The sequence below is a fragment of the Schistocerca cancellata genome, chromosome 2 (assembly GCF_023864275.1).
Source record: "Schistocerca cancellata isolate TAMUIC-IGC-003103 chromosome 2, iqSchCanc2.1, whole genome shotgun sequence".
NCBI classification, from domain to species: domain Eukaryota; kingdom Metazoa; phylum Arthropoda; class Insecta; order Orthoptera; family Acrididae; genus Schistocerca; species Schistocerca cancellata.
The window spans coordinates 1,083,022,585-1,083,310,942 of record NC_064627.1 but is presented as its reverse complement, the minus strand read 5'-3'; the positions used below and the strand labels follow the sequence as shown (position 1 = coordinate 1,083,310,942).

Genomic DNA, 288,358 nt, shown 5'->3' with positions numbered 1-288,358 from the left:
AGTTAACAAAGTAGGAAGTGACGTAGAAGGTTTAGGAACATACGGGCAGCTTACAGAAGGATTGCTTAGCTATCATCTGAGCTGTCCGGCAAGGTTGAGTTTAGATCCTTGGTTTGGATATTTGTGTCATCAGCTAGAATTACGGTTTTAGAATGGTCTTGGAAAGCCATTGGAAGTAATGAAGGTTCGTTAAGAATATGATCAAAACCACTAGCGATCCATGTGGGACCCTATATGTTATGTTCCCCTTTCAGAGGTTGATTTCATTCCTATAATACAGTCTATTATTACGACCCTCTACTTTCTGTTACGGAGGTTGCTATTAATGTCGTAATACTTAGTTAAGAGAAATTTAGTGGTAATATAATCAATGTCTAGTGCAAGACAGCAGAATATGTCACTAAGATAGGTTTTGTGTTTAGTTAAGAGAAATTTAGTGGTAATATAATCAATGTCTAGTGCAAGACAGCAGAATATGTCACTAAGATAGGTTTTGTGTTTAGTTTTACCATGACTTCTTCTGTGACGTCTGGTATGGCATTCTCTTTGGAGAATCTTTAGCGATAACCAAACAGGAAGGCCACTAATAAATTCTGCTCAGAAGAATGAATCAGTGTTGTGAAATAAGGTACTTTCTCGAAAACTGTCGAAAAGTTTGGAAGGAGTGAAATAGGTCTGTAATTAGAGGTGGTTTACTAATCACCAGTTTTATAGATGGTTATTACTACACAGTAATTAAGCCTATCATAAATACCCTCTCAGTTACTGACAGAAGTTCATATCGGTATCTTTGACACTAAATGATGTGCATGTCTGATACATGTTCTGATGTGTGTTTCTACAGTAAGGTGCTACGGTGACTACTGTGTCGTAAGACAGCCACACTCGAAACAATTGATACTCGAGACGAACCACGGAGCTCCTCTGGTCGACTGTAGGGGCGCTGATGTCGCCATCAGAGTCAGCGGCAGAGATAGCGGCGCGAAGGCGTCGGCGGACAGGAAGCGGCCGCTTTGCGGCGGGATGGGCACAGATGCGATAACGGCACCCACTTACCTCGTTGTGCACGGGCCGGCTTGTTAGATGTTAGAGCGTGTTAGGCGCAGTCGTCTGCATATGCAACCTGCACGGGCAGCGTCCACACTCAGACCTATACCCATCAACGGTACTACACTGACGGAAAAAAAAAATCACAACACCAAGAAGGAGACGCGCGACATAAACAAAAGTTGGTAGACGTGTTCCTACATTTGAAAGACGACGTCTATTCAAATGTCGCGTCAGTCGCATAAATATGGCGCTAGTCCTACCTTACCAGGTACGATTGATCGAGGACATCGAAAAGGTGCAAAGAAGGGCAGCTCGTTTCGTGTTATCGCGCATTGGGGGTGAGAGTGTCACTGATATGATACGCGAATTGGGGTGGTAGTCACTGAAACAAAGGCGGTTTTCTTTGCGGCGAGATCTATTTACGAAATTTCAATCACCAACTTTCTCTTCCGAATGCGAAAATATTTTGTTGACACCCACCTACGTATGGAGAAATGATAATCATAATAAAGTAAGTGAAACCAGAGCTCGAACGGAAAGATTTAGGTGTTCCTTTTTCCCACGCGCCATCCGCGAGTGGAATGGTAGAGAACTAGTATGAATATGGTTTGATGAACCCTCTGCCAAAAATGGCTCTGAGCACTATGGGACTCAACATCTTAGGTCATAAGTCCCCTAGAACTTGGAACTACTTAAACCTAACTAACCTAAGGACACCACACACACCCATGCCCGAGGCAGGATTCGAACCTGCGACCGTAGCAGTCCCGCGGTTCCGGACTGCAGCGCCAGAACCGTTAGACCACCGCGGCCGGCAACCCTCTGCCAGGCACTTAAGTGTGAATTGCAGAGTGACCATGCAGATGTGGCACTACTACATCTACATGGTCACTCTGCAATGTAGTAGTGCCACTGTGAGGATGCAAATCAGATTTCCTTTAAATACACGCTGTTACGGTCGTGAGCGTTGGTTGCTTTTGAGACTGGGCGTGGTGAGTTAAGATTAGTCAAGAATGTCTCTAAGGCGACAAAGACGCCATTATAAACATCTCCCTGAGTTTGAACGGGGTGGTGTAATAGGACTATGGGAAGGTGGACTTCTGTGATATTTGCAGAAAGACATGGCAAGAAGATAGTCACTGTACATGATTGCTGACAGCGGTGGTCAAGAGAAGCTACGGTCGCAAGAAGAATGGACTCAGATTGACCATGTGGCATTACCAATAGGGAAGACCATCGTCTTTGGCATATGGCTGTGGCTCATCGTACTGCACCTGCAGCAGCAGTTTCAGCAGCTGTTGGCACCAGAGTGACACAACGAAGGTTGCAAATCGGTTACTTCAAGATCACTTCCGAGCCGGATGTCCTGTAGCGTGCATTCCACTGACCCGAAACCTCTGAAATGCAGGGCTAGGTGGAGGTCTATTGTGTTTTCTGGTGAGAGCTGGTCCTGCCGTGGTGCCAGTGATGGCCGTGTGTTGATTAGATGGAGGCCAGAAGAGGGTCTGCAACTAACCTGTCTGTGTACTGGACGCACTGGACCTACACCTGGAGCTATGCTCAGGGGCACAATTTAGTGTAACAGCAGGAGCACTCTTGCGGTTATCCCAAGCATGAAGAGTGGAAAATCGTACCTCAGTCTGGTGATTCGACGTGTTGTGCTGTTAATCATGAGAACATTATGCCACAGCATATTTTGCAACAGGATAACGCTCGCCCACGAACCACTGTTGTAAACAAACATGCTCTAGAGAGTGTCGACATTTTGCCTTGGCCTGCTCGATCACCAGATCTGTCTCCAATCGAGCGCATATGGGACATCATCGGACGACAACTCCGTATCATCCACAAACAGCATTAACTTCCCATGTATTGACCGACAGAGTACAACAGACATGGAATTCCATCCCAAAAACTGACATCTGGCACCTGTACAAACCAATGTATGCACGCATGCTTGCTTGCATTCAGCATTCTGGTGCTTTCAGCAGTTATTAATGTACCAGCAGTTCATATTTGGAATGGCTTACGTCGCGCTTACATTAACTGTGACCTCGAAATCGCTTAAATAGGTCACCTAGACAAATGTATTTTCGAAATTTCATTACTTTAAATAGTTCTTTTTTGGTGTTGCAACTTCTTCCAGTCAGTGTAGTTGCCCTCAGTTTTATATGGGTGTACTAAATATGCAGCCTAAGTCCCATTCGCCCTAATCACCATTGTTTTTATACTGATGGAAATAAGTGTTAAGTTGAGAGGTGGCATGAGCCCCCTCTCATATTTCTATCTTACGATTCTCCTCTCTAATTGCATGCGGTGGAAAGTTGCTATTCCTTCACACGCGGACTTCCCACGCAGCATCTCTCGTCACCCAGGTGGTCCGGTGACAGGCGGGCTCTGCTGATTTTGAAAGGGTAAGCCGACGGGTGTGAGGGAGTCGAGTGAATGCTTTCCAGACGCCGACATTGTCAAGAGACACGCCCGCTGGGACCTGAAGTAGTGGCTGGGCTAGAGCTTCCATTACTTCGCAGAAACTTGGCGAAAACACTTTCTGGCGGGCTACCAGCGAGGCGTGGGAATGACTTGTGTACCCAGGCAGTTGTGGCGGGAAAATTCCCGCGCTTTCTGCAAAATAGTAACTGTGATTGGCTTGCTCAGGGCCTAGCTCCGTGACGTAGCACAACCAGCGAAGAAATTGGCGCGAAGAATCTCCATTGGTGGAATGGTAGTGTTCCGGCAATAGAGTGGAATTTTCCGCCGGTTTTCGAGTTGCTGATTGGAACGGTTAACCACGGCCACTGTCGTGGGGGCGGGAATGTTCTGTGTTCGGTTTGTATGGGTGCTCTTGTGGGGTAGTCGGCTCTCGCCTGTTGGTCGGAGTAGGTTACAAGACTGAGATCTCGCTGCTCTGGACACCCTGCTTTCCGTTGGCTGTCTAATATACTTTTATTTAATTATAACTGTTTGACGAAGTTGCTGAAGTTTCGACTTCAACGTAACTTTCCGAGTACAGTTGGTAATTGAGCGTTCTGCGTACAAGCGGCCTATGTTGTCTGTCTTGGATGTTGTCTGTCTTGAGCGACATTATCATCACCACGACAGGACGTCGAAGCAACCAGCCATCACCTTCGGTACGCCAGATCGTGTTCTGGCAGTTAAGAAGACAGTTTGGTAATGTATGTCCGCAGCACCGGCAGATAGGGATTTTCCTAGGTGATAATCAGAGCTCAGCAGAGCGCGCCTGTTCGTCTTTTTCTAATTTTGTTCTGTCCTGGGTAGCAGCAATTAATGTTGGGTTAGCTGTGTGTCTCTCTTAAGATTTGAGTGGCAAGGAATTGGCTCCACATACCACTTCGTCATAAACCTCACAATCTAGTTTAGGGACAACTTCACCTTCACAGCGTTTGTATGAGTATCCAATTTGAGCCAATTTGATGTATTATAAATGTTTAATGTGTTTTTGTTTTTTTATTTTGTGTTTAGTCTTAATAAATCATATTGTTCTTTTGGACAGAACTTTCATTCTGTTAATCGGTAGAGCAACCCTATCATTTCTCACTACATTAATGAAACCTTCCTTTATTTAACTTATTTATCAAATTAAATTATTGCAGGTGCCAAACTCTTTTCTACTCCACTTGCAGGGTTGATTACAGTCAGTTCGCGTGTATTTTTTAATCCATGTGCAACAGCAAAAGTCGGAGTTAGAATAGGGGGGGCTTAGAGCATCGTTTACATATGTAGATTCTAGAAGAATTTAGTGTTAAATACACTGCTAGCCCCGGCACCTCGCATAAAATGGCGACCCTTAGCCTTGGATCTTCCCTGTGAATCGCTGATAAGCAAGCGGTATTATCAGTAGGGACACTCAGAATATTTTTTGCTTAATTTTTTTATTGATTAATACCCAAGTTTTTTTTCTGGTAGTTCCGCGTTTAGTTTTAAGTAGTGGCGCATGATTACAGTTTTTGTTTTCAGTGTATATATTCTTTTGTTCACTGTTTTTGTGTTCCTTTGATGGTGTGTCCGTATCACATCACACTTTGTCGGGTTTGTGTGCGGTTTCTGTACCACAACAAATTGTGCGTATAATTACAGCGTTGGAGAGGCGTTGTTGAAATTTTATGTCTAGATGTAAAAATATATGGAGTAGATTAATTTTATTGTGCATTTTAGATAAATTTGTTTTTCATGAATGATAACGAGAAGTAAGGCACGACTATTATCGAGCGAAGCTAAAACAAAAGAGGATAGCATAATGGATAAGGGGCAGTTTACTGACGGGAATAGGTTCGGAGATGAGATGGGCACATTTTTAGCAGGACAGGACGCCAGGGTCATTGATGAGGAAGGTGATTTGGATGCGATCTCAGAGCAGCGTTGCGGCCGTGATTATTATAGTGAAGTAGAGGATGAAACAGAGACAGGCACACAGGTCGAGACGGTAGCAGAAGTTTATAATCAAACGAACCAGAGCAGACAGGGGCTAGCTCGGCCACGTCAGAGCTCTAGCGCCCAGGTGTCCAGAGTTACATCTCCCACGTTTGAAGAGGATCAAAAAGATGACGTAAACCCAATACTGAGCTTCCTACGATCAATGAAAGAAGAAGCTGACGAACAACGCAAGAAGGAGAAGGAAGAGGATGAAAAACAACGCAAGAAGGAGAAGGAAGAAGCTGACGAACAGCGTAAGAAGGAGAAGGAAGAAGATGAGAAACAACGTAAGAGGGAGAAGGAAGAAGAGGAGAAACAACGTAAGAAGGAGAAAGAAGAAGCTGACGAACAGTGCAAGAAGGACACTCAAGCAATAATTTCGCATATAAGGGAAATTCGTGGGGAATTACTAACAATAAAGAAAGAATGTGGAGAAGCAAAACAAATATCAATAGTAGCACAAAAAGTAGCAGGCCTAGCCAAAACGGCAGCAACAGGGGCAATGAAAATCGCAAAAGCAACTTCTCAACTCGCAGGGCGCTTGCGACGTGCGACACAAGCCCACTCAAAATCCCTAGCAGTCTTAAAAACTCAAGGTAAAATTGCGGTTATGAACATCACGAAACGAATGAAAGAAGTAGAGTGTCGTATAGCAAAACTAGAGCGAAACGGGCACACGAGCACCACGCGTTCGGATACCTATGATGGAATACACAGAATTGCTTCTCCGAGGAAAAGCCCGCCGTGCTCTAGCCCAGTGACAGAGTGCGGAACTAACAATGCACACGCAGAAAGAGCGAGTAATAGCTCCAATAATTATAGCCCACCTGATAATTGTAGCCCACTTAGGAGAGTGAATTCGGAGTGCCACTTCCACTGTGATACAGAGGTAGCACATCACAGTTATCAGCAAGATAGATCAGGACACTTAGCAGACGTGCAAGTATCGGAAACGAGTGACAACACCAGTGCGAGGATCGGACAGGATTTTGATCAGAACCACTTCCTGTCCATACTAAAATTCCAGAAGTTCAAAGATAATGGAAGGTCGATGCATCTGAAGAGCTGGGTGATGCAGTTTACAAATTCATTACCGTCGTCATGGCCAACCCTGGCAAAATTAGAATTCATGTGTGGACACATCGAAGGCCAAGCCGCGGAAAAGATGCGGGGTGTGGCAGCGACGTGTCGGACTTATCAGGAATTTGTTGGTGCTTTCCTGCGGACCTACTGGTCAAAGGAAACGCAAGACAGGATTAAAGAGGAAATAATATTTTGTCCTGAACTGGAAGTATCCGGGCATAGGAGCGCAACCAAATTTTTTGGTGATTTACTCAAGAAGAATCAGTTTTTAGATAGTCCATATAACAATGGAGAAATCATCAAATTTTGCTTTTCCAAATTGCCAGTTAGGTATCAACAGACACTTGTCGGGAAGTGTGGATCTGACATAGAAGCATTCAAGAGTCTATTGCGCGAACTCGAAGTAGTCTTTGATAAACAAAACGCAAAGGACAGGAAGAAGGCGCAAAATAACAAATACCACTGGCCAGCAAGGAAAGACAACAACAGATCGCATAATCGCACTTGTAAGTTAGGAAACCAGGGTTACGGAAATCAAGGTTACGCTATTCAAAGTTATGGAAACCAGAGACACGGAAACCAGAACGTCAGGGAACATGGTCAATCTAGACAAGGAATCTGGGACAGGAGGAATAACGAACGGCAAAGCGACCATAATTGGAGAGAGCGAAACCAAGGAGAACAGGAGCACCAGGAGATTCAAATTAGACCTGCAAATCCTAATGCACGTCAGAGGAGGGGGAGTCTGACAAGGGATTGGCGCTAGTCCATAGGACTCCACCACATCTCTCACACAAAGAAATTCATGGAATAATAGTAGTTTAAGTGGTGTACAGAGTAAAATAGGCAAATATATGAACCTTTCTTCGGGGAACAATAATCGTTGCATTAATAGATTAAGATTGTTAAAGTATTAACACGCTGTGTTTTCTCGCATAAAAATTTACTGCTGCTAAATTTTTTTTGTTTCTGTTCGCGACTTCCAATGTCGGTGGAGTAGGAGACACTATCTTTCCATGAGCAATGTTTTAGTCCTTTCCTGTCTGGTGTCCATGTTGAGGGATAATGATGAATGAGGAGATGTGGCACAAACGGGCGCATACAAGAACGTGCTCTTAGAAGCGTTCTGAGAAGTCGTGATACGCTCCATAGCGGCCACAACCAGTTCGTGAGACGTTCATACCAATGCTTGCAGGCACGCGTCAGTGCACTGCAAGATTGTGGTATATTGCGTGATTTCGAGGATGAACATGTGCAGTATAGTTTTTACAGTGATGCGCCAGCATCGTTGTCTTGCAAGTTGAGGTGAACCTGTGAGCGTTTGACTCCAATGGTGCCCTGGGGCCTAGACGGTAGAAATGCGGGCATAAAGCCTACCATGCCAATGCGCTGGTTGGGGATTTAGCGTGCTGCTTGCGACTGTCACAGATGAATAACCAAGGAATTATACTTGGAGATTCGTGACGTACTGTGTAGCTGGTGTGTGGTGGGCGACGGAATCCTCAACAGGAACCAGTCCTGGCTTGGTCATATTACATTGCCTCTGGAAAGGTGTGCTTTGGTCGCGAAAACCGCATAATATAGAGAAAGAAGTTGCAACTATAAATTTATTGTCTTGTAAAGCCATGGCTAACCCAGTCTCTGGAGTTTCAGTGAGGCGTAGTGAGATCTCGGAGGCCCTGTCATACGGCGCGCACATCACTGTCGTCAATAGCGGTGAGCAGCGAGACATCTCAGCGCTCAGGAATTATGTAAGAGTGTTGTATAAGGAAAAAAAAAAAGAGTACCATATACTAGGATAAGTTAAACTTTAGGATTTAACAATAACAAGATCCTTAATATTGTGGTGGTTTTCTACCACAAGTGTTTGGCGCGTGCCTGTTGGGATTCTATCTTTCAGGTCACCAAACCACAGACCCGAGATGGAGGGACGACGGGCGAGCGAAAGTAGAATAGTTGCATGTTCTTTATAGCACAGTAAAACTTAGACCTGCATAACAACATAATTTAATTAAAAGACATAGAATGTAGATCGTTGGCAAATGGAAGTTAATTCTTGAGCATGTCTACTGTCGATCTATATAATTAATAGTAATATTAGTGCGGGCCCGCACATTTAGTTGTTCATCCAATATAGTGTCACACACCATGTACAGTAGTGAGATCGGTCTCTACACTAAATATCAAGATAGATTACTTCCATGTGTAGATTAGATATACCAAGATTTTGTTATAATGATAGCCATAGATTGATAAGTATAAAATTAAAATAAGAGTGTCTGAAATGACAGACCATCAATGTATCGTTATGAAAATTTATTATTACATAGAAGGTCATGGGAAAAAGTTAGGCAAAAGATTTTTGTCAGAATTGTGCAGATGACAGGTATCATGGCAATGCAGAGGCCAGCCGGAGCAAAAACAAGAGGTCTTCGGCTACCTGCAAGAAGGAGAGCGTCAGCATGCCACCTGACGTGAAGGGCGCGAGAGCATCCGGTCCTACAAGCTGACAGTCACTGGGCCGTATACCTGAGGGATTAGGCGGCAGACAGCCCTTGCCGGGCCACAAGCGAAAGTGCGGCTGGCCGTTGATACTGACACGCGACCCACATGCGACAGCCAGCTAGCTCTCCGTACGCGGTAGCTGTTTGAAGGGATTCCCTGCGGCAGACCACGTTGTCGTGAGTACACGAAGAAGATCACATATGGTGTCATAACCGGCGTCTCATGTGCCTCAGGACAGAAAGGGACGCTATATACTCACCTGTTTGGGTTTATACAACTCACTAGCATTGGCCGATCTGCATACACAAAACAGTATCTTGCCACAAACTCTAACAAATGGATTGTCTCATTTCTAACTTCTCCTCTCTATTAGAGAGCAGTTGTAGCAATTGTCACTACTAGTTCGATCCTGTATGGATGACCTCACACACTTGTGGAGTCACTCCACGTGCCATCATCCCTCGTCGAACTGCAATATTGGGAAACGTAAAGTACTGTCCATCGAGAGAAGAGACCTAGACTAGTGATGTATCCCAACAAGTAGACCTCAGAGAGAATTAATCGACGTGAGGAGAGCCTATCACAGTGTCTTCCTACCGTGCTGCCATGATCATATCCGTGGGTCTTGCTGCAATCTCAACAGAGTACTGCAGATGCTCCCACACACCCTATTGCTGTTGCAACAATGTAGCAACAACACCTGGCGTTTAGCCCTATGTGATGTCAGTACTGTGGAATTTGTGAAGTGCTTCGAATTTTTCTAACAATGTGATTTAGTGCCTCATTCTCAGTACAGTCGTGAACATTGTGCAATGTGCACGCACAACTTAACGCCCCATGAACCTTGTTTTTTTTTCTTAAATTTCTTTCTCTAATGTTGTTTTTGTAATACAGGTATGTTATACCTTATATGTGTTTGTGTTTTACACTGTAATTCTTATGTAAGTGATAGAGTAGGGCGCACAAATTACAAATTACTGTATTGTTCTCCACACCATGTTGTTTTTTTTGTATTTTGTATTTATTGTTTTGTGTATGCACACAGTGTGCCTGAAGTCCCCATAAACTGAAGCAGATACCACCACTGTCATTGTGAATGGACCATCAGTTCAGGGAACATTTTGTAAAGGTTATTCTTGCTGCAGGAAGACAGAATGAATCGGAGGTTGTAATTAGATTCTGAAAGCTCACAAAGAGATTGTTAACTTAAATAGTATCATGTGTGAGTGAGTTCAGGTTAGTTTAATGATACAAATTGTTGTAACATCTTGCGCATTTAATTGCGGAGCACTCCAACTCTGATTGTAAAGAATAAACTGCTCCATATTTGGCTCACATGCCTGGGACATATTTAGAGCGTGAATGTCTGTGTGAATCGGTGTTTGGAAGGGGCTCCCTGGGTTTGGATGTGTGATGTGAGTGTTAGAGTTCCATATTAAGAAGGTGAAGTTGGCTACATCATAAATAATCCTCCCTCTATGAGCTGCATTTTTCAGTTGCAGTGATTTTCTTTATAGAGTGCGGCATGTGGAGTCAGTTTGCAAGATTGTTCTTGGGCGATTGACTCACTACCTTGCTCCTAAGTGAGCCAACCGCTCACCAATTACAATCTAAAATGGCGTAGGGGCAATGAGAGGTGGCATGAGCCCCTTCTCATATTTCTATCTTACGATTCTCCTCTCTAATTGCATGCGGTGGAAAGTTGCTATTCCTTCACACGCGGACTTCCCACGCAGCATCTCTCGTCACCCGGGTAGTCCAGTGACAGGCGGGCTCTGCTGATTTTGAAAGGGTAAGCCGACGGGTGTGAGGGAGTCGAGTGAATGCTTTCCAGACGCCGACATTGTCAAGAGACACGCCCGCTGGGACCTGAAGTAGTGGCTGGGCTAGAGCTTCCATTACTTCGCAGAAACTTGGCGAAAACACTTTCTGGCGGGCTACCAGCGAGGCGTGGGAATGACTTGTGTACCCAGGCAGTTGTGGCGGGAAAATTCCCGCGCTTTCTGCAAAATAGTAACTGTGATTGGCTTGCTCAGGGCCTAGCTCCGTGACGTAGCACAACCAGCGAAGAAATTGGCGCGAAGAATCTCCATTGGTGGAATGGTAGTGTTCCGGCAATAGAGTGGAATTTTCCGCCGGTTTTCGAGTTGCTGATTGGAACGGTTAACCACGGCCACTGTCGTGGGGGCGGGAATGTTCTGTGTTCGGTTTGTATGGGTGCTCTTGTGGGGTAGTCGGCTCTCGCCTGTCGGTCGGAGTAGGTTACAAGACTGAGATCTCGCTGCTCTGGACACCCTGCTTTCCGTTGGCTGTCTAATATACTTTTATTTAATTATAACTGTTTGACGAAGTTGCTGAAGTTTCGACTTCAACGTAACTTCCCGAGTACAGTTGGCAATTGAGCGTTCTGCGTACAAGCGGTCTATGTTGTCTGTCTTGAGCAGTTTTGGCTAAGGTTGACTGTATCGGAGTTACAGTGTGACTTCGCTTGTTAAAATTAATCACTGTACCGTCAGTGATTGTGTGGCGAGCCTTCTTCGTCTCCCTCAGAGGCGCATTTGTATTGCTAGGAAGTCTTTAGTCTGGAACAACCAAACCAGGATAATTCGTTTCGGGCTATACTCGCGACATTATCATCACCACGACAGGACGTCGAAGCAACCAGCCATCGCCTCCGGTACGCCAGATCGTGTTCTGGCAGTTAAGAAGACAGTTTGGTAATGTATGTCCGCAGCACCGGCAGATAGGGATTTTCCTAGGTGATAATCAGAGCTCAGCAGAGCGCGCCTGTTCGTCTTTTTCTAATTTTGTTCTGTCCTGGGTAGCAGCAATTAATGTTGGGTTAGCTGTGTGTCTCTCTTAAGATTTGAGTGGCAAGGAATTGGCTCCACATACCACTTCGTCATAAACCTCACAATCTAGTTTAGGGACAACTTCACCTTCACAGCGTTTGTATGAGTATCCAATTTGAGCCAATTTGATGTATTATAAATGTTTCATGTATTTTTGTTTATTATTTTGTGTTTAGTCTTAATAAATCATATTGTTCTTTTCGACAGAACTTTCATTCTGTTAATCGGTAGAGCAACCCTATCATTTCTCACTACATTAATGAAACCTTCCTTTATTTAACTTATTTATCAAATTAAATTATTGCAGGTGCCAAACTCTTTTCTACTCCACTTGCAGGGTTGATTACAGTCAGTTCGCGTATATTTTTTAATCCATGTGCAACAGCAAAAGTCGGAGTTAGAATAGGGGGGGGCTTAGAGCATCATTTACATATGTAGATTCTAGAAGAATTTAGTGTTAAATACACTGCTAGCCCCGGCACTTCGCAAAGTCATGAACATCTTGACCGAACACTACTAAACCGATACTCCAGCGTTTTGATTTAAATATCGTATGTATGCGCAGTAAAAAGACATAACTCCAGATGATGAATGCTGTGTGCACATGGTGACTTGTTGATGTCTCGGGATCGCAATGCAGCAAGCTCGAAGGATGTGCAGCCTACACTCATGTTTCCTGTTTTCAGAAATATCGAATCATTGGCATGACAGTCATGGGAGCACAAATCCGAGAGATCTTGCAAACAGTTGGCTGTGGGCCAGTAACTGCAGAGCGAGTGATGACAAGATGCTCTGATCAAAACAATGCGGCGAGAACAGTAGGCACAGATCCTTCCAGAAGAAGTGCACCATGAGAAAGTTGTAGGACTGATGAACGCGCTCTGACAACTTTGTGTATGACAACACCTGAAATAAGGGTAGAGGACACATGCAGATTGTCTCTGGAAACCGTCAGGAACATATGATAGGAACGTTGCTTGGAATACCGACTTGCCATGCGTCGTTTACGGCTGACACCATAGCACAGTCGAAAGAGACTTGCGTTGGTGTAGTGGCACACTCAGCTGTGAACACTATATGCCATTCAGTGATAAGCCTCGCTTCTGTGTGTGGCCATCAGAACGACTCCAACGTGTTCGTAGCCAGCCTGGTGAAAGGTCACAAGAAGCAGCCATTCTCGAGATGCTCACCTGTACCTCTACAAATGGCTCTGAGCACTATGGGACTTAACATCTGTGGTCATCAGTCCCCTAGAAATTAGAACTACTTAAACCTAACCAACCTAAGGACATCACACACATCCATGCCAGAGGCAGGATTCGAACCTGCGACCGTAGCGGTCACGCGGTTCCTGACTGAAGCGCCTCTACAGATCCTGGAGTCATGGTACAGAGAGCTATTGGATATTACAACAGGCCTGATTTGGTGACGGTTGAAGTGTGTCTGAGAACTCGCCAGTATGTGGCACAAATGGTACACCATTTTCCATGCTTAATGACGGAGTGCCATATAGAATATTCAAGCAGATAATGTAAGACATCCCATTGCAATTAGCACAAAAGCTTTGAGGCGCATGCAGTCCTTAACTGACCTGTCCAATGGCATGATTTGTCGGCCAGTCAGCAAGCCTACTCTGCGATATGAAAACGCATACTCTCCTACAAGCCTCCAGGAAGATGAAGTCCTTCTTAAGACGTCATACATCTTCCTAGATCCAGGGTGTCACGTCTTAGTATCGTTTGTTGCGGTGATGCTACGAGCTACTCAGACATTTTAAGGACAGACCTCGATTTCAGTGGTGCACGTCTAACTGATATCCAAACAGGAGCCGGCCGGTGTGGCCGTGCGGTTAAAGGCGCTTCAGTCTAGAACCGCGTGACCGCTACGGTCGCAGGTTCGAATCCTGCCTCGGGCATGGCTGTGTGTGATGTCCTTAGGCTAGTTAGGTTTAATTAGTTCTAAGTTCTAGGCGACTGATGACCTCAGAAGTTGAGTCGCATAGTGCTCAGAGCCATTTTCCAAACAGGGGATGAGCTTTTGAGGCTGTCGCTTTGGTCTTCTCTTTTCTCGTTACTACTTGTCGCCGAATGTCAAGAGCAGTGATTCCAGCGAGGCAGTATATACTTGTGCGCAAAACCTAAGCTTGAAAGCAACTTTCACATTCATTGCCAAATAGAACAGCTCGATGAAACTTAGACCATACATACAAGCAGCTGCTACAGTATGTTCCTTGGAGCATACGAATTCGTAACTCTCACCATGACATCTACAACTAAATCTACATCTACATTTATACTCCGCAAGTCACCCAACGGTGCCACTGTCATTACCTCCCTTTCCTGTTCCAGTCGCGTGTGGTTCGCGGGAAGAACGACTGCCGGAAAGCCTCCGTGCGCGCTCGAATCTCTCTAATTTTACATTCATGATCTCCTCGGGAGGTATAAGTACGGGGGAGCAATATATTCGATAGCTCATCCAGAAACGCAACCTCTCGAAACCTGGACAGCAAGCTACACCGCGATGCAGAGCGCCTCTCTTGCAGAGTATGCCACTTGAGTTTGCTAAACATCTCCGTAACGCTATCACGATTTCCAAATAACCATGTGACGAAACGCGCCACTCTTCTTTGGATCTTCTCTATCTCCTCCGTCAACTCGACCTGGTACGGATCGCACACTGATGAGCAATACTCAAGTATAGGTCGAACGAGTGTTCTGTAAGCCACCTCCTTTGTTGATGGACTATATTTTCTAAGGACTCTCCCAATGAATCTCAACCTGGTACCCGCCTTACCAACAATTATTTTTATATGATCATTCAACTTCAAATCGTTCCACACGCATACTCCCAGATATTTTACAGAAGTAACTGCTACCAGTGTTTGTTCCGCTGTCATATAATCATACAATAAAGGATCCTTCTTTCTATGTATTTGCAATACATTACATTTGTCTATGTTAAGGGTCAGTTGCCATTCCCTGCACCAAGAACGTATCCGCTGCAGATCTTCCTGCATTTCTCTGCAATTTTCTAATGCTGCAACGTCTCTGTATCCTACAGCATCATTCGCGAAAAGCCACATGGAACTTCCGACACTATCTACTAGGTCATTTATATGTATTGTAAAAAGCAATGGTCCCATAACACTCCCCTGTGGCACGCCAGAGGTTACTTTAACGTCTGTAGACGTCTTTCCATTGAGAACAACATGCTGTGTTCTGTTTGCTAAAAACTCTTCAGTCCAGCCACACAGATGGTCTGAAATCTAGTAGGCTCTTACTTTGTTTATCAGGCGACAGTGCGGAACTGTATCGAACGCCTTCCGGAAGTCAAGGAAAATGGCATCTACCTGGGAGCCTGTATCTAATATTTTCTGGGTCTCATGAACAAATAAAGCGACATGATACGCGAGCAAAAAACATGTTCTAAAATTCTACAACAGATCGACGTCCAACACTGTCAGACATGATTGCTTCGGTGGTCGAGATGTATTGGTGTGGGGAGGCATAATGTTGCTTGGGTGTACTGACCACCAAATCTTTGAACAAGGTAAACTCACCAGTCAACTTTAGGCGACATTGTTCTCCTTCCCCGTGTGCGTCATTTCAGGAGTGCATTCAACCATAACTTCAGTTTTATGGATAACAATATGCGCAGCATCGAACAGCACAGGTGGAGGAGTTCTGAAAACGAGAGCATATTTGGCACATGGACTTGCCTGCCTATTCCTCCGACTTAAATCCTATTGAGCACTTGTAGGATGCTTTGGGGAGGCATGCTGAAGCATCTCCACATGCACCAGTCCCCATCCACCTTTTGTCAACCGCGCTGCTGAAGGACTGTAATGCCCTACCACGACTTCTTACCAGTCTTGTGGCCAACATGGGAACACGTTACAGACCATGTACTGCTGCCTACGGTGATCACACACCCTATGCCCCGCCTTTTATAACGTCCATGGGACAATCATGAATCGCTGTGGCTTCAGTGTAATTATTGTGTGAATTCGAATATAATAAATTTTTTTGAGACAGAAAAGCTTCTGACCACAAATCAACACGGATTTAGAAAGCACCCCTCCTGTGAAACTCAGCTTGTCCTGCGAATTACAGATAATGATCAACGAGCAGATTCCATATTTCTAGATTTCCGAAAAGTATTTGACATAATGCCCCACTACAGACTGTTAATGATAGTAGGAGCTTATGGAGTAGATTTCTAGACAGGTGAGTGGCTCAAAGACTTGATGCAACAGAACCCAGTACGTTGCCCAGTACGTGTTTGTCTTAGACAGGGGCAACGTCATGAGTGCCATAGGGAAGCGCGATACGACCTACGACCGCTGTTATTATCTCTCTCTCTCTGTCTGGCTCTCTCCCCCCCACTCTCCCTCCCTCCCTCCATCCCTCTCTCTCTACATGCATATATATATATATATATATATATGGTCACGATCAATGGACCACCCTATATATATATATATATATAATTTCTCACGAAATAAGACCCAAACGAAAAAACTACAAAGAACGAAACTTGTATAGCTTGAAGGGGGAAACTAGATGGAGCTATGGTTGGCCAGCTAGATGGCGCTGCCATAGGTCAAACTGATATCAACTGCGTTTTTTTAAATAGGAACCCCCATATTTTTATTACACATTCGTATAGTACGTAAAGAAATATGAACGTTTTAGTTGGACCACTTTTTTCGCTTTGTGATAGAGGGCGCTGTAATAGTCACAAACATATGACTCAAAATTTTAGACGAATAGTTGGTAACAGGTAGGTTTTTTAAATTAAAATACAGAACGTAGGTACGTTTGAACATTTTATTTCGGTTGTTCCAATGTGATACATGTACCTTTGTGAACTTATCATTTCTGAGAACGCATGCTGTTACAGCTTGATTACCTATAAATACCACATTAATGGAATAAATGCTCAAAATGATGTCCGTCAACCTCAATGCATTTGGCAGTACGTGTAACGACATTCCTCTCAAAAGCGGGTAGTTCGCCTTACGTAATGTTCGCACATGCACTGACAATGCGCTGACGCATGTTGTTAGGCGTTGTCGGTGGATCACGATAACAAATATCCTTCAACGTTCCCCACAGAAAGAAATCCAGGGACGTCAGATCCGGTGAACGTGAGGGCCATGGTATGGTGCTTCGACGAACAATCCACCTGTCATGAAATATGCTATTCAACACCTCTTCAACCGCACGCGAGCTATATGCCGGACATCCATTATGTTGGAAGTACATCGCCATTCTGTCATGCAGTGAAATACCTTGTAGTAAAATCGATAGAACATTACGTAAGAAATCAGCATACACTGCACCATTTAGATTGCCATCGATAAAATGGGGGCCAATTATCCTTACTCCCATAATGCCGCACCATTCATTAACCCTCTAAGGTCACTGATGTTCCACTTGTCGCAACCATCGTGGATTTTCCGTTGCTCAGTAGTGCATATTATGCCGGTTTACGTTACCGCTGTTGGTGAATGACGCTTCGCGGCTAAATAGAACGCGTGCAAAAAATCTGTTATCGTCCAGTAATTTCTCTTGTGCCTAGTGGCAGAACTGTACACGACGTTCAAAGTCGTCGCCATGCAATTCCTGGTGCATAGAAATTTGGTACAGGTGCAATCGATGTTGATGTAGCATTCTCAACACCGACGTTTTTAAGATTCACAATTCTCGCGCAATTTGTCTGCTACTGATTAGCAGATTAGCCGCGATAACAGCTAAAACACCTACTTGGGCATCATCAGTTGTTGCAGGTCGTGGTTGACGTTTCACATATGGTTGAACACTTCCTGTTTCCTTAAATAACATAACTATCTAGCGAACGGTCTGGACACTTGGATGATGTCGTCCAGGATACCGAGCAGCATACATAGCACACGCCCGTTGAGCATTTTGATCACAATAGCAATACATCAACACGATATTGACCTTTTCCGCAATTGGTAAACGGTCCATTTTAACACGGGTAATGTATCACGAAGGAAATACTGTCCGCACTGGCGGAATGTTACGTGATACCACGTACTTTTACGTTTGTGATTATTACAGCGCCATCTATCACAAAGCGAAAAAAGTGGTCCAAATAAATCATTCATATTTCCTTACGTACTACACGAATATATAATTAAAATGGGGGTTCCTATTTTAGAAAAAACGCAGTTGGCTCCACTAATATAAGAAAATGGCGGGAAAATAGGCCATTTGGGCTGCCTCCACTACCCTAAATTGTTCGACCGTCACCTCTTCCATGGAACTGGTGGGTGGACATAAGTTTTTTTTTTTGTAGGCAGTCTTTATTTAAACAGCTGGAGGCAGTACTTCCATCAAGTGTGTTCACTTCGAGGTCACTAGTCCAACTGACAGGGCTTTGTCAACTCTCCGTGATGGAATCCAAGATGATGCTCTGGTTGAAAAATGGTGGGGAAAGGATTCAGCATGTGCTGGGCTGCTGGATAGGATGGACACAAGTCTTTATTTTGCAGGCAGTCTTTATTTAAAGAATTTGAGGCAGTAGCTCCATCCAGTGTGGCCACCATGAGGTCTGGAGTCCAACTGAGCTAGTACACAGTACTGCCACCAAGTTGCGCTAACGTCTCATGGTGGTCTGGGGAAAAATGGCGGGAAAGGGACTCAGCCTGTTCTGGGGTGCTGGAGAGAGGAAGGTATCTACTTTATTTATTTTGGAACAATTTATTTAGGGTTGGATTTCACGTAGTTCATTTATTACACATACAAAACACTCACTCTGACGTGCTTGGTGTCACAATACACAGTCTACAGACCTGCAAACTACTCGTAAATTATCTAAAAAATGCAGTACACTGATGTACAGACACACAAAAAACTCGTAAATTACCACAATAATGGAGTACACTGATGTACAGACACGCAAACAACTCGCTAATTACCGAAATAATCCAGCACACAGCATACAGTCCTGCAAACTACTCGTAAATTACCAAAATAATGTTATATAATGCTCTGCCAACAAGCTCACAACGCTTAAAAAGCAGGGCAAAAACACTCATTGCACGTAAAAACCGCTTATCGAACTATCGTCAACCATGACGTATCAGCGAACTGTCCCTAACAAAGGTTCCAACATGGACACGCGCCGCCGCCACCGGAGACCCGAATGCAGCGGGGCGCAAGCCATTCCTCTCAGGCTGCTGCTGCCTACAGCCAGGAGGTGAAAGTCATGTCTATTTTTGGCTATACAGTTAGAAGTCTTCGAGTGTTATAATGACATGACATATCTACCGTATGTAAATGAGAGCCAAGTCACCCTCTGGATGCGCACACATTCACCTAACCACCATGGCTGAGGCGTACCTGCTTGTCCAGCTGAGAGAGATGTTTGCTTCGCAGCTCACCCCTCACAGATGCAGCTAAAAGGTACTCAATGTTCTACTGACGTCACAGGTTGCGCTATAGAAATATGTTGCAATGGTTCCCAGAATAGCACAGGGGGCATTCTCCCCAGCGATCCTAACAGGACATGCGAGCTGCATCTAGTCATGCACACGTTTACATGCCCAGGGTGGCTAATGCATCGCTGTGAAATGTTTGAGTAGTCACTCACCATCGCAGCTGCATCTAAAAGGCTCTCAATGTTATACTGATGTCTCATGGCTATGTAAATAAGAGAAAAGTCTACATCTCGAAAGTTGTAAAGTGTTACGGAAATAGTTAATGGTCGCTTTTGTAGGAGCTGTGGTGATGTCTCAGCTTGTCTGCATGGAAATTCTTGTCCTATCAAAACCTGTTTACAAAAATAGCCCAGACTAACACCGCCTGTATTCTTCCTCACAGTCCTAACGTGGCACCCCATCCAACACGTGTTACCCTTCAACAAACATCTCGAAAACACAAACGTTCTCACCACTATGTAGAGGCTAGCCGTGCAGTCCAACACACCCCTTCTACTACAACCCAGCCCAAAAGGACGTCTTGTGAGTGAATGGAGCATTATGATTGGCTCTTACTGAAATTACTCTTATTGAATTACTCTTACTGAAATTACTTAAAAATTACTGATGCTGTGGAAGCACTGTCCACCTTTTTGTTTCTGCAAACGACACTTTCAGTGGCAAAACTATATTGTACAGATCGTCATATTGCACTGACAGTTAAACCCTGCAAAGTGGTCTACAGATCGTCAAATATGGAAAGACTCTTACTTAATTACACTGCTCTGCCACTGAGAATGTAAGCTTGAATATTAGAGCATGAAGGCAATCTCCAACCCAGCAATATTTCATAGTGTACCATGTCGATGTAGTTAACATACAATTCGTATTGTGTGCCATACAAAATCGACCCTTTTACATCACTCATATAGCTATCGACTGCCAGACACTCGTATACATACTGTGAAGACAGACAGCATAAGCATATGCATCATGGATACTCTTTGCAGCGCTAGATATTTTCCTGCAAGGTCGGGTGGTCATCCACCGCAACCGATGGTCACAAGTCATCCACCCTTGAAGCATCACCAGAGCACCCCAGCATACCGAAGTAACTCTCAGAATTGTTGTACAAGGATGGGCTCGTATCCCTTTGGCACAAAGGTGTTACTGTTTCTGGCCCCAACCTGCATGCTTGCTTGCTTTCTACACCCACTCCAGACTCCGGGATTACAAGAACATATGTAATTTCACGTGGTTTGCCAGAATATCATACTATTTACGCGATAGTTGTCGATATCAAGCGCACAGCAATATCGCTTGCATAGCAGTAGTATTGTTCACACAGTATAATTCCAATGATATAGATTGGAAATTATTTCTCTGGAAACCCAAAACTTCAGATAGTTGTTGCGTGCTGTAAATCACTGCGTGATTAGAAACTTATCACATCTGCAAACACCTTTACGTGAGCACTCGAAAAAAATAGAGAAACTGATATTGCCACTCGCGAAAACCGATGCCGGTGATATAACAGATTTCTAATCATTCTTATAATTTGTAAAGTCAACTAAGTTGTTCCTCATGTCTAGAGAACCAACAACCATGTCTTACACCGGTCTTTCACCTACTAGATGCACACACCACAATCGATATGCTCTCAATTGCGAATGTAGATGGATGGCTCTGCAGTACGTCCATTCACTGTTAATTCTCGTACATATACGTCATCAAAGTATACCAGACAGCGCTCTACATACACTCCTGGAAATGGAAAAAAGAACACATTGACACCAGTGTGTCAGACCCACCATACTTGCTCCGGACACTGCGAGAGGGCTGTACAAGCAATGATCACACGCACGGCACAGCGGACACACCAGGAACCGCGGTGTTGGCCGTCGAATGGCGCTAGCTGCGCAGCATTTGTGCACCGCCGCCGTCAGTGTCAGCCAGTTTGCCGTGGCATACGGAGCTCCATCGCAGTCTTTAACACTGGTAGCATGCCGCGACAGCGTGGACGTGAACCGTATGTGCAGTTGACGGACTTTGAGCGAGGGCGTATAGTGGGCATGCGGGAGGCCGGGTGGACGTACCGCCGAATTGCTCAACACGTGGGGCGTGAGGTCTCCACAGTACATCGATGTTGTCGCCAGTGGTCGGCGGAAGGTGCACGTGCCCGTCGACCTGGGACCGGACCGCAGCGACGCACGGATGCACGCCAAGACCGTAGGATCCTACGCAGTGCCGTAGGGGACCGCACCGCCACTTCCCAGCAAATTAGGGACACTGTTGCTCCTGGGGTATCGGCGAGGACCATTCGCAACCGTCTCCATGAAGCTGGGCTACGGTCCCGCACACCGTTAGGCCGTCTTCCGCTCACGCCCCAACATCGTGCAGCCCGCCTCCAGTGGTGTCGCGACAGGCGTGAATGGAGGGACGAATGGAGACGTGTTGTCTTCAGCGATGAGAGTCGCTTCTGCCTTGGTGCCAATGATGGTCGTATGCGTGTTTGGCGCCGTGCAGGTGAGCGCCACAATCAGGACTGCATACGACCGAGGCACACAGGGCCAACACCCGGCATCATGGTGTGGGGAGCGATCTCCTACACTGGCTGTACACCACTGGTGATCGTCGAGGGGACACTGAATAGTGCACGGTACATCCAAACCGTCATCGAACCCATCGTTCTACCATTCCTAGACCGGCAAGGGAACTTGCTGTTCCAACAGGACAATGCACGTCCGCATGTATCCCGTGCCACCCAACGTGCTCTAGAAGGTGTAAGTCAACTACCCTGGCCAGCAAGATCTCCGGATCTGTCCCCCATTGAGCATGTTTGGGACTGGATGAAGCGTCGTCTCACGCGGTCTGCACGTCCAGCACGAACGCTGGTCCAACTGAGGCGCCAGGTGGAAATGGCATGGCAAGCCGTTCCACAGGACTACATCCAGCATCTCTACGATCGTCTCCATGGGAGAATAGCAGCCTCCATTGCTGCGAAAGGTGAATATACACTGTACTAGTGCCGACATTGTGCATGCTCTGTTGCCTGTGTCTATGTGCCTGTGGTTCTGTCAGTGTGATCATGTGATGTATCTGACCCCTGGAATGTGTCAATAAAGTTTCCCCTTCCTGGGACAATGAATTCACGGTGTTCTTATTTCAATTTCCAGGAGTGTATTTCTAGCACATCGAGCATAGTGCATAATTTATGATATATCTCTATGTGTGTGGGAGTCACAGAGGATTCTCATGGACTTAGGATAAAACTAGAGACTGAAAGTCGCCCTCACGCTGTCTTTTACCAACCCACCCTGCAGCATCATTACCGATTTAATCTGCAGCTGACCAAATGTAGACAGCTACGTTCCACGTCTTGTGAATGAATGGACCTTGCTGTCACCCATCCAAGTGCAGAATATTTCTCCAGATGCGCCCATGTGGAGGAGGTTAGAACTTCTTATCAGTGTATAGTAACAGATTTGAAAGTGTTGTAATATCAGACGATCAAGAAGAACAAAGGGTGGTTTTTATGCATGATGGAGCTCCAGATGGATGGAGTACGAAGCATTTTACGCAAATCAACTACACTATCAATTTTGAAATATTGTTCTAGTGTATGGAATCAGTACCAGGAGGGTAATGGTAAGAGAGAACATAAACACATGCACTCCTAAAGCTACACAATGTTAGATTGCTACATAATGTTAGATCGCTTTGGTTTCCAAACTATCTGTCGTGTGGAATACAGCCCTGTTAATATCCCACTGTAAGAAATGTATTTCCATCACGTGACATTCATCCTTTTGCATGTTTCCCTGCGATAAACTATGGTAACAAACTGTAAAATGAGAAAACTACTTTCTTAATACAGCAGCTCTGTGTGATATATGCACAATATAGCTTTCCAGAGATGTATAGTGTCCACTGCTCACATCCCATCATGGTTCAGAAATTATACTATGCCCGAATCAGTCCTATATAAAATGATCCTCTTGCAAGGAAACAGATAAACACATAGCACCCGCGTCCGACGTGTGAAATTACACATCATGCCACCACTAACTCTGTAAACAGCACATCTGTCAAGCAGATACATACACAGGGATTGAATGCCTCACAAACACCTATCGCTAACTTAGAATCATCTTAGTTATGAAACTGAAGTCCCGATTTTATATCCAAGATGTGACAGAGGAATGGAGTACATTGCATAAATCTTCATTCGTTTACAGGAATGTGTCGAAACAGAAGGGTCACGTTTCATCACACATGAGATGGAAGTCCTCTGATGACAGAGAGTTTTGCTGTTACCGACTGCAAGTAGACAGTGCTCTAAGTCACATACAGGACACTTGGTTGCATACCAGTCGAACGCAGGCCTTGTCATGCAACCGTTGCATCCTGACAGAACAGCGGAAAAATGGTCAAATGACCTGCAGCAACATCTCCCTCTCTAGAATGCATTATCAGTCCGTCATTAAATCATACCTCGTTACAGCCCCATCTCAATCGATCACCCTGTCCTCTCTCTGTTATACTATAATGTAGATGCATGTAAGTTTAGAGGCAGTTGGTTCTCTGTTTTCCTGAAAAGCGCCAAATACAGTAGTCAACTCGCGTGTATCACTGTTACCTCAATAGACATACAGTAGTACACCGCCTTGACGGAAAAAAGTGGTTGTTGCCCTGGTTCTCTTCACCTCCATGTCGACGTTTTCTCGGATTCCTATTGCAACTGCATACTCGTTCCCGTGTACAAGAATTGTTCTGCGGCAACCAGAAGACACGCAAGTGCTCCCTCAATTTCCCACGTTTCAGTGTATTTTCCCTCAATTTATACGTATTTTCCGTCATTTTCGCTATTCTATCGATTTTTTTTATATCACTTCTACCTATGCGATCATGTTTTCTAAAAGTGCTTGTAAATGTAGTACAGCTACCAATACCTAGCGCAAATGCACTATTTTTCTGATTGGGAGGGGTAGTATAACACTGTAGTCGATTGCATCCAGTCGCCTCCACCCACGTATTCCAAGTTTTCAGTGCATTTGTTCTCTTTTCTGTGTGTCTGTGTATGTGTATGTGCATGTGTTGCAGACGGATCCCAGGACCAGGTCCTCCTGCTGGTGGACCCAACTTCGAACACTGAACACATCTTCGGATGTAACACATGGTTGGTCCACCTGCGAGCCCTTTCCCAGATGTGACTTGTGGTGGATCCACCTCTGAACAATGTTCTGGATGTATAGTGTGTGGCAGATCCACACTCGAATGCTAACTCAGATGTAGTATATTGTGGATCTGCATCCCAACATTGCTCTGTACATTGTACATGGCAGATCCACCTTCAAACCCTATCCTGGACGCGTCACATTGTGGATCCATGTCCCAACATCGCTTCAGATATAACACACGGCGGATCCACACACAAGCGCTAACTTGAGTCTACTGTGAGTCCTGGGAGCCACTAAATTGGTAACGGTGCTGCAGGGTGGGTTGGTCAAAGACAGTGTGAGGGGGTCTTTCCATCTCTAATTTTATCCTAAGACTGCGAGAATGCTCTGTGACACCCAACCGCAAAGAGATAGATCATAAATTATACACTCTGCTCGAGGTGCTAGAAATATGTAGAGTGCTGTCTGGTATACTTTGATGATGTATAAGTCTGAGAATTGACAGAGAATGGATGTACTACACTGACATCTACCTACATTCCCAATGATACTCGCAAAGTAGAGAACGGGTGGTTTAGTGATGATACTGAAATTGGGAAACATGCTGTCCCATGCTTGGTCAGTGTTGAAATTACTGTAAAATTTAAAAAATTTTTTGCACTATCAACTGTGATGCTTATTATTACAGTACATCAACGGTGTCTTTTCCATCCCAACCATCCACTGGTACGCTGTTGGTCACCACATAATGATTGATTGAGATGGAGAAAGAGTTTTGGTGGAGGGGCAAGACCTTCTGGGGATGGCTAGCACCGAAACAGTGATCATGTACATGACTGCAATATGAGTAATCAGTCAAAACGGAACGCAGAGCCATCAGCTATTCTGTCACTGTGACAGATGAGTTTAAATGTAGAGGTCATCAGTCACCTTCAGGCTGCAGTTCGGAAACGCTCCACAACGCCGTCAAACCCTTCCAGTTTCCTTATGTTGTAACTATCTTTTATTTAAAATCATCCAGTGAGTGTGGTGTGTTATGGTAGCAGCAGTAACAACATGATTTACACCATGTGATGTCTAGTTTTCTGTGAGAACAATGGATCAAAACGTGTTAATGTCAGTTTAGAATCTGACACAGACCTCGAAGTCATGGCGGAAAAACAAAATGTTTGGCTGTGTACAAAGAGTGTTACAGTAGAAAAAAAGCAATGTTTCAAACAACGACACAGGGTCACAGGGAGCGTCTCTTGCAACGTACAGTATAGCTTGTGGGATACGGTCATCCTACAATACAGGTGATGAAACTGGTCTGTGGAGTGGATCAGTACCTGTATATTTAATTGGATCATCATGTGTGCTCGGTGCTGCCACACATGTGGTATTTGTTTTCGATATATGGGAGGAGAGAGATGGAGTAAAATTTTATCCAGTTCTCTACCGGATGAAGTTAGTGGAGCTTTCATAGTTCGTAATTTTCTCTGTTGGATGGTACAGAATAATGATGATACCATGTTGAGGTAACAGACGGGGCCCTGAGGTACGCGAATCTGCTTCAGACTGCAGTATCTGTATGTAGTTTGGGAATGCACCACAATGCAGTAGTAAAATCCTCGTTCTGCTCCCAGTTCCTGTACTGTCTTTTATACTATCTTATGTTGCAGGAGCAGCCTTTGTTTGGCGCTGACCTTACACATTATATATTGTTGGCGTAGCTATGACAACTTGTATCCATTTCCATCAAATGGTAAAAACACGGTCCTGTCGCACTAGCTCAGGTCACTCTGTTACTAAATGGGTTGCAGAAGGAGGTGGATATAGGTCTCTCCGACTTCTACTCAGTTCCGACATAAATTGGAATGATCACATGCACAAAGTTCCAGAAATGGCAGCGGCAACAGGAGATATAGGAACGATCTGAAATTATACTGTAGCAGATAGTTTCAAAAACGGTGACTCATTTCAGGATATGAGAGTACCAGATATATGATTCACTAGTGGTTGTAATCATTAAAGGACTTCTCCATAGGATCCACCACAGTTATGTGATTGAATGGAAACACTTGATTCCAAATCCGAGACAGCTTTTCTACTGGAGAGCGTAACACTAGAGATCTGAAAAGCTAGTGTGCATTTCTTATGACTTCAATCAGCACATCATCTACTGTTTGTGATCTTTCTCAATGAACCTTTGCCTGTAAGCCAGTGGATATATCACAGAACCTCTGACATGGCATTGAGACAGAATTCATTACAAATACTAGAGAAATATCTAGCGGCGGCATGAGGGAGTTGCAAATACTGGTTTCATTCCATATTTCTTAGCCGAATCACTTTCTAAATTCGGTAATTTTATTATGAGGTTTCACTGTCGGCGACGTGTTACTGCACTGTTGGTCTGATAATATACACTCCGGTGATCACCGTCTATATTCAGTGTCACGGTATTTGTCTGGAAAAACCACTTCATTCTGAGGTAATGCCATACCTAGATTGATAAAGCCAATACAGCTTTTAACATAGATACTTGTCTGCACCTGTAGAACCAAGACTGCTTGTGACAGTAATATGGTCGTAGCGATCGTGTTTTTTTTTAAAATATAGCGGTTTGTAAGACTATTACGCCTCTCTTTCTAATACACAGTTGTACACTGGCAGGAAAAACTTATGAGACATGTCCACCCATCGCTAGTTTTCTCTAAATATTGTTTCATTTTCGGTCAGTATTATTTCGTGTCGCCAGTAATCAGTTGTTGGTGGAGTATTATACTTAGTAGTAGGGGATGTATTATAGGTTCACCTTGAACATCAGGCTTATAAAGATTGTGTGTGTGTTCCAACGTGTGCAAAGGGACTGACAATGCCCAGTTGTAAGGAAGGTATGGGTTTAATGTGACAGTCTGGAACCGCGCGACTGCTACGGTCGCAGGTTCGAATCCTGCCTCGGGCATGGATGTGTGTGATGTCGTTAGGTTAGTTAGGTTTAAGTAGTTCTAAGTTCTAGGGGACTGATGACCTCAGAAGTTAAGTCCCATAGTGCTCAGAGCCATTTGATTTGATGTGGAATACTGTGATAGCAAATGGAGAAGTATGTCAATCCATAAGAATGGTACAGATATTTCTATTCCCAGAGCCACAGCCGTCAGCAGGGTGTATTTCCAATACTTCGCTCATTGTCGAATGTCGTCAAAGTGAGACCTCGATCGTGATATTTAATTGTAAGTACAGTGATAAAATATGTATGTGACTGGTTTCCTAGGATGATTCTGTCTGCGCCGGTGGCCTGTGTCGGGAATGATTCACGTTTTTGGCTAACGGTACGAGCAGTCAGAATGGAGAGGCCTGTTGGGATGCAGGAATGTAGCTAACTTAACCATGGAGTCCTCTAGACGGCCAGATAGCGGACTACTACATAATATGTGTTAGATAGCTTTTGTGATCGCGTGGAAATTTGAGAAGATTCTATATGGACGTCTGTTTATGCTGGACCATTATTCCCTCCCACGTAAACTGTCTGGTTGACTGCTTCTACACATTTCCCACCTTTATTTAGTTGAGGAGATAGGCGATTGTGGTGTGTGCATCTAGCAGGTGAAAGACACGTGGAAGACATGTTTGCTGGTTCCCTATACATGAGAAACAACTTAGTTGACTTTACAAATTATAAGAATGATTTGGAATCTGTTACATCAGCGACATCGGTATTCACATGTGGAAATATCGGTTTCCTCTATTTTTTTCGAGTTCTCACGTAAAGAGCTTTGAAGATGTGATAAGTTTCTAGTCACTCAGTGGTTTACAGCACACTACAGCTCTCTAAAGGTTCAGGTTTCTAGAGAAATAATTTCCAGTCTATATCATCAGAATTTTACTGTGTGAGCAATACTACTGCTATGCAAGCGATATTGCTGTGTGCTTGATATCGAGAAGTACCGCGTAAATGGTATGATATTCTGGCAAAACACGTGAAATTACATATGTTCTTGTAGTCCCAGAGTCTGTAGAGGGGTGTAGAAAGCAAGCAAGCATGCAGGTTGGGGCCAGAAAAAATAACACCTTTGTGCTGAGGGAAAATGAGCCCATCTTTGCACAACAGTTCTGAGAGTTACTTGGGTCTGCTGAGGGCGCTCTGGTCACACATTGAGGGTGGATGACTTGAGATCATTGGTTGCGGTGGATGACCACCTGACCTTCTGGGAAAATATCTAGTGCTGCGAGGAGTACATGCGATGCATATGTTTATGCTGTCTGTCTTCACAGTATGTATACGAGTGTCTGGCGGTAGATAGCTTTATGAATGATGTAAAAGGGGCGATTTTGTATGGCACAGGATACGAACTGTACGTTCGCTGCATCGACATGATATGCAGTGTTATATTGCCGGTTTGGAGATTAGTTTCACGCTCTAATGTTCAAGTTTATGTCCTCAGTGGCAGAGCACTGTAATTGAGTAAGATCCTTTCCATATCTGACGATCTATAGGCCACTTTGCAGGGTTTAACTGTCAGTGGAATATGGCTATCTGTACAAAATAGTTTTGCCACTGAAAGTCTCGTCTGCAGAGGAGAGAAAGGCGGACAGTGCTTCCATACTGGCAGAATCAGTAATTTGGTGGGTAAAATCAGTAAGAGCCAACCATAACATTCCATTCACTTGCAAGACATCCTTTTGTGCTGGGACGTAGGAGCCTCTACATGTATGTGTGTATGTATTGAACTGAGGACCTAGAAACGATTGAGACATTTTGTCCCCACCATAGCCTATAGTGGTACACAACCCCATAGCAGGCTCCAGCAGGGTCCTCACCCCACCACCACCCCACACGGAACCTAGGGTTATTGTGCAGTTTGGCTCCCAGTGGACTCCCCCTGGGAACGTTTCATTCCAGATGAGTGTACCCCAATGTTGGCACAGCAGAGTAACTATGGTGCACACATATGTGGAGACAGTGTTGGCACAGCAGTTGCCGACAGTGTAACTGAGGTGAAATAAGGGGAACAAGCCCGCTTTTGGGGAGGCAGATGGAAAACTGCCTTAAAAACCATCCACAGGCTTGCTGGCACACCAGACCTTGACACCAATCAACCAGGCAGTTTCGTGCTGGGGAGTGGAATGCCTTCCCACTTGGGAAGTGGTGCATTAGACCGCATGCCTAGCCTCTACAGAGCATTGAGAAAGTTTAGGTTTTGGAGATGTTTGTTGAAAGCAGGAAGGGTAACACATCATGGATGGGGTGCCACATTAGGACCATGAGGAAGAATGCTATGGGTGTTACTCTGCGTTATTTTCGTAGACATGTTCTGTTAGACAAGAATTTCCATGCAGACAAGCTGAGACATCACCAAAGCTACTACAAAAGCGACCGTTAACTACTTCTTGATACTTTACAATTCCTGAGAGGTAGATCTGGCTCTTATTTACATAGCCATGTGACGTCAGTATAATATTGAGAGCCTTTTAGATGCATTTGAGATGGTGAGTCACTATGTGAACATTTCACAGCAGTGCATCAGCCACGCTGGGCAGGTAAATGTGCGCAGAGCTAGACGCAGCTCACGTGTCCCGTTAGGACCACTGGGGAGAATGCACCCTGTGCTATTCTGGGAAGCATTGCAACACATTTCTATAGTGCGACCGGTAGTCTCAGTATAACATTGAGGACCTTTTAGCTACGTCTGCGAGGGGTGAGCCACTATGCAAACATCTCTCTTGGCTCTGGACCGTCAGGTATGGCTGAGCCATGGTGGTTAGGTGAAGACATATGCATCCAGAGGGTGACTTGGCTCTCATATACATAGATATGTGACGCCAGTATAACACTTGAAGAATTCTAACTGTATACCCAAAAACAGATGCAACTTTCACCTCCTGGCTGTAGGCGGCAGTGGACTGAGAGCAATGGCTTGCGCCCTCTGCATTCGTCTCTCTGGTGTCGTCGGTGCGTGTGTGCATTGGAACCTTTGTTGGGGACAGTTCATTGATACATCGCGGTTGACGATAGTTTGAAAAGTGGGTTTTACGTGTTAGGTTGGTGGTGGCACCCCAGTTGACCTATTTAACCGCCATAATTTGACCTTCCCACCATAACATCATTGCGACATTGCCATATCTACTGCCACCATCTTGGATCTCCCATCTTGGAAAAAAATTGGCAACAATGTAGAATGGGGTGACACAAGCTTTGTCGCACTACTGACAGGGACTGTGATGTTGCAGGATAATTGTCACATAAATCTCCACAGCAACAGGATAACACACCAACAGTAACAGAGGTTGAGAACAGAGAGAGAGAAAGTATTCCTGACAATAATGACTACTGCCTGACTGATTTATATGGGTTAACGTGTGGTACTAAAATACACAGAACTGAAGCCTACAAGTGCTTAGATGAAGTAGCGCAAGGAATGCAGCAGTCTTCAGTTTGCTGTTTTCGGATAGTGGAAAAGGGCTGTACTGTGAGAGTTCTAGTTCCTGACTTCGATAGAGGAAGAGGAGATGCTAGGTCGATTTTGGGTGTTGTTCTCGAGGCAACTGCCGATGGCTTCTATTGAATCGGGACAAGAGGTAGTGTGCTGAGCAAACCATATGCATGGTAATAAATTGTTTGTTTTTAAAGAATGTCACTGCGGCTACAACTACAGTTTGTTTCAGGTCCCAGTTCAGCACTTGCCCTCTAAGAAAAATCTCGAGGAGGAAGTTCCACCAGAGAAAACTGTCCCCTGAGGATAGTTGCGACGTCTCATTCGATGGGAAGCGGTCAGGGATTCTACAAATGCAACCACCAGCGAAAATGTCAGACTCTGAGGTGCTTTTGCAAAAACAAAAACGTCCTTTCTGCGATAAATTAATTTTACATAATATGATTATGTTTTCAAACTACAGGTAATAAATGCAACTTTCGTAGCATGACTGTTTTGTCATTACAGCCATGTTTCACATTCCTTACCTCTTGGCAGTGAAGGTATACATTCACTAGTGATCGTGCACTATCCCTAGTTAATGTGTACTGTTTGACAGAACTGGTGTAAGTAATCTACTTTGACTAAATGGGCCAGTGAAGGTGCACTATCACCAGCGATGGTGTACTTTCCCTGAAACTTCCAATTCCACTATAACATATAAATGATCAAGCGGACAGTGTGGGTAGCAATCTGCGTTTGCTTGCTGATGATGCTGTGGTGTTTGGGAAGGTGTCGTCGTTGAGTGACTGTACGAGGATACAAATACAAGATGATTTAGACCAAATTTGTGGTTGTTGTGATGAATGACAGCTATCTCTAAATTTAGAAGTTAATGCAGGTGGGTAGGAGAAACAATCCTATATTGTTCGAGTATAGCATTGCAAAGCAATATGAAATGGAATGAGCATGTAACGATTGCAATAGGGAAGGCGAATCGCTAACTTGCGATTGTTGGAAAAATTTTAGGAAAATGTGGTTCACCTGTAAATGAGGCCACACATAGGCTACTGGTACGACCCACTGTTGAGTACCGTTCAAGTGTTTGGGACCGCAACAGGTCAGAGTAGGGGAAGACATCGAAGAAATTCAGAGGAGGCCTGATATATTGGTTAGCGGTAGGTTCAGACAACACACAAATATTACGGAAATGCTTCCGGAACTCGAATGGCAATCGCTGGAGGGAAGGCGACGCTTTTTTTGCTGGACACTATTGCGGAAATTTAGAGAACCGGCATTAGTGGCCGACTGCAGAACGATTCTACTGTCGTCGGCGTACATTTCGCGTAAGAACCACTGAGGTAAGAAGAAAGAAATTAGGGTTCTTACGGCGGCTTATAGACAGTCGTTTCTCTCTCACTCTATTTGTATGTGGAACTGGAGAGGAAATGACTATTACTGGAACATCATATCCTCCACTATGAACAGTACAGGCGGTTGCGGAGTATGCAGGGTGGTGCATTGATCGTGACCGGGCCAAATATCTCACGAAATAAGCGTTAAACGAAAAAATTACAAAGAGCGAAACTTGTCTAGCTTGAAGGGGGAAACCAGAGGGCGCTATGATTGGCCCGCTAGATGGCGCTGCCATAGGTCAAACGGATATCAACTGCTTTTTTTAAAATAGGAACCCTCATTTTTATTACATATTCTAATAGTACGTAAAGAAATATGAATGTTTCAGTTGGACCACTTTTGTCGCTTTGTGATAGATGGCGCTGTAATAGTCACAAACATATGGCTCACAATTTTAGACGAACAGTTGGTAACAGGTAGGTTTTTTAAATTAAAATACAGAACGTAGGTACGTTTGAACATTTTATTTTGGTTGTTCCAATGTGATACATGCACTTTTGTGAACTTATCATTTCTGAGAACGCATGCTGTTACAGCGTGATTACCTGTAAATACCACATTAATGGAATAAATGCTCAAAATCATGTACGTCAACCTCAATGCATTTGGCAATACGTGTAACGACATTCCTCTCAACAGCGAGCAGTTCGCCTTCCGTAATGTTCGCACATGCACTGACAATGCGCTGACGCATGTTGTCAGGCGTTGACGATGGATCTCGATGGCAAATATCCTTCAAATTTCCCCACAGAAAGAAATCCGGGGCCGTCAGACCCGGTGAACGTGCGGGCTATGGTATAGTGCTTCCACGACCAATCCACCTGTCATGAAATATGCTATTCAATACCGCTTCAACCGCACGCGAGCTATGTGCCGGACATCCATCATGTTGGAAGTATATCGCCATTCTGTCATGCAGTGAAACATATGTAGAACATTACGTAGGGAATCAGCATATATTGCACCATTTAGATTGCCATCGATGAAATGGGGGCCAATTATCTTTCCTCCCATAATGCCACACCACACATTAACCCGCCAAGGTAGCTGATGTTCCACTTGTCGCAGCCATCGTGGATTTTCCGTTGCCCGCTAGTGCATATTATGCCGATTTACGTTACCACTGTTGGTGAATGACGCTTAGTCGCTAAATAGAACGCGTGCAAAAAAATCTGTCATCGCCCCGTAATTTCTCTTGTGCCCAGTGGCAGAACTGTACACGACGTTCAGTGTCGTCGCCATGCAATTCCTCGTGCATAGAAATATGGTATGGGTGCAATCAATGTTGATGTAGCATTCTCAACACCGACGTTTTTGAGATTCCCGATTCTCGCGCAGTTTGTCTGCTACTGATGTGCGGATTAGCCGCGACAGTAGTTAAAACGCCTACTTGGGCATCATCATTTGTTGCAGGTCGTGGTTGACGTTTCACATGTTGCTGAACCCGTTTCCTTAAATAACATAACTATCCGGCGAACGGTCCGGACACTTGGATGATGTCGTCCAGGATACCGAGCAGCATACATAGCACACACCCGTTGCGCATTTTGATCACAATAGCCATACATCAACACGATATCAACCTTTTCCGCAGTTGGCAAACGGTCCATTTTAACACGGGTAATGTATCACGAAGCAAACACCGTCCGCACTGGCGGAATGTTACGTGATACCACGTACTTTTACGTTTGTGATTATTACAGCGCCATCTATCACAAAGCGAAAAAAGTGGTCCAACTAAAACATTCATATTTCCTTACGTACTACACGAATATATAATTAAAAATGGGGGTTCCTATTTCAGAAAAAACGCAGCTGATATTTGTTTGACCTATGGCAGCGCCATCTAGCGGGCCAACCATAGCGCTCTCTGTTTTCCCGTTTTCGTTCTTTGTAGTTTTTTCGTTTGATGCTTATTTCTTGAAATATTTGGCCCGGTCTCTGTGTATGGACCACCCTGTATATCTAGATGTAGACGTAGATGAAAGAAATACGGAATGAGGAGAACAGAAATGAGACTTTTATTTTGTCAGTTTCATTGAGCAATGCTACTTGATAGTGGCGCATCATGGGAAAGTTATTTTTCGCCGTAAGTTTCGCACACTAGTGTAGTTTCTACGATTGTTGGGACAACCTGTAATGATGCGACATGTCTCTTTGATAGGCATACCATCAGTACCGTGCATATTCAACTGTAGAGTTGTACAAAGTTATTGCAGACTATCTCACATATTCTGCTTATACTCACCAGGTTGTACCTGTCCCTTTGGTCTGGGAGCCATTTTCGACTTCGAGTTCAGACAGTGCTGTAAGAGACAAGACTAAGTCCAGCGTAGGCTCTTGCATAATGCAATGACAACATGGTAGATGAAACTTCGGGCCCATTCACGAAGAAATGTTAAACAAAGAAGGTGGTAATCTCATTCCTTGGGGAGAGCTATTTTCTGTTTTCTCGACATGCTTTTCTGGGCTGCGTACACCATAAAGGTGGCTCGGTTCTGAAAAAGATTTCTGACAGTGCGAGTAAACGATATTCTTTTCTGGTATTGTAGACTTTTCTTGAATAAAATTCAATGATTTACAGTACATTAGATTAGATTAGATCAGATTAATACTAGTTCCATGGATCATGAATACGATATTTCGTAATTATGTGGAACGAGTCAAATTTTCCAATACATGACATAATTAAGTTAATTTAACAACATACTTAAGTTAATATAACAACTTTTCATTTTTTGTGTTTTTTATTTTTATTTTTTATTTTTTTAATATTTTTTTTTTTTAAATTTATATCTAAAAATTTCTCTATGGAGTAGAAAGAGTTGTCATTCAGAAATTATTTTAATTTCTTCTTAAATACTTGATGGTTATCTGTCAGACTTTTGATACTATTTGGTAAGTGACCAAAGACTTTAGTGCCAGTATAATTCATCCCTTTCTGTGCCAAAGTTAGATTTAATCTAGAATAGTGAAGATCATCCTTTCTCCTAGTATTGTAGTTATGCACACTGCTATTACTTTTGAATTGAGTTTGGTTGTTAATAACAAATTTCATAAGAGAGTATATATACTGAGTAGCTACTGTGAATATCCCTAGATCCTTAAATAAATGTCTGCAGGTTGATCTTTGGTGGACTCCAGCTATTATTCTGATTACACACTTTTGTGCAATAAATACTTTATTCCTCAGTGATGAATTACCCCAAAATATGATGCCATATGAAAGCAACGAGTGAAAATAGGCGTAGTAAGCTAATTTACTAAGATGTTTATCACCAAAATTTGCAATGACCCTTATTGCATAAGTAGCTGAACTCAAACGTTTCAGCAGATCATCAATGTGTTTCTTCCAATTTAATCTCTCATCAATGGACACACCTAAAAATGTAGAATATTCTACATTAGCTATATGCTTCTGATTAAGGTCTATATTTATTAATGGCGTCATACCATTCACTGTAGGGAACTGTATGTACTGTGTCTTATCAAAATTCAGTGAGAGTCCGTTTACAAGGGACCACTTAGTAATTTTCTGAAAGACAGTATTGACAATTTAATCAGTTAATTCTTGTTTGTCAGGTGTGATTACTATACTTGTATCATCAGCAAAGAGAACTAACTTTGCCTCTTCATGAATATAGAATGGCAAGTCATTAATATATATTAAGAACAACAAGGGACCCAAGACTGACCCTTGTGGAACCCCATTCTTGATAGTTCCCCAGTTTGAGGAATGTGCTGATCTTTGCATATTATGAGAACTACTTATTTCAACTTTCTGCACTCTTCCAGTTAGGTACAAATTAAACCATTTGTGCACTGTCCCACTCATGCCACAAAACTTGAGCTTGTCTAGCAGAATTTCATGATTTACACAATCAAAAGCCTTTGAGAGATCACAAAAAATCCCAATTTGTGGTGTTCGGTTATTCAGATCATTCAGAATTTGATTGGTGAAAGCATATATGGCATTTTCTGTTGAAAACCTTTCTGGAAACCAAGCTGACATTTTGTTAGTACTTCATTGTTACAGATATGTGAAGCTACTCTTGAATACATTACTTTCTCAAAAAGTTTGGATAAAGCTGTTAGAAGAGAGATTGGATGGTAATTGTTGACATCAGATCTATCCCCCTTTTTTTGCAAAGGTATAACAATAGCATATTTCAGTCTATCAGGGAAAATGCCCTGTTCCAGAGAGCTATTACACAGGTGGCTGAGAATCTTACTTATCTGTTGAGAACAAGCTTTTAGTATTTTGCTGGAAATGCCATCAATTAAATGTGAGTTTTTTGTTTTTGCTTTTAAGCAAGTTTATTATTTTCCTAATTTCAGAGGGAGAAGTGGGTGAGATTTCAATTGTATCAAATTGCATAGGTATGGCCTCTTCCATTAACAGCCTAACATCTTCTAATGAACACCTGGATCCTACTATATCCACAACATTTAGAAAATGATTATTAAAAATATTTTCAACTTCTGACTTTTTGTTCATAAAGTTTTCATTCAATTTGATGGTAATACTGTCTTCCTGTGCTTTTGGTTGACCTGTTTCTCTTTTAATAATATTCCAAATTGTTTTAATTTTATTATCAGAGTTGCTGTTTTCAGACATGATACACATAATTCTGGATTTTTTAATAACTTTTCTTAATATAACACAGTAGTTTTTATAATGTTTGATAGTTTCTGGGTCACTACTCTTTCTTGCTGTCAGATACATTTCCCTTTTCCGGTTACAAGATATTTTTATACCCTTAGTAAGCCATGGTTTGTTACAAGGTTTCTTACGTGTATATTTAACTATTTTCTTGGGGAAGCAGTTTTCAAATGCATTTACAAAAATGTCATGAAATAAATTATATTTTAAATTGGCATCAGGTTCATGGTACACCTCATCCCAGTCTAACTGCTGTAGGCTTTCCCTGAAATTTGCAATTGTTAAATCGTTGACTGAACGTACTACTTTGGAGGACTGTTTAGTATTGCTGAATGGAGCTATGTCATATATTGTAACTAGCTGTGCACCATGATCAGAAAGACCATTCTCAACAGGGTGAGCATTTATCTGGTTAAACTTATATTAGTCTATAAACAGACTATATACAGTACAGGTCATGAACACGGTTTCTTTGACATTAATTTTCTCTATATTGCGTCAAATTGATTAATTGAGATCATGATCAGATTGTTCTGGGATCATGAATGGATCAACCTTTTCAGTTAATATTTGGTGTGTCGTCATATTCTCCATCAGATGATACACGCTAAGGATTGCATCGGTTCCCCTGTCCTTGTGCTTGAAGTTGGTACATTGTGGTTTCGAAATCTGTAGTATTTAAACTGAAATATAGTACAATGAATTGACTGGATAAATAAGTTAGGAAAAGCGTTTACTTTCCACTGCCAAGTTCTTAGCAGCTGGTGACCCACAGTTTTCCATCACTGTGGAAGCTACATGTTTCCCAGTTCTCCATATTTATTGAAGTTGACTCCGACGAGAAGTGGAAATGTGTTACCACTGATTTCATCCACGGTGAATTCAAGGTTGTGGTTGTTAAGATAAGTGTTGTGTCTACATTTTAACACTGTGTTAGCCTTAACACGAACGAGAGAAGAATTAATACACCGGCGGAAGTCGAATAAAGTGTTTCACACTGAGAAGCACCAGTCAGGCGTTTACCAAACTCTGAGGAGATGTTCGTTGGATAACGGGTATTAAATGATTAAACTTGTTTTCTCTTCAGAAGCCATGCCGATGAACAACATCAGGCATGTGATCCTCACAGAAATGCATACAAGCTTGTTTTCGTTGTGGCGTGGAAGCAGACAGCCACCCAACTTCTTCCTGGGGGAATTTCTAGCCATGCCTGAAAACTCATGCTGGGTCAGTTCACATGGAAGAAGCTTTGGTCACTTGGCTTCGGTCTGAGAATGAACTTCTTGTTGATTTCCATAAGCCAGAAGGAATGGAGACCTGTTTTCAATTGGTTCTTACGATGCTCAGGCTTGTTGGTTAACCATACGACAGATAAACTCAGCGAAAGTCTATTAGTGATGCCTGGAGAATAACTGGTCACTATTCCCAGAGATTATTAGAAGGTGAAGTGGAACTGGGCTAAGGCCGTCACCTAGATGTGTCATAACGCTTGAGAAAGGCTGTTTACTGATTGCCGTCTTTTATACCGCATTTGATGCTCAGTCCTAACCCCAAGAATTCAGGAGACGATGGGTGCTGAGTGGTATAATTATGAGATGGGAATAGCGGTGGCAAAGAAACTCGGATAAAATTACATGTATTCGATATTCGTTTTACATAATACAGTTACCATCAATGTGTTAATTAATGTGAAGGAGCAATGTAGGCCTTTATTGAATTTCACCACCTCTGTAAGCCCTCAGTTTAGTTTTCGCCAAATATTAAAACAAAAAGTTTGTACACTGGTAATTCTACCCTTTTAGTGAACTTATTGGAGTACTGTACGAAAAGCCTGAAAATTTGCAACATGGTTGGGAGTCAGTGTAGAAATGTAGGTCCCCATGTGGCTAGGTGATTCACATCAAACGTCGGAGGAAGATTACACAATGCAGCCACCAGAAGGACGACACCTAGCAGAGTAATTCGGTGTTCAATTCAAATTTGCCACTGAACGCAGCTTTACCTTTCTTCGAGCAGTTTACCTATAAATTAAGGGATTTTCAAGATCCACAAAGAAGCATGATGACACCCAGGAGACTTAACTGCGTGGGGCAATATAGAAGCTTCGGTGTACTGGACCTCGCAACATGTTTGGTTCACACTATCAAGCACTGGCCGTGGTCTAGGCGTTTGCCGGCATGGTAGCTCAGCGTGTTCAGTCAGAGGGTCAGCTGTCCTCTCTAATTAAAAAAGAAAATAAAGAAAACTGAGTGAATGGATTAACGTTGAACTTGAACGTGTGTCATGGGACGTCCGCCCCAGACAAATAATAATGAATAAAATGAGATAGAAAAAGAAAACAAAGAGGGCATATCGTCTTGGATTAATAATCAAAACGTCCTCGTTCGTGGGTTCGAAACCCACCACCGCTTAAATGTTGATTAAAAATCAGCATTGGTGGCCGAAACTTCCAGCATAAGAAGTCACCCTCATTCTGTCAGCGACCTTGTCAAAGAGGGAGGATGAGCGGACAGAGGTTCAGGGCACTCTCTTGTCCTTGAAGTGGGAAACTGCCCTTTAAGGCGGAAGAATAAGCAATGATCAACGGCATGGTGATGAAGAAGGCAATGGAAACCACTGCTTAAAGACACATAACCTGTGTCCGTGGCACCTGTGACCAGTAATTGAAAAATTGTCATGATGATCTATCCATTGGCAAAACATTCCTGAACAGTCCTCTGTTCGGATCACATAGAGGGGACTGCCAAAGGGGAGGTGACCATGAGAAAAAGATTGAATAACCAACGAAAGGATAACGTTCTACGAATCGGGACGTGGACTGTCAGAAGCTTAAACGTTGTAGGGAAACTAGAAAATCTGAAAAGGGAAGTGCAAAGACTCAGTTTAGATACAATGTGGATCAGTGAAGTCAAATTTAAATAAGACAAGGATTTCTGGTCAGATGAGTATAGGGTAATATCAACAACAGTAGAAAATGGTATAATGGGAGAAGGATTCGTTGTGAATAGGAGGGTGGTGCAGAGAATGTGTTACTGTGAACAGTTCAATGAGAAGGTTGTTCTTATCAGAATCTACAGTAAACCAACACTGACAGCGATAGCTCGGGTATACATTACGACATTTTAACCTGAAGATGAAGATATGGAGGAAGTATATGAGATATTGAAAGGGTAATACAATATGTAAAGGGAGATGAAAATCTAATAGTCATGGAGGATTGGAATGCAGGTGTAGGGGAAGGAGTAGAGGGGACGTTTACAGGAGAATACGGATTGGGACAAGAAATGAGAGAGAAGAAAGGCTAATTGAATTCTGTAATAAATTTAAGCTAGTAACAGCGAATACTCTGTTCAAGAACCACAAGAGGAGGAGGCATATTTGGGAAAGGCCGGGAGATATGGAAAGATTTCAGTTAGAATACGTCACGGTCAGATAGAGATTCCGAAATGACATACTGGACTGTAAGGCATATCCAGGAGCAGATAAAGTCTTAGACCACAATGAAGCACTGATGAAGAGTAGGTTGAAGTTCAGGAGAGTAGTCAGGAAGAATCAGTATGCAAAGAAGTGGGATACGGAATTACTAAAGAATGACGAGATACGCTTGCAGTTCTCTAAGACTACAGCAATAAGGAATAGCTCAGTACGTCATATGGTTCAACAGGAATGGACATCTCTAAAAAGGGCAATCACAGAAGCTGGAAAGAAAAACATGGGTACAAAGAAGGCAGCTGCGAAGAAACAATGGGTAACGGAAGAAATACTGCAGTTGATTGATGAAAGAAGAAAATACAAAAATGTTCAGGGAAATTCAGGAATACAGAAATACAAGTCGCTAAGGAGTGAAATAAATACGAAATGCAGGAAAGTTAAGACGAAATGACTGCATGAAAAATGTGAAGGAATCGAAAAATAAATGTTTGTCGGAAGGACTGACCCAGCATACAGGAAAATCAAAATAACCTTCAGTGACATCAAAACGAAGGGTGGTAACATTAAGAGTGCCACGGGAATTCCACTGCTAAATGCAGAGAAGAGAGCGGATAGGTGGAAAGAGTACATGAAGGCCTCTATGAGGGGGAAGATTTGTCTGATGTGCTAGAAGAAGAAACTGGAGTCGATTTAGAAGAGTTAGGGGATCTAGTATTAGGACTTAAGATCAAATAAGGCAGAAGGCATAAAAAACATTCCATCACAATTTCTAAAATCACTGGGCGAAATGGCAACATAACAGCTACTCATGTTAGTGTGTAGAATGTATGAGTCTGGTGACATACTATCTGACTTTCGGAGAAATGTCATCCAGACAGTTCCGAAGACTGCAAGAGCTGACAAGTGCGAGAAGTATTGCTCAGTCAGTTTAACAGCTCACGCATCCAAGTTGTGACAAGAATAATATACAGAAGAATGGAAAAGAAAAGTGAGGATGTGTTAGATGACAATCAATTTGGCTTTAAGAAAGGTAAAGGCACCACAGTGGCGATTCTAACGTTGCGGTTGACAATAAAAGCAAGGCTAAAGAAAAATCAAGACTAGTTCATATGATTTGTCGACCTGAAAAATGCGTTCGACAATGTAAAATGGTGCAAGATGTTCGAAATTCTGAGAAAAATAGGGTAAACTATAGGGAGAGACGGGTAAAATACAATATGTACAGGAGCCAAGAGAGAATAATAAGAGTGGACGATCAGAACGAAGTGGTGCGATTAAGAATGGTGTAAGACAGGGATATAGTCTTTCAATCGTGTTGTTCAACCTGTACATCGAAGAAGCAGTGATGGAAATAAAAGAAGGGTTCAGGAGTGGGATTAAAATTCAAGGTGAAATGGTATCAGCGATTCAGCGATACGATTCGCTGATGACATTCCTATCCTGAGTGAAAGTGAAGAAGAAGTACAGCACATGGTGAGTGGAATGAAAAGTCTAATGAGTACAGAATAAGGTCTGAGAGTAAATCGAGGAAAGACGAAAGCAACGAGAAGCAGCAGAAACGAGAACAGCGAGAAATTTAACGTTCGGAGTGATGGTCATTAAGTCGAGTAGGCAGCAAAATAACAAATGACGGACGGAACGAGGAGGACATCAAAAGCAAACTAGCACTAGCAAAACAGCATTCCTGGCCAATAGAAGTCTGCTAATATCAAATATCGACCTTAATTTGCGGAAGAAATTTCTGAGAATGTACGTCTGGAGTAAAGCATTCTATGGTAGTGAAACATAGACTGTGGGAAAACCGGAACAGAAGAGAATCGAAGTATTTGAGACGTGGTGCTACAGACGAATGTAGAAAATTAGGTTGACTGATAAGGAGAGAGGAGGTTCTGCACAGAATCGGAGGGGAAAGGAATATGTGGGAAACACTGATAAGGAGAAGGGATAGGATGAAAAGTCATCTGGTAAGACATGATGGAATGACTTCCATGGTATCAGAGGGAGCTGCAGAGGGCAAAAACTGAAGTGGAAGACAAGAGATTGGAATACATCCAGCAAATAATTGAGGACGTATGCTGCAAGTGCTACTCTGAGATGAAGAGGTTGAGAGTGGAGAGGAAATAAGTGGCGGGCCGCATCAAACCAGTCGGAATATTGAAGAGTAATATATATATATATATATATATATATATATATATATATATATATATATATATATATATATATATATATATATATATAACAAGGAAGCAGAAAAGCATAGAATGCACATCTAGATGCCACATCAGTAGAAAATTAGGTATCATCCATAGTTAGTGCAAGGTATCCCAGTAACTGAAAGTCATCTGTAGTACAATTTTTCAGCGATGGGGAATATGGCAGGGGGCGGTAAAGATTCAGTGGCAGTACTACTGGTAATGTCGACTACATGCCACAGTCACTATTATACATTCTCTCAAAAATAAAACCTTGTCTGGTTTTGATGGTGTAATAAAGATCTGTTCCCATATAATAAGCAAAGTCTTATCTTAAACATCTAATGCATAACTGATTCAGGGCATTTTTCTGGAGGAACTGAAATGTGGTGCTGTTAAATCTTTCTTTAAGAAAGGTGATAAGGGAGATGTCAATAACCAGCCACTTGTTTCACTGCTGCTATCGTTTTCCAAAATGTTTGAGAGGGTGATTTATTCTAGAATAGTATCTCAGCTTATGAGCAATAATATCTTCAAAAAATCACGGTTTGTGTTTCAGAAGAGTTGTTCTAATGAGAATGCCATCGATGTACATGTTCACTCACAAAATTTTAGAAGCATTAAATAATGAAATTGTGCTGGCTGGTATTTTCCGTAATCTATCAAAGGCATATGATTGTATGAATCATAATATTCTCCTAGCTAAATTGAAGTTGGGACTGATGGTATAACTAACCAATGGATAAAGTCATATCTAACTAAAAGAAGACAGAAAGTTGTACTTAGTAAGTTAACCAACATAGTTTAGAGATGTAATTCTGACTGGAGAGAAGTCACGTATGAGGTTCCCCAAGGCTCAGTAGGTCCACTATTGATCTCATTTTTTAAAAGATCTTCCGTCTAACATACAAGAAGCACAATAAATTATTTTTCTAGGTGACAGTCGTATTGTAATCAGTACAAGCAGACCTACAGAAACAGAAGAAACGACAAACAATGTTCATAAAAGTATCATTGACTGATGGTCTCACCATCAATTTGAAAAGACACAACATATCCAGTTCTGCATGTCTAGGGGTGCTACACCAATGAAGTGAAGTGTAAAACAAGGTTGAGGACATAATAAACAGGGTGGAAAGCACAAAGTTTATTGTGGTAATTTTGATGAGAATTTAAATGGGAAAAAGCATATTTTGGAACTCCTAAAACAAAAAGTTCAGCCTCAGTTGCTCTTGGGATCATAGAAAAATTTGGGGGGAGACAAACCAGCAAGTCGACATATTTTGCACATTTTCATTCAATAATCTCATATGGAATAACATTTAGCAGTAATTCATCTGTAAGAAAACAACACTTCATTGCTCATAAGTGTGCTGTAAGAATAATATGTGGTGCTCATCCACAATCATCTTGTACACATCTGTTTAAGGAATTGGGCATTCTGATTACTACTTCACAGTGTATTTATTTCCTCATGAATTTTTTCGTAAATAATCTACTGCAGCTCAAAAGGAACAATGATAGACATAATTCCAATACCAGAAAGAAAAATGGCTTTCATTACTTCATGTTAACGTTGTCTTTAGCACAAAAAGCGGTGCACAATGCTGCAATTAAAATGTTTGATCACTTATCAAGTGATTTAAAATGTCTGGCATATAGGAAAGTAAAATTTGAAAACAAAACAAAAAAGTTTCTTCTTGAGAAATCCTTCTATTTCATAGAAGAATTTCTATTATTGTAATGTGTAGAAGGTGTTGGGTAGGAATTACAAACTTACATCTGTATAATAAATAAACCTATAAATGTTCAGCTTGTAGTCATATTCACAACTAATTTGCTATGTGAATGTAAAATAACTTGTTCTACATCATTAGGATTAATCATTCAGAATGATCCTTGAAACATGAGACTAACTTTAGCACTTAACGGTTTGTAATCAGCAAAACTCATACACCACAGCACAGTCACAGTATGTCTTTCGTAGGGGCAATTTGACATACTTGGACCACAGAGATAGCATCCTGCACCAGTACATGCTCCTTTAAAAAGGTGTCTCAAGTGGATGGGGTACACATGTGATGAATGATAATGCCCAAAAATACAGGTTGCAAAAGTATCTGGAATAAAGTATATCATCCCTGTAGAATGAATAGTTCAGTGCTCATACTTATTTTCGATTGCACATTCATAGAAAACTAGATTCAATGATAGATAGATAGACAGACATACTTTCCATTCCAATTAATACACAGTGAGGAGATCGACCAGGATGCAGAACAGAAGAACACACAATAAATACTTACAGCAAAAAACAAATGCAGAGCTAATGTACCTTCCACAGATTCCAAGTGCAATGATCGTCATGGAAATGGAATGCAGCAAAAAACTTTTAAACATATTTTCTGTTATGCAGTAATGTACACTGAACAGAAGAATCATTTTACAACAGTTATTTACAATGATGGTATTACTGTACTGAATATGTACAGATGTGAGATTGTACTAATATTTGCATTATTTTATATTACTAGTAAAACACACACCCACTCACCCACTCACCCACACACACACTAACACATAAACATTAGTTGCTACTACCAAGAAATTCGTCAACAATGTAGAAGGACTTAACCACAAATAAATTCTTTAGGCTCCGCTTAAGCAACTTTATTGGTTGTTAAACGATTTATGGCTGCTGGCAAGTTACTGAAATTATGCTTTCATATATAGTGAACACCTTTTTGGACCAAAGTAAGTGACTTTAAATCTTTGTGAAGATTATTCTTATTTTTAGTATTGATACCATGATCTGAGCTGTTGGTTTTAAAAAGAGATATATTTCAACCACAAAATTTGTTAAGGAAAAATTATACTGGTAAGCAGTAGTTAATATCCCTTGTTCCCTAAACAGGCCTATACAAGATGTTATTGAGCTCACACCGCAAATAATACTTATTACACGTTTTTGAACCTGGAATACTTTAGCTTGGCTTCACGAGTTGCTCCAAAAAATAATCCCATATGACACTATAGAATGAAAGTAAGCATAGTATGTGAACTTTTCGTTTTTTTCATATCCCCTTTTTCTGACAACATCCACTTCTTTTATCTTAGAGCCTTAAGATGTAAACCTGTGAGATACCACATATAGTTTCCAGTTGGGTGATGCCTGACTGCATAATTCATGCCTCTTTTCTGATGATACCCTTTGTTTCCTCCCAGAGATATAACAACTGAAGCATTGTGCAACATTTCCTGTTACACCATAATTTCCTAATTTTCTTAAAAGGACATTGTGCTCAAATGCCTCTCACAGATCACAAAATATACCAGTTGCTTGTAATTTATTTCTAATACATTATGTTCATTTTCACTGTATATGTAGGTAGCCTTCTGAATGTCAGAACCCTTTAGAAATCCAAAGCGAGACTAGAACAATATATTATTTGTTGTCAGGTGGTTAAGAATCTGACTGCATATTACCTTTTCTAAAGTTTTTGGGAATGCTGGCAAAAATGCTACTGGACAGAAATTTAATGGTATTTCTTTATGTCCTTTTGTAAACAAAGGAGCCCAAACGCTTGTTGATCATTGGGTGACCTTATCATAAACCTTACTGGAGACCGTGATTTACAGTACAGTAAACCACTCTTGTAGATGCAAAATCTTAAATATTACTGTTGTTCGGTGTGGTGTTAGCAGAGGGAACATTCCAAGCCCATGGATGGTTGTATGGTATATCTTATATCCATATTATTGCAGTATGTTTCATAACATTATCAGGGCACCTTTCATTATGAAATATATGTTCCCATTGTTTTTCGCATGTCTAAAATCTGAGTATGGTTCTGTATTAATTAATCAATAGACTATTATATGAATATATTGTGTGAATTTATTAGTTAGAACTTGAAATCGGCTTTCCTGAGTGCTGGTCATAATAAAATTTAGTGGAGAGGGTTGTTTCTATAGAATGAGGTATTCTCAACAAGGCCCATGTTCGATAACAAAACTTCCAAAACTGTAAAGTATTAAAACTGCATGAAACTCAGTGCATCAGGCTTTCAACTGTGTTTGGGTTTAATCTCAGAAACGTTTCTGCACTACAATTAATTCAAAATGGTGTGTAATGTGCCTAACATAGTTCACTGCATACCAAATAGATTATGATATGTGTAAGTGAGTGAAAAAATTTAGCTTTGTACTATTGATTCATCATGCAATGGTTAAACTTCCTGGCTGCATAATATTGGACTGTAGTTGATCTCTGCTAGTAATGACACATAACCATTATTTTGTGACAAAATCAATGATGATTTGATTTATTTTGAAACAGCTAGATTGACAGGTGTAACTATGTGTTATCATTATAAAGGCCACTAAATGTGGACATTACTTTCAATGTTGCATAAGAAATATAATGGATTTTATACACTAACATTTTCGTCTTTTCAGTGAAAATCTCTGTTAAATGTGTACTTCAATTATTTTGCAGTAGAACAGAAATGAATTCTAATTCTTCAGCCAAGTATGCAAACTAGTTTGCAGATGTTGTGTTGTATGAAACGATTTTTTCCAGTTATTTGATGAAAAATCTAGTTCACAACACAAAACTACAAAGGCAACAGAAGACAATTTGACTGAGGCACTCATGTGTAAATAATCTCATCTTCAAGACTTAGTTGAAGATTTGATGATTCACTCTCCCAGTTTATGTTCAATAATTTTATTTACAGTTGTGTGAACTTGAAAAAGAATGGACATCAGAAGTACCTAAAACAATATGAAGTATAATGTAGATATGGGTTATGAAAATGATAGATTGAAATGTAAATTTACTAGTGAGAATTTACATAATACAGTGTACAACTGTTTAATATTATCTTACAGGAGTCTGCCAATACCAAACTAAGAATGTTAAATTTTTTGTTTCTAGCAAGTTAGTTCTTGTATTAACCGATAAGATATAAGAACTACACAAAGTTACCAATTCGGAAAAAAAGAGAACGAAAGTGCCCTCTTGCTGAATAAATGTAGCTTTATGATGTATAATTTGGTTTGGAAAGGCTGTATTATTTTGAGTTGAAGTATTATAGGACTTCTGCTGTCCACACTTAACTGAGTTGTATACTCATTGCCAACTCATGCATACTACAAGTAAAATGAATGAAAGAGTGTGATAGAATAAATTAGTATCCTTTTTTCAGAACCAGACACTGATGAAGAAATTTAGTTCACTTTTTTGTGAATCCACCTAATATTGGTATATTCAGTACACAAAATCAGCTTACACATGAAAATCTTATTTCTGTTGTAATGTGTATTGTTAGTGTAACCGTGTTAATTCATAAGCGAAGTAGGAAATATATATTTCACATATCTTTCAGTAGTTACTTGTTTATAATCTGCCCAAACGTTTCCTCTGTGGCAGTTATTTGCTTACTTAGTATCATCTCATAATAACCAGCTAAAGTACTGCTTTATTAATAGGTGCCGTGATAACATTTCACTGTAAAGATGTTGACTGCTGAGTGTGTACTTTTTAAGTTAACATTCATAACATACTTAAAAGTTCATCTAACACTAATTTATATATTCAATTGAAAGCTGATCTGTTTCCAAACTCTCATTTGTTGTAAGTACTCGACTTCTGGGTTAAAATTCATAGTTAATGTTACTCTAAAAATTTCTCATTTAATAATAATTTATGTTATTAGACTTCTATGTAATTTTTTGGTTTGTTTCATATCCCATGCAAGTAAAATTTTTGAGATTTCAAACTTAAAGTTAAGGGAAACTTGATACAAAAGAAAAACTTTTGAGACACACATTGAGCACATATAGGTCAGAATAATCTTGACTTTATTTCCAAAATGTATACTGTCCAAATAAATTTATTAATTACATATTATTAATTACATATTAATTACATATGCAATAAATAATTTTGGGTAGTTATTTTCATTCTGTTTGTGTCTCACATTCTGAATCCTCCAGCTGTGTGCAGGTTATGAATGGTGGTATATCACATTTGCATTTGACACAAGGACTGCTGCCTGTTCGAAGCTCATCACCGATGTTCAGTCTGTGATCTCCAAAAGTGCATTGTTCACCTGAAACATTTTTAATGTAGTGACTTAAACACAAAGGTACATAAAAATATGACGAGCACTTAATTATGCTGGTGCAAAAGAACTGTATTGAATTGGTTACAAGGTAATCATTTGTGCAACATATGAATAAGGAAAAGACTAAAGTTTGATTGTAGTACTGATACAATGGCAACAGAAATAAATATTTTGTGGCTACATCACAAGCTATTGTGAAATCTTTAGAGTATTACTTTAATCGTTTTTCATGGATTCTATGGACAGATACCTGGGACGTGAGACCTTTATTTTATTTAAGTGCATCTTAATATTGCCCCAGTGTTATCAGTTATTTAATTAATCATTCCATCTAGGTTTATTAAGGTTTTCTATTTGACTATATTATTTCACATTACATGTCTCAGCTGTTACCAGGTTTGGGCTTATATGTATCTACATACATGGTTTGTAAACTGCTGTGAAGTACATGACAGGGGGTCCTTTCCAATGTACAATGTATTAGAGTTTCTTCCTGCTCGATTTCTGTGTGCAGTGCAGGAAGAATGAGTATATAAATTCCTTTGTGCGTTTTGTAATTAGCATAATCGTATCTTTGCATCCATGTGGGGCTGTAGTGTATCACTAGATTCCTGCCTTAATACTTGCTCTTGAAACCTGCAATTAGGGGTGGTTGCCATCTTTCTTCAAGCTTCTGTCTGTTCAGGATTTTAGCGTCTCAGTGACAATAGCCACGAATTATAGAAACATGTGACCATTTATACAGATCTCTTTTTACACATTAAATATTTCCTGTTATACCATTTTGGTATGAGCCCCACACACATGAGCAAAGCAAAGATCTGGATAGCACTGGAAAAGTAGGTGTTATACTGTGTGTGCTTAATTGGAAATAAACTTGTTTGGTTCATTATTTTCAGATGAAGATGCCCTATGGCTCGCAGATATTTGAAAAAATGAGATGATTACTGCCTTGAGTTAATGTTAAAATTTTTATTTAAACTATCAGTTTTGGTTGACTGACCATCATCAGGTTCACGTATACCGAACTAGCAAAGTGCCTGATTCTTTGCTTGTGTAAACTCTATTGTCTGCACAGAATTTTTTTGTTTTTTCTACAACCGAATTTTTATGTCATCCACAAAAGCTATTCACACTAATTATGACCATAGAAGCACAGTCCTTCCTGACTGCACTTCTTACCAAAAGTGATTCTGATAGCCAGACTCAGTGGACTTCGTTAATCATACCTTTTGGGTTGTTGTGGTGATGTTAATTTAGAAACTTTCACACCCTAAGACATTTCTTTTGAAGTCAAATACCAGTTTTCATAAATTTAGTTTCAGATATGTTTTTATGTATCGAAATTTTTTTGTGAGAATTTTCATTCCTTATTTCATCCACTTATGTGTTGAATTCCCAAAAGAACATTGAAACATGTATTTTTTATTTATAACCAAGAAATCAAATACCAATTTTTTAGATATTTCAGAGATTTCAAAATGCTTTGTAATGATATATTTTCTCCTGTAGGGGTTGAAGTTACAAAAAACACTTATCATGTATTTTTTATTTTTAACTGAGAAGTTAAATACCAGTTTTCATAGACAGAGCTTTAGAATTGCTTTAGTAGTTATTTAATAATGATTTATTTTTAAAAAACTTTCACTCACCATTTCACCTCCAGAGGAGTTAAATTTACAAAAATGCTGAAAGACATATTTCTTTATTTCTCACTGAGAAACCAAATATCAGTTTTCGTAGTTCAAGCTTCAAAACTGCCTTAATGGCGACATATCTTCAAAACATCTTTCACCCCTATTTTACCCTTAGAGAAGGAATTTAGAAAAAGCCTTTCTTCAACGACACCTACAGTATAAGACCAAATCATTCTCAAAATTCCAAGTTTCTAAGGTTAGCAGTTTGGCATGGGCGATGATGAGTCAGTCAGTTAGGACATTTCGTGTTAATACACATAGAAATTGAAATAATACAAAAGTTACTGTCTGTCAAATGATGTAAATGTTAATGGGAATATACACTTGATAAAATGTCATATTTTCACTTAAAATCATTTACAGCACCATATTAGGCTAATCTAAATCATTGATATCAGATAACGAAACCATTAAATTGTCAATGAAAATAAAAGATGAGATACGCAGTGATGTAGCCCATTATGAATAAACCATATTGTAGAAATACAAATACTTCGCATTTGTACACAGGTACCTTTTGCTACATCATAATATAAATTAAATCGTCAACATATAAACTGTGCTAAACACTACATTCTTTCATGTTACACATTTATATGTTGAAGATGTAATTTATATTACAAAGTGACAAAAGATAAATCTTTATAAATGGTAAGCATTTATGTTTTTATAATATAGTTTGCCCATAATAGGTTGTTAGTTGTACGTTAACAGTGAAAAAGAGCAAGCTGTATGGATAAGTCTAATGGAGAAGAGTTGGTCGATATAGGCCTGATGTCCAGGTTCACAGAATGCAGTCGAAGAGCAGCAGAAAGACGGTGTGATAAAAATGAACGTCTTTCGTCTGAGGGTTGCTTCAATATCCTGTGTGTTGTGTCATACATTTTAGTGGCTGCATATTACAGACATTTTTCACTGTCATGAAGGTATTTTTCACAGAAATAAAGATAACGAGGCAAACAACCAGAACAAGTCATAATTACACTATTACCTGTAATGAGGCGCGGTAGACCAGTGGTAACTTACAACATAATACTCTGGAAACATCTCTGAACAAAATCCGACAGTTCGTGTTCATTTTTTATAGGTATCAACATAAAACATATTATCAAATATCAGAAAACGAAGGCAAAATGGTAAGTCCTCAGCCTAGCACAAGTATGGCGTTGCTATAAATTAAATTTTGTTTTTTGTCTGTTGGCACATTTTGAGCAATTTTTTAGTTACATGTCAGCCTGATTTGTGAAATAGCCTTATCACTGTGGTTTTTATAAAGTATGCATTTTGTGTCTGTGTCCTTCAACTGGAAAATCGGGAATACTGTAGAATTATAATATTCTTTGTTAAGTGGTATAATTTGTAATGGCTATTCATCTAAAGATGTTTAAAGACTCTTCCACATTTTCCAGTGTTGCAAATAGGATTCCAATGTGACCATATTCATAGCTGAAGGCGTTCCTATATCTGAATCACCAGTGAAAATACTCAGGAAGTGCAGAGTATGATATCAGATGCTCATAAATTAAAGATACATTAAATCACTGCCATCATAATCGTATCACAAGGCAGGGCATGATACACTCAATATAAATTCTTATTTATGAGGAATATGTTGAAGGTGCCACATCTGCTCAATGCAGAACAAGAACAAGTGCAAAAACGAATCCATCAGCAATGTTATGATTGCTTACAAAAACCCAACTGATTTTGCGGAAGATTTGTTACTATTGATAAGGCAGGGGTCCACTACAGCACAATATATGCGAAACAACAATCAGTTGATTTATATGTGCCAAAAAGTTGAGGTCTGTTGCTGGCTACGTTAGAATCAATGTTTTCTGGGATGCAAAAGATATTACTGAAGGAAAAATGGTAAATTCTACACAAATGTTGTCTGCCAACTGGTAGAAGAAATACTTGAGAATTGCCCTTCATCTTTCATTGGCATAATAACAGCTGCTTTGGTACTGAGATGGATGAGGAATCTGAAGTATGAATTGCGAGATATAATGAAAAATAAAATGGAACATTTACGCTGTTCACCAGAATGGGAACCATTTAATTCCTACCTTTCCCACCATTCAGGGATATGTACTATGGAAAATATTTTGAGTCTAGTGACATATTTACGAATGTGTTGAATACCTTGTAGAATCATATTACACGATTTACTGGTGTCAAGTGCATTGACCTAAACAGGGATTATGTCAAATATAGAAAACAGTATTTAAGTGTAATCTGAAAAAAATAAGTTAAACACTATTATGAAACTACTGGGAAGTAATATTAATTATGTACAAAGCTTCATCAACATACTCTTCAGACTGAAGACCACAGCAATGATATGATTAGATTCAAAAATATCTGTGAGGATGCACTTCAGTAGAATAGAAAGAAGTGCTCATCACAGAATTCTATAGTTGATTTGTTGTCTCCATCTGTCTGCTAGCATATAAAACCAGTAAGAGATATGTTAATACTCATGCTTTGTCTAATCTTTTAACATTGACAAGTTATGCTTGGCAACAATGTTGTTGTAGTTAAAAGAAATGCTTTGGTACCCATTATAGTGTGGAGGATAGTCGAACTATATAGGATATTACATAGTTGTAATTACATCACATTGCGATCAAGACTACTAAAATTTGTAATATATACCCTGAAGAGAACGAACACAGATGTGTACTGAAATATCTGATTCTGTCAATATTAGGATCAAGCCATTGGAGCCTTTGAGAGATTGTCTTCAGTCACAATGTTGTAACAGTGCTTATAACAACAAAGGGTATTAATGAATGTATGTGTTACGAAACAGTTGTCAAACTAATGTTCATGAATTATCCCTGCAGAGTTTTCAAGGATTAGCAGTGATGTAACTCATATTTAGTACCATACTTCTATATTCTGATAAATGTTATCCCTATAAATTAGGCTACCTCAGGCAACGAATCTGTAACTCATTGAACGAAAATCTATGGTAAAAACTGATTTCATCATTTTTACATCACCTATGGTATTCTTAGCGGATACAGTCTCCTTAAGTTACCTTTTCTCAGAACTCGCTTTATCAGAAAACATATATTTTGTACACCTCGAATCCTTTTTATATCTGCCACTATCACTGTTGTTCTTATTGTCATTATTATTATAATTGTTATTATATTTCTAGTACTATTAGTGGTAGCAGCTACAGTAGTACAAGAACTTCCAATATTAACTTTATTAATTCATAGTAGGTATTATTTACTCAAAATGCCACTTCAGTCATTTAGAAGCATTTTAATGTTATTTGTCATATCAAAAATGTTATTTCTTAGGCAACTATGGTGTAAAAATGGTACTATATATGTGCAACTCAGGTCTGATGTAAGAGAGGGCCGGATGACTCTGATCAGATCTGGTTAAATAACTAAATAAATAAAACAAATAATAAATACGAGAATCCCATTCCATAAGTCATGTTTGCAAAATACTGACACAATTTAGCTATTAAAAATTGAAAGAGTGCTGGAAACCGACGCTGGAAGAATTACAAAGATTTTAAGGCTCTCGTGGCCACTTGTTGGCAAAGGGACTCACTTGCAATGTCGCACCATGGGCATGTGGAAAAGTTTATGTTAGAATGACTGGACGATCAATCAACTCCAGGATCACAGAATATAAGCAACATTGCAGGCTGGGGCAGGTAGAGAAATCGGCCGCAGCAGAGAAAGCGCTATGTGAGGCCGACCACATAGTGAAATTCGCTGACACGGTAGTTCTGGTCTTAGAGAAGAAGTATCACACCCACTTGTTCAGAGAAACAAACATTAGAAAAGCTTCAACAAGAAAGAAGGAAACCTCATTGCAAACGGATCCTGCATTCCCTTGCTGCAGGAAACGACCACTACAGGTAGCAACAGTAGAACTGCACCGGAAGTGACATGGAAAAATCCCTTGGACATCGGCGGGCCAAGTGGCCGCGAGCTCGATTCCAGTCTATCACCAGCAACGGAGGCTGAATCTTTCGCAATACCAGCCACTCGTGCTGGCGGAACGCCAGAAAAATCATCAAACAAACGTCAGTCGAAGAACCTGAGACAGAATCCTGGGAGAATTGTTTGAGTTCAGAAGAAGTGTAGAGACATCCAAAACAATAATGACCCTCCATTTATCTTAGAAGAATAACTGAAAATGGCAAACCTGCATTTATAGAATTTGTAGATTTAGAAAAAGCTTTAGACGATGTTGACTATAACACACTCTTTGAAATTCTTAAATTATGAGGGATACAGTACAAGGATCGAAGGTATCTCTCCAACTTCTACAGAGAACGAGCTGCAGTTGTAGGAGCAGAAGGACATGAAAGATAGGCAGCGGTTGAGCAGGCAGTGAGACAGGGTTGTAGTGTATCACTTCGAGTTATACAGTTTCTGCATTAAGTAAGTATTAAAGGAAACTTCGAAATGGAATTAGAAGTTCAGAGGAACGAAATAAAAATTTGAAAGTTTTCCAATGGCATGGCAATTGTGTGACAAATGGCAATGGACGAGGAAGACCAGATGAACAGAATGGATAGTCCTTGAAAAGACGTTGTAAGATTAACATCAACAAAGTAAAATAAGGATTCCGAATGATTTTGTTTTTGTTGTTGTTTTTGGTGCTGCTGCTGTGGTCTTCAGTCCAAAGACTGGTTGATGCAAATACGTAAACTCATCTACTACTTTTAATGTCTCATTTCCTAATCTAATTTCCTTAGCAGCGACTGATTTAATTCCACTACCCTTATTTTACTTTTGGTGATGTTCACCTTATAATCTCTTTTCAAGATACTACCCATTCTGTTTAACTGCTTTTCTAAATCCTTTACTGTCTCTTACAGAATTACAGTTTCATTGGCAGACTAAATGGTTGTTACTTCTCCTCCCTGAACTTTCATTCCAATACAAATTTTCTCCTTGTTTTCATTTACTGCTTGCTTAAATTATAGGTTGAATCACATGGGAAATATAGTTGCAGAGCTTTTATCAAAACAGGATGCCGCCAAAACAATGTGAGACTTAGTACAGTAAATAATTTGCAATTGCAGGAATACTGTCAGTATTATTGAGCGATCAGATAACGAAATTCCGAAGTGACATCCTAAAGAGAGTTTTTCATTTACTGAAGACTGATAAGATTGAATCTTGTGTTTACCATTACCTAACCAACACAGCACTCGAAAGACCTCATCAAATGTTAGCAGAATATCTATATCATTACGTGGGAATCAAGCAGAAAAACTGGAATGAATGGTTGAATTTTGCCACTTTTGTATATAACATTACACCACATTCATGGACTGGTTTCACTCCATTCGAGCTATTTTTCTGGAGAGTATGCGATATCCCTGGGATACTACAATGGGATCCGGCCAAAGTACGATACAACTATGATGATTACATAACGTAACTACAGGACAGGATGTGCCAAATGTATCAAATGCCAAGGAGTTTTAGTAAGGAATGTAAGGAAAAGGATAAGGGATCTTATTATCTCGTGAAAATCTCCATAGAATTTAAGACAGGAGACAAAGTACTATTAGATGATGAAAGTATGAGAGTAGAACGTCAAAGAAGTTAACAAGCCCATGGAACGGCCTTTCCGTGTTGTGAGGACTTGAGGACCAAATGCAGTGCCCCAGTTAACGAAAAAGAAGTTCATAGCAGTGCATGCAAATGGATTGCTAACATCATGCCTTTCAACAGCTGCGGTTGCCCGGAATATAAAATAGTTTGGGATTAAAGCATATCTTTTGGCTGTGATAAAATCAGGTTGAAAAATGTGGTGAAAGAACAAACTAAATTTTATCTTATAAACGATTAAAAGCCGATTTGACATATTAGAATACTAAGGTTATAGGTGAGGAGACATTGTGGTCGGTCCTCAGAGACAGGTCATTAGCCGTTATTAGCCTAACACTGCCAGCAGCAGCAAACATTAGTAGTAGAGATACAGATCCAGTTATAGAACACGCATTTCCATCTATGTGTTAGTAACCACCACCTCCCTTGCAACCAGATAAATTATTGTTCAAATGTGTGTGAAATCTTATGGGACTTAACTGCTAAGGTCATCAGTCCCTAAGCGTACACACTAGTTAACCTAAATTACCCTAAGGACAAACACACACATCCATGCCCGAGGGAGGACTCGAACCTCCGCCGGGACCAGCCGCACAGTCCATGACTGCAGCGCTTGAGACCGCACGGCTAAACCCGCGCGCCTCATAAATTAGTCTTAGATACATCAAATGCAGCATCCAGTGTACTAAGTTGAAAGAAGAGAAATGTTATGGCCATTTGCGTGTGAGCTGTAATGCAGCCCATGTCAAGATCTCAGAAGCAATGCACCCCCACCCCTCCCTCCCAAGTGAAATTCACGCTAACCCCAGTGATTCATCACTGTATGCACAGGATTGCAGATGAAGGGTGGAAAGGATGTGATTACATATTGTACATATTTGTGCTTTAGGGATTTATTAATTATATTAACGAAAAATCTGGTATGTATATTTATACTGGAAAAACCTATGTATTTATGTATGTACAGGTACACATCGATGTAATGTGCATGAGAAGGAGTTATAAAATTAGTTCCTAAGATCTGAGGACAAATCTTCTCTCAGAGTGGGTGGTGTAATGACCAGGGTTGCAAGAAAAACTAAAACAAAAAACAAAAAATCATCTAAGAAAAACCTGGTATATAAAATGGAGACATACAGTGCCAATCGTATTTGCTGGCTCAATATGGGGTAAGACACATTAAGAAACCACTGATTCCACACTCTCTGATTGCGAATCAGACTCAAAAGGAGATGCAGTCATGCCCTGTCTGTAAGCAAACATGCGAAATGCGGTACATAGAAGCCACCAAACATCAAACAGGACAGAATTGCTGCTAACAGTAAATTCCGACCTCTTCAGCACCTTGGATGATCAATAGCTGATAGCAGAAAGTATGTGACTGAGAATTATACACAGTTCCTCTTGTACACAAAATAGGACTTGTAAAAAGATGCCTTTATGTACTGTACCTGCAAACTGTGGTTATTGGTTTCCTCTGTACATTTGCCTGAATGTTCCCTTATCTGATTGTCACTTCTACTGTGGTGTGCATTTGCACCTAATGGTTTGATTAGAGCTGTAGAAACTGGCTCTTATTAATGATTCGCTTTGTGGAGTATTATTGTTAGACTTTAATGTGTGTGCCTTATTCCTAATATAGTGTTCGTCCAGTGTGGCCGTTTGTTCTGGTGATCGATTGAATAATCTAATAATGTGAAGTTACAAACCGTATCTGGGTTTTTCACATTGTTTAAGTAGGTCTTAGGAATCAAGTAATAACCCAGTGTCTCTGCTCTTCAGCATGTTCGTGTAAACACTTGAAGATGAATTAAAAGCATAACATAAACTCAGTGTCTTATTCCCTTACTAACACTATGGTTGCCTCCTTTGCCTGATATCCGAATCATTTTGTTCTGTCTCCAACTACAGTTGTTATCTCACCCTTTGCATGTAACTGCTCACGTGCTTCAGGTGGATGACCCTAAATTACAATGCATCTCCAATCCGAATGTGGTTTAAACCAAGTATGTTGTACTAATTTTTACCAAGTTTGAAGAAACAAACATTGGTGATGATCTTGCAGATGCACTAAATTTATGAAATTTTGTTTGCAATTGCAAAATCTTTCTGACATTAGCTGCGTTAGGTATGAAGATATTGCCTAATGGAGACACAAGGAAGTTTGTGCCGGACTGGAACTCGAACCTGGATTTCCCACTTGTCGCGAGTGGTCGCCTTAACAAATTTGGCTATCTGAGCACACTTCGAAGAGCAACCCAGACTTCCACGTGCCACACTGTTTATAACCCTATCGCTCCCAACTGTATGTGCGTTCCCACCTCAGGATTTCAGGTACACAAACGTATTCAATGTTAGTATTAAGGTCGTCATTTTGCTCGTCGAGGCTTGTGATTCTTATTTTTAACGCTGCCTGAGGAAACAGACATGTGTCACCAACAGGCAATATCTTCATACCCAACGCTAAGATTCCGCGATTGCCAATAAATTTCATAAACTTAGTACAGCTGCACGATCGTCACCAATGTCTGTTTCTACACACATTGTTAAAAGTGTGTAACAATAACGTTGAATACGTTTGTCTGCTTCAAATAGCTGCGACCGACGTGATCGTAGACAGTACAACATATGGACGTTTAGGTCAGTCCTGGATAGCTGAAGTGGGTAAGGTGACCACTCATGGGTAAGCAGAAACTCTGGGTTCTTATCATGGCACAGCACAAATTTTTGAGTCCCACCAATAGCTAATGTCTTCATACCTAACGCAGCTAATGTCAGAAAGATTCCACAGTTGCGAATAAATTTCATAGGTATGTTGTGGCCCACGCTGGGTTACGACACGTCTGTATTCCCTTTGACGTTCTGTATTTTTATAGTTTCTTATTTCGTCAAGTAATTTCAATATCTTTTGTGTCTCCCAGGAATTTGTAATAGGTCTTGTCGTTTGATCCAGTTGGTGTTCTGCTGCCTTCACTTTTTCATCTGTCAAAACTACCAATTCGTCCTCTGTTGTATTCATTGCTTAATGTTCCCTCTGCTACTCTCAACAGCTTCTGGTTTTTTCAATTTAGCCATGTTCCGTGTCCTTAATTTCCCATATTTCTGAAATTTATTTAGTTTAATCTGCAGTTCATAACCAATAAATCTTGGCCAGAAGCCACATCTGTCTTTGGTAATACTCCACGGCTGTGAATCTAGTTTCGCCACAGGGACGATACTAAGATGTCTACGAGTGCTTAATCAGCAAGGTATCAGATAAGATGAGACTTGTTGATGTGTTCAAACTCGCACATGTCTTATTTCTGCTATTTCAGAGATGGGGATGCACATGTGTCAAGTTGCTTCCAGGCAGGAGCAGTTGTGTGCTAGTGGACTGCCAGGAGCAGTCTGTAATGCTGATGAAGCAAATGTGTTGCATATTTAACAGTTATCTCTGTGAGTATTTCTCCAAATTCATTTGTGTGAGGCATGGTGTCGAGGTGAAACTATAATTTATCCTACACGGGAACGTCAATGAAACAGCAACATGAATGCTGAAACCATTTCCAAGACATATAAAAATCCTGTGGCTGTAACATACAAAGTGGAATTGGCTGACCTTAAAATGGCTGTACTCTTAGATGAGCTGTCTCTGATAATGCAATAGCTTCGTGTAGACGACTGTTGCCTTTTTGACCTGTATATAACGCAAAATTTTGCTGAGATTTTTAACAAAGTGGAGATGTGTGGTTACCTAATATCGAACCATGGCTTCTGTGTGCGAGAAGACTGTCAGGGAACAGCAGTGTCATTCTGAACAAGGGTGAGACAGTTAGAATATACAGTTTAACATGGATTAGTTCCAGTTGTAGAACAAAGATAGAAAGCAACTTTATATATCAAATCAGAAGCACAATAGTGAACAAAGATATCAGTAAGTGCCATAATGTGTGCGTCTACAAGACTTTTCACTACTTCCTTGGAAATTACAATTTTAAACTACGGAGTGGAAGATGCCTTTAATCCTGTGTAAGTCTGTCTAAGTGTATTAAACACCAACAAATAGTATCTCATCGTGCTCCTCCGCACTTTGCGCCATTCATTTGTGTGTGTTGTAACCTAGCGAACAACATACAAAACAGTTGTTGTGTTGCGTTTAATAGAGTTCTACCTTTTTTTCTGCTGGGGCAATAAGAGTACACAGAAGCTGACTGGTGTTCAAGCAAACGTTGCAGACAATCAAGACTAAGAAAAGATTATAAACAATGTTATGTCTGCCACCAAGTTTTAATTATTTACCTGTAAACTAAGTGGAAAATTTTAACACAGACTAGAACTGGGACAACAAAAGTATTATGCGTACGATTTATGTAAAATCCGAAAAATACATTTTTCTCAGTCCAGAACACTGTTCTCCACAATACTGTCAGATATAGATAGTGCTAAATTTAGACTGTTTACACGAATAATGTTATTGTGCAGGTCTTAAGAAAAGGAAGCAGTGTATCGAACAGACTTAAGCAATTTCCTATAAAGGATATTACTCCTTTAAGTGCAGTTAATGTGTTATGCACACACAAAAGAAACATGTAAACGGAAGAGGTCAAAGTAAAATAACGCGAACTGGAGCATTGTGCAAACACAGGTTCCATGAAGGAAGATATAAACTCCAATTGGAAAAAGAACAAGCTATTGCAGATGCGCAAGCAAGGCTCATACATTTCTTTGTACACAATATATAGAAAAATGTGGAGAATACATCAGTATTTACTGTAAATGCCAATGGAAAGTCGCAATGGACATTTTCGCGAGCTCTTGAAGCAAGAGCTTATTCAGCGAATGGACTGCAATGCCAGTTCCTCCGAATTAAATGCCATCTAATACGCTTGGGCTGCGTTGGAGAGGTATACTGCAGCACGTTCACGTGCACCAACGATGATCCAGCAGTTGTCAGCCATGCTGCTGGGGAATGTAATGCCCTACCATTAGAGCTCCATACCAACCTTGTGATACCGAGCGCTGTGCAGAGCGTCCATGGTAGTGAACTTAACTTTGTGTTCTGCCTTACTGCAGGTCTTGTCATGGGGCAAGCTCGTCAGAGAGGTCCACCGCACGAGCGTCTAGGGAAGTGGTTGCAGTGGAGGTTTCCCGTTGCCTTCCACTGATGATGCTGGAATAATAATGAGGACAACACAACACCCAGTTCCTGAGTGGAGAAAATCATCGACCCAGACGGGAATCGATCCCGGGCCCCTTGGCGTGGCAGACCGCCGCACTGACCACGGCGGACACCCTATTAAGAACCATGTCCTGCATTTTTTAATATCTTACGGATCATCAACAATTAGCGTGACTTCAGCGTAATTACTGTCTTTGATAAAAGTGTAATTTCTGTTCGTGTCACTGCGTATCTCTTTCAGCTGGAAACTGTTACAGTTCTTTCTAAGTATGGTCCAAGTTTCAGCGAGCTACTTTGCCAGGAACCAACCCGTAATGGAAACGTTTGCTGGTTGATGTTCCCACACCAGTGTAAATGATTGATTTTAGTGTGTCAATGGATGCAAATACAGCTTTTTCTTCTCGCAAAATGTTAAAATACGAAAAAAGCTATCATCTGTTTGCGATGCCTGCAGATCGACAGTTTTTTGATTAATTTCATGCGAGCTGCATACAGTTTCCAATGTAAAGCAATGTAAACTGGCATTACCTGTAAAATGCGATAACAGCTTCTTACTCGATAAAGAGATCACTATAGTATGGGAATGCAAGCCCGTGTGTGCCTCAGAAGCTAGACGACAGCCACTCATCAATTCATACACTATAAACTCATTCTATACACAGAATGAACTATGAGCACAGGAGTAGGTAGTCAGAGATCGAACTACTTTGTCATATCTTTGCTGTCAGGGATCGACCTGGCAGCAAAAAAAGGAGAACCAGTGGTTCATAGTTCGAACATCTTTGACTTTAGCACCAAGTGGGCTACATAGATCGAACAATGAGAACAAAAATAGTGCAGCAGAGTGTCACTGGTCGAACTAACAGAGCCAGTGGCAGCTCTGAGGTACGTAGAACAAACTAAGAAAACAAAGATAGCGGTGCACGGGTCGGAGTTCGAAGTAGCAGAGCAAAATAGGCTCTCTGTTGTGCGTATTAACTGACTGTATTATTTTTTATGTCAGTAAAATGTTGGATGCAGACTGGGCGAGCAAGTTCCTCCTGCAGCTATCCTCGCGTCTACCTGCCTAAGTCCTAGGAATGGCTGTTTTGAGTATTTAACTCAATGTCTCTATTGCATTCGTACTTATCTGTATTTCACTGAAAATATCTGCACAAACTGCATATGTCGCGTGTCTTGTTTGGAAACAGACTTGTTCCATTCAGTCACGGTATCTGCTGTTGACAACAGTAATCTACATCTATATAGATACACCGCAAGCAACTTTATGGTGCGTGGCGGAGGGTACCCAGTAACACTATTAGTCACTGCCTTCCCTGTCGCATTCGCAGATAGAGCGAGGGAATAACTACTATCTATATGTCTCCGTGTGAGCCCTTATTTATCTTATCTTCTTGGTAATTACACGAAATGTACGTTGGCGGAAATACAATCGTTCCGCAATGAGCTTCAAATCCCAGCCTCTAAATTTTCTCAAGAGCGTTCCTCAAAAATAACGCCACTTCCCTCTAGGGACTCCCTTTTGGTTTCACAAAGCATCTCCCTAATACACTGAAAAGCCAAAGAAACTGGTACACGTTACTTAATATCGTGTAGGGCCCCCCGCGAGCAGGCAGAAGTGCCGCAATACGATGTGGCATGGATTCGACTAATGTTTGAAGTAGTGTTGAGGGGGGAGGGGGGGGGGAAATTGACATCATGAATCGTGCAGGACTGTCCATAAATCCGTAAGAGTACGAGAGGGTGGATATCTCTTCTGAACAACACGTTGCAAGGCATTGCAGATATTTTCAATAATGTTCATGTCTGGGGAGTTTCGTAACGGGCGGAAGTGTTTAAAGTCACATGAGCGTTCCTGGAGCCACTCTGACGTGAAGTGTGTCGCATTGTCCTCCTGGAATTTGTAAGTAGGCTGTTTATGTTTTCTTATTGGCAACGTTACGTAGCGCTCTATATGAAAATCACTGGCTGTGCTGTGTGCAGTCTGTGGCTAGTTTGCATTGTTGGTTCTAAGGACAATTCCAAAAACTTTGTGAGTGCACAAGTGGTGGTTATGAACTTGCTATATTATCTGCAAGACTCTTCACTGGTGATTGTGCACCCGCACAGTCACAACAGATGGCTGCTGGCCGCCTCTACAAGGACTACAGTGGGTCAACACCTTTGCTGACTCACCAATACCGTAATCTCTACAAGGACTACAGTGGGTCTACACCTTTGATGACCCACCAATACCATTATTTCTACAAGGACTGCAGTGGGTCTGCACCTCTGGTGGCCCACCAATACCATTATTTCTACAAGGACTACAGTGGGTCTGCTCTGTGACGACCTACCTAACAATCTTCTTCAAAACGTCGAATTACTCTGCTGTGGGTTTGCTCTGTTGTGGCCCATTACCTGTCAGCATTTCAAGAGTCAGCACTGTCTTTCCGTTGGAAGGACACCACTACTTCTTCAAGACTGCATGGAAATCCACTACTTCCGTGTGCATTCTCTTATACTGCTCAGACTTAAAAAAAAAAAAAAAAAAAAAAAAAAAACACTGAAATTTTACTGTGATGAACAATCTGGACTGTCTTTATGGACTGTGAGAAAATTTTAGCTTTTGACCAAATTGTATAAATAAGTGTGTGCATTTGATATCTTTGTTATTGTAATTATGAAAAAATTTTTCAAATCATTATTGGCCACTGCCCAAAAATATATTGTAAAATTTTTTGTGGGGAGCATGGGGGCTATGTAAGTAGGCTGTTTATGTTTTCTTATTGGCAACGTTACGTAGCGCTCTATATGAAAATCACTGGCTGTGCTGTGTGCAGTCTGTGGCTAGTTTGCATTGTTGTCTGCCATTGTAGTGTTGGGCAGCTGGATGTGAACAGCGCGTAGCGTTGCGCAGTTGGAGGTGAGCCGCCAGCAGTGGTGGATGTGGGGATAGAGATGGCGGAGTTTTGATAATTTGTAATACTGGATGTCAATTATGAATATTAAGGTAAATACATTGTTTGTTCTCTATTAAAATCTTTCATTTGCTAACTATCCCTATCAGTAGTTAGTGCCTTCTGTAGTTTGAATCTTTTATTTAGCTGGCAGTAGTGGCGCTCGCTGTATTGCAGTAGCTTGAGTAACGAAGATTTTTGTGAGGTAAGTGATTTGTGAAAGGTACAGGTTAATGTTAGTCAGGGCCATTCTTTTGTAGGGATTTTTGAAAGTCAGATTGCGTTGCGCTAAAAATATTGTGTGTCAGTTTAAGCACAGTCGTATATAAATTGTTCTAAGGGGACGTTTCAAATTGACCAAGTCCGTCGGAATGCACAAAGGATATGAATCGATGCAGATGATCAGACAGGAGGCTTACATACGTGTCACCTGTCAGACTCGTACACAGGAGTATCAGGGGTCCCATATCAATCCACGTGCACGCGCCGCACATCATTACAGAGCCTCCACCAGCCTGAACAGTCCCCTGCTGACATGCAGGATTCAGGGATTCATGAGGTTGTCTCCTCCCCCGAACACGTCCGTCCACTCGATACAATTTGAAACGTGACTCGTTCGACCAGGCAAATTGTTTCCAGTCATCAACAGTCCAATGTCGGTATTGACGGCCCCGGGCGAGGTGTAAAGCTTTGTGTCATCCAGCCATCAAGGGTACACGAGTGGGGCTTCTGCCCCGAAAGCCCATATCGATGATGTTTCGTCAAATGGTTCGCACGCTGACACTTGTTGATGGCCCAGTACTGAACTCTGCAGCAATTTGCGGAAGTTTTGCACTTCTGTGACGATGAACGATTCTCTGCTGTTGTCGTTGGTCACGTTCTTGCAGGATCTTTTTCCGGCGGCAGCGATGTCGGAGATTTAATGTTTTACCGTATTCCTGATGTTCACGGAACGTTCGTGAAATAGTCGTAAGTGAAAACCCTACTTCATCGCTACCTCGGAGATGCTGTGTCCCATCGCTCGTGCGCCGACTATAGTATCACGTTCAAACTCACTTGAATCTTGATAACCTGCCATTCTAGCAGCAGTAACCGACCTCAAAACTGCGCCAGGCACTTCTTCTCTTATATAGGCGATTCCGACCGCAGGGCCATATTCTGCCTGTTTATATATCTCTGTAATTGAATAGGCACGCCTATACGCTTCTTTGGCGCTTCATTGCATATGCGTATTCTTCGAACCAATCAGTAAAAAATTTAGCAGCGCTCCTCTGAAGTACTGCGATGTCTTCCTTTAATCCAAACTTGTGCGGATCCCAAACACTCGAGCAGTACTCAATAATGGGTCCCATATACGATCTCCTTTACAGATGCCTCACACGTTCCTAAAATTCTCCGAATAAGCCAAAGTTGACCATTCGCTTTCCCTACTACAATCCTTAGATGCTCCTTCCATCCCATATCGCTTTCCTACAGTACACTTCGATGTTTAATAGACGTGACTGTGTCAAGGAGCACACTAGTAATGTTGTATTCGAACATTACGGGTTTGTTTTTCCTACTCGTCTACATTGGCTTACTTTTTTATACATTTAGAGCCAGCTGCTATTCATCACACCAACTAAAAATTTATGTACGATATTGCAGTGCCTGTGTTGTTCAGAAGCACAATACGAAGCTCCTTCGGACACGAATGCACGCTACTACAGCCGTTAACGAATACATGAAAAGTATTCCCATTTGCGAATATCGACAACCATCACATGTATAATGGAACGACGACATTGGAAACTTGCGCCAGACCGGGCTACGAACCCGGATTTCCAGCTTATCGCAAGCAGTCACCTTACCGTTTGGCTATCCGAGCACGACACAAAGTCACACCAGACTTCTATATGTTGCCTACCACATCTCCACAACCTGCACTCGATTAGATTAGATTAGATTAGATTAGATTAATACTAGTTCCATGGATCATGAATAGGATATTTCGTAATGATGTGGAACGAGTCAAATTTTCCAATACATGACATAATTAAGTTAATTTAACAACATACTTAAGTTAATATAACAACTTTTTCATTTTTTGTGTTTTTTTATTTTTATTTTTTTATTTTTTATTTTTTTATTAATATTTTTTTTTAAATTTATATCTAAAAATTCCTCTATGGAGTAGAAGGAGTTGTCATTCAGAAATTCTTTTAATTTCTTCTTAAATACTTGTTGGTTATCTGTCAGACTTTTGATACTATTTGGTAAGTGACCAAAGACTTTAGTGCCAGTATAATTCACCCCTTTCTGTGCCAAAGTTAGATTTAATCTTGAATAGTGAAGATCATCCTTTCTCCTAGTATTGTAGTTATGCACACTGCTATTACTTTTGAATTGGGTTTGGTTGTTAATAACAAATTTCATAAGAGAGTATATATACTGAGTAGCTACTGTGAATATCCCTAGATCCTTAAATAAATGTCTGCAGGTTGATCTTTGGTGGACTCCAGCTATTATTCTGATTACACACTTTTGTGCAATAAATACTTTATTCCTCAGTGATGAATTACCCCAAAATATGATGCCATATGAAAGCAATGAGTGAAAATAGGCGTAGTAAGCTAATTTACTAAGATGTTTATCACCAAAATTTGCAATGACCCTTATTGCATAAGTAGCTGAACTCAAACGTTTCAGCAGATCATCAATGTGTTTCTTCCAATTTAATCTCTCATCAATGGATACACCTAAAAATTTGGAATATTCTACCTTAGCTATATGCTTCTGATTAAGGTCAATATTTATTAATGGCGTCATACCATTCACTGTACGGAACTGTATGTACTGTGTACTCGTACATTCATTATCTACATTCCCGTACACGGAAGACATTTTAATTAAAAGTCGCTTGCCCAGTGTTGGCAGATAAATACGATATTGGAGTGCCTATGTTGTTTAGAAGCACGATGTAAAAAAGAAGCTTTCGAACCACTGGACGCAATTTTTTGTTCGCGGCACATACAGTGAATTATGGTTAAAATGAGAGCGAACATAGCTTCCAGTTCTCTATAAAATCTGACATGGTTTCTATCTTACTCTGGAGCGTTTTTCAATTTTAGCCATGTCCGCTGTTTCTCAATATCGATATCACTCATATTTGCAGTGCAGTGTGTGTTTTAGAGGTACCCCTGCGATCAGGTGGTGCGTGGAAAAGTGGCTCAGTTATCAGCCTTCGTCGTTCTTCATGGAGGGTATAGAAAAACTTTTACCCTGTAGATACAGTTGGCTGAATAATGGGAGGCTGTCTCGAAGTCTGGTTACTGTTCTTCTCGGTGGCTGTGGTATTAATTTCCCAGTGAAGTGTATATAACATGGTTTAACTTGAGTAATACTTAGATAACGCAGCTCTGGCCATCGTCCACATCGAATGTCTTTCAGAAAAACAAACAGGTTCTCCTACTACGTATTATGTTATGGGACACCAAACAAGCGGTATTTCGTTGAAACTGACATGGTGCAAGTGCGAGGCCGGGAAAGTACCTCATCAGATCAAGGGCACCCATACTCTGGAAATAGGGGAGGGGGACACCCTCCCCCTTTTGATCTTTGAGAAAGGAAAAATATATAGTCTAATCAGGTGTTTATCTTTCAAGAAAATGAGGCAAAAGTCGGCATTACGCAGGATTTTTATCGGGTCGAAACTGGAACTTTTTTATGACTTCTTGCGAGTCACCATACGTCTTCTAAAATACGAGGGTTGTAACTTAAATAGTGGCAACTATTTATTCACGTTAGCAGAGCTTGTTCAGTTGATGGTGCGAATGGAGCGGTCTAAAGTTATGGTGATTCTCGTGTACGACTGTGATGGTGTTATCCTAACGCATTACGTTCCTCCACGGCAGACAGTCAATGCACAGTATTACTGTTCGTTTTTGGAGCATCACCTGCGACCAGCTTTGCGAAAGAAGCGGTGACACTTTCTGCGCAACCCACCCATCATTTTGCACGACAATGCGCGGGCGCATACAACGCAAGCTGTGGTTGCTCTGTTCGGTCGATGGGATGGGAAGTACTGTACCATCCACCATACTCCCCGGACTTAAGTCCTTGTGACTTTGATTTGATTCCGAAGATGAAGGAACCACTTCGTGGCAGTCGCTTCAGAACTGTTCCAGAGATTCGACAGGCAGTAGACCGCTCCATTCGCACCATCAACAGAATAGGCTCTGCCAGAGGTATACTACGCCTTCCACATCGATGGAAACGGATTCTACACAACGCTGGTGACTACTTTGAAGGACAGTAACAGGTGCAAACATGTAACTCTTTTGTATCGGTTGTGAATAAATAGTTGCCACTGTTCAAGTTCCAATCCTTGTATTATAAATAGTGCACACCTCCAGATCTAACGCTCCCCCCGCCCTCCTCCCCTATCGTATGGACACCCTTGAATCAGGCGCAAAAAACAATATGAATTTTTTTTATCGAGATGGAATGTACAGATTACAAAGTGACCAAAGAGACAGGCACTAGAAAGGAAGACTAACAATTCTACTTGCATAGGCACTTCAGCTACTGGAAGTAAAAACGCACTAGTTGTCAGCTTTTTACTATTGGTGCAATAGAAAAATAGCAACAATGGCAACTAGGAGTGCAGTCTGTTTACTGTAGCCATTTGGTTTTTTAAGAAACGAAGTTATCATGTACCCAACTGCTTAAATTGCTTAAAAACTTTGCGAGTGTGTATCACTTCGCTGGAACTTCCAGGGAAAATTTATTGTATTCATCGCGCTGTACAGCGTTAAGTCACGGTTTATGGGTAAAAGAATCTATTCATATTGACTAGATATTTGGAATCCCTTTACTCTTTGAATCACACCTGAATTTCGCTGTGTCTGCACTGAACTGTTTATTGCCCTGTACAAGAGTACTCAAACAGTGGCAAACGCGATGTAAACATGCGTTTCAGCATATAATGACTGACAACAGAAACAGCAAAATTCAATAGGAATTAACAGAAAAATAATTTTAATTGTATACTAAATTTAAACAGAGAATGTTTTAAAATCTGTCAACATTACTTATGTGAATCTCGTGATATACTAAATAAAGTTTTAAAATAAACAAAACACAAGTTAATTAAGGAGCAGTTAGGGAACTGTGAAATGTAAAATACTCAGTTTCATTCATCATTATAGATAAATAGCTCCTTAACAGCTTAAAAAAGCGTTAGTCAGAAAGCATTATATCTAATTGAGAAAATACTGACCATTTTCAGTTGGAGATTCAGAGCCCCTGACCAAAGTGTCGTTAGCAGAAGCTATAAAAGAAAATAACAGAAATAAAATTTAATACAGTAGTAAATCCTCTACATTAACAGGCGGCAGTAAATTTATAATTTGGTATTTTTTTGTATTATTGCTATTTATAATCTGGCTCATGTAATACTGTATTAATTTTTTCCGCAGATTCAGGTCAACATTTGTAAAACTCTAATTCCTCTCTCTCAAACCCCACCCTATGGGGAGAGAGGGAGAGTTTTAGTTTTAGAGAATCAAATTTACGAAGTAAATAAGTACTTTTTATTTATCGTAACCATTTTCCACGCAAAAAAGAGAACATGGATTTTCTTGAATTACAGCACCAACTACCAAGAACCAAAACAAATGTTTAAGCAAAATGTACGTAGTTTTTTATGTAGAATCTGAGTCTGCAATAAAAAATGGGGGTCCCCATTTGAAATTTTAAAGTTGCCTCCCGCACCACCCCAGGGGGCTGGGGTAGCTGGCTAATTTTAGTACCAGCAGATATATGTCCTCCTCGAAAATAATCAGCTTTGGTTTCTACACATTTTTTCGTGTGAAGCTTATTTTTCGAGTTATTCTGCTTTGTCAACTTAAAATTTACACCGTGTATATTAACATTATCATACAGTGAGTCGTTTCTAGAATTTGATTCCTTATGACAATGTCTCTAAGATATTGTTCTACAAGTCCGAAATGTCCAAATGTGTGTGAAATCTTATGGGACTTAACTGCTAAGGTTATCAGTCCCTAAGCTTACACACTACTTAACCTAAATTATCCTAAGGACAAACACTCACACCCATGCCCGAGGGAGGACTCGAACCTCCGCCGGGACCAGCCGCACAGTCCATGACTGCAGCGCCCTAGACCGCTCGGCTAATCCCGCGCGGCGTTCTACAAGTATTCTAGCTTTGGATTATCAGTTATAAAAATGACACTCCTGATAGTAGCACTTACGGCAGTGCCAGCTGATGGGGCAGCACTTGCGGGTTCTCCAGAAGACTGGCGCACACGAGGCCAGTTCTGAGGGCCTGTGTCCCAAAGTGAAGTCACAGCTGAACTTCCGGCACCACGGCCCATCCAGAGTTCCTGAAAACGTTGAAATATGTCAAGAGCACAGAATTATATGGGAAGGAGACATGGACTACAAGAAAACCGGAAAGAAGAGAATACAAGCACTTCAGATATGATGTTGCAGAAGGGTGTTGAAACTGAAGTGGGCTGATAAGGTAAGTAATGAAGAGGTTCTCCACAGAATCGTCGAGGAAACGAGTATGTGCAAAGTACTGCATCGTGATAGTGAGTGTGTTAAGACACAAGAAAACAACTTCTGTAGTACTATGGGGAGTCGTAGAGATCAAGGAATGAGGATGAAGACAGATATTACTACATACTCAGCAAATTATTGAGAATGTTGGGTGTTGAATGCTACATTGAGATGAGAAGACTGGCGCTGGAGAACAACTTAATGTGAAGCTAATGAAACCAGTCAGAAGGCTGATAGCAAAAAAGTAGTATTCCTGCTTTGTCTTCTGCTCAGTTTTTCGTGTGTAATTTGTGTATTGGTCAAAGCATGGAGGGTGAACTCAATGTCTGTATTATTCCACCTGCCTTTACATATATTAATTGTTATCCCAAAGCACTTTAGTGTACATTGTAAAATAATCGTTTGAATACAAATGTAAAATTACTACACGTAAAATACCAAAAAATGAACTTAGTAGTACAGATGTAGAGAAGTGACACAATTATGAAGCGCTTTGTCAAAAGAAAACTACGAAACATTTATGGTATATGTTTCCTGTTGTATTGGAGACTGATTATGATTCAATAAATTACAAAAAGTTTCCGAAAACTAACTCAATTTTTGCCCTATAACTGGCTCCGCTAGGGGAGAGTTATTGAAACTGTACCATTTTTGAGATTTAATTTATGTTAAACCAAACTGTACGTTAGAAACTTTTTTAAACAATGACATTTTCAACTGCAGGTTGTTGTTCTTAGTATATGATGTAAAGAATGGAAACCTTTTGCAGATTTTGCATGTACCAATGCGTGCATAGCTCATATCACACTTATAAACTACGTCCCCGAGCCTGAAAATCTCTACTAGACTACTTTTAAGTAAATTTTCCATGTTATAGTGCTTTCATACCATTTGCTTGCGTAACAATAGAACTTTACCACCCCTTTTCGCGCCCCTGCAGGCGTCCCATGAATCCACATTTTGCATTTCATACATTTGATTAGTTCTTGCATTTGCTCTTCCTCACACAACTCACTACACCATTCTTCTGTTCTGTTAATGAGCCTCCAAAAGACTTTCTTTCTATGTGTGGAGTTGTAGTTCTAGATTCACTTTCCTTTGTTTCGATTGGATCTTTTATTTCTTTTTTTGGCTAGGCATTGAAGTTTTGCTTGTAGCTTTCACCTTTTCCCCCGGATTTGGAGATATTTCTGGGATGGACAGCTTCAGCGCACTTTTTGCCCGGTTAAGGCTTATTCCGTATTGAAATTTATTGGGCAGTCCGTTTCGTATTGCAGTATCGAAGTTTCATTACAGTCCACAGGCTTAAACCGAACATTGTCTAATCAAATGTAAGATTGTGGACCTCTAATTCGTTTTCAATTGCACTGGAAAACGCTTTACTGCGGCCAAAAGTTTGTAAATCCTGGTTGTCATTTTTGCTTCTGTCTTCACTATGCCTCTTGATTTTTGACTTAGGCTCGTTTCATATACACTGGTGTTCAAAATTATAGCAACAAAGCCGCTGTTTCCCCGTGTTGTGTCAAATTTACGGTATACTCAAACAAAATGTCAACAGATGTTCGTACAATCGTGTTCTGCACGGAAGATGGCATTCCTTTCAATGGACAACTACGTCAACGATGAAGCCAGGGCACCTATCAAACGGGGTAGTGTTTGCCGGGTAGTCTCACATCCACAATCGCTGTGTACACAATCATAGACTGTGCAGTATGCCACAGAGAAGTCGCCGGCCGAAGTGGCCGTGCGGTTAAAGGCGCTGCAGTCTGGAACCGCAAGACCGCTACGGTCGCAGGTTCGAATCCTGCCTCGGGCATGGATGTTTTTGATGTCCTTAGGTTAGTTAGGTTTAACTAGTTCTAAGTTCTAGGGGGGCTAATGACCTCAGAAGTTGAGTCCCATAGTGCTCAGAGCCATTAGAGAAGTCGCCTACCAGACACTCTGCGGTGGAGGACCATAAGAAGGATAGAAGCAAACTGCCGTGGCCCGATGGCTTGAAGTGAATCGTTGTGTTGTTTCTCTGATGTGCCGACACTTTATGGGTACCGAAACAGTATTCCCGAAGACCAGGGCAGGGCCGACCACGTGTGACATCAGAAAGGGTGGGCCGTTATTTGGCCGTCAGGGCATGACGGTAGTGCCTTAGTACTGCACAGCAACTGGCATCTGACCTCGCAGTATCCACTGTGCGTGTTGTATCGAGGCAAGCGGTGTGCAGAAGGCTTCGGCAGAGTGTCCTTTACTGCTGTATGGGTACCTCTGATGATGCGTCTTCACAGAAGGGAATGTCTAGAGAGGAGTCGTCAACATGCCACCTGGACGGTCGAACAGTGAGCCAATGTTCTTCTCGCAGGTAAGTCCCGATTTAGTCTGGAGAATGATTCTCGACGCATTCGTATCTGGAGTGAACGTGGAACACGATTTAGAAATACAAATGTGGGAAGAGACCGATATCAAGGAGGATCCCTATGGTATTCTGTTCGAGTATAATGACTTTTCTGGAGACTAGAAATCTACTCTGTAGGAATCAGCATGGGTTTCGAAAAAGACGGTCATGTGAAACCCAGCTCGCGCTATTCGTCCACGAGACTCAGAGGGCCATAGACACGGGTTCACAGGTAGATGCCGTGTTTCTTGACTTCCGCAAGGCGTTCGATACAGTTCCCCACAGTCGTTTAATGAACAAAGTAAGAGCATATGGACTATCAGACCAATTGTGTGATTGGATTGAGGAGTTCCTAGATAACAGGACGCAGCATGTCATTCTCAATGGAGAGAAGTCTTCCGAAGTAAGAGTGTGCCGCAGGGGAGTGTCATAGGACCGTTGCTATTCACAATATACATAAATGACCTGGTGGATGACATCGGAAGTTCACTGAGGCTTTTTGCAGATGATGCTGTGGTGTATCGAGAGGTTGTAACAATGGAAAATTGTACTGAAATGCAGGAGGATCTGCAGCAAATTGACGCATGCTGCAGGGAATGGCAATTGAATCTCAATGTAGACAAGTGTAATGTGCTGCGAGTACACAGAAAGATAGATCCTTTATCATTTAGCTACAAAATAGCAGGTCAGCAACTGGAAGCAGTTAATACCATAAATTATCTGGGAGTACGCAATAGGAGTGATTTAAAATGGAATGATCATATAATGTTGATCGTCGGTAAAGCAGATGCCAGACTGAGATTCATTGGAAGAATCCTAAGGAAATGCAATCCGAAAACAAAGGAAGTAGGTTACAGTACGCTTGTTCGCCCACTGCTTGAATACTGCCCAGCAGTGTGGGATCCGCACCAGTGGAAGACTCTGCAGGAGAGACGCTCAGTAGCTCGGTTCGGGCAGGAGAGACGCTCAGTAGCTCGGTACGGGCTTCTGTCAAAGTTTCGAGAACATACCTTCACCGAAGAGTCGAGCAGTATATTGCTCCCTCCTACGTATATCTCGCGAAGAGACCATGAGGATAAAATCAGAGAGATTAGAGCCCACACAGAGGCATACCGACAATCCTTCTTTCCACGAACAATACGAGACTGGTATAGAAGGGAGAACCGATTGAGGTACTCAAGGTACCCTCCGCCACACACCGTCAGGTGGTTTGCGGAGTATGGATGTAGATGTAGATGTAGATGTATGGGCAGGGATTATGTTGACCACTCGAACGCCTCTTCATGAAACTGTACGGCTGAATCGGCAAGGTTTAAGTGCTGTCAGGTATCGAGACGAGATCTTGGGACCTCATGTGCGGTTGTTGCGAGGTGACGTAGGCCCACACTTCGTACTGATGGACGATAAATTTCGACCTCATAGAGCACGGGTGGTTGATATTTTCTTGGAAACGGAAGAAACTGCATGCATGGCGTAGCCTTTTCGCTCTCCCGATTTGAATCCCATAGAGAAAGTCTGGGATGCGCTGGGGAGACAGGTCGCATGACGTCAGCATCCACCAACCACTCTCCAAAACTTAGGAGCAGTTCTTCAGGAAGAATGGGCGTTACTGCCTCAACATGAGATTGATGACATCACTCACAGCATTCCCCGTCGTTGTCAGGCCTGTATTGGTGCCAGAGGTGGTCACACCCAATGCTGAGCACATTAACCAGTTGTCGGAATATACGTACAAATCCGTTAAGTTGGAAAAAAACGGAGCATATTTTTGTCTATCGTTATGCGTGTTGTAGTTGTTTACGTTCTGTGCTCTTTACATTGTTTCTACTTTACTGTCGCTTGTTTATACTGTTTTGTGGCGAAATAAACCCAACGCTGCAAAATTTCCTTTGTTGGTTTAATTTTGGACACCAGTGCACGTCCACATTCATTTAATCGATTATCCTCGTTTAGATGTACTGTTGCAGCTAAATGCAATTTATCAGTGACCCACTTCCTACAACGCCTTTCTCTTACCGCAATCAAATACAAAATAATTATTTCATTAATTACTGAAGTCAAGGAACACACCTGAAAATTCACCACATCAGTTCTAAACAACATTCTAAATGCTTGTTTTGAAGGTCATTATACGAGCAAATATCTTACACTACACCGTTACAACACAGGAAAATTATAACGGTATATTATGGGCCACGTCGCCATTTTCTCTTTGCCACATTCGTACAAGCGAACCACGACGACATAGGTTCATGACTGTCGGAAAACAAAGGATAATTCATGTACATTCACCCATAAATAAAACATTATGTTGCCAGTTACCTTAAAACAGTGATTCTCTTTCCCCATGCACAAAAAGTTACATGAAAACTACAGCAAAGTCAATGTTGCCTTTACATGATTTGTTCCTCAACACGCAGAACTCATAGCTGACAATAAGACTCTTTGAACTATATATTTAATCTTGACCTCGCTAAATGTCGTTTTGTACAAGAGGTACGAATTTTACAGTAGTGGTACTAATTTGGAGCTGGTACAATAGAGGCAGGTCTCCCTGATAGGGCATGGATTTAGATCTTTTCCATCATGAACGATTAAGCTCCGTGTTGCTTAGAAGACAATACGCTGGTCATAGAGAATCTAACGATGCCCAGTCATGTTACGAGCTTTTCTCCTGGAGAATCTTGTGAAGCACGTATTCCACGATCCGTCTGCAATTGAAATGGTGAACTTTGTACCGAGACAGAAGTAACAGCTAACTTACATCCACCCCACCAATTGCCGTTCTCCAACCCCTCCGTATACAGATGCAAGTATAATGTCGAAGTTAAGGAGTCCTGTGCAATGTCCCTTATTTGTGGACGATGTTGCAGTATTCTGTTCTCCCTACAACACATCAACAGCAATCTGTCAGTTACAACTTGCAGTGAAGAGGTGGTAGGAGTGCGCTGTCAAAGAGGGTTTTCTGGGTAAGTGTGAGTGTGTGTTTTAATTTTAATTGTGTTTTTCGCATTTGTAATTTGCCTGACTTGGACAGCAGGGACAACAATCCACATTTTACAGACTCGTGAGGTTTCTGAGCTTCATTTTTGATTCGAAGTTGTGGTTACTACACCTAAAAGGACCTGAAGGCAACATCCCAGAAAGTACTCTGTATCTGAAGGTACGTTACCCACATGTCTTGGGGAGTGGACAGGATGCGTCTGCACCAGTTGTATATGGTTTCTGTGGCATCATGGCTAGATTATGAGTGCACAGTATAAGGATCATTGAGACCTTCTTAACCAAAAAATCAATGACGCTAGCTGCCGTGAGGGGAGCTGCTTGGAGGACCAGTCCCATACCCAGTCGCTATGCTGAGACTAGGGAACCATCCCTCGGCAGCTCCTCATGGTACCTCAAGCATATAAGATCCTCACTGCTCCAAAATCACCAGTATACACACAGTTGCCTTCCAGCTGTGAACATCTTTTCTCCAATCGTTCACGAGCAACAGGGCCGTCTGGGATCCGCTTGAGCTTGTGCTGGAGCACCTTGGTGTGGGGCAAGTATAGGCCCAAATCCAAGGTTAGAATCGACTTACACCAAGGTAACTGCAGAGGTTCAGAGTAATTTTGGATTTAGTGCAATATAGAACAGAATGCACACCTGCATCTGTTTTTAATAGAATATTTTACATAATTTAGTCCGTGGTTGAGTCTTAGCTGGGGGACTCACTTGCCTACTCTGTTGGTTTTCCTGACCGGGTCCTGAAGACTCGGTTGCTAAAAGAATTCACTGTATTCTACGCCTAATTATACGCGATCTTCAGGGCACTGGGGCTGAGAAGATGTATTGCGACTGCTAAATTCTTCGTCTGTTACCATAGTCTGAGTGTCCTTAACTCTCTACAGTACTTTTACCGAGCACATAAAGTAGTCCAAATATCCGTGACGCCCTTCTCCACCAACAAAGGCTGAGGAAGTAGATGTCTTTCGACTGGGTACCACGGCACATGTACATTGACGCATACGAAATGGCAGATTTAGCAGCCAAACAGGTGTATCTCGAATAAGCAGGTGGTTCAGTGTGCCAACCTTCTGCATGCTATCACCTCACTGTTGAACTATAGAGCGTTGTGTGTGTACGTGGGAAGAAGGCTGTGCAGAAGTGATGAGGTTCTCCTTATTCGTCTTTATAAAGGACACCAGCCTTTTAATGCATAGCTTCTTGCTCTGGCGGGATGGCCGTCAAGTGTGTGATGCTTGTGGTACGAGAATCACAGTGCGCCACATTTTAGTAGACTGTGTTTTATATTCAGACGAGATGGCAGCAACTAATTTACCAACCGATTTGACCACTATTTCAGCTGACAATCACACGGATGTGATATAACTTTTAAGGTTTTGTGAAATGTCCGACTTCTTCCATAAAAGTTTAGGGAGAAGTTGTTAATGTGTTATCAGAGTGGATGGCTCATCCATATGTCATTATTTTATTTTTTCCCTTGTATTACATTTGTTTCATTTGACGGTTTTAGGATGTCTGACCATATTTATAGTATAACAAAGGTTGTGAGATGGTGTGGCTCCTCAAGTGACTGTGAGCGAGGCAGAGAGATAATGAATGCAATTTTATATACGATTTACTTCACTCTTCCTTGTTTATAACATTTGATATTTTTCAACAACATTTGTTTCTACTGATTTTTTAAGGGTGCTCATTATCTTCGCCATTGAGCGCCCAAACATGAACACACATACACTACCACACACACACACACACACACCCTCCCACCCAGCCACCCATCCACACACACACACACACACACACACACACACACACACACACACAATACGTATGTGCTAGAGCAGAAAAATTAGACAAAGAAATCTGTATAAAAACGAAGGTGTGACATATATTGTTGTGTTATATAGTATTGTTGAATCTGAGGTATTAATGCACATAGCAGCTCTTTAGTGATATAGACAAATCATGCAGTACATATACCACAACAGGCGGAAAGAGATGGGATTAAGTAGCACAACACATTATTCATATTGTGTTATATCGAATGTTCATGTTTAGGGCTGAAATTTTTATTTCATTTTCAGAATTAGCTAATGGAAGTAATTTCTTTATGAGACAGATGTTATTTTGCTACTTACCATTAAATCCCTGTTGGCAGACACACGATAAGCAATCAGACTCAGGTACTTCCATGTGCTGGCCTTCTAAGTATGTCTTCCCATTGTACACACACTCTGCAACATCTTGGCGACCCTCAGTACCACTTCCTGTAATTTAAAAGTACAACGTAATTTACAAATGAGCAGTATTTTATTCGTTTTGTATTTATTTATCTTGTTGTATCTCCCAATAGAGTTTTCTGTAAGATAGAAATGCATCATCGTTTTCATTGGTTTTTGTATATATTTATTTTTTAAATATTTTAAATTTGTGCCCTTCACCTAACGTTCGTTCTATGTCATCAGAACAAAACATTTGAATGTATAATTCTGATTTATCTCGGATCAGAGGTTGCTTCATAACTTACACTTGAACAAGCCAATTACAGAGGGGCAAATCATACGCAAGACAAATGCTTAAACTTACATAATGTTTAAAGGCTGGGTTAGAGCACAAGAAACTAACAGTTTGGTCTAGCTGCCACATACGACACAGTACAACATTAAAGCCTCTGTAAACTTTTCAAAATAACGAAGATGCTAGTCTTCCAAAAATACCTTCAATCTTACTAGCTAACAGGAATTTCAATGTTAGCTTTGAGAACCGGCACCGAAGATGGAGATTCTAGATGGGCGGTTTACCTCAAGGAATCATATTGTATCTACTGTTGGTTAATTTTCTTACCAATGACCAGCGACTGTTCGACAAATTTGAAGATACGGTGATACCTCTAGAGGATGCCGCTTGTGAAGATATAGCTGTTAGTGATAAGCATTTGTTTCTCTTTTCTATCATTTCTTTCGCTTTCTTGGACTAAGTATTCATATCTCTGATAGTGCAGTATAGCTATTTTTGGTAATTATGTTAAAACGTAAATGCAATTTATTTCATTTTCTCTAATGCATAAATATGTTTTCGTGATGTTACTTGAATATGGAAACACTTTAAATTCTTTTGTTTATTTTATCTGAATTCGTAATATCAACTGTGATCTGATAAACTGCTATGTAAATTGTAGACCTGAAAGCACAGTGAGCGATATCGAAAGTTACAGTTAAGCAGCGATATGCAATGGGAGAGTGTTGGTGTGCGAGTGTGTGTGAGGCAGTGTGGCGGGACGCGTATTGTTGATCTGAGATGCAAAAACTTGCCGAGATAGCAAATCGTGAAACTCCACGAGTGACTATTCGGATTACCGTCGCAGTGCGGAATCAAAGTTGAAGTGATCTGTACGAACAGAAAGATCGTACGGTTTGAGTGCTACTGATGGAGAGTGTCTCAACCGGTACGAACAATGCTTTCGCGAGTAGACATTATGGCTACTGCTCCGCCGTGTACATGAAACTGCTTTAACATTTAACCGCATCGCGAGAGCCAAGGCTCCATAAAACTGTGTGCTGTATTTGTCTTCCTTATGAACAGCCGAGCGTTTGAAGGTGTAATTGTCGCAGTGATCGTAATTACAGTTATGGATCAGATGCAAGAAGGGTTTTACTGACTGCGAATTTGCGATTGCGGTAGTCATATGCAAAAGCGACGAACGCTTATATAGCGGTCGAAAATTATCACGGACGGTGTATAAAATACTGAAATGAGAAGTACGGGTGTAAAAAAAATACTAAAATGAGAAGTGCGGGTGTAAAACGAGTAATGAAGCGTACATGCTAAAACTGTGGATTATCACCAACAATAGCGTCTATTCAGACAGTGGCCTGTTAAACGCCGCTGCAGATGACGTTGCAGAATGACCGACAAGAGACTTTACCAGCATAATTCGACGCAGAACTTCGACGAACGACTGTAATCACTTTATCTGTAACATCAGGCCGGCCGGTGTGGCCGAGCGGTTCTGGGCGCTTCAGTCTGGAGCCGCGCGACCGCTACGGTCGCAGGTTCGAGTCCTGCCTCGGGCATGGGTGTGTGTGATGTCCTTAGGTTTGTTACGTTTAAGTAGTTCTAAGTTCTAGGGACTGATTACCTCAGAAGTTAAGTCCCATAGTGCTCAGAGCCATTTGATTTTTTTTGTAACGTCATAAGCCTCCACCGTCATCTTAACACGCCTCCACGCCTCTCCAGCAACGAACAGATAAGCTGCACTGCTATGCGCTCTCCCCAGTTACAGACTAACAGAATTCAGCAGTTCATATGTAAATCGTTTGTTCCATTATAAGACTACTTTCTTCCTTTATCTTTTCTTAACGTTTTGCTATATAAATAAAATTGATTGCAGCGAAGTATTAACTTTCATTGTAGCTTTGTTGACCCACCATTAGATATAAGTTTTTTTTCTTTTACTTAAACTATATTTTTCTTTTAAATTAATGCTGCTGCAGTTGTGTTTTTGTTGCTTACCTTTTTGAGGTAACTGTTACAAATGCGTGTGCAGTGTTAATTTCAAAGTGGGTTGGCATACTTTAATGACTGATAAACTCGCGCGCTTAAATCGCGGCGTCCACCGTTAGTTTGCAGACTCCAACCAATAGAATTAAAGCTGCTTTCTCACTATTGGTCTAGGCTTCGTGGCGAGGGCAGAACGGAATGTGACAGCTGTCAAAACAAGCAGACTATGTTTACATCGTACTTATAGTCATGTTACCACACTTTCACGAGTAATAACTTGGTTGTAGAAGGTTGTAGGGAAAGTGAACAGATGTAGAGCCTAATCCTACAGTGATTTGAATAAACAACACCACTGCGACTGTTGGAATTCTGTATTGGAGAACATGATCAGTTTGGCGAATTAAATGTGCATCTTCAGGTGCTTTACTGTATATTAAGGAATAAAAGAACTGATCAGAAATTTGGCCATGACAAGAAACAGACAAATAAAAACGATGAGGTCTGTATCTACTTAAAGTCAAAAGACTAAGGTTCTATTTAAACTGGATAAAACCATTGCCAGCATCTATATCCAGGTATTTATAACTTCTGACTCACGAATGTGAGTGCGTGTATGATAAATGTATTGTGGGCTATGGCCATCCCCAAACTAAAAAAGAATCCAGTAAAAACTTCAAAGTAAGAACGTAGTAGTTATTAAAATAATGTAAAACAAGAGATAATTAAAATACTTACCAAAAACGCGGCGTTTGTAACATTAAAAGAGAAACAGTTGCCGATAATGTCACACTTTTCCTCCATTGTAGACACCCTGGGGGAGAAGCGTTGCCCCCATCCCAGATAGATTTGCGTCACAGAAACATCCTAGCCAACTCTGACTATGTAAGTGAATGATGTTTTCCAGCATTACCAATGTTTCTTATTAATTTAAAAGGCTTTTCATTTGTGAAAACAATTGTACTAATTATTAGGAAACTGCATTGAATAGTGCTGGCATATAGGACCCCAGACTGTATTAGGAAGGCTTTTGAAATTACTTACACGACTCATAAACAGAGAGTATTAGTTCTGATTATTGCAGTTTGTTCATTTAAAATGTGCAACCAGCCCCCAATATTTCACTCAGGGTATCTGTTTACTTAATGTTTTCGACAAACTGCGGACGCGCGGCTTTCCGCGTAGTCCTCGCAACAGACAGCGGTTAGTTGGCGCCAGCAACGGCAAAGCTTCTTCCCCAGGCTGTCCACATTGGAGGCGAAGTGTGACACTGTTGGCAACTGTTTCTCTTTTAACGTTACAAACGCGGCATTTTTGACAAGTACTTTAACTATCTTTTGTTATAAATTAGTTTGATAGCTACTATTTTCTTACTTTGACGTTTTTATTGGATTCTTTTTTAGTTTGGGGATGGCTATAGCCCCCAATATACACTCCTGGAAATGGAAAAAAGAACACATTGACACCGGTGTGTCAGACCCACCATACTTGCTCCGGACACTGCGAGAGGGCTGTTCAAGCAATGATCACACGCACGGCACAGCGGACACACCAGGAACCGCGGTGTTGGCCGTCGAATGGCGCTAGCTGCGCAGCATTTGTGCACCGCCGCCGTCGGTGTCAGCCAGTTTGCCGTGGCATACGGAGCTCCATCGCAGTCTTTAACACTGGTAGCATGCCGCGACAGCGTGGATGTGAACCGTATGTGCAGTTGACGGACTTTGAGCGAGGGCGTATAGTGGGCATGCGGGAGGCCGGGTGGACGTACCGCCGAATTGCTCAACACGTGGGGCGTGAGGTCTCCACAGTACATCGATGTTGTCGCCAGTGGTCGGCGGAAGGTGCACGTGCCCGTCGCCCTGGGACCGGACCGCAGCGACGCACGGATGCACGCCAAGACAGTAGGATCCTACGCAGTGCCGTAGGGGACCACACCGCCACTTCCCAGCAAATTAGGGACACTGTTGCTCCTGGGGTATCGGCGAGGACCATTCGCAACCGTCTCCATGAAGCTGGGCTACGGTCCCGCACACCGTTAGGCCGTCTTCCGCTCACGCCCCAACATCGTGCAGTCCGCCTCCAGTGGTGTCGCGACAGGCGTGAATGGAGGGACGAATGGAGACGTGTCGTCTTCAGCGATGAGAGTCGCTTCTGCCTTGGTGCCAATGATGGTCGTATGCGTGTTTGGCGCCGTGCAGGTGAGCGCCACAATCAGGACTGCATACGACCGAGGCACACAGGGCCAACACCCGGCATCATGGTGTGGGGAGCGATCTCCTACACTGGCCGTACACCACTGGTGATCGTCGAGGGGACACTGAATAGTGCACGGTACATCCAAACCGTCATCGAACCCATCGTTCTACCATTCCTAGACCGGCAAGGGAACTTGCTGTTCCAACAGGACAATGCACGTCCGCATGTATCCCGTGCCACCCAACGTGCTCTAGAAGGTGTAAGTCAACTACCCTGGCCAGCAAGATCTCCGGATCTGTCCCCCATTGAGCATGTTTGGGACTGGATGAAGCGTCGTCTCACGCGGTCTGCACGTCCAGCACGAACGCTGGTCCAACTGAGGCGCCAGGTGGAAATGACATGGCAAGCCGTTCCACAGGACTACATCCAGCATCTCTACGATCGTCTCCATGGGAGAATAGCAGCCTGCATTGCTGCGAAAGGTGGATATACACTGTACTAGTGCCGACATTGTGCATGCTCTGTTGCCTGTGTCTATGTGCCTGTGGTTCTGTCAGTGTGATCATGTGATGTATCTGACCCCAGGAATGTGTTAATAAAGTTTCCCCTTCCTGGGACAATGAATTCACGGTGTTCTTATTTCAATTTCCAGGAGTGCATTTTATCACAGACGCTCTCACATTCGTGAGTCAGACGTTCTAACTATTTGGATATAAATGTTGGGAATGGCTTCATCCGGTATAAATAGAACTTTAACTTTTACTGTTAGTAGATATAGATCTTATCGTTTTCATTTGTCTGTTTCTTGGCACGGATAAATTTCTGATAAGTTCTTTCATTGCTTTGTATACAGTGAAGCACCTGAAGATGCAGATTTAATTTGCGAAACCGGTCGCGTTCTCCCGTAAAGAATTTTTAAATCGCAGCGGTCTTGTTTATTTAAATCATTTAGTATTTCGGCTGTGGCTGCCCTACAGATAAAGTAGTGTAATCCTACAGCTTTTATGGTATCAGTAACATAATTGTATATAGTTTCCATAATTTAGTGACCAGGTTGAATCACATTCTCAAGAGTCACACAATTTGGAAGTAGAACAAGTTCTTCTGAGGCGAAACAATCAGACATCAACTCAGTTAGGTTATTTCTAACAAAACCACTTATAAATACACGGTCTATAATCTCGCGAAGTACACCACGAGAAACCGGTTACTCCACATACTGATTCTCCAGAACCACCAAGAGGACAATCAACTGACCCTCAGTCCATAAAAAACACACATGACATTTCAATTGAGAAATAAAGAAGCTATAAGGAATCTAACATCTTCCTAAGTCAACCCACTGTAGCAATACGAAATGTTGTTGTGTCATCACCGATTTTTCCTGCAACAGCGATGTATGGTAAGTCTAATTGATGTTTTAATATATTTATGCCCTACGATTTCAAGGTAACGTAATTTGTACGGTTTTCATGCAATTACAAAAAGTGTTGTTTTATTCTGTTCCACGACCGACGCAGCAAGACACAGGAAGCGACAGTAGCCTTCACATTGAGAACAGTTAAAGCTGCTGTAAACATTCCAAGATTGACTGCCTCAGGAATGGGGAAGACGCCAAGAGCGTCAAGTTCCTGCAGTGACTATGTTTTTTAACAACAAATATAGAAAAATGTTATTCTTATTGTAAAAATTCGTGTCTGTGTTGAGATCTTGAATTATCAAGATTTGTAATTTGCTTTTGCAAGGACATAATAGCCACAATCTATTCAATACATTAAAAGTTATTACGTCACAAGATGCTGTATGCATAGCGTTGCAATAAAACCTTGGTGAGGTGTTGAATTTAATTTGAAAATATTGGCCTCCTAATTTATGTTCATAATTTTGAGCAGAAAATATTTGGAGAATTATTACTGGGAAGAGTACGTAATGTCATTTTAAGGAAGTACATAGTTAAAGACAAGATTCATATTGATGCTAATGAAAAAGTGGAAGTTATCTTTGATTTCTAAAAACTTATGCAAGTGGGCACTAAAACTTATAATCCTCTTTGTGGTAGAAGAGTTCAAGATGATAACTGAGACAGAAAAATTCTTTAATTACAATGTTCTCGAAGGTTCAGTGTGCTTAATTTTAAAGCCAATTTGCATACAATTTGAAAAGTAGATATTATGTTAGATTAGATTAGATTATATTCAGTTTTTCCTTTCACAAACCCAAAAATGACACGATACTCGTACGTATCAGAGAGCATATCATTCAACTGTGCAGAGGTAGCTGCGACCCATACTGAAACAAATTATGATGATTATGAATCAAAAGAGAAAATCTTTGAAGTTTCATGAAATTATAGCCATACATTTTTTCAATAAACGAAGAATATTTCAAAAATGCAAAATATGTTTTTTTTGGAAATAAAGATATTGTGACTAGGCAAGTGGATGGCTTGTAAAAATACTCTGATCTCTAAATTGAGTATCTACAGAACAATCAACGAATTTCTTGCAAATGATTACAAAATGGTTTTGAAAATAACAATAGCTACCTGGTACCTAAACAGGACTATTGCCCACACTGAGACTACAAGAGCATACAAGAATCTATATTCAGTGAATTAGTTTTGAACACTTGTGAATGCGATCTTCGTTTGTGTAGCTTATGATCCGCCAAAGAGTCGGTATGTTATGTTAAATTCATACTGCTGGGTGAATAACAAGATTATTCCATATTAAGAAGGTCGTACCACTGCAAATGTGATGGCTATTACAACAACCATCTTTGTATGCAAAAAAAGAAATCTGTCTGGAAGAAAGAAAGCGATCGGAAGGGCCAACAGGCAAGTGCAATTCGCAGTGCAGAATCCATGAGCAGTAGACACACCACAGTGAGCTCATATCGCAAGCGCGTCCCTGCTACCTTTAGCATCATCTGCAGATGGAGAACACACTCCAAATTCTAACAGTCCAGGTGAGCTAGATCGACTGCTGAAACTTGTGTTTTGACCAAAAAAAAACTTCTATGATTGTGAAAGTGACTAGTATTGATGAGAGTTAAGTACATTTTACAAAAATAAATAAATAAATATAACAGAAAGTAGAAACAACTAAAGGAGATTTATCAAGAGCGGTATTCCTTAAGTCAGTATTTACAAGTAATTCTTGTAGAGGAGAGATAGAATACCATGTGTTATAATTATGAAATTAACATGGAGGCTAGAGGGTCAGTGTGTGACTATGCGAAGGAATTTTTGGCCACTGGCCTGTGCCAATGAATGCAAATATCCAAGAAATTAATCAGAAAATCGACAGCAGCTTAGTTTAGCCTTACATGAAGTTAAACTGGATAGTGGTCTAATAGAAACAAATGATAGATTTACAGTAAGTAATGCTAAACTGAATACTAGTCTCAAAGAAATGAATGAGAAATTAGTAATGCTAACATGGACCATAGTTTAAAAGAGGTAGTGATAGCCTAGCTCTAAATAATGATAACTGAGTAAACGAAATGGGAGAAAAATTAGAAAATATTGGGCACAATATTAGGAACGAGTTTATAAAAGAAATATCGAATGTAAGCGAACAATTAAATGTTCATATTAATGAACTGCAGTTAGAGAAGTAAGCTATTAAAGTGCAAATAGAAAAATTTTAAAGTGAGTGTGTGAGAAAAATAGATAACAACATCACAAGACTGGACACTCGTATTAATGAAACTAAACAAGAAAAGGACATAATGAATAAGATAATAAATAAATTAGCTAAGAGCTCAGTAATTTTAAGATAATGTCTAGTGAAACTCTTGAAGAGAAGCTTAAGGAGACCCAACAATGTGTGGATGATAAGTTCCAGAATCTTAGGGAAGAGATCAATGTAAGTAAGGAGTGTTTTTGAGAAACTGAAGATTAAAGGGAAGCATCCAACATACCATAGAAGGGAGTAAATGTTGTTGGAATCACTGGTGTTCAGGGAAAACTTTGAAGTGAGTGGGTATTATTATCCATTCTAATTGAACCATTGAAGTGTAATCAGAGTTTCTTAGTAACTCCTTACTTAAACGTACCAGTGCTAAAGGGGCTGGACTGGTCAGAAAAATACAGGGTAGTATTGGATTTTGCCCATAAAAAGTTAATTCTTCCAAATCCAGGTCCCGTAATTGAAATTACATTGACTGGAAATGGGATGAATATAGAACTGGGAAAAAACTAGTTGGTGACTTTCTCAACTGTAGGAAGAACTGCAGCATGTACAGGTATAGAGATACAGGGTAATGAACTTGTCTGAAATTAGCAGAGAGTGTTCAACCCACAGTGAACTCATAGTTAGTCAAAAATGGAGGAGTTATTGGACATAACGTGAGTGACATAAGAGAGTACTCTCAGATTAGACTGAGACCATCCAGGATTATGAGTATCAATTCAAACTTAATGAGGCAAACCATGTCTTTGTGAAGCCTTACACAATACCCATTGGGATAAAATAGCCCGCTAACAAGGAAATTAGTAAGATGTTAGTACAAGGAGTAAACAAATTCTTGATAGTTCCTACAACAGTCCTTTCTTAGTGGTGAAATAAACCTGATTATGTACAGCTGATCTTGGTGCACCCACAGTTAACCAGTATACAGAAATGAAAAGGGGTAGATCAGTTCTGATTATTAGAAGGAATGAAATACATAAGCTGAATGGACCTGACCAGTGTCTATTGGCAAGTTCCATTACATTCAAGGTATAGACTTGCTACAGTTTTTCCCTTCACCAGCTGATTGCATCTGTTTACCATTATACCATTCATTCTGAATGTTCCAGTAAGTGTGTTTATGGGGCCTCTGGACCATACTTTGGCCTCACATTTATTGGAAAAGCTCCTCATGTGTGTAGATGATGTTATGACTATTGGTAGAGCATGGGAAGAGCATGAAGAGATGTTAGAAGAGGTAATGGGCAGATTTTTGGAAAAAGGAATTAGTATAAAACTAATCAAATCATCTTTTGGAGCCCAAAAGTTAAATATTTTGGACATATTGTCAGTAGTGCAGATATAAGACAAGACCCACAAAGGACTGAACCTATTGCAAACTGTCTGTATCTGAAGCGAATGACGCAATTAAAAGCATTTCTTGGCATGGTAGGACCCTATAGATGATATCTACAGGGCTTAGTGCATTACACACACACATATGTTAAATTTACGGAGACAAAACATTAAGTGGACATAGGGTAAGTGAGAGAAAAAGAACATCAACAATGTCAGAAATGAATTAATAAATGTCAATATTTTGCATCATCTGAAATTTAATGCAAATTGTTACAAAAGCCATTGGAGTGGTGGGTACTATTGCTGCAAGAATTAGATTTTTGGTAGTGCATGTGAAAGGAAAGCAAACCATACTTGCAGAAACTCTCTCATGTTTACCAATAGGTATGGATAGTGTCCCACTTAGTAGTCAAGAAGGGAAACTATTTCATATTTATTTTCCAAAATAAGAGATGACTATTTTATAAAATATCGAGTGACAACACGTCTGTTGTTGGACAATAGTACTCAGCTTATTGGAGAAAAGTTCACAAATTCTTGTACCTGGAGGGAGTGAAGCATGTAGGAATATCCAAGGACCATCCTCACAGAAATCCTGCAGGACAGGTGATGAAGGTAACAGCTGATTATGCAGAACTAATTCCATGAATTGGTATAGTGAATGGGTACAATGTCTTAAAGAGTTTGAGACATTATTGAATGAACTGCCACATGGGAGTACAGGGTTAGCACCATTATAAATATTGGGCAGTCATATAATGGGAGAGCTTCTATTAAACAAATTAAAATGGCCACTCCAGTGTAAAAGATATGTAATTGTTACTCATGACATTGTTGAGCACTGACTGAAACATAGGGCACAGAAATGAGTAGGAGCATAATCTAAGATGGCGAAGATCACTAAGTGTGGTGCTGGATGGGTGGGGTCACAGGAATTTAGTGTCAAGTCTAACAAGGAAAGAAAAACGTCCAACATGAGAAAATAAAGACCTTGGAAAGTCATGGTGGTTAAATACCATAAGGCATTAACACAAAAATATATGGTTACAGGGGAATACCAAGGTCTTTACAGTATCCAGTATGTCCAGAAATGCAAACTGTTGCAAGTGGGAAAGGCCTCTAAGATGATGGATTTAAAAACATTAGAAAATATGATATATGGCTGAGGTGCACTAAGTATTTTGTTATGGTTAAATATAAGATTAGTTGGGTATGACAAGGAAAACCTCAGAGTGAAAATACAGAAGAGGGTTCAAAGTAAAATGGGACTGGGAGAGAACAGTTATGGACACAGCGTACTAACAAACATGTTAAGTCATACAAACTTTATCAGATGACAAGCGCAAAAAGTTATAAGAATGTTGGAGTAGAGAAAAGGCATAAACCAGCGAAGTGGTTCCAATCGTATCATGTGAGGAGGAAAGTAGGAACATTATGGGATTGTGTGACAGGGAATGCTGAAAAATTACAATGCTTATCATTCTCAGAAAGAGTGCCACGCAGGTGGTGACCCAGCAAATGTGACAGTAGAATACCAAAGTTTAAACTGAGATTGTGAAATCTTATGAGTATTAAGTTGGCAGTAAGATGTTATGTGCATTCGAAGCATGTGACATACAATGTTGAATCAGTAAATATTACTGGCTACTTAAGGAGGCACTACCAGGATGGACTATGTGAGATAAGTTATAGGGTTTAATAGCACTTGTTCAGGTGTGACCAGCATTGGAGGTATTAAGGATGGGCGGAGACACAGTATTAAAATTCTTGATGGTTTTAACATGTTGGTGAGTCCTGGAGCATTTTCTTGCTATCTCTGTAATGGCCTCATTGTGAGATGGTAGTGGCAATGATAAAAATAATTAGAACATGTGCAATTTATGTTTTATTTGTTATATAAGTATGTAGGCACATCCATAGATGTTGTAGCTACTTTTGACTGAATTTTAAAATTCACTTTTGACTGTGTCTATTAAAAGAACTCTGCAATTAATAATATTACATGGAGATAAAGATCTGAGAGATTATGTATCACACCCAGAAGTCATAATGCCAAATAAATTAAAGTGAGTTGTGGAAGCCACATAACTCTTTAACATTAAGTTAATTGTCATCAATGTATGGAGATGGCACTAAGCAACAGATGCATGCTTAATTGTTTATATCAGTGTAATAAAATCAGTGTTTCTAATTGTAGTATATGCCAAACATGGAGATAGCATTAGTTATCTTTTGCGCAGTATTAGTGTAAGAAGATAGTTTTAAGGAAAATAGTTGGTGAATACAAAAAAATAACTATTTCTGTTGTAAGACGTACGCGTTGCCGGCGATGGGCGAGGCATGGCAGAGTCTCTGACCAGAGAGTAGTATGTAGTTAGTTGTTGCTTGTCACTAGTCGGCAGTAGCCTGCAGTAGTCGGCGCGTGCCTGCGCGTGTCGGCAGTCTGCTCTGGTCGGGACTTTGGAGGATGAGTATTATTGTAGAAGGTAAAGAAGCAGCCTTGCGCATATCTAGTAATGTATATTAACTGTCATTAATTTCTTTAAAAAAATGCCCCAATAATAAATTTTATAATATAAAGTAATTTTTTTTAAGAAAAACATTCATTTCAATTTAAAGAATATTTCCAATGCATGATCATTCCTTCCAAGAATACAAAAAAATATAGGCCAGCATTGCACGAAGCTGTGCCGAAAAATTTTTATGTAAGAGCAGATATATTCGCAGTTTTTATTGAGGTAAGAATTTTTCCTTTTTTATTCAGAATACAGGGCCGAGGCGCAGCGCTGCTGTCGTCATAAAATTTACGAGGTTACTGAATTTTTTATTATTATTTCCGGGTTTAGGAATTGAATTTTGTGGTTACATTAAATGCAAATGCATTTCTGCACGGAGACTAAAAATGGGAACCAATTTTGTTCAGAGGTTACAATATTTAAAATTCATTTAATTATTATTTTGTGGGGAGTTTACACTTGGTTCATATTTAAATAATAATCTTTCTGTGGGGAGGTTACACTTGGTTCTTGGTTACTTATAAAAATATTTCTGTGGGGAGCTTACACTGTATACAAATTAGAGAGAGGTGCATTATCTAACTAGTTATGGAGAAAAATAAAGAGTTTTGCCAGCAGGTTGTGTCCCGATTTGATATAGCAAGAGCTAACAACAATTTCAGTAAAGAAGAGGGGAAAGGAAATCGGTAATGCACTGCAGTTATATTTTAATTTTAAGAACTATAGCTGAGGTAAGAGATGCCTCACTTATGTTTGATAAAGCGAGGTAATAATATAGCTGCTTTTACTCACATAGGATTAGCTGAAGTAGAGCTTTGAAATAGAAAGTGTTTACCTGTGTACAGATTAAGCTTTTTAACAGACTGTTCTTAGGTACGTTTAGTAATAAGAGAGTTGTATTTTGTGTGCTTAATTTGCTGAAAGTTTAAATATAATGTGATGTTGTGTATGCGAATAAAAAGAAAATTATTACCTGAAATACTGTTGATGGCAAAATTTAAAAAATAGTTAAGGATATTTCCTTGTATGGACTAGTGCTACAGGGTATATAAGTGGGTAAATGTAGTAATATATTTGCAAACGCTATTAGTCTTGTGACAGCCAATGAGAAGCTAAGAAAACTATACATGGTGAAGGAAGAATGCTACCCTTGGCAGTCGGCAAGCGATGCCTCATTCCAATTCAAGACAAAGCCCATCCAGCAACATGTAGTGTTGTTTAATAGAAATGCTATTTACAAACGTGGCTCTGGAACGCTGTAATTGCGTACAGCGTGGCCAACAAGAGGTAGAGTGAACTCTGCAGTGTGCCGCAGCTGTTCCATTAGCTCAGTGAGAGACGACAGTACCATGGGGAACGGACAAGCAGACTAGCCGAAGTACAAATCGTGTTCGCGTCAAACGTTGTTTTCAGTTAAAGTATCAAATTGTATTCAATTTACACATCCAGAGTGCGGTATCTGAGTATTTCTTTCTGTTACTGTTACTTTTATTTAAACATGAAGACATAACTTGTACTTGTTACACACATAAACGACAACTTTGTTTCGTCCATGGCATAAATAATGCCAATAGAAAATAACAATGGGTACAATAATATTGTCTGTATCCAGCGAGGTACAAAAACCATATAGGTAGGTTACACTTGATTGCACGTTATGCTGTGTGCTATAATTCCATTCTTTACATCTGACATCCAGGCTTAAGCTCATCTAGCTGGAATGTACACGTACGAGCAACGTTCGCTTTAGAGCAGACGTTCAAAGCAAACCACCTTGCACTGGCAAACATTTCGCCACTCGCTGGATTATACTTTGTTGGACCTACGCAACACACCTGCTTCCGTCATTCCTGAAACGGCATGCAAGCAAGCTGTTAGGTCGTGTACAGCCATGGCTGGAGTACTATAAACTTGTTCCTTTAAGAGTCCCCAGCAATAAAAATCTAGTGGATAAAATCCCAGGGAAGATGGAGGCCAGAAGATTGGACCTCCACGACAAAACGATGTCCTGCTTGTAAATGAAAATAACTAGGGAACAGACGTCTAAGGCATAAAGCAGAAAGCAGATGAAGATTCTAACCATAGCTCCATGGTGGATATGGGTTTGATGTGCAGCTGTATACAACAGTGAACTACGGCGCCTGATATGGTAGTAACGAGTGATATGATTTCCTCTATACACTCCGATGTGCTTGCACTATGTAACAGCGCTGCCAGCTCCTCGTTTTCATACATTTGTTTTCAAAATACACCCGAGCTGATTTTGCTACATAAACTGTTGAATCTGATTGAGGAATCGCATGTCTATCTCCAAGTGGAACATTTTTTTCTTCCTCCTGTATATGCATCACCATGAAAAACTGTGTACGAGTAAATGTTGGTTGCGAACTAAAGACATTCTAGTCTTGCAGAGTGATTTGTCAACATAAACTTTACTTTGTCCTGATCCGAAAATTTTAGAAGGATGATCTGTTTCGATTGATCCTGCAATCGTCGACCTGTCATGAAAGCCTCTAGGCAGAGAGTAGCTTACAAAACATAGGATATGAAAATATTGTGTCATCAAAAGTGCTGTGCATTCTATGATGCTCCTTTTAAAAGTTTGATACTTCCCTAAAAATAGTATCATAAAATGAACAGCGTTTCTGATATCATAATATTTTCTTATACTTCATTATCTCAGTTATTCATCGTAAAGGAGTTTTAATTATATGAAGATGGTTGCCTGATGAGTTGAAACCACCATTCCCGTACAGATTTGCAATCAGTACAAAATAAATTTTATACAGGAAACTAAGATCGTGTAATCCACAAATCTGACGACGTCAAGTGTTTTAAAATCAGTTATCAACCTTGTATATACATTCAGTACTTTGTGTACTAAGGTTAGCAGACAACTGGGATTACATCATACACTCTCGGCACTTATCATTAGACGGAAAGTGAGAGTACAGCAAACTCCCGATTACCTGTACAAAGTCTAGCGATAGTTCAAAAAATGAAAATCATAATTGGAACGAAAATTATCTTTTACGATATAAATTTGCAAAGGACAGAGTAGCATGGCGAGCTGACACGCGAGTCTTTGGACTGAAGACCACAACAACAAAGAATATAAATTGCTGATCATGGAGACGTAGATGACGAAAATATGTGTGAGTGGTTAAACAATGATGACTATGAACCAGGATTCGAGCTGGTAAGTGACGCGAATATAATGGAGAAAGAGTGTTTTGTAGAGGAAGAGAGGGAAGACACGGCAATCGATGAAATCGTTATCACGCATACAGAGGCACTGAAATGCAGTAATTAGTATGCAGGACAAAACTCATTTGCTTATAACGAAGGTTTTTAAAGAATTGACAGTTTTTCTGTTTGGGGCTTTTCCATCGTAAAAGCTGAATGAGAGGTTCTCGGGCATAACGTCGGATTGTATTGTCCAACCTGCACAGTATTTCCACCAAGCAGCTGCTCGTCATCTCGAGGGGCGACTGTGGGTGGCTGTTGCGGTCGGAGATGACTAACTGCCTCGCGGACGTACAGGGTGTCCATAAATGTTTACCCTGATTTCAGGATTAAATATTAATTATATTTTTGATGGCAACGTTCGTTTTTTTTACTTGTCTACTAGGGAATCCATGAAGTTTTTGTACAGCTTTCTCCACAAGGAGAGCTTTTTGAGCTGTATCGTAAAAGTGGCTTCCCGTCCAGGAGGAAGCTCAGCTACCACAAATCAAATCACCCGTCACTGCGTTGCGAAAGTTTGTGTCTCATTATGGAAAGAAAACACTTGTTGCCATTTAATCAGTAGATGGCTGGAAACTTTTCTTTTTTCCGAACGGGGTCGTTTCTGTAACGGGCAAGCAGTGGCAGACCATCTGTTTCGGAGACTGTGCAGGCTGTTCAGACCGCAGTCACGAGATAGCCGCAGAAATCGATTAGACAAGCTTCACGGCAGCTTCAAGTGGCAAAGAGTGCAGTGCACAAAGAGGTTCACGAATGTCTTAAAATATGTGCATGTTGTTGTTGTTGTTATTGTCTTCAGTCCAAAGACATGTTTTGATTCAGCTCTCCATGCTACTCTATCCTGTGCGAATCTTTTCATCTCCGAATAACTACTGAAGCTTACATTTTTCTGAATCTGCTAAGCGTATTCATCACTTGGCCTCTCTCCACGCTTCCCTCCAGTACTAAATTGGTGATCCCTTGATGCCTCAGGACGTGTCCAACCACCGGATCCCTTCTTCTTGTCAAGTTGCGCCGCAACTTCCTCTTCTCCCCAATTCTATTCAGTACCTCCTCATTAGTTACGTGATATACCCATCTAATCTTCAGCATTCTTCTGTAGAACCACATTTCGAAAGCTTCTATTCTATTGTCTACACTGTTTACCGTCCATGTTTCACTTCCATTCATGGCTACACTCAATACAAATACCTTTAGAAGAGACTTCCTGACACTTAAATCTATACTCGATGTTAGTAATTCAATTCTTTGGAAACTCTTTCCTTGCCGTAGCCAGTCTACATTTTACATCCCCTCAACTTCGAACATCATCAGCTATTTTCCTCCCCAAATAGCAAAATCATTTACTCCTTTAAGTGCCTCATTTCCTAATCTAATCCCCTCAGCATCACCTGATTGAATTCGACTACATTCCATTATCCTCGTTTTGCTGTTGTTGATGTTCCTTTTTTATTCTCCTTTCAAGACACTGTCCATTCCGTTCAGCTGCTCTTTCAGGTCCTTTGCTGTCTCTGACAGAATTGCAGTGTCGTCGGATAACCTCAGAGTTTTTATTTCCGTTCCACAGATATTAATTCCCACTCCAATTTTTTTCTTTTGCTTCCCTTACTGCTTGCTCAATTGAATAATTTCGGGGGTAGGCTACAACCCTGTCTCTCTCCCTCCTCAACCACAGCTCCCCTTTCATGCCCCTCGACTCTTTATAACTGCCATCTGGTTTCTGTACAAATTGTAAATAGGCTTTCGCTCTCTGTATTTTACCATTGTCACTTTCAGAATTTGAAAGTGAATAATTTGGACCTTTTATGCGCATAGTAGCTGTCACATCCAGATTATCGCGCGAAGAGTGAACAACTTGTAATGGATATACTGAATGTTTGGATGAGAACAATGATTTCATGAAGCGCGTGAGGTTGTCCGAAGAAATTATCTTTCATGTTTGTGGGTTAGTAATGTCCTGATCTGGTGCTCAGAAAACCCCCAAGTCTTTCGAGAACGCATTCGGAACAGTCCAAAGATTAATGTGTGGTGTGGATCAATGTGTAATCGAGTGGCTGGCCCATTTTTCTTCCTTGAAAGCAATGAAGTGGATCTGATTACCAAGACATTTTGGTGAATTATGCCGTTCCCCAACTACAGGATATGGAAGCAAGATGGCGCACCCAGTCATTGGGCTCTACTTCCCCAACAGGTGGACTGGCGGAGAGGGCCCAATTCCATGGCCGCCGACATCACCTGACGTTACCATCTCAGATTTTTTTCTTCGGCTGTAAGAACGGCAGTTCCTGGTATTCTGACATTGCAACAATGGATGAGAGATGCCCTGGGCACAATAACACCAGACATGTTGCAGAACCTGTGGCAAGAGACTGAATACTGGCTTGTTTGTGTGTTATCAGGGGTACACACGCTGAAGTGACCTGAATGTTCAAATGAATTACCTGTATTAGATGTTTAGTTGAAAACTTAATGAGTACATGCGTATTTGATGTAACGTCTGTTTCATTTACTGTATCTAATAAAGAGTTACGTTGTTTTGTTATCAGGATAAACATTTATGGACATCCTGTATTGTGCAGTGCTGACAATGCTATCCGACGCTATGCCAGAGAACCCTGCTAGAAATATGACGATTATTTCTCAAAAGTGAATGGAAAGAAAGAAATACGAAATACAGTTTATTTTAAGCGTAATGCTGAATACACATTGTCGGTTTACGGTTAGTAACGCGTAAGTAAGGTAGTGGTATTTCAACTGTGACATAGCGTGTTTTGTAAATAAGTAAACAGCAGATCCCAATAAAAAAAGATGTGTGTTTTGGAATAGCCGTGATTGACTGTTGCCTGTGCACACACGCGGCCGCATTAACTTGGATAGCTGGGAACCTGCTGCTTTCCTAAAGAGATGTGTCAGACAATTAGGGCACTCTGACTGAAAACTCCAGGATGCTGGGAACTGTTCCTGTAATAAATAAATCTCTGAAAAATTGCTCAACTGGGCCACGATATTGTTAATGAGTTCTAATATATTCAACAACAGATTGGTTATTACAGGCAATAAATGTAAAATGAAGATTTCGTTTCAGTTTAGCTGTTGGCACTCACCACAGTATTGGCCAGTGGAGCAACACTGGTCGACGCTATACGTCCTAAAGCAGCCAGGATGCACTGGCTCAGAGCCGAAGTATTCCGGACAGTCTATGTGCGCACAGTGGAACGTAGCTTCTCCACTGTAAAAACGTAAAAATTGTGGGTTTCATTATCTGCATTACATTTGCAAAACCATATTCTTTGCTCAGGTTTCAGGTATGAAATTTTTGTGTTAAGATAATAGTTTAAATTTCACAGAAGCGTTCCTGATAAGACACTTAGAAAACTCCAAATGTGTAGTTAATTAGTAACATGTTTCATGGATCTTTTTGCAGGATAGATAGCAAGGATATGGAACGAGTCATTACAAATTCACATCGCAAGTTAATTTGCACATGCGGTTACATTCTGGGCACATTCAATTTTTTTATCACCAGAAGGCAAAGTTGCAATAAAATACTTACAAAAATTGTTTTCATGTGGATTGTTTTTGTTGAGAATAATTAGGAAGTTGACTTAGAGGCTCTACTGGGCGTAAAATGCGGACAGTGTGGGATCTTATACGGATACATGGTTACTCAACAATCTGACAGGGAACTTTAAACGTATTGTGGATAATGTAGTCGAGTCCTAGAGTGATTTAAAGTACTTCCAGTCTACAGAAAATTACCTCCACGGGGAAACTCAGAATTAATGTATTATATTCCAATGTAATATCATGATATTGCGTTAAGTCATTTGTTTGTATTGCACTATAATAGAACGTACGTTCTTGACTTCTTCCCATATTACAGAGATTTTTCTCCATGGGATCCATGGAATATGATTAATGTAATGTAATGCAAGTGGTAATAGTGCTTATTTGAAAGAAATAACGAGAAATAAATACCTTACGATCCACACATATACCAGATGTCTTGAAGATGGTGAACAAAATACAGTCGTAAATTAATATCTTTTATTTTAAAGAATGGCATCGTGGACCCATCAAAACTGTTGTAATGATTATTTATTTAACTAGGGATACTACCACCGCTCAAAACAAATAGAAATTCTTAAAGAAGTTGCGGAAGAAGTAGGAATACAAATATCATGCGAAAAAACGGAATATATGACATGCAACTAATAAGCATCAAAGTTTTTGAACATGGAAAAATAAAAACGGTTTCTCAGTTTAAATATTTGGGGAAAATCATACAAGAAAACGGTCTAGAAACATCTGCCAACGAGGTTCGCTATCAAAAGAAGGCAACTGCATTCAGATTAACACAAAATGTTTATAATAAAAAAATCACTTTCTAAATTCAGTGAACTTAGGCATTACATCACTGTAATGAAACCTGAATATTTTTATGGAACAAAAACTTTAATTCTAAATAGAAAGATGGATACTGAAGAAATTCAAAAGGAAGTAAATATTAGGCCCCAAAATCACCGATGGAGAAACTTATAGGCTGAGAATAAATAAGGAAAAAGAAGAATACACAGACATACATGTTGACATGAGAAAACGAAGACTTAAATTTTATGGGACTATTAAAAGAATGGCACCCATGAGGTTGACAATACAAACAGTAGAATTCTACGAAAACAGAAGTAAGGTCAAAACTGAGCCAATTAAATGGATCTCTGCGATTAAGGAGGATCTTAAAGTAGCCGGTATAATTCAGACAGACGTTACAGATAGAAAAACATTCAGACAAATGATATTTGATTGGGAAGTTGGTCAGAGGCCAACAGAAAACGGACTGGAACACCGTGATCTGATGAAACAAAGAGATTTCCTTCTGAAAGGATGAAACAAATTGGGACACAAACGAAGGTCAACCATCAAAAGCGACATTGATTGTACCTCGTGTTGTCCTATTGGTCCCATACGTAAACAACAATAATAATTTGTTTACAGACAACTAGTTCCGCTCAGTTCACAGAAGTGGTCAGAACCACTCTGAAAATCTTGTAATGGTCTTCCAGGGTAGGGTGCGCTGACAAAAAATTGTTAAGAAAACAATTCGCTACGTTGCGTCGTTCTTGAGTTAATTAGCACTGAAGTTGGCAAGGCCGTCGTGCGTTCAAATTCAAGTGGTCCTCCAGAGATGTTGCCACCAAACATGTCCTTCGTTTGGTTTCCTAAAACTGAATAAGAGAATGATACAAAACTGGACGTGGGATGACAGTAAGAATCGAACCCGAGCTACTGGCTGAACACTCTCATGCGCTATCATCTACGCTGTGAGAACAACTGACACCGTTTCTGGCGAGCCGCTTGGTTTTGTGTGTGCAACGGCCTGAGTGCCTAACTTCAATGCTAATTAACTTGGAAATGGCACAACGTAGATGATGATGATGATGATGATGATGTCTGGTTTGTGGGGCGCTCAACTGCACGGTCATTAGCGTCCATACAAAGTCCCAATTTTTTCACAGTCCGGTTTTTTTACACAGTCCAACTGAGCGACTGTCACTAAAGATGACGGCTGGATGAAATGATGAGGGCAAACACGAACACCTAGTCACGGGCAGAGAAAATCCCCAACCCGGCCAGGAATCGAACCCGTGACCCAGTGATGCAGAAGCAGCAACGCTAGCCACTAGACCAAGAGCTGCGGACGCACAACGTAGAGAATTTTTTCTCAGCAATTATTTCTCAGCGCAACCGACGCTGCATCACGCTTACAAGCTTTTCAGACTACTTCTGACCACCCTACATCTGCGTCTTTTATCTTACATATTTCTCAGCCGACATCGAGTGCAACAATCGAAAGTATATTAAACTGTTAAGAATACTGTCTCGCCAAAGTCGTAACATTATCTTTGACAGTTTGATGGACTATTAAAATGACCAGCCTTTCGAATATCGCACATATATGTCTTAGAAGCTGCAACTGAAGGACAGTTCTGTAATAGACGGCAAGGCAATTTCCTTAAACATAATGCAGCATTATTCAGTGACTTCAAGATGGTCACTTTCCCGAAGCAAGTTGTTAGGAAATAAATATCCATTACAAAAAAATTTATTGTCAATTATCACTGTATATAGAAAATAAATTCTTTTAATGTTACATAACATCAGTTTTTCATTAAATTTCTCGTGTTGTAATGTTGAGAGTAACACACACAAAAAATTATTTTAAGGTTCTATAATGAACATTTTTCCTTTGTAATAAGATGCACTGCTAATGGTCATTAACGGACTATTTTGTTTTGTCCATAACCGATTTCAGGTTGGTATGTCATCTTCACACACACACACACACACACACAAATACGCACATATATTTACTTCCGTTACACAGTGCATTGATTTCACTGCAGTTATTAGTTCAGTACAGCATGCACAGGAGAATTCTATTCCATTGTATCAATTGGATCTGTTATAGTATTTCCTGTTTGCAGTTCATTCTGAATATAGCTACATCATCTTCATTGCCTCTTGCATGTTTTAAGACTTGACATGCTATGTTAGTACATGGTAGTACACACAGCTTCCGAGTTTCTTTCAGTCCTTTCCTGCTTGTTACTGCCTTAGACAAAGATAGTCATCCTCTAATGACCACGCAACCAGAAGTCCGTTGATAATAATAGTCTTATGCATTATCTTGTAACGCTTATTTTACGCCAGTCTCCTCGTTCAGACTGTACCCCATACTACAAACACACTGCTTGCAACTATGTTTCTTCATTTACTTTGTCTAACCTCTCTGCTATGAGGTACTGCAGAAAGTCGTATTTCACTCACACTTGTTTACTCAGTTTGTCGTTACTCTGTTTCGTCATAGGTTAATGAGTAAAAACGTGACGTAAAAGTTATGCCTTGAAGCTGCGTATTTTCTCACTTCGCTAATATACAAAATAATATGAATGAAAACAGTATCAGTACTAACCTGAAAATGCCATCCAGATCACCGAGACATGCACAGCTGGGCGTGCATATGGATTTGATTTCTTGCTGAATTTGTGTGCCTGGGTCATACGCTTTACCTCTGTAGTGGCACTTCGTCTTCTCCAGCGACAGAAGTGAACCTAAAATTATCGTAGAATACTGTTTATAAAACGATAATCAATCGATACTAGTATCATTCATGTGACATGAACTTTAGTCCATAACTGTATTATGTTAATGGTATTAGCATTAAGGTGAGTTTTGCATCATGATGTGGACTGAACTTTGTTAGCTAATTGTATCCTGAAGAAATTATGAAAGTTAGGAAGTTATGTATTTTGTGGCTAGGTCTATAATAAGAACTATAGTTATCTAAGAGATATTTACGTTATTTTAACTTCAAGTGTTGCATATTTTTTAAAAGACTATATTTCTAATAAAACGTAACTAATCTACAACTTAAAATACTGATCACTTCCTATCACTTGACGTGATGCAACACGCTGGTAACGGAGCAACGCAGATTTATCTTGAGCACGAACCAGACGGTATCATCTGCATTTAATTACATCTAATATATAAACTGAACGTACAAAAGTCATGGCAAGGGATGACTCCTATGAAGATACGCCATTTAAGACGTCCGAATGTTTGTGCATGTGCTACACATGGTGTGACTGTAGAAATGATATCTGAGCAGTCTGTTACAGCTTTGTACAGCCCCTTTACCCAAACGACAAGAAGTTTTCAGTATTTTTTGTGTTTGTTGCGCTAATAGAGAAATTTGTAACTATCACTCCACTGTGAAGCGCTACTGCTCGGATGGTATTGAGCACCCTACGAGATTATTTCTTACTAGACGTAGACCAAGTGGATAAGGTCATCTTAGACGTGAGCTGGAATTCCATTTCTGATGGTGGTGAAAGGCCCTTGTGAGACAGAACATAACACTGGTGTAAGCTTCACATACTTCAAATCCATCCAAAAGGATTATGAAAAAGGTAGGGACGTTATGCAGCATATAATGCTCTAAGCAGCATAGAACATGGGATATGTTTTTGGAAGAGTCCAAAACACCATGAATGGACTACCGCATAGGTCTATGGTTTTGACTCATCTCCTCGTATAAAAAGAGAATAAGTCACCTCCTGATAGAAACTATGATCTGCTGAACTTCCCCCTTGCTGTAAGAAGGAGACACTAGGAGACATTAGAGGATTCCCAGACTCTTCTGAAAAACGTCTGAAAGCAGCTCGAGAACAGGAGACACAATTAGAAAGGGACACTGTGCGAGAAATAGCAGTGTATACAGCAGAAGTTCTTGGTAAAAGCGCACTGATTATATTTAAGAAGCAGCAGTTTCTTTGTAATAAATTCTTTAAAATATTTGTGGACTTTTATGAGTATAGAGGATGCTGCATCAGAAAGCTGTTGAATTACATAACCTTCAATCAAACAGGTCTAGAGGCATGCACCACATTTTGAATAGAAAAGTGTTTCTAGAGTAAATAAGCAATACACATTACAAATGTAATTACGTCACATCCCTACAATATGCGTGACACCAATTAGTAGTTTGATTACACTTAGTTGATATATAGTCACAATTAAATAGTTCTCTCTAATAGTAAGCCAATATACTTTCTGGATATGTTATTGGTGGATCCTGGGATTGTGATAGGTGATGATAACACTTGTAGATTGATGTGGTTACTGATTGTGTGGGAAAACGCTCTGCCCCAGGGAGATTGAGAGTTATCAGTGTTACAAGCAGAACTTTGCGATGCTGTTGAGACTTCTGAGTAGTTGATGAGCTGTAACATCTTACGGAACGTTCAGAGTTCTTAGTAATTCAGGATACGATGTGAAGAAGTAAGAAGAAGAGGAGAACCTGAAGTTCCCACACATAGGTACGTTGTGGCTATGGTGATGAGAATGTGCTGGCTACAGGAAGTGCTCTGTCCACGTTGACGTACACAGGAAGTTGAGAAATTTTTTTGTTGAATTTTTCAGTTACTAGGAAAAAACTATGCTTATCTTAATTTTTGTATGCTCTGTGGAAGTCACAATATGAAGGTAAGGTACTTTGAAGCATGGGTAACACTGCAAGTACACCTTTAAAATCTGGACGAAGAGAGTACTCAGGGTAAACCTATGTATTTTGTATTACCGAATAGCAGTTCTTTCTGTGTTTATTTTCGTGCCATAAAACTGCAGATCCAAAATGGCCACTGACAGGTAGCAATGAGAAGAGATTATATGTGGATGATGGTGACAACGCCCACTTTGCACGAAGAAAATACCACACAAGAGAGTCCAACAAGGCAAATCTCTGAACTGGCAAAGAAAAGGGAGTATGATATAAGTGACAAGATAACATAATGTAAGTGGGTTAAATTATGAGATAGTATAGCTAATGCCATGTGTCGATTATAAAAGAAATATATTCATTCAGATTAAGGTAAACAGTGTGTGTGTGTGTGTGTGTGTGTGTGTGTGTGTGTGTGTGTGTGTGTGATGTGCCATCTCCAGCCGAAATGTTATGTGCCATATGTCAATGTTTTTTATATGTTGTAGGTGCTTTCCTGTTTATATATTTGATTAAAATGATATTTCTGTGCCTGATCAATTGAGGAAACCAAATATTTAGACCGTGGATATCTTTGGCTATCTTGAGGAAAGAGTAACTGTAGTTACAAGGCAGTACAGGTCGTGGGAGCAGAGAAATTCACCATCATCCAAGGTTGGTTGGTTGGTTGGTTGGTTTGGGGAAGGAGACCAGACAGCGAGGTCATCGGTCTCATCGGATTAGGGAAGGACGGGGAAGGAAGTCGGCCGTGCCCTTTGAAAGGAACCATCCCGGCATTTGCCTGGAGCGATTTAGGGAAATCACGGAAAACCTAAATGAGGATGGCCGGACGCGGGATTGAACCGTCGTCCTCCCGAATGCGAGTCCAGTGTCTAACCACTGCGCCACCTCGCTCGGTCCATCATCCAAGGTTTATGTGGAAGTGTAGAGTAGAAAATAGCCACTTAATGATAAACTGTCCCCTACAGTTCTTACAAGTGTCGATATTTGCTGGGGACGTCGACAGAAACGGGTATCTGAATGCGTAATTGGAGTAGTCAAGAAGAAAAACCTCGTTGGAAACAACTTTCATGCCTCTCTTGAGTCTGGCAACAGGCAGATAACTGTCAAGGAATGCAGTTTCGCTCGCCTAAACTAACCCACCCTTTTGTGTGTGGAGCCCAGTCCTCATTGCAGGTGAAGGATGGTATGACTACGTTCGGAGGTGCGCATGCTGCCAACGTACTGACCATCAGGTTAGCAGCACTTGTCGTGGCAGGAGGTGAACGGCTGCCTGAGCTGGACTGACGTCATGCATCATGAGGGTTGTTGACCTAGTTGTGTGGTCAGTGGCAGGGACAGACCCCTTGGTTGTTCCAAAATATCTGAGGGCAACATAGAAGCATGCAACACTGCATGCACTCTCATGCATAATGTACGCAAATTCAATTCTCATGCGTGCTACGCAACACAGCATGCGTGAAGGAACGTAGCAGTAATGCACCAGTACGGGAAGAAGGACTGTCTGCTCTGTGGCAATGCACGGTACAAGAAGAGGATTTGCTACTAAGCTTGTTTGGCATCATAAACATCCAAGATGCTATGAGGCCCACAAGCTCAGCTACCATGAACCTGAACGAGTCCATGGGAAGCTCATCATTAATACTCATTACCTTGTATATGAGGACGAGCAGTGCCAACCGATGCCTGTTCCTAGGATGAATCAGTTCAGCTGTGACTAATTCAGTGTGTTAAGAACGTCATGAAGCCCAAGTATGTTGGCCATATACTGTAGAAAGACCATGAGAGGCCTCGATATGTCATGGCCCACTTACGGCAGGTGAAGTCAATCCAACCTGCTAAAGACACCACATGACGATAACCAAGTACTAAAGATACCACTCGAAACCTGATGCAAGAGACAGAGGCAATAGATGCTGCCACTTGAAGGACATGGACTCAGCTATGAGAACTTCACATGCAGTGTTTCGTCCCCCTCAGACGGATACACCCGATATGATAATGCCTCTAGCGTTCCAGTGCTATGAGATTAGTGATAAATCATGTGAAAGGTTTTTCATACAGATAACACTGTGCAACGAAAGGTCATTTATGTTCTTGTCTAGAGTTAAAAGTGATTTTGAAAGACTGGTGCATGTGCATCGTAGTCCCATCCCATTTTCTTGTCATTGCACTTATGAGTTTTTTTTTTCATGACGTGCTCCTGTATGCTTAAAAGTATCTGAATTTTTAAACTCACTTCTATGGGATGTGTACAGTTAATCTTCAACTATCAAGCAAGTGTATCTGATGTGTTCCCTGTTTGATTTATATTTGAGTGTAAGTGTTTTATTTCAAGGTGAACAAAATTTTCACGATTTGTGCAACTACATTAATGACTTTATTCTATGTATTTTTTATTTTCATTTGTTTGTGTAGTGATTAACATACTTATTTACATAATGATGGATGGATAATGCCTTCTGCCCAAAGAAATACCCCATGACAACTGCTGGACATCGTACTGATGTGGGGTTTTTGTAGTAATTGTAATCTATCTTTACATTAATTAAACTGGAGTTAGTTTCAGAAATTTTGGATTTCAGTGGGGGACCATGAATCGATAGTTGCTTCGATGTTTCACGGCTGCACTTCTATGGCGATTAGAGTGTGTTGTACTCTTGTCCTTTTTTTCTTATGTGTGAGTCATATTTCTGTGTTGGTTTGATGACATAAAACCTTTATAATCTCGATATTAACAATTGCATGTGCCAACAGACTTTGTGTAGCAATGTGATTTAATCACTTTTTTGAATATGTTTAATAATATGATGACACACAGACATCAAACAGAATCATTATTGTATATTATTACCTTATATTTTCTTGGTTTTCTATGAATGTCAAATGCTTTTCTTAATAGGAACCCAAGTTCCCCATTTTTATGTTTGTGTGTCGCATTTGAGCATTTCTCTGTAATGATTTCATGCCATTTGTGCATTTGTTGCTATGCTAACATAGAATGAATGAAGTTCTAGGATTCTCCCCTCCATAAAAAGATACACGTCTTTAAAAAAATGTCTGAGTCCGCCCTTTCATTTGAATAGTAGTCTCGGATTTTTTCTTCTCCCGAGGTGGAGTGTAATGAAATGGGTCAGTTGAAAGCGACTCGTGAATGTTAAGAGTATTGGGCGTTTTAAAACGCAGTTAGTGTTCCATTCATTTGACATTTCACTCTGCCTCCACTACGCTTAGCCTCTGGGAAAGGGAGGAGCTACTTCTGTTTGTTTATTTTTTCGTGCACACCCGACATTATTCCCACTTTCCACTGCATATATGTGTACGTGAATGAGTATGCGTAAGAGAGTATTTTTATGACGCCCACAATATGGAAGAGTTCGTAGAGTCAAGGGTTTGCATTGCCAACCTAACTTCGTAAGTGGAAAATGTAGAAACCATCGAGTTTTTCTATCGATGACTGGGTGGGAGTTAGGTCAGCACACAACAGGAAGGTGGTTGGTGTTCTCCCATTGGGCTAACGGTAATTCACCCACCACTAGTGACAGGTTGAAAGGTATGGACAAGTGCCCCTCTGGACATAATTTTGCTAGCGCTGTGAATGTGTGTTGTGCGTTAGTGTTAGTGATCCACTGGTAAGTGGACAAAGGAATTAGAGCTACGTAAGCTGATTTTATATGGCATTTAATTTATTTTATTTCCACTATCCATTTTTTATTATTTTGATTTAAATGCTTTCACTTGAACTCGTTTGTTTGTCTGGAATGATGCTTTTTTTTCTGATGTTAGTGCCACTAGATGTGTTTTTTTTTTACAACAGAATGTTAAAGTTTATTAACGTTTTGGATGACCAAGTAATCTCAGTTACTGATAATCTGTGTATTGATTTGTGACCCATAATTTTCGGCTGTCCTAATGACTTTGTCTCCGTGTCAGTCTAGGCAGCACATGACTGTCAACTTCTCCACATATTCGAATGTTGGTTACTAGAATCAAGCATTGCCGCTCAAACTGCAGTTCATAAAGTGTAGAGTCACGTGAATATTTATACATGATTTAAATTTACTTCTTTCCGATTTCTGAAACTTGTTGGAGGTAGAGTGAAATCGGCCTTATGTCACCTTGTGTGCACCGTTATGAAACCGTTGGATTTTTCTGTTTCCCTATTTTTCAGTTTATTTGTCGTAGTGTAAATCCGTTCCACCTGCCAACTTCATGATCCCCGAGAAGGTACTACAGTCACGTAGTTTAAACTCTAGATCACAAAGTGCAGAATTCAGTGAACATACATATTAAGGGCTTTTTTCAATAGTGGTACAGGTCCACTTTTGTTCATTTTGAGATACAGAGTCCTAAAGTTAAATGAGCGCTGAAAAATCTGCAGTTGAGATACCAGAAATATTCAAGCATATGGCTTCTTGCATGTCTCGAGTTCTGAGGTTTCATTTCAAAGTATTTATTCCCTTTTGAGTGTTGACTGTGGAGACACCTCACCAGGCCCGATGTACGTAACTGCCACTCTCAATTGCTGTTTGGTTACTCGAATAATAATAAATTGTAAGTCAAATGATGCGGGGTTGTTGCATGTATTCATGTATAAATGATCTGAGTGCCCCGCCGGCGGCGGTGGCCGAGCGGTTCTAGGCGCTTCAGTCCGGAACCGCGCGACTGCTACGGTCGCAGGTTCGAATCCTACCTCGGGCATGGATGTGTGTGATGTTTAAGTAGTTGTAAGTTCTAAGGGACTGATGACCTCAGATGTTAAGTCCCATAGTGCTCAGAGCCATTTGAACCATTTTTTTGAGTGCCCCCTGGTGTCCTTGTATATACTCGTTGCTTCCCACTTCCTACAGCCGGGCTGTGATATTCTACGTGCTCTCATTCTTTTTACCGATTTTATTTTATATAGGTATTTATTTAAGGAACCATTTACGAACAGTTCAACTACAGCTTTCAGATATCTGTTTAATAATGTCTCGTTTGAGCACCACGAGTGTAGAATGTTAATACGGGGAGGTTATAATTAAATTTTCGCTACTTGAGGGGGTCCTCCATGATAAACAAGTGGTTGCAGGACAACTAAACTTGGTGCATGATAAACAAGTGGTTACAAAACAATGAAACTTTGCGGAAACGTTTGTAAGGACACGCGGAAAAGAAATTACTAAGAAAACGTTGAAAGAAACGCATTTTAATTTCCACGTTAGAGGGTAATGTTTGTTAGTTGCGTACTGTTTTTACGTTCAGTGTTACGAACGTTGCTCAATGTGACAACCATTTGTACCAACGATAGCCTGGGACAGCACTAAAGACTACTCTATTGCTGTTCGAAACATCTCAGGTGGGATATTGGCTACCTTTCTCGCTACGCTCATCTTCGACCTCAGATGGGTGTTAGTGTCCCATTGATAAGCCCTGACCTTCGCGTAACTCCACAGCCAGAAATCACACGGGTTCAAATCTGGTTATCTTGGTGGCCACGCAGATTGGAACGACCGGCCAATGAATCGGTTTTCTCAAATGTGTTACGACGTAGACAGGTGTCTTCAGGAGAAATGTGAGGTGGAACTCCATGGTGTATCCAAACAGTTAAGTTCAAGTACGCCTTTCTCGTGTACCATCCTCAAAGAAAAACCCTATGTTGTCGTAACAGTATCGGCGCCTAACGGCAAGTCATGACACTAGCACTACTAACAACGGAAATCCTGCAGTGCACAGTCTGTACATCATTCCTATAAAGTTGGGTACTACGATGGCTGAAGTAGCGAAACTTAAATTATGACAACCTTGTATGTAGACAGCCCTGTAGTCTTGTTTCCAAGTTTAATAAATTCGTATTACGCTTCTTGAACCTTGCGCCATTCAGAATGCACCCCAAGTTCCATAACCTCAGTCCCTAGATCGTTTTCTACGATGCTTCAAAATTTTGAGCTTAAATGAGTTTCCGAAATAGCAACAGAGCAGACAATTAGGAAGCATTTTATTGTATCTGAAAACCATGTACCGTTTGTATGTCAGCCTTCTTCCCCCTCACATGCCTATTGCAAATTACATACACTGCCGCAAAAAAATTGTACACCTGGAAATACGACGTCGATTTCGATCCGATGGCGGCGTATGCCACCTATGGGATACTAGGCTAACAATTAGCTTAGTGTCGTAGCTACCAGAGCGCCACCTGTGTCTACCCTTCAATAGGGAATGCTTACAGCCAGAAGGCTCAGGGTGGTGCAAACGTGTGAAGCAAGCAGGCAACCATGCCACGAAGACTCACTCGTGCTTGCTACAGCCAACTGAGTGAGTTTGAATGGGGGTCAGACTATGGACTTCCGAGTGGTGAGATGGTCCTGTTGGAGAACTGCCATGCAAGCTGGACGTGCTGCGTCGTTAGTGCAACGTGAACATTCTCATACTTGTCGACGGGGTTTTGGAAGTCCACGTAGAACGGACGCCCGCCAGGATCGTGGTATTGAAAAGGCAGTGGTGGCGGATCGTGCAGCTACCACAACACAGATAACAGGGGTAGTTAGCCCAGACGTATCAACACGAACTATTGCGAATCGGTTAGTAGCAGTGAGACTACGGGCACGCTCACCTCTATCCCGTCTTCCACTCACGCCACAGCATCGACGGCTGGACTGATGCCGCCAGAGAATCATCTGGGAGATGGAATAACTCTTCGTGGTCTTCAACGGTGAAAACAATTCTGCCTGCACGAAAGTGATGGTCGTTTGCATGTGCGTTGTAGAACTGACAGGTCCTGTATCGTAGAGTGCATTCGTCTGAGATTCAATGACCCCACCCCAAGCCTTATGGTCCGGGTTGCAATAAGGTACAACTGTCGTTCAGCTTTAGTGTTTCTGGAGGGGACCCTAACCAGCGCTCGGTACCTGCACAATGCAATTAGACACGTTGCTTTACAGTTCTTGCAAGAGGAAGATAATCGTTTGTTCCAACAGGATATGGTCGCTCGTACACTGCCCGCGAAACTCAACATGAACAGTTGCAGCGGGCGTGGCATAACGTATACCAGGACAGTATTCGCCATCTTTATGGTTGTCTGGATGCCAGAGTCAGTGCCAGCATTGCCGCCCATGGAGGTTACACTACGTTCTGATGCGGGTGGTTCATTATGAGTCGATACCTGGTACCTCAGAACTGCTTGTGCTCTTGATCTGTTTGGTTCGATGATGTTTGGTTTGTGGGGCGCTCAACCGCGCGGTTATCAGCGCCCATACAAAGTCCTAATTTTTTCACAGTCCACTTTTGCCATTGTCCCGAATGATGATGATGAAATGATGAGGACAACACAAACACCCAGTCCCCTGGCAGAGAGAAAATCCCCAACCCGGCCGGGAATCGAACCCGGGACCCTGTGATCTAGAGGTAGTAACGCTAGCCACTAGACCAGGAGCTGCGGACATCGGTAAATGTAATTACTTCATCTACTCCATATGCACTGTTACGACAATAAATGTTGGGTTAATGGGAAACCTCTGAAAGGGTGAATAAATTCTTTCCCGGCAGTGTATGTTCCATCCTACTTAACCGTTGCACGTTTCAGAAATAAAACCACTTTAATTAATGGGCAGTTCTATTGCTTGTACCTAATTAATTTTGATGGGCACGCAGGGCTATGAAGTGGCGTAGGCGGATACGAATGTAATCCCGGGAGACTCTAGATGGAAGAAATGAGCCTTGAGGTATACTGCGAGCAAGGAGCGCATTCTAAATAAAGAAAGGACTCAATGATGACAAGCGAACACTGTAGATAAATCCCCCACTCCCCTTTCCATGTTATTTCAGCATTTAATTAGGAACAAAGACAAAAATCTATTAACTTAACGTTGCTTCAAGGGTGTATACTCGAATATATAATTAGAAAGTTACGTTGCAGTGTGCATTATTACTGTCTGGACAATAGAGAGAATAAAACATTCCATGTTTTCTGTTTCTTCCAGCGTGTCCAGTGTGATCTTCCCATTATTTTTATAGAACTGATCACGGAATTACACTACATTTCCAGTACCACAAGTATGAAAACATGGTCGTGGTGATTATTTATAAATTAAAAAATGTGTGCTTTATGCGCAGTGTAACTTGGCACTTGTTGCGGTGTTTTCGGGTGCAGAGGCTTCTATTGGACAATTGGACCGGTACTGACTTGCTTCCACTGGGTACCAGTCTCAGTTAGCAAACAGTACTGTTTACAGTAGAACTCAAAATAATAAGCGCATTCTGTAATTGGTAGCAACAAGATTTCAGTTTCGTATAAAATCATTCTAGCGATAGTCACCTAAATGTACAATTTTGATTTCGCAGAAATGGATGCTCATTTTACATAATGGCTGTCTTGCGGAAATAGCGTTTGTGGGAATCAGGGAAAACTCCATCTAAATAACTAATATTAATCAAAACATAATCTTTTACGTGAAGCTAATTGTCTTAATCAAGCTATTTCGATATTCTGCTTCGATTGAGATACTTCAGTTAGTTCAAACGGCTTTCTTTCAGAAAGCGTCTAATGCATTGAGCGATGATCTAGTATTGGGCTTGGTGGCTTTACCTCACCGGGCGGTCTTCTACGAAATTTATTGTTTCACTATGAATATGAGATCGTTCTGACTTCTAATAGGTGTTAGGCATAATTTCTAAAAGGAAACCAAAAACGAAAACTAGAAGCACCCGAATGTAACTGTTATGAAAAGAGACGGAAAGTTTCAAACTATTTTTGGTTTGAGCCGAATATGACACGAGAACCAAATTCTGCTGTGTAAAAATTTAGATTATGATGAACAAATAGGTTTCATCACAGACTTTGGATTAGCCGTCGATCTTGTGTTGGTTGCGATCTTGACTGACAAAAAGAGCCGAGGATTCAAGAGAATTATATCACGAAGTGTGTCATCATCATTAGTTTATCATTGCGTGCCTCTAATTTACTAAGTGTGGGACAAACCAGCTGTTACAAATACGTCATTCTATGTAAATAAACGATACTTCGTTAAGCTCCTAGGTAACTAATTACCACCATTAGCCACTTAGCAACAACCAGCTATCAATAAAATTATTTCAGATTTTGAAAAACGTGTGTGAAATATTTCGGATGTCTACATTACTTACAATGGCAGTTCTCAAAGGATGTTTGTGGATCACAGCATTATGTTAAGTGTGGAGATTTCGTTTTGCTGGAGATACTGCTACATATATGTGTGTTTTTGTGTTGTGAGGGTTCTGACCCTGAGACTGGCTCTTTAGTGGACGTTGTGGCAGTTTACGACTTTGAAGAGGGAGGCACTGGCTGGTAAGGTTACAGAGACGGGAGCAAACGGTAAATGTATTCACGAATGATGAACCTCGTAGTTACGCTGCAGATATATGCTGTGTTGATGTGCAGATGGCGTAGTGGTAAGTTGTTATATGTATTGTACACAGATGCGAAACTGAATTTCTGTAATGGGATATATTCGAAAACTGTACAGAGAATAAGGGACGTATGAATTTTTGCAAGGCAGGTTAACTCAGATCAGTTCCACAGGGAAGAGAATGCGAGCTTGTGGATTGGAGATAAATATTCAGGCACCAGACAGGCGTTTTGTTTAGTATGATTGTCGTTTGAGACGTTAAAATATTCATTAAATTTATATCCAATTTACCAAACAGAACAGGATAAAGCCGCTTCAGCAAAGGTCCGATTATATTGTTCAGTAGGCACGAGTGATATAAGCATTACTCACAATAGGAATGGAACTTTTGCGGGAGCTGGCGTTGAAAATGTTTCAAGTACTCACTGCAGTTGTAGCGTGTAGGGCAGCACTCGCTGGAGCCGTCACTGCGTACACAGCCCAGCTCCTCGTAGAATCGGATGGCCCGGAAGTTGGGACAGTCTTGAACTCTGCACGGCGAAGACTCGGAATCTGTAAGAGGAGCGATACACTTCTCATTATACACGCAGAGCTCGTAAACTGCATATATCGCGGAAGCACGTGGCAAGAATGCTTTAATGGTACGGTATGCTAAGTGTTTTTGCATTATAGTATGCGTTTGTGTGACTTGTTGTTAGCGTAGATTTATCTTCAAACACATTGTTAGATCAGTATTCAGAAGACCGGACAGTTTTTTAGGAAATGGTTCTTATATCACCCAGATCTATGTCGAGCCGAATCGTAACACGTATTTGGAGTTTAAATGTTATTACTTACCTACAATAAAAAATCAACTCGTGCTCTCTACACATGATACTCTCAGTGTCACAGGTAGAGGAAACCTGGTTCATCTTGTGCTTATAAACTTTCTAAGAACATTTGATTCAGTAAGTAACGGTAATATTAATAATAAAAACACGAGAAGCATTCTCGTGTAACAGACAGGTCGCAGTACATTATAATGCATGGATAGTGATCTAAAGACAATGAAGCACTGTCTGTTGTGCCCCAAGCTGAGAGCAATGGTACCGTTGCAGTTCGTGTTACGCATTCATGACTTAGCTGGTGGTATTGAATACAATCGCAGACTTTCTGAAGATGACGAACTTATCTATGAGAGAAATCTATGCGCTAAAAATCGTAGCACTTGCAACTAGATATCTACAAAATAACAAACTGATAGAAAGCCTGGATACGTGCTCGTGATGTAGAAAAATTTGAAATTGTGCATTTGAAGAAACTAGTATGTTCTATCTGTCTATAATTTAGGACCCGTTAAAGACAAGACTATTTTGTTCAGATTCCCCCTTTGGAATCTCACCAAAGTTTAAACAAAAGTCAAGCAGAAATCCTTGGATAATGCACGAGCTACTGAATCTAACTCGGGAAATGAAAAAAAAAGAAGTATAAAAATGCAACAAATGAAGCAGGGGGAAGGGTTTACAGACGTTCGAAAAATGTAACTGAGAGCAAATGCAAAATATCAGAACGGGAATACCTAGACGAGAAATGCAAGGATGTAGAGGTATGAATTTCAGGGGGAAAGAGTGACGCCGCCTATTGTAAAATGAAAGAAACCTTTGGTGAAAAGAAAAACAGCCATGTGAAAACCAAGAGCTCAGATGTGAAACCAGTACTAAGCGAAGGAGGGAGTGGTGAAAGGTGCAAGGAATATGTAGAGGTTCTATACAAGAGAAAGAAACTTGAGGACAGTACTATGGAAAAGAAAAGAAAGCAGATGAAGATGAGATGGGAAGGATGATACTGCGAGAAGACTTTGACAGAGCAGTGGAAGATTTAAGTAGAAATAAGACACCTGGGGTAGCCGGCATTCTGTCTGGGAGAGACAGCCATGAGTAAAGTGTAAGACATATGAGATGGGCGAAATATCCTAACAGTTAAAAAAGAATGTAATAATTCAAATTCCAAATAAGATAGGTGGTGACAGACGTGAATATTACCAATGTATCAGTTTAAAAAGTCATAGTTGCAAGGTACTGGCATGAATGGAGAATGGAGAAACTGGTAGAAGCCGACCTCGGAGAAGTTCAGTTTGGATTTCGGAGAAATGTAGAAACTGATCCGACGGTTTGCTGTAGAAGGTAAATTAGAGAAAGGCAAAACCTACATTTATAACATTTGTAGATTTAGAGGAACCTTTTGACAATGTTGGCTGAAATACACTCTTTCAAATTCTGCTGGTAAGAAGGATAAAATACAGAGGGTGGAACGTTTTCTACAATCTGAATAGGAATCAGATTGTAATTGTAAGAGTCGAACGACATGAAAGCGAAGCAGTAGTCGACAACAGGGTGAGACAGTGTTGTAACCTTGTAAGACGTATTCTCGTTTATTGGTATCTACCACGGCCAAGTTCTCTCTAAAACTAGTTATGTTGATATATCCACCGCAATCAGGCCAATGTTTATGCTGTATTCTACACCCAAGGAATGTGCTCCTAAAGACTAAAAGTGAGACCGTGTGCCTACTGGTACATGCCCTTTAAAAACGATCGCACTTGCCATTAAAAAACTTCACACTCAGTTAGCTCTAATAGATATGAAAAGGATTCGACAGGAGACACTTGCTTGATAGAACTGAATGTTTTATTTTCTCTGGTACAAGGCACGGTACACGTTCCTAACGTTTCTGCGCACGCGTTCACTTCTATTGCAGCTTGTTATTACTTTTTTGAGGTAACTGATGTGTTGGCAAATGTGCCAACACCTTGTAGATAGAGGAGGCCGAAATGCACGCTATAATCTAACGCAGACGGGCGTGAGGTCTGGAACAGGATACGTAATGAATGCTATAAAGAAAAGTACGTAGCTGCTGAAATACTTAACTTTTAATCCATCATTTGTATACAGCGTTCTTGATGATACAAGTGAGACTCTCTATAGAAATGGTTAATGGCGCCTTGCTAGGTCGTAGCCATGGACTTAGCTGAAGGCTATTCTAACTATCTCTCGGCAAATGAGAGAAAGGCTTCGTCAGTGTAGTCGCTAGCAAAGTCGTCGTACAACTGGACCGAGAGCTAGTACGTCTCTCTAGACCTGCCGTGTGGTGGCGCTCGGTCTGCAATTACTGACAGTGGCGACACGCGGGTCCGACATGTACTAATGGACCGCGGCCGATTTAAAGCTACCACCTAGCAAGTGTGGTGTCTGGCGGTGACACCACAGTAACAATGCGTGTACTGATCTCTGCTAACGTCTCGCTTCTAATGTTGGTGAGTTATAAATCCTGTCCATGAACACTGCAGCAGTTAATGGATTTGTCGAACTTCTCACGGCACGCGTCCATGTATCGTCCAACGTCTGACATGCAGCGACGACTCCCCGTAACGGTTGGCACAAACCGAACTTCTCGATCTGTGTGCGTTACCCTGGTGACAGTCCTGCTGCGCTAGGCTGCTACGTGTGAGGTACATACTGGGTGACAATTATTGAACTACATGAAATAAAATCGTCATAACGTCTGAACGGTCTGCTTTACGACGTTCAAACTGCGCGGTTGGCCATGGGGCATAATGGGAATTAATATGCGCTGTATAATTTGGTTTAGCGACGAAGCCGATTTTCATTTGGATGGGCTTGTCAATAAGCAAAATTGACTCATTTGGGGGAACTGAGAATCCGCATTTCGGGATCGCGAAGTCTCTTCACCCTCAACAGGTGACTGTGTGGTGAGCAGTGTCCAGTCACGAAACAATCGGTCCGATATTCCTTGATGGCACGGTAACTACTGAACGGTGCGTGATGGTTTTGGAAGAGAATTTCATCCCCGTTATCCAAAGTGGCCCTGATTTCGACAAGATGTGGTTCATGCAAGACGGACTCGATCCCATCGAAGCAGCAGAGTGTTTGATGTTCTGGAGGGGCGCTTAGAGGCCCGCATTCTGGCTCTGGGATACCCAGAGACCACTGCTATGGGCCTCGATTGGCCGCCATAAGATCCACATATGAACACATGCGATTCCTTTTTGTGGGGATATATTAAAAACAAGGTGTACAACAATAACCGAAAAATCATTGCTGAGCTGAAAACAGCGATTCAGGAGCTTATAGACAGCATCGATGTTCCGAAACTTCGGTGGGTCATGCAGAATTTCGTTTTTCGTCAGCGACACATCATCGCCAGTCATAGCAGACAATCGAACCTAAATCCGAATATCTTTAGTCATGTTTAGTTGTTTGTAATTAATTCACGTTTTTTCAGATAGTTCAATAATTGTCACCCTGTATGTCGATATTCAGATAGTAGCTGTATCTGTAACCTTACAACCTCTGCCAGATATTATTCGACCTGCATATTGAACAACCAGAAAAGGAAACAGAGGAGAAATCTGGAAAGGCATATGAAATAGAGATCTTGCGGTTTGGCGACGTCATTGTAATTTTCTAAAAGGAAGCAAAGGACATGGAACAGCAGTGAAACTGAATGGAATGCCTTACAAGAAGTGATAAGATGAACATAAAAAGAAGCAAAACAAGGGTAATGGAACGTAGTCAATCAAATACAGCCGATGTTGAGGGAAATTGTTTAAAAAATGAGAAACTAAAAGTAGTAGATGAGTTTTGTTATTTGGGAAAAAAAGTAACTGATGATGGGCAAAGTAGAGAGGACATAAAACGTAGAGGAATTTTTAAAATCTAATACAAATGTAAGTGCTTGTCTGAAGGTTTTTGTCTGGAGTGTAGTCTCGTACGGAAGCGAAATGCGGTCGATAAGCAGTTCAGACGAGAAGAGAGTATAGGCTTTTGAAATGTGATGCTATAGAATAATGCTGGAGATTTGATGGGTAGATCGAATAACAAATGAGAAGGTATTGAATCGAAGTGTGGAGAAAAGCAATTTGCGGCACAGCTTGACTGTAAGAAGGAATCGGTCGACAGGACACATTCTGTGGCATGGAAGAATAGTAAATTTGGTAAAGGGAAGTTATTGTTTTAAAGAGGGAGAAGGTATGAATACAGTAAGCAAGTTTAAATGCATGCAGGCTGCAGTAGTTGTTCGCAGATGAGGCTTGCACAGGATAGAGTAGCTTGAAGAGCTGCATCAACTAGTTTCTAGAGATGGGCGTAGCAACGAAGAAGCGATGAATCCGATGTTGTGGCCTTGAGTTGCCAATCCGTCGATTGATCTATACATTTTCAGAATAGTTTTCACCCTCAAGATAAAATATATGTGTATAGAAAATTATAGTCATTTCGTCCTGTTTTACAGTTCCCCAAATTTTAATTTAGTCAAAACAGATTACTGTTTTACTAATACTGACAAGGAGAGTGAGAATGTATGTTTCATACATTAGTTTCCTTGGAGATGAATGAAGATTAAACACATGACATCTGAAAGTAAAAACGGACGAATACCGTCCCCAAAAATATCCCAGAGTGTGAAAACTCGCAAATTTGCTTCATATCATAACTCCAAATTCAGTTTTGCGCTGCTTCCAAATCATAATTTGTTGAAACAATGACACAACAATCCGATTAAGTGCAGTGCAAAACTTAAAATATTGCGATGGTATTCCTTTCTTTTGTTGTTGTTGTTGTTGTGGTCTTCAGTCCAAAGACTGGTTGGACGCAGCTCTCCATGCTACCCTATCCTGTGCAAGCTTCTTCATCTCCGAGTAACTACTGCAGCCTACATCCCTCTGAATCTACTCATTGTATTCATCTCTTGGTCTCCCTCTACGATTTTTAACCCCCATGCTTCCCTCCAGTACTAAATTGGTGATCCCTTGATGCCTCAGAATATGTCCTACCAACAGATCCCTTCTTTTAGTCATGTTGTACCACAAATTTCTCTTCTCCCCAATTTTTTTCAGTGCCTTCTCTTTAGTTACGTGATCTACCCATTTAATCTTCACATTCTTCTGTAGCACAACATCTCAAAAGCTTATTTCTCTTCTTGTCTAAACTGTTTATCGCCCTTGTTTCACTTCCATACATGGCTACACTCCATACGAATGCTTTCAGACACGATTTCCTAACACTTAAATCTACACTCGATGTTAACAATTTTTCTTCTTCACAAACGCTTTTCTTGCTATCGCCAGTCTACATTTTATATCCTCCCTACTTCGACCATCATCAGTTTTTTTGCTTCCCAAATAGCAAAACTCATCTACAACTTTAAGTGTCTCATTGCCTAATGTAATTCCCTCCGCGTTACCTGATTTAATTCGACTACATTCCATTATCCTCGTTTTGATTTTGTTGATGTTCATCTTATATCCTCCTCTCAAGACCCTGTCCATTCCGTTCCACTATTCTTCCAAGTCCTTTGTTGTCTCTGACAGAATTACAATGTCATCGGTAAACCTCGAGGTTTTTATTTCTTCTCTCTGGACTTTAATTCCTATTCCAAATGTTTATTTTGTTTCCTTTACTGCTTTCACAGCGTACGTACTGAATTATACCGGGGATAGGCTACAACCCTGTCTCACTCTTTTCTCAACCACTGCTTCCCTTTCGTTTTTCGCGACTGTACAAATTGTAAATAGCCTTTCTCTCCCTGTATTTGACCCCTCCCACCTTTAGAATTTGAGAGAGAGAGAGTATTCCAGTCAACATTGTCAAAAGCTTTGTCTAAGTCTACAAATGCTACAAACATGGGTTTGCCTTTCTTTAACCTAGCTTCTAAGATAAGTCGTAGGGTCAGTATTGCTTCGCGTGTTCCTACATTCTGATGGAATCCAAACTGATCTTCCCTGAGGGCAGCTTCTACCAGTTTTTCCATTCGTCTGTAAAGAACTCGTGTTAGTATTTTGCAACCGTGACTTATAAAACTTATAGTTCGGTAATTTTCACACCTGTCAGCAGCTGCTTCCTTTTGAATCGGGATATTGTATTCTTCTTTAGGTGTGAGGGTACTTCGGCTGTCTCTCACATCTTGCTCACCGGATGGAGGAGTTTGGTCGTGGCTGGCTATCCCAAGGCAATCAGGAGTTCTAACGGAATTTTGCCTACTCCCGGGGCCTTTTTTCTATTTAGGTCTTTCAGTGCTTTGTCAAATTCTTCACTCAGTATCATATCTCCCCTCTTATCTTCATCTACGTCCTCTTCCATTTCCATAATATTGCTCTCGAGTGCACTCCTTTGTACAGACCCTCTATATACTTCTTCCACCTTTCGGCTTTAGACAGGGTGTTACAAAAAGGTACGGCCAAACTTTCAGGAAACATTCCTCACACACAAATAAAGAAAAGATGTTATGTGGACATGTGTCCGGAAACGCTTAATTTCCATGTTAGAGCTCATTTTAGTTTCGTCAGTATGTACTGTACTTCCTCGATTCACCGCCAGTTGGCCCAATTGAAGGAAGGTAATGTTGACTTCGGTGCTTGTGTTGGCATGCGACTCATTGCTCTACAGTACTAGCATCAAGCACATCAGTACGTAGCATCAACAGGTTAGTGTTCATCACGAACGTGGTTTTGCAGTCAGTGCAATGTTTACAAATGCGGAGTTGGCAGATGCCCATTTGATGTATGGATTAGCAGGGGCAATAGCCGTGGCGCGGTACGTTTGTATCGAGACAGATTTCCAGAACGAAGGTGTCCCGACAGGAAGACGTTCGAAGCAATTGATCGGCGTCTCAGGGAGCACGGAACATTCCAGCCTATGACTCGAGACTGGGGAAGACCTAGTACGACGAGGACACCTGCGATGGACGAGGCAATTCTTCGTGCAGTTGACGATAACCCTAATGTCAGCGTCAGAAAAGTTGCTGCTGTACAAGGTCACGTTGACCACGTCACTGTATGGAGAGTGCTACGGGAGAACCAGTTGTTTCCGTACCATGTACAGCGTGTGCAGGCACTATCAGCAGCTGATTAGCCTCCACGGGTACACTTCTGCGAATGGTTCATCCAACAATGTATCAATCCTCATTTCAGTGTAAATGTTCTCTTTACGGATGATGCTTCATTCCAACGTGATCAAATTGTAAATTTTCACAATCAACATGTGTGGGCTGACGAGAATCCGCACGCAATTGTGGAGTCACGTCATCAACACAGATTTTCTGTGAACGTCTGGGCAGGCATTGTTGGTGATGTCTTGATTGGGCCCCATGTTCTTCCACCTACGCTCAATGGAGCACGTTATCATGATTTCATACGGGATACTCTACCTGTGCTGCTAGAACATGTGCCTTTACAAGTACGACACAACATGTGGTTCTTGCATTATGGAGCTCCTGCACATTTCAGTCGAAGTGTTCGTACGCTTCTCAACAACAGATTCGGTGACCGATGGATTGGTAGAGGCGGACCAATTCCATGGCCTCCACGCTCTCCTGACCTCAACCCTCTTGACTTTCATTTATGGGGGCATTTGAAAGCTCTTGTCTACGCAACACCGGTACCAAATGTAGAGACTCTTCGTGCTCGTATTGTGGACGGCTGTGATACAATACGGCATTCTCCAGGGCTGCATCAGTGCGTCAGGGATTCCATGCGACGGAGGGTGGATGCATGTATCCTCGCTAACGGAGGACATTTTGAACATTTCCTGTAACAAAGTGTTTGAAGTCACGCTGGTACGTTCTGTTGCTGTGTGTATCCATTCCATGATTAATGTGATTTGAAGAGAAGTAATAAAATGAGCTCTAACATGGAAAGTAAGCATTTCCGGACGCATGTCCACATAACATATTTTCTTTCTTTGTGTGTGAGGAATGTTTCCTGAAAGTTTGGCCGTACCTTTTTGTAACACCCTGTGTAGGTGGTTCTTTTTTCTCCAAAGGTCTCTTCAATTTTTCTGTAAGCGGCATCTATCTTACCCTTAGTGATATATGCTTCTACATCTTCACATTTGTCCTCTAGCCATTCCCGCTTAGAATTTTTGCACTTCATGTGATCTCATTTTTGAGACGTTTGTATTCCTTTTCGCCTGCTTCATTTACTTCATTTTTGTATTTTCGCATTTCATCAATTACATTTAGTATCTCTTGTGTTACCCAAGGATTTCTATTAGTTCTCGTCGTTTTACCTACTTGACCCTTTGCTGCCTTCACTATTGCATCCCTGAGAGCTACCCGTTCTTCTTCTACTTTAGTCCTTTCCCCTGTTCCTGTCAATCGTTCCTTAATGCTCCCTCTGAAATTCTCTACTATCTTTACAGTTTATCCGCCTCCAATCTACTTAAATTCCTACCTTTCTACAGTTTGTTCAATTTTAATCTAGACTTAATGATCAATAAATTGTGGTCGGAGTCCATATTTGCCCCTGGACATGTCTTACAATTTAAGACCTGGTTCCTAAATGTCGTTCTTACCATTATATAATCAATTTGAAGCCTTCCATATCTCCGGGTCTCTTCCACGTATACAAACTCTTTTCTTTTGCTCTAACAAAAAAAATTTGCGACATCTAGGCTGTGCTACTTGTCGCAACCAAGCGAAATGTCGTTGCATCTATCTCTTCAAAGTTTTAAGCCAAATTCAGTCCAGATATCGGATACAAATTATCAAGCCGTCTACGACTAGCGTGTACAAAACGTACGGCAGTTTGAACTGGACCTGTCTGTTCTGGCCCCGTAACGGTATTCGAAATCTGCAGAGCGGTTCTGGGCAGAACATACACCCCTCGATAGTCACTTGACTTTGGACGCTCTGTACGTTGTAGACGAAAATTGTGTTCTGCGCATACAGATTCACACTTCGCAGTCACTGTGATTCTGTAAAATATTTGAGAGCAGCATTGTGCAGAGATATGAGATGGAGTGACATGAGATGTAGGTAAAGCAAACGACCAGCTGTGATTCATTGATAGGTTAGTGCAGCCCCGGATCTACGATATTTCCGAACCAGGAAAAAACTTGAATGGTCCCCCCTCGGATACATCGAGAAGATAACATGTAATCTTTTTTACCCTTTACTCCCGGTGGTCTGAATCAATGGATTTAGCTAAAAATTATAATAACGGTGATCATTCGCACACCCAAGCTACCACACAAACAAACAGCGATTGGCATTCACCCGTTCGGGTATATTCGGCTCAGCTCGTATAGTCCCGTTCCCTTTTCTCTGCGGGGAAAGTATTTTATTTCTAGATGCGACAGGGATTCCCCTGGTAGAGACATCACATACAGAACGCACGCATTCAAAAATCAACTTATGATTCGTTTAGAAATGAATTTAGAATGTGTTTAAAAATGTCCAAAAACGAACTGGGATGCGTTTCAAAATCGTATAGACCAACGTCCGCTGAATGCTAAGCGCTTTGTGAAAAAAGTATTTTTGTTTCAAGAACATGAAATTTGTGCCCCCTGGAACTGCCGCCCGGGGCAGATATCCTGGTTTACCCCGCACTCCTCCCCCCCCCCCCTCTCCCCCCTCGCCGCCAACCTCTAGATCCCAGCCTGCGATAGTGGAAAACTGCAGTTTGTGTATGAAAGGGACTGCACACGGTCCACTGATAAACTGACCCAGCAGTAAGGCCTTTTTAACAGCGGTGCAAATGCAGCGTGGAATGTTGCACCGAATTCCCCCTTCAAACGGAGAAAACGAATTACCGCCCGATAGTATCCCTTATCAGTGGGTCGTCCTGTTTTGTTTTGGCTACCCTGCTGTTTTGTTTTGGCTACCCTGGCGTTGTGCCACAATACCGCGGCGTGGGGGCTGCAGTGTGAGTCGTGACCACCGACATGTACTTGCAGAGAAACAAAAAGTCCTTGAGTTTAGTTTTTTCGAGGTGATATTTTAAACTAGATGGCTGCTCTTCGTGTAATAAAGCTGTTTGGATGTTTTCATTGTCTTGGTTCGTCAGCCTTGGTTGCACCGTATACAGCATGTGACTGCGGTGGGAGAGTGTGTGAGGCAAGCGGCGGCTTTTACGTATTCCTCAGGGACGCCCGGCCACAACGAAGAGGTCTCGCACACGTCGTGAGTCACGCCTGGCCTTGGAGCGCATCGGGAGGCCCCGGGGGTCAAGCGTGGGTGTGGGTCACCTCGACCCTGTGGCGCTTAGCGTTCACTGCAGTGGACGGCTGTTCTTTGGCACAGCTTGAGGATGCAGAGCGTACTGAACAGCTTAGTTGCTGAGTAACTCACAACAGTGCTACAGTGGTTGTGGTGCTGATACAAAGCAGAGCAATGGCAGCAATAAACAAAGCAAACATTGCATTTACACTGTAGCGCCAAAGAAACTGGTATGGGCAAGCGTATACAAATACAGAGATACGTAAACAGGCAGAATACGGCGCTGCGGTCGGCAACGCCTATATAAGACAAAAAGCGTCTGGTGCAGATAGGTTGCTGCTGTTACAATTGCAGGTTATCAAGATTTAAATGAGTTTCAACGTAGTGTTATAGTTGGCGCACGAGAGATGTGACACAGAATCTCCCAGGTAGCGACGAATTGGAAATTTTCTCGTCCGACCATCTAAGAGTGTGCCGTGAATATCAAGAATACGGTAAAACGTCAAATCTCAGAAATCACTGTTGCCGAGAAAAGATCCTGCAAGAATGTCACTAACGACGACGGAAGAGAATCGTTCAACGTGACAGAATTGCATCCCTTCGCCAAATTGCTGCAGATTTCACTGCTGAACCATCAAAAAATGTCAGCGTGCGAAACATTCAACGAAACATCATTGATATGGGCTTTCGGAGCCGTAGGTCCACGCGTGTGCCCTTGATGACTGCACGACACGAAGCCTTATGCCTCGCCTGTTCCCGTCAACAACACCATTGGACTGTTGATGACTGGAAACATGTTGCCTGGTCGGACAAGTCTCGTTTCAAAGTGCATCGAGCCGATGGACGTGTACGGGTGTGGAGACAACCCCATGAATCCAAGGATCCTGCATGTCATCAGGGGACTGTTCAAGCTGGTGTAGTCTTTATAATTGTGTGGGGCGTGAGTAGTTGGAGTGATATTGGACCTCTGAAACTCTGGCAGGTGACACGTACGTAAGCATGCTGTCTGATCACCTGCATCCATTCATGTCCATTGTGCATTCCGACGGACTCGGGCAATTCCAGTAGGACAATGCGACACCCCACACGTCCAGAATTGCTACAGAGTTTCTGCAGGAACACTAATCTGAGTTTAAACACTTCCGCTGGCCACCAATATCCACAGACATGAACATTATAGAGCGTATCTGGGCTGCCTTGCAACGTGCTGTTCAGAAGAGATCTCCATCCTTCGTACTCGTACGTCTGGAGCAGTTGTTAGATCGGTTACTGCTGCTGCAATGGCAGATTATTAAGATTTAAGTCTGTTTGAACGTGGTGTTATAGTCGGCGCACGAGCGATGGGACACAGCATCTCCGAGGTAGCGATGAAGTGGGGATCTTCCCGTACGACCATTTGACAGGTGCACCGTGAATATCAGGAATCCGGTAAAACTTCAGAATTCCGACATTGCTGCGGCTGGAAAGAGATCCTGCAAGAACGGGACCAATGACGGCTGAAGAGAAACGTTCAACGTGACAGAAGTGCAATCATTCCGCAAACTGATGCAGATTTCAATGCCGGACCATCAACAAGCGTCAGAGTGCGAATCATTCAATGAAACATGATCGGTAGGGGCTTTCGGAGCCGAAGGCCGACTCATGTACCTTTGGTGACTCCACGACACAAAGCTTTACGCCTCCCCTCGGCCCGTTAACACCACCATTAGACTGTTGACGACTGGAAAGATGTTGCCTGGTCGGACGAGTCTTGTTTCAAATTGTATCGAGCGGATGGACGTGCACGGGTATGGAGACAACCTCGTGAATCCATGGACCCTGCATGTCAGCACGGGACAGTTCAAGCTGGTAGAGACTCTATAATAGTGTGGCCGTGTACTGCTGGAGTGATATGGGACCACTGATACGTCTAGATACGATTCTGACAGGCGACACTTACGTAAACAACCTGTCTGTTCACCTGCATCCATTCATGTCCACCGCTCGGGATAGCTGCACGGTCTAAGGGCGTCTTGTCACGGTTCGCGCGGCTCCCCCCGTTGGAGGTTCGAGTCCTCCCTCGGGCAGGGGGGTGCATGTTGTTCTTAGCGTAAGTTAGTTTAATTTAGATTAAGTGGTGTGTTAGTCTAGGGACTGATGACCCCAGCAGTTTGGTCCCATAGAAGCTTACCACAAATTTACATTCATGTCGATAGTACATTCCAGCGCTCTTGGACAATTCCAGCAGGACGATGCGACACACCACACGTCCAGAATTGCTACAAAGTGGATCCAGGAACACTCTTCTGAGTTTAAACACTTCCGTTGCCCACCAAACTCCCCATACATGAACATTATTGAGCATACCTGAGAATATCTGGGATGCCGTGCAACGTGCTGTTCAGAAGAGATCTCCACCCCCTCGCACTCTTGCAGATGTATGGACAGCCTTGCAGGATCGATGCTGTCAGTTCCCCCCAGCACTACTGGAGACATTAGTCTAGTCCTTGCCACGTCGTGCTGCGGCACTTCTGTTGCTCTCGGTGGCGCTACACGATATCAGACAGGTGTACCAGTTTCTTTGGTTCTTCAGTGTATATACAACAACACATGCCGGAGTTAACATTTCATCAAAAAGGAACCCAAGGAATTTCGCAGAGTGAGAAGGAAGTGGCGGATGAAATTTTAGCGTTACTGCAAGATGAGTCATTGGAACGTGTGATGTGTACGTTCAACTGTGCGGACAATGTACATGAGTAAGGCAATGATGACGATACGTGCTCAACAAGATAAAATGATACTGAAAAAGATGTCGCGCTATGTAGTTCATCATTCTTGTTAGACAAGGAGCCGCAAATCCTGTCTCCAATAAAATGTTGTAAAGGACAATCGTTTTCCAAGGAGCTGGTATAAAACATAATTACGTACATGGAACATCATCCGCAGCATAGCAAAAAAAAAAAAGTACGAACAGTTTTCGAATAAGTTGGCAACAATATGATCGTGTATTGCTTAAGAAAAGCTACAGATATTCAATGGATGACTGGATGTGCGGCACTTGCCCGCGAAAGGCAAAGGTCCCGAGTTCGAGTCTCGGTCCGGCCCATTGTTTTAATCTGACAGGAAGTTTCATATCAGCGCACACTCCGCTGCAGAGTGAAAATCTCACTCCAGCCTCAGTAGTGTTTGCCAAATTTAAAAAGATTAACAACACTTTGTGTGCTGATAAAGCAAAGGGTAAATGATCTTGAAAGAAAGCCGCAAACTACGATACAAGAAAACGTCAGAAGAAGTTATGGAAGCATTGTGCGAATGACGGGTAGTATCAGTCAGCCTATGCTGAATCCTTCGCTTGCACTCCATGCGCCAGTCCCAATATGAGAGACCCTAGACTCACGTCGGGAACACTTCTCCGTGACGTCACTATGACGTGTACATGCACAGTTACGACCGTCGGTGTGTCTATCGACTTTCGCGGTCGTATCGAAGTCTGAGAAGTAGGACATAGGAGAAGCCATATTTGATAGGTTTGAAAGTACAACGTATGTCCTATGAATATATGAATAGATGTTAAATAACTCTTGAAAACTTGTCATCGTTGGTGCGATTTGTTGTAATTAAATATACGGTAAAAACGTAACGTAATTGGAAGGTTTACGGGTCTCTATACATGAAAAATGAGACACATGTACGTAATGTCCACAGTAACGTAACAGACAGAAGGTTGGGTGGAGACAACCAGGACATTGGTTTCCGTCCTGCTACTTCTGATATTTTTTTCCTTCGGTTTTGTAAAGGATTCTGGGACTTCATTAATTTAAGGAAAGTATGTTCTGTAATATTCACTGCTATTTACATATATGAGCGCTCTCCCAGGAGTGCGTTGTCATTGTCAATAAATTACAAATTAATTACGAAACGCGAAAATGGTAGTAAATGTTCAAATTACTTTGATCATTTAGTATTACAAACCAAGTACCACTCAAAATAAAAAGCATAGAGAAAACTGATACACCTGAGAAAGAATTAAAGGTAACTTAGTCTCATCTATTTATAAAGTATAAAAGCAAATTTACAAGCTAGTCATTTAGGGGACTTATTTTTCAAGCAAGAACATTTTATTCATATTTGGACGAAATGTGTTCTTCTGCTGGTGCACGAGTGTACTTGCTGTTATTTCTTTTTGTTGTTTCAGTTTCTGTCAAGAGCAAAACAAAACGGTCGTTTCTTTGTGCAGTGGGCTGTAATTTTTCGCACAAAATATAATATACTTCACACAATCAGCACGCATTGCAAGAAGTTTGTTTGTTATGTATCAAACTGGCAATATGACATGTCCATATCATTGAAAAATGTATACCTAAGGACAAAAAACAAACTATAGCTATAGCTTTTACCATTGGGGAAGCTTATTGTTAAGTACTTTTCGTAATACATAATTATGTAAATAACGAGTATGAAATTGGCAGATTTTCAGTTTCGAAGAAAAAAAAGACAGAAACAGTTTCCAAAATTGCAATGAATGTACCAGCTGGAGATATAAGTTGCCGCTTTAATTCATGAGCAAGAATGGCTACCAGTCATAAAGATACTCCCAATTTATAATATTTTTACAGTTTCGGGAGAGTGTAATGGTAAACTACAATCATTACCCTGGTGGGCAAGGTACATAATACTTCGTATAATTAACTAGGCCAGCCGGTGTGGCCGAGCGGTTCTAGGCGCTTCAGTCTGGAACCGCGCGGCCGCTACGGTCGCAGGTTCGAAACCTGCCTCGGGCATGGATGTGTGTGATGTCCTTAGGTTAGTTAGGTTTAAGTAGCTCTAGGGGACTCGGCAGTTAAGTTCCATAGTACTCAGAGCCATTTTTTTAGCCTAGTTATCCACACATCGAAATAATCTGGCATTGAAAAAAGCAAGATCGGTAAACTACTATTAGCGAAACGTTCTCTAGGTGGTGGCATGTATCCGTATCACGATGGTGCCAACTCAAAAGTGAAATCTTGAGGCCGGACGGTCATCGCAGTGATATCTGTCCCTTCCACGGGACGCTCATTGCGTTCACACTCGATACGACCACTAAAGCCAATAGACGTCCCCTAGGGTCGAAAATGGGCGTGTATGCGCCATAGCGGCGTTACGGAGAAGTGTTAACGAGGTGAATCTAGCTCCCCCCCCCACCCTCTCGACCCCCAACCCTCCCCCAACACACCGTTATCCACTCCTGAAGAGTCAGACAGCATAAGAATATTTGAGGTCTTCGTTAACTGCATTCTGCAGCCAAAAAGCGGAATGTAGCACTTACCTGAAGGGTTTTCCTCATTTTGTATTTCATTTCTATACTAACAGGCCGCACATTTCACAGGCCTAACATTTAGATACGTTAATCCATATGTGAGTAATTCTGGAACGTATCTTTATGATTTGAACAAAGCTCTTTCAACAGATTTAACTAACTATAAACGTTCCGTTGCAAGTATCCGCAGTGCGGCCAAAACTAATGTTTCATTTTCCTTTGCTGACGCATTTTTGAAGTGACGGCGAAACAATCATTTTAGCACTGACGCACAGGCGGAAACAACCTTGTGCGGGGTATAACGACACACTGTAGATGGTGGGTGACTCAAAGATCACTGGTAAGGAAGTGTGCATAGGACTGACAAGACCTGACAAGCCTTGCGAAGCCTTGTTACGACTTGTCATACGCAAGCTTCGTCATAATCCCTTCTCCGTTGCTTTTTTTCTTTCCTCGAATAAATGGCTTCCGTAAACGTCTGCAGGAGTGCTCTTTGCGGCTCATCTACGTCTACATACATACTTCCCAAGCCGCCGTAGGGTCTGTGGAGGACCACCACGACCAGTCAATTCCTTTCCGGTTCCACTCGGAAATAGAGTGAGGGATAAAAACCTGTCCATAAACCACCGTACGAGCCCCAGTTTATCGTATCTCATCTTCGTGCTCCCTACGCGAAATGTATGATGGCGGCAGCAGAAGCGTCCTGTAGCCGGCCTCTAAATTTTTTCAGTAGTGTTCCTTGAAAACAACATCACCTTCCCTCCAGAAGTTCTCATGTGAGTTCCCGAAGCACCTCTGTAACACTTGCGCGTTGTTCGAACCTATTGGTAACAAATATCGCAGCCCGCCTCTAAATTACTTCGGTGTCTTCCTTTAATACGACCTGGTGTGGATCCCAAATACTCGAGTGGTTTTCAAGAACAGGTCGCACTAGCGTCCTACATGCGGTCTCCTTTACAGATGAACCACACTTTCCTAAAATTCTCCGAATAAACCGAATCGATCATTCGCCTTCCGTACCACAATCCTCACACACTTCCATTTCATATCGCTTTGCAACGTTAAGCTCAAAAACACTCCTGGAAATTGAAATAAGAACACCGTGAATTCATTGTCCCAGGAAGGGGAAACTTTATTGACACATTCCTGGGGTCAGATACATCACATGATCACACTGACAGAACCACAGGCACATAGACACAGGCAACAGAGCATGCACAATGTCGGCACTAGGACAGTGTATATCCACCTTTCGCAGCAATGCAGGCTGCTATTCTCCCATGGAGACGATCGTAGAGATGCTGGATGTAGTCCTGTGGAACGGCTTGCCATGCCATTTCCACCTGGCGCCTCAGTTGGACCAGCGTTCGTGCTGGACGTGCAGACCGCGTGAGACGACGCTTCATCCAGTCCCAAACATGCTCAATGGGGGACAGATCCGGAGATCTTGCTGGCCAGGGTAGTTGACTTACACCTTCTAGAGCACGTTGGGTGGCACAGGATACATGCGGACGTGCATTGTCCTGTTGGAACAGCAAGTTCCCTTGCCGGTCTAGGAATGGTAGAACGATGGGTTCGATGACGGTTTGGATGTACCGTGCACTATTCAGTGTCCCCTCGACGATCACCAGTGGTGTACGGCCAGTGTAGGAGATCGCTCCCCACACCATGATGCCAGGTGTTGGCCCTGTGTGCCTCGGTCGTATGCAGTCCTGATTGTGGCGCTCACCTGCACGGCGCCAAACACGCATACGACCATCATTGGCACCAAGGCAGAAGCGACTCTCATCGCTGAAGACGACACGTCTCCATTCGTCCCTCCATTCACGCCTGTCGCGACACCACTGGAGGCGGGCTGCACGATGTTGGGGCGTGAGCGGAAGACGGCCTAACGGTGTGCGGGACCGTAGCCCAGCTTCATGGAGACGGTTGCGAATGGTCCTCGCCGATACCCCAGGAGCAACAGTGTCCCTAATTTGCTGGGAAGTGGCGGTGCGGTCCCCTACGGCACTGCGTAGGATCCTACGGTCTTGGCGTGCATCCGTGCGTCGCTGCGGTCCGGTCCCAGGCCGACGGGCACGTGCACCTTCCGCCGACCACTGGCGACAACATCGATGTACTGTGGAGACCTCACGCCCCACGTGTTGAGCAATTCGGCGGTACGTCCACCCGGCCTCCCGCATGCCCACTATACGCCCTCGCTCAAAGTCCGTCAACTGCACATACGGTTCACGTCCACGCTGTCGCGGCATGCTACCAGTGTTAAGGACTGCGATGGAGCTCCGTATGCCACGGCAAACTGGCTGACACTGACGGCGGCGGTGCACAAATGCTGCGCAGCTAGCGCCATTCGACGGCCAACACCGCGGTTCCTGGTGTGTCCGCTGTGCCGTGCGTGTGATCATTGCTTGTACAGCCCTCTCGCAGTGTCCGGAGCAAGTATGGTGGGTCTGACACACCGGTGTCAATGTGTTCTTTTTTCCATTTCCAGGAGTGTACTTAAACAATATGACTCTGTCAAGCAGGGAACTAATAAAGCTGTATCCGAACATTACGAGTTTGTTTTTCCTACTCATTCGCATTAACTTACATTTTTTTGTGTTTAGAGCTAGCTGCCATTCATCACACCAACTATAAATTTTGTGATAAGTTATCTTGTATCCTCCTACACTCGCTCAACTTCGACACCTTCCTGTACACCACAGTATCATCAGCGAACAACCTCAGATTGCTGTCCACCCTGTTTGCAAGATCATTTACGTATGTAGAAAAAAATAACGGTCCTATCACACTTCCCTGGAGCGCACCTGACCATACCCTTATGTCTGAAGAATACTCGTCGTCTAGGACAACATACAGTGTTCTGTTACTGGTCTTTCGAAGGAACAGACACCGTACATTCAGATAACTTAAGAACGAGTCACTCGCGCATCTGGGAACCTATCCCATATGTTCGTACCTTCGTTAACAGTCTGCAGTTGGGCACCGTGTCGAATGCTTTTCGGACATCTAGAAACATGGAATCTGCCAGTTGCACTTCGTCTACAGGGTGGTACATTGACAGTGACCGGATCAAATATCTCACGAAATAAGCGCCAAACGAAAAAACTACAAAGAACGAAATTCGTCTAGCTTGAAGGGGGAAACCAGATGGGCTATGGTTGGCCCGCTAGATGGCACTGCCATAGGTCAAACGGATATCAACTGCGTTTTTTAAAAATAGGGATCCCCATTTTTATAACATATTGGTGTAGTACGTAAAGAAATATGAATGTTTTAGTTGGACCACTTTTTTCGCTTTGTGATAGACGGCGCTGTAATAGTCAAGAACAAACGGTATTTGCTTCGTGATACATTACCCGTGTTAAAATGGACCGTTTATCAATTGCGGAAAATGTCGATATCGTGTTGAAGTATAGCTATTGTGATCAAAATGGCCAACGGGCGTGTCCTATGCATGCTGCTCGGTATCCTGGATGTCATCATCCAAGTGCCCGGATCGTTCGCCGGATAGTTGCGTTATTTAAGGAAACAGGGAATCTCAAAAACGTCGGTGTTGAGAACGCTACATCAACATCGATTGCACCTGTACCATATTTCTATGCACCAGGAATTGCATGGCGACGACTTTGAACGTCGTGTACAGTTCTGCCACTGTGCACAAGAGAAATTAGTGAACGATGACAGATTTTTTGCACGCGTTCTATTTTGCGACGAAGCGTCATTCACTAACAGTGGTAACGTAAACCGGCATAATATGCACTATTGGGCCTCGGAAAATCCACGATGGATGCGACAAGTGGAACATCAGGGACCTTGGCGGGTTAATGTATGGTGTGACATTATGGGAGGAAGGATAATTGGCCCCCATTTTATCGATGGCAATCTAAATGGTGCAATGTATGCTAATTTCCTACCGATGTTACTACAAGATGTTGCACTGCATGACAAAATGGCGATGTACTTCCAACATGAGGGATGTACGGCACATAGCTCGAGTGCTGTTGAAGCGGTATTGAATAGCATATTTCATGAGAGGTGGATTGGTTGTCGAAGCACCGCACCATGGTCGGCCCGTTCACCGGATCTGACGTCCCCGGATTCTTTCTGTGGGGAAAGCTGAAGGATATTTGCTATCATGATCCACCGACAACGCCTGACAACATGCGTCAGAGTATTGTCAGTGCATGTGCGTACACTACGGAAGGCGAACTGCTCGCTGTTGAGAGGAATGTCGTTACACGTATTGCCAAATACATTGAGGTTGACGGACATCATTTTGAGCATTTATAGCATTAATGTGGTATTTAAAGGTAATCACGCTGTAACAGCATGCGTTCTCAGAAATGATAAGTTCACTAAGGTACATGTATCACATTGGAACAATCGAAATAAAATGTTCAAACGTACCTACGTTCTGTATTTTAATTTAAAAAATATACCTGTTACCAACTGTTCGTCTAAAATTGTGAGCCATAGGTTTGTGACTATTACAGCGCTATCTATCACAAAGCGAAAAAAGTGGTCCAACTAAAACATTCATATTTCTTTACGTACTACACTAATATGTAATAAAAAATCGGGGTTCCTATTTTTAAAAAACGCAGTTGATATCCGTTTGACCTATGGCAGTGCCATCTAGCGGGCCAACCATAGCGCCATGTGGGTTCCCCCTTCAAGCTAGACAAGTTTCGTTCTTTGTAGTTTTTTCGTTTGACGCTTATTTCATGAGATATTTGGCCCGGTCACGACCAATGGACCACCCTGTATAGTTGGCAGTATATCATGTGAGAAAAGGGCAAGCTGACTTCTGCACGAGTGATGCTATCTAATTGGGTGCTGATTCGTGGACATAGGCTTCTCGGTCTCAAGAATTTTTTTATATTCGAACTATAGCACTTCAGACATCTCCTGTAAACAGTGACGGCAGCACAAGATGGTTCAAATGGCTCTGAGCACTATGGGACTTAACATCTGAGGTCATCAGTCCCCTACAACTTACAACTACTTCATCCTAACTAACCTAAGGACATCACACACATCCATGCCCGAGGCAGGATTCTAACCTGCTGCCGTAGCGGTCGCGCTGTTCCAGACTGTAGCGCCTAGAACCGCTCGGCCACTCCGGCCGGCGGCAGCACAAGACATCGCATCCTAGGGGCACCTAACTCAATGTCTTCAGTTCTGCCGGGCTTGCTTGAGCAGAAGCCTGAAGACACTGGCTGACCTCTTATCTGGCGGTGGAGGTTCGCAGCTGATTTGCTGTGAAGGTCAAGACGTAACTGGCCTGTTGTTCGCCTGCATTGCGTCTCCCAACGAGGAGCTCGCTTTGCCAACAGCTGAGAGTGGCCTTCTGGCAGGGCGAGAATGTCAGGGCATCCTCTCTCTCTCTTTCTTTTATTCTATGGATGGGAGCTATTTCTCGGAATACCTTTTAGTTTGCTTTTAAGCCTGATGTGCCCGATCAGTTACTTGCGATGTATAATATGCTTCTTACTGTGATGGGAAGATGAGAAACAATGAATTTTGTTCGTCATTTCCCAGCGAAATGTTTGCCTGTTTTCCAAATGCAACCGACGGAGAGCAACAAAATGGAGAGGGAATGGAAAGAAAGAAGAGCCGATCAAGTCCGTCGCAATACTAAAGATTCGAAACGAACCAGATAATAATACGCGTTGTACTTGATAATAAGAACAAGGGTAAACACCTTCAAATAGATTCACTTCAACAAGGACATAGCCAAAATTTTGTCAAAGAGGAAGGGGAGGGGGATCGGATTTATAGAGGTCCTTACAAAGCCTGAAGGTTTTAATTTATTCTGAAAACATATTTGGTTATTTTTAAATTTTATGTACAGAAATTCCTTTTGGGCAGCCTTCATACAAATGGTGTCTGCTCTATAAAATTAAACAAGAAAAGCTTTCCTTAAAAATGTGTAATATATACTCTCAACAGTATGCAAGAAATACCTAAATGCTCAATTAAATATTTCTTTATTTGGCAATATGATAGCTTTACTCTATTACTAAAAATTATAATTTTAATATAATGAATATATTGCCTCTTTGACATCGAAACACAGCTGTCTGTAACGCCGGAAATGCATATCCTCCTGTTTCCCTCTATTGTCTATAATTTTTTTTCCTTTTTTTGTTACCTGAAGATATGACATTTCTGTGTCTTTATATATTGTAATTGTTTTACTATTTGTATACATATACACTCCTGGAAATTGAAATAAGAACACCGTGAATTCATTGTCCCAGGAAGGGGAAACTTTATTGACACATTCCTGGGGTCAGATACATCACATGATCACACTGACAGAACCACAGGCACATAGACACAGGCAACAGAGCATGCACAATGTCGGCACTAGTACAGTGTATATCCACCTTTCGCAGCAATGCAGGCTGCTATTCTCCCATGGAGACGATCGTAGAGATGCTGGATGTAGTCCTGTGGAACGGCTTGCCATGCCATTTCCACCTGGCGCCTCAGTTGGACCAGCGTTCGTGCTGGACGTGCAGACCGCGCGAGACGACGCTTCATCCAGTCCCAAACATGCTCAATGGGGGACAGATCCGGAGATCTTGCTGGCCAGGGTAGTTGACTTACACCTTCTAGAGCACGTTGGGTGGCACGGGATACATGCGGACGTGCATTGTCCTGTTGGAACAGCAAGTTCCCTTGCCGGTCTAGGAATGGTAGAACGATGGGTTCGATGACGGTTTGGATGTACCGTGCACTATTCAGTGTCCCCTCGACGATCACCAGTGGTGTACGGCCAGTGTAGGAGATCGCTCCCCACACCATGGTGCCGGGTGTTGGCCCTGTGTGCCTCGGTCGTATGCAGTCCTGATTGTGGCGCTCACCTGCACGGCGCCAAACACGCATACGACCATCATTGGCACCAAGGCAGAAGCGACTCTCATCGCTGAAGACGACACGTCTCCATTCGTCCCTCCATTCACGCCTGTCGCGACACCACTGGAGGCAGGCTGCACGATGTTGGGGCGTGAGCGGAAGACGGCCTAACGGTGTGCGGGACCGTAGCCCAGCTTCATGGAGACGGTTGCGAATGGTCCTCGCCGATACCCCAGGAGCAACAGTGTCCCTAATTTGCTGGGAAGTGGCGGTGCGGTCCCCTACGGCACTGCGTAGGATCCTACGGTCTTGGCGTGCATCCGTGCGTCGCTGCGGTCCGGTCCCAGGCCGACGGGCACGTGCACCTTCCGCCGACCACTGGCGACAACATCGATGTACTGTGGAGACCTCACGCCCCACGTGTTGAGCAATTCGGCGGTACGTCCACCCGGCCTCCCGCATGCCCACTATACGCCCTCGCTCAAAGTCCGTCAACTGCACATACGGTTCACGTCCACGCTGTCGCGGCATGCTACCAGTGTTAAAGACTGCGATGGAGCTCCGTATGCCACGGCAAAATGGCTGACACTGACGGTGGCGGTGCACAAATGCTGCGCAGCTAGCGCCATTCGACGGCCAACACCGCGGTTCCTGGTGTGTCCGCTGTGCCGTGCGTGTGATCATTGCTTGTACAGCCCTCTCGCAGTGTCCGGAGCAAGTATGGTGGATCTGACACACCGGTGTCAATGTGTTCTTTTTTCCATTTCCAGGAGTGTATATATATTTATGCATTTGTGTTTTATGGTTTGTTTTGTAAAAACTATTTGTATTTTTACGCTGGGTCTTGCCAAGGGAAAACTATGCTATCGAACGATTACATCGATAGGTCGTGTGGAGAACCAAAGTGTTTAGGATATTGGGGAGTGTTAACTCTGCCGCGTGGAGCGCGGGCTGAGAAGGGGGAGTCTGACGGAGTAGGGCAGTGGAGCAGGTGTGTTGTGTGACGCTCCCGCGAGTTGCCGCGCTTTCGGGGTTTGGCAGCATTTAAGTGCGCTCGACTTGCTATGATAGTTTCTGAAACGGTGTCGCGGGCGGGAAGCATTAGCTGGCGCACATCAAGAGCCCGTTTCGCCAGGTGACCGTGTCGAGAAGAAGGCGCGCTAACATCCAGCTTCTGCCACAGCGACGGCCGACAATGAGTGACTGTCGCCACCACCCCGATCGACGACTTCAAACCTTCAATCAGCCAACAAGGAAGACTAAAAGCACGTAAAGTTTTAGAACTGTATGGCAGACCTCAGATTTTCAAACTGTTGCATCAAAAAAATACAGCAACTTACCATGAACCTTTGTTGCTCATTGTCCCAATTGCATCACCAAGCAGGGTCGCTTCCTTCTCTGAAATGAACCCGAGTGTCGTTGAAATTCATACGCCAGCATTAAAGTAATATCATTCCATTTCACTGCTTTAATTTCAAAGTTCAGTTAAAGTATTCATAGCTGGCTACAATATTTAGATTACACAAGCAGAAATTATGAGTGCGAGTTTTGTTACCATATTTTAGCTTACCTGTGACTGCAGCTCAGCTTGGTACGTACTAAATTTTAGTATTGTTAATTGTTCAGAATCATTTAATTCAAGTTCAAAGTTAAATCTCTTATTTCTAAATTGCATAGATTCAAATAGCTTTTGAAATGATTGTTGAGGTAGCCCAACACTAGCCTTATTTTATTGAATTTCGTAGTGCTTCAGAAACAAAGTTCATTATTAATTTCAGTCACTAAATTAACTTCCAATTTTCCGGTTTTATTAATTCTTTTGCTAAATTAAGTCAGAGTCTAGCGAAATTTATTACTTCTGACAAACATTCAGTTTTCACACAGCACGGGTCAACCTTCAGTTGCTACGCTTTTAGTGCTAATTATATGTGCATTAATCTTTCTTTTTCAGTTATTATAGTAGTTGTCCATAGGACTGGCGACCGTAAATTTCCCCAAATCTCAAATATCTAATTAACACCAGTTAATTGTTAATGTAACTGCACATTTACTTTCTTTATTAACTTTACCCTTTTTCAAAATTAATTTCCACCAGTTTCATTTGCATTTTTCCTTTCATTAAGATGTAACCCTTTCCTCCCTCTTTACTGACAGATTAACTTCGGTGACGATTGCTTTCCCCGAATTTCCATTAGGTACACACGGTTTAATTTTTCACTGTCATTAAGGTCGATAAGTGAGGGGGGAGGTTACAAGTCTTCTAATATAAGGTTCACTATCGCCTCCACGAATTCTGGAAGCAGTGTACTAACAGGAAAGGCTATTGAAGGGGGTCGGATAAATTTCAGTTATTTTAAACAAATTAGTACCATTCGTGCCAGGTCATTGCAAGCCTCACGATTTTCTCGTGCATATTTGCATATTTTAACATTACGGGAAATACATTCATGCCTATTTCATACTTTAATTTTTTTGTACTTAATATGACGTATTTTACAGTTAAATCCTGCATATTAATCACCTTTCTCTGCCTTTGTCAAACACAGAGAGTGAAAGGCTATTTACAATTTGTACAGAAATCAGATGGCAGTTTTAAGAGTCGAGTGGCATGAAAGGGAAGCAGTGGTTGGGAAGGGAGCGACACATCTCCGATGTTATTCAATCCGTGTAGTGAGCAAGCAGTAAAGGAAACAAAAGAAAAATTCGGAGTACGACTTAAAATCCATGAGAAGAAATAAAAACTTTGAGGTTTGTCGATGACATTGTAATTCTGTCAGAGACAGCGAAGGACTTGGAAGAGCAGTTGAACGGAATGGACAGTGTCTTGAAAGGAGGATATAAGATGAACATCAACAAAAGCAAAACGAGGATAATGGAATTTATTCGAATTTATTAGGGTGATGCTGAGGGATCAGTTTAGGAAATGAGACACTTAAAGTAGTAAATGAGTTTTGCTATTTGGGGAGCAAACTAACTGATGATGGTCGAAGTAGAGAGGTTATAAAATGTAGACTGGCAATGGCAAGGAAGGCGTTTCTGAAGAAGAGAAATTTGTCAGCATCGAGTATAGATTTAAGTGTCAGGAAGTCGTTTCTGAAAGTATTTGTATGGAGTGTAGCCATGTACAGAAGTGAAACGTGGACGATAAATAGTTTGGACAAGAAGAGAATAGAACCTTTCGAAATGTGGTGCTACAGAATAATGCTGAAGTTTAGGTGGGTAGAGCACGTAACTATTGAGGAGGTACTGAATAGAATTGAGGAGAAGAGGAATTTGTGGCAGAACTTGTCACACCAGTTCTCCCTCGAACAAAAAGTTCAAAGCCACACCATCAACAGATAACGTCATTATTCTGTATGTTGTTCTCCCTCCTGGTGCAACGGTCAACTCTGGAGTGTATTGTGCTACCCTCAGGAAACTGAAGAAACCAGCGTGCTCGTCGCCACAAAAACGCAAACGATCTTCTCCTTCTCCATGACAACGCAAGGCCTCACACAAGTTTGCACACCCGAGAGGAGCTCACAAAACCTCATCCGACTGTTCTCCCTCATTTACCCTTCAGAGGGAATCTCGCGCCTTCCATCAGTTTGGCCCAATGAAGGATGCTGTCCGCAGGAAGCAGTTCGTTATTGATGCAGCAAGCTCTTATTTCCGATGTCGACCAGTAGAGTGGTACTAGGCGGGCAAAAGGCCCTCCCAGTAAGGTGGTTTGAGGCCGTCGCATTGAACGGCGATTGTGTCGAAAAACAGGGGTTTTGTAGCCAAACAGTGGGGCATTATTGTGTATTGGAATTCTGAATAAAACCAACCTCCTTTCAGAAAAAAAAAGCGTTGCATTACTTATTCGACGTCCCTCGTATAAATGGTGGTGGTGTGAAGGAGGGTCTTGTATTTGAATATGTACTCGAACTATGTCACAAATTGCCATTCTTCACACATACAAATGATTTCTAGGGGGCAGTTAAGCGATAATGGAAAAAAGTGCCTAGCACCGAGTGTGTCCTTCCACTCAACCACCGAGTCAGATCTTCTAACGACACGCTCAGTAAGTATAACACTGCTCTGTCACGTTGCGCTCTTCAACATGAATACCGGACAAGAAAAGAGTGACTCCCGCAGAGTAACACAGCTCTAACTCGATAATGGCCTAAGTTTGGCGAGGAAGAGTGTTCACTGGTTTCTTTAGGGCTACCTGAAGCCACTCAAATGGGCAGATCCTGCTGAGTCACCAATTTCGGGGTTGTTGATTGCTGTGTTTCATCTGCTGTACCACGCAGTACCAAAGGTTTTCAGTGGTATTAATAAGGTCGGGTGATTTGGCGGACCAGACGATAGGATGTCAAAGACTACGTCAAACTTGGAACATATGTCGCGTAATACGAGGGGTGTCCAGTAAATAATGCAACACATTTTTTTCTTACAGTAGTTTAGTTTTGTTCAGGATTACAATACACAACATTATTCCCCATTCTTTTGGCTACAAAACCCTATTTTTCAACATAATCTCCGTTCAATCCGACGCTCTCATGGCATGTTACTTGGAGGACTGTATAACCGTGTGCTACCACTCTATTGGTCAACGTCGGAACCAACGTCGAGCTGCATCAATAACCATCCAATCACTCAGCTACTGCTACCTGCAGAGTGCTTTCTTCATTGGGCCAAACAGATGGAAGTCGGATGGTGCGAGATCTGGACTGTAGGGTGGGTGCGGGAGGACAGTAACAGTCCACTGAAGTTTTGCGAGCTCCTCTCGAGTGCGCAGTCTTGTGTGAGGATTTGCGTTGTCGGGGAGAAGGAGAAGTTCGTTTGCAGTTTTGTGGCGACGAACGCGCTGAAGTCGTTTCTTCAGTTTCCTGAGGGTAGCACAATACACTTCAGCGTTAATTGCTGCACCATGAGGAAGGATATCAAACAGGATAACCTATTCAGGGCACAGGAAGACTGTCGCCATGGCTTTACCGACTGAAGAGGCGCCTTTGAACTTTTTCTACGACGGAGAGGTGGTGGATTGCCGTTCAGTTTCTGGTTCGAAGTGATGTACCCATGTTTCATCGCCTGCGACGATGTTTGACAGAAAATTGTCACTGTCAGCCTCGTAATGCCCAACGAACTCTGCCCAGCAGGTCCTTCGTTGTTGCTCTTTATGTCCTTCTGTTAGCAGGCGAGGAACCTAATGGCCACGCCTTTCAATACCCAAACTGGTGCACGAGTGAGTCAGAGACGTCCAGCTGTGCAGCGATGTGTCTGTGATAAGTCGATCCTCGAATGAGAGTGTACGCACGTTGCAACAGTGCAGGAGTTACAACTGTGTGTGGCCGACAGGCATGCGGGAAATCAGAAAAGTGTGGGGCGATCCTGTTGCGTCGATGACAGACGCTTCGGCCAACGACTCAGCGTGCTTTTGGTCGCTGCCAGGTCACCGTAGACATTCTGCTAGTTCCTTTGAATATCTGTAATGCTCCCGTTTCGACCAAAAGAAATTCTATGCTTGGAACGCACCTCCGTTACTGACGACATTTTGAAGGTTATGTATGGTGCCGCCACCTATGGCAATTTCATGAAACTTGTAACGCCGGAAATGCATATCCTCCTATTTCCATTTATTGTACTATAAATTTGTTTTCCTTATTTTTGTTACCTGAATATATAACATTTCTGTGTCTTCGTATATTGTAATTGTTTTACTATTTGTATATATATATATTTATGCATTTATGTCGATGTATAATTGGTTTGTTTCTTAAATATTATTTGTATTTTTACGCTGGGTCTTGCCTAGGGAAAACTGCTATCGAACGATTACATCGATAGGTCGTGTGAAGAATCAAAGTGTGTAGGATCTTTGGTAGTGTTAACTCTGTCGCGTGGAGCGCGGGCGGAGCAGAGAGAGACTCTGGCTGGAGTAGCGAGTGGAGCAGGTGTGTTGTGTGAAGCTCCCGCGAGTTGCCGCGCTTTCGGGGTTTGGCAGCATGTAATTGCGCTCGACTTCCGATGATAGTTTCTGACATGGTGTCGCGGACGGGAAGCATTAGCTGGCGCACATCAAGAGCCCGTTTCGCCTGGTGACCGTGTCGAGAAGAAGGCGCGCCAACATCCAGCTTCTGCAACAGCGACGGCCGACAATGAGTGACTGTCGCCACCTCCTCGATCGACGGCTTCAAACCTTCTATCAACCAACAAGGAAGACTAAAAGCACGTAAAGTTTTAGAACTGTATGGCAGACCTCAGCTTTTCAAACTGTACCATTTTCGTAACTATAATTACAGCAACTTAGCGTGAACATTTGTTGCTCATTGTCCCTATTGCAATGCCGAGCAGGGTCCCTTCCTTTTCCGGAATGAACCCGAGTGTCGTTGAAATTCAAACGCCAGCATTAAAGTACTATAATTCGATTTCAATGCTTTAATTTCAAAGTTCAGTTAAAGTATTCATAGCTGGCCACAATATTTAGATTACACAAGCAGAAATTAAGAGTGCGAGTTTTGTTACCGTATTTTAGCTTACCTGTGACTGCAGCTCAGCTTGGTGCGTACTAAATTTTACTATTGTTCAGAATCATTTAATTCAAGTTCAAAGTTAAATATCTTATTTCTAAATTGCGTAGATTCAAGTAGCTTTTGAAATGATTGTTGAGGTAGTCCAAGACTAACCGTGTTTTACTGAATTTCGATGTGCTTCAGAAAGAAAGCTCACTATTAACTTCAGTCACTAAATTAACTTTCGATTTTCCTGTTTTATTAATTCTTTTGCTAAATTAAGTCAGAGTGTAGCGAAATTTATTACTTCTGACAAACTTTCAGTTTTCACACTACACGTGTCAACCTTCAGTTGCCACGCTTCTAGTGCAAATTATATGTGTAACAACCTTTCTTTTCAGTTACTGTAGTAATTGTCCTTAGGACTGGCGACCGTAATTTCCCCCAAATCTCAAATATCTAATTAACGCTAGTTAATTGTTAACGTAACGACCGCACATTTACTTTCTTTATTAACTTTACCCCTTTTCAAAATTAATTTCCACCTGTTTCATTAGCATTTTTCCCTTCATTTAGATGTAACCCTTTCCTCCCTCTTTACCGACAGATTAACTTCGGTGACGATTGCTTTTCCCAAATTTCCATTAGGTACACGCGGTTTAATTTTTCACTGTCATTAAGGTCGGTAAGTGAGAGGGAGTTTACAAACTGTAGGGGCACAGCAAATTCCACAATTTTTCAACTGAAATTGGTCAAAATAAATATTTTACATTATTTAGCGAACGCCGCTCGTATTATGAACACGGTTATCGTCATCTTGGAAGTCGGATGTGTCCACAGCATTCTGAATATGAACGTGTGAAAGAGAGGGCAATATTTGATCACCGAGGATGTCCAAATAAACATCCAGCTTACCTGAATGAGCAAGTCCAAGTTATGGAACCAAAAAAGGGACCAAGACATCACAGGACGACCCCAGTCTTCTACTGCACCAACCACACACTCCGGTTTGAATGCCTCATTGGCCTATTCTGCACAGGACGCCTTGATTTGACAAGAAATAACTCGTCGGGCCACACTACACATCTACAATCAGCTGGTGTCGAGCTTCTGTGCTGTCTGGCTCACTGAAGACCTGCAGTTTCATGTGAATCTGTGAACAATGACCTTTTGCCTGGTTCTCGACTCCATTGCATGCAGTTCCCTGTACAAAGGTCGCTCGGAAACTGGTTGAGATGGAGCTGCATTCACTAACAGCAGCAATTCGTGACAGGTTTAAATCGGACTCTCATTGAAAGAGCTCGACACTTAACTCCATTAACTGTCGGTTAGGTTGTTTGTACGACCACTGTTCCTACGGTGACCTGCCGTAGTCAAACCAGTAGAACAACATCATTCCTTGTAGAAACGCTGGACAGTCTGCGTTTGTACATAAAAAAATTAGTAGCTTCATTCACGGTGAGCTCATGACAACGTCCAGAAACTATAGCTGTCTTTCCCCCGTCCTGTCACATCTACAAGCAGATCCATCGAAAGAGCTGATTCGTAACAAGCGACTTGCACAAACGCACAACTTCATTATCTAACATTCTGCGAGGTGTCTGTTTGTTCTATATCGTGTCTCTCTACCACTTTCGCGCAACGACGCTCTGAGCGTGTTTTTTAGGGAATTGACTAGTTTGAACCTGGGACCTGTTGCTGGTAAGGAGACGCCAGACCACACATGACATGTAGAGTTCAGAAGAATTCAATGAGACTAGCGATGATATAACCAAATACTTAATGACTTCAGCGTCAACTCCACTGCACTCCCTGTAAAAGAATCTTAATACTAACTAAATTTAGTGGAAGGGGTTCAAGGCTTTCCTATTTTTAGTTAGCTGGTAAAATAACGTCGAAAAAGCAGTTAAGTTCACCATTGGAAATTTTATTCTACTCACAAAACATTGTTTATAAATTGCACTATTGATAAAAGGAAATGTTTTAATACAGGATGATAAAGACCAACTGCGTTCAACAAAAATGTGAACGAATATTCCCTGAGTGGGTTTCCAAGTTCTACAATGGATCGAAGGATGACCTATGCCATATCACATCTATAATCTAGGTTTAAATTAAGTTTCACAAGAGAGAAAACTATCAAAATGGTCTACAGTGACCCTCAATTATCTTTAATTACTTATCTAACTTGTCGTAAATTACAGTGGCTGATGTGGCTTCTCAATAACTATATAACAGAAAACCCATCACGTTTCAGATTTTTTACTTCAAGTGGCAAATGTGAAAACCATGAGCTTTAATTGACGATCGACACTAGTATTACGCAAAAAGGGGGTGTAACAGATGAGGCTTCTGCAGTTCTGAGTGAAGCTTTATGCGCTGTTATGCGGCATCGCGTGCGTTCATTCGCTTGTCAGTGTTCGTCAGGGGGCGGCGAGCAGCACAGCTCCGCTCACCTCGCCGTCTCGGAAGCAACTCCCTCCTAACTTCTCCTTACTACAATTTACCGAAGTTGGTTTAAAAAAACTATCTGGGGCAATGTTTTTAAAGTTTGCAACGTAACAGAGACGCGAAAAAGTCTCACGCTAAAACTTGCAGCTGGTGTGGTCCTTTTAGTGTTATCGTAAGATCTATACTGTTTTTCTGGAGGGCTCTATCTTTTAACATGGGCTGGGGGGTGGCCCTGACGTAACAGAGACGCGAAAAAGTCTCACCCTAAAACTTGCAGCTGGGGTGGCCCTTTTGTGTTATCGTAAGATCTATACCGTTCTTCTGGAGGGCTGCAGCTTTTAACATGGGCTGGGGGGTGGTCCTAGCAGTTAGCTGGCAACGTGGGTGTCCGTCCCTTATCGTAGGGCCATCAGCTTAACACGGTTCTGCTCTCGGCTTCTGTTCTCGTTTCTCCCCTCGGAACTGCGTCTGTCTCACGGTGGGAAGGTATGACACGCATTTAGGCATTCTTGTGTTAGTCTGTGGTATTCCATTTGCTAATTCGTTACTTGTATTACTTTGGTTAATTTGATGTCACGATTTATTCGGAGCTATGTGACATACTACTGGATTTGCTTATCATGTCAGGGTTTTCATGGAAGGTGTTGGATTTGCCTGACACCTTACAATTACCGTGAATCACGCCAGCAGTGAAGGGTCAAGTGACCTCCTCATAGTTAGTTCTACACCACCTGATGTGTTCCAGTACGACCAGTGCGCTTATTTTTTTTTTTTAATGGAATCTAATATTCTGTTAGGTGAAGTTAGGGGCGGTCATTGTTTGCTAATGTACGAGGAGGTAAAAGTCGGTGCCTGAAGATTATTGTCTTTGAGTTTGAGAAGCTCTTGTTCTTCTAGTCAAGATACAAACGATGTCCAAGAAACGGCAGAGGGGAAATAAACTGTTGGAAAAGATTATGGAATTAAAATAAAAGCAAAGAAAACGACAATGGAAGGATAGGATAAAGTGAGAATAATTTTCAATGGAAAGATCAGTATGTGGAAAAGATCAAGTACCTAGGAATTAGAATAAAATGTAACTAGGGGTGCTGAACAAACAAGTCTAGAGTAGTAAAGGAAAAATCTGAAAAATCTGCATATTATAAGGAGAGGAGCATATTCTGTAGTGCTACGAAAATGAGATAAAGGAGAAGGTTGATGAAGTGTTTTGTCTGGAGTGTCCCACTGTACGGTGCCGAAACTTACCACGAAGTGCGGAGACGGCAAGTGCTTGGAGACCTTTGAGATATAGACATAGGGGAGATCTGTAGGTAGAGTGGCAGTGGGTGATATTATTAGTTTCTCCGTGTCCTGATTCCGCAACTATTTGTTTAATTAATAAACTGGAACAGTTTTTCGTTAGTCGAAGATATGCTGAAGTGAGTGTGAGAAGAAAAGCAATTACTGGAGGTAACTGAACGTAAGAAGGAAAAACTTATAGATGTGTGCCGCGGGCGTGCACAGTTACAAAAAACGGTTTCAGAAGGATATGAGAACCGGAAGATGAGGCCAGGACCGAAGAAGATTATGGTCCTGAACGACCTGATCAATGGCGGCATTTGAGCTGAAGCAGGAGGCTATCGGTTGTGAAAGCGAAAAGCATAGGAAGTTGCTGCCAAGACAGGAACCTTACAACTATGATTACATCACTTCTACAGAGGTATTAACTTTTCATTGTCTCCTAGCGTTATCAAGAGAGTTGCGCTCGCTGGTGGGGCACCAGTCTGCAGACAAAATATCATTCCAGTGAACTCGGCTGTGTAGTAGTGCCAGATATCTAGTTGCCACTCTTAACGAGCGACCCTCTTGCACAACACTGATACCGTTATTATCTCGAGACTGGGAAGCATTTCTGGACGCGGAAGAAGTTCAGAGGACTGTCGTCTTAATGATAGGGCTTAAGCCTCTGGTGAGGGTCGAAGCTGTCAGACCCGAGTTCACACTGCAGTACTGTATTGTTTCTCTGCAATTTTCTTCGGACGTGAAATCTACAAGCTGAGATTCTGAACCGATCGCTTGAGCAAACAATGGAAGTATTTGCGTGCTGCAGTGGAAGTTCACTTAATGGGAAAACCCAGTACAAAAGAAAAGAGGCAACTATTTTCGCAACCAAAACGATTTCATCAACATTTTTAGGTTCAAGAAAGACAGGGACAAATATTTTTGATCAAGCCCCACGTTTGCAAAACCACACTGTTGTGTCTAGACAAGACAGCCTAGACACAATGAGAGGAAGCCGAAAGGCACGCGCTTAAACTCACGCAGGCTGGCGTGAGGTCTGAAACAGGATACGTAATGAATGCTATAAAGAAAAGTACGTAGCTTCTGGAATACTTAACTTTAATCCACATTTGTAGAACATCGCTCTTGATGATACATTAATAGAAACTCAATGTCAATTGAATACGGCGCCTTGCTAGGTCGTAGCAAATGTAGCTGAAGGCTATGCTAACTATCCTCTCGGCAAATGAGAGCGTAGTTGTCAGTGAACCGTTCCTTGCAAAGTCGGCTGTACAACTGGGGCGAGTGCTAGTACGTCTCTCTAGACCTGCCGTGTGGTGGCGCTCGGTCTGCAATTACTGACAGTGGCGACACGCGGGTCCGTCGTATACTAGCGGACCGCGGCCGATTTAAAAGCTACCACCTAGCAAGTGTGGTGTCTGGCGGTGACACCACACACACTATTCTCTTCTTCTAATCAAAGCATATTTCACCCCTGGTTCTTTACGGTTAAAGAGTTTTAATTTATTTCACAGCAGCACATTAGTGTTTATTTGTGGTGTTTCACTACTAATCAGATCTTTCTGGGTACTGGGTTCTAACGCTGCTAATGCTTAAATTCTGAACAAAAATCACCAGGGATAGTGGCGGGGAAGACTTTCAGCGTAAGAAGTCCCAGTCGTTCTGTCAAAGGCCTTGTCAAAGAGGGTTGTGGAGCGGGGCGGGGGTCAGGTGTCCTTGGTGTGCGAAACAGTCCCTAAAAGGCGGAAGAATCAGCAGTGATCAATGGCAAGAGAATGCAGAAGGCAATGAAATCATTAGATTAAAGACGCATAATGTGTGTTCACGGCATATGTTGCCCGTAATTTTAAAAAGTGTCATGATGATCTCCCCATTGGAAAAAGATTCTGGATTAGTCTCCTAATCGGATTTTCGTGAGAGGAGTACCTAGCGGAAGATGACCATGAGAAAAAGATGGAATAACCAATGACAGGACAACATTTTGTGAGTCAGAGGATGTCGGAAGTTTGAAAGTAGTAGGAAAGGTAGGAAAGGGAAAAGCAAAGGCTTAGTCTAGATGCAGTGGGGATCAGTGAAGTGAAATGGAAAGAAGACAAAGATTCCTGATCACATGAATATAGATAACATCAGCAGCAGCAGAAAGTGATGTAACGGGAGTTGGGTCCGTTATGAGTTGGTAGGTAGGACAGAGAGTCAGTACTATGAACATTTCATTGATAACGTTGTTCTCATCAGATTCGACAGCAAACTAACGCCGACAACAATAATTCAGGTATACAGGCCGACATCAGATGAAGAGATAGAGAAAGTATATGAGGATACTGAAAGGGTAAGTCAGTATGTGAAGGGAGATGAAAATCTAACAATCATGGGGGATTTAGATTCGGTTGTTGCGGAAGGAATAAGAGGAAAGAATTACGGGATTACATGGGCTTGGCAGTAAGAATGAGAGAGGAGAAAGTCTAATCGAGAAAGTCTAATTTACAAAGTCTTATTGAGTTCTGCAATAAATCTCCGGTAGTAATAGCGAATTCCCTTTCCAAGAACCTTAAGATGAGGAAACATACTTTTAATATAACTAGATTACGTCATTATCGACAGAGATTGCGAAATTAGATACTGTATTGTAATACAGGTACGTACCCCGTGCGGACATAGACTAAAATCACAATATAGTGATGATGAAGAGTAGATTGAAATTTGACGAAGAAATTTCTGAGAATGTACATTTCGAGTACATCATTGTATTGTAATGAACAATGGACAGTCTGAAAACCGGAACAGAAGGGAATCGAGAGGAAAGCAATACGCCGAAAACACTGACAAGAAGAAGGGACATCTGTTAAGACATGAGCGAATAACTTACATAATACTAGAGGGAGCTGTACAGAGTAAAAATTATAGCGGAAGACAGAGACTGTGATATATCCAGTAAATAATTGAGAACTTAGGTTACAAGTACTATTCTGAGATAAAGAGGTTGGCGCAGGAGAGTAATTCGTGGTGGGCCGCATCAAACCAGTCAGAAGACTGATGAATGAATAAAACAAAAGCCACAAACGACCAGCAACACAAAACACGTGTCTTACTAGAGGCTGCAGTCACAATTTGGGATGTTGTTTGACGTTCCACCTACGGTAGATGTTTGCCTATCAGTTGTAAGTGCATGGACTTGATGCCCTACTACTGCTAGATTTCAGATACATCTGAAGATGTGGCTAAGACTCCGAAACCGCGGTAGCGTGTAGTGACTTCCGTCGTGCAAGACCGGTCAATAAAGTATTTTACAACTGTGGCGGATTTGTTTACTGTGAACATGTTGCAGAACAGTTGTGGATGTAACACAAGTAAACATTTATCTTACTAAAGGTAATGAAGCTCATCTTTGAATTCGATGTTTGCTGTCATCAGTTTCTAGTCTTCTCTTCGTCCTCTATGCTTATGATTGCACGTGTTCCTCCCGTTTCATACCACTTCTTTCGACATTTAACACTAATCTTGTAATAGCGTATTATTAAGTTCGTTTCTTTGTTGTATGACTTATGTTCCAATACGTTTTATGCTCTATTGGAGGATATGATTACTGCAGTTTTATGATTAAAAGATAAGTGTTCCTGTGTTATCCACGAATCTGCACTCTTGAAAAAGTGATTGACGTCACGTGACTGTCTTCGTCTAATGAGAGGCTACTTAAAGGAGAAGCATTGGCTCCGAATTTGGAAGGCTGCGTTAAAGGCAGAGAGCGTTGTGATAGCCACGTTAATCATCCAGTGCTGCCACAAAGTGACCCATAGGTATAGAATGATGAAAACATCGGTTCGGTATTACGCAGTCCAGGTGGCCCGTTCCCGGAGGAGATGTAAATTTCATACATTTCGTTGCCTGAAGATCCACGCTAAAAGTGCAGGGAGATGTTTCGACATCAGTTCACTACAGTGAAATAAAGGTGCGCCGTCTGTATTGCCAAAAATTGTCCATGCTTGCAAAGAAGTACAATCTGTCATTTTTATTAACAAGTTTTGTGCAGTGTGAGTCATAACGTAAGTTTTCAACGACGAAGAAAGTATGTATTGTTTGACTAAGTGCAGGTGAGTAATGAAAGCAGATGCAGCTCAAGTAGTTCCTGAAAATGAAGGTTTAGCTCGAAAAACCGTTAGACATCAATAGAGTCTGAAGGCGGTCGGTTGTTATTGCCAAATATCTAACGTAGGAGCAATAATAACAGGCAGCCCGTAACGATAAAATATGTGTATATAATGTGTGTATTGGGTTGGAGTAGCCACCCTCGTAGCCGTGATCGCTAATGTCCGCCTCTGCAGTAGCGCTGGAACCTGAGGTTGACGTTTCGAATCCCAGTCGTGGAAGAAATTTTCAGCACCACTGTCCAGGAACAGGAGGTAACGACATGGCGTACAGTTCCTGATCACCAGACTTGGCGCCATTGTCCTACGTTCAGTTCCGTATCTCTCTGCAGTGTCTCGTGGAGTGATGGCGTGTGACAGGCTTTCATGGTGATCCGTCTGTCGGATGGGGACGTTAAGCCCTGTGGTCCCCTTGGTCATACTCGAGAGCAATAGGCTGTGTGACGGCGCTAGATTTCGACGTTCGCCGTACTGCCATCTTGCTTTGGCCGGTGGCGTACAGTGAGCCCAATTTGTTTTTAAGAAAATGGACTTATATATATAGACTGACCTGTTACGTAGTCCCAGACTTAGGTGAGGTTCGAAGGCGATAGTCTGGTTGTGAGTTCGTGCAGTCAATGAATATATCATAACAATTTTTTTAATTGCGCATTCCGTAGTTACACTCCCTGATCAAAGGTATTTGGACGCTCCTACGAACACGGAACTGACCACTGCATGTCACGGAAGGCGGAATCGACTGTACAAAAGGAGGAGGGTGCTATTTTTTTTGCCAATAAAGAAGAAGTGACAGCAGAACTGGACGGTCAGGACTTTGGAGTGGACGGATCACTAAATGTCACATGAACTACAAATCCATCAGCGAGATTTCAGCCCTTCTAAAGCTGCTCAGGTCGATTGGTGCTGATGTGAGTGAAGTGGAAGGAACGCCAAATCCAGGTTCACCAAGAGCAGGCTGACGTCACGTACTGGGAGACACGCCCAGTTGACATTGCAGAAGGTGGTTGTAGAAAACCTCACGGAACCAGCAGAAGGAATCACTCGTTAGTTCCGAAGTGCTACCAGAAGTCCAGCTAGCACAATGAGAGGTTGGTGATGTGAGTGAAGTGGAAGGAACGCCAAATCCAGGTTCACCCAGAGCAGGCTGACATCACGTACTCGGAGACACGCCCAGTTGACATTGCAGATGGTGGTTGTAGAAAACCTCACGGAACCAGCAGAAGGAATCACTCGTTAGTTCCGAAGTGCTACCAGAAGTCCAGCTAGCACAATGAGAGGTTGGTGATGTGAGTCAAGTGGAAGGAACGCCAAATCCAGGTTCACCCAGAGCAGGCTGACATCACGTACTGGGAGACACGCCCAGTTGACATTGCAGATGGTGGTTGTAGAAAACCTCACGGAACCAGCAGAAGGAATCACTCGTTAGTTACGAAGTGCTACCAGAAGTCCAGCTAGCACAATGAGAGGTTGGTGATGTGAGTCAAGTGGAAGGAACGCCAAATCCAGGTTCACCCAGAGCAGGCTGACATCACGTACTGGGAGACACGCCCAGTTGACATTGCAGATGGTGGTTGTAGAAAACCTCACGGAACCAGCAGAAGGAATCACTCGTTAGATCCGAAGTGCTACCAGAAGTCCAGGTAGCACAATGAGAGGCCGTAGGGAATTAAAAAGAATGTGGTACGAAGGACGAGCAGACTCCCGTAAGCCACTCATTTCTAGAGTCAACGCTAAGCAACGCTTGGATGGTGTAAAGAGCGACGCCATGGACAGTGCAGTGGATGACTGGAAATGAGTGATTTGGGGCAATGAACCACGCTGTACCCTGTGGCAATCCGATGGAAGGGATTGGGTCTGGAGAACTTTCCCTACCGTCATGTACAGTAACGACAGAGTGTATTGTTAGGGTATGGGAGTGTTTTTCGCGGTTCGGGTATGGTACCCTTATTGCGATTAAGAAAACGCCAAATTTCAAATTTTACAGCATCGCGTAATGCGTACATTACAGGAACAGTTCGCAGACTATGAATGTGTCAGCATGAGTATGAACGTTCCGTAAAGAAACATCCGTGTGGCAATGGTTTTGTGGATGCATTTCTGAAATGGAGTGGCCTGCGTAGAGTCCCAACTTGAACTCAACATGTTTGGAATGAGTCAGAATGTCGATTCACTTCAGACCCCAGCGCCCAACCTTCTCTGGTTTAGCTGCTGAAGAAGAATGGCTGTCATTCCTCCACAGGCATTAGTTACAGCAACGTAATTGTTCTCAGCAAAGTTAAAAGCGTCGTAAAACTTAAGGATGGACACATCTCATATTAATGTTCACTAATATGTATCCGGATGCTCTTCGTCAATTACTAAATAGAGTAAATTTCTTTCATTTTATCGCTATGGTCACAAACTTCCAGGTACTCAGACTACATTCTCTCTCTCTCTCTCTCTCTCTCTGTCACTCACTCACACACACAAACAGAAAAATTGCAGGAAAAACACAAATACCACTTGAATATTGCCTAAGCGTTAACAACGTCTTCGTATATATGTTGCTTATGGCTTCACCTATTATAGAATGCACTACACATTCACTTCGTTTTCTCACGTTGTGCATATAGGTCTAGTGTTTTCGTGTCCTTTCTCTGTTTATATAATATACTTTATCAACTAGATAATCTTGCTCATGCACTGATCCGGTGTTTCATCATTTTTTCTTAGAACGGCGTGCCTCTGGATACGAGGGGCCCTCTGGCGGTGACGTTCCTCTAACCAATTCTCGCCTACGTATGCGCGTTTGGAGGTAGCGCCAACAAAGGACGCTGATTATGTCAGGCAGTTTGTTTTCACTCACTGAGCTTCTTTGGCTATTTGTTTTGCAATTTTTTATTCTGTATACTTCGAAAGCTGTTTATTATTCATGTCATTATCTAAAATATCGCCACTTGAACGTATCTGAATTACTGTCACTTTTCCTTTTTAACACCTTAATTTTGTCGTGTTTTAATTTAATGCATTTTATTACTGTAATGACTTTTACTACTTATAAGCCCACTACAGACTTTATCGGACGGCATCCCTCTTTTTATTTTACATCGAACAAATATCATTCAAGAATATGTGCACACGTACAGTAGTGACATCTGGCGAGCTTGCGACGCAAACATTTTTTGGCTACCGTACAGCAGTTTCTTTTGAACAGTAGCGCTGCTGACAAGAGGACTCTCTTATATGTTACAATTTATATATATGTGACGATGCCGGCAATGATTTTGTGTTTAGCATTTGACTATGCCACTATGGCTCCAGCACATTAGGACATGTTTTATAAAAACCAGGTATGCCTCGTCACATTTAAAGCGCACAATTTTCACATGTATACTTTTCATCATATCCTATTTTATTGTTTTAAGCTGTAGACAATCCACTAGTTGTATTTTTCCCATATTTTACCGCAGACCTGAAGGTGTTCACTGCTGACGGAAACGGGTAGTCTGAAGACCTACAAGTTTGTGACCATAGACGCGGAATAAAAGAAATATATTCTACACTGCCGTGTTACTCTTCCATTCACGACCATGTCACACTTTGTGAATTACTGTATGTTTACGTCTCCGCCAAAAACACATATTTTGCCAGCGAGGTTCGATATTTTCAAGTATTTGATGTGTTTGAATGCGATATTAACGAAACTGCCGCAGTCCCCATACTTTGAAAGTTAAAATGCAGTATGATTGTATGACGTCATAGTTCACCATGTGCTTACGTGTCTCCGAAGAAGAAACGGCGTCAGTTGTGGAAGCAAAGCATATTATATCATGTTCTTCAGTACTTCCGTAATGTGTGTGGTGCGGCTGGCGGAAACAGGCGAAATTCAAACCCGGAGACATTTTGGCGGAGCAGCTCTTAGCAAGTGTGGGTGCAGGTAGACTTCAAGTGTTTGTTTTAAAGCCTCGGGTGTCGGCGCAGAGAAAGCTGGGCTGCGACGAGTGTTTACAGGAACGGGGCTCCATCCCGAGGGAGAGTGTGTTCTGGGAACAGCAGAAGGTGAAAGTGAACGCAGCTCTCTGCGTCACAAGAGCTGCCCCACGCACGAGGGCCGAGGTTTGAGTTATCAATGCAGGGACTCGTACATACATCGTAACAGCGTGAGAGTAAGGAGGCGGAAGCTGTGTCGTAACCGAGGCTAATGTGACGTTGATACGCTTCTCGACCCGGAACGTGGGTATTTTTCGGGAATTAAAGCCAGACCATACAGTAAGTTGCATCCACAGAGGCCGAGTACGAATGTAGGAACGTACTGTTGTGGCGTAACAAGACAGCCACGCCACTCGGAAGTAGCCGAAATGCACGCGTTACGCTCACGCAGATGGGCGTGAGGTCTGAAACAGGATACGTAATGAATGCTATAAAGAAAAGTACGTAGCTCCAAGAATACTTAACTTTAATCCATTATTTGTATACAGCATTCTTGATGATACATGTGAGACTCTCTCTCTAGATATGGTTAATGGCGCCTTGCTAGGTCGTAGCCATGGACTTAGCTGAAGGCTATTCTAACTGTCTCTCGGCAAATGAGAGAAAGGCTTCGTCAGTGTAGTCGCTAGCAAAGTCGTCGTACAACTGGGGCGAGTGCTAGTAAGTCTCTCTAGACCTGCCGGGTGGTGGCGCTCGGTCTGCGATCACTGACAGTGGCGACACGCGGGTCCGACATGTACTAATGGACCGCGGCCGATTTAAAGCTACCACCTAGCAAGTGTGGTGTCTGGCGGTGACACCACACGTACCTAGAAAAAGAATAGTTAAAACCTAAATAACTGCCTTTTGCAGAGCTGACCGCGGTGGAGCCAAGCCGAATCCTGTGCCGTGACCAGCTGCGTCGAATCCTGTGCCGTTGAGGATCCGTGGTCCAAACAGCCCGATCCAAGTGGTCCCCACAGATCCTCTGTTGGGTTTAGATCCGGGAAGTCTGGTGACCAGAGGAGCACGGTAAACTAGACCTGGTGATCTTTGAACCACGCGCATACTCTGCGAGCTGTGTGAGACGTTACACTATCCTACTGGTAGATGCCACTCTGCCGATTGCATGTAACGGTGGACATGGTCCATAAGGGCAGATGCATCCTTATACCGATCCATTGTGCCTTTCGGAATGACGAGATCACCCAGGGATTGCCACCGAAACATTTCCCAGACCATCACATTCCCTCTTCTCTTTGTTTACCTCTACTGTTTTTAACCCCCCACATTTCCCTCTAGTTCTAAATTGATGGTCCCTTGATGCCTCAGAATGTGTCTTATCAATCGATCCCTTCTTGTATTCAGATTGTGCCACATATTTCTTTTCTCCCCGATTTTATTTAATACCTTCTCATTATATACGTGATCTACCCATCTAATCTTCATCATTCTTCTGTAACACCACATTTCGAAAGATTCTATTCTCTTCTTGTCCAAACTGTTTATTGTCCTTGTTTCACTTCCCTACATCAGTACACTCTAGACGAACACCTTCTGTAAAGACTTCCTAACACCCAAATCTGTGTCCGATTTCAACACATTTATCTTGTTTAGAAATGCTTTTCTTGTCTTTGCCAGTCAACATTTTATATCCTCTCTACTTCGGCCGTCGTCAATTATTTTACTGCACAAATAGAAAAAAATCTTCTAGTACTTTAATTGTTTCGTTTCCTAACCTAATTCCTACAGTATCACCTGATTCTATTCAGCTACTTTCTATTATGCTTGTCTTACTTTGTTGATTCCATCTTATGTCTACCTTTCAAGAAACTGTTCATTCCGTTCAACTGCTCTTCCAAGTCCAGAATTACAAGGTGATCGACGAACCTCTCCGTTCTTATTTCTTCTCACTGCACCTTAATTCCTTTTCCAAATTTTCCTTAGGTTTCCTTTACTGCTTGCTCAATGTACAGATTGAATGACATAAGGGATAGACTACAAACGGGTCTCACTCTATGCTCAACCACTGCGTCCCTTTCATGCTCCTCGGAGCTTATAATTGCCGTTTGGTTCATGTGCAAACTGTAAATAACCTTTGATTCCTGTGTTTTAGTCTGAAACCTTCAGAATTTGAAAGAGAGTATTCGAGTCAACATTGTCGAAAGCTTTCTCTAAGTCTACAAATGCTATAAACGTAGGTTTGACTAACTTTAATCTATTTTCTATGACAAGTCGTCAGGTCATTATTGCGTCGCCTGTGGCTACATTTCTCTGGAATCCAAACTGATCTTCTCGGTTGCTGGATTCCACTAGTTCTTCCATTCTTCTGTATAGAATTGTGTTAGTATCTAGAACCATAAATTATTAACTTCCGTAATATTCGCACCTGACAGCACCTGCATTCTTTGGAATTTATAATTACTACAGTCTTCTCAAAGTGTGAAGGTATTTCGCCTGTCTCATACATTTTGCACCTTTCAGCTTTCACTTCTTTGCTTAGGACTGGCTTTCCATCTCAGCTCTACATATTCACATAGCAGCTACTCTTTTCCCCAAAGGCCTGTAATTTTCCAGTAGTTGGTGTCAACTTTTCACTTAGTGAAATATGCATCTAAATTCTTACGTTTGTCCTCTATCCATTCCTGCTTTGCCATGTTGCTCTTCCTTCATTTTTTAGACGCTTGTACTCCGTTTCGCCTGCTTCCTTTACTGAATTTTTATATTTTATCCTTTCCCAGTATCTCCTGTGTTGTCCAAAGATTTATTCTAGGTCTTGTCTGTTTACCTATTTGATTCCCAGCTATCTTCACTATTTCGTCTCTGAAAGCTACCCATTCGTTTTTTGTTTCCTTTCCTGTGTTGTAGATAATCGTTGCCCAACACTCCACCTGAAAATCGCAACAACCTCTTGTTCTTTCAACTTATCCCTCTCCTTAATTTTCTACTTTTTTTGCAATTTCTTCAGTTTTAATCTACAGTTCATAACGAATAATTTGTGGTCAGAGTCCACGTTATCCCCTGGAAATATCTTACAATTTCAAATCTGGTTCCGGAATCTCTATGTCATCATTATATAAAGAATCCGAAACATTCCGGTGTCTCCAGGTCTCTTCCACGTATACAACCTTCTTCCCTGATTATTAAACCAAGTGTAAGCGATGATTAAATTATGCTCTGTGAAAAATTCTACCTCTTTCATTCCTTTCCCCCGGTCCAATTTCGCCTACAATCCTCTTCTTGTTCCTGCTGTCGAATTCCAGTCCCTCATCACAATTAAATTTTCGTCTCCCTTAAGTACCTAAATGAATTTCTTTTCTCTCCTCATACATTTCTTCAGTGTCTTCATCATCTGTGGAGATTCTTGGGATATAAACTTGTACTGTTGTGGTGGATGTGGCCTTCGTGACTATCTTGCCTACGACAATGCGTTCACTACGCTGTTCATAGTAGCTTACCGGTATTCCTATTTTCTTATCTGTTATTAAAGCTACTCCTGCGTACCTCTAGTTGATTTTGTATTTATAACTGTGTATTCACCTGATAAAATACTGTTCTTGCTGTCACTGAACTTTGCTAATTCCCGCTAAACCCATCTTCAATCCACTCATTCCCCTTTTTAAATTTTCTAATGTACATGCGCAATTACGGGATCTAACATTCCTCGCTCCAATCCGTAGAACACCAGTTTATTTCACCTAATGACGACAGACTCCTGAGCCGTGGCCACCTGGATGACTATTTTACCCATGGAATATTTGACCCAAGAGGACGCCATCGTCATTTAAGCCTAGAGTAGAGCTGCACGTACACGGGAAAAATTACGGCTTTAGTTTTCCCTTGCTTTCAGCCTTTCACAGTACCAGCACAGCAAGGCCGTTTTGGTTGATGTTTTAGGCCATCTCAGTCAATCATCCAGACTGTCGCCCCTTCAGCTACTGAAAAGGCTGCTGCCCCTCTTCAGGAACCACACTTTTGTCTGGCCTCTCAACAGATACCGCTCCTTTGTAGTTGACATTTATTGCTTAGACACGCAAGCCACCCCACTGACAGCTAGGTCCATGGCTCGTGGGGAGGGGTGGAGGGGCTGAGTTATACACAAAGAGAGCATAGTTCTTACTTGTAATTAGTACTCCGCTGATACAGTTATGGACGTCCCTGAATGTTAGCAATGCTTAATAGCATCGTGCTACGTCAGTGTAATATCCTCACTGTAGTCTTCCATACCGATGTTTGTAAGTCTACAGATGGACTGAATCTCAAGGTGAAGCTCTGAGTGCGACTACCTAAAAAGACGCGCCGGCCAATGAGAATCGCGGGCAGTGAGGTCGCATCAATTCAGCGTCCTCTGGCGGTGCGTATGCAGGGCGCCACCTGACGGAGAACAGCGAGCGATGGAAGAACGATGCTGCACTGGCAGCCTACTGACGCGAGTTTTATAAGTTAAAAATCAATAAAAACTGTCTCGGTAGCGTTTTCAGATTTTTTATTTCTTGGCAGTCGGTTTCAGGCCTTTCCCCAGACCATCTTCAGGCTTACATCACTATTATGAATGCCGGTGGAGGCAGACGGTGCGAGATCCGTAGAAGTACGATTGTCACTTCTACGGATTTCGCTCCGTCTGCCGCCATGACCAGCCATAACGGCGGCGTAAGCCTGACCATCGCCTGAGGAATGGGTCCGAAACCGACTGCCAAGAAATAAAAAAATCTGAAAACGCGATAGATACAGTTTTTTATTTTTAACATTTTATACCGATCGCTGGGCGGTTAAGAATGCTTTCCAAAGTATTAGATTTGGAGGTACCATCTCTCTCTCGCATAGTTGTGAGCTTTGCGCGGCGCTGCTGCTGTCATCGACGGAGATGCCTGCAGTTACGAGTACATTCGCACTGGACGCCTGCAGAGCCAACTGTTGTGGTGAGGTGTGTGTACTAGCTGCCTCTACACAGCCCTCACAGTTGCCTCCAGAAAGTCAGCACACACTCTTGCTGCATACTCCTTGAGGTATGTACGTGCCATAGCTAGTAGCAGATGGCGGTGGCCAGCTCGTGTTCTTGACCGCAACCGCCCACTGTGAGACGCGACTTCAATGTCTTTTGTCTCACGTAGCGTCTGAGTACTCGAATGAAGGTGAAGTGTTGCAAGCAACTTCCCGTGCTGGAAATCTGTCTCTGCTAATCCACTGTGGACCTGGGGCAGCGGCTTGTCAAGCATTTAACAATGAAATTCGCCAACAACCGTGCAGTTATGACGTTATTTTATTTTATTTTTACTACCAGTTTCGGCATTCCATTACGCCATCTTCAGGACCCACATGCATCTCTCAAAAATAAACGATATTGGCACACTGAACCATATGTACCTGGATGTCGTAAATTCTAAACCGTATCCCAAATGCTTCCCTCAAAGACCTGATTGTATCGAGGAACATATGGAACAGTATGCCAATATCCTTTATTTTTTAGAGATGCATATGCGGCCTTAAGATGGTATAATGGAAAGCTGAAACTGGTAGTAAAAATAAAATAATGTCTCAACTGCACGGCTGTTGGCGGATTTCACTGTTAAATATCTCGCCCTTAGTTACAGTGAGAGCATAGTTAGTTAGTTAGTTAGTTACGTGTTCCATACTTCATCTGAACTATTGCTTTATCGAAATGTTAAGGAACGAGTCAGTTTAATGATAAAATTATTATTTTAATCCTACTCATGCAAATACACTTAAAAACAAAATTTTTTAATTTATTTTTGTAATTTTTTTACAGGATAGCAGTTTTTAAGTAGAAGGTCGTCAGTGGAATAGAAGGAATGGTTCGGGAGCAATGAGTTTAAGTAAGATTTAAAACTTGCCTTGCTGCCTATGAGAAATTTTATGTTACTGGGACAATAATCAAAGATTTTTTTTGAGGCTGCATATTGAACTTCTTTCTGAGCCATCGACAGCTTTAGTAATGGCTAATAAAGATCATTTATCCCTCTAGTGCTGTAGGTGTGAACATCACTGTTCTCAAATTCTGACGTATTATTTACGACGAATTTCATTATCGAGTATATGTATTGTGATGGCACAGTTAAAATGCCTAACTCCTTCAAGAAGGACCTGCATGAAGCAAGTAGGTGAACGCCACATATTATTCTTACTGCTCGATTGTGTGCAATGAATACTTTCCTTACGATGAGTCACCCCATGAAATTAATCTATAATACATTATTGAAGGGAAACATTCAAAATACGTCAGGAGATCGATTCCTTTGTGTTGTGACTTGGCAAGACAGCCAAGCCACTAGGAGGAGGAAGCCGAAAGGCACGCGTTTAAGCTCACGCAGACTGGCGTGAGGTCTGGAACAGTTAAGGGAATTTATAGTAGCAAAGAACGTAGCTGATGGAATACTTAACTTTAATTCATAATTGGTGAACATCGGTCTGACGGTACATGCATCACAAGATAAATAGCAAATGATAATGGCGCCTTGCTGGGTCGTAGCAAATGACGTAGCTGAAGGCTATGCTAACTATCGTCTCGGCAAATGAGAGCGTAATTTGTCAGTGAACCATCTCTAGCAAAGTCGGCTGTACAACTGGGGCGAGCGCTAGGAAGTGTCTCTAGAACTGCCGTGTGGCGGCGCTCGGTCTGCAATCACTGACAGTGGCGACACGCGGGTCCGTCGTATACTAACGGACCGCGGACGATTTAAAGGCTACCACCTAGCAAGTGTGGTGTCTGGCGGTGACACCACACTTTGTTTTCAAGATTAGGAACAATGCGAGGAGCAAAAGCATCTGAACTTAATATTTGAGGAGCTCAATAACATGCTTCTTCCAGTTCAAGTTTTGATCAATATGTACACCAAAAATCTGGAGCATTCTACTCTGTTTACAGACTCTTGCTCACGTGCTACTTCAGTTGCCGCTATGACTATTTGTTGTACGGAAATGAATACAATGTGTTTTTTTGAAAATTTAGGGAGAGTCCATCTTCTGAGAACCACCTTATAATTCTCTGAGAAAAATCATTCACCATCTCTTCTGCTGCTTCCTCTCTAATGGGATTTATTATAATGCTGGTATCGTCTGCAAGAAGTCCCAATTGTGCTTGTTGAATGTTAAGCTCCTACATAGAAATTTATTGCGTATGATGAAGCACTGTTACGTGGGTAGAAGTTATGTTATGTTAACCTATATAAGGAATAGAACTGAATCCAAGATTGAACCCTGTGAGACTCCCTTTGTGATTTCTCCCCAGTCACAAAAATTTTCTGCCCTTCCGACATTGTTTAAATTCTTCAGAACAACCGTTTGCTAAGCTCGTAACGACCCCTCGGTTAACAGTTGACAGTCTGAACAACGCACACATGCGGCGTTGTCTGCTTCACGATTGGAGACACACTTTTACTTTGCAGTTTACATCACTCATTTTTCAATGCAGCAGTGAGCCAAGCAGACTTAACGTCTCAAGATAAAAGAACAACCTCCAGGAACAGTGACTTTTGAGCTCTCCGTGTGATGTCTGCGTTGCAGGTGGTCATACTGTGCAGGTTTCCGAATCTGCACATATATATCTGTTCAACGATGACAGTTTATACAGCGCTATCCAAAGGCCTTCAACGAAGACAATAAATGCCAGGAAGTATATGGTAAAAGGGCGCCATTGACATGTCCATAAAATTAAACTGCATTTGGAAGAAAAACTCGGAATATCGCAAGAAGGCCTAGAACGTCAACGGCGGTAGGCAAGCATCTCCAACGAAGTCTGACGGAAATGAGTCACAAGAGCCAAATAATTGAGTAACAAATGACAGCAACGATTCATGTTTCAGCATGTTTCAGCATGTGGGTAGTTAACAACGAGAAAGTACTTACAAGATTGTGAAAACCATGAATAATTAGTTATAATCGTCAGTATCTCTAAATGCAAGTAACCAGAATAACAAAGACTCTAAATATGTTTTCGGAATTTTGTGACAACATGACATTAATTGCAACACCTTCACTAGAAGACTACGCGAAACTCGTTTGAACATCAGAAAATATTGCTAAAATGAAAAATAGCCTACGGAAAGACCAACAAAATAGCAATGTCGGTTAGCTGTGCAGCTGGAAATGGAAGGATGATCTTGTAAAAAAAAAAAAAATATAAAAAAGAACCCGCTTCTTTATCACTACGTGCTTAATACAGTATGTGGTGCACTAGTTTAAGGGTCTATATCAATCTGCACCTTTTCAGTTTTGCCAATGGTTTCTGAATGAAGTGGTGTAGGCAAATGTGGATGTTCAGCTTTTAATTTCTTCAAGACAGATGTGGTTCAGCTTGTCCAGACACCTGACAGAACACGCACCACCAAATCTTCACTGGGAGGTTGAAGAGCCTTGGACAGTCATTTTACTAAGGTTTGATGCTCTTATTGACGTTCTTCCGTGTTTGCGACTTAAAAGTTGGGTTGTTTTGAAAATCAGCCTTATGCAAACACAATTAGTCTAATTTTGTATTTACCCAGACATATTTAGACACTTATGTGTCATCTTTTGTGGGTCAAATTTTTATAGCTGTAAAGTACAATACCAAATCTATAATAATTTAACTGATGTAAGCCTAAGAATTACAATTGTGCAGTTTCCTTTGTTCTGTTTAGACGCTCACCTTAAAATTACATTGTTAATCCAACTGCATTATTATACACCCGTTTTAGTGCTCGTTTTCGCCGTTTTTTTGACAGTCTGTCATCTGCAAACTAGCCTTGAAGAAAATTATTGCGGATTTGTGAAGAACTGTTTCGTGGGTAGAGGTTAACACAACATAACTTCTACCCACGAAACAGTTCTTCATCATACGCAATAATTTTCTATCTAGGAGCTTAATGTCAGAATGACAGCACCAGATAAAAGCTAACGGGAAAAGTCTAAAAACGCTGTTGTCCATTGTATTAAGAACAGATAGAACTAGAAATGTATGGAATGAAGATGTTTTACAGTAAGACATATGTGAATGTAAGCATTATTGATTGATTGATTTATTTATTTATTTTTACAGTAACGTGAAACATTTCCCGTGAAAAGGCATGTGGTATACTCGTAAGCCGAAGAAACAGAGGATCGGTGGTAAAGTGATTTTTTTTCATTGTGGATATTAGTTTTTATGAATACGCGATGATGGAGCGGATGGAGGAGGAGAAGAACGAATTGGAAATTGCACGAGTCGAGCAGCTGTCCTTGAAATAAGGAAAGCCTGAAGATGAGCTGTAGCAAGGTCGTTGAGAGCGATATTATGTGTTTGCCTTCACTGCGCATGTTTGTTGAGTCTAGAGAGGGATAATTGGAGCGTATGTCCCATACGGAGGTGGGAGTCTTCTGCAGGTTTTGGAAGTGACAGCGATAACCTAAAAAATAATCCATTTGCCAGGGAATTTATTTCGACAGTATTTTCCAGGTGCAACTATCTTACTGCCATCATCAATCCACACTAGTGCTGGAAGAGGAGTTCATGATAACGAAACACCGATACGAAAAAGCAGTATCCCTCGCTCAACACGCGAATGGAGCAGGGCAGAATGTGGTTAATGCTGGTGTGAAGTACCCTCCGCCACGCACCGTACTGTGGCTTGCGGAATAGGTGTGTAGGTATAGAATTAATCACGTTGTTCTCATAGTCGCAAATGTGACAGGCTTAAACACGGGTAACGTACAATGTGCGATCAAAAGTATCTGGACATCACTATGTAATGCGGAACTGATCACAAGATGTGACGAGAGGCGGACGCACCAGTGTGAAAGGATGGAGGAAGTATTGTGTTGTCAGTAGGGCAGCAGAATGGATCGGTGGACTAGTCACTGGATGTCACCTGATAACGGATCCGTCAGGGACATTTCAACCCATCTAAAGCTGCCCATCTGGACAGTTGGTAAGGTGATGGTGAACTGGAAACGCGAAGGAACAAGCAGACCTAAGCCGAGAGTAGGCAGACCTTATCTACTGACGGACACCGAACCTCGAGCACAGTGGAGAGTGTTTGCCCAAAATCGCACGAAATAAGCAGAAGAAATCAGTTGTGCATTTCAGAGTCCTACCAGGAGTCCAGCCAGTGTTAGGCGACACGAGAGTTGGAAAAAACAGCGACGCCACTGGACGGTGGATGACTGGAAACAAGTGAATTGGAGCAATGAATCACGTTATACCCTTTGGCTAATCCGATGTCCGGGTTTTGTGTTTGGTGAGCGCCTGGAGAACGTTATCTCCATTGAAGTAAGGAGAAGGTGATGTTACGCCGTTGGGGGTATTTTCCTTGCTCGGGGTGTGATCTCTTTATTGCACTTAGGAAAACGCTTAATTCAGAAGAAAACATATTTCAAAATTGTTTACTGCGTTAGTAGAGGGACAATTCGAAGGGACAATGCATCCTGTCATAAATCAGCATAGGTGAAGCTATGGTTTGTAGACGGTGACTTTCGTGAAATGGACTGGCTTGCCTAGAGTCCTCACTTGAACCCAATGCAACTCCTCTGGGACGAGCCAGAACGTCGATTTCGCTCCATATCAGCGTCCATTATCACTGCCTTCTCTGATTTCGGCTTTTGAGGAAGACCCAGCTGCCATTCCGCCATAGACATCAAGGAGCCTCACTGAAAGAGTTCCCATCGGAGTTCATTCCGTCGTAAAGGCGAGCGATGGACTCACCCCATATTAATGTCCACTAATAAGTGTCAGGAGACTTTTGTTCCGATAGTGTACTTTCTAATACACACACCCATACTATTATGAAAACCACAGAAGAAATCAATGTCATTATAACAGCATAAGGAACACCCATGGTCTTGCGGAGCGTCTTTGATAAGTCTACATCTACATCTACATCTACTTGGATTCTCTGCAAATCACATTTAAGTGCCTGGCAGAGGGTTCATCGAACCACTTTCACAATTCTCTATTATTCCAATCTCGTATAGCTCACGGGAAGAATGAACACCTATATCTTTCCATACGAGTTCTGATTTCCCTTATTTTATCTTTGTGATCGTTCCTCCCTACGTACGTCGGTGTCAACAAAATATTTTCGCATTCGGAGGAGCAAGTTGGTGATTGGAATTTCGTGAGAAGATTCCGTCGCAACGAAAAACGCCTTTCTTTTAATGATGTCCTTTCTAAATCCTGTATCATTTCTGTGACACTCTCTCCCATATTTCGCGATAATACAAAACGCGCTGCCTTCTATGAACTTTTTCAATGTACTCAGTCAGTCCTATCTGGTAAGGATCCCACACCACGCAAGAGTATTCTAAAAGTGGACGGACAAGTGTAGTGTAGGCAGTCTCCTTAGTAGGTCTGTTACATTTTCTAAGTGTCCTGCAAATGAAACGCAGTCTTTCGTTAGCCTTCCCAAAACATTTACTATGTGTTCATTCCAATTTAAATTGTTCGTAATTGTAATTCCTAGGTATTTAGTTGAATTTACGGCTTTTAGATTAGACTGATTTATCGTGTAACCGAAGTTTAACGCGTTCTTTTTAGCTCTCATGTGGATGACCTCACACTTTTCGTTATTTAAGGCCAACTGCCACTTTACGCACCATTTAGCTATTTCTTCTTAATCGTTTTGCAGTTGGTTTTGATCTTCTGATGACTTTATTAGCCGATAAACGACAGCGTCGCCTGCAAACAACCGAAGACGGCTGCTCAGATTGTCTCCCAAATCGTTTATATAGATAAGTAACAGCAAAGGGCCTATAACACTACCTTGGGGAACGCCTGAAATCACCTCTGTTTTATTCGATGACTTTCCGTCAGTTACTACGAACAGTGACCTGTCTGACAAGAAATCACAGATCCAGTCGCATAACTGAGACGATATTCCATAAGCACGGAATTTCACTACGAGCCGCTTGTGTGGTACAGTGTCAAAAGCCTTCCGAAAATCCAGAAATACGGAATCGATCTGAAATCCCTTGTCAATAGCACTCAGCACTTCATGTGAATAAAGAGCTAGTTGCGTTCCACAAGAACGATGTTTTCTAAACCCATGTTGACTGTGTGTCAATAGACCGTTTTCTTCGAGGTAATTCATTACGTTCGAACACAATATATGTTCTAAAATCCTGCTGCATATCGACGTAAACTATATGGGCCTGTAATTTAGTGGATTACTCCTACTACCTTTCTTGAATATTGGTTGACCTGTGCAATTTTCCAGTCTTTGGGTACGGATCTTTCGTCGAGCGAACGGTTGAATATGATTGTTAAGTATGGAGCTAATGCATCAACATACTCCGAAAGGAACCTAATTGGTATACAGTCTGGCCAGAAGACTTGCTTTTATGGAGTGATTTAAGTTGCTTAACTACTCCGAGGATATTTACTTCTAAGTTACTCATGTTGGCAGCTGTTCTCGATTCAAATTCTGGAGTATTTACTTTGTCTTCTTTTGTGAAGGCATTTCGGAAGGCTGTGTTTAGTAATTCTGCTTTGACAGCAGTGTCTTTGTTGTGTCTAGACAAGAGTCTAGACACAGGGTGAGGTTACCGATAGGCACGCGTACACACACGCCGGCTGGCGTGAGTTCTGGAACAGGATACTTGATGAATGCTATAGAGAAAAATATGCAGCTCCTTGAATACTTAACTTTAATTCATCCTTGTGGTACATCGCTATTGACGATACAAATGAGTCTATCTCCAGATACGGTTAATTACAATCACTGTAAGGCTAATGGCACCTTGCTAGGTCGTAGCTATGGACTTAGCTGAAGGCTATTCTAACTGTCTCTCGGCAAATGAGAGGAAGGCTTCGTACGTCTAGTCGCTAGCAATGTCGTCCGTACAACTGGGGCGAGTGCTAGTCCGTCTTTCTAGACCTGCCATGTGGTGGCGCTAGGTCTGCAATTACTGACAGTGGCGACACGCGGGTCCGACATGTACTAATGGACCGCGGCCGATTTAAAGGCTACCACCTAGCAAGTGTGGTGTCTGGCGGTGACACCACAGTCTTCTATAGTATCTCCATTGCTATCGCGCAGAGAAGGCATTGATTGTTTCTTGCCGCTAACATACTTCACATACGACCTAATCGCATTGGATTTTCTGCCAGGTTTCAAGGCAAAGTTTCGTTGTGGAAACTGTTATAAGCATCTCGCATTGAATTCCGCTCTAAATTTCGAGCTTCTGTAAAAGATAGCCAATCTTGGTGATTTTGCGTCTGTTTAAATTTGGCACGTTTGTTTCGTTGTTTTTGCAACAGTGTTCTAACCCGTTTTGTGTACCAAGGAGGATCGGCTCCGTCTTTTGTTAATTTATTTGGTATATATCTCTCAATTGCTGCAGATACTATTTCTTTGAATTTAAGCCACATCTGGTCTACACTTATAATATTAATTTGGAATGAGTGGAGATTATCTCCCAGGAAGGCGTCAAGTGAATTTTTATTTGCTTTTTTGAATAGGTATATTTTTCGCTTATTTTTCGAGGATTTGGGGATTACAGTATTCAATCTTACTACGACAGCCCTGTCTTCACTAATCCCTATATCGGTTTTGATGCTCGTTATTAACCCAGGATTATTTGTTGCTAGTAAAAGTAAAAAAGTCCACGGTTCCCGATTTGAATCCCGCCTCTGCTTAAATTTTGATTAATAATTAGCATTTGGTGGCCGAAGATTTCCGGCATAAGAAGTATAACCCTCGTAGTGCCAACAGCCTTGCCAAAGAGGGCGGAGGAGCGGACGGAGTTTCAGGGCACTCTCTTGCCCTTGGGCTGGGAAACTGCCCCTAAAGGGGGAAGAATCAGCTATGATCAACGCCATGAGGATGCATAAGGCAATATAAACCAATGCATTAAAGACACATAACGTGTATTCACAGGACATGGATCCTGTAACTGAAAAAGTGTCATGATGATCTCTCCCTTGCCAAAAGATTCCGGAATAGTCCCCAATTGGCATCTCCGGGAGGGGACTGAAAAGGGGGAGGTTACCATGAGAAAAAGATTGAATAATCAACGAAAGGATTACGTTCTACGAGTCGGGGCGTGGAATGTCAGAATCTGAACGTGGTACGGAAACTTGAAAATCTGAAAAGGAAACACAAAGGGTCAATGTAGATATAGTAGGGCTCAGTGAAGTAAAATGGAAAGAGGATAAGGATATTTGGTCAGATGAGTAGGGTAATATCAACAGCAACAGAAAATGGTATAACGGGAGTAGAATTCCATATGAATGGGAAGGTAGGGCAGAGAGTGTGTTACTGTTAACAGTTCAGTGACAGTGGATTTCTTATCAGAATCGGCAGCAAACCAACACCGACAACGGTAGTTCAGGTATACGCGCCGACGTAGCAAGCTGAAGATGAAGACATACAGAAAGTATGCGAGAATACTGAAAGGGTAATACAGTATGTAAAGGGAGATGAAAATCTAATAGTCGTAGGGACTGGAATGCAATTGTAGAGGGAGGAGCAGAAGAAAAGATTACAGGAGAACACGGACTTGGGACAAGGAATGAGAGAGGAGAAAGACTAATTCAGTTCTGTTCAGTTCTGAAATAAATTTGAGCTAGTAATAGCGAATACTCTGTTCAAGAATCAAAAGGGGAAAAGGTATACTTGGAAAAGATTTCAGTTAGATTACATCATGGTCAGACAGAGATTCCGAAATCAGGTACTGGATTGTAAGGCGTACCCAGGAGCATATACAGACTCAGATCACAATGTATTGGTGATGAAGAGTAGATTGAAGCTTAAGATGTTAGTTAGGAAGAATCAATAGGCAAAGAAGTGGGATACGGAAATACTAAGGAATGATGAGATACACTTGAGGTTCTCTAAGGCTATAGACACAGCAATAACGAATAGCTCTGCAGGCAGTGCAGTTGAAGAGTAATGGGAAAAGGGCAGTCACAGAAGGTGGAAAGAAAAACATAGGTGCAAAGTAGGTAACTGCAAAGAAACTATTGGTAACAGATGAAATACTTCAGTTGATCGGTGACAAAGGAAGTACAAACATGTAAAGAGAGAAATGATTTTTTTTAGAAATTTGTGGTAATGTCTTATGGGGCCAAAGTACTTAGGTCATCGATCTCTGAGAGCCTACACACTACTCAATTTAACTTAAACTAACTTACACTATGGACAACACACTCACCCATGCCCGAGGGAGGACTCGAACCCCCAACCGTGATATGGTGGTGCTACCCCGCGATGCGGAAATGAAGCCGGCCGCGGTGGTCTAGCGGTTCTGGCGCTCCAGTCCGGAACCGCGGGACTGATACGGTCGCAGGTTCGAATCCTGCCTCGGGCATGGGTGTGTGTGATGTCCTTAGGTTAGTTAGGTTTAAGTAGTTCTAAGTTCTAGGGGACTTATGACCTAAGATGTTGAGTCCCATAGTGCTCAGAGCCATTTGAACCATTTTTTTTTGCGGAAATGAAATAAACAGGAAGTGAAAGGTAGCTAAGACGAAATGGCTGCATGGATAATGTGAAGAAACCGAAAAAGAAATGATTGGCGGAAGGACAGACTCAGCATACAGGAATGTCAAAACAACCTTCGTTGACATTAAAAGTAAGGGTGGCAACATTAAGAGGTTAACGGGCATTCCACTGATAAATGCAGAGGAGAGAGTGGATAGGTGGAAAGCATACCTTGAAAGTCTCTATGAAGTGCAAGATTTGTCTGATGTGATAAAAGAAGAAAGAGGAGTCCATTTAGAAGAGATAGGGGATCCAGTTTTCGAATCATAATTCAGAAGGCTTTGGAGGACTTAAGATCAAACAAGGCAGAAGGGTTAGATAACATTCCATCAGTTTTTCTAAAATAATTGGGGGAAATGGGAACAAAACGGCTATTCAAGTTGGCTTGTAGAATGTTTGAGTCTGGCGACATATCGTCTAACTTTCCGAAGAATATCATCCACACAATTCCAAAGACTGCAAGAGCTGACAATTGCGAGAATCAGAGCACAATCAGCTTAACAGCTCATATATCAAAGTTGCTGACAAGAATAACATAAAGAAGAATGGAAAAGAAAACTGAGGATGTGTTAGATTTCGATCACCTTGGCTTCAGAAAAGGTAAAGGCACCAGAGAGGCAGTTCCGACATTGACAGACTAAAGAAAAATCAAGACACGTTCATACGATTTGTCGACATGGAAAAGCCGTTCGACAATGTAAAATTGCGCAAGGTGTTCGAAATTCTGAGAAAAGTAGGGGTAAGTTATAGGGAGAGACGGGTAATATACAGTATGTACAAGAGCCAAGAGGGAATGAAGAGACTGGACGACTAAGAACGAAGTGCTCGGATTGAAAAGTCTTTCTCCCCTACTGTTCAATCTGTACGTCGAAGTAGCAATGGCGGAAATAAAAGAAAGGTTCAGGAGTGGAATTAAAATTCAAGGTGAAGGGATGTCAGTGATAAGATTCGCTGATGACATTGCTGTCCGGAGTGAAAGTGAAGAAGAATTACCTGATCTGCTGAATGGAATGAACGATCTAATGGATTAATCGAAGAAAGACGAAAGTAATAGAACTAGCAGAAATGAGAACAGCGAGAAACTTGATGGTCACGAAGTAGATGAAATTAAGGAATTCTAGTTCCTAGGCAGTAAAATAACCAATGACGGATGGAGCAAGAAGCAGACTACCAATGGCAAAAAGGGCGGTCCTGACCAAGAGAAGTCTACTACTATCAAACATATGCCTTGATTTGAGGAAGAAATTTCTGAGAATGTACGTCTGGAGTACAGCATTGTTTGGTAGTGAAACATGGACTGTGGAAAAATAGAAGAGAACCGAAGCATTTGATACGTGGTGCTACAGACGAATATTGAAAATAAGCTTGACTGAGAAAGTAAGGAATAAGGAAGTTCTGTACAGAATCGGAGAGGAAAGGAATATGTGGAAAACACTGACAAGGAGAAGGGACAGGATAGGACATCTGTTACGACATGAGGAAACGACTTTCGTGGCACTAGAGCGAGCTGTAGAGGGCAAAAAGTGTAGAGGAAGACAGAGACTTGAATACAACTAGCAAATAATTGAAGACGTAGGTTGGAACTGCCGCTCTGAGGTGAAGAGGTTTGCACAGGAGAGGAATTTGTGGCGGGCCGCACTAAACCAGTCAGAAGACTGATGGCACCCCGCCCCCCTCCCCAAAAAAAAAGAAAAAAAGGGGAAAAAGGTCACCGTCAAAGTGTAGCTCAGTACCAGTAATTCTACTTTTTTGACTAACTTTTCCGTTTTAGTGCAAGTATGCCCAGATAATAAAAGACACATTATCGTTTGGAGATGACTGACAAAGTTCAGGTGTTACTTGCAATAAAGAATGCAGAGACCAACACTAGCAAGTAGATGTGGCTGCCAAGGTACATCTTTCGTAACATCTGCAAATGAAGCTAATGACCGTGATCTCACATGTACCTATGTTAAGAGAATATTTGTTACCTTTAAAGTCTGAAGTATAATTTTGCTGGCTATTTATTTGAGTTATTTATACAACCATCTTGAAACTTTCCATATCAACAGCAGTATTAATAAGCATGTTGCGTGGCCTGCTGTGTCAACAAACATGCTTCTTGAATATCGCTGTCATAGTGATGGATCTGAAGAGGGTTGCATATAAGTTAGTCGAGCTTATAATAAGCTAAAAACTTCTACTTTCAAGTTACCAAATAGTCCCTGCAAACAAGAAGTGATAACGTAATGTCGTTTAGCTTAAAAATGTATGGATTTCGTTTCACGCACATTACTTGTATTTTGCAGTAAAATAAATGGAAGATTTCTCGGGGGAGTTGCCAGTCTCCTACCGAGCGTCTCTCCAGGTGGCGGATAGGGAGCTGACCACGAGACATGGTGGGTACCGGGGAAATAAAATACCTTGAAGGGACCAAAACTAGTTCCAAGGGCACGGCGGTTCCACATATCAGTGGCGGTACCCCAACAGCTTCTGTTCCACATGTTGGTGGCAGCTGATAAAATATACCTCAGGGCTAACAACCTTGAGAGTTAACTTCGCCACCCACTAGGGTGACACCATACACAAACTCGTTGGACTCATCATGAAGAGAAATATCAACAGAAATAATACCCAGGTGGTAACCAGTCCACCCCCAGTCATGATGGGGCAAGCACGTCATCGGATTCTGGGTAGCCTGCACCTTCATGCACTCCACCACAACTGACCTCACATAAACAAGAACAGAAAAAGAAAAGAAACATTACTTACCTAGCTACACTGATCATGTACTCACTGATAAAGGTTGGTAAACTCAAACACACCCTTGATGTGCTGGAGAAGTGTAGCATCAAGATAGCGGCATTACAAGAGGCTTAGTTCCCAGACGGGGATGCAATGGAATCCTAAGGATACTGGATCTATAAAGGAAAACCAGGTGAAAGAGTGATGACAGTTCCACACCTGGGTACTGGCTTTGCTGTACATCATAGAATGGTCGACCATGTTTTAGAATTCACATCCTCCAATGGCAGAACCTCCTCGTTATCCTTGAGGTCCCGCAATAGAGCATACACAAGAGTTAACTTCCATGCACCTACAAATGACACCAATAGGAAAGATCTGGAAGCAGTAGAATACTCCGGCCGGAGTGGCCGAGCGGTTCTAGGCGCTACAGTCTGGAACCGCGTGACCGCTACGGTCGAAGGTTCGAATCCTGCCTCGGGCATGGATGAGTGTGATGTCCTTAGGCTAGTTAGGTTTAAGCAGTTCTAAGTTCTAGGGGACTGATGACCTCAGAAGTTAAGTCCCATAGTGCTCAGAGCCATTTTTGAGCCAGTAGAATACTACTGGAACACCCTTGAAGAGACCCTAGACAAGATCCCTAACCACCACATCATCATACTCATTGGTGACTTCAACGCACAAGTTGGCAAGGAAAAGACGTACCGCAGGATAGTGAGTGGTTACCCGGCCCACAATAGGACCAACAGTAATGGCCAGTGCCTCATAGAACTTTTGTGACAACTACAACCTGGTCCTAAAAATCAACTGCGTTCAAATAACTACCGAGGAAGGCCATGACCTGGAGGAATCCAAATCACATGCTGGGTGAATTTCAGTTGGACCATGTGGCTATTGACAGATCCCACAAGGAAATACAAAATGTCAAGGTATTGAGAGGGGAACAAACTCGACTCTGACCACTATCTCTCCATAGTTAAGACCAACCTACAAAATTTGAGACGAGCTCACAATACCCCAAAGGTTTCGAGAATACCAAGGTTTAACACCCACTGGCTGAGCGATAAGGACTGCGACTTCCAGATCACCCTTGAGAAGAACACACAGAGACAAGGGTGGCCTACTCTTCAAAAGGCTCTACTGGATGACGATCATGAAACTATACCTGCTTCAACAAACAAAGGCAAGCATCCCTGGTGGACCACAGAATGTGATCAAGCTATAGAGGAAAGTGGAATCAGAGCAAAGATGAGCCCAACCATGGCGCAAAGAAAAACAACGTTGAGCATCAACCACAAAACCAAGAGGAACTACAACAGGTCTCAAAATACTAGAGAAGAAAAAGAATTCAAGCGATCTCTACAAGCGACTGAAGAAACAGTCTACTTCATACATGGCCCAAAACCTATATCTCAGAGGGCCAGATGGGAAACTCAAAATGAGTAACAGGGACTGCACAGAAACCTTTCCAGAATATTTCCAGAAACTCCTCAATCCAGAACAACCAAAAGAGAGACTTGCTTTCCCCGAGCCCGCTGTCAGGAACCAGGAATCTATAATACCCAATAGGAAAGAAATAGAGAAGATCATCAAAGATCTTAAGAACAACAAGGCCCCAGGTGAATGTGGTATAATGCAGAAATGTGGAAGCACTTAGATGACCAGTCCCTGCAGAGTATCAGCCAGATCATTCAGGACATTTGGAGGACAGAGGTTTTGCCAGAGGAATGGACCTCAGCCATGATCCATCCACTACACAAGAAAGGAGGTAAGGCCGACCTCAAAAACTATCAAGGCAACTCCTTGTTGCTTATAAACTACAAGATCTTCTCTAAAGCCGTGCAGAAAAGTTACCAAACAGCCAGACTCCCAACTAGGTGAATACCAGGCTGGTTTCCGTGCAAGTAGGTCAAGCACAGACAGATACAAAACCTCAAGACCATCCTCTCACATAGGAGCTGAGGCGGACACTCCTGGGTAGCCATTACGGTAGACTTCCAAAAGGCATATGACGGAATAGATCGACAGACCCTCGTCTCTAACCTGTGGTAGCTAGACCTATATAGGAAGACTACCAGACTCATCCAAGCTACCCTGCAGAAAACCACCTCCAAAGTCAAGTTCAGGAGTGAAATCTCTGTGAGCTTTCCCATCCAGGCAGGAGTCAGGCAGGGGGATGACCTCTCTTGCATCCTCTTCAACTGTGTTCTGGAGAAAATCATCAGAGAATGGACTTCAACATTGTCGCCAGAAGCAGGACTGAAGCTTGGATACAAGAAAGACAACCTCAATGTACCCTGTCTAGCCTTTGCTGATGATCTCACTCTACTGGCCAACAGCATGGAGGAGGCTACTCACCAACTACAGAGCCTCTACAGTAAGAAATTTAAGCCAGTCCTGAGAACGTCTTATATCACTGCTTTATTAGGTCCCTAGAGTGAAAGGATCACATGTTGTAAAAAATTATCTATGCTGACGCGTTTCTATCGTAGTATCCTTAGAACATCTGTCAAACGAAACGTAAATGCCATGAACGTACAAGCGCAACCTCTACATGAAATTAAGAGTAAAAATACCTGAAACACTCACAATTAAGACTGAGTACCATAAGAAACATATTTAGTACGGTGTTGCATAAATACTTCTCGACATTGGTGCTCAAATGATGGCGGCCTTCCATTACATTTCGCATTAGAAATAACTAGGAACCAGGAGCATCCTTCCTGCCAAAGATCAGTTTAAATTTACATCCAGGAGAGACTTGAGATACAAAAATCAGTGGATTCACGTTTTGGGTTTCTGAACAAGTTGGGTACGCTAACCAATGAAGAGGTAGTTGCAGCAGCTCAAAACTTAGCTGAGACGTATGGCAATGAATTAGGAGATCAGCTAGGAAATTAACTGATTTAGCTACAGGCTTGTTCAAACTAGTTTCAAACGGATTTTGAGGAACCTGAAAACAAGTCTGGAGAGGTAGGTTTTTAAACCCCTCTTTGAAGAAAGACCCTAGGGTTCGTTTTCCTAATATCGAAGTTGCTATATAAACACACACACACACACACACACACACACACACACACACACACACACACACACACACATATATATATATATATATATATATATATATATATATATATATATATTCACAAAATGTGGTTGAAACCGTCATTTTCAAAATTTGAGTTGATCAAAACTGGCTTTGAACCTGCTTGTTGCAAGACAGGTACAAGGTACAGCATTTTAGTTTCGCTCACTAATGAAACATATTTTAAGTGAAGTAAGTTAACAATATATTGAAGCTTCATTAAAATGAATTGTGGGAGCAGAAAAATCAGCCAGTAATATTACTCGTAATATTTATTTTGAGACTGATTGCTTTTGTATTGGATTTATTACAAGTAAAACGTTTCTTTATTACATTCGATTCGTTATTTATTATTTTATTATTTACCTAACAAACATGTTTGCTCATAGTTACCATATCTTAGATTTAATATTAAAATACTGATTTTGCGTGGGCAAGAATTTGATCAAGGTCTTATAAGCCGCGAAACTGGTTAACGAAATCAGTTAATACTGTAGAACGGCGACAGTTTTATACTTTTCGTTTCCAGTTAAATAGTGAATCTGAGCAGCTGCGTTTTAATTAGAAAACTGCATCCATCAGGTGCGTTCAATAAGTAATGCAACACACTTTTTTCTCAGCCAACTTCGGTTGAAAGATGCGAAATTTGTTGTGGGTCATAGTTTCATGAAGTTACGATAGCTGGTGTGACTATATGTAGCCTTGTAAATGACGTCTGTAACGGGGGTGCGCTCCTAACAGAGAGCTATCATTGAGTTTCTTTTGATGGAAAATGAGAGCATTGCAGATATGTTCATAGGACCTTGCAGAATGTCTACGGAAACCTGACAGTGGAGAAAAGCACGGTGAGTCGTTGAGCGAGGAGTCTATCACCATCGGAACAAGGTCGAGCAAACCTGTCCGGTCTCCCGCCTCCGACCGACCGCACACCGTTGCGACTCCCGCAATGCTGGAACGTGCGGACACTCTCATTCGAGGTGACCGACGGATCATAATACAACACCTTGATGGACAAATGGACGTCTCTGTTGGTAGTGCTGACACATTCGTCCACCATTTGGGGTACTCAAAGATATATTCCCGCCGGTTTCCTTGCCGCGTAACAGAAGACCATAAAATCAATGAACGGCCGTCTGTTCGGACTTATTTGGGTGCAACGAGGCTGATGGTCAAAATTTTTTGTCGATCACCGTCAAAGCCGATGAAACATGAGTTCATCATTTCGAATCGGACACAACACGACAATCCATGGACTGACGCCACAGCATCTCTCCTCCGAAGAAAAAGTTCAAAGCCTCAGACGACAAAGTCGTGGAGTCGGTCATCTGGGACTGTGAAAGGGTCACTCTGATTGATGTCCTCCGTCATGGTGCATTGATCAACGCTGAAGTGTATTGTGTTACCTTCAGGAAATTAAGAAACGACTTTAGCGTGTTAGTCGCCACAAAAATGCAAACGAAATTACAACGTCAACTCAAAGCCTCACGCAGCTCTCTGCAGCAGGGAGGAACTTACAAGACTTCACTGGACTGTTCTTGTTCATCCCCCCTACAGCCCGAATCTCGCACCTTCCGACTTTCATCTGTGAAGGAAGCACTCGGCGGGAAGCAATGCTTGGATATTTGGGAGGCTACTAGTGCAGGACGACGTTGGCTCCGACATCGACCAGTAGAGTGGTACTAAGCGGGCATACATGCCCGACCAGTAGAGTGGTGCGAGGCCGCCGAATTGAACGGAGATTATGTTGAAAAGTAGGGTTTCGTTGCCAAAACAGTAAGAAACATTATGGTGTACTGTAAACAGCACTAAAACCAACCATCTTTCAGAAAAGAAGTGTTGGGTTGTTTATTGAACGACCCTCGTAAAATGCAGTTGTTTGCGGAGTACTTACCACAAAATTTCCCTTCGGAGGACCCGCACAGCAAGTATACGTAGATAGTAAATACGACGCTGGTCACAGCAGAACCACAGAGATCAAAGTGTGAGTGTGTGTGGTGAACTCACCGACGGACGTCGCCACCGCCAAGAGCAGAAACAGTGGCAGCACGCAGCCAGCTCCCAGGTACGTCACTCGGCGGCCCTCCATGGCTACTGTGGCCTGTGGCGGACGTTGCCGTAGCTTTAAAGCCGGCCGCCGGCGGTGTGGGGGAGGGATGAGGAGGGGGGAGGGGAGAAGCAGTCGGAGGCCGGACAGACGGCGGGCGCGACCTCGCGGCCGCTGCAGGTCCGCCGGCGACAAATACGGGCGCCCCGCGTCACTGGTCAGGATAACACTGCCCTCCTGTCACCTGACACCTGTCACTTCACGACCGATTCTCCAAAAAAAAAAAAAATTGGCTACAACAAAGAGCTGGTCACTCTATCATAAGCTTTCTTTTTATTTTTTAAAATTTGGTTTTGTTTATTGAACCATAGTCAAAATGCATTGGTACAAGCACACTGAAGAGCAAAAGAAAGTGATACACAATATCATGTAGGGCCCCCGCGAGCACGCAGAAGTGCCACAACACGAATTGGCACGGATTCGACTAATGCCTGAAGTAGTGCTGGAGGGAACTGACACCATGAATCTTGCAGGGCTGTCCGTAAATCCGTAGGAGTACGAGGGGATGGAGATCTATTCTGAACAGCACGCTGCAAGGCTTCCCAGATATGCTCAATAATGTTCATTCCTGGGGAGTTTGGTGGCAAGTAGAAGTATTTAAACTTAGAAGAGTGTTCCTGTAGTCACTCTGTAGCACTTCTGCACATACGCGGTGTCGCATTGTCCTGCTGGAGTTGCCCAAGTCCGTCGAATTGCGCAGTGGCCATGAATGGTCGCAGATGATCAGACAGGATCCAGAATGAGAGTTTCACTCTGCAGCGGAGTGTGCGCTGATACGAAACTTCCTGGCAGATTAAAACTGTGTGCCCGACCGAGACTCGAACTCGGGACCTTTGCCTTTCGCGGGCAGTTTCCAGGAAACATCCCCCAGGCTGTGGCTAAGCCATGTATCCGCAATATCCTTTCTTTCAGGAGTGCTAGTTCTGCAAGTTTCGCAGGAGAGCTTCTGTAAAGTTTGGAAGGTAGGAGACGAGGTACTGGCAGAAGTAAAGCTGTGAGTACCGGGCGTGAGTCGTGCTTCGGTAGCTCAGATGGTAGAGCGCTTGCCCGCGAAAGGCAAAGGTCCCGTGTTCGAGTCTCGGTCGGGCACACAGTTTTAATCTGCCAGGAAGTTTCGATCAGACAGGATGCTTACGTATGTGTCACCTATCAGAGTCGTATCTAGACGTATCAGGGGTCCCATATCACTCCAACTGCACACACTCCACACCATTACAGAGCCTCCACCAGCTTGAACTGTCCCCTGCTGACATGCAGGTTCCACGGATTCATGAGGTTGTCTCCATGCACATATACGTCTATCCAGTCGATACAACTTGAAACGAGATTCGTCCGACAACGCCACATGTTTCCAGTAATCAACAGTACAATGTCGGTGTTGACAGGCCCAGATGAGGCGTAAGGCTTTGTGTCGTGCAGGCATCAAGGGTACAAGAGTGGGCCTTCGACTCCGAAAGCCCATATCGATGATGTTTCGTTGAATGGTTCGCACGCTGACGTTTGTTGATGGCCCAGTATTCAAACCTGGAGCAATTTGCGGAAGGGTTGCACTTCTGTCACGTTGAACGATTCTCTTCAGTTTTCGTTGGTCCTGTTCTTGCAGGATCTTCTTCCGGCCGTAGCGATGTTGGAGACTGATGTTTTACCGGATTCCTGATTTCACGGTATGCTCGTGAAGTGATCGTATGGGAAAATCTCCACTTCATCGCTATCTCGGAGATGCCCTGTCCCATCGCACGTGCGTCGACTATAACACCACGTTTAATTTCGCTTAAATCTTGATAAGGTGCCATTTTAGCAGCAGTAAAGGATCTAACGACTGCCCCAGAAACTTGTTGTCTTAGATAGGCGTTGCCGACTGCAGCGCCGTAGTCTGACAGTTTGCACATCTCTGTATTTGAATACGCATCCCTATAATAATTACCCTTGTGCTTCAGTGTATAAAACGTATATACGTGGCTACTAGAAATGATTAATTCATATTCCGGGCTCTACATTTTGGAAAGCATTGCATGCACAAATGTGACTGTTGCGTGAATAGACCAGTAAACTAACCGAGTATAGATTTGGCACCCTACAGATGCTGTATCAGTGCGTCTGTGGTCACACAACACACGGCCAGGCGGTAATCAGGTTCGTTCCACATATTAACAGCGGAAAAATACTCCTATCGGTGCACAAAAAACGGCGAATATGCTCCTGTTTAAGAGACTGACTGAAAAATGGGCTACCAGCTGCATCATTCTACTACCCTCAGAAACTACAAAAATCTTCCCAAAAATTTTGAGAAGCGAAGTTGTTCGCGCTCTTTCTAACTTGCAACATACTCTTCCCTCACAACTGTAGCGCACTCGGATCCACTAGTCAATTGCAGTCAAGTCGCTCACACCCATCCGCTCCCGCTTGCCCTTCTCAATCACTCATTCAGCCCAACTCACTGTCATAATCTCTTTGCGTCTCTCTCATTGTCTTCTGTGTTACAGCCACAGTCCCCTCCGTTCTGTCCTACTGCTACATTCTCTTCTCACTGTCACTGTCTTCCCCTTGCTCTCTGTTATTGCTACTGTCTTATTCCCTCCCGCCTGCCGCTGTTGCCTCTTCACACTGTGACTATCTCTCTCTTCCTCGTTGTCTTTGTCATATACTCTGTCTCTCATTATCACTGGCTCTCACCCACTTACAATTTTTCTTTCTCTTTCTTCCTCCCCTAGCCCCCTGGCACTGTCTCCTTCACTGTTTTACTAGCACTGTTCTGTCGCTGTCAACTATGTTCCTGTGCCAATGTGCCCCTCTATTCCTTTCAAACAGCCATTGTCGCATTCGATCTTTCTATAAGACAACCGCCGCGCGGAATTAGCCGAGCGGTCTCAGGCGCTGCAGTCATGGACTAGCGGCTGGTCCCGGCGGTGGTTCGAGTCCTCCCTCGGGCATGGGTGTGTGTGTTTGTCCTTAGGATACTTTAGGTTAAGTACTGTGTAAGCTTAGGGACTGATGACCTTAGCGGTGAAGCCCCATAAGATTTCAAACACATTTGAACATTTTTTTAAAACTCAACCGCTGTCTAGTATCTTCCAGTATTTATTACTTCACCGTCTCTTTGCCACTGCCATTGTCTTCTTGTCTCTCAGGGTAAAAAAGTGCGAATATGTTCGCTTTCCATAATTTTTGGGAAGATTTTTAAAGGTGCTGACGAAGTTAGAATGAGGCAGTTGGTATCCCAGTTTTTCAGTCAGTATCTTTTAATAAACAGCAGCATATTCGCCTTTTTTGTGCTCCGATAGGAGCATTTTTCCGCTGGTTCCCTTCATTTTCCTGCTGCAGCAGGGCATCTAACGGTTTATGTAGAGAAATGCATTGCCCAATAAAAATTGTATAATTTACTCATGTGAAACCGAAATAACACAAAACTATGCTTACAATTCAGACCGGGTTTTACTTGTAAAAGAATTTTGCATGTGCTTCAATACTACAAAATGGGATTCCCAGATGATAAAGGGGGCACTTCACAGCATTTTCTCCGTCGCTTTAGAAACTACGTTTCAGCCTCACGCCGGATTTTACGTGCGTATTTCACGTACACAAGTTAGGTAACTTTGGATCTCTGTTTTTCGGAAACAGATAAAGATATGAAGAAAAGTTTAAAAATTTCAACCATTTTCTGTGCGTAGCCGATGTGGATTCTTCGGGTGGGTTTTGGTCTCCTGGTGACGGCGAAAATGTGGTAGAAATATGCATTTCGTGGGGTCTTCCGAAGAATATACCGTGAAGTAATTGGTCCCCCCGTAAGTCCCATCAAGCGCGAGAACCTACCTTGGCCACCACAGTTGCCAGATCTCAATATTGTTTACCCTTTGTGGTCCACTTCGAAGTGAAGAGTGCGTGATCGTTATCCCCACCATCATCGCTATCTTAACTTGCCACTATTTTGTGGGAGGAATGGCATACGCTTCCCTCGAAAACCGTTCCTTACCTGTATTTATCTATTTCGAGACGACTGGAAACCGTCTTGAATGCCAACAGTTTTCCTACACCGTATTATGCCTGGTAATGTGTTGTGTTTTTTGTGTGTCCATATTTTTGTATGTGGCAAACTGAAAGGCCCCAATCATCTGCCCATTATTCACTGATCAGTTTCTGCCTGAAACTGGAAGATGGTAGTCTGACGTTCGTTACAAAGCAAGAAATACTGGCCTCCTTTGCCATCTGGCCGATCTTGTCATTGTAAACCAATCCAGCATGAACTGGGGTGTACAGAAAGGAGTATTTCATAGCTCTGTGTTTATTTAGCAATGATTCTCGTAAAATTTCCATTTGGTGAATATTCATTTTGCAGTTACATTCCGGCTGTCAATATTGCGCAGTTGTTTTTGTTGTTGTGGTCTTCAGTCCTGAGACTGGTTTGGTGCAGCTCTCCATGCTACTCTGTCCTGTGAAGCTTCTTCATCTCCCAGTACCTACTGCAACCTACATCCTTCTGAATCTCCTTAGTGTTGTAAGTAGGCTGTTTAGGTTTTTATATTAGTAACGCCACGTAGCGCTCTATATTGGTAACGCCACGTAGCGCTCTGTATGAAAATCACTGACTGTGCTGTGTGTAGTCTGTGGCTGGTTAGCATTGTTGTAATATTCGCTATTGTAGTGTTGGGCAGTTGGATGTTAACAGCGCGTAGCGTTGCGCAGTTGGAGGTGAGCCGCCAGCAGTGGTGGATGTGGGGAGAGAGATGGCGGAGTTTTGAGAGCGGATGATCTGGACGTGTTCCATCAGAGACAGTAAATTTGTAAGACTGGATGTCATGGAAATGGAAATGAGCGTTTGGCGTCATTGGCCGGGAGGCCCCTCGCGGGGCAGGTCCGGCCGCCTTGGCGCAGGGCTTATTACATTCGGCGCCACATTGGGCGACCTGCACGCCGGATGGGGATGAAATGATGATGAACACAACACCCAGTCCCTGAGCGGAGAAAATCTCCGACCCAGCCGGGAATCGAACCCGGGCCCGGAGGACGGCAATCCGTCACGCTGACCACTCAGCTACTGGGGCGGACACTGGATGTCATGAACTGATATATATATATATATATATATATATTATGACTTTAGAACACTATTAAGGTAAACACATTGTTTGTTCTTGATCAAAATCTTTCATTTGCTAACTATGCCTATCAGTAGTTAGTGCCTTCAGTAGTTAGCATCTTTTATTTAGCTGGAAGTATTGGTGCTCGCTGTATTGCAGTAGTTTGACTAACGAAGATTTTTGTGAGGTAAGTGATTCATGAAAGTTCTTGTTAGTCAGGGCTATTCTTTTGTAGGGATTATTAAAAGTCAGATTGCGTTGCGCTAAAAATATTGTCCTTCAGTTTAGTGTTGATCAGAATAAGTAAAGAGAGTAATGTCTGAGTACGTTCACTTTTGCTCAGCTGTTTGAAAAGCAAATAATGTAAGAGGTTTATCAACACAGTTATTCATAAATTTTTCTAAGGGGACGTTTCAGTGTATTCATCTCTTGGTCTCCCTCTACCAATACTAAATTGGTGATCCCTTGATGCCTTAGAACATGTCCTACCAACCGGTCCCTTCTTCTAGTCAAGTTGTGCCACAAACTTCTTTTCTCCCCAATCCTATTCAATACCTCCTCATTAGTTATGTGATCTACCATCTAATCCTCAGCATTCTTCTGTAGCACCACATTTCGAAAGGTTCTATTCTCTTCTTGTCCAAACTATTTATCGTCCATGTTTCACTTCTGTACATGGCTACACTCCATACAAATACTTTCAGAAGCGACTTCCTGACACTTAAATCTATACTCGATGTTAACAAATTTCTCTTCTTCAGAAACGCTTTCCTTTCCATTGCCAGTCTACTTTTTATATCCTCTCTACTTTGACCATAATCAGTTATTTTGCTCCCCAAATAGCAAAACTCCTTTACTACTTTAAGTGTCTCATTTCCAAATCTAATTCCCTCAGCATCGCTCGACTTAATTCGACTACATTCCATTATCCTCGTTTTGCTTTTGTTGATGTTCATCTTATATGCTCCTTTCAAGACACTATTCATTCCATTCAACTGCTCCACCAAGTCCTTTGCTGTCTCACAGAATTACAATGTCATCGGTGAACCTCAAAGTTTTTATTTCTTCTCCATGAATTTTAATACCTACTGTGGATTTTTCATTTGTTACCTTCGCTGCTTGCTCAGGCTACAACCCTGCCACACTCCATATCCAACCACTGCTTCCCTTTTGTGTCCCTCGACTCTTATAACTGCCATCTGGTTTCTGTACAAATTGTAAATAGCCTTTCGCTCCCTGTATTTTACCCCTGTCACCTTCAGAATTTGAAAGAGAGTGTTCCAGTCAACAGGCTTTCTCCAAGTCTACGTCATTTTTGAATGACACTTTCAGCAGATTCAGGATCTCTGCATGACGACTAAATTTGTTAGCCTCTCGAAGCACTGCCGCTTCCGCGCTAAAAATTGAAGAGTATGGGGACAGATGAAATTGCCTAGCACATGTCAGTTCGGGGACAAGAAATGCGCTTCCTGTTGTTGAGGTGTCTCGATGTCAAGAGCCAACAGTATACACATTGATGAAGTGCAACCAATAAAGATTAATGTAAGCAATGAAATTTGAAATGATTGCACGAAAGCAATTTTCCATAAAACTCTAATGACGAGTATCGAGAATCTCCTAGCAATATCTGAATGAAGTTCCGAATGTTCGACAGCGGTCATGGATGCATTACTTGTTACCACGTCTCACCATATGAAGCTACGTCCAGGACTGTTGCACATGTTCATTTTGGCGATCAAGGTACACTACTGGCCATTAAAATTGCTATACCAAGAAGAAATGCAGATGATAAACGGGTATTCATTGGAGAAATATATTATACTAAAACTGAAATGTGATTACATTTTCACGCAATTTGGGTGCATAGATCCTGAGAAATCAGTATCCAGAACAACCACCTCTGGCCGTAATAACGGCCTTGGTACGCCTGGGAATTGAGTCAAACGGAGCTTGGATGGCGTGTACAGGTACAGCTGCCCATGCAGCTTCAACACGATACCACAGTTCATCAAGAGTAGTGACTGGCGTATTGTGACGAGCCAGTTGCTCGGCCACCGTTGACCAGACGTTTTCAGTTGGTGAGAGATCTGGAGAATGTGCTGGCCAGGGCAGCAGTCGAACATTTTCTGTATCCAGAAAGGCCCGTACTGGACCTACAACATGCGGTCGTGCATTATCCTGCTGAAATGTAGGGCTCCGCAGGGATCGAATGAAGGGTAGAGCCACGGGTCGTAACACATCTGAAATGTAACGTCCACTGTTCAAAGTGCCGTCAGTGCGAACAAGAGGTGACCGAGACGTGTAACCAATGGCACCCATACCATCACGCCGGGTGATACGCCAGTATGACGATGACGAATATACGCTTCAATGTGCGTTCACCGCGATGTCGCCAAACACGGATGCGACCATCATGGTGCTGTAAACAGAAGCTGGATTCATCCGAAAAAATGACGTTCTGCCATTCGTGCACCCAGGTTCGTCATTTGAGTACACCATTGCAGGCGCTCCTGTCTGTAATGCAGCGTCAAGGGTAACCGCAGCCATGGTCTCCGAGTTGATAGTCTATGCTGCTGTAAACGTCGTCGAACTGTTCGTGCAGATGGTTGTTGTCTTGCAAACGTCCCTATCTGTTGACTCAGGGATCGAGACGTGGCTGCACGATCCGTTACAGCCATGCGGATAAGATGCCTGTCATCTCGACTGCTAGTGATACGAGGCCGTTGGGATCCAGCACGGCGTTCCGTATTACCCTCCTGAGCCCACCGGTTCCATATTCTGGTAACAGTTATTGGATCTCGACCAACGCGAGCAGCAATGTCGCCATACGATAAACCGCAATCGCGACAGGCTACAATCCGACCTTTATCAAAGTCGGAAACGTGATGGTACGCATTTCTCCTCCTTACACGAGGCATCACAACAACGTTTCACCAGGCAACGCCGGTCAACTGCTGTTTGTGTATGAGAAATGGGTTGGAAACGTTCCTCATGTCAGCACGTTGTAGGTGTCGCCACCGGCGCCAGCCTTGTGTGAATGCTCTGAAAAGCTAATCATTTGCATATCACAGCATCTTCTTCCTGTCGGTTAAATTTCGCGTCTGTAGCACGTCATCTTCATAGTGCAGCAATTTTAATGGCAAGTAGTGTACTATGCTATGAGAAGATATGGTGTTGTATGGCATACTGACTTCCAAATCTTTGAACACGGTACACTCATTGGTCAAGTTTATAGTATCTCTGTACTCCTTGCACACTTCCAATCAGGAGTGCATTCGCTCTAGATTTCCTTTTCATGAAAGACAATGCCCGATCTTATCGAATAGCGCAGGTGGTTTCGCTCTTGGAACGAGAGGATATTCAGGAAATGGACTGGCTTGCCTGTTACCCGAACTTAAATCTCACCGAGTACGTGTAGGATACTTTAGGGAGCCGTACTGCAGCACATCCACTTGCCCTAATGACCGTCCAGCAGCTGTGAACCGCACTGCTGGAGGGATGGAACGCTCTGCCACAAGAACTCCTTACTAACCTTGTGGAAAGCATGGGAGCACGTTGCAGAGTCTGCACCGCCCTCCACTGTGGTTACACACCCTGTTAAGAACCATATCCTGCCTTTTATAATTTGCAAGGGATCAACACGAATAGCGGTGACTTCACTGTCATTATTGTCCTTGAACAAAAATATTATTTCTGCTCGTCTCCTGGCGTCTCGTTCATTTACCTCCTTTACAATACCGCAGAAATTGTTTCTAGGTATGGTCTAAGCATCATCGAGCTATGTTAGTAGTGGAACATCGTGGGAAAGTTACTTTCATGTTTAAGTTCTGCTCACCAGTGTATTCAGTTCTTCTCTGTCATTATTGTCCTAGAACAAAAGTATTATTTCTGTTCGTCTCCTTGCGTCTCGTTCATTTACCTCCTTTACAATACCGGAGAAATTGTTTCTAGGCATGGTCTAAGCATCATCGAGCTATGTTAGTAGTGGAACATCGCGGGAAAGTTACTTTCATGTTTAATTTCTGCTCACCAGTGTGTTCACGTACACGAAACTCGACGAACACCTGAAATCAATTCAAAATGGTTCAAATGGCTCTGAGCTCTATGGGACTTAACATCTGAGGTCATCAGTCCCCTAGAACTTAGAACTACTTAAACCTAACTAACCTAAGGACATCACACACATACATGCCCGAGGCAGGATTCGAATCTGCGACCGTAGTGCTCGCGCGGTTCCAGACTGAAGCGCCTAGAACCGCTCGGCCACACCAGCTGGCTGAAATCAATTGTAGGGAGGTGAGTGGAAGATTTAGATTTGTAGGGAGGCTGCTACTGTGAAAAATTTTGAAGTGTTTCTTTAGAAGGTAAATAAGAATCTCTGGAACAGAGATAAAGTCGTTCCCGCGAAACCTGTTGGCTAAATTTAGAGAACAGGTATTTGATGGGCACTGTGTGCGTCCTGCTACCTCCAAAGTCTAAGGGGTCGTGAGTGCGTTAAGAGAGAGATTAGGGTGCCCACAGACTTGTATAGACAGTCAGTTTGCCCTTGCTGGGAACGATAATGGAATAGGACAGAAATCTGATAATATTGGTACGAGGTATTACTAGATGTCGGTCGGTAAAGACGTGACTAATCTTTCATAGGCTCATGTAATTTAATTGAATTTTGTGCGGTGGGTTAATTTATTTGATAAGAATGAACATAATGAGACATGAGATTTGTGTTGACCCTCTCTCTCTGTCCAAGCATTTATCCCGACTTGCGGGGTCTGCTGGTTAATCGGATGTGGCATGTTAATTGTAAGGAGTGGCCGGATGTCCTTCCTGTCGCCATCCCGTACCACCCAGGAAGGAATTAGAGTACTCCAACTTTCTGCGTCTAGTGTAAGCCATGGAATAGTGCGAATGTGGTAAGATGTCTGCAAGCCATGTAACTAAGGCGGAACGTGGGGACCAGCCCGGTATTCACCTAGTAGGATGTTGAAAACCACCTAAAAACCACATCCAGGCTGGGCGGCACACCGGCCCTCGTTGTTAATCCGCCGGGCAGATTCAACCCAAGGCCCAGCGCCTATCCGAGTCCAGGAAGCAGCGCGTTAAGCTCTCGGCTATCCTGGAGGGTTGCGTTGACTATCCAGTAATAAATTTAATTTGCGTCAACGAGGTCTTCTACCCGTAACTACCAAATGAAGTTAGAATTCGAAAACGCCGGCCGCTGTGGCCGAGGGGTTCTAGGCGCTTGAGTCCGGAACCGCGATGCTGCTGCGGCCATAGGTTCGAATCCTGACTCGGACACGGATGTGTGTGATGTCCTTAGGTTAGTTAGGTTTAAGTAGTTCTAAGTCTAGGGGACTGATGACCTCAGACGTTAAGTCCCATAGTGCTTAGAGCCATTTGAACCTCGTCAAGGGAAGTCCCGACAGTGGTCGGAGTGCTGACAGATGGAGCTGCTGCACACGCCGTTGCTGCAAACAAGGCCACTTCGAGACTCAAGGTTGTAACCTCCCCACAAAAATTTTGAAAAAATGACAATAATTAGTCTTCAATGAGAATTACACTAGTCTAACAACTGATTTAAGTAATTAGTGGCACTCATCGCCCAGTTACTGAACATTTCTGTACCATGTATGAAGTATTACAGAATAATGTTCATAAATCATCTGATTATAGTGAACAGTGGCAATCAATGGCCAGTTACAAACCAACAGAAGTCATTATTCAAAACAAGAGCTAATGAGTGTAGCATCAAGCTACTAGTATTCATATATATAGCATAAAAGTTACATAATACAAATTTAAAATATAAGAAACAGTGGCATTCGTTGGCCAGTTACAAAGCATCATTTTTTTTGTATTATTAAGAAGTCATTATTGAAAATCAGTTAATTACAGTCATAGCATTAACAATCATGGGCATTATAAGTAGTCATATTACAATAAACAGTGGCATTTATTGGCCAGTTACAAAGCATTATTTTTTTTGTATCATTAAGAAGTCATTATTGAAAATGAGTTAATTACTGTCATAGCATTAATAATCATGGGCATTATAAGTAGTCTTATTACAATAAACAGTGGTATTCATTGGCCAGTTACAAAGCATTATTTTTTTGTATCATTAAGAAGTCATTACTAAAGTGACATACTATTCAGAGCTGATCAGTATTATTCAGAATTCTCTTAAACTAGTAGCATTATTTAGGACTGGTAATTACTTTGTTTGCTTTTAAGTTATTGCTGCAAATGAAGATGTGTAACGTCATTCGTCATGAGTCAGCTGTAGCAAGGTTATGAAACATGGCAGTATATGTGATCACATTTATAAATGATAGACACAACTGGGTAAAAAAAATGCAAGTACTAATACAGGTTTAATAAGTAACAGGTTTAGTAAGTATCATGAAAAGCTTCTCCTGGAAAAAATATGCAAAATGGATTATTGAGCTGAAAGAAGAAACGCATACTATGCTGAAAAGTAGTGAACTTTGAATTAACAGGTAGTGAAATGTGTATAAAGATGTGTTCCATAGCTGTCCTTTCCAAAACCTTCATTCATCCTACTATGCAATATAATACCCACTGTCAAAACGAACCGCAACAAATACTTAAATAACTACATAGCATAAATACATAAACTTCAACGTCATCCTCATCTGTAAAGAAAAAAACTTCATTATCCATCACTTCATTACCTATATTATCATAACTCCATTATTATCATCACCTGTAAAGAAAAAACTTCATTATTCATAGTAGCATATTCTTCATCATTATTCATCACCACTCATTATCATCTGCAAAAAAATCACCTCATTATTCATTATACAATTATTCCTTATTTCTATCATATTTCATCACTAAAAACTAAGATGTGTAGTTCTGTCTGACAGCCTGCATCAATCGCCTCGTATTCTGAAAGAAAAAATTAGTTGAGACTGCTATTCTACGATGTGTATAGTATATTCTTGTAAATGCTTGTTAATCCTGATCCATTTACTCTTCCTCATAAGGTTTTTGCATCTTCTTTCGTCTATTCCGTAGGTGAAATTCCCATTTCTGTTTAATTTATTTCCTTTACACGTTATTTCTTTCTGAAATGATGAACAAAGATTAATTTCTTGCATTTATATCATATACTCCTAAATAATGACTGGTTTATGGTAACATAATTAAGCATACACCATAATACATACGTGTTCCTCCACATCCGCGTGAACCTCCTCCTGTCCTCTCAGGGAAACTATACGCGTGGGTGCACTGAGATTCTGAATGGCGTTGAGAAATGCCTTCCTGAACCCACAGATTCCACATTCGCATCATAGTCGAGGGATTCGAAGCAACACGGGCACCTATATTATGAAGCGATAAACCGTTGTCTCGATAGACAATACCCTGCAGCTGTTAACTTCCGACACGTGCTGGTACAGACACGAAGCATAAGGCAAAGCTCTCACAAAGACCAAACATTAAGTTGTAATATCCGCATGAGAAATCCGCTGTGTAGCATTTGCTTATACAGAGTGGTATATGCGTTTGACCTATGGCAGCGCCATCTAGCGGGCCAATCATTGCGCCATCTGGTTTCCCCCTTCAAGATAGACGAGTTTCGTTTTTGTAGTTTTTTCGTTTGATGCTTATTTCGTGAGATATTTGGCCCGGTCACTATCAATGGACCACCCTGTATACAGAACTATCTGAGTATCCAGCTTTTCCCAGGTATGTTTTTATTCAGGTATTCGGGTATCTCCTCCTATCCTCTGTCTGTCCATTTCATATATCCCCTCTCCCCGTTCATCTGCACCTATTCCCTTTCTCTGTTCATTTCCTCCTACTACTCCCTCTCTCTCTCCCTCTCTCTCTCTCTCTCTCTCTCTCTATCTTCTCCTCCTCCTCCCTCTCTCTGCCTGTCTCTTCCTCCACCTGTCTCTGTCCATTCTCTCCTCTCTCCTTTCTCTGTTCATCTCCTCCTCCTCCGTCTCTCTGCCCATATCCCTCTCCCACTCTCTCCACCTCCTGCTCCCCGCTATCAGTGTCCATCTCTTCCATACCCTCACTGATCATCTTCTTCTACTCCCCTTCTTCCTACACGCTACCACGTTAACTGCAGCTCTAGCGAATTTCGCCCTGCACTTTCATTTTCCCGCAGCTCAATGTTTATGAAATCGTATCACCTGAAGTATGTGCTCTACAAAGATATAATTTTGCCGATATATCCAGTGGCATATGTGGTCCTACCTCCTGAACTATAAGTTATACAATGGTATATTTTTCTCGGGCCATTCAGCGTTATATACGGACATTGTCTGCTAAATGTGTTACGAATAGGGTTTGTAGCGAAGCTGAAATAGCGGGCCCTTGTGGCCGAGCGGTTCTAGGCGCTTCAGTCTGGAACCGCACGACCGCTACGGTTGCAGGTTCGAATTCTGCCTCGGGCATGGATGTGTGTGATGTCCTTAGGTTAGTTAGGTTTAAGTAGTTCTAAGTTCTAGGGGACTGATGATCTTAGATGTTAAGTCCCATAGTGCTCAGAGCCATTTGAACCATTTTTTTGAAGCTGAAACAAACTAAAACGTCATGCATGATGCGGCAGTTTTCACTCATCTCAGTGTTTGACTTTATATCTCTTGAACTATATATCGTACAATGATATATTTCTGTACGTATATTTAGCAGCAGATGTGGAACTGCCTGCAAAAAGTGTTGTCAATAGCGTTAGCAGCAACGAATTAATAATTTTAAACGTCTTGCACGAAGCGGCAGTTCTTTACGCAACTCACTGTTTATGATGTCACATCTCATTAACTATGAGTCGACCAGTGACATAATTTTTCTGGTACATTCAGAAGTATATGTGAATTCTGCGTGCAAAATTTGTCGCTGGTACAGTCAGTAGTGGAGAAGTAATAATTTAAAGCGCCATGCTTCATGCGGCACTTTTACAGCATGAGCAGCGAAAATCTAGTAAGCGATAAACTTTTTTCGTTACATCATTTTGTGGAGGTTGTTAGCAAGAAAAAGTTTCATAAAAGTTTGAAATTATGTTTAAAGTTTGTTACTAATTTCCAAGTGTTCGCATTTTCAAATACTGAATGTTCCAAGTAAGGGCACTTGCGCGTCGAGAGGTACACTCCAGTCTCACCCCCACCTTCACCTCTCCCCCTCCTTCCCCTCTCCGTTCCATCTTTACCCTCTTTACCCTCTTCCTCCCCCCCCCCCTCCCAAGCACACACATCCCCCATTACCAAATCGAGACAGTAACTCTTCAGCAAGGTAGAACCTAGAGGTGTGATCTCTACTGTGACGGAATTGAGGAGGAGTGCTGAATGGATGCCTGTTAATCATCCAATGTACCGTCATTAAAGATCATTGTTAAAACTACAACAATCGTGACGATGCATGAAGGACCAAGCGCCCCCAGTAAGCAAATTATATGCAGTCTGCGAACAGGAAGGCCGCCGTCAGCGACGTCTAATGATGTACAGGGCTATTACAAATGATTGAAGCGATTTCATAAATTCACTGTAGCTCCATTCATTGACATATGGTCACGACACACTACAGATACGTAGAAAACTCATAAAGTTTTGTTCGGCTGAAGCCGCACTTCAGGTTTCTGCCGCCAGAGCGCTCGAGAACGCAGTGAGACAAAATGGCGACAGGAGCCGAGAAAGCGTATGTCGTGCTTGAAATGCACTCACATCAGTCAGTCATAACAGTGCAACGACACTTCTGGACGAAGTTCAACAAAGATCCACCAACTGCTGACTCCATTCGGCGATGGTATGCGCAGTTTAAAGCTTCTGGATGCCTCTGTAAGGGGTAATCAACGGGTCGGCCTGCAGTGAGTGAAGAAACGGTTGAACGCGTGCGGGCAAGTTTCACGCGTAGCCCGCGGAAGTGGACGAATAAAGCAAGCAGGGAGCTAAACGTACCACAGCCGACGGTTTGGAAAATCTTACGGAAAAGGCTAAAGCAGAAGCCTTGCCGTTTACAATTGCTACAAGCCCTGACACCCGATGACAACGTCAAACGCTTTGAATTTTCGGCGCGGTTGCAACAGCTCATGGAAGAGGATGCGTTCAGTGCGAAACTTGTTTTCAGTGATGAAGCAACATTTTTTCTTAATGGTGAAGTGAACAGACACAATGTGCGAATCTGGGCGGTAGAGAATCCCCACGCATTCGTGCAGCAAATTCGCAATTCACCAAAAGTTAACGTGTTTTGTGCAATCTCACGGTTTAAAGTTTACGGCCCCTTTTTCTTCTGCGAAAAAACGTTACAGGACACGTGTATCTGGACATGCTGGAAAATTGGCTTATGCCAGAACTGGAGACCGACAGCGCCGACTTCATCTTTCAACAGGATGGTGCTCCACCGCATTTCCATCATGATGTTCGGCATTTCTTAAACAGGAGATTGGAAAACCGATGGATCGGTCGTGGTGGAGATCATGATCAGCAATTCATGTCATGGCCTCCACGCTCTCCCGACTCAACCCCAAGCAATATCTTTCTGTGCGGTTATGTGAAAGATTCAGTGTTTAAACCTCCTCTACCAAGAAACGTGCCAGAACTGCGAGCTCGCATCAACGATGCTTTCGAACTCATTGATGGGGACATGCTGCGCCGAGTGTGGGAGGAACTTGATTATCGGCTTTATGTCTGCCGAATCACTAAAGGGGCACATATCGCACATTTGTGAATGCCTAAAAAAACTTTTGGAGTTTTTGTATGTGTGTGCAAAGCTTTGTGAAAATATCTCAAATAATAAAGTTATTGTAGAGCCGTGAAATCGCTTCAATCATTTGTAATAACGCTGTATAGAGTGATAACAACAGCGATACGTCTGGGACACCGAAAACAAAGAAGTGTGCGGCGGCTCACAGTGCAGATAGAGACTTCCCAGCTGCACAGGACAGGGCGGGCACAGAATCACGCCGTGGGCCCAACGTGGACGGTACCAGCAGTGTCTGCGAAGAAGAGCAGAGGCAGGCAGCAATGAGTTAGGCTACGTAAGGAATGGTGGCGGAGGAGATGCACAACTCTAGGCACGAACCGCAGACCATGAGGGCACGAGGCGAGCAGTGGTTGAGCTAGGCCCGCAAGTGGCCTAACAGTTTGAGGACGCTGAGTGCACAGTGTTGGACTGATTACAAACTGTTGGACTACAGCTAGCAGCAGTAGAGTCCACTGGTGGTGACTTGTTGATCCATGTTCACTCGTAGACTAGAACACGTGTACATTTTCTTAGGTCACTCTCTGGAGATGCAGCTGATGGACTGCTATCGGTCTGAGTAGAAGTTGGTATTTATGTGGGCTTTGTCTATCCTTGTTTCGCTAAAGCATCGCTTTCTATCACGTGAACTTTACCAGAACCGTGACTCGGACATGAAGCTATCAGGTCACCCAGGCTGCAGTGGCTACATCTTTCTGCTCATCAGTGCTATTATGCCTCTGGTTCCTCTGGTTGGCCATAGCATGTGGTGACCACCTTGACGCATTTGAGACAGCACTTGCATATTAGCAGGTAGCACCTAACACAACTTCGCCTGACCGGTCCGAACTGACCAGTTGCTGCAGACTCTTGCATTAACCTTGGGTGATGTCTCCGTTTTACTCAACTGTGCAAATAAATTAACTGCAGCTCAACACGGTTCCCTCTTCCAGGCGATCTGACACATCAGATCAAGTTCGTGGCAATTCTGGAGAGTCTCGGTACATATCTTACAAGTTGACAATTACATACAACACATTCAATTTCCTCTACGCTACGATGACGATGGAAATTTGTACCAACATCGGGATCCAAGGAGGAGGGGGAGGTGAAAAGGATTGGTGATGCCTGATATCTCAGCTGACCTCCGGGACTAGCTTTGCGAGTAGTACCGGGCTGCGTCTACGAGCGCTAATATTGTCCCTCCAGCAGTGGGTTCATGGTTGGCATAGGACCACTCCCACACTGCTGGCCAAACAGCGCTTGCTGCTGCACTATAAAGCCAGCCATGTCATGGCTCTGCTTTCAGTTGTGTATTTGCTGTGCTCTCATATCCTTATTATACACCAGTCCAATTAGAAATTAACACACTCACAAGACTGATAAGCGGGAAGTAATATTTGAATAAAAATAAATTCTCCTAGTCCCACACAGGTTTCTAAATTTACACAGATAATTATGAAAATCTGGCATTGTGAATTTTTAGTAGCTGTGGAAGTACTTGTAACATTTATAACGAAAAAGTGCAGTGCATGGAATAGGCAGTACTTAGGAGATGAACTATCCATACATCAGTTACGTACTGCATGCGCTCCACGCTTTTTATTATAAAACTTCAAGCATTTTCATAGCTATTAAAAATTCACAATCACAAATTTTCAGAACTGTTTGTATTGAGCTAGGATTGTTATGAGGATGGGCTAAATTATTTTATACTTTTTATTCCGATTTAAAATGTGTTATATTAACGATGCTGCAGTGTCTTCCTTGGTTCTTTAGCTTCTTTTCCTGTCTCTCTTGGTAATACTCAACATCCACCTCTCCATCCATGAGGATAGGATAAATTATTTTATACTTTTTAGTTCGACTTACAAATGTGTTTTATTAACGATACTGCAGTGTGTTCCTTGGTTCTTTAGCTTCTTTTCCTGTCCCTCCTGGTAATACTGAACGTCCACCTCTCCATTGTTCTCTCAACAAACTTCAGCGGTTGGAAGGTTTTTCAGCGTTACTCGTGCCTATCCACTGCCAAAGCACACGGTTCCCTTTCGAAAACCGCATTTAGTTAACCAACAGAACATTAGGCAATGTTTCGCGTCTGCTACTTTTTCTGCCCATTAATGATTGTCTGAAACTATTGTAAATACAAAAACAGAGCAACTGTTTCTCTGGACGAATCGAGGTGTCGCAGTCGTATTACGTTTTCTGGACACGCATTCTGGATGGTGCGATTTAGGTTTCCCCTGACGCACCAGTTCAATTAAGGCGAATGCCAGGGGGATTCATTCAAAGAGAAACACGGGTTTTCTTCCCCACCCTGAGCTTTTGCTTCGTCTGTCATAATCTGGTCACCGACGGTACGTTAAAACTCATCCTTTTTGCTTCCTGCCTTTTTTGGTTCAGTGACTTCATTTTTAATTTGAATTATTTCCTTCCAAAGTGTTCGAAATTATTTTACTCATATCGTAATTGATTTTAGGGCTACTTTCAAAGTCCTTTCATTTGTTTGTTGAATATTATCTGCAGTAGGGGAAACCAGAACAACTGCATCAGCAATACGGAATAGACTCACGTAATTTCCACCAGCACGGATTCCTTCTTAGTATAATAAAGTAATAAATGACGAGATACGCTTGAAATTCTCTATGGCTTTAGATACAGCAATTAGGATTAACTCAGTAGGCAGTACAGTTGAGGAGGAGTGAACCATCTCTAAAAAGGCTTAATCACACAAGATGGAAAGAAAAACGTAGGTACAAAAAATTTAACCATGGGTAACAGAAGACATACTTCAATTGATCGATGAAATAACGAAGTACAAAAATGTTCACGAAATTCAGAAATACCGAAATACAAGTAGCTGAGGAATGAAATAAACAGGAAGTGCAGGGAAGCTGAGACGAAATGGTTGCATAAAAAACGTGAAGAAATCTAAAAAGAAACGATTGTCGGAAGGATTGACTCGGCATAGAGGAAAGTCGAAACAAGCTTCGGTGAAATTAAAAGCAAGGGTGGTAACATTAAGAGTGCAACACAAATGGAGAGGAGGAAGTGGATAAGTGGAAAAAGTACATTGAAGGCCTCTATGTGGGGGAATATTTGCCTGAAGTGATAGAAGAAGAAATAGGAGTCGATTTAGAAGAAATAGTGGATCGAGTATTAGAATCAGAATTTAAGAGAGCTTTGGAGAACTGAAGATCAAATAAGGTAGAAAGGATAGATAACATCCCATCAGAATTTCTAAAATCATTGGGGAGAGTGACAACAAAACGACTAATCACGTTGGTGTGTAGAATGTAAGAGTCTGGCGACATATTATATGACTTTCGGAAAAATATCATCACACAATTCCGAAGACTGTAAGAGCTGACACGTGCGAGTATTATCACACAACCAGCTTAACAGCTCAGGCAACCAAGTTGTTCACAAGAATAATATATAGAAGAATGGACAAGAAAATTGAGGATGTGTTAGATGACGATCAGTTTGTCTTTAGGTAAGGTAAACGTACCACAGAGGCAGTTCTTACCTTGCCATTCGTAATGGAAGCAAGACGAAGAGAAATCAAGACACGTTCATAGGATTTTACGACCTGGAAAGAGGGTTAGACGTTGTACAATGATGCAACATGTTCGAAATTGTGAGAAAAATAGGGCTAAGCTACGGGGAGAGACGGATAATATGCAATATGTACAAGAGCCAAGAGGGAGTAATAAGAGTGGACGACCAAGAACGAAGTGCTCTGATTAAAAATAGGGTAAGACACGGATGTAGTATTTCGCCCCTACTGTTCAATCTGCACATCGAAGAAGCAATGATGAAAATGAAAAGTTCAGGAGAGAGATCAAACTTCAAGGCGAAAGAATATCAATGATACCATTTGTTGATGGCATTGCTATCCTGAGTGAAAGTAAAGAACAGTTACATACTCTGCTGATTGGAATGAACAGTCTAAGGAGTACAGAAGAAGGATTAAGAGTAAATCGAAGAAAGACGAAGGTAATGAGAAGTAGCAGAAATGAGAATAGCGAGAAACTTAACATCAGGATTGACGGTCAGGAAGTAGATGAAGTTAAGGAATTCTGCTACATAGGCAGTAAAATAACCAATGACAGACCGAGCACGGAGGACATCAAAAGCAGACTAGCATGGCAAAAGGAGCATTCCTTGCCAAGAGAAGTCTACTAATATCAAATATCGGCCTTAATTTAAGAAATTTCTGAGAATGTACGTTTGGAGCACAGCGTTGTATGGTAGTGAAATATGGTCTGTGGGAAAAACGGATCAGAAGCGAATGGAAGGATCTGAGATGTAGTGCTACAGACGAATGTTGAAAATTAGGTGGACCGATAAGGTGAGGAAAGGGGGGTTCTGAGCAGAATTGGAGAGTAAAAGAATATGCGGAAAACATTAACAAGCAGAAGGAACAGGATGATAGAACATCTGTCAAGACATCAGGAATGATTTCCATGGGACTGGAGGGAGCTATAGAGGGCAAAAACGGTAGAGGGAGACAGATATTGGAATACATCCAGAAAATAATTGAGGACGTAGTTGCAAGTGCTACTCTGAGATCAAGAGGTTAGCACAGGAGGGGAATTCATGGCGGGCCGCACAAAAAAAGGACGACTTAAACAGATTTTCTGAAGTAGTGCATGAGGTTGAAGACTGCAGTCCAGTTTCTGGTGTGCCCAAATCCCTCTTTGTGTGTGAGGTCGCTGTGTTACGAAAGGCCATTCTCGTAGCGACCTCACCTGCAGACAACGCCAACACATTTCAGGAAAGTAGGTCGGTTGTCCAGTGTCCAGGCCCACGCAATGGCACTCCCATGCTGTTTGCCTTTTGTGCTTCTCGCAGACGGATCGACAAGGCTGACAAAACTAGCTTGTAGTCAGAGATGCTGAATTATGCCTCTCTACGAATTGACAGTGTCATAGATAAGTATACTTAAGAATGCAAGTTCCCACGCATGTTTCAACCTTTTATCATCCTTACTCTTGATGGTTTCCAGGCCGATGAACGCACATCACCTGGATTTGTGGACACAGCTATAGACTAAAGCGATTGGAGACACCACCGTAATCGATTGACTCACTAATTCTCGTCTCTAGGGTTTAGTGATTGTCCTCGCTTGCTTTTGATGTAGGGATCCCAAATTCAGGCCCTGCAGATGGTTTCGGATTTTTCCAGAGGTGCGAAGCACATTAGACCTCCTGAAACAAAAAGAAAAAGCTGATTCGTTAAATAAACGGCGGAACTCACTGTCAGACCGCCGTAGTGGAGTCAACTCGAAATCCTTGTGACAGTACTATGTGGATTTATTTTTAACTCTATTGATTGTGGACTGCTGCCAAGGCAGAGATTACACAGCCAAGTGGAAACTTTGAGGAGCGACTGAGACAATAATTTTACCCAGACACTAAAATGGAAATCGTGATGGTGATGACGATGATGATTATGATGAACATCAGCCATTTGACGTTCACAGCTGGATAAATACTGCATGCCTTCTTCAGTTACGCGCACCCATTTCGTTGCTATATGTCTTGTGATGTAATCCAAACAAGTTCCGTTATGTCGTCATTTACATTTTCTTTTCTTTTTTTTCCTTGATCGCATCAAGAACTTCCTTGATCCATCTACACTACATTCAACTCAGTACATAAAAAATATGTATTTTATGTCAAAATAGTTTTTATGTAGAAGAATACTGTGATCACGCTCGGGTCAAAAGAATATTTGTTGTTCGCCAGAATCAGAAGTGCAAATTCTTTACGTGTTTACTTCTTTTAGTTTACGTAGGAAACCGTCTTTAGGTTTTCTACCTTGACAGTAGTAAGTCTGTGCAGAGTGTATCACAATTAAAGGCGAGAACCGACAAGAGTGGAAATACACGGCAATAACAGCAATTAAATTGGGACTTGATAGAAAAGCTTACATTTCAAATACTTTGTGTAACTCAGACATTATTTCATACTGAATTCAATGGCGACTACATTCCGTGACGTTTTCCTAATATAATAGATATTCATCTTATAACCCCTGTTCTTCCAAATCGTAAGTTATGTCTGATAGAATTAACATGTCATCGGCAAGCCTCAAAGCTTTTATTTCTCCTGCCAGAAATTTAATTCCCTTTCCAAAATCTGTTTTTGGTTTCCTTTACTGCTTGCTCAGTACAGATTGAACAACATCGGGGATAGCCACAACACTTTCTCACTCCCTTCTCAGCTACATCTTCTCCTTTTTGTTATTCAACTCTTTATAACTGCAGTCTGGTTTCTGTACAATCTGTACACATTCGCTCCCTGTATTTCATACCTGTCACCTTCAGGGTTTCAAAGAGTATACTGCGGTGAACACTGTAAGAAGCTTTTCCAATTATTTTTTTTTGGGTTATCAGTCGTCGTCTGACTTGTCTGATACGCCCCGCCACTAATTCCTCTCCTGTGCCAAACTCTCATCTATTCCTTCCCTTACAGTTCTTACACTCTACAGCTCCCTCTAGTGCCACTGAAGTTATTCCTTGATGTCTTAACGCAAGTCCTATCATAATGTCCCTTATTCTTGTCACTGTTTTCCATATATTCCTCTTTACGTCTTACCTTATCCGTCCACCTAATTTTCAACGTTCTTCTTTAGCACCACATCCCAAATGCTTCGATTTTCTTGTGTTCTAGTTTTTCCACAGTCCTTTTTTCACCACCATACAGTGCTGTACTGCAAACATATATTCTCAGAAATTTCTTCTTCTGATTAAGGCCGACGTTTGATACTAGCAGAATTAGCTTGGCCACGAGTAGCCTCTTCACCTGTGCTAGTCTGCTTTGGATAGTTATTGTAAAGTGATCAAACTTATAAATTAATAATGGCAATAAAACAAATGTATGTGTGTGTGTTTGTGTGTGTGTGTGTGTGTCAGACTCTCTATCTGTCTCTCTCTCTAGTAAATTTTTATAAATTCACTAGAGGGAGAGAGAGAGAGAGAGAGAGAGAGAGAGAGAGAGAGAGAGAGAGAGAGAGAAAGAGTTTCTGACACACACAAAAAAAAGAAATTACTATATATATATATATATATAGAGAGAGAGAGAGAGAGAGAGTCTCTGACACACACACACACACACACACACACACACACACTCTGATAGTACACACAGACAGAAGTGGTCCATAGAAGCTATTGTGAAAGAAAGTAATGGTAATTACTAAAAGTAGTGGATTTATGTAGCTATCAAAAACGCTAGTGCATGTTGTTTAATTATCAACTATTTTAAATGATATTTTTTTGTGCAATATCTGTGAAATCTTTTTGCATCATCTAACTATTATTTCATATTCAGTATCTTAAACTCACAGTTAAGAAAGCTAAAACATTGCCACTTATGTGCCGCATATTATCAGAAACATTGCATTTATTTGCAAAAATTTGATTGTATACTTATGAAGAAAGTGTAGGGCACTTACATGTATCTGAAATTCAGGACCAGGAATTAGGACAATTTGCAGAAATAAGTGATAAGATATTCTTGTAACTTTACACAAGTGTGCACAGATTTTTTTGTATTTGTATGTGCTGACGGACTATAAACCGTTGAAAATATAAAAGGTTCCTGTATTTGCATTTGCTATATTCACTATATTTTCTTTTGCGGAATCCATCACATTTAAAGAAAAATAGTTATCTGTGCACTGTAAGAATCAGAATCGTTTTTCAGTCAGAGCGTTTTGCCCCTGATTACCAACACAGATTTTGAACATCAGGTTGGTACTGATAACTTCATTTATTGGAAATGTGTTAATGTGGTAGCTACTCTTACTTTAGTTTTCATTTACTGGGTAGACTTATACGAAACTTTTTGTCGTTTTGCAACAGATAGTTGAAAGAAAGCTTTTGCAGCAGAAAACAGAACTGAATAGTCGGACAGTCCATGATGAAGTGACTTTTATTCTGTGTATATCACTTTCCACCAGAAACTGATTTGTATTAATAGCAACAAATTATTAAAGAGGAAATACAGTCTTATGTGAATCTAAGGAAGTTAATGTTCTTGAAGAAGCTTCAGCACGTCATTCAGCTATCATATTTATACAAATTTGTACTGCTTGCTCCTGCAGAGTACCGAATTTACATAGTGTAAACAGCTTAACATGTGGGGGAGGTCGTCAGGTCAAGAAAAAGAATCACAATAAACTGTACTCTTCGTCATTAAAATGAACCTCCTTTAAGAACTTAAACAAAACAAAAATTCACCCTTGAACTAAAAAAAAAGAATAATGTTATTCCTGTGAGTTCTTGGTAACATTTCTATCTCTTGAACCTCTGTCATAATTTCTTCTACATTTCGGCACAGAACAACGAACGGCATTTTATCAGTGAAAAGAAGAGAACTTGTTGCCTGAACACACGCCAGTAGTCCAGTCTAGTGTACACAAAGGAAACAAAAACAGTTCATGTCCAGTCACGTAATAATGAAAATCACGAACGAGCCGAACTACGGTAAACAGAGTGCAGTGCGAATGTTTATAAACTTCTGTTGACTCCCTATGACGTCATGTCGTGACGTCACGCACTACGTGCTGGGGCCAGGCCATATATTGCACGTCACAACACACTACAGGCCTTATGAGTTGCAGCGACTGGCTTTGGCGGGGAGCTGTTATCTATTTTCGACCAATTTAGTACTCCGAGCTGTCGGTTTAAATACACTGAAGTCGTAGATAACACATGAGAAAATTAAGGACTTTATTGGGAACATTTTCATTGACACATTGATTTCCCAGCTGGCCCTGGGTAGCCGAGTGTTTGCTATGTATGTCGGGCAATACAATTAGTGTGACGTCAGAAGTTAGTAGTTTTTCTTCTGGGGGTGGGGCTGGGGGGGGGGGGGGCACGTGTTTCACGTGAACTCCAGTACGTGCACAGGCTTTCTGTTTTTAGAAGGCGCTGACAGAACACATCTACATTTATACTTAGTAAAGAATTGTGAAGTTCACGGCGAAGGGCACTTCCCATTGTACCACATATTAAGCTTTCATCACGTACAATCCACGTATGGAACACGATAAGGATGACTGCTTAAATGCCTCTGTGTGCGCTGTAACTAATATGTTCCTAGATTCCTCGTTTAAAACCGGTTCTCGAAGTTTTGTAAATAGGCTTTCGTCGAATACTTCACCTCTGTCTTCTAGCATTGGGCAGTTCAGTTTTCTCAGCATTTATGCATCTGCATCTACATATATACTCCAGAAACCACCACAGTGTGCGTAGTGGAGGATTTATCTTGTATTCGTGGTCCGAGATATGTGTTGATGGTAGTAGAATCATTCTGCAGTCTTTCGCAAATACCTGTTCTCCGGACTTTCTTAATAGTGTTTTACGAAAAGAACATACCCATTCCTGCAGGGGTCCTCATTTGAGCTCATGAAGCACTAGCGTATCAATCACTTGTTCATCGAACCTACCACAAATATAGCAACATGCCTTTGAGATGCTTCGACGTCTTTCCTTAATCCTATCTGGTGAGGATCTCAAGCATTTGAGGAGTTCTCAATGATGTGTTGCAGAAGTATTCTGTAGCAGGTTTCCTTTACAGACGAGCTGTACTTTCCTAGAATTCTGTCTTCCCTAGAACCGCCTTGACGCACTCTCGTCCCACTCGCCTTCCGGGACACTTCTATTACCTAGGACGTCTTCGAGCCACTCACAAATCTGAGAATTTATTGCGTAAATTAGGACTTTCGCTACCAGTCTGCAGTGTCGTGCTGTGTTAAACAATTTCCGGAAATCTAAGGATATGGAGTCTGCCTTGGTACTCATCCGTTTCAGTTTGGCGGCAGCTACGATCCAATATGGTTGATTACTGCTTAGCTGCACTACTTTAAAATGTGTGACAAATTGACGATCCAGGCAAGTATGAGCTGCGCATTGTTATTCGCTTTTTTAACGACCAAAAAGCCGACCCATAGAAATTTAGAGACATATAACAGAGGTTTATGGTAATGTGATGAACGAAGCGTCAGTTCGAAAGTGGTGTATCATGTTTAGTGGAGGACGGAAGAATGTTCGCGACGAAGATAGCTCGGGCTAGTCCTCAGTGGTGACTAACGGACTCAAAACAAGGACTGAAACAACAATCCAAAAAGATAGGCGTTTCATAAGTAATGGACTGCACTCATTCTTTCCTGACATTTCAAGGACTGTGTTGTACGAGATCATTAGTACAGATCTGGGCTATAAAAAAGTGTGTGCCAAATGGATTCCTCGAATTTTGTCCGATGAGTACAAAATCAAACGACTGGCAGCTGCATTGACATTCCTCAGTCACTAGGTAAAGGTTGGTGATGAGTTTTTGAATCACATTGACACTGATGATGAGAGTTGGATATCACATTTCACACCAGAAACAAATTGCCAATGAATGGAATGACATTATTCTCAATCCCCAACGAAACCGACGAAAGAAAAACAAATTTTTAGCACCGGAAAGATAGGAAGGGTATCCTGCTCATCCAATGCATGCCTAGAGGTGAGACCATAAACGCAGCGGCCCACTGTCACACGTTTCAGTGACTTCGCTGAGCCACCAGGAACAAGCGGCGCGGAATGCTAAGCAGTAGAGTCATCCTCCTTCACGATAATTAACGCACGTCCGTATGCAGTGGGTGTGACACAGGGCTTGCCTCAATGGTTTCAGTGGGAAATGTTTCAACATCCGCCTTACAGTCTGGATTTAGCACCAAATGATTAACACTTAATGAAATAGTTTTTGACGGGACAGTACTACGGAAGTGATAATGAACTTGAAGAAGACATTAATCAGTTGTTTCATAACTTGGAGAAGCAGCAGAGTATGCAGAAGGCATAGAAAAGCTTCTAAAACTGTACGACAAGTGTCTTAATTTGAGCGGTGAGCTGTAGAAAAGTATCTTGGGTATCAAATTGCATGTAAAATACTGTTTTGTTTAACTGTATCAAACAAAAATTTCTGTGGAAAAAAAGTTCTTTACTTTCCGAGTGACCCTCGTATTACTTGTGAACAGAGGCCTGCTACCTGTCTTACCTATTATTGACCCTATGTGATCATCCCGTTTCATATCCAAACAAATTATTGTATGCAGATATTTGTATAGTCTTACATACATTAGCACTTAATTCATGCCGGCCGTGGTGGCCGAGCGGTTCTAGGCGCTACAGTCTGGAACCGCGCGACCGCTACGGTCGCAGGTTCGCATCTTGCCTCGGGCATGGATGTGTGTGATGTCCTTAGGTTAGTTAGGTTTAAGTAGTTCTAAGTTCTAGGGAACTGATGACCTCAGCAGTTAAGTCCCATAGTGCTCAGAGCTATTTGAACTTAATTCAAACTGTCAATATTTGCATCAGTCTGAGATCTTACCAAAATCTGACTAAACACATTTACCAGCGTTTTCAGATATTGCTTCAATATACCTAATTACATCGGGTGCAAAAGTCTGAGGTTACTACTAATATTGTCTGACAGATGATTAATTCACAACATGAACATGAAACGCCCATGTACACGTATCTGCGTCACATCTAAGTTACTTCTACATGTGTTGGTGACCATTCAAGATAACATGCTACGTTTCCCCAACAAGAAATATTCAATCCAGTAACAAATTTCAATTGATGTCTGCAACATATACGTATACAAAACCGCAACTCCGATGTTGATCTCACTGTCTAGGTGACGATAACTGAAAACAGATACTGTGACCTCAATTAACAAAAATAACAAAATTGTCTCTGATGTATTAATCAGATTTAAATAATGTTACTTTGAATCTAAGAGCAACAACCTAAATGAAGTTCCCTGACTTCGAATTATTAAAGTTAAGCAATGAAGTTTATTCTCATTTTTCACACATACTGAATGTACACTGGTGATTAATCTCAACTGCAAAATTGAACGAATCAAAAACAACTCGATCCCTCAACCCAGTGGTCAGCGAACTCACTATATTATTAAAATGAATGGAAAACAATGCAAGTTTTTACAGCGCCAATTGTTAAATTCGAGTCAACACTAGCACAATAAAATGCAAGTCTGATTGACACATGATGTAACAATCCCAGGTGTCCACCAAAGTTTAAATAAACATAGTTCAAGTTAGACTCAGTGCATATAACTCTGGTCCAGCTTAGTTCACGAAACATAGGATTTATGTTCAGAATAAATCAGTCCTGACCAATGCAGATACTTCTAAGTTCCCACTAAACTATTGCAGAATAGTTCGAAGTATGACGACCATAATCACAGAAAACTTCTAAGTCGAAAAGTGTGCGGTTAGACCACTGGCGAAAGCGACATAGGCATTGCCTCTATAGCTCCATCCAGGAAAGTGCTCATGGGGCAAGATGGGCATCGCCTTTTGTAAACTTGGCACCGTCTTCTACAGTAATCTATGTCACTTAATGACTTAGAGCAATGGCCAACTTCCAATTCTGTACACTTCATATTTTACCAACGCAATCTTAAATCTGGATGCACCATTAGATATGCACTGAAAATATTAATAAAATGACTCATTAAACTTGATTCTATGTGAAGTAGTTTGTCCACAAATTAAAGTTAGACAAATGCATATTTGAACTGTAGTGTTTAAATTGTGCTTATGCTCTCTGTGCCTTGAATAATTATTGTATAAAAACACATGGCATCTGTTCTTTACAATAACTTACCTGTTCTTTCCACTGCTGCAATCAGAATTAATATAACTGTAACCATTTTTGAGTTAAGGGAAAAATCTATGTAAAACAATACACAGTTGATTAAAGTAATAATTAAACACAAAAATCTTATAAACTAAATGTTACTGGTAATGTGTTGATACTTTTGCCGACACATACTGCTTTGCTTGTAGTGTAACTGCGTTGGTCTACAAAATATCTCACAGGTTAATTACTTAAGTAATAGAATATGTAACTAACTAAGTCGATGCATATCGACGAGTGATACTAACTGATAGCTCTGATACTTTTGTGCAGGTAAAAAATTACTATGGTTATTAATTATTTGCTAAATTTCCGTTAAAGGTAGCTTCTCGGCGCCGTAACTTCTCTTACATGTCACCTTCACAGTATACATCGGTGAGCCGAAACATTATGACCACATGTTTAATACCGTGTTGGTCCACCTTTTAAACACAATACAAGAGAGATTCTGCTTGGCATGGATTCTACAAGTTCTTGACAGGATTCCAGAAGTATGTGCCACTAGATGGCACAGAAGAAGCTATTCCTGCAAATTACGGTTTGGTGGTTTACAGGCACACAGCTGGCGCTCGATGTGTGTCCCAATGCGTACATATCAGCCACATTTGCTGGCCAAGACGTCAATGTGAGTTCACTTAATGCCCCTCAGATCACTGTAGCACGATCGTGGCCTTGAAACAATGACTATTATGCTGCTGAAAGATGTCATCGCAGTAGGGCGGAGACCTCAAGCATGAAGCGATGCAGGTGGTCCGCAAAAATGTTAACGTAGTTCATTGCTGTCAAAATGCCTTCGATTACCACCACAGATACTATGGGAGCGCTACTCAATGTACCCCATAGCACAGGCTCATCCAAGAATTGCGCCCGGCGGGCGCGCCCACGCCCCGCGTGCGCAAGACAGTGTAGTTCAGCGCCCCGTCCGCGACCGTGTGTCGCTAGTGTCGCCAAACGAGCGAGCGAGCGAGCGAGAGAGAGAGAACTGCAGAGCGAGTGAGACTGCACTGCACTGCTCTGCGCTGGACTGTCCCGCGGTCAGATCTAACGTAAACAAAATATTCTATTTTAGAATTAGTTTTATGTAAGGGATATAGAGTCTCATTCTTACTGTTAGTAGTTACAAGTAAGTATTTTTTGTTATACTTCGTGCTACAATTTTTTGTATCCCTTTTCAGAGTTTAGAAATCGGATCCTCAGTTTGCTGTTTTGTACGTAATAATTTTAACTGACAAAGTTTGAAAACTTATTAAAATAGAATTAAGGTTATAGAACTCTTCAATTCTTAGAGTCATCATTGTTAAAGAAGACAATTAACATTTTACACGTTTTTCTTTTTCGAGGTAACGATTTTGTCTAGGCTTGGTACAATATTCCGTGAGACTGATAACCTCAAAGAATTGGTCAAATTTTTATCGCCAAGGAATGAACGGTTACACATAAGGAAGCGGTCCTTCAGGCGGATATGGCACTGTAGGTCAATCAGCTCTAGTTGAAGCACTTGTGAGACGTCCTCTGCCCGATGGGAAAACGGGCGAACAAATACAGGGTTATTACAAATGATTGAAGCGATTTCACAGCTCTACAATAACTTTATTATTTGAGATATTTTCACAATGCTTTGCACACACATACAAAAACTCAAAAAGTTTTTTAGGCATTCACAAATGTTCGATATGTGCCCCTTTAGTGATTCGGCAGATATCGAGCCGATAATCAAGTTCCTCTCACACTCGGCGCAGCATGTCCCCATCAATGAGTTCGAAAGCATCGTTGATGCGAGCTCGCAGTTCTGGCACGTTTCTTGGTAGAGGAGGTTTAAACACTGAATCTTTCACATCACTATGCGTGAAACTTGCCCGCACGCGTTCAACCGTTTCTTCGCTCACTGCAGGCCGACCCATTGATTTCCCCTTACAGAGGCATCCAGAAGCTTTAAACTGCGCATACCATCGCCGAATTGAGTTAGCAGTTGGTGGATCTTTGTTGAACTTCGTCCTGAAGTGTCGTTGCACTGTTATGACTGACTGGTGTGAGCGCATTTCAAGCACGACATACGCTTTCTCGGCTCCTGTCGCCATTTTGTCTCACTGCGCTCTCGAGCGCTCTAGCGGCAGAAACCTGAAGTGCGGGTTCAGCCGAACAAAACTTTATGAGTTTTTCTACGTATCTGTAGTGCCTCGTGACCATATGTCAATGAATGGAACTACAGTGAATTTATGAAATCGCTTCAGTCATTTGTAATAGCCCTGTATATCTATCGGCTGGCGTTCGGGCGGTCCGCACGGCCAGCAAAGCAGCACGGCTCGGCCGCTGCAGCAACATACGAATTCGCCCGGGGCGCTGGCCGCGGGCGATCGCCGGCGCTAGCGCCCCTGGGCCACAGTTTGGATGAGCCTGCCATAGCATAATTCTACCCTCACCGGCCGGCATCTGTGGTGCGGTGCGTGTTTCGTACAGCCATTCTCCTGGATGACGGCGTATAAGTACCAAACCATCTACCTGGTGTAACAAGAAATGCGATTCATTCGACAGGCGACACGTTTCTATCCATTCACGGTGGAAACTCAGTGATGCTGTATCCACTTCAGTCATAACTGACGATGTCATTGGGTCAGGAACACATAGGAATTGTGTGATGTAGAGCTACATGTTCCACAGCGGCCCCTGAACGGTGTGCTCCGAAACACTTGCGCCTGCACCTGCATTGTACTCTGTTCTCAGATCTGCCGCAGTCTGCTGCCTATCCTGGACTGCACGGTGGGGGATCCTCCGACCTCTATGTTTTGTGCTGAGACGTGGTCGTCCAATACCGTTCGGCCTACTCGTTATCTCACCATCCTTCAACTACTTTCCACGTATGCTCACAACAGTAATACGCCTAGAGGCGACCAGCTTTCACAATAACGCGCCCTTTGTCAAAAACCATTTAGATCAGTAGGTTTCCGCATTTGCGGCCCGTATCTTCGCTATAATGACTGCCCAGTCGTCTCTCTTCCAGTTACATTCTGTCCTTCCTGCATCACATATCAGCAACAGCACCAGGAAGCAACGAACCTCGTGGTGGGCAGTAGCGATAATACACTCCTGGAAATTGAAATAAGAACACCGTGAATTCATTGTCCCAGGAAGGGGAAACTTTATTGACACATTCCTGGGGTCAGATACATCACATGATCACACTGACAGAACCACAGGCACATAGACACAGGCAACAGAGCATGCACAATGTCGGCGCTAGCAGCAATGCAGGCTGCTATTCTCCCATGGAGACGATCGTAGAGATGCTGGATGTAGTCCTGTGGAACGGCTTGCCATGCCATTTCCACCTGGCGCCTCAGTTGGACCAGCGTTCGTGCTGGACGTGCAGACCGCGTGAGACGACGCTTCATCCAGTCCCAAACATGCTCAATGGGGGACAGATCCGGAGATCTTGCTGGCCAGGGTAGTTGACTTACACCTTGTAGAGCACGTTGGGTGGCACGGGATACATGCGGACGTGCATTGTCCTGTTGGAACAGCAAGTTCCCTTGTCGGTCTAGGAATGGTAGAACGATGGGTTCGATGACGGTTTGGATGTACCGTGCACTATTCAGTGTCCCCTCGACGATCACCAGTGGTGTACGGCCAGTGTAGGAGATCGCTCCCCACACCATGATGCCGGGTGTTGGCCCTGTGTGCCTCGGTCGTATGCAGTCCTGATTGTGGCGCTCACCTGCACGGCGCCAAACACGCATACGACCATCATTGGCACCAAGGCAGAAGCGACTCTCATCGCTGAAGACGACACGTCTCCATTCGTCCCTCCATTCACGCCTGTCGCGACACCACTGGAGGCGGGCTGCACGATGTTGGGGCGTGAGCGGAAGACGGCCTAACGGCGTGCGGGACCGTAGCCCAGCTTCATGGAGACGGTTGCGAATGGTCCTCGCCGATACCCCAGGAGCAACAGTGTCCCTAATTTGCTGGGAAGTGGCGGTGCGGTCCCCTACGGCACTGCGTAGGATCCTACGGTCTTGGCGTGCATTCGTGCGTCGCTGCGGTCCGGTCCCAGGTCGACGGACACGTGCACCTTCCGCCGAACACTGGCGACAACATCGATGTACTGTGGAGACCTCACGCCTCACGTGTTGAGCAATTCGGCGGTACGTCCACCCGGCCTCCCGCATGCCAACTATACGCCCTCGCTCAAAGTCCGTCAACTGCACATACGGTTCACGTCCACGCTGTCGCGGCATGCTACCAGTGTTAAAGACTGCGATGGAGCTCCATATGCCACGGCAAACTGGCTGACACTGACGGCGGCGGTGCACAAATGTTGCGCAGCTAGCGCCATTCGACGGCCAACACCGCGGTTCCTGGTGTGTCCGCTGTGCCGTGCGTGTGATCATTGCTTGTACAGCCCTCTCGCAGTGTCCGGAGCAAGTATGGTGGGTCTGACACACCGGTGTCAATGTGTTCTTTTTTCCATTTCCAGGAGTGTATTTTGGCTCATCAACGTAACTACAAATCAACTGGCCAGTCCTTTCCTCCTCTTTAAAATGGGTATTGTGCTTTATTGTAATTGCAATAGTTTTCGCTGTATGTGTGCAATTGTTTACAATGATATTCACCCTCTTGCGAGCAACGACGGGGGGGATATGAAGACACTTCCAGGTATAGTGCAGGCGGAATACAGTGGCCGGTAGATCTGCAGACGACATAGCACGCGTGAGGAGAGCGATAGTGGTGGGGGTGTGGGAAGGCGCTGTAGGGGAAATGCCGAACGCTGGAGGGGAAGTGCCGTTCTAAACTGAAGCCTACACCCAATTTTTTGTATATATTAAGCGGGGCACGTTCACGCCCACTCTTGCATGGTGACCACTCAAAAATTTGTCACCTCTTCTTCGGTTAGTATCTAAGAAGAGTTCTGCCGAAAATGCAACACTTTATATTCTCCTGGTTTGTTAACCATTCGTAAGATTCAGAGAAGTGTCACGAGTGAGGAATTTTGAGTTAAGCCTACACATTTCTCTTGTTACCATGTTAAAATTTGCTTCTCGTGTCAATACTCAATGGAGTTTACACACTCTCACCACACTGACATCTTGTGCAGACACAACTGCAAGAGAATTATGAAACAATGGTCTATTGAGTTTATTAATTGAGGAACTGAGGTAAAATAAGATCACCATCTTATGAAAAAGCACATCCTCGGTACAAAATAAACGTGTAATGACTTCACTTACGTTGTTCCAAAATCCATACCATTTTTCATTTCACCAGCTATCAATGCCCATTAAAAATTACATTCTTTCTTTAGAAAAGTCTGTAGTTAGCGGAATAACATGGCAGATAATAAAGTCTTGCATAATGACCATATGGAAAAATACTCCCCTCTTTGTGTGCTATCATTTTCCAAAATTTCATTCCGATAGCTCAAACCGTTTATAAAATATGAGGAATGTTGTAAATATCTCACTCTGGCCTCATTGCTGGCATGGTGGGACCGTAGATGAGTGCACAATGTCTGATCAATTTTCTCAAGATTGATGACATATAGTGACCTCTACCCAAGTCTACAGAAAAATTCAATGTATCAGCTAATACGCAACAACATATTGTGTAATATGCACCAAACGCAAAATCATAGCGACCCCTATTTTTCATTGCAAACTTCTTCGAATTTCGTGCAGTGCCTTACGTCTATGTAAATATCACATTAACGATGACTGTTAACCAAGTGACGGGCACATGATAATGAAGCTGACATACAAAAGTACGAGTAAAGCAAAAATGATTCTTTTTGCCTAATAGTTTCTGTAAAATCGATTGAGAAAGATTGCAGGGCGTGCGAGTCGATTCTGTCGTCGCCAGCCGGCCAAAAGGTGGAAATTTCTGTCGGCCTCCCGTTCCGAACAAACAGATGAACTTGCCCAGCACTTTGGACCAGAACTGGTCACTGCACATTCGCCACCGTAGCCTGTGCGTACTACAGCGCGTGGACCTGACAATTCAGTTGTGTGCAAGCCACACCCTCCAGCCAGCCATCAGCGTGTTGTCCACATAACCTCTGCGTCAAATGAAGCATGATTCAAATGCCGCGCTCGACTAGTATCAGTCTCTTCAGCTCAGTTTATAATACATCAGGCCTCTTGCGATTGTAATTTCTTTATTAAGATGATGTGCGTGGCACATGACATGCCAATGTGTGACAGATCAGTAGGTGACTAGAACTGTTGAGTAACGGAGGAACTGAAAGATGTACACTTCAACACATACCGTAAGTTAGTTTGCTGAGCACATGCACAGCTGTAGTAGCTACGTTACTCACTGTAATGTTTTAAGCATTTCCATTGTTCTAAGGGATAAACAGGCACAATTTCTTGCTGTGTAACTGAAATCACTCCTCAGACTGTGCTGTACTGAATTTATTGTTCAATTACACTTTATTGTTATTGAAAGATCCTGCGGCATCATCAGCTATGCCCAAAGAGGCAAGCATATCAATCGAAAATAAAGTTATCTATATTGTGGAAATCCGTTTATACACCTTCTCATTGTTCACAAATAGCGGGAGGCACACACTGTAACCCCAGCAAGGCTACAACCCCACCAAATACTTATTATGCTTCCACTGAACCAATCATTATTGATTCTTCCGACAGAGGACCCTGAACTATCACTTTGCTGCTTAAGAACAGGTTCAGACCCAGTACCGACTATTGTGGACCTCCACAGGTTTTGTTCCCCCTTACTGAGGTTAGGTTAATTATTGTGACATAGTCTGTCAAAGTGACACTCTTTTTTTTTGTTATGCAGATAATACTCCATCGATCCCAGATAGATGTCTTTAATTTGCCAAGCAGAATTTTATTATGGACACAGTAGAAGGCAGCAGAGCCACTACTTCAGTACTGCGTGGTATAGGTTGAGAATTTGGGTCTGACATAAGGCATGCTAGGGCAGTCCTTGCGGTTGTGGGGACTACTGTGTCCAGATGGCGCAATGGTCAGCGCATCTCTTTAGTGAGCAGGAGATCTGGATTCGAGTCCCTGCCTGGCAAAAATTTTCAGTTTGCCCCATTGACATAAATTCACTCCCCCTGGCAGCTAATGTCTTTAATTCCTTTGCGTCTTGACAGTCAAAGGCTTTAATAACGTCGCAGAGTGAACGAAAAGGATAATATTTCTTGTTTATCTCTTACAGGAACTGCCTGACTGAAGACAGACGTAAACTACCCCGAGAGAGAAGTTTCAAAAACCGGCTTTAATTGATGAGAAACTAGAGCATCCTACGTGTCGCTCCTGTAGGGATCGTGAGGACAAAATTGTTCAAATGGCTCTGAGCATTATGGGACTTAACATCTGTGGTCATCAGTCCCCTAGAACTTAGAACTACTCAAACCTAACGACAACACACACATCCATGCCCGAGGCAGGATTCGAACCTGCGACCGTAGCGTTCGCGCGGTTCCAGACTGTAGCGCCTAGAACCGCTCGGCCACCCCGGCCGGCGGTGGAGGCCATATTACGTTCTTCAGTTGTTAGAGGTCGTATTACGATCTTCAGTTGTTAGAGGGCGTATTACGCTCTTCAGATGTAGGCAACTGCTGTCCACCAGTGTAGTAGTGCATTGTCTGTGTTTACTAATGGAGCGATACACATGGAGTGAGTGCACTGATATGGTTGGTGCATACTACGTAGCACACCACAACGGACGAGCTGCACAGCGGATTTATCAACAACAATATCCTAATCGCCATATCCTGCATCTTACGACCTTTGCTGCTGTGTCCAACAACTGCGTGAGACCGCGTCATTTAGCAGATTACCTGGACAAGGACGCCGTCGCACGGTAAGAACGCTGCAATTTGAGGAAGTTGTCTTGCAGCACGTGGAGCAGGATCCTGCAATCAGCACTCGTGCAATTGCACGTAATATGGGGACGAATCAGACGAATGTAAGAACAGTCCTTCGAGTGCAATTTTTACGTCCATTTCACTTAGAGCGTGTCCACAACCTGGAACCAACTGATTATCCACCCAGAGCTCAGTTTTCGCTGTGGTACCTGGAACAGTGTGAAATGTATCCTACATTTCCATCCTCTGTGCTATTTACCGTTGAAGAAACGTTCGGGCGTGATGGAGTCTTCAACATGCACAGTTCGCTTGTTTGAAGTGAGGATAACCCACATGCTACAGTTACTAGCGCTCATCAAGTGCGGTTCTTCGTTAATGTGCGGGTCCGTGTTGTTGAGGACTGTTTAATTGGGCCGTATCTGTTACCTAGGCCATTAAATGGCAGGTACTATTACAATTTTCTCGCCAGAGCATTGCCAGAATTGCTGGAAGACGTCCCGCTCCCTACAAGACAACGCATGTGGTTCCCACATGACTGGGCGCCGGCACATTTCAGTCGTCGTGTGCGTCGATTCCTGGACCGACGGTTTCCAGAAACGTGGCTTGGCAGAGATGGTTCTGTACCATGGCCTGCTCTATCCCCAGATATTTCCCCTCAGGACTTTTTTGTGTGGGGGGAGATGCACAACCTTGTTTATGCAACTCCTGTTGCATCAGAAGACGATCTGGTTGCCCGGATAGTAGCAGCAGCAGGAACAATTCAGGATACTCCTGGGGTTTTTGCCCGTGTCAGACAGAACATGATCCGACAGTTTAACCTTTGCTTACGTGTCAATGGAGCCATTTTTGAAAATCTACTGTAATTGAAATTGGGTTGTGTTAATTTGTTGCCTCTTGGTCGTAAAAAAAATGGAAAAGTGTTTGTTGGTTTAGTTAATTTGCCACCAGAGAAATCTTCCTCTACCGGTTTAAATATTCCTCGTAGGAAAAAATGACATCAGGGAAAAATATTTGTTTTGATGTCCCCTACAACCTCCCAGAGTTTGCCGGTTTAAATACTTTTCACCCTGTAGTTCGCAGTGGTTTGCTTATACAATTTTATTGATGAATGTTACCACAGAAAATTTAACTTTATGAGGAAATATGGAAAGGTGTAGTTTATCTACCACTCTGTTGTTAGACAGTGGAAAACCTAGCACAACCGAGGCATTAATGGACGACTGTCTAACTGGATGAACACCGCGACGTGCAGTCACCACCAAATGTTATATGTAACTTGAAAGTGGAGGGAGAGAAAGGAAAAGGATAACTGATGTCAGCTACATCGGGACATCACGAGGAGTGAAAACCGTGTACTCGAGCTGCATTCGAGCCGTGATCGCCTGCTTACTAGAGAAGTGCGTCACCCACTGCGCCATTCGGGACACCAGCTTGTTGCAACTGTGTGGACTATCTCGATACAGCTCACGGCCGACCCACATTCGCACCGAGCGCCACCTGTCCGCAGTCTCTGTCCATTTCTTCCATGATGAGATTTTCACTCTGCAGCGGAGTGTGCTCTGATATGAAACTTCCTGGCAGATTAAAATTGTGTGCCGGACCGAGACTCGAACTCGGGACCTTTGCCTTACGCGGGCAAGTGCTCTACCAACTGAGCTACCCAAGCACGACTCACGCCCCCGTCCTCACAGCTTTACTTCTGCCAGTATCTCGTCTCCTACCTTCCAAACTTTACAGAAGCTCTCTTGCGAACCTTGCAGAACTAGCACTCCTGAAAGAAAGGATATTGCGGAGATAAGGTTTAGCCACAGCCTGGGGGATGTTTCCAGAATGAGATTTTCACTCTGCAGCGGAGTGTGCGCTGATATGAAACTTCCTGGCGGATTAAAACTGTGTGCCAGACCGACACTCGAACTCGGGACCTTTACCTTACGCGGGCGTGCTCTACCAACTTTATTTTTTAAATATTTTTGTCTTATTTTGTTCTTTATTGTTCGTTCCATTTGTTCGGGGCGGACGTCCCATGACACCCATTTAGGTTCATCGTTGATCGGTTTACTCAGTTTTTTTGTTACAGAGGGCGACTAACCCTCTGACCGAACACGCTGAGCTACCGTGCCGGCAATACTGTTCCCGCCCGGGATCGAACCGGGGACCTTCTGCGTGTGAAGCAGACGTGATAACCCCTACACTACGGAAACGACATGCAGACTTGAACCAAGAACCTCTCATTCCGCAGCTGCTCACGCTAACCACGGGACCACGGCGCTCCTGCCAACTGAGCTACCGAAGCACGACTCACGCCCCGTCCTCACAGCTTTACTTCTGCCGGTATCTCGTCTCCTACCTTCCAAACTTTACAGAAGCTCTCTTGCGAACCTTGCAGAACTAGCACTCCTGAAAGAAAGGATATTGCGGAGATAAGGTTTAGCCACAGCCTGGGGGATGTTTCCAGAATGAGATTTTCACTCTGCAGCGGAGTGTGTGCTGATATGAAACTTCCTGGCGGATTAAAACTGTGTGCCAGACCGACACTCGAACTCGGGACCTTTACCTTACGCGGGCAAGTGCTCTACCAACTTTTTTTTAATATTTTTGTCTTATTTTGTTCTTTATTGTTCGTTCCATTTGTTCGGGGCGGACGTCCCATGACACCCATTTAGGTTCATCGTTGATCGGTTTACTCAGTTTTTTTGTTACAGAGGGCGACTAACCCTCTGACCGAACACGCTGAGCTACCGTGCCGGCAATACTGTTCCCGCCCGGGATCGAACTGGGGACCTTCTGCGTGTGAAGCAGACGTGATAACCGCTACACTACGGAAACGACATGCAGACTTAAACCAAGAACCTCTCATTCCGCAGCTGCTCACGCTAACCACGGGACCACGGCGCTCCTGCCAACTGAGCTACCGAAGCACGACTCACGCCCCGTCTTCACAGCTTTACTTCTGCCAGTATCTCGTCTCCTACCTTCCAAACTTTACAGAAGCTCTCTTGCGAACCTTGCAGAACTAGCACTCCTGAAAGAAAGGATATTGCGGAGATAAGGTTTAGCCACAGCCTGGGGGATGTTTCCAGAATGAGATTTTCACTCCTCAGCGGAGTGTGCGCTGATATGAAACTTCCTGGCAGATTAAAATTGTGTGCCGGACCGATACTCGAACTCGGGACCTTTACCTTGCTGTGAGGACGGGGCGTGAGTCATGCTTGGGTAGCTCAGTTCGTAGAGCACTTGCCCGCGAAAGGCAGAGGTCCTGAGTTCGAGCCTCGATCCGGCACACAGTTTTAATCTGCCAGGAAGTTTCATTTATTGCATGCTGGGTTTTCAGATTCCTACAGGACGCCGTCACACTTGTCCGTCAGCACTGAAGACGGTCGATGTAAGGCTCGTCTAGGCGAATCGATTATGTGGCCGGAAGAACAGACACCACGCATTCATAAAACAGATTCGCCTAGATGGGCAGTGGATCCATCGTCTTCAGTGGGGGTGCACAACTACGTCCGACCTCCTGCAGGAATCTCAGAGTAGCGAGCATGGAGGAAACAGACACGGACTGCAGACAGGTGGCGCTCGGTGGGAGTGTGGGCCGGCCGTGAGGCGTGCTGAGATAGTTCGAGCCGTTGCGATAAGCTGGTGTCCAGAGTGGTACAGTGGTTAACGCACCTTCCTGTTAAGCAGGAGGACCTGAAGCCGAATCCCAGACGAATACACTTTTTTCACTCGTCGCCGCTGGTTCTGCATAATGTCCACATGAATCTGACATCAGCTATCCTTTTCCTTTCTCTCCCTCGGCCTTCAATTTACACTGAAGATCAAAACAAATTGGTACACCTGCCCAATATGTGAAGGGCCCCCGCGAGAACGCAGAAGTGCCACAACACGACGTGGCACGGACTCGACTAATGTCTGAGGTAGTGCTGGAGGGAAGTGACAGCATAAATCCCTCACGGCTGTCCATAAATCACTAGGAGTACGATGGAGTGGAGATCTCTTCTGAACAGCATGTTGCAAGGTCTCTCAGAAATGCTTAATAATGTTCATGTCTGGGGAGTTGGTGGCCAGTCGAAGTTTTTAAACTCAGAATAGTGTTCCTGGAGCCACTCAGATGAAATTCGGGACGCGTGGGGTGTCGCGTTGTCCTTCTAGAAATGCCCAAGTCCGCCCGAATACACAATGGACTTGAATGGATGGACATGATCAGACAGGATGCTTACGTGCGTGTCACCTATTAGAGTCGTATATCACTCTAACCACACACGCCCCACAGTATTACAGAGGGTCCACCAGTTTCAACAGTCCCCTTCTCACATGCAGCATCTATGGATTCACGAGGTTGTCTCCATAACGTGCACCTCCATCCGCTCGATACAATTTGAAACGCGACTCGTCCGACCAGGCAACAGTCATCGACAGTCCAATATCGGTGTTGACGAGGCCAGGTGAGGCATAAAGCTTCGTGTCGTGCAGTCATCAAGGGTACACGAGGAGTGGGCCTTCGACTCCGAGAGCCCACATCGATGATGTTTCACACGCTGACACTTATTGATGGCGCAGCGCAGAAATCTGGAGCAAGTTTCAGAAGGGCTGCAGTTCTGCCACGTTGAACGATTCTCTTCAGTCGTCGGTGGTCCGTTCTTGCAGGTTCGTTTCCGGGCTGCAGCGATGACGGGGATTTGATGTTTTGCCGGATTCCTTATATTCACGGTACACTCGAGAATTGGTCGTACGCGAAAATCCCCACTTCATCGCTACCTCAGAGATTCTGTGTCCCATAGCTCGTGCGCCAACTATGACACCACGTTCAAACTCACTTAAATCTTGATAACCTGCCACTGTAACACCAGAAACTGATCTAACAACTGAGTCAGGCACTTATTGTCTTATATAGGCTTTGCCGATCGCAGTCCCATATTCCGTCTGTTTACATATCTCTGTATTTGAATACGCATGCCTGTAACAGTTTCTTTGGTGGTTCAGTGTACGTATAATGTATCAGAGCTGCGGTTTCCGCGTAGTGTTTGCTCTTTCGGAGATGTCAGAAAGAACAGACATCACGCATTCATATAAATGTTCCACAACTGGCCATTAAAATTGCTACACCAAGAAGAAATGCAGATGATAAACGGGTATTCATTGGACAAATATATTATACTAGAACTGACATGTGATTACATTATCACGCAATTTGGGTGCATAGATCCTGAGAAATCAGTACCCAGAACAACCACCTCTGGCCGTAATAACGGCCTTGATACGACTGGGCATTGAGTCAAACAGAGCTTGGATGGCCGTACGGTTTGGACGAGCGGTTCTAGGCGCTACAGTCTGGAACCGCGCGACCGCTACGATCGCAGTTTCGAATCCTGCCTCGGGCATGGATGAGTGTGATGTCCTTAGGTTAGTTAGGTTTAAGTAGTTCTAAGTTCTAGGAGACTGATGACCTCAGAAGTTAAGTCCCATAGTGCTCAGAGCCATTTGAACCATTTTTTAGAGCTTGGATGCGTGTACAGGTACAGCTGCCCATGCAGCTTCAACACGATACCACAGTTCATCAAGAGTAGTGACTAGCATATTGTGACGGGCCAGTTGCACGGCCACCATTGTCCAGACGTTTTCAATTGGTGAGATATCTGTAAAATGTGCTGGCCAGGGAAGCAGTCGAACATTTTCTGTATCCAGAAAGGCCCGTACAGGACCTGCAACTTGCGGTCGTGCATTATCCTGCTGAAATGTAAGGTTTCGCATGGATCGAATGAAGACTAGATCCACGGGTTGCAACACATCTGAAATATAACGTCCACTGTTCAAAGTGGCGTCAATGCGAACAAGAGGCTGTAACAACACTAACGTTATACTATTGTGTATGTAATAAATTTTTTTCTTCTGAATTTCGATAAATTAGTATAATCGATATTCTGGTTTCATTTCTTTTTTGTTTCGTGCCATTATGTTGATGAAGCTATAAACAATTTTCGATGTAAATTTTAATATTTATGTCAAATTTCAAGCTATGTTGTAATCGAAGGGAAGTGTACCTAATGTTGAAACTATTGTAAGATGTGAAAGTTGTATTTGTACGCCTGGTCCATACGAAGGCAATGTATTAGAATATGTGGAATGTAAAACCTTTGGTGAATACCCTGTCTGTAGGGGAGCGGTGAAAGGTGGAGGTAGGCGATCGCGGGAAAACGCACACGGGCGCGGTACGGCATAACGGGCTCAGCAGTAGTAGTCGGAGTTGGGCATCGATCTGAGAAACACGTGCTGGATCGAGGAGGCTCTCCTGGAAAAAGTGGTTTCGTTGAGCCTCGGATGCGCTGTTTCCGACGTCTATACAGCATGACAATATTCCATAGGCACTAAATGGAAAAGCATTGCGACGCTATGAAGAAGTAAAGTGCCGATATTTCATGAGCCATTGCTGTAATTGCACGTGTGCTTTGTGCCTCGCTGTCTCGCCGCCTGCCGACCGCCTCATCGATACGAACAGGTTAAAACTTTCAGTACTGTATTCGTGTGGACCAGTGTCACCTTTGCTACATACTGTTCAATAACAACTTAAATTTTACCAGAACTGTCCTATCAATTAATTATCCTCATAACTAACCTAGACAGGGTCCTTTCCACATGTTGTGCAATCCGAGTATCCTAAGATGAAGATTTAAAGTTTATGTTAATAATAATTACCTGAAGACCTATCACTGTTAGAAGGATATTTAATGAACTTTATTGTTAATGAATACTGGACGAATAATATAGGTATGACAACGTTGGAAGATAATGTTGAAATTGGTTTAGTAATGAAGTTTATTTAAATTGAGACAAAAATAACGGTAGTTAAATGAGCAGGAAGTAAGACAAAAAGAGTGATAAATCATATTTTGGAAATCTTGAATGCTTAATTCTTTCAATAATTAAAATTACAATGTAGTGATCATAACAGTTTCAGGGTCTCCCCCCCCCCCTTCTTCTTTGTTTCTTTTCTATTCATTTGAATCCTGAGGTGTGCTGAACTGCTTTGACCAGCGAAGTTAAAGTCAATATAAAACCTAAATTTATCGGTGTTTTCCCTTCTTAAAATTGACTTTGTATGTGTGTTTCAAAAGTGTTATTTCTAGGGTAACCTATGCCCGATTTCAGTCGGATAAAAAGACAAAACACAGGTTGTAGTAAACATTATAGTGTATTGTTGTGTATTTATGGTGTGTCCATATTAGTACAGAAAGAGAGATTCTTAGTTCAGTAGGTTTTTCTGGTTCTAAAATTTACCATGTAATGCAGTATTACTACGTGGTATTATGCTTGTACGTACATCCACTTGTACAAGGAAAAAACTCACTTAATGCCTAATTATGTTGGCGACCGTATTATTAACAATTGGTAGCATCTGCTGTGTATTTTTCTTGTCCATCCTAACGTGAGGTTGCACTTTAGACTTGCTTGACGTATCATTGTTGTTACTGAGTGGGTGTAAGTCTGATTTTGCCTCCATTCAGGTACACGCGGTCAACATATTTACTAAAATCCTTTCTTATAAGGTGAAGCCCGTCAACTTACCATAGTACAGGCTTTAAAGAGTTAACGTACGCCCGAGCGGAAGCGTTACAAGGTGACCGAGACGTGTAACTAACGGCACCCCATACCATCACGCCGGGTGATACGCCAGTATGGCGATAACGAATACACGCTCTTCCAACGTGCGTTCAATGCGATGTCGCCAAACACGGAAGCGACCATCGTGATGCTGTAAACAAAACCTGGATTCATCCGAAAAAATGACGTTTTGCCATTCGTGCACCCAAGTTCGTCGTTGAGTACACCACCGCAGGGGCTCCTGTCTGTGATGCAGCGTCAAGGGTAACCGCAGCCATGGTCTCCGAGCTGATAGTCCATGCTGCTGAAAACGTCGTCGAACTGTTCGTACAGATGGTTGTTGTCTTGCAAACGTCCGCATCTGTTGACTCAGGGATCGAGACGTGACTGCACGATCCGTTACAGCCATGCGGATAAGATGCCTGTCATCTCGACTGCTAGTGATACGAGGCCATTGGGATCCAGCACGGCGTTCCGTATTACCGTCCTGAACCCACCGATTTCATATTCTGCTAACAATCATTGGATCTCGACCAGCGCGAGCAGCAATGTCGCGATACGAAAAACCGCAATCGCGATAGGCTACAATCCAACCTTTATCAAAGTCGAAACGTGATGGTACGCATTTCTCCTCGTTACACGAGGCATCACAACAACGTTTCACCAGGCAATGCCGGTCAACTGCTGTTTGTGTATGAGAAATGGGTTGGAAACTTTCCTCATGTCAGCACGTTGTAGGTGTCGCCACCGGCGCCAACCTTGTGTGAATGCTCTGAAAAGCTAATCATTTGCATATCACAGCATCTTCTTCCTGTCGGTTAAATTTCCCGTCTGTAGCACGTCATCTTCGTGGTGTAGCAATTTTAATGGTCAGTAGTGTATATTGCCTAGAGTAGGTATGAAATTGTGGTATTTCTAACAGGAAGACTTGAATTATAGCTCACAAAGGAAAATAACCTGTACGCTCAAAATGTGTGTTATACGGTCATGTTTTAGAACAACTTTCTCTTTTTATCTTCTTAGATTGGCACGTAAGCTACCGACTCGAAAATGACATGTGTAAGAAATTAAATAAATATCAGATGACTTGTGGGAAAATATACAGAACAATAGACAACGAAGTGGTGGAAAGAGACAAAAATGAAATTTTATGAAGCAATAGCTACACTTGGTTAACGTACACCTCAGAGTCGTGGACAAAACGAAAGCAAGACGAAACGAGTGAATGCATCACTGAAATGGAGTTTGTGAGGTGTGCGGAAGGTTGCAGTCTGAGAGAGCAGATAAGAAGTGAAAGCAGCGGAGTTACGTTCTGAATGTCCTGTGTTAGCTGACTGCTGTGCAGAGGACACGGGTACGATTCCCGTCTCTAACAGTGATTTTTCTCGGTCGGAGAACTGGAACGCCGTGCGCTGAGCCTCCCGATGCCAGCTGCGGAGCCACCTGAACAAGAAATAGCGGCTCCGAGGTACAGTATAGCCGGCAGACGGCCGGGATAACTGTGTCCTGACCACATGCCGCTCCGTAGCACATCCAAATGACGTATGTCAGGCGATGGCACAGCAGCCGGTCGACACCGCACGGTCTTGAGGGCCTGATCGCTGACCTGCCTTTTGTAACGAATTAACGAAACGAAAGGTAGTAAAGCGGTTACAACGTATCGATAGCTTGCCAGATTGAAAACAAAACAAATACTGACCTGCGAATAACAAGAAAAACGCGGTACTGGAGGGCCACGGAATATGTCGCCTAGACTGAAATCGACGAGGAGTCCATTCTTCACAGCTAAGAAGAAGAAAAAGAAAGAGAAGAAGAAGAGAAGATAAAGAAGGAGGTGATGAAGGACACATACCTCATTAACTACACTCCTGGAAATTGAAATAAGAACACCGTGAATTCATTGTCCCAGGAAGGGGAAACTTTATTGATAGATTCCTGGGGTCAGATACATCACATGATCACACAGACAGAACCACAGGCACATAGACACAGGCAACAGAGCATGCACAATGTCGGCACTAGTACAGTGTATATCTACCTTTCGCAGCAATGCAGGCTGCTATTCCCCCACGGAGACGATCGTAGAGATGCTGGATGTAGTCCTGTGGAACGGCTTGCCATGCCATTTCCACCTGGCGCCTCAGCTGGACCAGCGTTCGTGCTGGACGTGCAGACCGCGTGAGACGACGCTTCATCCAGTCCCAAACATGCTCAATGGGGGACAGATCCGGAGATCTTGCTGGCCAGGGTAGTTGACTTACACCTTCTAGAGCACGTTGGGTGGCACGGGATACATGCGGACGTGCATTGTCCTGTTGGAACAGCAAGTTCCCTTGCCGGTCTAGGAATGGTAGAACGATGGGTTCGATGACGGCTTGGATGTACCGTGCACTATTCAGTGTCCCCTCGACGATCACCAGTGGTGTACGGCCAGTGTAGGAGATCGCTCCCCACACCATGATGCCGGGTGTTGGCCCTGTGTGCCTCGGTCGTATGCAGTCCTGATTGTGGCGCTCACCTGCACGGCGCCAAACACGCATACGACCATCATTGGCACAAAGGCAGAAGCGACTCTCATCGCTGAAGACGACACGTCTCCATTCGTCCCTCCATTCACGCCTGTCGCGACACCACTGGAGGCGGGCTGCACGATGTTGGGGCGTGAGCGGAAGACGGCCTAACGGTGTGCGGGACCGTAGCCCAGCTTCATGGAGACGGTTGCGAATGGTCCTCGCCGATACCCCAGGAGCAACAGTGTCCCTAATTTGCTGGGAAGTGGCGGTGCGGTCCCCTACGGCACTGCGTAGGATCCTACGGTCTTGGCGTGCATCCGTGCGTCGCTGCGGTCCGGTCCCAGGTCGACGGGCACGTGCACCTTCCGCCGACCACTGGCGACAACATCGATGTACTGTGGAGACCTCACGCCCCACGTGTTGAGCAATTCGGCGGTACGTCCACCCTGCCTCCCGCATGCCCACTATACGCCCTCGCTCAAAGTCCGTCAACTGCACATACGGTTCACGTCCACGCTGTCGCGGCATGTTACCAGTGTTAAAGACTGCGATGGAGCTCCGTATGCCACGGCAAACTGGCTGACACTGACGGCGGCGGTGCACAAATGCTGCGCAGCTAGCGCCATTCGACGGCCAACACCGCGGTTCCTGGTGTGTCCGCTGTGCCGTGCGTGTGATAATTGCTTGTACAGCCCTCTCGCAGTGTCCGGAGCAAGTATGGTGGGTCTGACACACCGGTGTCAATGTGTTCTTTTTTCCATTTCCAGGAGTGTAATTACAAAGATAGTTTAAGGCGTGACGCCTCCTATTGCTGCCTACTGGCACTCCCACGATCAGAGAAGCTGTAACGCCCTTCCAAGTCCAGCCTGGGTCATTCACCTCGTCAAGATACGTGAAAGCGAGGCGACCCAACACCATCTGTTACTGCATTAAATATTTGATGGTTAAATTATTACTAGCTGCGTTCTTTAGCGGTTTCCCCCCAAAGATGCTCATTAACAGTCACTAGGCGGCCGATTCATGTTTCAGAGTGAATCGATATCTTTGATTTTCCGTAGCACATGTACACAGAATTAATTCCTTCAAAAGTCGCAGGGTTCATTTAACACAGTTTGTTCGATACGATTCACCACGACAGTTATTCGTAGGTAAGACCGATAATAAAATTCCAAACAAGGTCCATAATCGAAAGTCAACGAAATTTACTTTCAATTAGCCAAGCTTCCAATGAGGTTGACTATTTCATGCAGTGGGGCATGAATTAAGAGTAGCGAATATTCAGAACTGCTACGCTAAAAGCTTGGACACTAAAAATCTCGAACTCAAAGACGCCCAGACGCTAAAGACTCACAGCCGCTAGAGAATAACAGAAGCGAAAGACGTTAACAATACGTGCGTTGAGTTTACGTAATAGTTATAAAACCCAAGGGACATTCGTTAGAAGATTTTTGAATAAAGCCCCTTGGTACTTTGCGTATAATACTGTATTCCATTGGCTCTTATTATTCTTTTATTTAATTTTTCTGCTTTAAAACGAAAATTCCTGACTGTATATGAAATATGGGAATTGTTGATGGCAAGTTCGAATAAATTTTAGTTTCAAGTAAAGACCGGATATGGAACGAGGGGTTAGAAAAACTAGTCCTATAAAGACAGCGTAAGATTTCAAGTCTCTGCTAGAAGCAGCATTGCATTACTACTTTTTAGTGACGTGACGAATTTTGTAACTTCCTTAGGAGCTGCGTTTTCAAAAATAATGTGCGTGCAGTGTGTATTGAGCTAAATCTAATGTATTTGTCTTTAACTGTTTGTTTGTTAGTGCAGCTGTAAAGGAGTAATCATTGAATGTGGTGGACAATGATTTGAATGTGTCATTAGGTTAGTTTATGGAGACTAAATTTAATTTTCGCTGTTGTTTCGGTTTGTTTCTTGTTTAATAATGTACCAAATTCCTTTTAGTTCGCGCTGCGACGGTTTTTTTTTTAACACGCTTTAGAAGTTTAACGTTTTTTACAACGGACTGGTGGTACTGAAATATGAAATTTTGACTACTCCTGGTCCTGCGAATTAGGTACAAGAGACACTGCATGTGGTTTGCATAATGTGCAAGGCAGCGAATCTGTTACAAGTGTGTCCGCAGCTCGTAGTCGTGCGGTAGCGTTCTCGCTTCCCGCGCCCGGGTTCCCGGGTTCGATTCCCGGCGGGGTCAGGGATTTTCTATGCCTCGTGATGACTGGGTGTTGTGTGATGTCCTTAGGTTAGTTAGGATTAAGTAGTTCTAAGTTCTAGGGGAATGATGACCATAGATGTTAAGTCCCATAGTGCTCAGAGCCATTTGAACAATTTGTTACAAGTGTGGTCAAACTTTTGATTCCCGAAGAGTTCTTCCGATTTTTTATCCCCTTCAATAATGTCTCAAAATACGCGTTTTGGCAATTATGTCTAACGCACGTGTTGCAACAACTGCCGAAATGCAACTCATTTAATGCCAGGAAAATTGTTTAACCCTAGAACACTAAAGATTGGGTAACGTAAAATTGCTACTAAACCATCGTAAAATGTACCACCCCACATTTTATTCAAAGGAAGTCATAATTTACGGGTTATGCGTTACTTAATTACTATTATTATATCTACAGTGCTACCTTACATACCAAATTAAGTACAAAATATTCTGTTTATACTCTGCTGCAAACGTAAATTTTAAGGTGATTTAATAATCTAGCGTTAAAATAATGCACACCTCGACGCAAACGCCGTTAGCAAGCGAGGAACTTATCAGTAACTGAAAGTGGCGACGCGTGTTCACATAAACGCTCATGGGACTGCAGACAACCTTGTAGGCAGGGCAACAGCACATTAATAACTTCTTCAGCTGTATTTAGTTCATATTACTGGATCACTGCCGGTTGCCTGGAACTGAAAGCCACATCTTCAGGTGAACATATGACTCTTCTGTTCTAATTTTTAGTCGTATGTTCACCTGAAGATGCGACTTTCAGTACCACGAAGCCGATAGAGATCCAGTAATAAAGGAGTAAATACAGCTGAAGCGGTTATTAATATCCAAGATGCCCATGGAACTCTCGTTAGGTGCTGACACTTGCAAGACGTTTACAAACTCAGCATGCTAGTACTACATTGGACGAAATTTCCAATGCGAGAGACGAAAAAGTGTCTTTCAGTCTATCAAAACATTAATGTTAAATATCCGTTAATGATGGATCGAAGCATAATAAACAGATAAGGAACAATGATTCGAGAGTGAGAGTTCAGCCGCTCTTTTGATTCCCCTTCATTGTATGCAGCGGAACTGAAAATCGTGCGGAGGCTGGAGGGACTTCTCAGAACCGCATAAAAGCTGTGTTGTGTAGAGCGCCACGCACCCAAACCTCTCCTACATGAAGCTAACCACCATTTCAAGGCACAGTGTTAAAATTAGCTACTACGATTGTGAAAAATATAACTCGATATCAGAAATTCTAAAAAAAAAAAGTTGAAGGTAGTTGAAGTTTATCCTCATAATTTAAATTCTGCTTTACGTTTTTGAGAATATATGTTTTAATGCACCTTTTGGAACAGCACCGCGTCACAGCCACCTCTGTCTCTTCGTAGCACAAGATGCTGTAATCTCAGGAGTCACCCATTCTGTGTTCTCGCTTCTATTTTCGTTTTGTGGTCACGACCCCAGCTGTCACGGGAAACGCAATTCTCAGAGGAGCCGAGACCTGTCAACCGCGCTGACGTCAGCAGGAAGTAGAAAGAGCGAGCTCGCCCTGCGGAGGTCGCCTCGTGGCGTGGGTGGAGCGTTGCCAAAGCTGATAACCTCGCCGAACGACGCGCGTCGTGATTTTCCACAGCACGACCGCCGCAGCTGCGGTGCAATAATAAAGTTCAAGGACACGTAGGAGTCATTTGCGAAAAGCGATAGCCTTTTGCTTGAACGAGGGGCAGTCATAAGGATCTTCAATCATCACCTCGAAAAATCACGCTGCCACCATCAAACTAGGTTACTGTATTAGGTCTTCCCTACATATTCACCCTTCAGTGAGACTTGCTTGTAGAAGTCTGCAGTTTGGCTGCTGAGGAAATGATCCACCTCCAAAATTATCAGGAAGCGACTTTAGCATAATACACTCCTGGAAATGGAAAAAAGAACACATTGACACCGGTGTGTCAGATCCACCATACTTGCTCCGGACACTGCGAGAGGGCTGTACAAGCAATGATCACACGCACGGCACAGCGGACACACCAGGAACCGCGGTGTTGGCCGTCGAATGGCGCTAGCTGCGCAGCATTTGTGCACCGCCGCCGTCAGTGTCAGCCAGTTTGCCGTGGCATACGGAGCTCCATCGCAGTCTTTAACACTGGTAGCATGCCGCGACAGCGTGGACGTGAACCGTATGTGCAGTTGACGGACTTTGAGCGAGGGCGTATAGTGGGCATGCGGGAGGCCGGGTGGACGTACCGCCGAATTGCTCAACACGTGGGGCGTGAGGTCTCCACAGTACATCGATGTTGTCGCCAGTGGTCGGCGGAATGTGCACGTGCCCGTCGACCTGGGACCGGACCGCAGCGACGCACGGATGCACGCCAAGACCGTAGGATCCTACGCAGTGCCGTAGGGGACCGCACCGCCACTTCCCAGCAAATTAGGGACACTGTTGCTCCTGGGGTATCGGCGAGGACCATTCGCAACCGTCTCCATGAAGCTGGGCTACGGTCCCGCACACCGTTAGGCCGTCTTCCGCTCACGCCCCAACATCGTGCAGCCCGCCTCGAGTGGTGTCGCGACAGGCGTGAATGGAGGGACGAATGGAGACGTGTCGTCTTCAGCGATGAGAGTCGCTTCTGCCTTTGTGCCAATGATGGTCGTATGCGTGTTTGGCGCCGTGCAGGTGAGCGCCACAATCAGGACTGCATACGACCGAGGCACACAGGGCCAACACCCGGCATCATGGTGTGGGGAGCGATCTCCTACACTGGCCGTACACCACTGGTAATCGTCGAGGGGACACGGAATAGTGCACGGTACATCCAAACCGTCATCGAACCCATCGTTCTACCATTCCTAGACCGGCAAGGGAACTTGCTGTTCCAACAGGACAATGCACGTCCGCATGTATCCCGTGCCACCCAACGTGCTCTAGAAGGCGTAAGTCAACTACCCTGGCCAGCAAGATCTCCGGATCTGTCCCCCATTGAGCATGTTTGGGACTGGATGAAGCGTCGCCTCACGCGGTCTGCACGTCCAGCACGAACGCTGGTCCAACTGAGGCGCCAGGTGGAAATGGCATGGCAAGCCGTTCCACAGGACTACATCCAGCATCTCTACGATCGTCTCCATGGGAGAATAGCAGCCTGCATTGCTGCGAAAGGTGGATATACACTGTACTAGTGCCGACATTGTGCATGCTCTGTTGCCTGTGTCTATGTGCCTGTGGTTCTGTCAGTGTGATCATGTGATGTATCTGACCCCAGGAATGTGTCAATAAAGTTTCCCCTTCCTGGGACAATGAATTCACGGTGTTCTTATTTCAATTTCCAGGAGTGTAGTTTGTTCGGAAGAAGTAAGTGGGTTTCACTTAAGTTCAATTTACTAGTGTCCAGCTTGACACAATCAAGTAGTTTAAATATCTGGGCAAAGCGATGTGAGGTGAAACGAGCACATGAAAACTGTGGTAGGGAAGGGGAATGGTGGACTTCGGTTTAGTGGTAGAGTTTTAGGAAAGAGTGGTTCACCTGTAAAGCAGGCCGCATATAGGACGCTGGTGTGTTTTATTCTTCAGTACTGCTCGAGTCTTTGGGATCCGTACCAGGTGGGATTGAAGGAAGACATCGAAGCAATTCATAGGAAGATCGCTAGATTTGTTACAGGTAGGTTCGAGCAAAACTTAAGTGTTACGAAGATGCTTCGGGAACTCAAATGGGAATACCTGGAGGGAATGCGGCGTTGTTTTCGAGGAACACTGCCGAGAAAGTTTAGAGAACCGGCATTTGAAGCTGACTGCCGAACAATTCTGTTCCAGCCACACACAACGCTCGTAAGGACCACGAAAATAATATAGGAGAAATTAGGGCTCATACGGAGGAATACAGATAGTCGTTTTTCCCTCGCTCTATTTGCTAGTCCAACAGGAGGGAAAATGACAAGTAGTGGTGCAGGGTACCCTCCACCACGCATCTTACAGTGGCTTTCGGATTATCTATGTAGAAGTAGATAGATGAATACAGATGACGAGGCAAAATTTGACTGTTGAAATAAGCAAGTTGTGCAAATGCGTCTTGTAGACAGGGGACTGATAACCTCAGATGTTAAGTCCCATAGTGCTCACAGCCATTTTGAGCCGTCTTGTAGATAATGAGATGGAGTGTTGTCATGGAACAGAAACACACCCTTAGATCCTTAGACAGCTGTCACATGTCTTCTGTACGGCATCCTGTGACCAGCCAGGACATTCCTTTACTATGCTTCTGAAACTGTTTGCCCTGCATGAACACAACCTGCTAGCACCAGATTGTAGCAGTAGCTCGAGGCACCTGCAGGGAGGCAACTGGCTTCAGAGGTGTTTAAAGTGATTGCCCGCCTACAGGCGCCTGGGGCTGCTTCGCAGGTTTTCTCTGTAAACTTATATTTTTAAAATTCTCAATAAACGTGGGCGAGTGCCAACGAGGATTTTGCCGAACTGGGCGGTCTTACAGTCTGTTATTCATGCATGTGTCAATACTGGTCCCCTCCATGGTCACTCCACATGAGGGCATGAATAAGGAGCACTGAAGAAGCATAAGGGCCCTTTGTCGCTTTGCCTCATGTTTAAATTTCGACGATTGGTTCTGGACGGTCCCTAGCACACTGGTGTCTAACATTGAAGCAAAAATTGGAAATTTTACAGGGTTGCGTTTATTTTGCCCCAAAATAGTGTAAAAAGTAGTAAAGTATAAACAATATGAAGTATACAGAACGCAAATGACTGCAACAAGCATAACGGCAGACAAAAATTCTGTTCGTTTTTTTCCAAGTTAACGGATTTGCACACACATTCCGACAACTGGTTAACGTTCTCAATATGGCGTGTGACCACCTCTGGCAGCAAAACAGGCCTGACAACGACGGGGCACCCAGTCAGTGATGTCATCAGTCTCACGTTTAGGCAGTAACGCCCATTCTTCCTGCAGAGCTGCTCCCAGTCTTGGAGAGTGGTTGAAGTATGCTGACGCGTTGCAAGCCGTCTCCCCAGTGCATCCCAGACATGCTCTATTGGATTCATATCGGGAGAGCGAGCAGCCCATACCATGTGTGCAATATCATCCGTTTCCAAGAAAACATCAACCACCCATGCTCTGTGAGGTCGAGCATTATCGTCCATCAGTATGAACTCTGGGCGCACAGCACCTAGCAACAACTGTACATGAGGTCCCAAGGCATTGATCCCAAGACTTCGCCACGATACCTGACAGCAGTTAAATTTTGCAGATTCACTCGTACAGTTCAATGAAGATTGGTTCGAGTGGTAAACATGATCCCTGCATACACCATTAGGGATCCTCCTCGATATCGATCTCTTTCCACAATGTTTGGGTCCGGAAACCGTGTTCCACATTCCCTCCAGATGCGAATCCATCGATAATCACTCTCCAGCTCCAAACTAAATCCCTGCATACACCATTAGGGATCCTCCTCGATATTGATCTCTTTCCACAATGTTTGGGTCCGGAAACCGTGTTCCACGTTCCCTCCAGATGCGAATCCATCGATAATCACTCTCCAGCTCCAGACTAAATCCCTGCATACACCATTAGGGATCCTCCTCGATATCGATCTCTTTCCACAATGTTTGGGTCCGGAAACCGTGTTCCACGTTCCCTCCAGATGCGAATCCATCGATAATCACTCTCCAGCTCCAGACTAAATCCCTGCATACACCATTAGGGATCCTCCTCGATATCGATCTCTTTCCACAATGTTTGGGTCCGGAAACCGTGTTCCACGTTCCCTCCAGATGCGAATCCATCGATAATCACTCTCCAGCTCCAAACTAAATCGGGTCTCATCCATTGCCCCACTATTCGACAGTCCAGGGGGCATGTTGATGACTCCACTCTAGACGTCCGCTTCTGTGAAAACGCATCAGGTGTAGACATACAGTATATTCCTGCAAAGAAGGCTGCTCTGTGGAAGCCTTCTGCACGACGTTCGCCTCGATACAACACTTCCAGTGGATGCTGCGAGGTCAGATGCCAGTTGCCTTGCAGCACTAAAGCTGATCTGACGTGTCATTACAGCCAAATAACGGTTTTCTCTTCTGAATTCACACGTGTTCGGCCCTGCCCTTGTTTTCGGGATACAGTTTTGCTCTCTATAAACCGTCGCTACATCCGAGAAACAACAGAACGATCCACTGTAGGCCATCGTGCCAAATTAGTTTGCGACTGTTCTGCTTCCTATTTTTCTATGGCCCTCTACCGCAGAGGAGTCTGGTAGGTATCTTCTCTGTGCCGTACTGCACCGTCTGTGACTGTATAGATAGCGATTGTGGATGTGGGGCTACACGGCAAACAGTACCTTGTTTCATAGGTACCCTGAAGTCACCGTTGTCATGGTTGTCCATTGAGTGGAATGCCATCTTCCATGCATAACACGATCGTACGGATATCTGGTTGACAGTTTGTATAATTATATCGTGAATTAGACACAGGAAGGGGAAATAGTGGTTTGTTGCTTCAATTTTGGACACCACTATAGTTCCACTCTGTACGCGAGACCAAAAATTGCAGCAGAACTGCAGTCGAAAGGGGTGAGATCATTTTGAATGGGGTTGCAGCTCTGCGATGTCTGTCGAAAAGGGTTGAATTGCCAAGGAGGTGTCAATAGTACCAAATGTGGCCAATAACTTCTTCCTGTTAGTCATCGCATTGCGAACTGTCGTTTTCGACCGCAAAATGTGTGGCAAACACCGTCCCAAAGAAATAGGTGGGTTCATTGAGGCCTTTTATACCCTGTAACTATTGTTTACCTAAGAACTAGTGCCCCTTTCAGACGCTAGTCAGCTGTTTCTTGAAAATGGCCTAATAAGCTGAAAACTAGTTTGAAGCAAAAAAAAAAAAACCAATAGAATAAAAACAGTGTACTTGTTATTCAACCTTAAATTGATCGTGGTCAGTCTTTAACTCTGTTCCATTCCTGAATCCAGTGAGCGATAAGTGCTATCACTTTGTGGCGGCGTAACATCTCTGACTGTAAATGAGGATTGGTTCCTGGTGAGGCATGCTGTGTGCGCTCGTAACGCTTACACGTGTTACGCATATGTCGTTAGTAATAAATAGTGTGCCCGCCCAGCTAGCCGCGCGGTCTAACGCGCTGCTTCCCGAGCGGGAAGGCGTGCCGGTCCCCGGCACGAATCCGCCCGGCAGATTAATGTCGAGGTCCGGTGTGCCGGCCAGCCTGTGGATGGTTTTTTAAGCGTTTTTCCATCTGCCTCTGCGAATGCGGGCTGGTTCCCCTTACTCCGTCTCAGTTATACTATGTCGGCGATTGCTGCGCAAACACTGTTTCCACGTACGCGTACACCATAATTACTCTATCACGCAAACATTTGGGGTTACACTCGTCTGGTGTCTGGTGTGAGTCCCGCGGGGGGGCGGGGGGGGGGGGAGGTCCACTGGAGGCCGAACAGCACAATAACCCTGGGTTCGGTGTGGGGCGGCGGGGGGGTGAGTGGACTGCTGTAGCCTGTTGTGGAGTTGTGTACCACTGAGGCTATGGCGGGGACGAAGCCTCTCCGTCGTTTCTAGGTCCCCAGTTCAATACTATACAATTCAGTAAATAGTGTGGAGGTCCTATCTCCATGCTGTGGCACTATTCCGCTATCGTTCCGCCGGTATCCCACTTCTCACAACTTGTAGACTGTCCATTTCGGCTCCTCCTCACGGCGACTGTAGACACGGTCCAGATGCTGTCTTGAGGTACTGCTGGTATTCGCCCTGTTGCTGATACTAACTGGTGCGTGTAGCCGTATGTCCTCTTATATCCGCATTTAATGGATATGGCACGCTTTGGAACTATACGTGTGACACAAGTGGAAGTCATAAAAAAGATCCTGCTTATTGGGCTCTTTGTTGGTGGCTAGCCTTGACGCAGTACTAGGCACTCCGGCGCTCTTCTACGCATGGCTGTGTGCCGTATCTGTCGGAGGACGCAGATAGCAGAATTTAAATTTTAGTACTAGGAAATGTTTTACGACGATAAGCGTCTAGAATGTAGCGTTCTAGAATGTGAAATATCGAAGATAAGTAGTTCAGGCAAGAAGAGAATAGCTTTCGAAATACACTCACGCTCATAAATTTAGCATAATTGCAGAATGTGGTGCCACACAACGTGGTACTACACAAAACTGGCGCTAATAGCAGAGGCACATAGGGAACACACACGAAACGCGGTATTAGTGATAAGATGAGAAAACTGTCCCGAAACACATGTGCTACAAAATGCCACTCTTTCCTGCGCATGTACCCCGACATCAATATGGGATATGATCGTCAAGCACACGTACACAGGCCGCACAACGGGTTGCCATACTCTGGATCAGGTGGTCTAGCAGCTGCTGGGGTATAGCCTCCCATTCTTGGACCGGTGTCTGTCGGAGCTCGTGAAGTGTTCTAGGGGTGTGAAGACGTGCAGCGATGCGTCGACCGAGAGCATCCCAGACGTGCTCGATGGGGTTTAGGTCTGGAGAAGAGGCAGGTCACTCAATTCGCTTGATATCTTCTGTTTAAAGGTACTCCTCCACGATGGCAGTTCGGTGCGGCCGTGCGTTATCATCCATAAGGAGGAAGGTGGGACCCACTGCACCCCTGAAAAGGTGCAAAATGACGTCCTGATACACCTGATCTGTTACAGTTCCTCTGTGAAAGACATACAGGGGTGTACGTGCAGCAATCATAATCCCACCCCACACCATCAAACCACGACCCCCATACAGGTTCCTTTCAAGGACATTAAGGGGTTCTTATCTGATTCCTGGTTCACGCCAGATGAAAACCAGGCGAGAATCACTGTTCAGACTATACCTGGACTCGTCCGTGAACATAACCTGGGACCACTGTTCCAATGACCATGTACTGTGTTCTTGACACCAGGCTTTACGGGCTCTCCTGTGACCAGGGGTCAGTGGAATGCACCTTGCAGGTCTCCGGGCAAATAAACCATATCTGTTCAGTTGTCTGTAGACCGTGTGTCTGGAGACAACTGATCCAGTGGCTGCGGTAAGGTCCCGAGAAAGGCTACCTGCAGTACTCCGTGGCCGTCTGCGTGTACTGATGGTGAGATATCGGTCTTCTTGTGGTGTTGTACGCTGTGTCCGTACTGTAGCGCCTGGACATGTTTCCTGTCTGCTGGAATCGTTGCCATAATGTTGAGATCACACTTTGTGGCACATGGAAGGCCCGTGCTACGACCTGCTGCGTTTGACCAGCCTCCAGTCGCCCTAGTATTCTACCCCTTATAACGTCATCAATATGTGTTCTTTGAGCCATTTTCAACATAGTCACAATTAGCACGTCTGAAAACGTTTGCACACTTACTCGCTGCACCATACTCTGACATGCACCAACACATCTCTGCGTATGTGGACTGCTGCCAGCGCCACCGGACGATGAGTGCAGGTCTAATGCACACAGCATGGCCATACCCCGAGGTGATTTAAACCCGCAAACCGCCCACCAGAACGTTGTTTCACCATGTATCAGCATTATCCTTAATTTATGAGGATGAGTGTACATAAGAGTGTTGCAGTACTGCTTAGATGTAATAACTAATGAGGAGGTATTCAATAGAATTGGGGAAAAGAGAAATTCAAGGCGCAACTTGACCAAAAATAATAAGAAAAAAGGATCACTTGATACAGGACATCCTAAGGCATTAATGAACCGTCAACCTGGAAACGAGGCATATGTGGAGGGTAAAAATTGTAGAGGAAGACCAACACATCAATACACTGAATTAGTTCAAGTGAATGAAGATTGATGCAGTTATTCAAACAGTAAGAAGTTTGAACAGGAAAGACTAGTGTGAAAAGCTGCGGTAAACCAGGCTCGGAGTCAACAACAACAACATAGGAACAACAACAACGTTTTATCTAGCGGCGTGCTGTGGTACTGTAGCACAGAGACGTCGGTGTGTATCAGGACTGCAGACACGTACCTGCTAACAAATAAAAAAATTAATTAAGTAATTTTACATTATCGAGGCGATAATTTGAAACAAATGCACGAATATCAAGAACACAAATGAAAAACCAGTCCTAAGCATAGAAGAGAAATGTGAAAGGTGGAAGATGGTCTGTACAAGGGGGGTGTACTTGAAAGCAATATTATAGACATGGAACAGGGTGCGGATGAAGATAAGGTAGGAGATAAGATACTGTATGAAGAATTTGACAGAGCATTGCAAGACCTAAGTCTAAACTAGGCCCCAGAACTACTGATAGCCTTGCGAGAGCCAATCATGATAAAACTCTTCCATCTGGTGAGCAAGATGTATGGGATAGGCGAAATACCGTCAGACTTCAAGAAGAGAATAACAATTCCAGTTCCAAAGAAAGCAGGTGCCGCCAGATGTGAAAATTAACAAACTATCAGCTTAATAAGTCACAGTTGCAAACTACTGACACAAATTGCTTACAGAAGAATGGAGAAGCTAGTAGAAGCAACCTCGGGGGAGATCAGTTTGGATTCCGCAGAAATGTAGGAACACGCTAGACAAAACAGACTCTACGACTTATCTTAGGAGACTTGTTAAGGAAAGGCAAACCTCTGTTTACAGCATTTGTAAAATTGGAGAAAGCTTTTGACATTGTCGACTGGAATACTCTGTTTGAAATTATGAGGATAGTAGGGGTAGAAGACAGGCAGTAAAAGGCTATTTGCAACTTGTTCAGAAACAAGATGACAGCTATAAGAATAGAGGAGCATGAAAGGGAAGCAGTGGCTAAGAAGGGAGTAGACAGGGCTGTAGCCCGTCCCGATGTTATTCAATCTGTATATTGAGCAGGCAGTAAAGGAAATAAAAGAAAAATATGAAACAGGAATTAAAGTCCAGGGATAAGAAATAATTATTTTTTTGCCGATGACATTGTAATTGTGGCACAGATAGTAAAGGATTTGGAAGGTGTCCTGAAAGGAATATATATGAACATCAACAAAAGCAAACGAGGATAATGGGATGTAGTGTAACTAAATCAGGTGATGCCGAGGGAATTATTTTCTGAAAATATTTGTATGGAGTGTAGCCATGTATGGAAATGAAACAAGGTTGATAAATACCATAGACAAGAAAAGAATAGAAGCTTTTGAAATATGATGCTACAGGAGAATGCCGACGATTAGATGGGTAAATCACATAACTAATGATGGAATACTGAATATAACTGGGGAGAAAAGAAATCAAGGGATCATTAGTTTGGTACTGGAGGGAAGCGTGGGGGGGGGGGGGGGGGGAAGGGGGTGTTTAGATGTATAGGGAGAGCAAGAGACGACTACAGTAAGCAGCTTCAGAAGGATGTAGGTTGCAGTAGTTACTCGGAGATGAAGAGGCTTGCACAGGATAGAGTAGCATGAAGAGCTGCATCAAACCAGTCTTCGGCTGAAGAACACAACTATAACAGCTTAAAACTTTATGCCTACTCCTCGTACTTAAATCTTCGCAGGTAAGAATGAAGTCGTACGAATGCATGCACTGATTGTATACGAATTCGCCAAAGTCATAATTTGATTCGATATTTTTTGACTGTGGATCAAAGAAAATAACAGTGGCTTTGCGAGTGGCTGCTTCAGTCAGTTGCGAAGTGCGTAACGTAGCTATATTTTTATGTGAAAAAGGATCTGAAGCTGTCGCATACATTAGGAGTTGCGTTTATCAGTACGGTAACGAGTGAAAGAAAGCTCGCGCATGGTGTCAGGGCATTCAAAGCTCACGCACAAACGTCCATGATGAAGAGCACAGTTACCAGGTCCTGTATCCACATCGAAGAATCGTCCAGCAGGTGGTCGAAAAACTGAGATTTTAGTGACGATGGATTTCTGTTGTTGGACGCTTCACTATTTACACGACAGTCACAAAAACTCCGCTTATCGTAGATTGCGTGCAAACAACACAAAGAGAAAAGCGTGTCTAGCGGACGAAAGTTTTACAACCGCTGTCGCCAATGTTGAGATGATTTTCTCTCGAATATTGTTTCTGGAGATGAGCATTGGATATCCTACACCAACGCAAAATGAAAACGACAATCAATGCAGTGGCGCCATTCAACTCCGTCAAAACCGAATAAATTCAGGCAGTCTCCTTTGTCGAATAGAAAAATTTTGGTTATCGCTTTCTTGGGCGAAAAAGGTGTTATTGCCACTGATTTCATGGAATGAATGTCAACAAATACAGCTGATATATCCTACAAGACTCAGCAAACTGAAATATGCATCTAAAATCGACACCACGGGCAACTATCTTCCTGGAAGTTCTCCTCTGCGGTAACATCCGTCCACAAATCGCTGCCTGTCCCAAGAACAAGGTTCAGCATTTTTTATTTTTCGAAAGTTTCATTTGCTGTAATAGGCTGCTCAGGTTTGCTGCCGTATCTTACATAAAGATGACTCGATATTTCCGTGTAGCATGTAACACTTTTGTCCAATATCGACTGTACCCATATCATTTAATTTCTTTCTCTTCTTATGCCAATGGGACGTAAACGTTGCCATTTTGTTTGGTTAAGCATCTATCTTAGTTTTTATTTATATTTTCTGGCATTTTATCTCACTGAAATTAATCTGTGCATGTAGTTTTCAAATCCATGTTCTACTGAAATTCTGTTTCGTGAAAATAGGGTATGTAGAACTGTTTCATGTATGGGGCACGTAGGTTGGTAATGGCCTAAAACCTGGAGAGAAGCACCTCCTCTACGAAACCCACAGGGAGGGAACAGAAAAGGTGGATTTGGCGATAGAACCGCAAGAAGTCTTCGTGGCGAAGCCAGTCGGTGGTTAGCATGCAAACTGTTCGTATCTCGTATACTGAAGGAGGCAAGGTAAGCAGCAAGACAGAATAATAATGTCTTGGATTTGGAACATTACTGGCTGGCTATTCATGGCATTTAATGGTTGACTCTGAATTACAAAAATCCGGCGCCACGAAGATAATTTCGAGAACATTTATACGTCAAGAGCCATGACTACGTTTGTCGCCTTTTCTTTAGCCACAGAAGATCTCCACCGCCACCACCCGTGTCTCAGGTAATAGTTTGGAACTGTATTTGCTCACGTAGAGCAGTTATTTGCTCTGTTTTCAGATAATAATTGTTTTTAGTTCTACTACGTGCTGACAGCCTTGAATCACTCCTTAGTCATTTACCTAGGCAGGTAACTTTCTATGTGATGCCACATATCCGAATGTCCTATTTAATTGAACAGGACAGTAGCTATATAAGTGACCTTAACTTTTATAGAGTAATAAATTCCTTAAGAGTTCAGTTAGTTTTGTTTCCATAAAATTCCAAGCAAATTTTCACGAGTGAAGAGCTACAGATGTATATAAACGTAGATACGAGGAAAAGGACTAATTACTTTACTTAAAAGCTGTTCTCACTAAAGTCTGTAGACCGACTAAGAATAAATGAATAGAACAATGATCATAATAAGTGATTATTTGCCATTGCAGTTTAAGGGCCAACTTAACGAGTACCTGCTTCACAGGTTTATTAAAGTGTTTATAGTCATGTATTTGCGTGTGAAAGTTTTTTCTTCTCTGTGCTTACCTGAAATGTTCACTTCTGTTCTCAGTCAAATGACAGTATAGTTTCCGGTTCCTCATGGAAAATGATGAATAAATATTACAAACATAATTACAGTAAGAGTACTTATGAACAGCAGCAATAATTTGAATAGTTTTATTTCTGTCATCAAAGATGTGAGTTAGTATAACCGTATAAAAACCAATCCTTTGTCAGTTTTTCAATAGTTAATTAGAAAAAAAAATGGTTCAAATGGCTCTGAGCACTATGGGACTTAACATCTGTGGCCATCAGTCCCCTAGAACTTAGAACTACACTACTAGCCATTAAAATTGCTACGCCAAAAAGAAATGCAGATGATAAACGGGTATTTCTTGGACAGATATATTATACTAGAACTGACATGTGATTACATTTTCACGCAATTTGGGTGCATAGATCCTGTGAAATCAGTACCCAGAACAACCACCTCTGGCCGTAACAACGGCCTTGATACGCCTGAGCATTGAGTCAAACAGAGCTTGGATGGCGTGTACTGGTACAGCTGCCCATGCAGCTTCAACACGATACCACACTTCATCAAGAGTAGTGACTGGCGTATTGTGACGAGCCAGTTGCTCGGCCACCATTGACCAGACCTTTTCAGTTGGTGAGAGATCTGGAGAATGTGCTGGTCAGGGAAGGAGTCGAACATTTTCTGTATCCAGAAAGGCCCGTACAGGGCCTGCAACACTCGGTCGTGCATTATCCTGCTGAAATGTAGGGTTTAGCAGGGATCAAATGGAGACTAGAGCCACGGGTCGTAACACAACTGAAATGTAACGTCCACTGTTCAAAGTGGCGCCAATGCGAGCAAGAGGTGACCGAGACGTGTAACCAATGCCACCCCATACCATCGCGCCAGTATGGCGATGACGAATACACGCTTCCAATGTGCGTTCACCGCGATGTGGCCAAACACGGATGCGACCATCATGATGCTGTAAACAGAACTTGGATTCATCTGAAAAAATGACGTTTTGGCATTCGTGCACCCAGGTTCGTCGTTGAGTACACCATCGCAGGCGCTCCTGTCTGTGATGCAGCGTCAAAGGTAACCGCAGCCATGGTCTCCGAGCTGATAGTCCATGCTGCTGCAAACGTCGTGAACTGTTCGTGCAGATGGTTGTTGTTTTGCAAACGTCCCCATCTGTTGACTCAGGAATCGAGACGTGGCTGCACGATCCGTTACAGCAATGAGGATAAGATGCCTGTCGTCTCGATTGCTAGTGATACGAGGCCGTTTGGATCCAGCACGGCGTTCCATATTACCTTCCTAAACGCACCGATTCCATATTCTGCTAACAGTCATTGGATCTGGACCAACGCGAGCAGCAATGTCGCGATACGGTAAACCGGAATCGCGATTGGCTACTATCCGACCTTTATCAAAGTCGGAAACGTGATGGTACGCATTTCTCCTCGTTACACGAGGCATCACAACAACGTTTCAACAGGCAACGCCGGTAAACTGTGTTTGTGTATGAGAAATTGGATGGAAACTTTCCTCATGACAGCACGTCGCCACCGGCGCCAACCTTGTGTGAATGCTCTGAAATGCTAATCATTTGCATATCACAGCATCTTCTTCCTGTCGGTTAAATTTCGCGTCTGTAGCACGTCATCTTCGTGGTGTAGCAATTTTAATGGTCAGAGGTGTACTTAAACCTAACTAACCTGAAGACATCACACACATCCATACCCGAGGCAGGATTCGACCAAGCATCTAGAACCGCTTTGTCACTGCGGCCGGCTAATTAGTAAAAACTCCTCATGTCCATAATAGTTGTGCTCCTCCCTCAGTAACTGATTGTGTATAATGAACTTCAGCTTTCCTGTGTTGAATGCAGAAAGTATATGTTAGTGAGATACACTCTGTTGCCAGAAAATTTTAAGATGCAGTCTCCACTGCTCATGAAAAACTGAAGTTCCTAGGCTTGCTAGATTATGCTGCTGTTTCCTGTTCTATTTGTAAAACAGATTTGAGTACTGAGTGAAGTCATATATGGTAGTTAATTTTCTTAATGGACAGTATAATAGCTTGGTACCACTTTGCCTAATTAGGCTGGCGAGAGCTTTTTTTGCGTCATTACTGTTTACTTTAGAACTATCGTAACCTTAGTTTGAATCCTGCTCGTACAACTACTTTTCTCTGTCAAAACGTAATCAGATGAAACAGTCTGATTCCTTATTGATTAGTACACAATCACGGTCAAATAAAATTCCTTTCACAGGAGTAAAATTATCGGCGATTTGTTCTTGTAGTATTAAAGGGACGTGATATACTTGTTTTTATGCAGGAGTAATTGTAACCCATACTGTTATACCTGTTGCCGCGTGACCGTACATTTTTCCTTTTTTGCTGCCACATGTACAACATCTCGCTCTTCAACCCAGGACATTTACAAAAATTAATGAAGAAATGACAAAACGTACGAAATATTTAAAAGATTTTAAAATACAAATGTGATTACAAATGTACAGAGGGCTTCTCTCCGTTTAAAAATTGAAAAAAGAAAATAACAAGCTGACAGGTAAAGATAAAAGGACAAAAAAGGACTTTTAAAACTTTAAAATGAAAATGCTACGGTTACGTTCCTTGAAATGAAGCACTGCACTTTCACTGAAGAGATTGACGACCTGCGCCGGATGGATGAGCTGTAGGAGAGATTAAATTTTTGGCTGATGGTGGGTATAAATTTATAAGCCGTTGGATAGTATCTGTAGAAAGAGGTTGGGCGTCAATGGGGGTATAGGGAAAGAGAGAGAGGAAGAATGAATGTTATCGGTAGCTTGAGCCGTGGTATCAGGAGGGATGTATTTCTTTTCTTAATACTACGTTTCACCTGCTGTGAGCAGCCCCTTAACAATAATGCTAGGCAGAATGACCGAAATGAACAACGTGACAGGGAAGAGGGGAGAACACCTCAACACGACCGCAGAAATTCTAGTAACCTGGTTTACAGAAGTGACAATGCATGGCGGTATGAGGGCAACTGGCGTGAGCAGGGACACATTAAGTATGCGCTGGCGGTTGCTGCAGGCCAGACAGAAACCAGCAGGGAGGCAAAGTCATTGAAGTCGGTTCACCGAATCAGTCTCATAGCCAAAGTGAGCATGATCCTGCCCGGAATTGACACCAAGTGAGAACACGAGAAGTTCGATTTACTCCCGTTTAGAATGTGGGAAAGAGCCGCGTACACTTGATTGCACACGAGGACATAAGGGACATCCCAACTGAAGAAAAGAAAAACAGTCTACAAGGGATGGTTTGCGCCTAGACGATAGGAGACGCAACATTTAAAAGCAATACTCCTGCGGCCATATGAGATTCTTTAGATTAGAATTTATCTTTTTTGTGTTTTCTCATACAACTTTATTTGGTATGTCATGGTAGTTAGGGTATTTGTTTTCCTATGTTATCTTGCCATCATGATGGCTTTTTTTCTCCGTTTTACGCAAGTTTCTTCTACATCTACATCTACATCCATACTCCGCAAGCCACCTGACGGTGTGTGGCGCAGGGTGAGATAACGAGTGGTCGTTGTTGACACAACTTCACAAGCCCAGAATCCAACTGACTTGCGTATCAAACTCCCAACGTTAAGACTTCCACAGGGGTGAGGCTGCCCTCCTTTCCCTGAGGAAGTAGTCTTTTTGTTGTGTGCATGAAATGGACTGCGCTTGCGCTTCTGCAACAACTGTGGTGTGCCTGCCGTAGTCCTAGGAGAGTGTTAAAGTAGTTGACCACGCTCTTGTCGTGTCACACCAGTCTCCAGTGTTGAGGGTTGTGTCACTCCCCTTCTGGAGCTTTCGATTACATGTAGTCAAGTCCGGATGCGTGCACTGTTTTATAACTGTGGAAGACGCTAAAGTGTCCTCTGTGACGCCGCTGCGTGTTGAGTCATCTACTGCTGTAATGAGAGGTCGGTGTCCCCACCAGGTCATCACACACGCAGGTATGCGACCTGAGCATCGAATAGAGATCATGAGGAGCAGACACAGCATCTCCACAAGAAAAGGATGATGCGCGTCAGTGTGGCACACTCATTTTCTAGTTCTCCACTGCCATAGTTCTAGGCAGTGCGTTCCGGTTGTCTTTATAATGTTGAACAATGGGTTTTGTAATCTTTCTCCGTGCAAACATAGAGCGCAATGGCCGATTTACGTGGACAAGTCTCAGAATCATGTCTGTGTTTGGTCAATGGACTTGCAGGGGGGTCTTACCTCAATCCACCATTCGACGAGAATCGGTACACAGCAATGGCACAGCACAACTTTTCGCCGAGGAATGTAGGGTATTCATTCTGAGATCAGCAGTGCCGATGGTTACTGTAGTATCAAGTATCACACTTTCATTATTAGTCCAGTGAAACAGTCAGAAAAAAGCCTGTACCTTGCAAAAGGTGGGGTAGAAGATTTTATTTTTTTAACTCGTTCATATTGTTGGAAAGGTTAGAAAACCAACTGTTTTGACTTGGCAAGACAGCCAAGCCACTATGATTGGTAGCCGAAAGGCACGCGTTTAAGCTCACGCAGGCTGGCGTGAAGTCTGGAAAAGTTATAGTAGTTGAGTTTAGTAATAAAGGTCGTAGCTGTTGGAATAATTAACTTTAATCCATAATTGGTGAACATCGGTCTGGCGGTACATGCATCACAAGATAAATAGCAAATGATAATGGCGCCTTGCTAGGTCGTAGCAAATGACGTAGCTGAAGGCTATGCTAACTATCGTCTCGGCAAATGGGAGCGTAATTTGTTAGTGATCCATCTCTAGCAAAGTCGGCTGTACAACTGGGGCGAGTGCTAGGAAGTGTCTCTAGAGCCTGCCGTGTGGCGGCGCTCGGTCTGCAATCACTGACAGTGGCGACACGCGGGTCCGTCTTATACTAGCGGACCGCGGCCGACTTAAAGGCTACCACCTAGCGAGTGTGGTGTCTGGCGGTGACACCACACCAAGTTTTGCCAACAAAATTTCTCTTGGGAAAACTTTCTGCAGTCAAAAAACTTGGAGAATTTCGGACTTTTTTTTCAAAATATCGCAGTTTTCCTACCACTTTGATGTCTATTTTCTTTTTTAAAGAACACAAAATTCTCTACAAATTTGATTCTTACCATTTTTTTCTACTCCCAGTATCTAAGGCGCTACAGCGCGTCAAAAATACCAATTTTTCAAATTTCGGGCAAAGAATAGTTGGTGACAATTTCCACGATGTAAAGTTCCGTAGAAAAGATAAAGTTGTGACTCTCCTTTCTGCATTCAATTCTGTAAAAGCTGGGAGCACTAAAATTACTCCTGTTGATCCTTTAACTCTTTTCCAAAGGATTTGTTTAATGAAACAAAGTGAAGAAGAGTTAAAAGCCTTTCTGAAATATGAACTTGCTCCTTATCCAATGTCCCTATTCTCAGAAAAAGGCATGCGAAAAGGACAAAATCTTCATTCTACAATGCCTTCGTTCCAGTGAAAGATGTGAAGTCAGGTGGACCGAGTAAATATTTTGTCATTGATGGAGGGTACCTTATCCACAAAGTGACTTGGACTCGAAATGTTTGCTTCAAGTCAATAGCCCAAAGCTATGTTTCTTACCTGCAACGTCATTTTGGATCTCAATTTGCTATTCTATTTGAGGGTATCCATGTGAGCGAGACAAATGTAGCACAAAGAGTGCTGAGAGGATTCGTAGGTCCAAACAACATTCTTCGGTTGACGTTGTGGTTGAATCAGAGATGGTGGACCAAGACCCTCAGGACAAGTTCTTGTACAACGAACGAAACAAGATGCGTTTGATCACACTTCCTAAAATGGAATTTCTGGAGTGTAGCATTGAAGTGCACCAGGCACAAGAAGATGCTGACGTTATAATTGTAACATCTTCCATTTCAAGAACCAAAGAATTTGGAAGTGTTGTCATTGTAGGAGAAGATGTTGACCTGCTTGTGTTCATGACCGGTTTGGGACAAGGCATTGAAAACTTATTTTTCTTAAAGCCAGGAAGAGGAAATGCAGAAGACAAGTGATTTTCCACTGCATCTTACAAGTTTGACAGTGAATATATTATGTTCACTCACGCCTTTAGCGGATGTGATACAACATCTGCTTTTTTTGGTCAAGGAAAAATTAAGTGCTGCAATATTGTTGCGAAAAATGAACACCTAACCTCAGCGCTTTGCACGTTCTATAAACCACATGCTAACCGTGAAGAAATAATAACTGCAGGAGAACAGGTTACTATCGCATTGTATAGTGGAGGTGTCAGCAGTTCTCACAAACTAGACCGTTTGCGGTACCAGCTATTCGCCAAGTCTGCCACAAAAAGCAAAGTGAATCTTGCACGGTTGCCACCTACACAAGATGCTGCACAACATCATTCGTTGCGGACTTACCAACAAGTCCAAAGTTGGATGGGAAACTGGGAACCTCCTGAGAAATGGGGCTCGAATCACAGTGACCACGGTCCAATACCCGTTATAATGAGCCAAGATCCAGCACCTGAAGCACTTCTTCACATTGTTTCATGCTCATGCAAGCTGAACTGTGGCGGAGCGTGCTTCTGCAGAAAAGCGGGTTTGAAATGTTCTTCAATTTGCAAGAAATGTATTGGGGTCAACTGTGAAAAGGTGCCAATATTTTTATATGGAGACAGTGAAGAAGATGTTATGGAGGATGTTGAGGAAACCGCTGACGAAGTCAACGAACTTGCTGAGGCTGACCCGCTGTTTAAAGAAGAGGTCAATCTGAGATCAACTCTATGTACAGACCCTGAATCCGTAACTCATGGTATTTCTGGTGACACTGAGGAACCTGGCCCATCAAAACGCTGGAAGTGATGCTCATGTCTGTCTCAAGTGCGCGAAAGTGCGATATTACAAGTATTACACACCCAAAACTGTCAACATTTTTTAGTAACTGACAATGCATTTTAACTGTAAGAAAGCTACTTATTTTTAATGTCAACTGTGTGGGTTTTATACACAAGAATAATTTCCTACTTAATTAGGTTGCCTATTGCAGCTAATAATAGTTCAGTTTCCTGAGACAATTTATTTTGTGTGCGTGTGTGTGTGTGTGTGTGTGTGTGTGTATGTCTCTTAATGATGTATTTTTATATTTATAGTTTTACAAATACCAGGGCTGAGGTGGCCCATAGTGAACTTCAGGTAGTGATATAAGAATCACAATAGTTGGGTGCCCAGCAATCCTCATATTGCATACAGAGAAATTGAATACCGGAAAGTGAGGTGGTAAATTCCAACTTATAACATGATGTATAATGTATTTTTACTACACAAACAGAAACTGAAAAAATAGTGTTAAAAAATAAGGTATCTTGCCACTATGCTAAAAATTTGAAAAATTGGTATTTTTTGAGGCGCTGTAGCGCCTTAGATATTGGGACTAGAAAAAAATGGCAAGAATCAAATTTGTTGAGAATTTTGTGCTCTTTAAAAAAGAAAATAGACGTTAAAGCGATAGGAGCAAATGAAACTGAGATATTTTGAAAAAACTGAAAAACGCCCGAAATTTTCGAAGTTTTTTGTCTGCAGAAAGTTTTCCCAAGTGAAATTTTGTTGGCAAACTCGGTTTTCTAATCTTTCCAACCATATGAACGAGTTGAATAAATAAACTCTTCTACCCCACCTTTTGCAAGGTATATCTACTATTTGACTGGGCTATATACTTGCAGCCTGAATTTTTCCATCGATAAGTCAACATTTAAACTTATTGTTATGTCAGTGATAATAGTATAAATCTGCGCAGATCAGTAAATCAGGACTGGTATATCTATGGTATTTCTGTCCATGTCGTCAAGTTCATTTCCAGGTACACCACACGGTGGAACCACGGTGGGCAGTGCAATAAGTTCCATGTTACGTTTAGTCATACTTTCTTCTTTACATTAGTTCTTTGCATATAAGGATATAATAATAACTTTAAGGAATGATTGCGGTTGGCTGGTTGAGTTTTGGCGAGGGGACCAAACAGAGACATCATTAGTCCCATCGGATTAAGGAAGGATGGGGAAGGAAGTCGGCCGTTCCCTTTCAAAGGAACCATCCTGGCATTTGACTGAAGCGATTAAGGGAATCACGGAAAATCTAAATCAGGATCGCCAGATGCGGGTTTGAACAGTCGTCCTCCAGAATGCCAGTCCAGTGTGCTGTCCACTGCGCCACGTCAGTTGGTGAGTGACTGCGGGAGGCCAGTTCTAAGGACACGCATAGTACAAGGGCATGCCAATAAAAATAAGGTAGTTTATTAATAGTACCACTGCCGAGGTGAAGACACTAGGATAATTCCATGTAATTGTTCATCTCAGGCACTAAGTTCCATATATTTTTCCTTCATCTAATCTTAAATTCGTAAGAAAATTCACATAATAGCTGATTTAAATAAATGATCAAAGCATATCAGTATGCAAATCTGACTACAAATGTAAATTTCTATTTTTGTGAGTGTTAGATTTTCTCACTCGATAACCGACCCCCTTCTTGTCAATATGTTTTGCATTTTGTGAAAGTCATGCATCGTCGACGTACCGATTGGATATGAGGACTGTACAGGCATTGTTCGTGGAGCCAAAAGCAGGAGGCGGACAAACTCCATCCTGGGACGCACAGGCAAGAGTCCATGCTGGAGAAGGGATTGGCGTCGTTCCTCTGCCAGCAGGGCAGCGTAGCGGCGCGGTAAATTCCTCAGCAGCTTACAGTCTCGCAATCCTGGCTCAGGGTTCCCCAGAGGAGCAGGCAGACCACTGCTGAGCGAAACGCACTCTCTCCACTGAGGGTGCGTGGCCATCACACATCTACTGGCTGCTTGTTGACAAATACAGGACCGCCAGACAGCCAGCCGGCTTGGCAGATGTTGACATCATGCATGTGCGCCGTCACAAGTTTTTCTGCACCCTACGCACCATGCCACATGAACAGCTACCTCGGCCCATCCTGAGATGCTCATTGCAAGCAACGAAACATGCCACCTGATTCGTTCGTAGGTAAACCAACCTACTAGAAGTATGTGTGGTGTCATGCACTCGTGTCTGCAGGTGCAACACATCCACTTTGTCCATATGCAGGCATGGTCTGCGTGACTACCTGCAGTCTGCACCAGCCATCGTTGCCACACAATGTTATGAGATGACCCACCTGATCCGACAGTGGGTCCACCAGGCCTTGCGAAAGTACATCCTGCTTCACGTAGCCAGGGCATCAACTGGCACTCCTTTAGGTCCACGAGAGGGCATTGTCTGAAGGAGCGCCTACACCTGGTGCCTACATACACAGCTCCACAGCAACACAACCCTTGAACACATTAAAAGAGAGGAGACAATGTGTGTGTAATGTGCCTGCGTTGCGTATTGTGTTGTGAGTGGAGAACCAATTTTCCACCTTCTTTATGACAGGGGTAAGACAGATTAACACTCTACAAGCTTAGTCACACACTTCGGTAATCCTCAGGTTTTAAATATCTAAATGTGAAATCAACATCGTATTATATGTGTCATATTATTTCTAGGTAGTCATAGTTTCTCACAGCATTTTTCCCTGGTTGTTTTACATCACTCTTATGAGTCAAATGAACACTTGTTCTGAGGCCTTCGTCCAAATACCAGTCAGCTTCACAGACACAATTTTCATAAGTATGTGACTTACTGCCTCATTTGTGTTTTCAGCCGCTGGTACTAGAGTGTATCAATGGACATGTTTTCATATTTTTTTATCATTATGTTTGCAAGAACTCTTATTAAGTAACGATTGGTCTTACAAGTTTCTTTGCATTTTAATTAATGATGGAACATGAGTTTCTTTTCAATTAACAACTCGACGTACAACACGTAATATCAGGGGCGATTCTAGAAGTCGGTCAAGGGGGGGGGGGGGCTAGTGGGGGGGGGGAGGGGGTTTGGGGAATGGAATATCGCTTAACAAAAGGAGAAATGGGTCCTCCAACGACAAATTTTGTGTTGCTTAAAGTAGTTTTTGGTAACTGTTTTGGAGTTTAGGCTAAAAAATGTGTATTAATAAATAATAAGACGCCTATTTTAAGTTAAATATATTTATTGTTTTAGATAGTAAGCTATTTGCCGCTTTTATTCTTTTGTTAAAATGTGTTCGAAATACATTGCAACCTATATTGCTACATAGTTATAAAAAAATGATACAAGCTGTTGAAGTAATATATTCTCTGATTTCTGAAGTCATTTCATCCAGTGTAATATGATACTCCATATTAGCCCCCATGCCCCTCCCCCCATCTTGCCACGGTCATATCATTATAGTGTACACACCTACTGGTTGTGTTAGCTTCTGTACTTTGTATGAGTAAACTCATGTGGTCAGAGACCATCAGGCACTGATATGCTGTTTCCTTTGACCCTTAGTTGCGTTAATACATAAGAAAAATTGCATGCACTATTAATTCTAATGTGTAGTTTCTATATGTGTAGTACACAAAGCATGAATGATTCGTACCTGTGTTCGGCAATATCTCAATAACTGTTATTTGCTGCAATACCACAAAACAGTTTTTTTAGTGTGTCGAGCTACACATGTGTATTATATGAGTATGAATGAATGGTGAATGTGCGTGCCTGACACTACTTCCTACAAGTCAGAACGAAGCTGAATGAACACGAAGTCACATTATCACTTCTGTTTCTTTCCCTTTGTTCAGCGAACTGGTATGTCTGTGTTGACAACTCACGCTAGGAGGAATTTCCTGTACAAGGATTTTCCCTCTTTTCTCAGTGAGTCAATGTGTTTGTGCTGGATGAGACATAGGTTTATGTTGTTCACTATTCCAGAATGGATGTTTCCGGGACCATGTGATCCAGAACACTACAGTGGAAACACCAGACATGTCCTTCAGACCAATACCCAAATTCCGAGTAATTGTGAGAGAGCACGTGTGAACATCGTCGTGGATGGATCTGTGCTACATGCGATGCTATTCTTATTAGTGATGGTAAGTTACCAATACCCGCACCCCCTCATTACCTCCCAGTACTTTCACGGATAGTTATCCTACAATTTACTTTGCACACATTTGCCTCTTGTTGTGAATCACTCCCATTCTTTCTAAGTGAATCAGGGCTGATGCGAATATCTGTTGTGAATGACGGAGTAGTGAAAGGTGACAGGCTCTTCTCGCTCGTCCACTATCGCTGGAAGGCCCTTCAGGTCCTTCACCATTCATTTATCTTTTTTCTTTTAGTAATTCAACGTGCAAATAGGCCCTAATTGCATGTTGCGGTGAGAGAACGGATTTATTTCCGTAATACTTTATCTCATACCTTGTAAGCAGCGACTGAATTCGGCCGAGACATGGTGGTCACATGAATGCAACGAGTCAGGGACCGCCGGCCAGTGTGGCCGAGCGGTTCTACGCACTTCAGTCTGGAACCGCGAATCCTGCCTCGGGCATGGCTGTGTGTGATGTCCTTAGGTTGGTTAGGTTTAAGTAGTTCTAAGTTTAGGGGACTGATGACCTCAGATGTTAAGTCCCACAGTGCTCAGAGCCATTTGAACTATTTTTCGAGTCAGGGACCTTCCCGGAAGGTTCAAATGGTTCAAATGGCTCTGAGCACTATGGGACTTAACATCTGAGGTCATCAGTCCCCTAGAACTTAGAATTGCTTAAACCTAACTAACCTAAGGACATCACACACATCCATGCCCGAGGCAGGATTCGAACCTGCGACCGTAGCGGTCGCGCGGTTCCGGACTACAGCGCCCAGAGCCGCTCGGACACACCGGCCGGCCTTCCCGGAAGGAAGCGAGGACAATACGCGAATGCGGCGAAGGGTCTCACAGTTACAGACCATCTTTTAAGCAGCTGCCACGTTGCCCCGACTCGGCGCCAGCCAAACCGTAAATCGTAAATGCCTGTGTTGCTAGAAGCCTTGTTTTGTTGCCACACAGCAGAGTGCTGGGCTGCAACGCCTGCCCTGCTTGGTGTGTTAGAATTCGCGAAAATTGCCTTCTGACTCTGCGGGACGCCCACCAGAGAGGCACCACACGAAGGCCAGCAAAACTACGAGCTTTGTCATTTTGTAACACCACAACTCGAGTGCTCTACTGATTTATTTTGCTTTGTTTCATTTAACGTTACATCGTTGAGTATCTGTAAATGTGTTTGACTGAATAGATAACACAAAATTGTATACTCCTTTCTTTGTAAGAACTTTGATGTCATGATTTGATTCTATGCAAAGTAGTGTATCTGTCATTTAAATTCTTTGTCCCATTTGGAGGGAACAAAACTTACTATATATAGTTGTAATTTATGTGTGAATAATTTTTTTGTAGAAGTGTCAATATGTGAAAATGTTCTGTTTTATTTAATGTATTTGATTACTGTTATGTAAACTGCTGATCCTCACTTAGGGTTCTTAGTTATTCTGTATATAAAAGGTGTTGTGGTTCCCCTCGGGAATGGAACGGTGTAGTGCACGCAAATTGTGGTTGGCCTAAGTAGAAAAGGTGGAACATGAGACAGTCGGGGACAAGCTACGAGTCGGGGACAAGCTACCAAACTGTGCACTGCCATGTAAAAGATGCATATTGTGTTGGTTCCGAGAGAGGCTATTTCTGCTACTTTCCAATGCCTCGGATGGATGGATAAATACTGTAGTTGGAACTATTCTGGAATTTGTATCTATCATCGCCACCAAGAAATGACAGAGTCCAGCAATTCTACCTGCAATTCCACCTAACAACATGCAGTTGCCACCACATTGCGCAATTATTACATCGAAATACTACAATGATGTACAGTGAAGGATCAGCTTAATGGATGTGTTAGTGTGCTTAAATATAAGGTAATTTATATCTGAATTTATGTACCTACCTTGATTTTTCTCCTCATCATAACACCTCTCAGGTTCCTCTCCGTTTGAGCTAAAGTGATATCCGAGTGTCCTTACTAAAAGAACATTAAAGCCCAGTATTTTGTTCATTAATGTCTCTTCAACATAGTAAAAAGAAAGTTAAAGTTAATGTGGCCAGAGAGTGAGTTAAAGTAAATGTTGTTTGCTGAAAATAATTTTCCTAGTAAAACTGCTTATTAATGTATTGTTGCCAACTTCAAATTAAAAGTTCTTAAGACTGAGGCTTATAAAGTTTTGCTTCGTAAATGATCACATCACTGCCTGTTGTAAATCGCAGAAGATGAGTCAGTATCTTACATATATGTTAATTTTGTCTATCAATGTAGTAAAAGTGGAAAACTGCAGTTGTGAAACGTTATATACCCATGTTTGCTAAGTGTTTGTCTCTCATGTGTATTCGAAGTGCATATTAATAATATAACAGGATCCACAGTTTGTCTATTGTGTTAATGCTAGGTAACAAGTAATGGGAAGACCACTAATTATAAAAAACCATAATTCTTTTAAAGCCTGAAAGTAATAGTGTGTTTCGGTGTCTCTTCTAATTTTGCAAATAGTTTCTGCTGCTCTAACTGTTAGTTTCAATCTTACCGTAAACATATGTATGTGTCAGAGTTCATTGCCCTCGCGTGTGACAAAGTATAGGTTGTGTTTATTCGTTAAAATTACTAATAACTATTTTCGTGAACGAGAATGTTAATCATTCTCTTGCCTAGTTAGGCTGGCGACCGTTTTCTTTATCCGTTGAACAGTGCAGATAGGCAAAATTTTGTTTGTTACTGTTCTAATATTTACGTAATTCTGACTTTCATTTCCGATAATCCACCTCCTTTAGGTACAACACGGTCAACCTAGCAAAATTCCTCTCAGAGGGTAACACTGTACTGTTGCTTTATACCATAGTTGCTTTAACAAGTGTTATAATTTGACCCATGCTTGAGCTATCCCGCACGTGGACTTGGCGGGGCCTGTGATTGGTGAGCGGACTGTGACGTCTGCCCACGTCCTAAGTCGCCTTTTGGTTTTGGTGGGACGCCTTAGACGGCGTTTCTCTGTTTTTATACTGGGCGCAGAGAGCGTCTGTTTTGGGGCCGTTATTGGTGCTGTTTTCGTAGCCACGCCTGGAATGACAACTTTTGAGAGCAGCGGGATGGGTGCCTGTATGGTGGAGCAAGAGACTGAAACTTATGACTCACTTCTGGACGGTTATGGAGTAGTCACTTAATTTATTCCGTGTCTAAGGAGATATTCGTATTGAGTTGTTGCGTCCATACACCCGGTCGAAAATTAATTTATCGCGCAGCTGCAGTTAATAGTGCTCCACCCTGGAGTATGGTAGACAGGACGCTGGGAAAGTGATGACTTTGCAGTTTTGACAACGACACCATACACTCGTTTGCTTCGTCATACATCTGTCGTATTGGTGAAGTGTCGTAGCACTGGCAGACAGGGAGAACGGAGTTACACTGTCACCACTCGCTACCTTGTTGCCATCTGCAGAAGCCGCAGTCAGCTCCTCTATGTCTCCATGAAAAGCCACGTCTTTTCTATATGTTGTCAATTACCACTTTGAGTTAAGCAAATCTTACTTTAGCATTAATGGCCCTCCACTCACAGTCAACAGCACTTTTGCTGTAGTGTTTAAAATTCCTAAGGGGCCAAACTGCTGAGGTCATCGGTCCCTAGACTTGCACACTATTTAAAACAACTTACTCTAAGAACAATACACACTCCCATGCCCGAGAGAGGACTCGAACCTCCGGCGGGAGGGGCCACGCAATCCGTAACATGGCGCCTCAAACCACACGGCCACTCCCTGCGGCTTTGCTGTAGTCAAACTAGGAATACAGGTGTGTATTATTAGCAAACCAGCAGCAATTCTTGGTCATGTTCTCTATGACACTCTAATATTCTGTGTCAAGATCCAAGTTTTAATTTTGACCTATTGACAATAAATCTATTAGTTATAGCTCTGTAAATTGTCATCTTGGTTTGTGATCTAACTTCCTCTCCCGAGGTCACTATTTTGGAGGGGTTATCACATAAATTCTGTAGCAATTGTATTTATGAAAAATTAACCACCTCATTAGTATATGTACGAGGAAAAAGTAAATTAGCGTTCGGTAACCTTTGCGCGACAGTATCAGTTGGCGAATGTAAATCAGTCTGCCTTACACAGGATCCACTATAGGCTAACTTCCAATGTGGATGGTCAGAATCAGCAACTTCATATTACTATGCCACACAGGATTAGACAAAGGCATGGAATACTATAGTATTCGAACTCTAAACGCTGACAGCCACCTAGAAAATGAGTCTTAAAGCATTGTGGATGAAGTACCAGTTATTACGTCTGAGCAAAAGGAAGTTCTGTACTACGTTGGTGTGAATGCAATGACTTTTTTCTGACAAGCTGGGACTTGCTCATGATTATGAATGTCATTTAGGTGAAACACTACATTAATTATTGTTTGTATGAGCTTGTACAGTGCCACTGTCCAAGAGGGAGGCCATACAATAGGAAATAGATGGAATGTTGGAATGGGGTGTCATAAGAAGAAACACTGGTTCCTGCAACAACCCATTGTTAGTAACAGGAAAGAAAGAAGATGAAATCAGGTTAATTATTGATGCCAGCACATTTAATAACTTTATTAACGTGAGACTGATCGGCAGAGAACATGAACAAAGCATTACAAAGATTTCACAGCATCCAATATTTGACAAGTCTTAATGTTATGAGAGGCTATTACTGGCAGGTATCACTTGCACTGGAATCGCGGAAGTATACCGTCTTCCTTTACATAGTAGCTAGCAGTACAAGGTAGTGCCATCTGAACTGAATATTCCTGTATCGGTGTATCGGCCTTTACCAGAATCCAGAATGTAGTAATCTCCAAACTTACAATTTATGTTAATTACTTGTTATTGTCAACAAATCATGGCAAGAGCATTGTGAGATATTAGATGAACTATTCAGTGTACTACGAAAAGGCGGAATGGTACTGAAACTTAATAAGTGTGAGTTTGTCAAACAAGACTTGAACATTCTTGGTCATGTGGTTACGACATCTGGAATTACTAAGGACATGCAAAAGCAGGAAGCGACTCGGGATTGACCACCACCAAAAAATAGAAAGCATGTTAAAGGTTTCCTTTGATGAACTGGATTTTCTGGCACAATTGTGCAGGGGTAGCCATTTAACGACCTGAACCTGAGCAACTTGTTAAAGAAAAACATGGTTTTCATGTGGGCTGAAGAATATTAGGCGGCCTTTGAGAAACCAAAGAGTGATTTGTTGCAGGGTAATATCCTGTATCATCCTGACCTTTCGTTACCATTTCATATGGGGACAGACTCGTTATTTTATGGGTCGGGAGTAGAGATTTCAAGAAACAGGAGAAACAGGAAAGAAAGATCATTGAACTGTTGCACATGCGAGGAGGACACTCTCCAAATGCGAACTATATGACTACAGAGAAGGAGGCTATGGAAAACTTATGGGATTCCAAGAAATTTAAAGGTTGCCTAGGGAATGGGAAGTAGTAATCCACAATGACTATAAAGCACTCACTTTTCTCAAAAACGGTGGTCTGTCGCCTGGAAGACGGACCAGGTCATTGTTATTCGTGCAACAATTTAAATACGAAATACGTTATTTGAAGGAAACGGACAATTGTACATTGTCACATTTACCATAATCCGATAAACAATCTTTGAGGGTGAGGCCAAAGGCATATAGAAGTTATGTATTTTAAAGAAGTGGGTGAGCGATGAAAAAATGAAAATAATTGTAATCACATACGCCACCATCAAAATGAAGATGAGTGCTTGTTGTTGTTGTTCTGGTCTTCAGCCCAGAGACTGGTTTGATACAGCTCTTCATGCTGCTCTATCCCGTGCAAGCTTCTTAATCTCTCAGTATCTACTGCAACCTACATCCATCTGAATCTGCTTAGTGTATTCATCTCTTGGTCTCCCTCTACGATTTTAACTCTCCACGCTTTCCTCCAATACTAGATTGGTGATCCCTTGATGCCTCAGAACATGTACTGCGAATCGATTCCTTCTTCTAGTCAATTTGTGCCACAAATTTCTCTTCTCCCCAATTCTATTCAATACCTCCTCATTAGTTATGTGGTCTACCCATCTAATCTTCAGCATTCTTCTGTAGCACCACATTTCGAAAGCTTCTATTCTCTTCTTGTCCAAACTATTTGTCGTCCATGTTTCACTTCCATACAAATACTTTCAGAAACGACTTCCTGACACTTTAATCTATACACGATGTTAACAAATTTCTCTTCTTCAGAAACGCTTTCCTTGCCATTGCCAGTCTACATTTTATACCCTCTCTACTTCAACCATCATCAGTTATTTTGTTCTCCAAATAGCAAAACTTATCTACTACATTAAGTGTCTCATTTCCTAATCTAATTCCCTCAGCGTCACCCGACTTAATTCGACTACATTCCATTATCCTCGTCTTACTTTTGTTGATGTTCATCTTATATGCTCCTTTCAAGACACTGTCCATTCCGTTCAAATGTTCTTAAAGGTCATTTGCTGTCTCTGACAGAATTACAATGTCATCGTCGAATCTCAAAGTTTTTATTTCTTCTCCGTGGATCCACGGAGAAGAAATCCTACTACCACGGAGAGGAAATCCTACTGCAAATTTTTCTTTTGTTTCATTTACTGCTTGCTCAATATATAGATTGAATAACATCGGAGATAGGCTACAACCCTGTCTCATTCCCTTCTCAACCACTGCTTCCCTTTCGTGTCCTTCGATTCTTATAACTGCCATCTGGTTACTGTACAAATTGTTAATAGCCTTTCGCTCCCTGTATTTTACTCCAGCCACCTTCAGAATTTGAAAGAGATTATTCTTGTCAACATTGTCAAAAACTTTCTCTAAGTCTACAAATGCTAGAAATGTAGGTTTGCCTTTCCTTAATCTATCTTCTAAGATAAGTAAAAAACAAATGTTGAAATGTGTGTGAAATCTTATGGGACTTAACTGATAAGGTCATCAGTCCCTAAGCTTACACACTACTTAACCTAAATTATCCTAAGGACAAACACACACATCCATGCCTGGGGGAGGACACGAACCTCCAACGGGACCAGCCGCACAGTCCATGATAAGATAAGTCGTAGGGTCAGTATTGCCTCACGTGTTCCAACATTTCTACGGAATCCAAACTGATCTTCCCCGAGGTCGGCTTCTACCAGTTTTTCCATTCGTCTGTAAAGAATTCTTCTTAGTATTTTGCAGCCGTGACGTATTAAACTGATAGTTTGGTAATTTTCACATCTGTCAACACCTTCTTTCTTTGGGATGGGAATTATTATATTCTCCTTGAAGTCTGAGGGTATTTCACCTGTTTCATACATCTTGTTCACCAGATGGTAGAGCTTTGTCATGGCTGGCTCTCCCAAGGCTGTCAGTAGTTCTAAGGGAATGTTGTCTTCTCCTGGGGCCATGCTTCGACTTAGGTCTTTCAGTGGTCTGTCAAACTGTTCACGCAGTATCATATCTCCCATTACATCTTCACCTACATCCTCTTCCATTTCCATAATATTGTCCTCAAGTACATCGCTCCTGTATAGACCCTCTTATACTCCTTCCACCTTTCTGCTTTCCCTTCTTTGCTTAGGGTTTCCATCTGAGCTCTTGATATTCATACAAGTGGTTCTCTTTTCTCCAAAGGTCTCTTTAATTTTCCTGTAGGCAGTATCTATCTTACCCCTAGTGAGATGTGCCTCTACATCCTTACATTTGTCCTCTAGTAACCCTTGCTTAGCCATTTTGCTTACCTGCTTCATTTACTGCATTATTATATTTTCTCCTTTCATTAATTAAATTGAATATATCTTCTTTTACCCAAGTATTTCTACTAGCCCTCGTCTTTTTACCTACTTGATTGTCTGCTGCCTTTACTATTTCATCCCTCAAAGCTACCCATTCTTCTTCTACTCTATTTGTTTCCCCCATTACTGTCAATCGTTCCCTAATGCTCTCCCTGAAACTCTCTACAACCTCTGGTTCCGTCAGTTTATCCAGGTCCCATTTCCTTAAATTCACACCTTTTTTCAGTTTCTTCAGTTTTAATGTACGGTCCTAACTAATAGATTGTGGTCAGAGTCCACATCTTCCTCTAGAAATGTCTTACAATTTAAAACCTGGTTCCTAAATCTCTGTCGTACCATTATATGATCTATCTGAAACCTTCCAGTATATCCAGGCCTCTTCCATGTATACAACCTGATTCTTGAACCAAGTGTTAGCTATGATTAAGTTATGCTCTGTGCAAAATTCTACCAGGCGGCTTCCTCTTTCACTTATTACCCCCATTCCATATTCACCTACTACATGACCTTCTCTTCCTTTTCCTACTATCGAATTCCAGTCACCCATGACTATTAAATTTTCGTCTCCCCTCACTATCTGAATAATTTCTTTCATCTCATCATACATTTCATCAATCTCTTCGTCATCTGCGGAGCTAGTTGACATATGAACTTTTACTACTGTAGTAGGCGTGGGCTTCGTGTCTATCTTGGTCACAATAATGCGTTCACTATGCTGTTTATAGTAGCTTATCCGCACTCCTACTTTTTTTTATTCATTATTAAACTTATTCCTGCATTACCCCTATCCGATTTTGTATTTATAACCCTGTACTCACCTGACGAGAAGTCTCGTTCCTCCTGCCACCGAGCTTCTCTAATTCCCACTAAATCTAACTTTAACCTATCCATTTCCCTTTTTAAATTTTCTAACCTACCTACCGTACTAACGGATCTGACATTATACGTTCCGTTCCGTAGAGCGCCAGTTTTCTTTGTCCTGATAACGACTTCCTCCTGAGTAGTCCCCACCTGGAGATCCGAATGGGGGACTATTTTACCTCCAGAATATTTTATGCAAGAGTGCTTCGAAATGGTAAAAATCAAATAAGAAAACAGAAACAGAATTGAAGAAAAACTGAGGAATTATTATAAAATTTATAATGGAACATTAGATTTAGATAAAGAGGAATATATTGATGATTGTTGTACATGTTGTCCAGAAACAAATATCATAGCGCTGACACATCATTATCATCTTGTATGTGGTCATTGCACATCTAAGAAGCGAATAGAAAATATATCAGAAGTCATGACATTTAATAGTATGTTACATAAAGTCACAAAAAGAATAAAGACTTGTGATCAGAGTCAAAAGACGAAGATTATGAACAGTATTGCCGTCCTATGCAGAATATAAGGCTTAAAGGTATCTTAGAATTGTTGGCAGTGAGAATAATTAGTGGCGTTCACCCAATGACATCATGTAGGCACCTTTTCAAGGAGTTAGGTATTTTAAATGCACCATCAGAGTACATATATGCGCTAATGAAATTCGTTACAAATAATCCATCTCAGTTCGCGAAGAACAGTGATGTTCATACGTACAACAGTAGAGGGAAAAATGATCTTTCGTATCCGACATTGAAGCTGCCAGTTGCTCAGAGAGGAGTACATTATTCAGGAACCAAAATCTTTGATCATTTGCCCAACAACATAAAGTGTCTGGCAGGTAGCATATCAAGTTTTAAATCTAACTTAAAATCATTTCTTTTGGACATCTCCTTCTTCTCCGTGGAAGAATTTCTGTTTCAGAAATGGTAAAAAAATATTGTACCTCTAAATGCAATTGCATGTTTAGAACTAAAAATTTAGAACTATTCATTTGTGTGTATCTATATCTTCTAATCTGACTTGTTCCACATCATATCGATAAAATAATCGGAATAATGATCAGCGGGACATGACACAACTAAAAAATCTAACTAACTAGCTGTTTATCTTTACAGCCTATTACCGAAAGTTACAGGCAATTTTGTTTACATGTTGGCAGTCCTTGAGACATTTTCAAAGCTTAGTAATCAATATCCAATACGGAAAGTGACTGCAAAAGCAGTTTATTATAAACTAGCTAATGATTATTGTGTGCATATAGAAAAAATGAAATCTATTCTATCCGATAATGGGGCACAATTTGTGTCAAAACTGTGGATTGAGGTAATGAGTAATAATGGGTTTGAAGTGGTTCATATCTCAGTGTACCATCCGTCCGGAAATCTTGCTGAATAATATGTGCATGAGCTGGGGGGTCTTTCTCACACATATTGCCACCATAACCAGCGGAAATTCAATCAGGCAGGTAGCCTAAAGACCTTAGGAGAAATATTATTGACTTTTGACTGTGGCTATGGGGAACTGATAGCGAATGTTAGGGAAATTTCCTACCGTTTGTCTAAGAGTAAAGTAAAGTGACAGCGGCGCCGTCTTGGGTTGCCGCTGATGTGTGACATCAGAGCAAGGTTGTGACACTCCAGTGCTAGACACCCATGTTGCATGCATAATGAAAAGTTAGGTTCATGCGACACTAAATTATTAATTAAAAGGCCCAAATAGCGTGAAAACTGTGGGTACATGTATAGGGCTCCAGGCCCATCGAGATCCTGCCCCGTGGTTGGTCACTGTTAATCAATGTGTGCCCTTAATATAAGGAGAAGTGAAACGATTTTATCAAAATTTATTTTAGCATAGCATAATAGCGAGAGAAACTACAACTGCAACATTTATGGTCCTAAAACCTTATAATTTCCGACTAACACAATGTATAAATATATCCACCGCAACAAGATTATTCTTTTGTGATTGTCAATGTTTCGACGTCTTCATCTACAATGTGCAAACCATAGACAAGTGTATAGCAGAGGGGGATTTATGGTATATTACGGGTGAAACACGTACAGTCTCAACTGCATGTACTTTATGTGATTTATCACGGGTTCTGTTGGCTCCTGTGGGCTTGCTTGTATATGTCTGAGGATGCATTGTGCTGTTAAATATATTAAACGAGGACAGCATTACAGTTATATGACTTGTTACACAATGCGTTCCTGTAAGCAGTGTGTGATGTTCAAGACATATATCCAGATTTACGACGTGTGTTTGGGGTGGGGGGAGGTGGGGGGGGGGGGGAGTGAAGGACAGGTTTTTGTTACCACGCAGCACTGAACATTTTTCAAATATGACATACATTTCACCAACTCAACTAGCCACAGGTCGAATTGGCCGGTAAATAAATGAAGAAATAAAGGACATCTGTAAATAAATGATTCTTACATACTACGACAGACAAAAAAAAATGGTTTCAGTATTTTAGAAATTATGTCGAGGATATGAACATAGAGAAACTAATGAAAAGAAACAATATAGTTTTCAGTGCTTAATTAACGCTTTTGAACACAGAAAGCTGCCCACCAGAGCCACCCACAACCCTAGGAAAACAACATATGCTGTATGCAGACAGCGTGGTTCCAAAAAACGGTTGTCGTATTTATCCTTATAAATACAGTAGTAGAGAATAAATCGTTGTCCAAGTGTTAACTCACGGCCACCTAGCGTAGGTCGTTAGGTGGCGCGTCCGATTTGACTTCGAACACAAACTGTGGACGACAGTGGCGTCATATCAGAATTTCAGAAGTTAGCTAAGCAGGATGGAAATGTACGTTATTACGGATCGCTGGCCTTGGACTTAGATGGCTCTCTGAGTGGGCGAAAATTTCGATGATTTGTAGGTTTTAAAGCCATTATCATTCAACGCTAAAAAAAAGCTATCGATGTAGAGAGTGGTTGATTTCTGCTTAGGTAAGGCCGTCACCAACCGGAAGGTTGATTTCACCATCAAAGTGATTTGCTGGACATGGTACGTCTGGATGTGAAGTACACTTCACTTTCTTACACCTTTGAACAGACTTGCCTATCCAGATATATGTGGACCTATAGTTTAACATGACTCCAAACCATGATGAAAATCAGCATTCAGCACATTGACAAACGTTGCAACAGGCGAAAGAGGCGATAAACGCAAAAAGAAAAAGGAAATAAAAAAACCGTAGCCTGGAGTGATCTCTCATGTCGTCGAAATATTGCTCATGAACTGGAAATAACTCGGATGAACATCTGAAAGCACGATGCATGAGACTGACTATCCTGGAATCGAACTAGAGATCCTTGCAACAATAATCATGCACGTTGCCGCCAAGCTACCAATACTAACTTTCAGTTGCGTACGAGCCAACAAAAATGACTTTGTTCATTCTCTTGCATTCCTACTCATCAATGCGCATTCTGATGTCATAGAAATTTAAGTACATGTTGGGTAGTTAAAATTTAATACGTGTTATGTACTGTAGTTCCTGCTACTCATGCCTAGAGAGCTTTTCTGACTGCTGCCAAACTACATATACTTACTGTTCTCTGCAAATAGTTAGAATTTACCTTTCTTCGTCTGTTGCTAAATGTGTATGACATACCTTTAGCTTTTTTCACAATAATTACAAGAGCATGCTGAAAAGTAATACCTCCGAATTTTTTACCTGAAAATTATTAAGTATTGTAGTGGTAGCTTCCGCCACCGAATGTATCAGGATGACCAAATGTAGTGGTCTTGGTCTGTATCACAGGGCCCTGCAGTACTGAGGCAGCACCCCAGTGGCCCGTGCAACACAATGTTGTGCAATGCAGCCTTGGACAGCTGCGGAATTGTGACAGTGTCAGGGTGCGCCGACAGCTGGCTCAGCAGTCTGCATCCCTGCTGACTCAGCACTGCTCAGAGTGAGTCACTGTTGGCCAGCTGATGCTTCTTCTCACCTGCGTGGCAGAGACTGCGTCGATGAGAAGAGCCCACGATCTGCGTCCCTCACCTCAGGATGCCGCCGGTGTGTGTTGGAAGCCAGGAAGACTGCCCGCAGTAGCGAGCCGTGGAGTGGCCCGCCACTGGCTGGCTAACTACAGACCCCGCGTCGGTCTCAGGGGGTCGAACTAATGACCTGCTGTGGACTGGAACACTGGCGCCCCATCTGCTGCTGTGTGTAGCCGGTGATGTGACATACCCTGCCATCCAGGAGAGCTGCCACACTTGAAGGAATCTCGTTAGAAAACAGCACCTTTTTGTACTCGGCTGTGCGCCTCTGTTTTGCCAAGCCCGCTGCTTTGCGTCACATACTCATAACACGCTAGGTTGTCCAGTGGGCCCCTTCAGCCTGTGACTTGTGACATGCAAAACAGCAGTTTGACAGCCCTGTGGCTTCTATTCTACTTCGCAACTGTTGGTATGTGTAACTCACTGCAATCCAGCCTGCACCTGGCTGTAACTTGTGCTCAGAATATCGCACAAAACCAACTTTCCCTATCCTAAACGGTGCCGTCGCTATAGTATATTAAGTAAAACAAACCTTAGTAACAGTCTACATCTTTATTCTCCATATCTGCATGTTCATTTCTCAACATAGTGATCCTGGTGACGAACAGATTTCTCTCAAGGAGAGGCCACTATGTTGATAGCGCCCTGTAGAATGTTTGACTTTGCTGACGGAGCCACAACGTCACTGCTGCTGGCACCACAACATTACTGACAAAGTGAAGTCCTAGAAGGTGTTCTTTAAGGTTAGCAAACAGATGAGAATCGGATGGGACCAAGTCGGGACTCTGCGGAGGGTGTTCGATTACAACGAACCCAAGGCATCGGATTGTCGCAGGTGTCGCAGCGCTCTTGGGAGGTCTGGCATTGTCACGCTGTAGGAGAGGGAGTTCCATGTATCGACGAACTCTTTGAATTCGAAACTCGATTACAGAACGCTGTTTCTCACTCACTGACACAGTTAGATTACGCATCGCCAAGTTACACGCTACAGTTCGGAGCTTTCTAGTGGCTGAGGCATGCAGATTTGTAGACATGAAGAATAATGACGCAGAATGTTTGTTTTATTTAAAATGCTTTACGAGTTTCCCCATAAAATATTCCGAGGCATTACTTTTCACCACGCCCTCGTTTTATCTGCAGCCATTACCTATATGGCCGATATTCTCTTGACTTAACGCTACAGCTCAAAAAATTATTTCTAACTTCAGCACTTCTTTATCATTTAATTTTTCGCAAGTTCTGATTATGCTAGCTGTTTTAGTTCTTTTATTGTGTCAGCATATTTGAGCTGATTACTGCAAGCGAACTTGATTTGATCGGCGAAAATTCTCTAGTCGGAGTTCATGGCAAAATAGTTTAAATAATTTGTGTTAACGTTTACACAGCACACATTTCAGAGTTCAGTTTCTGTACTGATCTAATATATACTACTTTAAACAAGCAGCCCTAAGTCACTCGGAATGCATTTCTGAATTCAGATTTTCTTATTATTTGGTACCTTAACTCTCACGTTCCATATCGTAACTACATTACTGGCCATTAAAATTGCTACACCAAGAAGAGATGCAGATGATAAACGGGTATTCATTGGATAAATATATTATACTGGAATTGACATATGATTACATTTTCACGCAATTTGGGTGCATAGATTCTGTGAAATCAGTACCCAGAACAACCAACTCTGGCCGTAATAACGGCCTTGATACGCCTGAGCATTGAGTCAAACAGAGCTTGGATGGCGTGTACAGGTACAGCTGCCCATGCAGCTTCAACACGATACCACAGTTCATCAAGAGTAGTGACTGGCGTATTGTGACGAGCCAGTTGCTCGGCCATCATTGACCAGACGTTTTCAGTTGGTGAGAGATCTGGAGAATGTGCTGGCCAGTGCAGCAGTAGAACATTTTCTGTATCCAGAAAGGCCCGTACTGGACCCGCAACATGCGGTCGTGCACTATCTTTCTGAAATGTAGGGTTTCACATGGGTCGAATGAATGATAGAGCCACGGATCGAAACACATGTGAAATGTACCGTCCGCTGTTCAAAGTGCTGTCAATGCGAACAAGAGGTGACCGAGACGTGTAACCGATGGCACCCCATACCATCACACCGGGTGATACGCCAGTATGGTGATGACGAATACACGCTTCCAATGTGCGTTCACCGCGATGTCGCCAAACACGGATGCGACGATCATGATGCTGTAAACAGAACCTGGATTCATCCGGAAAAACGACGTTTTGCCATTCGTGCACCCAGGTTCGTCGTTGAGTACACCACCGCAGGCGCTCCTGTCTGTGATGCAGTGTCAAGGGTAACCGCAACCATGGTATCCGAGCTGATAGTCCATGCTGCTGCAAACGTCGTCGAACTGTTCGTGCAGATGGTTGTTGTCTTGCAAACGTCCCCATCTGTTGACTCAGGGATCGAGACGTGGCTGCACGATCCGTTACAGCCGTGAGGATAAGATGCCTGTCGTCTCGATTGCTAGTGATGGAGGCCGTTGGAATCCAGCACGGCGTTCTGTATTACCCTCCTAAACCCAACGATAACATATTCTGCTAACAGTCATTGGATCTGGACCAACGCGAGCAGCAACGTCGCGATCTGCAGTTTGTAATTCAAGTATTCAAAATACACTGAAGGGCCAAAGAACCTGGTATGTGTATGCGTATTCAAATACAGAGATAGGCAAGCAGAACACGGCGCTGCGGTCGGCAACGCCTATATAAGACAACAAGTGTCTAGCGCTGTTCTTAGATTGGTTACTACTACTACAATGGCAGGTTATCAAGATTTAAGTGAGTTTGAACGTTGTGTTATAGTCTGCGCAGGAGCGACTAAATAGAATTGTTCAACTTGACAGAAGTGCAACCCTTCCGCAAACTGCTGCAGATTTGATTGCGAGGCCATCAACAAGTGTCACCGTGCGAACAACGAAACATCATCGGTATGGGCTTTCGGAGCCGAAGGCCCACTCGTGTACCTTTGATCACTGATTAATAACGAGCATCAAAACCGATACAGGAATTAGTGAACACAGGGCAGTCGTAGCGAGACTGAATACTGTAATCCCCAAATCGTCCAAAAATAAGCGAAGAATATACCTATTCACAAAAGCAGATAAAAGTTCACTTGATGCCTTCCTGAGAGACAATCTCGACTCATTCCAAATTAATAATATAAGTGCAGACCAGAGGTGGCTTGTATTCAAAGAAATAGAATCGGCAGCAATTGAGAGATTTATGCCAAATAAATTAACAGACGACGGAGCTGGTCCTTCTTGGTACACAAAACGGGTTAGAACACTGTTGCAGAAATAACGAAACAAATACGCCAAATTTAAACAGACGCAAAATCCTCATGATTGGCGATCTTTTACAGAAGCTCGAAATTTAGCGTGGACTTTAATGCGAGATGCTTATAACACAATGAAACTTTGCCTCGAAACCTGGCAGAAAATCCAAAAGGATTTTGGTCGTATGTGAAGTATGTTAGCCGCAAGAAACAATGAAAGCCTTCTCTGGGCGATAGCAATGGAGATACTATCGGTGACAGTGCTGCCAAAGTAGAGTTACTAAACATAGCCTTCCACAATACCTTTATAAAAGAAGACGAAGTAAATATTCCAGAATTCGAACCGAGAACAGCTGCCAACATGAGTAATGTAGAAGTAAATATCCTCGGAGTAATAAAGCAACTTAAATCACTTAATAAAAGCAAGTCTTCTGGTCCAGACTGTATACCAATTAGGTTCCTGTCGGAGTATGCTGATGCATTAGCTCCATACTTAACAATCATATACAACCGTTCGCTCGACGAAAGATCCGTACCCAAAGACTGGAAAGTTGCACAGGCCACACCAATATTAAAGAAATGTAGTAGGAGTAATCCACTAAATTACTGGCTCATATCGTTAACGTAGATATGCAGCAGGATTTTGGAACATATATTGTGTTCAAACATTATGAATTACTTCGAAGAAAACTGTCTATTGACACACAGGCAACATGACACACAGGCAACATCGTTCCTGTGAAACACAACTGGCTCTTTATTCATATGAAGTGTTGAGCGCTATTGACAAGGGATTTCAGGTAGATTCTGTATTTATGGATTTCCGGAAGGCTTTTGAGACTGTACTACACAAACGGCTTGCAGCGAAATTGCGTTCTTAAGGAACGTCGTCTCAGTTATGTGACTGGATTTGTGATTTCCTGTCAGAGAGGTCACAGTTCGTAGTAATTGACGGAAAGCCATCGAGTAAAACAGAAGTGATTTCCGGCGTTCCCCAACGTAGTGTTATATGCCCTTTGCTGTTCCTTATCTATATAAACGATTTGGGAGAGAATCTGAGCAGCCGTCTTAGGTTGCTTTCAGATGAAGCTTTCGTTTATTGACTAATAAAGTCTTCAGAAGATCAAAACAAAAAGCAAAACGATTTAGAAAATATATCTGAATGATGCCAAAATTGTCAGTTGACCCTAAATAACGAAAAGTGTGAGGTCATCCACATGAGTTCTAAAAGGAATTAATTAAACTTCGGTTACACGATAAATCAGTCTAATCTAAATACCTAGGTATTATAATTACGAACAACTTAAATTGGAAGGAACACATAGAAAATGTTGTGGGAGAAGGCTAACCAAAGACTGCGTTTTATTGGCAGGACACTTACAAAATGTAACAGATCTACTAAGGAGACTGCCTACTCTACGGTTGTCCGTCCTCTTTTAGAATACTGCTGCGCGGTGTGGGATCCTTACAAGATATGACTGACGGAGTACATCGAAAAAGTTCAGAGAAGGGCAGCACATTTTGTATTATCGAGAAATATGGGAGAGAGTGTCACAGAAATGATACAGGATTTGGGCTGGACATCATTAAAAGAAAGGCGTTTTTCGTTGCGACGGAATCTTCTGACGAAATTCCAATCACCAAATTTCTCCTCCGATTGTGAAAATATTTTGTTGACACCGACCTACATAGGAAGAAACGATCACCACGATAACACAAGGGAAATCAGAGCTCGTACTGAAAGATATAGGTGTTCGTTCTTTCTGCGAGCTATACGAGATTGGAATAATAGAAAATTGTGAAGGTGTTTCGATGAACCCTCTGCCAGGCACTTGAACGTGATTTGCAGAGTATCCATGTAGATGTAGATAACAGAAAGCTTTCCGCCTCGCCTGAGCCCGTCAGTACCGACACTGCACTGTTGATGACTGGAAACATGTTGTCTGGTCGGACGAGTCTCGTTTCAAATTGTGTCGATTAGATGGACGTGTATGGGTATGGAGACAACCTTATGAATCCAAGGACCTTGCATGTTCAAGCTGGTGGAGGCCATGTAATGGTGTGAGGGGTGTGTAGTTGCAGTGATATGGGACCCCTGATACGTCTAAATGGACTCTGACAGGTGACACGTACCTAAGCATCCTATCTGATCACGTTCATCAGTTCATGTCCATCGTGCATTCCGACGAACTTGGACAATTCCAGTAGGACAATGTGACGCCCCACACTTCCTGAATTGCTACAGAGTAGCTCTCCGAACACTCTTCTGGGTTTAAATACTTCCACTGGCCACCAAACTCCCTAGACATGAACATTATTGAGCATATCTGGGATGCCTTGCAATGTGCTGTTCAGAAGAGACTCTTACGGCTCTATGCACAACCCTGCAGGATTCCTGTGTCAATTCCCTCGAACAATACTTTAGACATTAGTCGATTCGATACCACGACGTATTGCGGCACTTCTGCGTGCTCGCGGGGGCCTTACAAGATACACTCCTGGAAATTGAAATAAGAACACCGTGAATTCATTGTCCCAGGAAGGGGAAACTTTATTGACACATTCCTGGGGTCAGATACATCACATGATCACACTGACAGGACCACAGGCTCACAGACACAGGCAACAGAGCATGCACAATGTCGGCACTAGTACAGTGTATATCCACCTTTCGCAGCAATGCAGGCTGCTATTCTCCCATGGAGACGATCGTAGAGATGCTGGATGTAGTCCTGTGGAACGGCTTGCCATGCCATTTCCACCTGGCGCCTCAGTTGGACCAGCGTTCGTGCTGGACGTGCAGACCGCGTGAGACGACGCTTCATCCAGTCCCAAACATGCTCAATGGGGGACAGATCCGGAGATCTTGCTGGCCAGGGTAGTTGACTTACACCTTCTAGAGCACGTTGGGTGGCCCGGGATACATGCGGACGTGCATTGTCCTGTTGGAACAGCAAGTTCCCTTGCCGGTCTAGGAATGGTAGAACGATGGGTTCGATGACGGTTTGGATGTACCGTGCACTATTCAGTGTCCCCTCGACGATCACCAGTGGTGTACGGCCAGTGTAGGAGATCGCTCCCCACACCATGATGCCGGGTGTTGGCCCTGTGTGCCTCGGTCGTATGCAGTCCTGATTGTGGCGCTCACCTGCACGGCGCCAAACACGCATACGACCATCATTGGCACCAAGGCAGAAGCGACTCTCATCGCTGAAGACGACACGTCTCCTTTCGTCCCTCCATTCACGCCTGTCGCGACACCACTGGAGGCGGGCTGCACGATGTTGGGGCGTGAGCGGAAGACGGCCTAATGGTGTGCGGGACCGTAGCCCAGCTTCATGGAGACGGTTGCGAATGGTCCTCGCCGATACCCCAGGAGCAACAGTGTCCCTAATTTGCTGGGAAGTGGCGGTGCGGTCCCCTACGGCACTGCGTAGGATCCTACGGTCTTGGCGTGCATCCGTGCGTCGCTGCGGTCCGGTCCCAGGTCGACGGGCACGTACACCTTCCGCGGACCACTGGCGACAACATCGATGTACTGTGGAGACCTCACGCCCCACGTGTTGAGCAATTCGGCGGTACGTCCACCCGGCCTCCCGCATGCCCACTATACGCCCTCGCTCAAAGTCCGTTAACTGCACATACGGTTCACGTCCACGCTGTCGCGGCATGCTACCAGTGTTAAAGACTGCGATGGAGCTCCGTATGCCACGGCAAACTGGCTGACACTGACGGCGGCGGTGCACAAATGCTGCACAGCTAGCGCCATTCGACGGCCAACACCGCGGTTCCCGGTGTGTCCGCTGTGCCGTGCGTGTGATCATTGCTTGTACAGCCCTCTCGCAGTGTCCGGAGCAAGTATGGTGGGTCTGACACACCGGTGTCAATGTGTTCTTTTTTCCATTTCCAGGAGTGTATTTGGCAGGTGTACCAGTTTCTTTGGCTCTTCGGTGTAGATCGATAGTGACATTACTAGAAATGAAAGAAAACATAAGAACAGACCGCACATATACTATTAAAAATTTTACTGGCACTCAGCGAGTCCAGTGTCTGCCGGATAGCCATATAATCCTCATGATACTATCACAGATGCGATTAGGAAATTAATGGCCCTAACTCGCCTTCAATTAAAAGAGAAAACTGATTTAAGTCTTTATATACAGAAATTATCTAGCACATTTACGAACTCTGTAACGTTAAACACTGCCCAATCAAACTTTTATCTCAACCGTATTAAAAGTACTTCTCTTGTAATTAATGAACTGTCAACATTTGATTATTAGAACACAATTAATTTACAGAGTGTTAACGAGACATGAATAAATATATGCCATCTCTAATTATATAATAACTAGCGAGACAGACAGAGAGAGAGAGAGAGAGAGAGAGAGAGAGAGAGAGAGAGAGAGAAAGAGAGGACTGCGGTTTCTGTCAGACTTACACAGTTAATTTAGTAGATAGCATATAATTTTTAAACGTAGAAAATGAAAATACGCCTCTGCTTAACTGGAACAGCCAAATTAGTCTGGTACGGACGTACAATAACGGATGCGATCAACAATGTGCGTTATCTCTGTCTCTGCGTTACACACCGGTATATCTGATATCGCAATTGATTTAAATTCATAGAAGTCATCTGGCGCTGGTGCTGCATATCGTTTAATTGTGACAATGAAAGATAATATTTAAACCAAAACAAAGGAAACGAAATTTGCAACCCGCTTCACTATTTTCGTGTTTTATGAACATATCGAGAAAATGAAAAAAGGTTACAGGACCGTCTCTAATAGTCGTCCTATGCTAGAAAGACATTTGTCCTATCGGGTTAATATCTATCCAGTGATTGGCGAACTAACTATTATTCTAAACTGGAGCCATTGTTCCTCTACACGTGCGAATTAGGAGTCAATTTTCGCAACTATTCATTTGCAGATTGTAAACTACAAAGAGAATGAAACATATTACATGCATCCTAAAACCAAACCAATCTACTATTTCGAGCATAAATTATTTATAAATAGTGTAAAAGAGTAACTAGAATAGGGAAGCGGTAATATTGATACCACGTCCCTTGTGCCATGCGCCGTGAAGCGGTCTGTAGAGTAGATCTGTAGATGTAGATTGTAGATCACTGTGGGCACTCCTCTTTCTTCTTTTGCTTGAGCCGCTTCAAGGGAAGCCGCGACGACGGTTCCATGTAGCAGTCCGCTCTTAACGTGGTCGTACCCTCTGTGTTAATACTTGCCTAGCTGCAAACAAACCCATTTGTTGACTCGAGTTACACGACTGTACTGTGTTCATACTTGCCTAGCTGCAAACAAACCCATTTGTTGACTCGAGTTAGACGACTGTACGATCGTACACGGGTAAACGAACAGCATTTCATAACCTCGGGGGCTCTTCGTATGGAGTTGTTCAGATCGTGCATGGCGTTGCGTATGGTCCTCTTGAACCCATCGAATCAACGTTGATACCAACTTAAGCGAGCAGCAGTATCGCTGTCAATAAATTGCAGTCTCTATAAGGCACAATCATCCCTCAACCAAATTCCGACACGTGCTGGCAAAAATTTCTCTTTCATACACGAGGTATGATGCAGTGTACAGTCACATCAATGTGATCGCCTGACAAAAACAGGGTGGGCTGTTGCTAGGCGTGCAGATAGAAAGTAAATGAAGTTCTGCAAGGAACAAGTATGGACGTGGAGCCACGCCAACTCCAGTGCCGTGGTCAGCTTTCTCGGCTGAGGATCAATGGCGAAGTTAGCCCGATCGAAGTGATCCCACAGATTCTTGACTGGATTTTAATCCGGAGAGTTTGATGGCTGGGGTGGTATGATAAACTCATAATAGTGCTCTTTCACGCACGTATTCTGCGAGCTGTTTGACACGTTGCATTGCCCTTGACGTAGATCTCATGTTGTTGTTGTTGTTGTGGTCTTCAGTCCCGAGACTGGTTTGATGCAGCTCTCCATGCTACTCTATCCTGTGCAAGCTTCTTCATCTCCCAGTACCTACTGCAACCTACATCCTTCTGAATCTGCTTAGTGTATTCATATCTTGGTCTCCCCCTACGATTTTTACCCTCCACGCTGCCCTCCAATACTAAATTGCTGATCCCTTGATGCCTCAGAACATGTCCTACCAACCGATCCCTTCTTCTCGTCAAGTTGTGCCACAAACTTCTCTTCTCCCCAATCCTATTCAATACTTCCTCATTAGTTATGTGATCTACCCATCTAATCTTCAGCATTCTTCTGTAGCACCACATTTCGAAAGCTTCTATTCTCTTCTTGTCCAAACTATTTATCGTCCATGTTTCACTTCCATACATGGTTACATCCATACAAATACTTTCAGAAATGACTTCCTGACACTTGAATCTATACTCGATATTAACAAATTTCTCTTCTTCAGAAACGCTTTCCTTGCCATTGCCAGTCTACATTTTATATCCTCTCTACTTCGACCATCATCAGTTATTTTGCCCCCCAAATAGCAAAACTCCTTTACTACTTTAAGTGTCTCATTTCCTAATCTAATACCCTCAACATCACCCGACTTAATTCGACTACATTCCATTATCCTCGTTTTGCTTTTGTTGATGTTCATCTTATATCCTCCCTTCAAGACACCATCCACTCCGTTCAACTGCTCTTCCAAGTCCTTTGCTGTCTCTGACAGAATTACAATGTCATCGGCGAACCTCAAAGTTTTTATTTCTTCTCCATGGATTTTAATACCTACTCCGAATTTTTCTTTTGTTTCCTTTACTGCTTGCTCAATATACAGATTGAATAACATCGGGGAGAGGCTACAACCCTGTCTTACTCCCTTCCCAACCACTGCTTCCCTTTCATGTCCCTCGAGTCTTATAACTGCCATCTGGTTTCTGTAAAAATTGTAAATAACCTTTCGCTCCCTGTATTTTACCCCTGCCACCCATAGCGCCGAGGAAAAACAGACTGCATGTAGGGGCGAAAAGTATCCCAAGTGATAGATACACGCAACTGTGTTGAGTCACTGCGCCTTTCAGAATGACGACATCAGCCAGGGTATGCCATGAAAACATTTCCAATACCACAACTTACTTTCCTCCGTCTTGGACCCCTCCGACGATTATTGCAGGGTGTTTGCTTTCAGAAGTTTCAAACCGTACTCGCCAACGGCCATCTGTCATCTCAAAAAGTCACTCAGTGGACATCCGTTTGAGGTACTGGCGTGCGAATTTCATCCCTCGTCACCGATCAACAGCTTTCAGAACGGGCGCTTGAAACAGGCGCCTGCTGCGGAGGCCGATACGCAGAAACGTTCGTTGAACGGTCGTTGAAGAGACGCTGTTGTTGGGATTGGGTTGTTTGGGGAAAGAGACCAAACAGCGAGGTCAACGGTCTCATCGGATTAAGGAAGGACGGGCAAGGAAATCGGTCGTGCCCTTTCAAAGGAACCATCCCGGCATTTGCCTGGAGCTATTTAGGGAAATTACGGAAAACCTAAACCAGGATGGCTGGACGCAGGATTGAACCGTCGTTCTCCCTAATGCGAGTCCAGTGTGCTAACCACTGCGCCACATCGCTCGGTACAGACACTGTTGGTAGCCCCTTAGGTCATCTGAGCATTCACTTGCTCATCAGTTGCATGTCTATTCGACGGTAACATCTTCGCAGTTGTTGTTCACCCTAAGATCTAAAGGCCCGTGCTGCACCACAGTTTCCTCGATGCCGCTTTTAGATAGCACAATGGATTCCATAGAAATAAGGATTCACGAGAATCTGGTCAACAGAGACGAGGGATACCAACTCAGCGCAGGATGGAACCGGGCGATAGCGGCAATCCGTCGGGAGCACGCCCGTCAATGTCCTCCGCCGCGGACGCAAACAGAATGCTTACACCGAGAAACGAAAGCGGCCGCCAGGGGCGACCGCCATCCCCACCACCGCGCGCACGCCGCTGGTCTACCGCAGCCACCCGAAGTCTAGTGGAGGGGGGTGACCGCGCATATAAATAGCCCGCTCTCCGCGAATCTCGACACTTCGCCAGAGGATGGGTAGTATGACACTTCCCGAAACGTCGCCAGATATCAACGCTACCACCCGGCTGAAGACCCGAGAAACCTTCATCAATAGTTTACGCCGGGAAAGCCTACAGTCACATCATGTTATATGTTGGAATTTACCACCTCACTTTCAGGTATTCAATTTCTCTGTATGCAATATGAGGATTGCTGGGCACCCAACTATTGTGATTCTTACATCACTACCTGAAGTTCACTATGGGCCACCTCAGCCCTGGTATTTGTAAAACTATAAATGTAACAATACATCATTAAGAGACATAGACAGACACATACACACACACACACACACACACACACACACACAAAATAATTTGTCTCAGGAAACTGAACTATTATTAGCTGCAATAAGCAACTTAATTATGTAGGTAATTATTCTTGTGTATAAAAGCCACACAAATGACATTAAAAATAAGTAGCTTTATTACAATTAAAATGCATTGTCAGTTACTAAAAAATGTTGACAGTTCTGGGTGTGTAATACTTGTAATATCGCACTTAAGCGCACTTGAGACAGATATGAGCATCACTTCCAGCGTTTTGATGGGCCAGGTTCCTCAGTGTCACCAGAAATACCTTGAGTTACGGATTCAGGGTCTGTACATAAAGTTGATCTCAGATTGACCTCTTCTATAAACAGCGGGTCAGCCTCAGCAAGTTCGTTGACTTCGTCAGCGTTTTCCTCAACATCCTCCATAACATCTTCTTCACTGTCTCCATATAAAAATTTTGGCACCTTTTCACAGTTGACCCCAATACATTTCTTGAAAATTGAAGAACATTTCAAACCCGCTTTTCTGCAGAAGCACGCTCCGCCACAGTGCAGCTTCCATGAGCATGAAACAATGTGAAGAAGTGCTTCAGGTGCTGGATCTTGGCTCATTATAACGGGTATTGGACCGTGGTCACTGTGATTCGAGCCCCATTTCCCAGGAGGTTCCCAGTTTCCTATCCAACTTTGGACTTGTTGGTACGTCCGCAACGAAAGATGTTGTGCAGCATCTTGTGTAGGTGGCAACCGTGCAAGATTCAGTTTGCTTTTTGTGGCAGACTTGGCGAATAGATGGTACCACAAATGGTCTAGTTTGTGAGAACTGCTGACACCTACACTATACAATGCGATACTAACCTGTTCTCCTGCTGTTATTATTTCTTCACGGTTAGCATGTGGTTTATAGAACGTGCAAAGCGCTGAGGTTAGGTGTTCATTTTTCGCAACAATATTGCAGCACTTGATTTTTCCTTGACCAAAACAAGCGGATGTTGTATCACATCCGCTAAGGGCGTGAGTGAACAGAATATATTCACTGTCAAACTTATAAGATGCAGTGGAAAACCACTTGTATTCTGCATTTCCTCTTCCTGGCTTTAAGAAAAATAAGTTTTCAATGCCTTGCCCCAAGCCGGTCATGAGCACAAGCAGGTCAACATCTTCTCCTACAATGACAACACTTCCAAAATCTTTGATTCTTGAAATGGTAGATATTACAATCATAACGTCAGCATCTTCTTGTGCCTGGTGCACTTCAATGCTACACTCCAGAAATTCCTTTTTAAGAAATGTGATCAAACGCATCTTGTTTCGTTCGTTGTACAAGAACTTGTCCTGAGGGACTTGGTCCACCATCTCTGATTCAACCACAACGTCAACCGAAGAATGTTTTTTGCACCTACGAATCCTCTCAGCACTCTTTGTGCTATATTTGTCTCCCTCACATGGATACCCATCAAATACAATAGCAAATTGAGATCCAAAACGACGTTGCAGGTAAGAAACATAGCTTTGGGCTATTGACTTGAAGCAAACATTTCAAGTCACTTTGTGGATAAGGTACTCTCCATCAATGACAAAAAATTTACTCGGTCCACCTGACTTCACATCGTTCACTGGAACGAAGGCATTGTAGAATGAAGATTTTGTTCCTTTTCGCATGCCTTTTTCTGAGAATAGGGACATTGGGTAAGGAGCAAATTCATATTTCAGAAAGGCTTTTAACTCTTCTTCACTTTGTTTCATTAAACAAATCCTTTGGAAAAGAATTAAAGGATCAACAGGAGTAATTTTAGTGCTCCCAGCTTTTACAGAATTGAATGCAGAAAGGAGAGTCACAACTTTATCTTTTCTACGGAACTTTACATCGTGGAAATGGTCTCCAACTATTCTTTTCATGCCTTTTTTTCCCCCCTCTTTGTGACACATATGACAATTAACATCCTCCGTTCCGACAACGCCACTGTTGATAGACATTATAAAATCACTTTCAGGGAAGGGACGGTGCACTGAAATCCAATTACGGAGCTTACGCAAGTCTATGCCATCTCGTTCGATGCATTCTTGCATCTACATGCTGTTCTGATGTTACTGCGCTCACTTAGCAATACGACGCAATTTCTTCACAAATGTTCTGCATGTGAATCATACCCAATGTCCATCTGGTTAATACACTATCCGTAATTCCTCGGCCACTACTCACCACAGTTATTTCATGTCAGACATACTCATTTTCAGCACCACGACATATTCTGAATGGAAGCGACTCCAAACTGTAGGACCCTTATTGTTGTGTGCTAATAGCTGTCAGCGCGCTGTGAACAATCGCCAGAGATAATCGCCTTCCGCCCACCAAAGAATAAATACGCTTTTGTCCGCTAAAGAACAATTCCTACATACTTTTTCTTAAAACTGATCATTATCGTCAATCAACTGTAGAAATGTACGGCACCTGCATGCAATCGTATAACATATTGTCACGCAAATAAACTTCACGCAATCCGACGTGAATGTGTTCGTAGTTACTGAATATGATGCTGTTTGTCCTGGCCCTGCAGCACAGTGAGATGGTAAATTCCAATGAATAACATGATGAGTAATATGTTTATACTACACAAATAGAAACTGAAATAACAGTGTTCAAAAATTAGGTAATTTCCCACTTTGCTCGAAATTTGAAAAATTGGTAGTTTTTGACGCGCTATAGTGCCTTAGGTACTGGGAGTAGAAAAAAATGGTAAGAATCAAATTTGTAGAGAATTTTGTGCTCTTTAAAAAAGAAACTAGACGTAAAAAAAAATGGTTCAAATGGCTCTGAGTACTATGGGACTCAACATCTTAGGTCATAAGTCCCCTAGAACTTAGAACTACTTAAACCTAACTAACCTAAGGACATCACACACACCCATGCCCGAGGCAGGATTCGAACCTGCGACCATAGCAGTCCCGCGGTTCTAGACGTCAAAGCGATAGGAGCAAATGAAACTGAGATATTTTGAAAAAAACTGAAAAAAGCCCAAAATATTCGAAGTTTTTTGACTGCAGAAACTTTTCCCAAGAGAAATTTTGTTGGCAAAACTTGGTTTTCCAACCTTTCCAACAATATGAACGAGTTAAAAAAATGAAATTTTCTACCCCACCTTTTGCAAGGTACAGGCTTTTTTTTTCTGACAGTTTCACTGGAGTATAAGGACATCACACACATCCATGCCCAAGGCAGGATTCGACCATAGCTGTCGCGCGGTTTCAGACTGAAGCGCCTCGAACCGCTCGGCCATACTGACCGGCTTCAGAGGAATGTCGTTACACATATTGCGAAATGCATTGAGGTTGGTGGAGATCATTTTGAGCATTTATTGCATTAATGTGGTATTTACTGGTAATCATGCTGTAACAGCATGCATTCTCAGAAATGATAAGTTCACAAAGGTACATGTATCACATTGGAACAACGGAAATAAAATGTTCAAACGTGTCTACGCTCTGTATTTTAATTTAAAAAACCTACCTTTACCAACTGTTCGTCTAAAATTGTGAGCCATATGTTTGTGACTATTACAGCGCCATCTGTCACAAAGCGAAAAAAGTGGTCCAACTAAAACATTCATACACGTTACGTACTACACGAATATGTAATAAAAATGGGTGTTCCTATTTAAAAAAACGCAGTTGATATCCGTTTGACCTGTGGCAGCTGCCGGCCGCGGTGGCCGTGCGGTTCTGGCGCTGCAGTCCGGAACCGCGGGACTGCTACGGTCGCAGGTTCGAATCCTGCCTCGGGCATGGGTGTGTGATGTCCTTAGGTTAGTTAGGTTTAAGTAGTTCTAAGTTCTAAGGGACTTATGACCTAAGATGTTGAGTCCCATAGTGCTCAGAGCCATTTGAACCATTTTTGAACCTGTGGCAGCGCCATCTAGAGGGCGAACCATAGAGCCATCTGGTTTCCCCCTTCAAGCTAGACAAGTTTCGTTCTTTGTAATTTTTTCATTTGAAGCTTATCTCGTGAGATATTTGGCCCGGTCACGATCAATGGAGCACCCTGTATACTACTTGCATAGATATCTATCGGGACTAGAAGTAGTGACTGAGCATTCTATGACTTTGTTAGCCGTTTATTCATCTGCAGATCATTTGTATAATAATGCGAGGCATGAGACTTTAATACAAGAATAAAAGGTTACGGAGAAAGTATCATAAAAACTGGAAACTTCATACGTACCATAGTGGTGTTGTTACTAAAAGGTTTATAGAATGTGCGTCACAGTATTTCACTTAAACAGTGTTGAGACAAGTTTGTTGCTAATACTAAGATTAATGTGACATTATTCATTGATACTGCACGCAGAACACAAACTCCTTCAGCGGACATTGCGACTGCTGCTCCGATGATCGTCTTACTCCCTCCAATCGAACCTTGCTGATTACCATGATGTTCACTTGCTGTGCGTAGATAGCGTCATTGACGCCACCAGAATCTCGCACATGTAGACATGCGAAAGAATCGTTCAGTGGTTTACTGCTCTGAGTTATAGGAGCAGCTAAGCCATCAGAAGAGCGGAGCGAAGTCCCTGGTGGCAAAAGTCAATATTTCACGGCAGCAAATTGCGTTATGTTTATACAGCGCCACAGAGCACACGAAATATTGACTCTGCCTCGTCTGTATCCCTTTGTCTGGACATGGCACGTCGCTGAAAGGACCAATAGCAATTTTCTGATCTACAGATTGTGTATTTTAGAGTGTACAAATGTCTTCCAGTGGTCGGGAAGACAATAATCTGAACATACACTGTGGCTACGGGAATACAGAAGTGTAACGACCAATGGCGACTTGTAGCAGAAAATAAGTGGAGCTGCTGCTCCATAAAATTTCTAGCCTTGTTTTAAAATCGTGTAAAAGGAAACAAACACGTAGAGTCTCTGTATTGTGCTAATTTACTGAAAGTTTCTATGTCTTACTAAATTTATCCTTAACAACTGCAGTTAGTGACACTAACAATGAAACTACATTACCAATGTCCTTTGATTTCTCATGCTTCTACATATTTCTAAAATCATCGTTATCCACGTTAAATCACCTCCAAACAGCAAACAAGGAAAGTAAAACGGTGCATTTTTTACTTCACAGCCGCAAATCTTTGTGGATGACACGAAAACTTTAATATATTCCAGAGGACTGACGGTCGTCCACTTCATATTTATATATTGTTGTAGGCAGATTACTGTGATACCTGAAACGGTTGCGTGATTCATAATTATCTTCAAGTAAACCTTTTTGTATTACTAAAATAATTATACATGTGACGCACTTCTGATGGTTACGATCTAAAATTATATCCTTTCACGATTAAATTTGACATGTACCCAACTGAATGATCAACACTGTAGGAAATAAAGCAGTAAAATATTCAGAAAATATGTTTTTATTCGTATACCAGCAACTAAAAATTGATACCGCATGCGTATAGTCTGATATAGGAAATAATCGTAAATGAGTATACTGGTGATCATAAATAAGAATAACCAGTTATAAAATACCGTTGACGAATTTCCCTCAAAAGTAATGATTTAGAGAATAAATCTTAAGGCATAGTTGTGTGTAGATGATTCCGCACGTGGCTTTTTGTGAAACCGAACAACGCTATAGGAATCGCTGCGAATGTCTGGTGTAACATTTTCTAAACAGCAGATCATGACTACCATACTATCATCTCACTGCCATCAGCCACTTAATGCTACAGCTGGCTGAATGAGAAATGTAGATGTAGATGTAGACTCACAGAAACTGCTTCTAGAAGCGTGAGAGAAATCTGTAATGAATAAAAACTCTGTACTCCATACTCGGGGGGGGGGGGGGGGGGGGGGGAGGAGGGAGGTAAGTGGCCCCTCTGCCCCGCAGCCATCCTCCTGTGTGTCTATATGTACGCGAATAACACAGTTAGGGCTCACTGCTGCAGATCTTGAAAGACGGCTGTAGTAGCGAAAATGACTGCACACGCCTTCCTTCACTGTTCGTCAGCTGTGCTTTATGTGAAATTCAATCGTGTTTCACTACCAACTCCTGCTTCAAGCACGTCTCAAAATAGTATAGCATTATATGCGAGCCATGTGGATGAATTTACTGATATTTTCCTTGAGATCGTTGAATCTGAGTATAAAGTAAAAGCTCACACAAAGCTTATTTTGTTTACAGGCTAAACCACTTTGGACTCTGTGGTCATTTGAAATAGCAAGTAACGCCTGTAAGCTGACGACTCCTCAGAATTTAGTAATAATGAGGACTTCCTCATGGCTCCTAGTAGAGGACTCCTATTTTATTCTCTTGTGTAAGATATAACCTCAGTCTTTTGGTGATGACGTCTGGAGTGGTGTGGTTCTCGATGAGTGACTTTTTTCTTTTTTTTTCTTTTTGGCTGTTCATAGGCCACGTGTCAATACCAGTTTCCTTCACATTTTCAGCATATCTCTCTTTTGTTTCTTTGTACTACTTCACATCTATTACTTAACTGCTTCTGCCTTGGAATCCTTCTAAATTTAACAATTTTGTACTGAGAATACCTCTTTCTGAGGCTTCTGCTACTTTGTGTTGCTTATGTCTAATTTTTTTAATCTCTCAGATCCAACTTGTTTACCTTCCCAGAAATACCTAAAGGTCTGATTTGTCAGTATATGTCACAGGAGAAGCAATATACTTTTCCTGAATACATCTTCTATAGCCGGCCGGAGTGGCCGTGCGGTTCTAGGCGTTACAGTCTGGAGCCGAGCGACCGCTACGGTCGTAGGTTCGAATCCTACCTCGGGCATGGATGTGTGTAATGTCCTTAGGTTAGTTAGGTTTAATTAGTTCTAAGTTCTAGGCGACTGTTGACCTCAGAAGTTAAGTCGCATAGTGCTCAGAGTCATTTGACCCATCTTTTATTTTCCCAATAGATTAGTACATTTCACCCTTTCTTTTCAATTTCCGGATTTCGTTGCTCCTTATTGGTCTTATATTTTCTCTCTAATGTTTCTAGTGAGTCTAATTTGCAATTCAATGACAGACATAGACTTACGTAGAAGGAACCTAGCTTCAAGACTTTGTTGTAATGCATCGTTCCTACGTTTCTTGACGTGCACCAATTAATGTAAACACCTCTCATGGATTAAGTCTTAGCCCTGTTCCGACTGCCCGATTGCTGACTACATGGCAGTCCGAGAAGCGATCTATGATCGTGGGACACGTGTTGAACACGTCGGTAAACCCTCCAGAGGTTATTGATACCGATAGTTGAGTCCAGACGACGTCTCTGCTTCTTTTTTCAAATAGCTCTTCAGTGGAACCGCTATCAGCAACCTGTACTTCTGAAAAAAATCCGACGAGACACTGGGAATCGAACCACTGGGCTATGGAGGTGCTATGTGGAGTTATTACACAAATATTTATAGTAATGATGTGCATTTATTATCGTACATATTTTTATTTCCCACGCCAATTCCATTTTTGTATTTTCTTATCCTTCATTTTATTTTGACGTTCTCTATTTGACAAACTTTTATCCGTCTAAAACTTTGGTCCATTATAATATTATGTTGTTTATTATTCACGTTTATTAATTGGTTGCGTGTAATTTCGACTTTCGCCACTTCCCATTGTCTTTGTACTGTTTGGCAGTTTTAGAACGGCACTGAAACTTTTGTTTGGACAGCGACTGCCGCACAGTGGCTTACCTCGACGTCAGCGGACACGTAATCAGATATGCTTCCAGTCTGCAATTTTGCGAGGTTGTCCGCGAGAGGCAGGCAGTGGAACTGTGGAGTGGAAACTCGAACCCCGGGTCACGGCCGGTGAGAGGCCGTTGGCCGCAACGGCTGGAGCGGTGCTTCGCATACTGAAGGCACACACAGGCGGTGTCCGGTGACACATGGGCGCGCTGCAGCAGGAGCAAAAGCACGTGCCGCCTGCACCAGAGTGCAACGCGAACTTGCCCACCGCGATCTGTAAGTCCTATCATGGCGACAGTACGTACGAGCGATGATTGTTTACTCTCTGACTTTTAAATTAGTGTTCTTTCTTAACTGAAAAAGAATAAAGTTTGTGCAAAATACGTCTATTAATGGTTTTATTGTCATTTTTCCCAGGCGTTTCACTGTGTAGATCCAAGTTACTCCGTTAGAAAAACTTGAGTTTTATGGAGTTAATGGCTTGACACACAGCCGGTTCTATTCATACTTAACAAACAGAATAGAAAAGGTTGTGCTGAATAATTCAAACAACATAGGAACGGCTGAAAATTTTAATGACTCGGGGAAAAAAAAATCACAAAGGGAGTACCACAGGGTTCAAGTTTGGATCCATTCCTTATAGTATGTGAATGACCTGCTACTTAACACTCAACTAGCAGACTGGTATTTTTACAGGTGTTACAAGTGTTACAATAAATCCCATTAGAGAGAAAGAGGCAGAAGAGTTAGTAAATGATATTTTCCAAAGAATTGTTAAGTGGTTCCCTGAAAATGGACTCTCTCTAAATTTTGAAAACACACACACACACACACACACACACACACACACACACACACACACAAACACACACACATACACACACACACACACACACACACTACATTCAGTTCTGTACAACAAATAGTCATATCAACAATTGATGTAGCACATGAGCAAGAGTCAGTTGATGAGATAGAATGCTCCAGCTTGTTGGGTCTATGTATTGATGAAAAGTTGAACTAAGCTTCTCAAAAAATTAAGTTCAGCAACTCTTCATGTAATTGCTTGTCTTAGAAACTAAAGAATCAACCTAGTGACGTATTTTGCATTTTTCCACTCAGTAATGTCACTCGAAGTAATTTTATGGCATAGCATATCACTTAGAAAGAAAGTTCTGATTGCATGAAAGTGAGCAGTAACAATAATATGTGGTGTTCACCCACGCAAGCCATCTAGGTATCTCTTCAAGGAACTAGGCGTTTTAACTGCACCATCACAATACACATATTCTCTAATGAAATTTTTCACAAATTTGAGCAGAACAACGATGTTAATACCTACATCAATAGCGGGTGAAACCGTTATTATCCATATTAAAGCTGTCACAGACTCCAAAAAAGAGTTCAATATGCAGCAAGAAAAACCATACAACATTTGCCCAATAACATAAAATGTCTGACAGGTAGTAGAGCAAGTCGTAAGCCTAACTTAAAACCGTTTCTCCTGGACAACTTCTATTCCACTGACTAATTTGTAATTAACAAGTGGCAGCCAGTAAAAACAAAGAAAAATTTGTATCCGGACGTAGTTGCATCAGTACGACTAAAATAGTACCGTGTTCAATAATGTTCTTATCCACAGCATCTGCACTCTGTGGTTGCACTATCACAGGGATGTTCTGCTGGGATGGGTCATATGTTGGTGACCAGTACTGTCCTCCAACTTGATGTTGTTTAGGGCCACCAGTAGTGTCCGATGTGTTGGGGGCAGATCGCGTGTCCTCATCACACAAATCGATGAATGGGATGGACAACATCAGCTCCTTGTCCAGCTCCAGTAAGTGGACTATGTGTGCTACAGGACGCCATGTGGCCGCTACTAGTTCATATGTGCTGGAGGTTGTAGCCGCCACAGGCCTAAAGGCAGCTGCCAGTCTCACAGGATGGCAGCCCAAGTTGCTACAGGTCCCGATGTGGCAGAGGTTGGCGTGTTGGTGCTCGACCCTGCTGACTTGGACACGTCCAGGGCTACTGCTGAACAAAAACGAGGAAGCATTAGACATGGACCAATACACGGAAACAAAGAATAATAATTCACCCCATGGAGGCCCGGGAAAAGAATAGGCCTCTGGTATGTTCTGCCAGTCATAAAGGCGACGAAAAGAACAAACCACTAATTGGGCTAACCCCCATTTTAGTGTGATTAGTTGGTTCAGGACAGAACTAATGAAGCCTCGGACAAGCACTGTCATGGTCGGGGACGACGCTTGAACCCTATGCCCGTCCACAATGGTAACGACACTGCTAGCCACATGGAAAATTATTTAAATCCAAATAGATGTGTTTTGCAGGATGTGCTTCCTGCAACAACTCTAGAAGGAAATCAAAGACAGAGGATGAGATGGTCAGATGAAATTAACAGACACCTCATGTTCTGTTATTACCAAGCAACAATCTTAGGAACCAACATAACTGGATTAAGATAACAAGAAAACACAAAATTTATTATCAGATACCCAGAATTAAAATTTTTAACAGAACAACGACTAGCTGATCAGATCCATGTAATAATCAAAAATGACAGGATACCCCAGTCAGAATTAAAAAACATCAAACAACAAGTACAACAAATACTGGAACAAAATAATGTGCAATCATAAGAAGAAGAAAATACAGTAATGGACTCAAACATCCCAGAGCAAACAAACAAAGAACACCACGCATCAATTAAACAATCAGAGGAAAACAACATCTTAAGACGGCCACCAGAACAAGCACAAATAGAACATCAAGTGACACACATGATAGATATAGAAAAAAAATTTCAGCTAACATATATAGAATACAAAGACACAATTTACAGACATTAGACCGTTCTTGCATAGACCACTAAATAACCCACAAGTAGAAACAACAATAACAACTATCAACACAATCATATAGAACAAAATAAATGAAAATACAACTATAGAAGAGTTACAACTATTGGTTTATGTAGGAGCACTCACTACACTAAATATACACACTAGGCAGAGATCAGAACAAACCAACACACAGAAGAAACCCACAAAACCAGCATGGCAACACAGGCTACAGATCAGAATAGAAAAACTGAGAAAAGACATGGGACAGCTAACACAATTTACAAGAAATGAAATATCAAACAAAAAACGAAAAAGGTTAGGTAAAATCTCACAACAAGAAGCGATAGAGCAATTAGATGAAAAGAAGAAGAAATTACAAGCACTGGCCAAACGACTTAGAAGATACAAAAAAAGTGAAGATAGAAGGAAACAAAACCAAACATTCAACACAAACCAAATGAAATTTTATCAGACAATAGATAACACACACATTAAAATAGACAACCAACCAAACATAACAGACATGGTACACTTCTGGAGCAACATATGGTCAAACCCAGTACAACATAACAGGCATACATGGTGGATACAAGCAGAAACAAACACATACAAGATGATACCACAAGTGCCCAAAGTGGTAATTTTGCAAGATGAAGTCACCCGAGCAATTAATTCTACGCATAATTGGAAAGCCCGTGGCAAAGATAAAATAGCAAATTTCTGGCTAAAGAAGTTCACCTCAACACATTCACATCTAACTAAATTATTTAACAGTTACATTGCAACCCATACACATTCCCTGATACACTTACACATGGAATAACTTATCTGAAACCTAAAGATCAAGCACACACAGCAAACCCAGCTAAATATAGCGCTTAACATGCCTACCAACAATATACAAAATATTAACTTCAGTCATTACACAGAAATTAATGACACATACAACACAGAACAAAATTATAAATGAAGAACAAAAAGGCTGTTGCAAAGGAGCACGAGGATGTAAAGAGCAACTGATAATAGGTGCAGAGGTGACATATCAAGCTAAAACTAAACAAAGGTCGCTACACTATGCATACATTGACTACTAAAAAGCTTTTGATAGTGTACCCCACTCATGGTTACTACAAATATTGGAAATATACAAAGTAGATCCTAAATTGATAGAGTTCCTAAACATAATAATGAAAAACTGGAAAACCACACTTAATAGCCAAACAAATTCAAATAATATCACATCATAACCATTACAGATTAAGTGTGGAATATACCAAGGAGACTCATTAAGTCCTTTCTGGTTCTGCCTTGCTCTGAACCCACTATCCAACATGCTAAATAATACAAATTATGGATACAATATTACTGGAATATACCAACACAAAATCAGACATTTGCTATACATGGATGATCTAAAACTACTGGCAGCCACAAATCAACAACTCAACCAGTTACTAAAGATAACAGAAGTATTCAGCAATGATATAAATATGGCTCTTGGAACAGACAAATGTAAGAAAAATAGCATAGTCAAGGGAAAACACACTAAACAAGAAGATTACATATTGGATAACCACAGCGACTGCTTAAAAGCTATGGAAAAAACAGATGCCTATAAATATCTGGGATAAAGACAAAAAATGCGAATAGATAATACAAATATTAAAGAAGAAATAAAAGAAAAATATAGACAAAGACTAAGAAAAATACTGAAAACAGAATTGACAGCAAGAAACAAGACAAAAGCTATAAATACTTATGCTATACCAATATTGACCTACTCATTAGGAGTAGTGAAATGGAGTAACACAGACCTAGAAGCACTCAATACACTTACATGATCACAATGCCACAAATATAGAATACATCACATACATTCAGCAACAGAAAGATTCAGATTAAGCAGAAAGGAAGGAGGAAGGGGATTTATCGACATAAAAACCTACATTATGGACAGGTAGACAATTTAAGAAAATTCTTTATAGAACGAGCAGAAACTAGCAAAATACACAAGCAATCACTCATATAAATACATCGGATACACCATCGCAATTTCATAACGACCTCTACAACCCTTTAGATCACATAACATCAACAGATACAAAGAAAGTAAATTGGAAAAAGAAATCACTACATGGCAAGCACCCGTATCATCTAACACAGCCACACATCGATCAAGACGCATCCAACACATGGCTCAGAAAAGGCAATATATACAGTGAGATGGAAGGATTCATGATTGCCATACAGGATCAAACAATAAACACCAGATATTACAGCAAGCATATTATTAAAGATCCCAATACCACAACAGATAAATGCAGACTTTCCAAACTACAAACAGAAACAGTAGATCACATCACAAGCGGATGTACAATACTAGTAAGTACAGAAAACCCCAGAAGACATGACAATGTAGCAAAAATAATACATCAACAATTTTCCATACAACATAAACTAATAAAACAACACGTTCCCACATACAAGTATGCACCACAAAATGTACTGCAGAATGATGAATACAAATTATACTGGAACAGAACCATTATAACAAATAGAACAACACCACATAACAAACATGACATCATACTCACCAATAAAAAGGAGAAATTAACACAACTAATCGAAATACCCATACCCAATACAACAAATATACAGAAGAAAACTGGAGAAAAAAATTGAAAAATACATCGAACTGGCTGAGGAAGTCAAAGACATGTGGCATCAGGATAAAGTTGACATCATACCAATTATACTGTCAACAATAGGAGTCATACCACACAATATCCACTAGTACATCAACGCAATACAGCTACATCGAAACGTATATAAACTACAGAAATCTGTAATTATTGATACATGTTCAATTACCCGGAAGTTCCTAAATGCAGTGTTACATATACCGTACAGTTAAAAGGAAGTCATGCTTGATCAAGGTCTGTGTCACTTTCCATTTTTAACCAGACATAACGTCTGAGAAAGGAAAGAAAAATAATAATGCTAACCACAGAGAAAGATGTGATATGGGGTACTTACTTTTCCATTTCCTCCTGTTATGCATGGCCATGTTGGAATGCGACTGGTGTTGACACTTCATGGTTTTTCTTCTTCTAATGCTACTGACTGTCTGAGCAAGACTGAGGTCCCATAGCTGCTGAGGCTCCCCTATATCCCCTCCAATGACGTCACCAGATACTGGCTGAAATCTAACATATGACTGGATTAAGGGCTCTTATTGGTTCTCACAATTTCCCCCACCATCTTGGATTACGTCACAGAACAGACGACAACACTCTCTGGTGATGGCACTGTGAACTAAAGCCAGACCTCGTGACGAACACACTGTTTCCCGCCATCTTGGA

General features: G+C 42.5%; 1 protein-coding gene and 3 non-coding genes across 4 annotated transcripts; all 4 read right to left on the bottom strand.

Annotated features, from left to right (window-relative positions):
- Positions 1–48,485: 48,485 nt before the first annotated feature.
- On the bottom strand, positions 48,486–176,844 carry LOC126163086 (uncharacterized). Its single transcript, XM_049919997.1, has 8 exons — positions 176,748–176,844; positions 112,477–112,602; positions 100,601–100,739; positions 96,732–96,856; positions 78,278–78,406; positions 70,435–70,566; positions 69,441–69,491; positions 48,486–48,768 (listed from the first exon to the last, which is right to left on the bottom strand). Exons 1-8 carry the CDS (start codon positions 176,827–176,829, stop codon positions 48,617–48,619), a joined length of 936 nt encoding a protein of 311 aa, XP_049775954.1. The 5' UTR covers positions 176,830–176,844; the 3' UTR covers positions 48,486–48,616.
- A 37,953-nt stretch (positions 176,845–214,797) lies between these two features.
- Positions 214,798–214,872, bottom strand: Trnat-cgu (transfer RNA threonine (anticodon CGU)). The gene has a single exon. It is a non-coding gene; the product is annotated as a tRNA-Thr (tRNA).
- A 461-nt stretch (positions 214,873–215,333) lies between these two features.
- On the bottom strand, positions 215,334–215,406 carry Trnav-cac (transfer RNA valine (anticodon CAC)). The gene has a single exon. It is a non-coding gene; the product is annotated as a tRNA-Val (tRNA).
- Positions 215,407–215,958: 552 nt separating this feature from the next.
- Positions 215,959–216,031, bottom strand: Trnav-cac (transfer RNA valine (anticodon CAC)). The gene has a single exon. It is a non-coding gene; the product is annotated as a tRNA-Val (tRNA).
- Between the last annotated feature and the right edge of the window lie 72,327 nt (positions 216,032–288,358).

Coding starts and splice junctions, on each gene's coding strand:
- LOC126163086 (XM_049919997.1), bottom strand. CDS start 176,829: ATGGAGGGCCGCCGAGTGACGTACCTGGGAGCTGGCTGCGTGCTGCCA. Junction 96,857..100,600: donor GATCTGGATGGCATTTTCAG/GTTAGTACTGAT, acceptor ACGTTTTTACAG/TGGAGAAGCTACGTTCCACT. Junction 70,567..78,277: donor CTGCCAACAGGGATTTAATG/GTAAGTAGCAAA, acceptor CAACGTTTTCAG/GAACTCTGGATGGGCCGTGG.